This window comes from Canis aureus, chromosome 2 (assembly GCF_053574225.1).
Source record: "Canis aureus isolate CA01 chromosome 2, VMU_Caureus_v.1.0, whole genome shotgun sequence".
Taxonomy (NCBI): Eukaryota; Metazoa; Chordata; class Mammalia; order Carnivora; family Canidae; genus Canis; species Canis aureus.
Genome location: NC_135612.1, coordinates 55,934,948 through 56,181,980, shown reverse-complemented (window position 1 = coordinate 56,181,980; position 247,033 = coordinate 55,934,948). Strand labels below are relative to the sequence as shown.

The window sequence follows — 247,033 nt, the reverse complement described above, 5'->3', positions numbered from 1 at the left end:
TTTTACTAATAAATTATATGCAGCGACCCGGAGAAGAAAGGATCCAGGAAGAGGGGAAAGGAGAGCAGTGTGCAGAGCTGGAGAGATGAGGAGGGGAGAGGTTGCTGGGGTGACTGGGGCTTTGGGAGCACAGCTTTAAGAAGACTGGAGGCACGTCGTACAACACACGTCTGGACATGAAACCGTGCTGACGTGGAGCCTCAAGGCACAAGCACGCAATCCGGTTTTCTTTCCAACAGTTGATTGGAAGCGGATTGATGTCAACCCTGTGCCAGGAGCCGGGCTGAGGATGCTATCTGCCGGCCTTCTCCATGGATGTCCTGCGGGAGGCTCAGCACCACCTGACTCTTCATGTCCTCTGGCCTCTGTTCCAAGCACAGTCCCCGTGTGTGTGTTGGGGGTGGTGGTGGAGGGGTCTCCTCTGTGTGGTACCCTCCTGGCTGCCTCTTGCCATCCTCCTCCTCTAGCTTCCTCTGGGCTATATAAACCAGAGGCCATGGTTTTAAAAAAATATATTCAGTTTAAAGTAAACAAGGGGTCATCTTCCCAGAGAAGGTTCTGAGGGAGCATTAACCCTTCTATCTTTGAAATCACAAGGGTCACAGGGCCTGGGGGGAAGGGTCATTGCCCGATTTGCAGATGCGGTGGGAGAGCCAGGAGCAAGGCAGCCTCATGGGCTCTGTGCGCTTCCGTCTCTCACCGTTCCTGTGGCTTCCTGCCAATGATAAATACGTCCACAGAGACTGGATAAATCCGTAGACTGAAATAGGACAGAATGGAGGATAATAAGCATTAGCTCCCTTAATGCTAGGAGTAAGAAATAGGGTAAGTGTGAGTGTGCAGGGGAACGAGCAAACAGCACCTGTTTCTCTGCCCAGATCTTGAGCAATAGGACAGAAAAGGAACTCATGGGAAGACCACATCTGGGGGCCACGGAGCATCTGAGCACTCCCTGCAGCTCGAAAGAAGGGGAAGGGGAGGGGCTCAGCGTATGGCTGCCCCATCCTGTCCCTCAGTCCCTTGCCCAAACTGGTCATCAGATTCTGCTTCCCTCTGGGCCTGGGGCTCAGGAACGAGAGGGCGCAGAAAGGGCAGGAAAGTCACAGTAACAGAGTGGATTCTATGCGAGAAAATATCACAGTGGAGAAGGAGGATGGATCTGCCAGCAGCCTCAACCCAGGCATTCCTGGGGAGGGGGGGCTTCTCCTGTTAGTCCCCTGGGTCTACTTGGTCATGGAAAGCCACATCCCCTCTTCACGAGGCCCTTGCTGTAATATCCTCATGGACGGGGTAGATTTTCCCCTAGAGGACACTGAAGTGAGTTAAAACAGTGCAAGAATTGAATTAACTCCAAGGCCACTTCATTAGCTTCCCAGGGCTGCTGGAACAAATTACCACAAGTGGGTGGCTTAAAACAACACAAATGTATTCTCTCTCTGTCCCGGAGGGCACCAGTCAGAAATCAAGGTGTTGCCAAGTTTGTGCTCCCTCTCCTGGGGGAGAATCCTCCCTTGCCTCTCACCACTGTGGGTGGTTTGGGGCCTTCCTCGACTGTGGGCTGCATCCCATCCGTCTTTGAACTTCCTCCCTGTGTCTCTCTTGTCATAAGTGTCCCTCTCGTTTTCCTTGTAAGGAACCAATCGTTAGATTTAGCCCCCACCCTCCAATACAGGATCTTAAAACACTTAATTACATCTATAAAGACCCTATTTCCAAGTAAGGTCATATTCTCAGCTTCTGGGGGGTTAAGTCTGGGACATATCTTCTGGTGACCATTATTCTACCCACTATCACCACCAAGACCTAAACTCTAGGGGCTCCTGAGTGGCTCAGTGGTTGAGTGTCTGTCTTCAGCTCAGGGTGTGATGGGGGGGGGGGGGGTCCTGGAATGGAGTCCCACATCGGGCTCCCTGCAGGGAGCCTGCTTCTCCCTCTGCCTGTGTCTCCGCCTCTCTCTCTGTGTCTCTCATGAATAAATAAATAAAATCTTTGAAAAGAAAAAGACCTAAACTCTATCTTCTGTATTCTCTGTCTCACCTGAAATTATGTCTAACCGTGTCTCCTGACACAGCTTATCAGAGGTTGTACAACTGTAACAAATGACATTAAGATATTCTAACAATAATATGCTAACAGCAATATGCCCCAAATCTGGCTATAAAATTTCTCCCATTAGCAAATTCCTAGGAGGAAATAAATGACTATATTGTGCTCAGCTCCTGATGCTAACTAAGCACGAGAGCTGTTGGTGACTCACCCCAGGCCCCTTGGTGGTTCTGAAAAGTGTTATCAAGCCCCCCCCAGAAAAGCTGTGTTGCTCCCCTGAATACACAGTCAGCCAATTGTGACAATTGACAATCACGGCCAATTCCTCTTCTCTAAAAATGCAGACGCACAGGAAGCCAGCTCTGCCTCCTGGGATGAGTCCCAGGGTCTGAGATTGGCGTCTGCTCCTGACCTTGACCTTCCGTGTTTTACCTGCTACATTTCCTAAAAACCCCAACATTCCCATCAAATTTTAAATTTCATTCAGTATATCATGCTCTATGATCCCTTCCGATCTAGCTAAGTGCCCTGCTAACCAGGTGAGTTACAAACTGTTTTTTTCCTGCAAGACACTTATGTATGTACCCATAATACTATCTTGCTTAAGAGTTGTTTCAAAGAAATCTGTGGATGACCTAAGAAAAAGAATTCATCAAAGTGGTTGCCACTGATGTGCCCTGGTAAAACTGTCCCCAGGAGGCAACAGAAGGGATTTGTGGCATCACCAGATACCGGTATTTTCCTATAGAAATGCAGCTCTAAACTACTGTTTCTTTTTCAGTAAGGATCACTAGAACCTATTTGCTACAAATTAGGTTGTAAATATCTTAGCCTTGGGCCCCACATTTGCTATAGTCTCCGGGAATGTGGCTACCCTGGCAACTGGTTGCATACCTTTTCACGTGCTTATTGGGTATTTGTATACTCTCTTTTGTGAAGTGTCTCTTCAAATCTTTGGGCCATTTTTAATTGCTTTTATTATTGACCGGTCAAATCTTTGGGCCATTTTTAATTGCTTTTATTATTGACCGGTAAGAATTCTTTACATATTCTGCATATAAGTCTATAATTGGAGATATATGTATTGTAAATACTTTCATCTATGTTTTGTCTTATTATTTTTAAATATCTTAGATGAGCAGAAATTTTTAATTTTTTTCTTTTTAAGTAGGCTCCATGCCCAGCGTGGAGCCCAATCCAGGGCTCGAACTCATGACCATGAAATTAAGACCTGAGCTGAGATGAAGAGTCGGACATTTACCTGACTGAGCCACCCTAGGATGTCAGAAGTTTTTAATTTTAATGAAGTCTAATGTATGAATTTTGTTTTGGGGGGTTAGTGCTAAGAAATTATGCCCACTTCAAGGTTATGAAGACATTTTCTTATGTGTTCTTTCTTTTAAGATTTATTTATTTGAGAGAGGGACAGAATGTGAATGAGTGGGCAGAGGGGCAGAGAGAGAGGGAGAGAATCCCAGAGCCTGATGCAGGGCTCAAGCTCATGACCCTGAGATCATGACCTGAGCCAAAACCATGAGTCAGACACTTAGCCGACTGAGCCAATCAGATGTCAAGAACAGACATTTTAACAATACTAATATCTCTATTTATTAGGTCTTCAATTTTTATATGCAAAGTTATGTAGCTTCAGTGTCAAGGTCTTGCATATCTTTTGTTCAAATACTAAGTATTCTGTACTTTCTATTATAAATGACATTGTTTTTCATTATTATATTAAATCTAACATTTAATGTTTCCAACATATAGAAACATAAATGATTTTTTATGCTATCTCATGATTTTGATAAATTCGCAGCATGTTATATTTACTAGTATATATATGTCTTAGCTCTAGTAGATTTTTTTTTTTGTAGAATCCTTAAGAATTTTCTCATATTCAATCTTGTTTTCTGTAAATAAGGACAGTTTTATTTTTTGCTTTTTAATCTTTAGGCCATTTTTTTCCTTGCCTTATTGCATAGTTATAAACTCATTTTAAAAATCATTATAAAGAGGGCAGCCCAGGTGGCTCAGTGGTTTACCGCCACCTTCAGCCCAGGGTGTGATCCTGAAGACCCAAGATCAAGTCCTGTGTCAGGTTCCCTGCATGGAGCCTGCTTCTCCCTCTGCCTGTGTCTCTGCCTCTCTCTCTCTGTCTCTCATGAATAAATAAATAAAATCCTCAATAAAAAAAATCATTATAAAGAATATTTCTTATAAATACTCCATATTGTGGCACCTGGGTGGCTCAGTGGTTCAGCATCAGCCTTTGGCCCAGGGCATGATCCCGGGGTCCTGGGACCCAGTCACTCATCCGGCTCCCCCCAAGGAGACTGCTTCTCCCTCTGCCTATGTCTCTGCCTCTCTCTCTGTGTTGCTCATGAATAAATAAATAAACATTTAAAAAATAAATACTCCATTTCCCCTTTGATATAGGTCTGTCTGGGCCTCTAATAACTTGAGTCTTTTATGAACTATGCTCATCTTCACTCCCCATAGTTAGAAGGAAATACCTTTTCCCTATTCTCCCAGTTTCAATGAGGAGGGATTTTCTCTAAGTAGTCCTCGCTAGTTGAGTTACCTTGCTTGTGGGTTTGGTTAGGTACCAGGCACGAATATCACAGTCCCTCCTCGGAAGCTGGACACAAGCAGAGAATGTGCATTCTTGACTATTGGCAGCCATGCGGTAAGCTCTTACCTATAAGAGCAGGTGATGACAGTCCACCCTCTCCTGGACTAGGTATGTCTGATTTCTTTGGGGCTCAGCTAGCAAATGCGTTTGCTCTCATCCTAAGGTACATATTGACACAGCCTTTTCCAATGCAAGCTACATACTGGCTCTTACCTGTTTTAACCCTTGACTAACACCCCAGTTTATTTAGAACTCACTGGGAAAAGAGGGGAGCCATTTACTGAAACCTCACAAGAACCACCCCCCCGCTGCCACCCCAGTCTATAACTCCCAGTTAACTGCAACTACTGTTTATTTCCCCAACAGGTCCTGAGGCATAGTATAGGCACTGAGAATGGCTCTGGATTTCTCCTTCCCTTTGATACATTTCAAATATGGCAGCTGGAGAAGGAAAAAGGATGGGGTATAAAAAGCTACCCTGTGGGGGGTGGTGCAAACACATAGTATGAGAGGTAGCATGAGAGGGAGACTACCTAGGTCAGGAGCCCTGCTTGGGCATTTCATGACCGTGTGATTGTGGACAACTTAGTCTTGCTGTGTCTCAGTTTTCTTATCTGCAAAATGGGTTGTTATGAGGATTAAGTTTATTCATTTAAATGTCTACAGTGGCATCCGCACACAGTAAGCACTCAATGAATGTTAGTCATTATTTTATTATAGACACTATATATGCAACCACTTTAGAGAAGGTGTTGGGGGAAGATGCTATGAAAAGAAAGGACAATCGTCCAGGATGCTGTTGTGAGTTTACTGATGTACCAAAGACCCAGAGGACTGAGATGTCAGGTTTTGGTCCCCTTAAAACAACCTGTTGGCTGGGCATTTGTTACTGTTGTCAGTGAAAAGCAAAGTACATCCCAGTAACTTCAGTGGGCACTTCAGTGGGCAGTGGGTACAGTTCAAACTCTGCCTCTCACCACTGGTGGTTTGGATCCTGGGCAAGCCATCTGAGGAGTCTCCTCCTCTGCTGAAGGAGAAAGGATATCCCTCCCCTGCCACATGAGGAATGCTGTGCCCACCTGACCCCCACCTTGGGTCCAAGTCCATGATGAGTGCATGCTCTGAGTGAGGCCAGGGACTGGTTTTCAGAACCCAGACGATCTTGTGACTGTGCACTCACCCCCACTCTGATCCTGCTCCTTCCTGAGCGTGCCAACAGGATCTACTTGGAAAACCTACCCAATACTTGGCAGCAGCAGAAGCTTGTATTAAGCTCTCTTATAAAGAAGCTTGACAGAGCATGGAAGAGTCTTCTATCCCTGAGCTGGAAGGAGGGTGTGCTGTGTTTGAATCGGGACACAGTGGAGGTCCTCTTACACCTGCTGACTCAGGAAGAAGCATCCACCATCCACACCGGGAGCCCTGGTCAGCCACGAGGAATGGGGGAAGTTTACAGCTGGACCACCGTGCTCAAGAGTCAACTCCACGTTAAGAATTACTGAGGCCTTTTGCCAACATGATGTGTCATATTTATTGGGCTATTCACAGGTCAGCTAAGACACAAGGGGAGACCAGATGACATCAGAATGTCAGGAAACAAAATATTTAGCATTTCTTAAGTTTCCAATTTTGCATTCCGTTGCAGCTGAGCGATATAAATGGGCAATTCATGAACATAACTGCGATTTATTTTTAGCAACAAGAAGCACATACATTTATTTAACCGGTGACTTTTAGGACGGTAAGCAAACGAGAAAACTATAGTTTCATGTCGCTAAGACAAGAAAATCGTTTATACAAATTAAACTGATACAAAATACATTATAAAGAGAACACACATACAAAAGTCATTAAGTTGGTCAAAGAGCAAGGATGTCACAGAACACCACACTGAGGAAACACTGGTGTGAATTCATTTCAGTTACGAAAGTAGGTCCAAAGTTTGAGTCACACGTTTACTGAGGTAAAGGCACGATCACTTCAACATAATTAATGGGGAAGAATCCAGATTCCCCGTGTAGCATTCCTTCATACCAGTTTTCATCTATTTGATTGGTTAATGTAATGACGTCTCCTTCTTTAAATCCTAGTTCTCCTTGGTTTTCTGGCTCAAAATCATAGAGACCACGACAGCAGGGCTGGTCCATGGCAACGTTAGAACCTGTCCACATCACATGGAGACAAAAAGTGGGGGTTAACATGACATGTATCCTTGGAGGGGTGGGGGGTGGGGAGCCAGGGAGGTCACGCACAGCGGGCCCTGCTTCCTCCCCGCAAGGCTGGCTGGACCCTGCTCACAGGTGCCGAAGGCTCGGATGGCTCGGTGCCTGTGCCAGATGCCCCGGATAGAGGACGCCTTGGCTGACCCCTCCAGCCCCATGGCTCTTCCCTTCCCTGCTCCCATCCGGAGCTGGCAGGCCCAGCCCACCTCCCTGAGAGCAGCTTGTCCCCTCCCTGGAGCCCGAGGGAGACACAGAATCACAAGGCCCAACCCCTGCCCTCGGGGAGCTTATGGTCTCTCCTGGATGCCAGGCAGGACACGTGCAACACTGAAATGCCAAAGATGAGGAGGGGAGTCAGGTAGAGCTCAGAAGCTCAGAGGAGGAGGAAGAGGCAGGAAAGGCCTGGGTGGTCGGGACATCTTCCCTGAGCTGGTACTAGAAGGAGGCAGGGTGTGAACGGGAGCAAAGGGGCAGAATAGCCACAGGCCAGCCTGCAGTGCTGGGCTTAGTGTATGAAGCCAGAAGTTCTCAGAATAATGTTTCCCAAATAGTTATTTTTTTTAAATTTCAGAACGAAAACGTGGCAATGGTAGGAAAGTGAGAGAGGGAGAGAGGGAGGAAGGGAGGGAAGGAGGGTGGGAGGGAGGTAGGGAGGGAGGGGAAGGGAAAGGAAGGAGAAAGGAAGGAGGAAAGTAGGAGGAAGGAAGGGAGGAGGAAAGAAGGGGAAGGAAGGAGGAAGGAAGGAACAAAGGAAGGAAGGGAGGAAAGAAGGAAGGGAGAGGGAGGGAAGGAAGGAAGGAGGGAGGGAGGGAGGGAGGGTGGGGGAGGGAGGGAGGAAGGGGAAAGGAAGGAGAAAGGAAGGGGGAAGGGAAGGAAGGACAGAAGTATGCAAAATTGAGAAAAGTCAGCCTTAACCCACTAACCCAGTGATAACCAATGTTAAATTAACATTTTGGTGGAGAAGCTTCCAGATGTCTTGATGATTATATCTATGTATGTATTTACATAAATATATTCTCATAAAAGAATGTTCCTATACATATTTTTGTGAATCTCTTTCCAGAATACTTCTAATCACTGACCAGTAAACTCCATCAGCACAAAATTTCTTTCACCCACCTCCCATATTGCTGGATAGATAAGGTCCTTCCTTCCTTTCCTCTTCTCCCTCCCTCTCTTCCTTTCTTCTTTCTTTTGTTCTCTCTAAGCTGTCCTACATAACTCCTTGAAAAATATCCTAATGCACGTTTCTTTACAAACATGCACAATTAATGCTTGAAGGTAAACTTCAGGATGGAACTTATTATTCATAGGACACAGATTTTTCCAGGACTTTTAACATTTGCTGTCAATTTATTTGTCTAGTGTTGGGGGGGGGTTGCCTTAAAACTTATAGGAGCCCCTTATAAAATGCTATTCTTTATATTTATCATGTTTGCTTCCATTTGTTTCTGGAGTGTGTTCTGGGGACAGGGCAGGGAGGGGGTTGCTGGCACACATACAGAACACTTACAGAAACCTTAATCAGCACAGTCAAGCTCATCAACCTTTCCATCCCTGGTTTTTCCTCCTCCTTCACATACATATATTCAACTAAATTTATCCCAGGAATGATTTAATTTTTTCATGTGAAAATTTTTACTCTTAATTCCATTGAGTTTTGGCAAACGGAGGCATTATTTATTTTTGATGATGCTTAAGCCATCATCTAAGAGCAGCTTATTAAATGACCCATTCTTCCTCCACTGACTTCCAATACTACTTTTATCTTTGTCATATATTTAATGATCATGTGCATGTGGATGCATTTCAGGATTTTCTATTTTTTGTCACTGATCCATTTAGGGAACTGTAACAATGTATCATCTTAAATATTGTAGCTTTAAAGTAAGTGTTAATAACTAATGAAGTAAGTTCTTCATTTTCTATTCTCATGAAATCATATCACCAGGTAAACTTCAGTATCCACGTATTGAGTTTCCACCCCTAAAAATCCCACTTGGGGGGCACCTGGCTGGCTCAGTCAGTAGAGCATACAACCCTTGATTTTGGGGTTGTGAATTCGAGCCCCATGTTGGGCACAAAGATTACTTTTTAAAAATCTCATTTTGATTTTAACTGTGTCGATTTTTTTAGTATTGATCCGTTTTAGAATATTTTTTGCCAAAGATGTATTTATTTATTTGAGAGAGAGAGCACGCATGCAAGCAGGGAGAGGGGTAGGGGGGAGAGAGATAGAGAGAATCCCAAGCAGGCTCCCTGCCTAGCATGGAGCCCGACATGGGGCTTGATCCCAGGACCCTAAGATCATGATCTGAGCCAAAATCCAGAGTTGGCTGCTTAAAGGCCTGAGCCACCCAGGGCACCCCTAGAATATTTTTTCCCCTAGAATATTTTTAATGAGTGATGACCACCACATGCCCCAGAGGAACCACTTACTTGTGTGTGTGATAATTTTATTCTAGAGCTAGACAGAGTTTATTAGTATTTAAGATTTTTGCATCTGTATTTAAAAGTGAAATCACTCCCATTTTATATTCTGGTCAGGCCTTGGTATCAGAGCATGTCGGCTTTATAAAATAAATTTTTCTATTTTCTAAAATATTCAAACATGAAGATTTGAAAAAATTTGCCCCCACTTATCTAGGCATATGGATTTCTGAATGTAAGATGCTTTCTTGGGGAGTTTATGATAGTGAAGTCAGAGTGTCTGGGAAAGAGGTGTGGTCATGCAAGTCCAGGTCACTACAGCCTCTAATGGAAACACGTGTCCTCAGTGGCTCTCATGATTCCATGTAGAGATGCCGAGGCAAGAGGATGAGCAGGAGCGCAGAGGCCACCTAGGCCAGATGAGGTGATGCCCCACCCAAGAGGTGACAGCATGGACCACTGGTGCGTCCAGAGCAGATGTGCTATCCAGGGAAGATGGAGCTAAAAGGAAGCTAAGCCCCACTGCAGGGAAACCATGCACCCTGCATACATGGTAACCACCCCCGGGGCAGAGGCCACTGGCAGAAGACAGAACAGGCCATCCAGAAAGAGACTGGGGAGGCCTCTACACCATCACAGCCAACTCTTCGTGGCCTTGTTTCATCACACCAGCAGAGTGAGGTCTGCAAAGGTGAGGAGCCAGTGTCCCAGAGCAAGATCATACCAGGTTCACGGTCCATGTCCTTTGAGAAGAGCTTAATCCCTGCACAGGATTGAAATATCCGTGTATGTCATCTCACAGCTGCCATCCTATTTCATGCTTTCTGTTCTTATTTCCTCTTCTGTTTTTATCAAACATTCTTCTCTTTCTCTCTCTCTCTTGACTTCAATTGACAGTTGAAACAAGTTCTTCCAAATACTGTGTTCCTTCCTCACCAAATCTTTCATGTCCAAGTAAAGAGAATATAAATTTGGGTATTTCGCCCCTCTGTCATTGGCAGCAGATCACTACACAGTGCCCGTTGGTTTCTCCAATTGACGGAGCAGAACCTCCTCAGTGACACCCCACTCCTGATCTTCCCAGTACTCTGATCACACCAAGGTAGGACGGGAGCCAAGCACTCCTTCACTTACAGGCTGTTTGTCAGTGAAGTTCCCCAGTGAGACTGAGATGCCCCCCCCCCCCACTGCCTTCCTGTTACAGTAGCTCTCAACGTGGTGGCATACTAAGAAGCCCACTGCCCATCTGAACTCCAGGCCAATTAAACCAGAAGCTCTGGCAGTAAGACCTGGGCATGAGAATTTTTACAATTTCTTAGCTGTTTCCAATGTCCAAGGGAGGCTGCAAACCACCAGCCTAATGGCCCTCCCTTCCTTCTGCTTTCTTCAACCAGAGCTTGGGAGTGTCAAGGAGTTTTTCAGCTGGTAGGTAAAGGGAAGGTGGTAGTGGTAGGTAAGGGGCCCCACTTCTCCCCCTTGGGATAGGAAGCTCCTTCCCATGTGGTGACTTACAGGTAGTTCTGTCTTTTAGAATCTAAATCCACATGGACTATAGTCTCTAGAAGGTATGTGATGTTTTTAGCATTCGGATTGCTCCTTCCATGACACACTTCCATCTCACCCCACCTTTGTATATTCCCTTTGTCATAATGATGGCAGTGGAGGGCCTTAAACATATGGAGGTCCGGTTCACTATCTTGAAGTTGAACAGAACAGCATTCAGTTACTTCAAAGCACTGGGAAACTGAGTGCTCAGCTTGCATGCAGAACTTTTCATTTTCCTTTGGAAATGCAATGTCCTGTGAGTTGGTACACTGAGCATCTATGCCAACTTAGGCTGTTGAGTCAAAGTCAATTTTATTAATGAATACCTGTTTTAATGTGGTCTATAAAAGTGATTACTATCCTTTTAGCATGTCTTGTACTACCAATGTATTAAAGAGGGAGACGGAGTCAGGGTGCCAAACCACATGGTCGTCTTGGAAAGCACTGCCTTGAATGTGAAATGTTAGCGCTAGAAGGGTACTTGGTGGTCTTTCATGAACCATTCTCTTTTGAAGAAGAGGCAGTGATACCTCCAAAAGGTCACAAGAGCCTGGCCCTGAGGCTAATGGCAAACCAGAGCCAGACACCAGGGCTCCAGACCCCAGCCTGTGATCTAGCCTGCTCATGTCACCTCCCACATGATCTATGATGCCAAGAAGGGTTGCCAAGACATTTTATGGGCTATCATGCTGACTACAGGTCTAACTATATATATTTTTTTCCTCCCATTTACTCTGTAAGCTACCTGCAGTGACTAAAATAAATGCTAAATGGTAGGCACACACTTATCCTAGCCACCAGCTCCATGAGCATACATGTGCACTCCCAGCACACACACTGAACAAATCAGAGAAAAGACACATTACTCACTTCTCACTTCATTTATTCCAGGCAAAGGACCATTGCCACACTGCCCACTTTGATTTTCTAAGAGCTGGAAAGCGACCAGCACTCATATCACACTCCATCAGCAAATGAACCCCAAACATGGCGTCTCCCCCGAGAGACGGTGGGGTGGGGTAATTGTGCAGGCCAAAGCTCCCGACTCAGGTAAGGCATGAGCACCTGGCTCTCCGGCTACCTCTGTACAGCCCCTGGCACCTAGTGCAGGCACCAGGTAAGTCCACACCTACCAGGGCTTGGCCGGCTGTCCTGAACTACACCGGCAGCAGGGTGACAGTGCAGAAAATCATCCAACGTGTTTGTCATGTGGGATCATTTCTGCTGTGTGGGGCCTTCGGCCCAAGTAGCTGTGGCCTCCCCTACTCGAGGGAGAGAAGAGAGCCTGCACATGAACAACGCAGTCAATGTTCCAAAATAATACCCTTTCAGCTGTGAAATGGTGTGAAAGCCAAGGTTTACAGGCCTTCATGCCAGAGCCAGGTAGGCTTTTATGAGATTTAAGAGGCAGAGAGAGAGAGACAGATAAGCTGACTTCTGGAGTCCAAGGAGCCAGAATTTGAAGAACTCAGGAGATTTTATTACAAGTGGTAAAGAGGGAAGAGCTCTTTCCTGCGACCCAGAGAAGACAGGCTCATTCTAGAGGCAGGGAAGGGTCTGTAGAGAGAAGAGGGTTGAAATGCTCCCCAGATTCCACCCAGGGTGGGTGGCCTCAGGCCCCACTTCCCACTGGATCTCTGGGAGAAGGCAGGTTCCTCAAGTGCTCTTGACCAGCATGGGGTGGGAGAATGAACATAGTAGAAAAGGTGGGCAAGGGGTAATGATGCAAGGAGGGGCCTGAGAGAGGCACCCCTGGCTGTCTAGGACCTATGAGCAGATCTGAAGTCCCCCCAGGAAGTGAGAAGGTGCTGGGGGGGAGGGCACCTGGAGCAGAGATGGCCTGGAGGTGGGCACACAGGAAGCCTCCTCGCCTGCCACCATGACATCCAGGGAACTTCCCCTTGGCATCTGGGCAATATCTTGGGGGAGAAATGTGGGGATGAGAGAGTCTGTGAGAAACACCAATGGCCTTGACAGGGAGTCTCAACTGAACTGGCTGGATTTAAGTCCTCAATTGACCAAGTAATAAATGGATAGTCTACTTTCTATTGAAAGAGACCAAGTTACCTTGAAATGGCAAGATTATGTTTTTTTTCCACCATTAGAAGAGATGGAAAAAAGATTTATTTTTTTCTTTTCTTTTTCCTTTTTTTTTTTTTTTTTTTTTTTTTTTTTTTGGCCAACAGCAGAAATGGAAAAAAGATTAACTTGTTTCCGCCACTGGTCTAAATGGAGACTCATAAGCAAGTTCAGTTCACTTAAAGAGAAATAAAGTTTCTGCCCACCTAAGTGATAATGTACGAATTTTCCCTCTCCACAAAAGAGAAGTGAAAGTCAGCATGGAAGGACCCCAAAGGGCCGGACAGAGTAAGATGCAACCCTCAGTAGGGTCTTCCAGACACAAACACCTGCCAGGTGCCCGAAGGCCAGCTTCCCACCATCAGAAACCAGCACCCTTGCTGAACCCTTCCCGTAAGAAAAGATGGGTCCTACCCACTGTTTCAACTTTGGGGACAATGCTTTCCTTTTGTCCCCTGGGGTCTTGCAGCTGCTGCTCCTTGACCCCCCGGCCCTGCTTTCCCACCAGCAATGGCCTCCCCGACCCGCGGTGGGTGAGCACACACGCACACCTTGCTGGCTGACACAGAAGCGTGTGCTGTCCGGCAGCCGAAACCCCCTGCCCCAGGCCAGGCCGTCCAGCGGGCTGCCTCCACCCACCCTGGCCGAGTGGCCCGTGTTTATTTTCTCTTACTCCCGGGACCTGACTTAACATAACACGAGAGCAGAGGTGGGAAAAACACAGTCTTCCTTGTTAAAGCACTGAAACAAAGATTATTTTAACAGAGAAAAGGGAGTGCCTCTGTTAAATATTTATTATTCAAGTTCTGATCCACACCATTAGGAGAAAAAAAGAAACAAAGGAGACCATGACACAGAGTTTTGAGATGGCTGGGTGAGTGAGCAACTGCATGGGCAACGCACAACAGGTAAGGAAATCATGTTCTCCCTGAAATGCGTTTCCCTTCCCTCTTGGCAATGTGGCCTGGTTCCTAACAATATTGGGTCCCCTCTTGTTCTTTTAACAACACTAAAATTCTGGGGAGTGCCCTCCCCACCCCACCTCCATGTGCCACATCCCTGATGCAGAGGCTACTCACTCACATACAAACACCCAGCACATCCTATTCCGGTGACAGTCCCACGGCCCTCAGCCCCAGTCAGCAACGGGGATGACACCACAACCCTCGGTGCCAGGACAATAATCTAAGGGCCTCACTGACATCAGTGGATTTACTTTGGTACCATTACCAATTTGATGGATGGAGAAATTAAGGCATACAGAATTCCCCAAAGAATTCAGCAACGGTGCTGAGATTTGACCTCCTCTGGGTCCAGAGTCTGCTCTCGATCTCACAATCATTAGCTTGGGAGCTGATCCCCAATTTCTGAGCCAACCCCAAGCCAGGGGTGGGGGTGAGAGTTGGGGGTGGGGTCTGTCACTTGGGCTTGGTGACTGTGCGTCCTCACCTTGGTGTGTTGTAGGGAGCATCCCCGGTCCCCAAAGGTCTGCCCAGGTCCCACCTCCCCTTGCCAGTCATGCTCCAGGGATGCCCTTTGGATACTTATTCTCTGCCTGAGCCCCAGCTTCAAAGCAAGCAGTTTCAGCCTTCAGTTAAAAAACAAAACACAAACACAGGAGTCAAGTCCAGGTGGTGGATCAGCCACCAGAGTGGACGTGGCATCAGGTGGAACTGGCATTTCTGCAGCCCGGCCTGCTCAAGTGCTCTCCCCCCTTCCTCCTTGCAACTGCCAGGGTCTGGGGGCCTGATCTCAGGGGCCGTCTCTCTCCTCCTGCTGACCACAGTGGACGGGGGAAGGCTGGGAGCTCAGCGGGGCAGGGGCCTCCTTGTCTCTGCAGCACAAAAACACCGCCACTCCTCTGCTGCACTTGAACTTGGGTTAAACTCTCAGACCATCAGAGGTCAGAGAACCTCCTGTTCTCTCTCTCCAGGGACTCTGACTCTGGGGACCTCCTTCCCCGGAAGCCCCTGGCCAGAGCATCCCAACAGAAAGGCAAGCTCCACGCCCCCCTCCGCCACCACTCCTACTGTCCAGAAGGGAAAGGGGACAGACAGAGACGTGATTCATAGAACTGTTGTCGACAGGAGCACCTATCAGGGAATGAGGTATGCGATCTACGGGAAGCTACTGACCTGCGGAGGGGGCTCTTTGGCTTTTAGTAAACGCCCCAGACTGCTGTGCCTTTTGAGTTTTGTTCCTTTTTTTTTTTTTTTTTTTTTTAGTTTTCTCTTGCCTCCCTTGTAGCCGGGCTGCGACCTGTCACTTTCCTTCCTGCCGTCAGTGGGCCTTCCCGAAGCAGTCCCTTGGCCTTTCTAATCTGCTGCTTCCAGTCTGCTGTAGGCTAAGAAATCAGATAACCGGTTAAGTAACGTGACTGGCCACCGTGCGGTGGGCTCTTGCTCTGCAGCAAGCACCCTGCGTGACCAGCATCTCTAATCCACACAATCTGAGAATGACCCTGTGCAGCCAGGATGCCAGTGAGACCTGGAGGTATGGGCCTAAGAGCCGGGATTGGGGCCTCCCCATGGCCCCAAAGCCCCCCAGCGGTGAGGCCCACAGATGACACCTGTCTGGACTTGGGGGGGTGGGGGACTCACATTCTGCCCACTTCCTGCTCTGAAGCCTGGAAGTTCAGGGCTGTTTCCCCATCACTGGTGCTACCCGTGGGGCTGCTAAGGAGCAGAAAGGAAGTATCCCGTTCACGGGTGGAGTTAACCCCACAGGCAAGGGACCCCAAGCCTCCCTTTCCCTCCGGAGGCTTTGGCTGCACGCCAACATGGCCCAGCGATCTGGCTGTGCCTGCGCCAGAGGATCACGGGGTAGTTCACCTCTGAATACTTTGGGACACAAAGCTGATTTCAAGCTTTTGAGTTTATCTGAAGTTCAGACTCATCTGAAACACTCAGTGAGTGTGCACTCCCTGCCAGGCAGCATGCTCAACCCACAAGATACCATCTCCTTGGAATTAGAACGGACATATTTGGTTCAAATTGCAATTTCTCTTTTTCCAATCTAAAATCTCCAGTACTTGCAGGAAAATTCTTTGGAAGCCAAGCACTTTCCCTTCAGCTGACCCAGACACAGTGCTGGTGCAGAACCGTAATAAATGCCACAAAAACCATTTTGTTCACCATCTCTAAAATACTTTTTGTCCACTGGTAATAAACTACATGGGAACTTCAGATCCCTGGTTTCTAGCTTGGGATTAGGCTTACCTCTGGGCTCTGATTTTCTTACCTGCAAATGCTATGCCTTAATCCGTGGTTGATGCTATGGACCGTCTGTGTCCTCTCCACGTTCCTATGTCAAAGCCCTGACACCCCCCCACTCTGGGTGATCACATGTGGAGGTGGGGCTCTGGAGAGGTGATCAGATCATGAGGGCGGACCCTCGTGAGCGGGACAGTGCCACTGTGTCAGGACACAAGAAGGCCATCTGTAACCAGGAAGCAGATGCTCACCAGACACAGAATCTGGTGGCGCCTTGACCTTAGACCTAGCCTCCTCACCGTGAGAAATAAGTGCATGTTGTTCCAGCTCCCCGGTCTGTGGCATTGTGATATAGCTGCCCAAGCTCACTGAGACTAGTTATGTAGTAAATTACTAAGAAAAGTCTAGTGACAGTCTATGAACCGTCTTTCTAGAAAGAAGTACTCTGTATTTATCCATAGGAGACTCAATTTATTGAAATGGCTTATCAGGGACTCAAGCTTAATCATTATACTGTAACTGACGAAAATAAGTGCGTGTGATTACTAATTACACTAAGGTTCATGGAATTAACCTTCGTTCCAATGCTCTACAATGGACACAGGCTGCCAACAAGATGGGTGTGACCAGTAAGATGCTGCGTCCTCCACCTGACACAACACTGCTGGTCCCGAGATGTCATCTCAAAAGCTGCAGGCTGTTTATTTACAGAAGCTGGGTCCAGTGTTTGGGGGCTGCCTTTGCCACTCTGACTGAAGAAGACAAACGGTGGCCTTCATCAGAGGTGGTTTCCTGGCTGCTGGCATGGAGTTCGAGCTCACAGATGCATTTTTTTTTTTTTTGGCCTGTTCCTTGCTTTGTAGACTGTGGATTATTACCAATATTGAAAAATCAGGAGATTGCACATAACCATAGGATTTTTTTTCTTGTCTTGAAAAATCAGAAAGGCCTACTACTCTATCCCATATTCCTAGGCAATAAACAGCCGCTCCTGACCATCAACACTCTCTTTGTACAGGGCAAGTATTCTGTACATGGCTACAGACTCACCTTCTTATTTTGTGCACCTGTCCTGGAGGTCAGGTGTCAGCCACCTGGTGCCAGGTCTGGCCTGGCACTGTTTTCTTACACTCTCCTTGTGTCTCTCATCCCCATAATCCAGCATTAGGGTTCACCCCTGAGGCCACACCCACTGGACAACTCCAGGGGTATCATCCACAAGGACTCAAACATGAGGTCCTCTGGAATTGTGCCCTATAGCTGCCCTATGGGTTATCCTTGGAAACCACTGACTTCTATATGATTTTTTTAAAATTTTTTAAATTTATTTATGATAGTCACACAGAGAGAGAGACAGAGGCAGAGACACAAGCAGAGGGAGAAGCAGGCTCCATGCACCGGGAGCCCGATGTGGGATTCGATCCCGGGTCTCCAGGATCGCGCCCTGGGCCAAAGGCAGGCGCCAAACCGCTGCGCCACCCAGGGATCCCTGATTTCTAAAAAACATAAGTACCGATGTTAATATTTAGATGATGGCATTTTAAATTTTAGCTTAAAGACCAAATGTATCATTGCAGAATAACAAAATTTTTAAGTAGGTGGCAATCGAAATAATATAATCATGCCATCATCTCAGCCAAGTAGCATTAAAATCCCCACAACTAAGAAGTTACACCTTATGGCTTTCTGAAAACTCTTTTTAACAGACTGTTTAGAAGAGATACAGGAAACCATTCCCTGCAGGGAGAAAGCCTTTCCGTCTAAAGCTTCCTTCAGATGAAAAATAAGAGAAGGACTCTTCCCCTTTCCTGAATCAGTGGCTACTGGTCAACAATAAGAATCATAGTTCACATTTCATCTCCTTCAAGAATATTTTTTTAACAGAGAATATACAAAATGTTCAATCTGTGAACTGTTCAAGTTTCTAAGAATGCTAAGTACTCATAAAACAGAATTACAGCAGCCGTAGCATTTATAGAGGGAAACTTGCAATGTGTTCAATCTAATCACTTCATTTAGGGATAAATTCAAATCCACCCAGAGATGTTAAGAAACTCACCCAAAGTCACAGAGCTAATGAGCACCAGAATCCCCAAGCTACCCTGTAGGACTCCTATTCCCTGGTTTTTTTCTCTCCTGTCAATAACACTGACGGACCTACCACTGATAATATACAGAAATGCATATGCGAGAGGGGCTAGTGACAGCAAAACAAACAGGAAAACTGCGGGAAGGGAAGAAGAAAGCGAAAGAAACAATCTGCCCACTGAGCAATCACCGCCGTCACTGCAGAGTGAAAATTTTAATTTCCTCTTTGGAAATTTAGGTTAACAAAAATGCATATATTTCTATTTGCAAAGTGCTCGTCTTCTTCAAGTTTCAAACTTCACACTTTACTTCTGAATAAATGTTTATTTTCTAATGTAATCCCAGAGATTTTGCGCCGACGAAGGGAGCGACTCAGACTCTAGACATTATTTCCGAGCCCCCTTAGCAGTGTCAAGAACTTTATAAAAGTCTCCTTTATACCTGGAGGGAGTGAGAATGCCTTCGTAGAAGCCATTGGAGAGATTTATTTTGCCTCGCTCTGAAACGCCCTTGGAACCACACTTGCTCATTACCCTCAGCCTTCTACATTTTCAAAGCTGATCTCAGGCTGGAGCATATTAACCGTGAGTTGTGATTATATAAAGTGACACCCTCTTTAAGAACTTAAATGGAAAAAAAAAAAAAAAACCCAACCCTTCATAAATAAAGGAGTTGAGAAAAAATGCAAAGTATACTTTGCCTTCCTGATTCAGTAAGTGACAAGGGGGGGGGAGGAGAGCACATCAGCCGGGGCAGGGAAAACACATGAGCTGAGCGTAGGTGACACACTCCTGCGCTATTTTCTTCAAAACTGAGGGTTTTTCTGGGAAGCACGCAGGCACACATTTCAAGTCCGGGGACTTTTCTTGGCCTCATCGTTTCTTTGGGGACACAGGGACAGCAATGCTGATGGAGCATCGTGACCCCGCGCTCACGGGCTTGGACAGGGTGTGCTTTCTCCAAGCCAGGGCTGAACTTGGGTTCTGCCTGCAATCCATCATCTCAAGATGTGACTTCCACCACTGTCCCCCCCACCCTGCTCCTGGCTCACTTTACTCCTCTTAAGCAGCGAGAAATGTATTATCAAAGATTCCATCTCAGTCCCACGATGGACTCTGCCTAATTGACCTACATCCTTTCATCTCCCTCTTTTCTGTTTCTTTAGAAAGAAATGATGAAGAAAATGTTCTTGGAATTCATCCCTGGCATGGTCCTGTGAGCTTTGCTTTAAATTGTTAGTGAAATGCTTGACATTTTTCCTCCACTTTATAAACATTATGTGCAAATCATTCAGAATCCTAATGGAAAGTAATTTCCCATTAATACAGGCTGTAAAATGCCATCTTCTTTTGAAACTGTGCCCTAGAAACAAACAGTGCGGACCCCTTTACGCTCCCAAATTCCACCCACAAATCACTGCAGCCCAAGGCTGGAGGCGGGGCTACACCTACTGCCAAGGGCAAGTTCAGAGAGGCGGCCTGGGAAGGACCAACAGTGGAGTCTGCAGCACAGGGGTTCGGCTAGCGGACTTGGGGCCTTCCGAAAAGCCATCTTTTGCACATCTGTGATCTCTGGCTGACCATTGCTCTTCTAACAACTTAATCTGCCTAGGGACCTAGCTACTGGCCAAGAAGGAGGGGACAAAAGCACTGACATGCAGAGTCTGGATGAGAAAGCCAAAGAACTTACTGTCCTATCAGCATTTTCTTCTTCCAAATCAGATGCATACAACAGACTCCCTCTGCAACTGCTTGCTGGCTACAGATTCCCCGTGATCAAGAATTTTGGAAAAAAAATAATTCCCAATGCTCTTGAACATTTTAAATGTTCCCCAGGATTCCTTCTCAAGGATATAGCATGAAAGATCTATACAGTAAAGTGTCCAGCTCTACTACTTACTGCCTCTGTAGGCCTTGAGAAAATCTCACTTAACCTCTCTGAGCCTCCACTTACTTATCTGTAAAATGGGTATAATGATAGCATGAGAAATGTGTAGGAGGTACTTAGTACATTAGCTGACCCATAGTAAGTATTCAGTAAGTATAACTGCTATATTGTTAACAATATTATTTGCTACCTTTTTACTTTCTACTATTATCACTTCCTTGCAATATTGCTATGGCCATAAAATGAGTGAATATCATAGATACATATATATCATAGATATACACATATATATCATATATATATACACACATATGTATATGGCATCAAATAATAATACTTGATATATTTTCAGTACTCAAAGGCTATGTCCTTATGCCTTTAAGTGATACTTTAGTTAAAATACTTTTTCATTTTCACAGAGTACAACACTTTCCATACTGCCAATCTGAGAAGTCAAAGTTAGTATCTCTACAGGTAGATAAGGACACCCTTTATCAAAGGAGACCTGAGTTTTCCCTCATAGCAAATGAGAGCATGGAATCCTGGGAGCTAGGCACTTGGTCCTGGGGTCTGCTAACTCTGCTTCCCCCAGATACAGTGGAGTGCAGGGAGGGTGTGTGATGGGAAGCCTGGGGCTGGATGTAATTTCAAAGTTTTTACTTAGTTTGTTTTCATACCCAGCTTCTTTCCAAACAGAAATTTTGAAGTGGCTTACAATAATACACATATTCAGAATATAGTGTTTCTGGACCAGAAGTAGAAAAGCAGGGAAAACAGGGAATAAAATGTGGTGCCCAATTTCTTGAAAGAAGGAAGTAAACCTTTACATGCAGATGTTGATTTGCAAAACTATAATCACAGTATACTTACAACTTTGTGTCTTTTCCACTCAATTATAGTACCATAAACATTTTTATGTTCCTACATAATTTCCATATTAATACATTTGAATAGCTGCATAATATCTCATTTGATGTACCATTATCTACATAGCCATTATCCTACTATTGACTAATATATATAAATAAACACCGGTCATTAGGTTGTTTTCACTTATAACTTTTCATGTCTCTAGACAATGCTGTAACAGATGGACCAACATGGTATTTCTTCAATGATTTCCTTAGGATACATTTCCAGGAATGAAGCCACTGAAAATGCATAAACATTTTTATTAATTTTGATAGGTACTGCTAAATTGACTTCCCAGTGAGTCATCTCAGGGCTTGGCTAACCATGGCCTGCACGTCAAATAATGTTTTAACAATACAGCGTTGCTCATTCATTTTCATATTTGTCTGTGGCTGCCTTCCCTTCTAGCTGAGTCACATGACTACAAGAGACTCCACAGAGCCCACGAAGTCTAAGGTATCTACCACTTGACCCCGACAGAAGACATCTGCCAACCCCTAGATTACCTGAATGTGCATTCCCACAAGCAGTGTGGGCATGGACGTGGGGCCACACCCTAACAGAAATGACTTATGCAAGGACCCTATAGAGAGGTCAGCGAGAGAGACAACAGAACCTTTCTTCCACAATGAATGTGTAGATGTCTGCAGTAGAAGCCACAAGCTAACCATCAAAACCCGTTCTTCCTTTCTTCCCCAGGAATATGAACACAGGTAGGATGTGGCTCTCGGTTTACCTCTCCCAGCCTTTGCAGCCAGTTGTGGTCATCAGACTGCACTCCTGTCAGGCTGGGAGTGGAAGTGATGTGAACCATTTGGAGCTCATTTCCTAAAGAGGAATCTCTACCCTGGGTTCCCATTCTTTTTTTAAAAAAAATATGGTCTTTTAAAAAATTTTTTATTTATTCATTCATGAGAGACATGGAGAAAGAAAGAGGCAGGGACACAGGCAGAGGGAAAGGCAGGCAGAGGGAGAAGCAGGCTCTACGCAGGGAGCCTGACATGGGACTCGATCCTGGGTCTCCAGGATCACACCTTGGGCTGAAGGTGGTGCTAAACCACTGAGCCACCCAGGCTGCCGGGCTCCCAGTCTTAATGTCCCCCTTTTGAACCACTGCTTTCTGGAGTCTCCATGGAACAGTAACTGCCACTACCTAACTAACCCAACCTAGTGTCAGAAGCAGGGTGCTATCATCGTAAAACTCATGGTGCTGACTCAGTGGGCAGGTAGTGATGAGGAAGAAGCAGGTATAACAGGCGTGAAAGCCAGTGACCCTCGTTACGTCGTGGCAAAACATCTGGTGAAACTTTTGCCTATGACAACTTTGAAAGCATATCATATACCACTAACTCTAAAGAAAAGTGTTGAATAAAACAGAATGTTAGTATACATTAGCTGCCCCTTGGTACACGCAGCAAATTATCATAGGAGAGACAAGAATTACCTGGTTTGCAAGCAAAGATAAAAGGGAAGAGACAAAGATCAGAGGCTGAATCCCAGTGCGCTGAGAAAACCCAACTGCTTCTCTGCCCTCAAAGAACAGAAGACAAGCAGGCTCTGATTCCAAATCATTCTGAGACTCTCTAAACCAAATGAAGGACCCAGTTCTGCAGCAGAGATTAAATTAAAGGCACCGTCTCCCCACTCCACTCACCTACTGATTCAGACGGCCTCAAGGTAGTCTCTATAAGTTAAGAAAGGCTAGACAAGAAGAGAAAGAAAGAAGGCAGCCTTAAGAGCCCCATCTAAGCACAGGAGCTTGGCTGTGGTTACCAGCCCAGGAGCTAGAGATCAGAAGCTCGTCATGTTTCTGAAGGCACTCATGAGAAAGGAAGCAAAAGCCTAACCTGAACACATCTGTATCCCTTGAACCTTGAAGGACCCTCGAGGCTCCCAGGCAACATGAAGCACAGCTCCCACACAGGGCAGCTTTCCAAAGCCCACTGCCGATGTGAAGTGAACAGTGACTCCTGAGCAGGCAACTCTAGGGACCCATAGGACACAGGCCAACAGAGGCCCCCCTGCACCTTCCAGAGAGCAGAACAAGAATCTAACCAAGGAATCTCTACCATGGCTATTCCAGGGGTCCTTGCAATTCCTGTCCAGCAGAATTCCATCTCTCTAGGGACTAGCAGCCGGTGTACATTTCCCACTGGACCTGTACTGTGGCTGCCCAGCTAGAGCCTGCATCCCCCAGCTCTGCCACCACCCACAGTCATCTGATTCAGTTCTCATCCCTGGGTGTGTGTGTGTCATTTCTATCTTGCTGGCTTAAGAGGAACTGTCTAGCCTGGACTGCTATTCTCTCTCCCCTTCCTACTGGCTGGTGTGGAAATAGCTAGGACAATGTGGAAGCCACATGATGAAGCTGGCAGAGGTGCCATCAGCCCAGGCCCAAGTGACTCCATGGATGATTGGGAGCACCACCCATCTTCTTAAAATATTCTCCCTGGACTGGTGCATGAGCGAGAAAATCTTATTTTATTGAACACTGGTTGCACTTTAGGGTACTTAATCTAATACAATACAAAAGAACGTTCCAGAGTACTATGCCTAAGTGTGTTCTTTAAAAAAAAAAAAAGATTTTATTTATTTATTCATGAGAGACACAGAGCGCACGCACGCAAGAGAGAGAGAGAGAGGCAGAGACACAGGCACAGGGAGAGGCAGGCTCCATGCAGGGAGCCCAACGTGGGACTTGATCCCAGGTCTCCAGGATCATGCCCTGGGCTGAAGGTGGTGCTAAACCACTGAGCCACCCAGGCTGCCCCCTAAGTGTGTTCTTGATAATATTTTAATGAAATCAATTTTACTCAAATAACTTTAAAAGAAATGTTACATCAAAGATGTAAGTTGGAAACTAGTGCTACATATCATAAAGACTGTAACCAGGAGACTATGATGGAAAATAGACAATTTTTTTAGAGAGAGAGAAAGAGAAAGTGAGTGTGGGAGGGGCAGGAGGAGAGAGAGAGAGTGAATGAATCCTCATGCAGACTCCATGCCCAGTGCAGAGCCCAATGTGTGGCTTGAGATCATGTGACCTGAGCTGAAATCAAGATTTAGACACTTAACCAACTGAGCTACCAGGGCATTCCCCAAACAGACAATTTTATTAAATTCAAGCTAGCTACTTTTGCCTGCAAAAGGCTTGTAGGCCAAGGCCTATCTCCTCTGCTAAAACCTGACATTAAAAATATTCCAGTCCAAAACTGTGGCTTTAACTCCTTGAAATCAGAATGACAAAAAAAGAATAGAGAAAGGAATAATTTTCTTATGATGTGATTCAAGGCTATTTACGTCTATACCCACTGAGCGCCTAAAGCCACCTTAAGCGACAAGCAACAAAGAGACCCGTCCAGGGGGTCACCCCAGGGAGGTCTGCACTGACACAACAGACTGAGTACAAGACTGCAGCCACCTTCCTTTCAATATCGCATCACCATCAATCGTTAAATAGGTATTTTTAAAATTTCCAAGTGAAGATGGAAAACAAGAATGAACACTGCTGGCAGACCAAAAGTCATGAAGAATATGAGGAATATCTGAAACGTGTATGTGGCAGATGGAAGAAATGAAGCCCAGAATGGTTCTCAAAGAAGGATGCTCCAGAAAAAAAAAAAAAAAAAAAAGGATGCTCCAGAAGAGGGCTCTGAGGATGCCCAAACTCAGAGGTGGTGCAGACTGGAAGCTGGATGACTGGTTAGCATTCTGGAAAAAGAGTGGCCAGGTGAGTCTTTTTATTGTGGGTGTGTACTAATAAGCACCTGGGAGTCCAGGCGTCTGCCTCCAGGAAGGAGTAGTGAGGGCATGGACCTGAACTAGAAAGTCCGGCAGTGCTGTGAGGATGCAAACATCCAAAAAACCAGAAACCAGTGAACTTCACTCAGCAGAGTATCCCTTATCCCCTCATAACCATGGAGGTAGGCAGCAGTAACAGACACACATATAGAAAATATAATTAATATCCTTAGAGGGACATGAAGACTCTAACTACTTATCAAATTAAATGTTAAAATTTGTTAAACTTTGAATATTGGTGTGATAAGCAGAATAATAACCATCCCCTCCATCTCCCCACTGCCCCAGATGTCCACATCCTACTCCCCAGAATCTGTGGATTTCTTCCTTACATGGCAGAAGGGAATCTGCAGATGTGATTAAATTCTAGATCTTCAGATGGAAAGATAACTCTGAACAATGTGGATGGGCCCAATTTTATCACAATGTAATCACAAGAGACCTTAGAAGAGGAAGGCACGAGGGTCAGAGTCAGAGAAGGAGATACAACAATGCAAGCAGAAGTCAGATAGTTTTTGAAGATGGTCCACTGCTAGCTTTGAACATGGAAGGAGGGGCCACAAGCCAAAGAGTACATGCAGCCTCTAGAAGGTAGAAGAGATAAGATAAGAGATTCTTCCCTAGAGCCTCTTAAAGGGACACCAGCACCTTGGTTTTAGGACTTCTAACCTCCAGAACTAAAAGACAGACAACAATGTTGTGTTATTTTGAGTAAATTCAATGGGAAAAATAAATTCAATAGATGAGCTAAATAAATGAGTGTGTATAAGGAAAAAATATACAAGGAGAAATTTTCTCAGAGGACAAAGTAAAAAGACAGATCAAGAAAGCAAGAAGGAAAAAATGAGCCAAAGAGTAAGAGACAAAAGTCTCAACATCTAGTAGGAAAATTTAAAAAGAAAAAATCATAGAGAATAGAAAAGGATACTTAAAGCATAAAAAAAATTTTCCATCATTAAAAACAGTATGAATAATCAGATTTAAAGGGTCAATGAGAACAAAGGGAAGAGAGGAGAATATAACCAATCTTCCCATAATTCTGATAGAATAGCTAGGAGGAAGAGACAACTCCATAATTACAGTCAGATTTCAATACCCTTTGCCTGAAAGTTAACACAAAAGAAGAAACAAAATATCCGCAAGGATACAGGTGACTTGAACTACGTTATCAAACAATTTGACCCAATTGGCATTTGTATAACCCTCCATCCAACAAGAATAGAATTCACGTGCATTTCAAGTGAAGAACATTTACTAAGACGGATCATATTCTGGGCCATAAAAAGGAAGTTTCAAAAAAATTTTGAAGGGTACAAGTCATACAGAGTATGTTGCCCAAGCAAAATATAATCAATTAGAAATCTAAAACAGAAAGATATGGAAAATGCCCCAAATATATGGAAACATACCTCAAAATAAACCATGGGTTAAAGACAATATCAAACATGAACCTAGAAAGTATTTTGAAAAAGATAAAAATTAAGACAACATACCGAGACCAATGGGGTGCTGCTAAAGCAGTACTTTGAGGGAAAAATCAACACTACACACACAGATTAAGATAGAAGAAAAGACTCAGTGACTTCAGTTTCTTCCTTAAGAAATTAGACAAAGAATAGCAAACGAAATCCAAAGGATAAACGAAATAATATAGATCAAAATCTAACTCAATGAATTAAAAAACAGTAAGCAATAGAGAACCACTGAAATAGAAAACTGGTTCTTTGAGAAGAGCCATAAGATTGATGCATCTATGGGCAAAGAGAAGACACAAATTTTCTATCAGAAAAGAAAGCAGTGGCATCACTACAAAGTCTTTCTCTCTCTCTCTCTCTCTCTCTCTCTCTCTCTATATATATATATATATATATATATATATATATATATATATATATATCTTACAAGGAAAATAAGGGAATATATGGAAAACTTTATGCCAATAAATCTGGCAACTTATGAAATGGATAAATACCATGAAAGACACAAACTACCAAAGCTCATCCAAGAAGAAACAGCCTCAATAGCCTCATATCTATAAGGAAATTTAATTTGTAGTTAAAAACCTTTGCACAGGGAACCATTTAAAGAGTAACTTTACAGAGAAAGCTGACAAATGCTACCTCAGCCAGGTGGTCAGCAATAGCATCAGTTAGAATTAACATCAATAGTAATAATTCATGTTGATACCCTGAGAGTGGCACGTGGCTTCTGTGGTCTTTCAATTCCATATCCCCAGTATCATCATGAAAAAAAGATCAAACAAATCTCACCTGAGGAATATTCTAGAAAATACCTGAACACTACTCCTGAAGCTGCCAAGCTCATTAAAAACAAAGAAAGTCTGAGATACTGTCACAGCCAAGAGGAGTCTAAGCAAACATCAGGACTAAATGTAATAGTGTCTTAGATGGGCTGTTGGAACAGAAAAAGGACATTAGGTAAAAACTAAGGAAGTCTGAAGTACAGACTTTAGTTAATAATAATGTACCGGGAACCCTGGGTGGCGCAGCGGTTTGGCGCCTGCCTTTGGCCCAGGGCACGATCCCGGAGACCCAGGATCGAATCCCACATCGGGCTCCCGGTGCATGGAGCCTGCTTCTCCCTCTGCCTGTGTCTCTGCCTCTCTCTCTCTCTCTGTGACTATCATAAATAAATAAAAATTCAAAAAAAATTTCAAAAAAAATAATAATGTACCAATATAGGTTCACTGAATGTCACAAGCTCACAAGATGTTAATAATAATGGAAAAAATAATAAGGGAACAGTTTTGGGTATATAGGAATGCTGTGTATTATCTCTGCTACTTTTCTGTAACTCTAGAACTATTCTAAAATTGTTTGTCTTTTTTAAACTTTCTCACAAAGGGTTTATCCCATGAATATAAGATTGCTTTAACTAATTTAACATAACTCACCATGTTAACAACCTAAAACAAAAAACATATTATCTCCACAGATGCCAAAAAAATTCATTCCTGATAAAAACTCTCAGCAAGGGATGCCTGGGTGGCTCAGTGGTTGAGCGTCCACCTTCAGCTCAGGGCGTGATCCTGGAATCCGGGATCAAGTCTCACATCCATCTCCTTGCAGGGAGCCTCCTTCTCCCTCTGCCTGTGTCTCGGCCTCTCTCTCTCTCTCTCTCTCTCTCTCTCTCTTTCTCTCTTATTAATAAATAAATAAAATCTTAAAAAAACTCTCAGCAAACTATGACTGGAAGGGAATTCAATCTGATAGAAGACATCTATGGAAAACCTACAGCTAACATCATACTTAATTATGAGATACTGAATGCTACCCCTCTCACATCAAGAACAAGGCAAGCATGTCCATACCAACTCTTCTATTCAACATTATACTGGAGGTTCTATCAGGTGCAAAAAGGCAAGAAAAACAAATAAAAGGCATCCTGACATCCAGTAAATCTTTATTTGTAGATGGCATGATCATCTATATAGAAACACTACAGGATCTACTGAAAAGCTGCAGAAACTAATAAGTGAATTTAGCAACATGGCAGGAACAAGACCAATACACAAAATCAACTATATATCTATACATTAGCAATAAAAAACTGGTCACTGAAATTTTATAAAAATTATGTTTAAAATCATATGAGAAATAGGAAGTATTGAGAGACTCATTTAAAAATGTGTAAGACCTATCTTCTGACAACAGCAAAACACAGCAGAGAAGAATTCAGAAAACTGAAGTGAAAAGTAAAGTAGACTATGTTCAAGACTGGAAAAGTCCATTTTGTTAGGCTGTAAATCCTCACTAAGTTGATGTATAGATTCAACCTCAACCAAATCAAAATCTGAGCATAATTTGTTTTGTAGAAAATGAAAAGCTGATCCTAAAATTCACATAGAAAAGCTACTAGAACAGCCCAAAGAGTTTTGGAAAAGACCAATGTTAGAGGACAAACACCACCCTATTTCAAGACTTATGATGAAGCTAGACTAACCAGGACAACAAAAAGTTGAATGACAATGGAAGTGTAATGATAGTACACTGGGTGATACAGCCATGAATATTATTTTTATGCTCCTAACACTGTAAATAATTGTTATGGGATATAAAAAATGGAAATTATGGCTAAGGTTTCAGAACTATTAAAAAAAAAAGACATGCAGAAGATTGCCATGTAGAACTTGCAAATATACAAACCAATTTTTTCAGGATTCTTAATTCCAACCTGATCTATGCTATAAATGGGTCAGGAGATGAAGATCAGAAAGGGTGTTTAGAGAAATTTCTAAAGAGCCTGAAGGAAGGGGATGTGTTACATTCTTCCTATTTCACATCAAGTCATGTAGACTTTTAAAAACACCCATAAGAGAGCTTGAAATATGTTCCTTGGAGCTTTAGGAACAGAAGTGGTAGATGGAGAAAGAGGAGAAGCCAATTACAATACCTTTGCTGATGCCAATCTTTGCACTACAACAGGCCACAGCTTGAGGAGGGGAAGCCCAGCTTCAAATCAGGATTGTGCTTTGACTATTACATGAGGCTGTGATCTGAGGGCTGCCTGCATCCATACGCTCAAGTGAGCCGAGGACTTACATTACCCAAGAGTAAGCCAGATAAGTCATGGGGCTGCCCATGTCTTCGCCAAGAAGCAGAAGCAACAACATTTAACATAACAGCGTGGTGTTGGGAGTTCATGGTCAAAGTGATGGTCCACGATGAAGAGAGTGATTATGAGTAACTTGGAAGGAGGCAGGAGGGGTTGGGGAGGAGAAGCGTATGGAAAGCTGAGGACAGGGAGCCCAGTCTTCATCTGCCATATCAGGAAACCACAGATATTACCCCAAACCAAAAAACACAACTAGCAATATAAGCATATTATTTAGAACAATGGAGCTAAATACCAAACAAAGAGCTGAAAGTGGGTTCCTCTGAGAGCAGGAAATGAAGATGAGGAGAGGGTAGAAAGTGAGACAGCTACTTTTCATTAAAGTCCTGGTAACATCATTTTCTTTCTAGAACTATATACATATACATAATAATCCCCTCATTTTTGTTAATTAAAAAAAAAAAACCTTAAAGGATGTCAATAGTGTTGGAAGAAAATCCAGACCATGTAGCTCCCATGGACAGGTGTGTTCTGGAGGGGGAGTCTGAAATCCATGGGCAAATAAGTGAACTTCAACTTCAGTCTCTCACACAAAAATTAATTCAGAGGGGATTGTGGACTGAAATGTAAACATGTACAAGTCCAGGGAAAAAGTACAGGATCTCAGGCTAGTCGGAGAGAGTTCAGACCTCACACCAAAAAGCATGATTTTAAAAGGAAAAATGAGAAACGACTTCACCACATTAAAAACTTTTGATCTGTCAAAATCCCTGTTAGCAGAATAAAAAGAAGCTACAAAGAAGAGGAAGAAAATATTTGCAAATCACATATTCATCAAAGGACTGTATTTAGAATATATGAAGAACTCTAGGGGGATCCCTGGCTGGCTCAGCAGTTTAGCACCTGCCTTTGGTCCAGGGTGTTATCCTGGAGTCCCGGGATCAAGTCCCACATCAGGTTCCCTGCATGGAGCCTGCTTCTCCCTCTGCCTGGGTCTCTGCCTCTCTCTCTCTCTCTCTCTCTCTCTCTCTCCCCCTCTCTCTCTGTCTCTCATGAATAAATAAAAATCTTAAAAAAAAAGAACTCTAAAATCGCAACAATAGAGGCTGCTGGCTCAGTCTGAAAAACATCTGACTCTTGATCTTGGGGTCGTGAGTTCAAGCCCCACACTGGGTGTAGAGATCACTTAAATAAATAAATCATTTTTTTAAAAAGGCAACAATAAACTGGAGAAAAAACCTATTAATATCCCTATGTGTAAAGGATGCTTATGAATCAATAAACAACCTAAAGGAAAAATGAATAAATCACATGAACTGACAATTCAGACCTAAGAAAATGTAAATGGCAAACTAAAATAAAGGGGGAAGAAAAGCTCAACTTCACTAGTTCCCACAAAAAGGCAAATCAAAATTGAATCCTATTTTTTACCCATGAATACTTGGCAAAAATGGAAGTCGAATGACACAGGTAGGGGGAACAGGCATTACTACATCAATAGTAGTATACCCATTTTGTAAGGGCATTTGGCAAAGCTACTATCATTTAAAATTTGCATTCACTCTAAGTTAGCAATTTCAAGGAAGACTTGCCTATCAGCTCATGGAGGCAGATACAGCATATTGCTTTTAGCAAATAACTGGGAATAACTTGAGTGTCCATAATAGGGAAATGGTATATATAAAGGAAAACCATGAAGCCATTATAAAATAGCATAGAGACAGATCTATACGCATGACACGGAAATAACTCCAAGAGAAAGCAAGCTGCAGAACAAGATACCTGGTATGATCTTATATTTGAAAAACAGAAAATAATCTAAAACCATGTGTGTATAGTGTGTGTGCATGTGTGTGTGTGTGCCCACACATAAGTAGATAGGACAGTGTTCATACCAAATTGTTAACAGTGGCTACATCCAGGGAAGAGACAGGGATGGAGCGAGTGACCATGAGAAACTACAGCACGACTTATACCACTTGAATGTCATTTTTCTCCATCGGATCATTTCATCCGAGAACATAGTTGTGTCATTTGTCTAATGAAAAGATAATGATGCAGCACTCTGAACAGTGCCTCGCATCCAGCAGGTGTTCAATAAATGCTCCTTCAAATTTTTTAAAAATTAGTGAAATATTTTGAAAGAGTCAAACATGTAAATACAGAGGACAATGTAGCGCTCTGGTGCCCTGCCCAAGGTTTTAACACATCAGAAGCCAGTGAATGATGCAATTTGTCCTGGTGCTGGTTTTTGAAACTTGGATATAAGTATCCAAAACCAGGAAGCAGGAGAAGTGGCTTTAGAGGAAAGGAGGGAGATTCACCAAACAATCAAAGAAAAAAATTCAGGGTCTCACACCAAATGCAGCAACAAGCAAATGCTTGCAGCAGTGCCTCTCCACAGAGCACACTTAGCAGCAGAGAACGGTCCTCTTACCTGTGGTCTTGGCTGATGCGGTGGTGGACACCCCATTGAGCTCACTAGGACTCCTTTTTATGGGCCGTGGCTTATACTCTCGTTTGGGAACACTGGATGCAGCTGATATTCTGAAACACGCATTTTAAGATCAGTCAGACATCTGATAAAGAAAGCCACGCCTCCAAATGTACGTTTGCTCTGCCTTGGGGAGCCTCCAAACGTGTGGGATGGGTGGTGGTCGTGAAGGGGGTAATACGTATGCATTGATTCGTGAGTAGCTTAAAGTGATAGATGGGATATCCCTTGTTTTTCAAGTATATATTTGAAAGTGTGTCTCTCACGGTCTCTGAGGCATCCATCAGGTGCCAGCCCGCCCTGGGCACTCAGCGATGCTAGCTTCCTTCTCTCCTCTTCTGCTCATGTAGAGACAGAATGACACAAATATGGTCCTGCGAGCACGGCATGCATGCCCCGCCTACATGGATGCTGCAGAGACTGGCCACACCTTTTGTCTTCCCTCTATAATTTTGCCATTGATTTAAGTAAGCATCCCTCTGAATATATTGTAATCCCATGTAAAACAATATTCTGTTACCAAACCTGGTCAAGAATGGGGTAGGTTTTTTTTTTAACCCATTATATTAATTAACAGGGTTACTGTGCATACTCCATGTGATACTACTAGTTTTCAGAGAAATGTAGAAAGCCATGAAAGCCTAAGAGAAACAGCAATCTTTCTTGATCATTCAGAAGGTATTTTTGACTCTTTCAATACCTCTCTGAGTCAGTGTTATGAACTTGGCCTGATATCTGTACTGGTGAAATGAAAACACATCTTTCTTCCAGATATTAACATACTTCCCGATTATCACCTCACCCTTCTCCACATCCCTACATGTTGGCAAGGGGGTGTGTGCATCACCACCCCAAGCTCAAGCTCTCAAATCAACAACAAAGCCAGGACAGCTCTGTCGGGTCAGCAGCTCTGTCTGGTTGCCCGCACACAGGTCATGGAAAAAAGGCTTTCGTAAAACAAAAAAGGAAAAAAGCTACCAGATTGCTTTTCCCAGTTCTGTCCCATTGGCCAGAGCCACATATTTATTATCTTCAGTGCTACCCCACACCCAACCAGGAAAGCCAGCTAAGAAAATTCAAAACAAATGGGGCAGTGGGTAAGGGCAGATGGAAGGACAGACGGACGGAGAGATTGGTTTTGATGGAGTTTAACTGTGCAGCCCTGGGCTTGTGAGGAACATGAAGGCTCTTACCGCATCTGCAGCTTGCTCTGGAGCTCCTGCAGAATCTCTGTGGACTGTTTGTGATAGTCTAAAGCTGCCTCTATAAACACGGCCAACTGGCTGACTTGTTCTACCTGCAGCAAAAGTAGAAAATTATCCCAAGGCCCACATAATGTTCAGAGAGGGGGCGGGGGGCCAGCGACAAAGACCCGGCTTTGCAGGGGAGCCCCACATCTTCCTCGGCTCTGGTCCATCTTGTTTCCTTCTGCTGCATAATCATCACACAGGTGGTGGCAGAAAGCTGTATATTCTGGAAAACCATGTTCACATTGACTTGTGATTAAAATGTGATTCAACTCAACAAAAGCTTGTTTTTCCAAGTAGATGATACTCTCAGGAGATTTTTTTTTTTTTTATGCTATAAAGTTCATGGATCTGAAAACAGAGAGATAAAGCTTTTCCAATTACACGAGAAGCCAACATTCACTAAATGAACTGCTTCCTCAGTGAAATATCTCTCCGGGCATTTTCTAGCTAAGTTAAATCAGGAAACTAAGTAAATGAAACTGTTCTCACGTAAGAAAGGAAACCAGAGGCAGGGTGTGCACCGGGGCAAGGACCTGCCAGCCGCCTGTATGTTTTCTTGCCCTCCATACAAAATCATAGCCCCAAAACATACAGCTGAAAGGAATGGACTCCATAGCCTCTGGCATCTCTTGTTCCCCTGAATCCACACTTTCATGAAATTAGTGACCGAATCATAGTGGATGGAAAAAATCAAAGTAAAAAAGCTCCGTCACATAAGAAAGCCTGGAAGACCAAAAAAAAAAAAAAAAAAGAAAAGAAAAAAAGAAAGCCTGGAAGACCAAGGGATGCACAGATTGAGGCACAGACGTCCCCTGTAGGGCCTGAGGGATTCCCTCCATCCCCCATGGGTCTGAGCAGCTGCTCCAGAAAAGAGGAATTCAAGACACTGATGTCAGCAAGTCCCAGGGGCAGGACCTCTGGGTTGAGGTAATAAAGGCCCCCAGCAAGAGTCCTTTGACCTCCAGATCCAGAGAAGGAGACAAAGCAAAACAGATCCCCCTCTTCCAAAGCTTCCCCAAAGCCTGTGCATCATTTCCATGTGCTAAAGGGGTTTTAGGGCAAAGTATGTCCTGCTTATTCACCCATATACGTTCATCCTGTAAAACCAACCATGGATTCGTTCACCTTCAAAGATCCAAGCCGTTTCCATTTGTTGTTAAAGACCATGCTCTGGCTACCTCTATAGTTCATTTTCCTTGTGCACGCACACCACTTTAAAAACGGGTTCAGCGGGCACTTAAGATATGCACAGCATTCCACATGTGCCCCACTGTGATCAGCATCTGAACGAGGAGATCCTGGTGTGTTACATTTGCTTTGCCACACTTGTGGCTGGAAAAGCAACAAGCTGAGCCTTAAATTTCCCAAAACCCAGTAAACAAAACAAAGACAGCCTGGCCCCTACACAATTCCAAGGATTTCTTAAGTTTCACCTCCTTGGCTTTTTCTTTTAAACAAGTCCAGTGCCACGACCTAACTCGACCACAGTAGAATCTACCGCAGTAGGAAATGTCCCCCCTAACGGTGGGAGGGCTGCGAGCTGGGTCAAATCTGTGCCATACCTCTCTGTCTCTGGTAAAGTTAATTACTATTTTAATACCCACTTTGAAATATGTCTGACTTTTCTCTTTTCAAAGGAGCAGTGAAAAAATGAATATTTCTTGAAACATATGGAGGGATGATAGGGAGGGGTAGAGGGAAAGATCACCAGCCCTCCTCTCTGGTTGGTAAAACAGTCATGTAACCTAGAGATGCATTTGTAACTATTCATTTGATGGCTGACTTTGGTAAGGAAATGAATCCCAAGGCCCCTTAAAACTTGAGGAAGAACAGCATGCACACAGTAGGTGCTCAATGCAACTACCAAGGAGGCAGTACCACACAGCAAAGGATCTTGCTGACGGTGAAGCCACACGGTGCCACAGGGGGATTATATGCCTCTCTGTGCCAGATGCCGGAGGCTTCCAGCCATCCTCCAGCCATAAGCAGCAAGGTGCATGCAGGTGGCCTCTACTTCCCAAACCACAGTTAGAAGTCAGCACCTGGGATGCCTGGGTGGCTCAGTGGTTGAGTAGATGCCTTTGGCTCAGGTCATGATCCTACTGGGAGCCTGCTTCTCCCTCTGCCTATGTCTCTGCCTCTCTCTGTGTGTCTCTCATGAATAAATAAATAAAATCTTAAAAAAAAGAGGAAGAAGAAGTCAACTGGATAGGCAGAACCAAGGTAGTGGTAAAGCCAGGCCCTGCGAGTACCTGTCCAGAAGGTAAAGCATTTCTTTCACTGGCCGCACCGCTCAATCTGGCAAATCCACCTGTTAACTTGGGAAAGATCACCTGGGATGAGAAGGAAAGTTTAGTTCTGCTGCTGGCTGGGATCTGCACTGTCCCTTTGCTGGTGCCACCTTGAGAGTGAAGTGTGACCGCGCACCATGGAAGGGTTCACACCATATGCACAGAGGAAGCCTACCAGGGAACTGGCTCCCATCTCAGTGCTGAGTGCACTAGCTCTCACAATGGAGTCACACCTGGCCAGGTGCCATAACACAGACTTCCCTGTAAGCTAGAGGAGGAAGAGGGAGAGGCCAGATACAGGCCACGGTGCTGGCAAATGGCCAGGTGAGGACTAGGAAGCTACCCCGGGCAGGGGGATGGGGTTCACAGAACCCGAAGGAGCTTGTGGTGAATAGAAAAGTGGGGCAGCCTGGGTGGCTCAGCAGTTTGGTGCAGCCTTCAGCCTTCAGCCTGATCCTGGGGATCCGGGATCAAGTCCCATGTCGGGCTCCCTGCATGGAGCCTGCTTCTCCCTTTGCCTCTGTCTCTGCCTCTCTCTCTCTCTCTCTCTCTCTGCCTCAGTGTGTGTGTGTGTGTGTGTGTGTGTGTGTGTGTGTCTCATGAATAAATAAAAAAAATTTAAAAAAATAAATAGAAAAATGACCCCAAAGACACCCCAGCCCATCTCCCCAAATCTGTAACTATGTTACCTTTCCTGGCAAAAGGGACTCTGCAAGTGTGATTGAGTTATGGGTCTTAAACTAGAGAATGACCTGGATTATCTGGGTGGCCCAGTGTTATCACTGGGTCCTAGAAGAGGAAGGCAGGAGGGTCAGAGTCAAAGAAGGAGGTGCATCAGGGGAAGCAGAATAAGAGTGTGGAGATGCCTCACTGCAGGTTTTGAAGGGTGAGGCGGCGATGCTCTTGGGATGCAGGTGCCTCTGGAAGGTGGAAAAGGCAGAGAACTGGCTTCTCCTCTTATGTCCTCCAGGAGCACAGCCCTGCCAACACCGGGCTTTCAGGACTCCTGACCTCCAGTCTGTAAGACCGTAAATCTGTGTGGTTTGAAGGCACCCATTTGTGGTAATGTTACAACAGGAAGAGGAAACTATCTCTGAGCTGCTTTCATCTACTCTCAAAAGAAGCAAAATCTACCAATGGAACTAGAGCTGATAAGGGTCCCCTGCTTATGGGAGATGGGAGCTGTTGCCTTGAGACTCACAGAAACCCAACACAATGGGAATGTGCCACCGTGGCTGGGCCCAGGGGCTTCACAGCTGACTCCACCCCACACGGTGGTTCCTCGCTCTCTTCCCAGAGGCAAGACTCAGTGTACATCTGGGGTGTCACACTGTGGGTGTACTCTACTTCAAAACCTTCTCGGTAGCTGCAAACCATGGCTGATTATAAGCATGAGGCTGTTGGGGGTACTGAGCCCTGGGGATGGAGGCAGAGCATAGATGTCCCCATATTTCTGTGGGCTATGAATACAAGAGGTCCCTGGGGCTATGTCCCTAAGAATTGGATCTTAGCCACTGGGGTGGCCTGTAGACCAAGTGCAAAGGATTTGGGCTGTACCCAAAGGTAGGATGGCCTGAAGGAATGCATATTGTACTAAGGTCAGCTCTCTGCAGAAGGTTACGGAAACAGGTGGCCAGGTAGGAGCCGGGCTGTGACTCTCCTCCTCAGACCCTCCAGCAATCAGTTACCAAAGGACTAGCTAGCATCCAGGTAAGCGGGCAGAGGGTGCCCCTCTACAGACATGAGGAGAGAGAACAGGGATGTGAGTAGGTAATGCCCTGTACCCAGATCCCTGGCATCTGCAGTGTGCTTGCCATGAAAGAATGAGGAAATGCACATCTTCTGGAACATGACAAGCCAGTCCCTCTCACAACTGAAAATGGCATACTTCCAATGGATGGCATCTTTGATTTGAATCGTGGACCATCCAAACGATTCCTTGCTCTGTCATATCAAAGACTTCCGTTCTTTTTGGATTCCTCAGAGAAGCTAGAGGAGTCTGATCATAAACAGATGCCTTTTCCAACGGGGCAAGATCTCTATTCAGAGCTTCTTAGAAAGTCTGAGCAAGGCAATTAAATTAGTAACCTAGGTAACAACCACTTAACCTGCTTTCTCCACTCCCTATTTCTAAAGGCTTTCTTGCATGTCGTCGTTCATGTCACGCCTGACATTCATAGGTCAAGGGGACTTTCAAGGGGCAAAGAGCTGAGTGGAAGTGAAACCAGAATCAGATTGCAGGCCGCTCAGTCCTTGCTGGATATGTGCTCTTTCTGCAAGCCCCATTCTTCCAAATGTACCTTGTGCCACACGTCACCAGTCCCTTGAAATGACAGCAATAATGATGATGATGTGGAAAACCTTTCCAGTCAAACAGGTTTGAGAAACTCCCCTGTGTACTATGCCTCTGGGATCTCTTAGAGATCGATTTTTCACACTATCATATAAAGACTCCGAAGAGTCTCGTCATCAAGAAAACCCACCTAGCTTTGTCTACGCTAGGGTTTGCCAAACTCTAGACCATAGAGATGTTATTAGTGGGACCTACTACCTCCCATGGAATGAATTTGAGAAAATGCTCCTCCAGACTGATGGTAAGAGCCCAGGAATCTACAGTCTGGCAACAACATTTGTTGCAGGAGCCCGGGGATGGAGGGAGAGTCCCCAGGCAGGAGACATGTACCAAGAGAGCTAGAGAGAAATGCAGGCGTCTGGCCTCACCGGCCTGGAATGGAGACCATCTATGTGCTATCTCTGGCTCCTGCTAAAGTCAAAGACCTACATTCTGTGATGCCAAGGTGTGAGGAATAAACTCTGCAAAGACAGAAGGAGTGCGTTAAGGGGCCTGCAGGTGATACACCATTCCCAAGAAATGGGTGATGGAGGCTGGCACCCAACCTGCTGAATTTCCCGCACCCCTACCTCAGAGCCAGTTGTGGTGAGCAAAGGGGGCCCTCTCCTAGGGGAAGCCTCCCAACCCAGCCCAGCTGGTCAGAAGGGCTCAGCCACAGGCCTGCCCTTCAGCGCCCCTGGGGAAAGCTGGTGATTGAAACATCTCTGGGCTCACATCCGTGCATGGATGAGTGAAGCTACTCAGCCCCGAACAGTTGCTGAAGTGATGCCCAAGGTCCCCAGTCCAGCACTGACTGCCAAGACAGCCAAGGACTCCAGGGTGGGACCAGAGAAGGCTTCTCTTTGGTTCTCCCACTTGCAGCTTGGCCACACACAGGAAAACAGATGCCAGTTTCCCTGGGAGTGTCTGTGTGAATGATTCAGGTCCTTCACCTCACCCCTTCCTTCCTTCCACACCACAGGATGGTGGAGGTCAGGGGGTCCTGACAATCAGGGTGTCCAAACCCTGACTGGAATGGGCAATAACTGGAGCCTGGCTCTGAGGTCTGTATTCATTAAGAATGTGGGTTTGCCAAGCAATGATCGGCTTTTCCTCTGCCCACCTCACACTCCCAGTGGGTTCCAAGGTCTCCCTGTGGGTTCATTCCTGGGATACGTGGTGGAGTCCCATTGTTGGCCCAGGCCTAAGTTGACCACATGGATTTCCAGAAAGTCCTGTTCTCTGGGCACGGGGCTGGTACGTGTGCCTTGTTTGGCTGTCCCTCTTTGTTTCTTATTGGAAGAATCTAGATGTGAAGACAGATGAGCAACCACACCCTGGAAACCCCCTACAAATGGCCTGCTGGCCAGAAGATCCTAAGAAGGGCCACACAACCTGCACGTAGAGATTCTGGAAAAACCAAATCTGTTAGTTTCAGTTGGGGCTTTCCTCAAACCAGGCAGATCTCTGGTATTATCTGGTGAAGCTTTCATTGTGTCTTAGCCAAAGCTACGGGACACGAGGTCTGGACACCACCTGCTCCCCACAGAGTGAGACTTTGGGGTATGAATTGTTAGTGCCGGACAGAGATAGGCAGATAGCACCAGACCACCTGACACACCACCTTACCTCCCTCATTCACACTCCTCTGCTTATTTACTTCCTCTAGCCCTGCTTCACTCCTGCTGGGGAGGAGACCAGGGAATGTTCCTTAATTAGTAGGATGGGTTCTTCTGCCCCAAAAGCCAACTTTGCATGGCCAGAGGCCACATGTCTCAGATCCTGTCTGGATGGGTGAGTCAGGTCAGCTTTCATCAAATGGGAATACTCTCCAGCACAGCTGCCCAAAGGCCTGTATTTTATAATTGCTGGGTGGTCTCAATGGTTAAAAGGGCTGCCCCTTGGTTCCAATCTGGCTTCTGTATCAATTCCTCAATTAGTCGGAACTCAAAGGGGTGGATGGCTTTGACTGGCACCCCCAACCTCTATCTCACAATGGTATTGGCCTCTCCCACTCATGTCTGGAGGAAGCACCAGGCCTCTGCTGCCCGCCACCACATCCCTGAGGCCACAGGCCCTTGAGAAGCGGGCATGGACCTGGGTTCCAGCAGGTGCCAGGTCAGGGGGATGTGCTATCCAATTACCTGGGCAAAGGCAGGGCTTGCAGACCCACTGCCTTTCCCAGGAATTAAGACCCAGCCATCTTTAGCTGCAGGATCAGTTTCTGGAAGAAAAGTCAGTGTCCTAACACATAGCTCCTCCTTCACAGCCTCCTTACAGATAGGAAGCAGACACAGAGGAGACTGAGTGGCAAAGGCTGGACATGCACTGGTGATCCAGAGAGAGCTGGAAGCCAGGGCTCTGTGGGCTGCAGAGCTCCTGGACCTGGCCTGGGTGCAGAGAAGGGCAAGGATGGGGCAAGAGCTCTGTGTATGCCTCCTCCCTCCACACACTGACTCTTCGTCTTCTCCCTCCAAGTCACCTGCTGTTCATGCCTAAACACCAACCTCCACCTTAGCATGTCAGGGCCAAGGACTGAACTGGAGACTTTCTACACCTTTGCTGGTCAAGAGGACTGCCAGGCCACCCGGATATGGCCCAGACACACTGACACAGTAAAGGACAAGACCATCCCCCTTCTGGGTCTGGCTGCTGTTGCCCCAACAACAGAAGGAAGGCAGCCATCTAGAGTTTACACAGTAACTTGTGAGTGTCCTCAACCACAACCCCAGGAAGGAGAAAAGGTCAAAGCAGGTATGCCAGGCTAGAGGGGCCTCCCCCAGGGCCCCTTTTAGACTCTACCATGAGTCATTCAGCAAATGGCCCTCTGTCACTGTCACCATCATTGTCATCATCACCACCAACCTCTTCAGCACCACTCTGGCCATTCCTGTGACAATCAGCAATCAGAGCACACAGGTGGCAACCGCAGTTAAAGATGGCAGAGGGAGAGGAGGGCAGGGAAAGGGAAGGAGCCCAGTCCCAAGGCGGTTGGAAAGTCCTTTGCTGTCTTAGGATTTTGGTCTCCACCTACCTCTGAGGTTGCTTTCCAGGGGCTTTTGTCAAAGGACAGGCAGAAGCAGAAAGGCCATCCCTGAACAAGCGGGCACAGCCTGGTAGTGGAGGTGTAGACCCAGCTCTGAACTGATGGAGCTGCCCAGGCTCCCCAGAGGCACAGGGTGCCCTCCACCCCAGGAAGCCCTGCCTCCGCAGAGTCTGAGTCAAGAACTAGCCATTACTTCTGCTAGGGCAGGGGGTAGGCAGTAAACTCATTTGTGAATATGGTCACTGTCAGCGAAGGGATCAATAACTGAGTTTTTATATGGAAGGGATCATTCCTGACTGCCACCTTATCCTAAAGGGAGAAAACAGGTCTCTTGGGTGAACTGGCAAAGGCAGAAAACTGAACCAGGCCCCTAGTAGAATACGTTGCAAAAGCCCATCATCGTGGTTCATGAATGAAGTCCTGAAGAGGAGCAAGTGGGTCAGGCAATAGGTCTGACACACGAGATTCAACCTCAGAGTTTGCACCCACCACTACCAGGCACGGGACCGGAAGGATGATGTGGGCTACGCAGACAAGGGTTAGATGCACTGGATATGTCACACTCTGAAATCACATTCTGAACACTTCAAAAAGTCAAATATGGCACTCTGAAATGAAACAAAACCAAAATTGTCCATTGCTTCAGGACAATGTTAAGAGAAAATTTCTATTTTTAAGGGAAAATAAATCAGAAAAACAGAGCAAACAGTTACACCTCTTCCCATTTCCCATAAGACATTTTAAAAGCCTGATCAGATATTAAAAGGAGAAATGTAATAGAGTATACTTTTCAGGACTCGGGCTTAATGGACCTGGGGGTTTTCAAATGATTTTCTCTGGGATTATTGTCTCTTCAACATGGAATATAATTCCCCCTATCACCACGGCAAATAAAAGGTACTTTTGTTTGACTTGACTCAAAAATGCAAGACCTTGATAGACCTTTTAAAAAACTATTAGAAGAACATGGTTTTGCAGATAAATAAATCCTCTGACTTGTCTCCACAGGTTTGAAAGTTCGGCAAATAGGGTCCAGAGCTAAGGCTGGCCCCAAACAGCACACAGCATCGCTAAGGCCAGGTTCCGGGCAGGGAGGCCGGAGCCAAGCTAGTGGCAGGAGCCTCTTCCAGTCAGGCAGCAACAAACACCAAAGGACTCACTACAGAGCCTTCTCGGTGCCCCAGTGGGGGTGTTACCATGCCTCCAAGGTACACTAAATCCGGCTTCTCTTGGACAAATAAAAATAAAAGCTGATGGGAATCACAGTGCAAGAGAATATTGGCATTTCTGAGGGATCTGTGTCAAGACTCTCACGATTCCCGAGTTCACAAGTACCACCACTCAGATGCATGATGCAGGCCATGATTTTATGTCCTGAATGTTCACAATGACAAGGAAAGGCATCAGAGAGCCGCCCCTCCTCAAATATCTACCCCACAGAGTGCTTCTCTCAATGTTAGCAAAGCTGCACATCATACTACATGGGCTGTCCATTGGCCTACAAAACCACAATGCTCTGGCTTCAAATACAAAGGCCGATCTGCCAACCTCCCGACTCCCCAAACGACCCCCTCCCCAGGGCCACCTGCTGCACATCCCGGGAGAAATCCTGAGATAAACAGGACTTCTTGAGACCTGAGGTGTGGGTTGGGACTTGCCAAATGTCTGAAGGTATTTCTGAGGCAGGTGATAATGGCTACAGAAAGTTCTGGAAGCTTTTGTAAACCAAAGCTCAAGAGCTCCTCCACATGTTGGTCCTAGTCATACGTTCAAATGTTTTTATTCACATTAAAGTCTCCTGTTTGGTTTAAATACTTACATCATTTTCTAAAAAATTAAACATGCTTCTTTCAGCCAACTCCTTTGACTCTTCAAATTTTTCTACCGCTTGTCTGACTTCTTCATCTGGTATCTTACCTACTCGCTTCTTTTTATAATCATAATCCAGGCGGCGGCCTTCCAGCTTTTTCAGGTGGTGCTACACAAGACAAAGGAGTCTTTCAGAGACTGTACACTCAAAACATGGGGCAAAGAAATCTCTGTTGTTTCCATGAAAATATCCATTGTTTTTTGTCAGCCTAAATTCTAGGGGAAGGGACATATCTTAGACAGCTGTGTGGCCCCGGCATTCACTAGGGGCTACCTTTACTATAGATCCTCATGGAATATTTGTGGAATATTCCACAATATCTGCTGATTAGATGGATGGACAGATGGGCAGGTAGGTGGATGGGTGGATGGATGGATGGATGGATGGATGGATGGACGGACAGATGGACAGATGAATGAATGGGTGGGTGGGCAGACAGATGGGTGGATGGGTGAGTAGGTAGGTAGATAGATGGGTAGGTAGATGGATGGGTGGATGGGTGGGTGAATGGGTAGGTGGATGGGTGGATGGGTGGATGCATGAGTGAATGGATGGATGGATGGATGGATGGATGGATGGATGGATGGATGGATGAGTGAGTGAATGGGTGGGTGAATCGATGGATGGGTGGGTAAATAGATGAGTGGGAGGGTGGATGGGTGGGATGGTAGAATGAGTGAGTATTTATATGGAAAATAAGGACATAGTATCAGCACTCAAATTCCATTTTCCAAAGTTCTTTATAAGACCCCTCACTTCAGTTCTATTAATGTCTAGATAATTTCTAACAAAATTACACCAAAAATAAGTACATTTCCTTTGGCACTACTATCAACTCCTCACTATGAGGTAGATTATAAAAGCACTAGTAGCCTCTAGAATACTAATGCATCTTCCATAAAGTTCCCAAACAATTACAGAACAAGTTGAATAAATGTTATCAATGCATATGTAGACACAGAGGACAGACACTTACAACCTCTGAAAAGGTGAGGTTTCTTTTTTTTTTTTTTAAGGATCTCCTTAACAAAATGTAAGAATTGCAAATATTAGACCTGTCCATTCATGGAATGGGCTACCTTGTGTGGTGGTAAATTCCCCATCACAGTTTGTGTTCAAGCAGAGGGATCCCATATCAGAAATACTATAGACAGGACAGTTGTTTGGGGCAAGGGAGAGGTCTGGAAGAGTTTATACATGTAATCTTTGGAAAGCAGGTATTTGTTTTTTTTTTTTTTTTTTTTGGAAAGCAGGTATTTGATATCAAATGTTTACACACAAAACAAAGACTATCCCACTGAAGTATGGATGTACTATGCATTTTAGTGAAAAGCACTGGTTCTACTTCCATAACGAATACGTGAAAAGAGCATATGGATAAAAGCCAGAAGCATCTTTCCTCTATGTTCTGTGACTCTGGGCAAATCTATTATTTCCTCTGATTCTCTGTGTGTGGCTGTAAAATGGGGATGGGGATGGCCAGCCTCCTGCTTGTGGGCCAAGAAATATCTGGAATCCATAAAACCCTTTACAGAGATCAGTCAGCTGGTGTTAAAGGAGCAGGTTCTCCACTCCTGGCATCTGAGACACAGACAACACAGCTGAGACTGGGAATGGCTTCTGAAGACTAGACTCTGAACTCTTGATCATCATAGGACTTAAGTGTAGATTTAGAGTGTTTCTGTGTCAAATAGCAGCTGAGCAACAAGAGATGCCACTCAGGACATTATTTTGTTGCGTAGGGCATGGACAACACTGAAGTATGGGTGTATCTTGCACATGTGTCTGGTGCATATCTGTGTCCACAGCTAGCTCTGAAGCAGGTCAAGTGGAAGAGCTACGCTGCCCAGAGGACTTTGCGTTTTTCTCAAGGACAACAGCACAAGATGAAATAGCATATTATGTACTTCAGCCAAGGGGACATCTGGTTTTAAAGTTCTCCATTCGGGAAGGACATCCTCATGTCCCCAGAATGTCCCTTCTTCTCTAGAGTCATCTGTTCCTTAGTAATTTGTGAGCACAAACCTCATCCTGGGCCTTGTGGTCACAGAAGTGAATGAAGCAGGATGCCGAGGCACTTAGCGCTGAACAACAGGAGGAGAAAGCAGTGATGCTCACGGCACAGGGCAGCATATAAGCATATGACCAAGGCAGGAGAAAACAGGGCTTCCCAAGAGAAAGGGCATCTGAGACCTGAGAGGTGACCTGGCTTAGCAGGGAGGGTGGGGAGAGGAGGGTGAGAAAGACAAGGGACAGAGGACCGCACACAGCAAAGCATCCCTGGGGGCTGCAAACATCGCAGAGAGGCTGGATGGCAGAGCTGGCTGGGGCTCAGTGGGCCGCTCCAGAGGAGGGAGAGGCAGAGAATCAGCTGTGACGTGGCGGCTCTCTAGTCCACTGCCAGCGACAGTCAGCATCTTAGGAAGGCTGCCCCCAGAGTGGTGCAGAGAGTGCAATGGGGGAGGAGGATGCAGATTGGGGGCGGGGGGGGGACACAAGGGCTGCTGTGCCTATGTGTCTAGACTTTAGCTGCAAGAAGCCAATAGATAGAAAGGGGAAGAACGAACTAGGGGTGGTAGAAGGGGAGGAGGGCGGGGGGTGGGAGTGAATGGGTGACGGGCACTGGGTGTTATTCTGTATGTTAGTAAATTGAACACCAATAAAAAATAAATTAAAAAAAAAAAAAAAAAAGAAAGGGGAAGAACAGAGGTTCAGGAGAGAAGACAACAGACATGGCAATGGACTCCAGGGCCCCGTAGAGGCCTGGCTTCAGAGGGCAGGAGAGACACTGCTTTTCCCCACAGGGATGGGAAAGAGGACCACAGGAGTGAGGAGTGAGAGGGATATGGGGAGTCGGGGGTAGCTGAATGTTCCAGGCATCTCTGAATGGTTGCTTTTGTTTTTCATTCAACCTCATTGAATTCTCCTCCACATCCTCTGGTTTCATTTTAAATGCTAATACCCATATAGGCTTCTAGGACTTTCTATTCGGAAAATCTGGAATAGTGCTCAAGCACATGCCTTTGTAACATGTCATGCTGATGCTGCTAGTCCTGGGGGCCACCCCACAATTGCTGGCCCTGAAGAAAGGAAAGAGGACATCCCCAAGGTTCAAATGAATTCCAAGCTGGCCTGGGCTTGCATTCAGCTCATGCTTGAAGACACCTGGAGGCAGGTCTTCCAGGCAGCAACCTAAGAGGATGCCAGAAGTAAAGGCAGGCTGCCCCTCCAGAGTAAGTCCCAGTGGGGTAGAAATCTCAAGGCTGTTTTTGCACATATACAAAAACACCACCAGGCAAGTGACATGCAATCACTTACAGGTCCCTGAGAGCTCCCATGTGTGCTCTGGAAGGCCATTTTTAACAGTTTTCCAAAAACAAAATGTCAATTCCCAGATACTAATTTCCTTGAGAAGCCGTGAAAAATAACTACTACTGGTCTGGTGCAAAGTATCAAAAAAGAGGACTGATATGGTATGATTTTGATTATAAAAATTCCACTATGAAGTTATGGAGTCATTTTGCTATGGAAGACATGGCTGTGGAAATATGCTTCCTTATCTTGGCTTCTAGATGGCTTCAGTAAGACACAGAATGAAGGGCTCAGAGGTCCTGGGTCCCTTTCCCAGTGAGCTGGAAAAATAAAATGATGCTTTCACTGAATCCCCACAGAAGCATTCTAATGATTTTAAATACAGACATCATTTTAAGTAGCAACAGATAGATTATATAGCCTGGAAGACTTACCCCAATCTCTTTTAGATCTTTGTCTTGGAGTAACTGAAGTGGATCGATAAAAGTTTGCTTTACATTAATATCAAGAGAGTCTTTAACCTCAGCCATTAGCTTCATGGATTCACCAACTTCTATCAATGCATTGCCTTGAACAGAAAATGCAAATAAAAAAGGTTCTTTAGCAGAATACTTGAGGATAAAGGTGATTCTATTCAATTCCTTCCCAAAAGTTTGTGGATGATGGTGCAGAAAGGTCCTCACCCAAGGACTGCTGAATCCTGACCCAGAAAAAAAAAAGAAGAGAGCGATAAAGAAAGTCTTCCTATGGTCTGTATTTTCCTCTCAACACTCTGTACTCATAAAGGCAGGAGGCTCAGGCGGACCGAAGCATTTCCCATTTTGGCCACGAGATGGGGATAAAGCTCCTCTTTAAAAACTGGTACAGCAATCCCCAGCTTTTCAAAAGTTCATGCTGTGCCCCTTCATTTTTATAAGAGACCTATATTAGTGCAAGTTTTTGCTAACTGAAAGAAATCCAAAGAGGACTTTTGCTGTTACCAAAAAAAAAAAAAAAAAAAAAAGGAAAAAAGTGAGAATAACATTCAGCCTTTGTTTGGTAAGCAAGTCAAAGAGGCAGCGTCTACCCCAAGTCGTGAGAACTGTGCAGAGCACCCCGGCATCCAGCTACCACAGCTTTGAACTGTGTCTGCAAGCACCTGTGCTTTAACTCAATTTATTCTGTGCATGCACTAGCAAGAGGTGTCCTAAGTTATGAGAAAAGCCTAAGAGAGGTTATTTTTTAAGGTCTGGTAACACCCCTCAATTTTTCCATGTAAATTAATGCTAATTTCCTCTTTGCTTAACACCATTTTGGTTTACAAAAGGCTCTATAGGAATGTTCTACTTTCAGAGAGCAGGGAAATCTCTAGCTTTGTGAACTGGCACCTACGGCTCCTTAGAAGTTCCAGAACAAAATCCCTCTTTGTAAACTATAAAAGGAGTCATTCATCAGGGCTAAGTATCAACCAATGAAGGTTACAATAGAAATAAAGGAACAAAACCTCCTGTCAGCTTCTAGCTACTAGATCTTGAGGTCACTCCCCATATCCTTTAGATGGTTCTAAGGCTCCTAACCCTTTCTGATGTCAAAGAAAGCCTGGCAGTGTCACAGGAGACAGCCTGTCAGCAGGATGGGCAAGGTTTGCTCTTCAATAAGGCCCAGGCCAGCAATGCTTGGCTTGGGCAGGGGTGGCAGCTTTTACTGGATTATGCCCTGGTACCTCCACGCCCAGCTACCAGGACTCCCACTTGCAAATAACTGTGGATTAGCTGGCACAGAGATACCAGAAACATTTCCAAATGCTTCTCTGAAGACTCCAAAAACTTAATTCTGAATATTGGCCGTCACCTCCATGGATCTGACAGTCCTTCCCCTTGCTCAAGCTTAGTGCTTTAGATTCCACTAGGACGTGGGGCTCAGCTTCCACTCCCTGAGGCTTCTGCATTTCAGGCAATTTCTACCATGCGGCCCAAAAGGAAAGCATTCCACAGTCTCTTCCTCAGAACAGCAAGCAACCTACCTGTCTTAACACTCTCCTGAACATGGGCTCTCCTCCTTAACACAAGTTCCCTTAGAGTGCTAGGGACCTGGGAAGCTCAAACTGTCCACCCATCCAAGCCCCCTGCCTAGTCACTGCAGACTGGCCTTGGCTGTGAGGGCCTGCCCGGCCCCCTCACCTATCTCCTCAACGGGTCTGCCCTCAGGAGAAGGAATAAGCCATCTTGTCTGCATTCACTCATGGAATAAAATAAAATTCACCTTATACTGCTCTGAAGGATATTGTTACCCCTGTGACTGATGAATGTTTTAGTATTGGGAATTTTTTTTTAAAATATTTTATTTATTTATTTAAGAGGGAGGGAACACAAGAAGAGGGAATAGAGACAAGCAGGCTCTCCACTGAGCAGGGAGTCTGATGCAAGGCTCGACTCCAGGACCCTGAGATCATGACCTGACCCAAAGGCAGATGCTTCACCGACTGAGCCACCCAGGCACAAGGCACCCCTGTTACCTTTTTTTTTAAGTTTGCAGGAGATTTTTTTCCCCACAATTTACTAGATTAATTACTATAGCCAAGTATCTGAATTCTCAATTTCCATATCTTGCCTTGTTACCATTACATGAATAGCAAAGTGACAAATTATCCTAGAAGAGTGAACAGGTTAACATTCAACTCACTCTCAATTTATTAATTTAAAGAAATCCCAATCAAAATTTAGTAGGTTGTTTGTATTTAATAAAGGAAACTTAAAAGGACTCTAGGTTTCATCTGAAAAAAAAACAAAGGTGAGTATATCTGTGAAATGTTTGCAATAACAAGGGGAAATTTTAGTTAAGTTTATGAAAATCAGCCTTAAAATTATATTACTTAAAATATGGCACTGGATCAAAATAGCGTACAGATCAAGAAAACAAACGAGAAAGACCAGAAACAAACAAAATAAAAAATTTAATCTGTAACAAAGTTTCTCTTAAATCAGAGGGGAAAAGTTGAACTTTTTAATGAAGTATCAGAACAATTAGCTATACATATGTGAGAAAACAAAATCAGAACCCTATTGCACAATATCTGCCCATTATACTCAGAAGCATGGAAATTTAGGGGTAAGAAAAGGAACTTGTTTCAAAAGAAAAGTATAAATAAACATTTACACAATTTGTGCGGGTTGGGGGGGGGGGGTGAAAGTTTTTCTGAACACAATTACAAAGCCATAAGCCATAAAGGAAGGTGTATGAGTCCCACAACATAAAGAGTAGAAATCTCTCTCCATTATAGAGGTCTCCATCTACAAGGTCAGAGGTAAATGCCTACCTGGGGTGTAACTTCACAAGCATACATGGCAGACAAAGAGCAAATATCCTGACCATTGAAAGAGCTCATGAACAAGGAAAGGGAAAAAAAAATGAACACCTTAATGAAAGAACAGGTAAAGGATACACATACACAATTAACAAAAATGATGACAAACAGGAAGGAATGCTACCTTACGCATAATCCAAAAAGCAAAGTTAAAACATCACCAAGAGATCAATTTTACATGCTATATATCAAATTATCAGTTATTTAATAGTAAAAAAAAATAATTCCTGCAGTTAGCAATTGTGCTGGGAAACATATGCTCATGCACTCCTGGCAAGTGTGCAACTGGCATAACCTTTCTGGAGGGTCCTTTGGAAATAATTCTTCAAAAAATCTGCAGAAACAGGCACACTCTCAATCCAGCAATTTCACGACTAGGGACTTCATCTAAGTACATAATCTTGGCTAGCCCCAAAGATTTACCTACGAACACGGTTGTATAAACACTATGTAAAATTTTTTTGCGTAAGTAAAAAAAATCTAAGTATTTAATAATTGGGATTGATGGAATGAGCTATGACATAACACATGGATTATTACGCAGCCTTCAGAAACAATATCATAGAAGATTAATAATTATTTATGACATGGATCAGGATATATAGTCAATGGGAATAAACAGGCTACATGAAGTCTAAGGATATACACCACAACTCCATTATGATTCTGTGAGGCTGCATGTGAATATATATGAGAATAAACAAAGGGTCTGGATGTGTGATTGTGGGTGATGCTGGCATTTATTTTCTCATATTTTACTTGCTTATATTTTCTAAACTTCCTGCAATGAACATGTATGATTCAGGAGATATAAAAGAAAAATAACAATAAGGTTGTTAAAATGAAGGCATTGAGGGGTGCCTGGGTAGCTCAGTCTGTTCGTTGGGTGTCCAACTCTTGGTTTTAGCTCAGGTCATGATCTCAGGGTCGTGGGATCGAGCCCTGGGTCGGGCTTCCTGCTCAGCGGGGAGTCTGCTTGAGGATTCTGCCCCCCACTCTGCTCTCTCTTTCTAAATAAATAATATTAAAAAAAATTAAAAAAGAAGGCAGTGTGCACCACCTATACCCGGCCCAGGTCACATGTGAACACTCACCAAACGTGGAGCCTTCCCCGAGCTCCTTCCCATACTTGAGCATGCAGTCGCCCAGCAAGCCTTCTGTCTGTGGGTAGCCAGTGGTTTTCACCTGCCCTCGAATCTTCGACACAGTGTTCAGCATTCCTAGCTTAGCTCTGTATGCTTAAAAACATTGTCATTTGTAATTCCTTAAAATGACACAGTGCAGCCAGAGGTACATCACATTTAACAAACTGATGGCAAAACTCAGCCTCCCCACCCTGGGTGGACAACATGTAGGAGCCCTGAGGGTGGGGGTGGGGGGTGTGGAATGGGGCAATGTAGCCGCTCTCACCTCCCACAGGATCTCCTAGATTCTGTCTCCCAGGGAGGAGCTAAGTGCACTGCAGCACAGCCAGGAAGGAAAACAGAAACACCCTCCACTGACCCCAGAGAGCAGTAACTGGGCTGCCCTAACCTCAGGGGCAGAGAGAGACACTGCAAAAGGCCTGCCTACCCCCACGCCCTGAGTCGGGGCAGGCAATTCCTCCTGGGGACCAACCTGTAACTGGACAGAATTGTTCAGGTGGATGCGTCAAACCACTAACGGGCCCTTAATGCCCTCCCCGGGCACCAAGAATCCATTTGGTCTGATCATGTCCAACATCATGATGAGGGACTGCTGCACATTCCCATTTAGGACTTCCCCTGAGTGAACATGAGCCTGTGTGGAGGGCCCCCTGCTGCAGTTGGACCCCCAAGCCCTTTGGGGGATCAGGGGATCATGGGTGGCCACCTCTCCTGAGCTGCTTTTCTTGGATTCAGGCAATGAGTGTTTACTGATCCCAACTCTGTGTGACACCCTATGCCATGTCCTGGGGCTCCTGAAAGACCCAGGACAGCATCAGGACTAAAGGGGCTCAGAGACTAGTTACTCCGTAAGGCAGAATTTACAAGGTGTACTTTGCAGATAAAAGTTTGGGATGGTGTCGGGAAAAGGAAACTATAAGCGATATTGCTAAGTAAAGATAGAAAGATGCCCCTAAAAAGGCAGAAATCGCGTCAATGAAGCGTGGAAGAGGGAATGCTTATGGTTTATAACCAACAGATAAAGAGGAGGCTGGTTTGACTTCAACAGAAATCAAAACAGGACAGACCAGGAGATATCCATGGGAAAATGTGACTGTGAACCGAATCCCACGCTAAGGATTTGGGACTTTATTCTACAAACCAGAGAGCGAATCCCATACTACCTTGTGGTGTTTGAGGTAACTTTAGGAAGTAAAAGGATACTTTTTATTTTCTTTGACTTTAATAATTACACGTTTGTTTTAATGTATTCTAGTCTAGTGCCTCTCAAGCTGTAATGTGCATACAAATCACCCAAAGATCCTATTCAAATGCAAAGTCTGATTCAGGCAATTTGGGATGAGCCCAAGATTCTGCATTTCCCACAGTCTCTCAGGTAATGTGGATGTTGCTTCAGACACTCCCAGTGCCAGCCTTTTTTGCATCTGGCCCACCTCAGCTTCAAAGCCATTTTCTTCCTGGTTCTGTGCACAAAGCCTTCCCTCTCCAACAACACACACACACACACACACACACACACACACACACAAGCTCAGCTCCTCCTTCCCACTGCCAGGGTAGAAACTGGGGGATGGCAGTCATGTGGCTAATAGCCATTAAACTGGAAGTAACGAGAGGCCTCTGTCCAAGTGGACACTTTCACTGTTGGCTCTCAGCCATTCCTGCCCTCTTCCAATGTCAGTTCTTTGAGGCTGGGATCTGGGTCCCGCTTCACACTATCCCAGGATCCAGGAAAGCACCTCAGCAGAAGTAAGCGCTAGCAAAGTATGTGTTGGCCGATTTATCAGGAAAAGGAACTCATGTGGTTCATCTCAATCACTGAGGCGGCCAGCCAAGAGAGGTATTTATTATAGTTTTTAAAATTGTAATCATCCACGCAATTCTAAAGACTTTTATACCCACCAACCTCCTTGGACATGATTCTTATAAAATTAATGTTTTAAAATTTTTACTGTCTAGATTTACAGATGGTTGGGTCTGTGCGGATTCCCAAAGCCAAGGGAATCACAGGTCTCTACATGTAAATAATAAATTCCTCAAAAGGAAAGGCAGTTTTGGATATTCACAGAATTCAAGGCTTGGATGCCCTGTCCCCTATTCATTTCTGTAATTCATAACTCAGGAAAAACTCATCAAGGGATACTGCTTCATGACCTTGGAATTAAAATCCTTCCGTTATATCAATTTCAAGTTAATATACACCTTTAGAGCAGGATGACAGAAATTTTTCCTAAAAGAGGAGGTGCCTCAATAAGAAAAGTGGCTTTCTAAGCATCCCCTAAAAAATGTCTTTGCTTAGTAGCAGTACCTTGAAACTAAGACGAAGCCTCATCCAAATGATGTGACCAGAGTTCACAGAAGTGTCTGCTCTGCTTCTTATTGGCTGGAATTCACTGAAACTACCTCCGGTCACTGGAAGCTTGACTTTAAGAAGCTGAATTTCATTATTTAGAAACAGAAGACATTGTTTCTAAATTATGCCAGCCATATGCCAAGGACACATGGGTTATTGGTCTGGGCCAGTGAATGAACAACAGAATATTTCAAGACATTTTCTAACTTTACCTGGATTTGGCTGAAGATATTCTGTGGCTTTCGAAAGAATTTCTGCAACAGCTTTATTGGTAATATCTATTTTCTTTAAAAGAAAAACACATGAAAATGTTGATAAATAACAAACAAGGAGCTTATAGTAAAACACAAAAGCAATAGGGATTAATTTAATATTTATAACACATTATTATGATGATTTTAACCTAAATGAATTTCAGCTTTTTGAGGGAGGAGCAATATTTTCTCACTTTGATTTTGGGACAGCTCTTCCTCCCCGTGATGATGGGGAACATTCATTTCTTTTTCTAACATTAAAGTGACTATTCGTGTAATATTTAGAAAACTCGGACAAGTCATTATGCTCCACTAGATTACTCCACTAGATATACTTGAAGTTCTCTCAAAGCATGTCTGAGCCATACTTTCCTCATCTGCTGGGTGAACTTGATGTCTATACTTACATACGGACACCCTAATAATGATTCACATCAGAAACTACCACAGTAAATCAATTATGGAAGAATCATTCTCACTAGCACATCACTAACATAAACCCTTCTGTGGGCAGAAGTTAATATCAGAGGCTTCCCTGCCATGTTACGACTGACTCCTTCCTTCTGTAAAATCGGTTCTAGAGGGGCACCTGGGCAGCTCAGCAGTTAAGAGTCTGCCTTCAGCTCAGGTCGTGATCCCAGGGTCCTGGGATTGAGTCCTGCATTGGGCTCCCCGCAGGGACCCTCCTTCTTTCTCTGCCTATGTCCCTGCCTCTCTCTGTGTGTGTCTCATGAATAAATAGAATTAAAAAAAAAAAAAACATTCCCAGACACTGGTTGCTGGTTAGCCAGACACTGAATATACAATAAAGTTAAATTATGCATATTTCTCTCAATACCTTTATTTCATACCATCAATACCCTGAAAGAAAATATAAAGGAAAAAGAGATCCCAGTCATTAGAGCAATTTAAAAATATGTGACCATAAGGAATAAATACAATGAGAAATGTACAATATCTATCTGAGAAGCTATATTCCTAAATGGGAAAGTTTAATTATACAAAGAAATAAATCCTCCCCCTAAATGAACATGTAAAATTAATTCAAATCTCAATTTTTTTGTTACAACTTGGCAAATTCATAATAAAGTTAGGTTCATGCCTCACACTACAAACTGGATTACACATATAGACCTAAAAACAAACTGTAAAAGTACTTAATTTTACAGGAGCATCTTTTGAAATATGAGGATGGGGAGAATCTTCTAAGCATGATCCAAAATCTAAATGTCATAAGTGAAAAGACCAAAATTCTGACTCTATAAAATTAAAGACTGAACAGTGAAAAGACACAGTACATGAAGTTTGATAAAAATGACAAAATGAAAGAAAAATAAAACTATACAGAGACATGTGCTTAGTATCCCAAACACACAGAACTTCCATTAAAAAAAAACCCAACCCAACTAGAAGGGACAAGATCGTAAACTGGCAATCCACAAATGGGAAAAAATACAAGTTCAAACATTTGACAAAATATTCAGAAAAATTCTAAATTAAAAAGGAGTGTCAACTCATCAGATTGACAAAAAAAAAATGTTTTAATTGATTTGACCCAATATTAGCTATTATACAAGCATGGAGGAATGGACCCTTTCACACATGGAGTGCAAAACAGATACAACTTCTGGAGATCAAGGTAAAGGACCTACTAATGAGCATATTAGTGTACCAGCTCTCAGACTTCCAAGAATTTATCATCTGGAAACACACCAGCAAAGTGCAGTGATATAAAAGGATGTTAGACCATTTTATGTCGTATTAAAAATTGAAACTAACTTGAATTATAAGTGATAAGAAATTGACTGGATACATGGTAAAACATCCAAATAAAGGAATACCCTTTAATCACAAGACAAAAAAATATACTTCCCACATATACTAGGAAGATGCCCATAGTGCATTGTCAGGGAAAGAAAGCAAGTTGTAGAGTGATTTGTAATACAAGAAATTCAATTTCATAATTGAAAAAACTATCATCTGGTCAGGATCAGAAGCTTTCAACCAAGCTAGCTCAACTAGCCTGAAACTGTATTTGTTCCCATTAGCTGATTGCCTAAATTCAGGGCCCCGGGAAGGTTTAAAAGGACAGTACGTTAATGATAAAGATATGAATCACACCTGTATTACTGATGCACACGTGTCAGTTGTGTGTGTGAGGCATGTGTGCGTAAGTGCATATGGCCTTCTAACAGGTTTTGTAAGCTTTGAACTCTCTTTGGTATGTTCAACTGTTTATGAAGATCGTTGAAATGTTTAAGAGAATACGATCACCTAAATGTTTATGTTTTATTAGAGTTTCAAGAAATTTAAGTACTTAGGAAAACTCTGTTTTAAATTGGATGTGACATAGGAGCAGATTCCACGCGTTGCATTTGTGACCCTAGATATTTGAAATGTCTAGAGGAATCTGCTGAATTATATAACTGGAGATAAATATTTAGGGATTTAATCTGTTAAGTTTATGACTTAAGGGAACCTAAAATTAAGATTAGCTGAGATTGATTTTTATGCTGAAATTACTAAATTAATAATTAAGATTCATATGTTCAGTTTAAGCTTAAGAAAAACTAAGTTTTAGATTTCTCAACTCTCCTAAGTTTCATATTAATTAAAACACAGTGTAGAGTGTCCATTTCCATATATCCAACCATCTTTAGACATGAAAAAGCACCAGGGAGCTAGGCGTCATCTCTGAAGGGTGACCCATGAGAGCTGTGGCAGGATTGCTTTCTACTTTAGATCCTTCTCTATCTTTGGGAGGAAAAAAGCCAAGAAACAAATGGCCAAAAAACCCACATGCCTGATGTGCACAACCTGGAGCAGCTTCCAGGACAGCCCAGCCATCACAACTGTGAATCACCCTCTACAAAATGAAGAAGAGGCCCACTAACCACCCTGGCAAATATAGGCAATCAATATGAACACTGAAAAAATAACCCATGTAGTTTAAAAACAAAAAAATAAAACAAAACCTTCCTCCGGGAGTAGCTGGGGATATTGTGGGCAGGGGCGGGGGGTGGGGCGGCGATGTTCAGGTTAACAAAATGCTCTGCAATGTTTGCTGCAAACCATCAGGACAAACACGGTAAATTCCAGAGGTAAAAATTATTTTTGTAAAGTCTACCTGGTATGAAGGCATCTTTGTCCATTGATTAAATCTGGAATTTCCTTCAAATATTGGCACCCTACCTCTGCAGTGCCCCAAAGCTTGTGCCACTAATTCTTCCAGCCCTCAGCCTAAGCCAGAGAGCTGCTAGCAGCCCTGGTTTCTGATGGCTGTTAAGAGTATTCTATTTTTTAATTATTATTTTAGAAAAGAAATTATAAACCCCCCCAAAAAAAAGAATCCATACCTAACACTATATCCATCTTACTCCTTATGTGATTCATTTATGTTTATTACCCTTCTCTCTGTCTTGGTCACATTCAGCCACATTCAGAGGTGGCTATTTGAAAACAAAAAATAGTTCTTGGGTTTATTTATTGATTCTACCTTTTTTGTTATTGTTTCCTATTTTATTAATCTCTCATTTATCTGTATTGATTTCATTTCACGTAAGAGTGACTTAATTTGCTGTTACTTTCCTAGCTTCTTGACTTAAATGATTTATTCATTTTCTTCATTTGTTTTCTATGAAGTATATTTAAAATGTAGCCATATACCATGGGTTCTGATATATAGAATTCTGTTTCTCATAATTAAATGACCTTTGATTTTACTTTCTTTTCCTCTTCAAGCTAAGAATAATTTTTATGCATTTTTAAATTTCCAAACATCCAGAATTGGGAAACTGTGCCTTCCTTGCAATCCTTGTATTCTATATTTTACACTGGGAAATTTTTTGTTGTTTTTTTTTTTTTCTGGAGCCTAGTATATAATTATTTCAATCGTTCTAAAAGTATTTAAAAAGAATACAGATTTTCAATTTGTGGAATGCAGATATCTGCATCTATTTACTTTTTTTTAAAGATTTATTTATTTATTTATTCAGAGAGAGTGAAAGAGAGGCAGAGACACAGGCAGAGGGAGAAGCAGGCTCCATGCAGGAAGCCCGATGTGGGACTCGATCCCGGGTCTCCAGGATCACACCCCGGGCTACAGGCGGCGCTAAACCGCTGCACCACCAGGGCTACCCTGCATCTATTTATAATCAAATCTAGTAATCGTATTTTATACTAATCATCTATGAGCCAATCTTGTCAATTGAACCTGTTATTTAATGAGAGGTCTGTGAAATATTCTACTCTTTGTCAACTTTTCAAGTATTTCTGACAACTTTTACCTTATGTATTTAGACGCCATGTTATGTGGTGCATAATGGTTCATAACTATTACAATTTTCTGATAGATTGCACGACTGCATCTTTTTAAATAGTTTTTTTAAAGATTTATTTATTTTAGAAAGAGAGAGACAGAGAGCATTAAACAGGGGTGGGGGCAAGAGAGTAAAGGAGAGAGAGAATCCTCAGGCAGACTGCTGGCTGAGCGCAGAGCCTGAACAAGGGGCCCAATCCCAGAACTCTGAAATCATGATCTGAGACACCCAGGTGCCCTCTTTTTTATAACTTTTTCCATTTGATGGTTGTTGATTTTTTGCATCAAATTTTACTTCGGCATTTCTCTTGGTCCTCCACTAGGACTAAGATTTGCCATGGAATAACTCCATTAACTTTAGGATTTGCCATGGAATAACTCCATTCCTTTGTCATTTCTGTGCCGTGTTTTAGGTGGGTCTGATACTGTCTACTCTCTTCCAGAAAAGTCCTTAAAACCTCTGGTCACATATTAGATATTTCCATGCTTTTCACTACTGTAAGAAAAAAAACTAGATTTTATTTTTATATTTCTTCTGTCATTCATTGGGGTTTTAGGGAGAGAAAGAAGTAAACAAGAGGGATCTCAGTCCATCAGTTGAAACTAAAATTGCTGAAATGTGCTTTTAAATTTAACATTTGAGCTGAATCATTGTTAGTAATAGAGTCACACATGATATCTTTATATACCAAGGGATTTTAAAAAGTAATTCCAGGTATGCCAATGATGTTAAAATATTTCTATGTTTTTCAATTTTCAGAAATAAGTTTTTTCAAAAGCAAAACAAAATGAGCTTTTCTTCTCAAAGCATTAACACTTCTAGAAACTTAATAATGCTCATCCTGAAAATAAGGAGCTCCCTGCAGGAAAGTCTGGCCAGGGCCAGGATATCCTGAGGATAGGAACCCTCCAAGCCACAGCCTGGGATTGGACTTCTTCCCCTGCATCTGATGATAGCTCTACAACCTGCTGTATATTGTATTCTTGATGCAACATTTGAGGCTAGATTCTTTGCTTTCTTTCTGCCCTCTTTCATCTGGGGAGTCTAGTTATTAAAACAAGCCTATGTTTAAAGGGCCCAGGACCATGGGGAAGGAAACTGAGGAAGCTGGTAACTACTAGCAGTCCCAGTTCTACCTCTACTTTGGCTATTTCATACAGCTGATGAGGAAACATCATCAGGGACAGAACTTCATCATCATTAAGGGACGGAATTTCTACTCTTCCTTCAGAGCATATTACATTCATTTCTATAACAAGATCATCGTATTTTTCTAAATACTTTCATACACGTTAATTTTTTTGCATAATTATCCCAGCATCCATGTGAGGTAGTCAGGGCACACATATAAAACTTGTGTCACCAGTCAGGAAAGATGAAAGACGTATTCAAGTTCACAGTGCTGGTTCTAGTAGCAGAACCCAGATAAACGTCACTTGTCACTCAGCTTCTACAACATGTGGGAACAGAGTCAGAGTCCTCTGCACCGTGAAGGAATCTCTATGTATTTGAAATGTCTCATCCCAGAAATACATTTTGATTTTCCAGGATAAATCATCACAATTACTTTGGTATTTTTTTTAAGCATTTATTTATTTATTCACAAGACACAGAGAGAAGGGCAGAGGAATAGGCAGAGGAAGAAGGAGGCTCCCTGCGGGGAACCCGATGCAGGATCCATCTCAGGACCCTAGGATCATTCCCTGAGCCCAAGGTAGGTGCTCAACCACTGAGCCACCCAGAGGTCCCTACTTTGGTCTTTTCCTTGGAATAACTGCCAAGATTGACCATCTTTGGAGCATTCTGACCTTTGTCCACTAGAGGGAACCAAACAGCCATATCCCATGTCTGTGTTAGGGGGCATTTACTACATCCCAGAGTCTCACTCTAATGTCCTTTACGTTATCACTACATCTCATATCACAATGAAAATCAAATTTGTAATACAAATGACAATAACATGCTCTCTTACCCTTTCCATGTCAAGAAATTCGTCATCTAGTTTCGTTCCTTCAACACCACTTATTTTTTCGCTAAATAGCTGTGAAAATAAATACAAGTAATTACATTGTACAATAATTTATCATACTTTAACTCAACCCGTTACAAACAAAACCAAAAAAAAAAAAAAAGACAACTCATGTTCAGCTTGTTGCATCTTTTTTTCTTTTCTTTTTTTTTTTTTTTTTACTAAACCCTTTAAGAAAATTGGAACAGGTAACTGTATCAAAGGACATGGAAATATGTATTTTCTCACTCACTCAATAGATAATTATGCACCTACTGTATGTAAAGTACATGGTAGGTGCTCTAGTAGAAACACAGATAAATAAGATCCTTATCATCCAGGAATCTAGAGTTCAGCAGAAGAGTAAATACATGCACACTCAACTAAAATACAAGGGAGGAAAAATATGAACAAAATAGTGCTGGATGCAAATTATTGTAAACATGCCAAGTAATAGGCATTTTAGTGATTCGTAGGATCCTGAGAGCCCACAAGCGGAAGAGGGGAGACATCCAGGACCTGTTTCCTACAAGGCTTGGCATTTGAGCTGCCCATTTAAGGATAAAGGACATTTCACCAGGCAGCATGGAAGGAGCTTCACAGCATGAGGCAGTGTGGAAAAATACCCAGAGACAGCAATGTGTAGGACGGGGTTTTACCACCTTGCCACTCTGGTATTTAGACCAGATAATTCTCTGTCGCAGGAGCCTGTCCTGTGCATTACAGGATCTTTAACATCATCCCTGGCCTCTACTCACTAAATGCCAGTGGCGCACACATACCCACACGGTGACAACCAAAAATGCCTTTGAATGGTTAAGAATCACTGGTAGAGGGTAAATCTGTTTGAGAAACAGTAAGAAACTTGGTTTGACTATAATGAATAGTGATCAAACAAGAATGGAGGAAAATAAAAGCCAAAACTTAGAGAAGCCAGATCACACAAATTCTCATATGCCAAGTGAAGAGGTATGACTGTGAAGTCCCTAAAGGTTCTTTATCAAGCAATGTAGTTGAAGAAACCTTTTAGCAAAGCGACTCTGGCTCTAGTGTGGGTTGCTTTAGAGAACAGGGAGGATTGAAAGTAGAAAATAAGTTAAATCACTTTCCTTAGTCAAGCACATTAACACAATTTGTTTATAGCTTTAAAATATTTATATGAATTTAAAAATCAGTAGTAAAGAGGGAGGGTTACCACCAATTAATGGTAAAAGGATCACAGGTTCTTTTACATGTAAGTGTGACTTTCTGCTACTATTTACACTGCCAATGCAAATACAGTATTACTATTTAATAAGAGGAATGTAGGTGTATGTACGTAACTTAAAATCGAGGTGTGAGAAGGAATTACTAGGACAGAGTACATAGGGGAAGATTATAAAATGGCCATGATTTTTTATCTTCTCTTTAGCTATGTCTTTGCAGTTCCTCCTGGCCAGAGTTGGAGTCTACCTATCCCCTTGTGAATCCAGGCTGGACTTGATACTTGTTTTGAACCACAGACTGAAGTGCAGGCCTTAGCAGATGTTGTATGCTTCCAATCACTCTCTTTAAATCCTGCTGCCATCATGTGAATAGGCCTGGGCTAATTTGCTGGGTGGTGAGAAACAAAATGGCCCAAACACCCCTCAGGACAACCAGTCAATCTGCAGAATCAGAGCCCCCGGTTGACCTGCAGCTGACTGCAGCAGACACATAGGAAAGCCCAGCTGAGGCGAGCCTCCTCAGCTCACCCATGGAAACAGGAGTTGAACAAATGGTGGTTGTTTTACACTCCACATCAGAGTGCTTTGTTGTTGTTTTTTTTTTTTAATTTTTTATTTATTTATTTATTTATGATAGTCACACACACAGAGAGAGAGGCAGAGACACAGGCAGAGGGAGAAGCAGGCTCCATGCACCGGGAGCCCGACGTGGGATTCGATCCCGGGTCTCCAGGATCGCGCCCTGGGCCAAAGGCAAGCGACAAACCACTGCGCCACCCAGGGATCCCCATCAGAGTGCTTTGTTACTCAACAAAAGCTACGTGATACATTGGATGACAGTTTTTATTTTTCAGGCTCAGTATAGATGTAGAGGGCACTATCTTAATGCCTGGATACCAAGTCTAACCTTCCACAAAAATAATCCAGAATTCCAGTGCCACCCCCTCAAGCAGTGTTTACATGGAAGCATCCATCATTTAGATCCCCCAAACATCTTTTTGTTCAGTACTGAAATCTTTTAAAATATTAGTTAACTTTGAAGGTGATATTCTGAGACTCTAATGAAAGTTACGCAACCACTTCCCAGGTAAAACACTCATTTTGTTGCATGGCAGATTGCAAAAACGGCCACAATACCTTGTCGCTCTCCTGCTAAGAAGTGCAGTCGATTTCTCTACCTGGTGACTAGCTTTTGTCAATAGAACAGAAAGTAAGCAACCCTGCAGGAGTACTGAGTTCAAGCCTTATCGGTACATCATAGCCATAATGGCTGTGTACATACTCCTGCTCACCCTCTGACGCCCACTGTAACCATCTCCACATGAATAAGCCTGAGCTAGCATGATGCAGAATGAAAGCCCACTCAGGGCAGAGACAAGTCTTGCAAGCAGAGTCCTCTCAGAGCACGAAACCTCCGGCTCACTTGGCAGCTGACTACTAACAGACGAGTAAGCTCAAGCCCAGCTGAGATCAGCCAACCAGCAGACCTACCCAGTGAGCCTGGGCCAAATTACAAACCCACAAAATTGTGAATAGCTTTTGCTTTTGAGTCACACTGTGTTTTGAGGTGTTTTGTTATACAGCAAAATACTGATTGGTACAGGTGCCTATAATTTCCGAGGGTGACTATGACCTCCCCTCCCTGCAGGAGCCCATGCATAGATCCCTGTTTTAAAATATCCACTTGAAAATCTCATTTGTACTGAGAGGCAGACCTGGAACTTCCTTAATCTGAATCCATTCTTATTGGTTCAGGTTATACCTGTTCTATTTCCAAAAAGCAGAGAGTCTAATACATGAAGGAGTGATCCCACTTTTAAGAACAAAAACTAGTGAGGTTAATATTCCTTTCTTGTTTGGAAAGAGACAATATAGGATGGTTTTCAACATGAGTCGCAGGTAAGAATCATGATCATTCTTCTGCTTTTTCTGAATTTCCCAGTGATGTTCAGTTGTTCTGAGAAAGTAAGTATAAATATACATTTGGTATCAGTTCCTTAGACGACACAATGATAGTTGATACTTCATCAAAGAATACAGTTGAGCATCTATGTGTAAGGCACTACAATTGGTACATGGACATAAAGACAAAAAAGACAGGCATGATCCCTAAGGGCTCCTGACCTTATTCAAGAGTTACAGAAACTGCAGTTCTATTTCTTCTAAGTGTGGGAAGCTAAATATAAATACTCAAGCTTCTTCTGGTGAAGTTAATTGGATAAATTCAACTCTGATACATCCCTATGCTCTGAATACATAATGATGATAGATTAAATATATAAAAAAAAGGAACCATAGAGACAAGCAAGGCTTTAATAACAGAATGAACTTTTTTATGGACCAGAAAAGGCACAGAAAAACAACACAATGGGCAGGGTTAAAGCCTCAGTTATATTGGTGTCTTGTCTGCTACAGGCCCTGGTTCCTGTTGGGTAGACAGGAACCTGGTTCCTTTTTAGGTATCTACAAGCTCCCCATGAGACAAGAGCCTAGAATCAGGCTTTGCTTAATTCTGGGGGGGGGGGGGTGGAAAGGAAGTGGGGGGGGCACGACACATTTATATGCAAACCACTGTCTGAGTTCAGCACCTTTGGCAATCCACAGGCCCAGCTCTCTGGCTAGGTCAAGATATCACCAATGTCACTGGAGAAGAGAAACTACCCTGCAGCACTGGGGCCTTGGGAAGCCAGGTGGAAGCATTTACAACCACTAGAAAGAAATGAGCAACAAAGATGGGTTAAGAGTAACAAAAACATGCTCCCCAATAAAAATTAAGCACAGAAATTTAAATTCTAGGGACACCTGGGTGACTCAGTGGTTGAGCATCTGCCTTTGGCTCAGGGCATGATCCTGAGATCCTGGCATTGAGTCTCACATCAGACTCCCCTCAAGAAGCCTGTTTGTCTCTCTGCCTGTGTCTCTGCCTCTCTCTGTGTATCTCGTGAATAAATCTTAAAAAAAAAAAAAAAACCTAGATGGAAGGAAGCAACTTATATGGATGAGTAAGTGCCAAGAACGCTCCAGAACAGAGCCTAGAAGGATATGTGGAGTATAACAAGATGACCAGAGAAGAGTGGCATTTCTGGCAGAGAGAACAGCATAACCTCAGCCATACCTTATTTTAAAAGATATGAGGGCATTCAGGAAACAGCACAGTGATCAGTAAGGGTAACTGATATGAAAGACTGACCACAAATGGAAATGAATATACAAGCATCCAGGCAGGGGCCAGATCCCAAGGCTGCACTTAATCCTGTGGGCAGTGGAGACTTTCAAACAGGTGAGTGGTATGATCAGATCTGGGTTCATCCAGGAAGATCACCCAAGTGGCCCAAGGAGAAGGCACCAGACCTCCATGCCTGAGGATGGACAGGGAGGATCCACTAGGAGATGAACACACATGAAGAGGCAGACTGGGGAAGAGGGTCAAAATTTCACTCTAAAACTCTGCCAACCACCTTCTTCAACTTTAAAAATGCAAGCTGTCCTCACTTATTCATCTTCCCTGTCACCAACATCGTTTCTGACCTGCGCATGCCAGACAGAAGCTGCAAATCTGAAACACAAACATGTAGCCAAGTCAGCGTGGCTCATGTAATCTTGACCCAGGGAGAAAGATCCTGCTGTAAAGGAGGCATATCTGAAGCTGCCTGGGTCCTGCAGTCAGGGACAGAAGCCTATCTGCCATCTCCTCTCCAATTGCATCAGCAATAGGAAAACAAAAAGCATTTTCAAAGACTACAACAGAGCAGTCATGTAAAAGAAGTTTATTTGGGAAACAAAGGTTTGCATTTGGCTTTTCAGCTAGATGTGTCTGGGGTCTTAGTGGTAAATGTTAACACAGCCTTGGCCTTCTTCTTGAGCAAATATCTGTTTTCAAAGAAAACTTGGCTTCTCCACCTTCTTACCTTTAATGAAGCAAGAAATTAAACAGTAAGCAAGCCAGAACCTAGGAGAAAATGCAAAAAAGCAAAATTGATACCTCAGGATAAATTAGAAAGTGCTCTAGAACAGTATTTCCTAATAAGTGTGCCACAAAACACTGGCTAAACAAGCAAAAAAAAAAAAACAAAAACAAAAAAACAAAAAAACAGGTCCTTGGCCATGTAAGTTTGGAAACATTCGGATAAACCAAAATTGGCAGATCTCTTTACCGAAACATTTTTCAGAGACTTTAAAATGGAAATGGCATTGTGGATTTTCAAGGGGATGCATAGAAGATGCAGCATTTCCCCTCTCCCCAATTGGAAGATGTCTCACACAGGGAAAAAAGTCTCAGAGGAGATTTCTGAGACATACACTTGGAGAAGCCCCACACCAAAAATGTCACCCTCTCTACTGGCTCCCTTTGTTGTTGTTATTGTTGTTGTTTATTTTTAACCAATTAACAGTCATATTCTGCTATTATCAGCTTGGAAAATATGGCAATACTCAATGATAAATATAAATAATTAAGGTTATCTGTAGGTTGCTAACATCAGGGGAAGATGAGTAAAGGGTATAAGTGAGCTCTCTGTACTAGTTTTGCAACTTTTCTGAGTCTAAAATTATTTCAAAATTAAAATTAAAAATTAAATTTCTGAAGGCTTCAAAATGCAACCAAGGCAGTCAGGATCTGACCAGCCAAAATCACAGAGAACAAAATTGCACTGAGAAGAGCCATCGGTTTACAGCTGCTTTTTCCCTTTGGAAAGATATCTGCTTTACAACATAGGACATAAAGGCTGAGTAGAACACACCAGCCTAGAACTTGCAGCAGTTTCCCTGGACTGTGGAAAGGAAAACTGGAGTGTACCATAACCAAGGCAACCAACCACATAAGAGCCAAAATTCCAGGAACATAAAGAAGTGAACATAACAAGTTATGTGAAATTTCCTCTCGAGGCTTCTGACAATTCCTAAGCTGCATATACACTAGACAAAATGTTAAGATACCAGGAGGAAGAGGCTGCTAGAAGGCTAAACATCTCAGCAGAGATTTCCGCAGTATCACAGTGATCAAGAGATAAAACTGGAGTTCAGGACTGCCTTTCCCCTCATTATTTGTCAGAATAAAACTGAATCCTCCCTGGAGGAAGAGAACATCACCCAAAACTACAAATATCTGTCATTAAAATAATAATTTGTTAAAAATAAAAACCATCTGATATACCAGGAGACTGAACAAAAAAAAACCCTGAAACTAAATTTTACTTGATTTATTTGCTTTTTTAAAGTAAGCTCTATGCCCAACATGGGGCTTGAACTCACAACTCCAAGAATAAGAGTCACATGCTTTACCAACCGAGCCAGCCAGGTGCCCCTGAAACTAAATTTTTAAAAAGATACTCTACTATGTAATCCCAAATTAACATCAGAAATTATCTTCAAGATAATTATGATTACCCATGTTCAAAAAATAGATGACAAAGGCAAATTCCACTAGAAATCATTAAAAGAGAGAAAATGGAAATTGTCAATGAAAAATGCAATAACAAATTCAGAATTCAGCAGCTGGATTTAGTAAAAATTAGACACTGAGAAAGAGAGAATATGTGCACTGGAAGATAAAGTACTGGAAAGTATCTAAATTGAAACATAAAGGGAAAGAAGATTAAAAATATACACAAAAAAGACATTATAAACATATGAGATATAGTGAAAACACCTAAAATATGTATATTTTAGAGTTCTACAATGAAAGGACAGAGAAATTGAAAAGAAGCAATTTGAAGAGTATGGCCAAGAACTGTTCAATATAGTCAAAAGAAATCAAACTACAAATTAAAGTTCTGTGACTCTCAGCAGGATAAATATGAAGAAACACATTGAAGACCAAAGACAGAAAAACTTAAATCAAAGAAAAAATACACCAAAAAAGCAACAAAAAAATCGTGAGCTGACAATGCTGCAGAAATCATGACACAGCTACAAGACAATGAAATCACATCTTTTAAGTGTTAACAGAAATTATCTGCCAGCCTAAAATTCCATTCTCAGTGAAGAGACCCTTCATAAAGGAAGGCAAAATTTAAAAAATATTCAGACAAAAGAATTGAGAGAATTTTTCATTGACAGACATACACCAAAAGAAGCATAAAAGGAGCCACCTGGTGGCTCAGTGGTTGAGCATCTGCCTTCAGCTCAAGGCATGATCCCAGGGTCCTGGGATCAAGTCCTGCATCGGGCTCCCCACAGGAAGCCTGCTTCTCCCTCTGTCTATCTCTGTCTCATGAATAAATTAATAAAATATTTGAAAAGAAGAAGGAGGAGGAGGAGAAAGCAGCAGCAGCAGCATGACAGGGAGTTCTTCAAATAAAAAACATCTCTTAAATCTAAGTGAATATTGACTGCTTAAAACAATACTTTGTGAGGTTTTAAATATATGTAGAATTTTAAAACATGAACTAAATGGCACAAAAGCCACCACTAAAGAGGTAGAGATAAATTGTTACTGGGTCTTTTATTGCTTGGAAGTTTTAAAGTACTAATTTAAGAAAGACTCCACCACATAAAATTGCATGTTGTAATCTCTAGGGTTGCTTTTTAAGTAATCACAAATTTATAACAAGCAAGATGCTGGAGAAGAAAATGGAATCATAAAAATGATTAATTCAAAAGAAAGTAAAAAAAGAGAAATAAACAAGAATGAAACAAATAAAAAATAACAGATTTAAATGCAAAAATATCAGTAATTACTTTATATGTGCATGGACTAAATATTTCAACCAAAGAAAAAGCATTAGCCAAGATTATAAAATATTAAACTATACTATTTCCTGCCTATAAGAGATGCACATTAAATATGATAGGAAAATAAACAGAAAAGATATTGGACAAACACTAACTTCCACATTAACAAAAAATCTTGAGAAGCTGGATACTAACACATAAAATATACTTTTAGACCAAAACCATTATTGCTAGAATAAACGAGGACATTAAAAAATGATAAAAGGTCAATTCAACCTTTCATAATTCAAAATTAAGAAATAAGAACCATAGGGGCACCTGGGTGGCTCAGCTGGTAGGCGGCTGGCTTCAGCTCAGGTCATGACCCTGCAGTCACAGGATCCAGCCCTGTGTCAGGCTCCCAACTCAGTGGGGAGTTTCCTTCTCCGAGCCTTCTCCGAGCTCTGTGCCCTCTACCTCAGCTCATATTCTTTCTCTCTTGCTCATTCTCTCTCCAATAAATAAATAAAAACTTTTTAAAAAAAGAAATAAGAATCCTAAATCTGTATGCATTTAATATCAGAGCCTCAAAACATATAAAGGAAAATTTTATAAAAATGCTTTCAAATATCTCAATTTTTTAATACATCTCTCTCAGTAACCAATAAAACAGACCAAAAAAACCTATCAGTAGATTGACTTGACTTGAACAATCTAATTTACGTGTGGAGAACACTACAGCAAGCAGGACAGAATAACAAGTTTTTTTTTTTTAAGTCCTTTTATTTGAAATTCAGTGTAAATGCTAACTTAAGACAATCTTAAAGCATAAATCAGTTCTGTTTTTAGTTTAGATGATGTAAAAGTTTTTGTTCCATTCAAAGGCATCTGTGCCTTTGGATTACAGCACCTTCTCAATAACTTCTTGGCTGGCTACACCACAGCTAGAGTGGGAGACCGAGCGACTATACTGTACGGACTATGAGAAGCAGCTTTACACTGCGTTAGAATACGTCCATGTTGGGAAAGCCCTTTGTGGTTTTCAAAGCCTTTTCCTGTATCCCTTATTTAAGAAGCCAGTGTTACATTTGACTTTGTTTTAGAGAAGGCCATCCGAGCTACGCGCTGTGTAAGGAGTGGAGGAGGTATGCTCTACGCCCTGCCCCTGCCCTACTACCTAAAGGGAGAAGAGCTAGGGCTGGAGAGGCTGTACCAGCCTTTTCTGTAATGTCATTCAGAAGCCAAATGGGTTAAAAAAGCCTGATTTTTTTCCAACTTCAAACTGAAGGAAAGTTGAGGCAAAAACAATAACCATGCCATAACATTCAAATCAAAGCACATCAAAATGTAGTATTTACCAATGGGTTATAGGACAATGGTTAAATTATTTTTACTTTGCTACTTGACACTGATCTGTCTTGTCCAAATTTTTCTCAAAGTGCTTTATTTTTTATCAGAAAAACATCCTCTGCTTGCCAGTTGTTAGAAAAGCAAACAACAGAGTGAGTACATGGGCAGGGCAGACCTGGGAGGCTGAGGACAAAAACAAGAACCAAGACTCGTTATATAAGATAAAGAAGGGAAACTAGGTTAAGTTTTAAGGTCAGGTCTCTCTGCGGATGGCTGGGTGTGAAGCACTTCACATGTGCAGGTGGCTCTTTAGTGCACGGACTGCTCAGGCCACAGGCCAGGGAGGGATAAGCATGCCACATTGCTCATTACCCCATTACAATCCTCATGATGGAGCTGTTGGGGCATTAATGCGCTTCCCCACGACTGCTTCATACTGTTTCTGTGTCAGTAACCCTTCCGTTATGCTTTTACTTTCTTCAAATTTGGGCAATACAACTGCAATGTAGCCTTCGGTTGACAGCTTCTCTTGAAGAATAGATGGCTTATGGAGAATGTTTTCATTCATTTCCATCAGCCGTCCTCTAACACAGCGAGATATGGTATATTCTTCTCCATCTGAGCAGTAAATCGTACACAGAGGTGCAAGCTCTATTAGAAACTGCCCCTCGCTTAAATTTCCCAGAGACCTTGTTCTGAAGTCGGCTACAGTTAGTACTGATTTGATAGGAGATGCTTTTAATTGTTTTTCCACTTTGAAAACTGGATGAGAGTCTGCCAATGTGATGACACATATTCAGTTGGAGCGCTGTAGTATACAGTGGTCCTCACAGGGTTTGCCTTTGACATCGGCTTTGTACCAGCCAGTGAAGTAACGATCCACGAGCCACAGCATCCACAGCCCCAGGCTTGGTGGCCTTGGCAACCAGGACCACGGGTGCCACTACCCCCGCCCTACGGGACTGGAGCACTTCCTCCCAATAACAATGGTTTTCAAGTAGACATGGTGCACTTACCAAAACAGACCATGCACTGAACCATGAAGTACGTCTCCAACAATTTCAAAGACTAAAATCATTCAGAGTATGTTCTCTGACCACAGTGAAATTAATACAGAAATCAAAACCCCAAAAATGTTCCAAATTATTAGAAAATTAAGCAATATACCTAAATAACCTGAATCAAATATGCAATTGCTAGGGAAATTAAAAATACTTATAAGAGAGTAATACCAAATACAGAAATATATTTAGGCTTGTGGAATGTAGCTAAAGCTGTTTCTTAGAGGGATTTATAGCTCTAAATCACCAGTTCTCAAACTCCTACATTTCAGGATCACTTCACTCTTAAAAATAATTTAGGACCCATATCTTACACCATACATCAAAAACAATTCTTGGGGCACCTTGGTGGCTCTGTCAGTTAAGCATCTTACTCTTGATCTCAGCTCAGGTCTTGATCTCAGGGTTGTGAGTTCAAGCCCCACCCTGGAGGAGCTCCACCCCACTTGGAGCCCACTTAAAACAAAAATAGAAAATTCCTCATTGATGTTAAAATAAATATAAAGGTAAAAGTTTAAAGATTCTATAGGATAACATTACCTTGGGATGGACAATTTCCCAATACTATAAAGAAAAAGAGGGGATCCCTGGGTGGCTCAGCGGTTTGGCGCCTGCCTTTGGCCCAGGGCGCGATCCTGGAGTTCCGGGATCGAGGCCCACGTCGGGCTCCCGGCATGGGGCCTGCTTCTCCCTCTGCCTGTGTCTCTGCCCCCCCCTCATATATATATATATATGAGATACATATATATGAGATATATATGTGAGATATATATATCATGAATAAATAAAATCTTTTTAAAAAGACTGATATATTGGACCTCATTAAAAATAAGGCAGAGTGAAAAATCAAGTCATAAAGTAGAAAAAGATATTTTCAATACATTAGAAAGAATCACATTCAAACATTAAGAAGAATCCCTACAAGCCATTGAGAGGAAGGTAGCATACTAAATATTTTTTAACATGGCAAAATCTTATGGAGGCAACTTCACAAACAAGGATATCCAAATAGGCAATAAGCATTAAAAAATATTTTTATCTCATTATCACCATGGAAACACAAATTAAACCACAATGAGATGACAGTTCATCATGACCAGAGTGGCTAAAATTATTTTATAACAACCATAATGCAAATTTCTCCAAGGGCTCATAGAGCAACTGGAACACTCCTACACTCTTCATGGGGTTTACATTGGTACCATTACTTGGGAAAACAGTCTGGCAAAATCTAATATCATTGAACATATGAAAAACCAAACTCTCTGACTCAATAATTCCACTCCTAGGTGAAGACCCAGAAGAAATTCCTTATATATAACCAGAACAAGCAACATTACTCATAATAACCAAAAACTAGTAATGACCTAAATATCGATTAATAACAGTGAATAAATAGATTGAAGCTATTTCTATAATGCAATTCTGTATTGCAATTAAAAAGGAAGAAGTACTCCTGTCACATGCAACACATGGGTAGATATCAGATGTAACACTGAAAAAGCTCATGCTGTATGATTCTGATTAAAAAATTCAAACATAAAAGGGAACATCATGTACTAGTCCATTCACATAAAATTTAAAAATAGGAAAAACTAATCCATGGTGATAGAAGTATAGTAGTTACCTTTAAGTTATGGTAAAAGAGAGCTTCCTGGGGTGCTAGTAATATTCTGTATCTAGAACTGGCTATGTGAATGTGTTCACTTTGTCATAACAGATTACCTTGTTATAACAGAAGACCTGTCACTTTCCTATAAATACATATGTTTTATTTCAGTAAAAAGTATTTAGCCACCCCCTCCTGCAAACCCTGCATTCAATGTTTTCAGTATGTGCACACATCATATTTATCGAGATTTACCAGTCCCTAAGGAAGTTTAACAAACAATGCTGGCTTGTTTCTTCCTCTTCTTTCCGAATAGTAGAAATAGATAGTCGTGTCTGACTATCCACATATGGAAGTGTGTTCAGTAGAATCAGGACTAAACCATATAGAATCTAATAATCTATATTCAAAAGACAAAAAGCCCCAGAGGCTACTACATGGTGATCATGTCCTCTGCACCCAAAACGCTACTTCAAGTTTAATTATTATAGCAGCAAAATAAAGATATTAATCTCACCAAGAGGAAGTAAGTAGATAAAATACATATAGGAAGTACCACAGACATTAAATCAAAATGGTGGCCAGAATACACACATCTTCCCCTCCACTGTGCCAAATACCTTCAAATTAACTTGTAAACATATGTAGAGAGAGAGGCATATGACACACACATAATAGGGATGAGAGACAAAAGAGGTACCAGCAGGGATCCCTGGGTGGCGCAGCGGTTTGGCGCCTGCCTTCGGCCTAGGGCGCGATCCTGGAGACCCGGGATCGAATCCCACGTCGGGCTCCCAGTGCATGGAGCCTGCTTCTCCCTCTGCCTGTGTCTCTGCCTCTCTCTCTCTCTCTGTGACTATCATAAATAAATAAAAAAAAAATAAAAATAAAAATAAAAAAAATAAAAAAATAAAAAAAATAAAAAGAGGTACCAGCAGAAGAGCATAAATGGTGAAAAATCCTTAGAAGATAGGCAGCAGATGGGACCAGAGAGCTGAGCAAATAGTAGACAAACCCACACATGATAGAAAACTGCTCTCAAGCTCAAAGTTCATGCAGTAGTATCTGCTCATCCACAAGAGTACATTCCAAGACCCCCAGGGGATGCTGAAACCATGAATAGTACCAAACCCTACATATACTATGTTTTTTCCTTTACATGATACATTTACATGATAAAATGCAATTTATAAACTAGGCACAGCAAAAACAATAGCTAATAATAAAATAGAATGGATTACAGTATACTGTCATAAGATAGGTGAATGTGGTTTCTCTCTCTCTCAAAATACCTTACTGCTCTGTACTTGCCCTTCTTGTGATGACGTGAGATGACACAACATCTACACAAGAAGATGAAGTGAGGTGAAGGATGCATGGTCACATAGCGTTAAGCTATGACTGACTTTCTGACCATATGCCAGAAGGAGGACCACTTGCTTCAGGACCACTGCTGACCATGCATAACTGAAATAGCAGGTAACTGAAATCAGGGAGAGCGAACCACGGGTAACCGAAACCACAGAAAGTGAAAGTGCAGATGGGGAGAGGGTAGACCACTGTACAGAGAAATCCCAAGTCTAAATGAAGTAAACATGAAAAGAATGGAGTGAGCCCCTGGGAAATCATCAGGAGATTTGATAAAAGAACTGTATTGAAAGCCAAAGGGTCAGTGGAGCCCCTCTAGGTCCATCCCTGTGCCATCTTGGTTCAAATCCCTGCCTTGCTGCCAACTAGAGGTAACTCCAGGCAAATTAGTGAAGCCCTCTGTGCCTCCAATTCCTCAGCTGCAAAATACAGATAAAATAATAATAGTAACTGCCTCATAATGGTTAATGTATGGGAAATATTTAGAACAGCATCTGATACTGTTAAGTCTCATTAAACATCAGCCATTAATACTACCACTGAAAAACAGGCAGGCAGGGTGTTTGTCCTGTACCTGTGATCTAAAGGGAGGGGACTACTCTAATCAGAGGGCCCCAACGTGGGTATGAAGAGAAACTAGAGATCCTTCCATCCCAACATCCCAACAGATACCAGGCGAACCATGGATAGGCAGCCCTGCCCAAGAATAAAAGTCCTCATTTCCAGAGAAAAACCCTTCTTTCCAGCCTTCCCATCTGGTGTTCTGTGGCCCTCACCCTAGTATGAAGCCCACTGGTCACCACACCCACCCAACTCAGCCCTTTTACAAATAAAAAGACTGTTAGACAAATAGACAAAACCTAAGCCAATTATCCAAGTGTTAGACCTAGTCCTTCACTCTTATCAACTGGTGGCCAAGAATCAGAAATTTAAGGAAAACTAGGAACATGAGGGAAAATGTCAAAGAGGAAACTTTAAAATGACCCAAAGGAAACAGAGGTAATCAAGGTGTACAGGAGAACTTCTAAAGCTTCTCATTAATGCCCACAGACACATTTGTGAAGATACTGTATGCATAAAACAAGAAATGCCTCCAATGAAAAAGGAGCAATCAGAAGGGGAGGGAAATCTCAATTTAAAAAAAAAGGGTGAGCACAAAATAGAAAAGCTGAATTATGAATTGCTTACTGGGAAGTCAGAGTCCAGGAAACATGCTCCAGAATCTATAACAAAAACCAACAAGAAATGGGAAGTAAAAAGAAGTTTGGCCCAGGCTCATCTTGGTTAAGTGTGTCCAGGACCACCCACCTTCTGAGCACCCCACTCACTCTACCAGGAAGGCCTGTTATCCTCAAGCCAGGCTTGACTTTGAGCTTTCTATAGGAGCTGCTTCTGAATCCCCCTGGACTCACCAGGGGGAAAGGGGTTCCAACTGTAGTTAGGTGTTCCCGGTAAGTACAGAGGCTGTGAGTCCTCTTGGCTCCATGCCTGGAAAGTAGAGACTATCACTGAGGGTAATATTCTACCTTCTGAGTCTAGTAGAATCTCTTCTACTTACTTTCTTCATACCCTAGCTTTTTCTCTTTTTTCAGGAGAGGTATCTATGATTTGGCCAAGGAGACACTTTGCCCTCTATTAGGCAGAACTTCCTCCAAGTTGGTGACATAAGGGTGGATGACTTTTCTAGTTTCCAGCACTGATGCTGTTTTTTTATTTCTTTGGCCATTTTCAATTAGGGTTGATGGGAGGAGATTGACATTTTTTCTCATAAATTTCATTCTGTTTCTTTAAAAGTATGCCCACATGTGCTCTATCCAGTGATCATTAGCCGTAGGATTCTTCTACAAGTCTGACCTTTTCCAAGGTTTGATTTCTAGCCTGTGGTTATGGTGTTTGATCTCTTTCAGAGCAAAATGTAGTCCTTCAGGATTTTCTTTGTAGAAAACCCTGCATAGTTAAGGCAGAGTCTTTGGGGAATGTAATCCATTACCAAGGTCACTCTCTTTCTGGGACCCTGTGCGTGGGGTCCAGACCACAGACAGGCCCGCATAGGAACCCAGAGTTCCACTGGGAGTCAGGGAGGAAGTAGTCTTTTCTTTTCTTCCTTTGCTTTGATTTGTTCTGTTATGGTCCTTTTCATTGACCCACATAGGTGAAGACCTCACAAGGACAATGTCAAAATAGCTCTTGAGAGGAGTTATAAAATCAGACGACAGAAAAGGTTTTGAACCACATGAAACAGTCTGGCTGGAAAAAATGTACTTCGTTCTCCTCAAGTAATCCTGTCCATCCTAGGAAAATGTCATCACTTTCAGAAGTAAGTAGAAGTTGATGCTGAGAACATTATATTCCTAATGCTCACCAATAAATATTAGCCTAAAAAGAGTTCTAGGGCAGCCCGGGTGGCTCAGCGGTTTAGCGCGGCCTTCAGCCCAGGGCGTGATCCTGGAGACCCGGGATCGAGTCCCACATCGGGCTCCCTGCTTGGAGCCTGCTTCTCCGTCTGCCTGTGTTCTCTGCCTCTCTGTGTGTGTCTCTCATGAATAAATAAATTAAAAATCTTTTTTTTTAAAAAAGAGTTCTAGCACAAATGGTACACCTGTGGGTTTTTTTTAATGAATAAGCAGGAACTCCTTGTTTCAAATTTTAAAAATTGTATAACCAGGCCTTGACCAATGATAGCTCTTGTTCTTTATGTGGATGGTATCTTATAAAATTGAAAAAATAATGAGAAATACAAAACGTAAAACATGATCAAATCTTATTAAAATCTGATTTACAAGAATTAAGAAGCAAAGGTGCCCCTACTCCCGGATATAATCACTGTTAAAAGTCCGGGACAATTCTTCCCACCTTTTTCCTAGGTTTAGATACACATACACACACACACACACACACACACACACACACACACACACTTCTATTTACAAAAGTAACAAGTAATACTTATTTATCTGCAACCACTCCAGAGTAGAGACCTTTGCATTCTGGGATTCATTCAACAGATAAAGTGGAGTGTTCTCTAGATACCAAGCTACATATAACATTTGGATGTCAATCTATTCCCTCCTCAGTACTTGGGAGACACTGCAAGTTCTACTTTCTGGCATTTAATGTTGCTGAGAAAAGTCTGAGAAAGGATCTTTTTCTGACATTCCTTTTTAGAACTCTTTATCTTAGGAAAACTCTTTATCTTAGGGAAAAAATTAATTTCTTCATAAAGTCAAGTGGCTTTTTCTTGTTGATTTTTCTTGGTCTTCACAGAGCCCCTGTAAGTTGCAATATTGGGTCAACTAGTTTATGAATTTTAAGAACTTATAGACAGAAGCAGAAGTTCAGATCCCTTGCCCTACACTGACACAATGAAGACAGTGGGAAGTAAGTGCACCCGCAAACTCAGGGCAGATCAAAAGCCAGCAAACCCTAGGGCCAGAAGTAGGGTCCCCGGTATTAAAGGAACCCTTCCCAAGAGGATCTTCCAAAAGAAGGTTAGTGCCACCAGCAGTAAAAGAAAGTTTCATTCATTGCAGAGGTCAAGCCAATACCAATCAGAGGGGCCTAGGAGCAAATGAGGCCCCTGCGAGGGAGTCGGCTCTGATCACCTGCCAGCAACCAACAAGAACCATCACCATAGTCAAAGCACAAGCAGAAACTCCCTGTCCCACTATTCCCTCCTCCCACCACAGACTCCAAATCCTGAGGGCCCGCAGCTCTGGGGAAGGACACTTGGGAGAAAGAAACAGGAGCACACACCCTCCCAGATGGCAAGGGACTCGTGGAGGTCAGCCCCAGCCAGGGAAGGGAACAAAAGGGACTCCAGTCACCCTTCCAGCTATGACCTTCAGTGGATTCGAGCTTCAAGATCTAACCGCCAGGCTGACCCCTGTGTTACATGACTTCACACTGGGGACACGTGGAGGCTAAGTATGGACAGCTTTGAGGGAATAGATTTCTAGATCACCCAACCTTCTTATGTCCTCCTTCCAACAGTCAATCTGTCTGAGAAGACTCTGGAAGCCACTTTACCAAAGAAAAGCACAGCCTTCCCCTGCCTTCCACATCGCTGGGCACTGGCCAGGTGGTGGAAACCTCTCATGAAATCGACCCTGACAGGACTCACCTTTTCACACTCTATCTACCACAGAGCCTTGCACCATTTCCCCATGTTCCCCTCTGGCTACCTCCCCTGGCCCCTACTTCTCAGTACAGATTCTTAAGGAGACTTCACTCAGACCATCCCCACTTTCCTCTTCACTCCTCAAACCTGGGGGGGGGGGGGCAGCAGGACTCTGCCAGATGCTCAATCAGGACAAGCTTCTCCCCTCCTGCTGAGAGGACCAGGGGTCATGTGAGAGGGCCAGCCCAGGCAAAGGCTCACTACGCCACCAGTGCCAGTCCTCCCCCAGCGCTCCTCACTACAAGAGCTCATCGTGTGACCCATGAGGACCCACAGGACCCGAGGAAAGGCACTGGGGTGGGGGATTCTGGGAATCTCTGGTATGAAGGTGATAGTCTCTCCTCCTTCTTCCTGCCTGACACGGGACCCATGGTGTTTGAGGCTGTGCAGCCAGTGGAGACCATAAGAGAGGCAGCCTTGGTACCACTAAGCTGCTGAAGGCCCCTGGAGGCCTCTCATCTCTGGTCTCTGTGTTGTGTGAATCAAAGAAACCCAGGTCTGTATGGGGCTGTGATGACTGGCAACCAAACTCATTCTTGATTGATACAATCTATAACCTGGATCCCATTAAACTGTTTGTTCTCCCCAGTGACCTTCTAATTTCTAAATCCCCAAGATAAATCTCAGCTCTTAGCTCACGTGGCTTTCAGCATTCTGACCCTCCTGGCCATTCCCTGCTTGAAAGCATGCATCCTTTTTTGGGGTGTCAGCGTGGTGCAGTTCATTAAGCATCCAACTCTAGATTTCAGCTCAGGTCATGATCTCAGGGTCTTAAGATCGAGCCCCATGTCGGGCTCTGCACTCAGAGTGGAGTCTGCTTGTCCTTCTCTCTCTCTCTCTCTCTCTCAAATAAATAAATGGAAAGAAAAGGAAAGGAAGAGAAGGGAAGGGAAGGGAAGGGAAGGGAAGGGAAGGGAAGGGAAGGGAAGGGAAGGGAAGGGAAGGGAAGGGGCCTAAGCGTTCTCCCCTGACTCCCTAGATACTCTTTCATTACATTTGTGATTTCATTTTGTTCAACCTTGGTTACAGCCTTGGCCTCCTTTCTCTCTGGCTGTATGTAATCTGTCCTCGTGATTTAATCAATTCCCATGGATTTACTGATCAACCTATATATGCTGCTGATTTGGAAATCTATACCTCCAGCCCAAAGTGCTCTCTTAAACTTCAATTATTTTCACACCCCAATTGCCTGCTAGACACTTCATTTGGATATTCCAAAGACACTCCAACTACACAATTTAAAAATTAACAAACTCATCATTCCATTCTTCAAATCTACTTCTTGGCCCACATTCCTTTCTCAACTGGTGGAAGCACCATCACACAGTCGATAAAGTCTGGATTCTGAAAGTTGTTGTAGACCTTATAGAAATTCTAAGGAAATCCCAGAAAAATGTGTGCGTGTCTCTGTGTCTCATATAAGTAAAAGTGAGCAGCTGCCGAAATGCTACCAATCTGTCTCCCCTCTCACTCATCCCACACGTGTCCCCCCACCCAGTCCCACCACTTAATCAGCCATCAATCCCTGTCCCTTCCACATCCCAAGAAGCTCTTGAGTGCATTTCTGTCTCTCCATCCTCATGAACGCACCTTCAGTCAGGTCACCATCATCTCACCCCCGAACTACCCTTCCAGCTTCCTGAATGGGCTCCTCCAATTCTTCCTCTCCACCTGCTGCCGGGGAGATATCTAAAACATCAGATAGGTAACGTCGCCACCCCCCACCCCAGACTGTTGCCTGTAGAAGAAAACCCACACTCCTACGTATCATGTCCCATGCCCTCCACGATCTGGCTGCCACCGACTGTACCTTTCCCTGCCTCATCCATGGCCAAACCCAGAAGCACCCCACACATCTCCATTTCTCAACTCTCACACAGAAGCCACCCTGTTCTTTCCTACCTTTGTACACGCCGCGCCTGTTGCTTGCCAGGCTTTTCCCACCCAGAGACCCTTCATGGTACAGCTCAGGTGTCACTGCTATGCTCAGCCTGCCTCATGATAAGACCGGGAAACAAAAGGACCCCATGAAAACTGCTTGTTTGCTCCTTTTCCTGTTCTGCTCTTGTAGGACCTACACTGCTGCCTTACACATGCCCTAATAGAACAGATACTGTAGGTCTTCCTTTTAAAGATCAAGGAGTTTCTTTGGAATCTTCCAGCATAACACAGAATATCTAAGGAGTAACCAGGCAGAGTCATCAGGAATGTTTTCCAAGGCCACCAACTTCCTGAGACCTGTGGCTCCAGGGCCTAAGCGACTCATGCGGGACACCTAAACACTCATTTTTGTTCCTGGATGTCTGAGAAGAGACATACACCAGACCATAACCCTAAATTTAAAAACAAAACAAAACAAAACAAAAAACAGACTCCACGCAGCGCAGAGACTCATTCTTCTGGTCTTTCTGAGTCTCCTGGATGCTCTGTCTATATCTGCACTCTCTCTGTGGCTTCAATAAACTCTGCTCTCACTTCCTCTCAGGTCAGATCTTATTTCTATCTTGTGCAAAGCCAAGAACCCTCTTGGCTTCTCCTGAGGGACTCCTTCTGGGTCCTCGGACCCAGCTGGCCTACATCACAGAGATCTAGCTGGGGGCCCCTCCTGTGGGTCCCTATGATACAGTCAGTGCTAACATGGCCCTTATCACCCCGCACCAAAGCTGGTGATGTGTCAGCCTCTTGCAGGGACCTGTGAGATCCCTGAAAGCAAGACCAAGTCTATATTAAATGTCATGGGATCCCCAGCACCTGAAGCATACACCACATAATAGGCCCTGCACCACAAACAGCTCCCCAAAAATGTACTGAAGGCATGCTAAGGATATTTTTTTATTTATTTATTAGGGGGGGGGGGGCAGAGGGAGAAGCAGGCTCCATGCAGGGAGCGTGATTTGGGACTCGATCCCAGGTCTCCAGGATCATGCCCTGGGCTGAAGGCGGCACTAAACTGCTGAGCCACCAGGGCTGCCCCACGCTAAGGATATTGTTTTAATTTCTATCAGTGACACTTTTCTCCAATAAAGTCCCAGGAAATTGGGCCCTGAGTGATAGCAAGGAAATAATGAATGTCTCTGAGACATGTGCCCTCCTGGCCTGGAGATCTTCAGAGAAGTTAAAAAGATTTAAAAAATCATCTCATCATAGAGTTGCTAGATAAGAATAAAAGCAATGCAAAGCATGAATATTAGCTGAAAGAAAGCAAGAACCTATTGCTTTAGTAACTTCCAGAAGGGGGAAAAAAAAAACAGAAAAAGACACAAAAATAGTAACTTGTAATTTTTTTAAAAAATATTTTTTTTATTTATTTATTCATGAGAGACACAGAGAGAGAGGCAGAGACACCGGCAAAAGGAGAAGCAGGCTCCCTGCGGTGAGCCTGATGTGGACTTGATCCCAGGACCCCGGGATCACCCTCTGAGTCAAAGGCAGACACTCAACCACTGAGCCACCCAGGCGTCCTATAAATTGTGATTTTATCTGGATTACCGTACAAGAGTTATATGAGATAATTTTTTTTTTAAGTTCCTCCTATAAAAACAAAACAGCTGAACAGAATGTCACAAGCGAAAGGCATGAATCTACAGGAGTTCTCTCTGGAAATGGGAAGACACATCCTTCATAGCAAAACAACAAATATAGATTTAGATTTTTAAAAAAAAAAAAGATTTGAGAGAGAGAGAGAGAGCACACAAGCCGGGGAAGAGACATAGGCACCTGGAGAAGCAGACCCCCGCTGAGCAGGGAACCTGATGCAGGACTCAATCCCACGACCCCAGGATCATGACCTGAGCCAAAGGCAGGTCACCACCCACGTGCCCTAGAATGTAGATTTTCTTAAAAAGAAAACAGCCAATAGGTCAGCAACCTGTATATGTTAAAGTTTTTTGGAGAAAAGGCTGATTGACTCACCACCTTGGAAAAAAAAAATTTAAAAAAACCTCTTGGGGACCACAAAGATCCCTCAGGGTCCCTGACTGTGCGTGTGATCCATTGTCCCCTGCTTTCCTATTGAGCCCTATACTCTCCCCAGCACCCTAAGAAAAGCCAGACTTCAGTAACCCTCCTAAGCAGGCAGAAAAGAAATCATCCGTGTAGTAAAATCCCTTTCTATGGCCCTCGTCACATCCTCTGGCCTTTGCTGTTCGGTTAAATTCAGTGCTGCTGAACACCAACTGTGACCCTCCCGGATCACCACTGGAAGGTCCTGGCGATCCCAGGGGGTCGCTGTTGCTGTTGCCAGCACGCAGCTCCCGTGTATCAGGGAGGAGAATCCTCTTGGGCCTCACGTTTGGTGGTTTCTGGACATTTGATGCCACTGAGACATGGGAAGAATAATGGCCAAAACAAAACAAAAAAGACTTACATGCACATTAGGCCACACCAGATGCATTAAGTCAAGGCTGGGTCTGCATCTAGAGAGGAAGGCTAGAACATTTCTGGGATTTTGTAAATCTCCCTGAAACAGAGACTGTGAGCTCATTCATAACTCCAAAATTCAGGTCAGAAAACAGTGCTGCGAAATGGCCTGTGATCCACCCCCTATTGCAGGGCACCCCCACAGCAGAGCCGGCTCGGGCAGGTGCCTGGGGTATGCAATTCAGGACCCTCCTTCCCGGCTCTGCCCCAAGCAGCTCCCCTCCTCTTCTGGGAGCCCACCGGGTACCTTTTAGCAAACCCTCCCTCAGAGCCCCACCCTTCCGTACTCTTCCAAGGACAAGCACCTTAAAATACTCATTTGTTTCCACCGTGTCACTTTAGCTCAAGGCTAACAGGCTAAAATCAAGAGACTACCACGTCAATGTATTTTGAGATGCTGATAAGAAAAGAAAAGGTAGAAATGAATATGACATTCTTTCTCTCCCCCAAAAAACTTCCGTGACCTTGCTCAACACTTGACAACCATACTTCCTCTCCAGGACATGTCCCTGAAAACTTATGTGTAATCTGGTTTTCGTCATTCAAAACACATTTTATTTTAAATTAACTTCAGAAGCTTGCTTATTTAAAAGTGTCACTGAAGAATCCTTTGCTAAAATGAAAGGGTGTTCATGATGCAGAAATCACTCTTATATCTATCTGGTGGTCATATAAATTCATATGTGGGTGTATCAGCTTTTCTCAAAATGCTGAGCATCTCTATGATTTAGGGGGAAAGGTAATTAGTTAAGCTTCTTCAAAAACAGTTTTTCGATTGCTCTTGCTCTAGCCCACCCCGGCTTTTTCCTAAGCCACACTGGTTTACTTGGGTCCTTTACCCAATAAGAAACCATTCTGTGATCTCAAAGTAGACCGTAGAGCCCACCACATATGTTCTACCTCTCTCTGGCCAAACTGAGGTGACTCTGAAACTTTAGTAAAATTTTGCTTTCTAAAAAAATACCTGTAATGACAAAGCAAGGGAAGAAAATCTGTGGGTTGAACTCAATTCTAGAGCCAAATTAGGGTGGTAAACACTTGTGTGACCACAGAGCACATGCAACATCTTACACGTTTGCAAACATGAGACCAACATGCTTCCAAACAGGAGACGAACAGGCTTGCAAACATGAGACCAGCAGGCTTGCACACATGAGACCAAGATGCTTCCAAACATGAGACCAGCACAGGCTGGCACCCGCCCCCGCCAGCCATGCAGGGAGGGAGATGCTGAGGAGTGTGTGCCTGCATCACGCCTGTGGCAGATGTGGTTTGAGGAGCCTGTCTCTACAAAGGAACACTCTGGGGTCTGAACTTTAAGCTCACACCATGGTTGCTGCTGGGGTTCTCTATTAACCACTGGATGAAAGGCACCAGAGGAGATTTCTGCTAGGATGGTCCCTCTTGCCTCCACAAGTTCTTCTCACTTTGAAAATGCTGGGAGTCCTACAGGGTCTGGTTTCAGCCTTTCCCTCCTCTCTTCTTACTCTCCTGGGAAATTCTGCACCCTCTCAAAGGTTCACTTACCATCAAGCACACTAATTAATTTTTTTAAAGATTTTATTTATTCATTCATGAGAGACACACAGAGAGAGGCAGAGACGTAGGCAGAGGGAGAAGCAGGCTCCATGCAGGAAGCCTGATGCTGGATTCAATCCCAGGACCCCGGGAGCCAAAGGCAGACGCTCAACTGCTGAGCCACCCAGGCATACCAAGCACGCAAATTATTATCTTTAGCCCCAGATCAGTCTCCTGAGCTCCAGATCCACACATCCAGCTGCCTCCTGGATATTCAACCCAACATGCCCCAGACCCCTCATCTCTGTCTCCCCCTCAGCATCTGTCCCTCCGCAGCTGCCCTTCCCAGACAGCACCAACTACCCAGATGCCAAGTAGAGGAACTAGAAAAGACCTCACCTATTATGACTCCTAGCTTTGACCTCAAGAATGCACAAAAATCTCAAACCAATTCAACTTGCCCTTGAAGATAATCAGACACAAACCCTGTCCCTTCTGTGTTCAGCAACACTGGCCTCCTCCATTGGCCCTAGTGTGGACACAGCCCGTCCAGGAGCCAGTGCTTCAGACAGACAGCTGGCCACCACCCCAAAATGACCCACAGGCCACTGTCCCTAGATCTAGCAATAAGATGAGCTTCACAGTTTTCATGTTGTTGTAGGATGTCCTCATCTGAAGAGTTAGCCGTTCCACATCTGACTGTTCCACCTACCATCTCTTAGCTCCAACCTCACCCTCTGCGCCTACTGGGTGACACTGGGGCTAGGATTCAGCCATCTGCATTGCTCAGTCTTCCAGTTATGTTCCAACAGTAGAAAGAGGGAGGAGAGAGGAACAGACTGGCTCCTGCTTCCAGCCTCTAGCTGTACCACCCCTCCCCCAGCACCAGGAGAAGCTCCTGCTCCCACTCTTGGCACCTGAAGCATGGGCTCTGGGTGCCGTAGCTCAAACCACTCGGGCAGGTGGGCACCACCCATGTCAGCCTCTCCTCTGAGTGCTTAGGTGCCACAACCTCTTCATTCTGGCCCCCAGGGGGCAGCTGCTTCCTCTAATTACTACTCTCTGGATTATTCCAGCCTCCATGCCGCTTCCTTCAGCCTTCCATCCCCCATTTCATCAGAAGCCCCACCTGTTTGAAACATGCAGCATGGTTTCTGGATTCTACCTGGACCTTGGGGGTCATGATACACAATCTCCTCTGCCCTCTAGTTTGTTTACTTCTGTTACTGATTTTATGTTGTGCTCACAAAATATCACTTGCCACTGCAGAAGTCTCCACAGCTGGTTACCATATATGCTGCCAAAGAGGCTGATTTTCAGACTGGAAAGGAAAGAACTAGTATCAGTGACAAGAAACTAAAGCCTCAGAAAGAGGCCAGATGCACAGGCAGAGAATCCTGGCCCATAATCCACGTAACTCAACTTTCAGATGCTGAAGTCAACCTCATACTAAATATTTAACAGGTGAAGAGAAATACAGGCCTGTTTTAAATGTTTGCTTTTTCTCCGTATGGACACAAATACACTTCAAGATCCGATGAAGAAGACGAGTCTACTCCTGACCCCTCTCTTCGGTCCTGCCCCTCCTCCCACCATCCACAGAGTCCTGTGAGCTCCACCTCCCAGGGAGCAGCAGAGCCTGTCAGCTCCCCCCTCTGCCGCAGGAACCCTGGCCCAACCCACCAGCACCTGGTTCCTGGACGACAGCATCTGCCACTTTTCCAGCCCTCAGTGCAGGGATAACTGTATCAGCATGGAAAATAATGCAACTCACTCCTTATGACATCCAACTCAGTAATAGGTGGGTTCCACTGCTGGGAAAGATTTCTCCCTACATATCTCACGTCTCTGCAAGTCTTGCAAGCAGAGGCTTTGCTCCCTTATTCAAGACTACCTTTTCAAGGATGGTTGCATGACGACTAGTCCTGGAAGATACAGTGTCTCTCTCCAGGTAAATTGACAGGTTTATTTACCATCCAGCATAATGAAGACCATGTCTCCCTCTGGAGCAAAGGTCAGGCAGGCTTACTGCCCATTATAAAAGATTCAGGTTCCCAAGGCTCTAGGTTCCTCTCCTGTAACACCGGGTACTGTGTGTACAAGAGTCCCAGCCCTCTTAATGTCTGCCCTGTGGGAATCTGCACTTGGGGCTTTGGCACAAGAATACACTGAAACTCTGGCTACTGCTACTGCCGAGAGAAATAAAGTCATCTGTCTCTGACCCAGGAGCTTATATCTTCTGCCAGCATTCATGAAACTGAGCTGGCCAACTTGTTAGCTTACAAGGAGGGTAAAATTTCAGACTCTCCACAGTTCTTTTTTTTTTAAGATTTTTTTTATTTTTATTTATTTATTCATGAGACAGAGAGAGAAAGAGAGAGAGAGAGAGAGAGAGGGAGAGACACAGGCAGATGGAGAAGCAGGCTCCATGTAGGGAGCCTGATGTGGGACTCAATCCCAGGTCTCTGGGATCAGGCCCAGGGCTGAAGGCAGCGCTAAACTGCTGAGCCACCCGGACTGCCCTCTCCACAGTTCTTAACATACATCACTAAGTGTGAGGACAAAAGCTATTAAGCTTTAAAAGACCATATAAATAGCTTCATAATCTAGAACTGGGAAAGATGTCTTAAAAGGAATACATAAAAGCACTTACACATAGAGGGGAGAAAACAAATAAACCTGACCATATCAAAACTAAGAACCACCATTTATCAGCAGACACTATTCAGAGTTTGAAGATGTCTGCAATAATAATATCAATACACAACTGACAAAGGCTTAGATCCAGAATGAACATATATCCTTTTAATAAAAAGAAAGACAAAAACACAATAGGAAAATGAGCAAAATATCTGAGCAGACCCTTCACAAAAGAGGGAATCCAAATGGCCAACAGACATATGCATAGACATATGCTCAACCTCATTCAAAGTCAGGAAAATACAAAGCACAATGAAAACCAGCACAGAAAACCATTCTGGAAAATAGGTGGCATTATCTAGCAATATACACAATATGACCCAACAATTCTACTCCTTAGATATATCCTCTAGGAGACATGTCTGAGAATGTTCACAGCAGTGTATGTTGTAACAGCCAAACACCGGAAACAACCCAGAAATCCACTAAGAGGAGAATGGATGAATAAATTATGGTATAGTTTGTGACAAATGAAATCAAATGGGGTTGCTTATGTCAAGAGGTTTTTAAGATGGAGCTTGGAGGTTTTAATGGGATGGGCCTTGTGCACGTCGTCACTGGCAGAACCATAAACTTCTGAACTGGGAAAACCACAAATATTCCAAGGATTCAGCCAGAACACCTGCAACTTGCTTCAGTAAGGGACTCAGCTTAGTGAGAGCCTCAGCAATCAATTTCACTCAATCGAAATTAGCTTTTGGCTGCCAATGCCAATCAAAAATTCTTTGTAAACAATGTACAAACATTCCCTTTTTGCTTTTAAAACCCCTGACTTTTGCTCCAAGGTAGAGCATTATTTGGGTTGTGTACCCTAATCTGTGTACCCCAAATTGCAATTCTTTGATCCCAAATAAATGCTCTAGCTTAATTACCATGTCCCAACAATTTTAGGTTGACATGACATACAATGGTATTCTATATCACGATAAAAATGAATGAGCTGCATCTACATGGATGGCCCCTGAGAAATAAATGTTGAGTGAAAAGAGGTAAAAACATAAAAGATAATATACAATATGACTTTGTTTTCATTAATTTCAAAAACAGGTTAAAGTAACCCATTGTATTTAGGGATGCATACTTAGGTCATACAAGTATAAAATAGAAGCAGTCAATGACTACTACTATAGATAGGATTGTAGTTACTTTTAAGAGAAAGAAGGGTAGAACAAAAAGGAGTACATGCTTTCTGGGGCGCTAGCAATGTTCTAGTTCTTGTCTCTGGTGGGGTTACACTACCATTCAATTTATAATAATCCAACAGTCTGTATATGTTTTTTGTCCTATAAAAAACAACATAGAAAAAAATGAAAACAAACAAACAAAAAAAGAAACAACACCCAGATCATGAAAGGGAACACTGCCAGGAATCCAGAAGGCCCCCACATATCCCTTTGCAATACAACCTCCTCTCGCCTCTAACATTACCCCTATCCTGACATTTATCCACTAAGTGTACACTAGTAAATACTATGGTTCACCTCGGTCTGTTTTGATTTTTACACAAATGAGAATCAATTGAATATTTGCATTTGGCTCTAAAAACTGTTGACAGGTCAATTAATTACTATGATGTATATGCTTCTTCCAACATAACAATATCTTTGTAGAGAATTATAGTTCAGCTGAAACAAAGATAACATGCTAGAACTTCATAAGTGTGTGAGAAGTCGTGTTGAGAACAACAATTTAGATTTAGTAAAGCAACATTATCCATGACATTAACTCAGTGGTGTTAATTGGAATTTTATTGGGTTGGCAGTTTTATTTGCACTTAATTTGAAATAACTTTGGACTTTATAGTTGCCTCAAAGCTATAAGCATAAGTTAACACTTACTTTTATGGTTATACATATTTAAGTAACAATATTTGTAATCAGACTAAATTTAACCCAACACAAGGAGTGCTTTATAAAAATATGTCCCTACTGCACACAGGTTTGAGAAGCCCTGTGTAGGAGTCAGCTTTCACACTTCCCTTCTTACTCCTCCACCTTACCCCCAGGGCCACAACTTGTTACCTAAAACCAGGCTCTCTCAAGCAAAACACTTTCTAAATCGTCCATGACATCTCTGTGTAGTGATGTCAGGCACTCTTGCCTGTTGGCTCTGGAATTCATACCAGTTCCATTTGTCATATAGGTGATCAAAGCTAGAGACCAAATTGAGGCACAGTGAGCCAGCGAAGAGTGAAAACAGTTTATTTGGGCCAGGTGACAATTCTTTGAAATGCTAATAATGATTATCTATGCTCATATTCACGCATCCCTACTGCTTAATTATGATCCCACTGAAAAGAGCCCTCGCCCAGTCTCTCTCTTTCCTACTGCTGCTGTAAAACATTACCAAAAATTTAGCAGCTTAAAACAACATAACATAGCTCCTTGCAGTCCTGAAGGTCAGAAGTCTGAATTCATCTCCCAGGGCTGAAATCAAGGTGTCAGTGGGGCTTGTTCCTTCTGGAGGCTCCAGGCAACCATCTGTTTCCCTGTCTTTCCTAGCTTCTAGAGTCGCTGCATCCTTTGGCCCCTAGCCCCTGCACCACATCACCCCAACCACTGGCTTCCATCTTCACATACCTTTTCCTCTGTCCTTCAGCGTTTTGTAAGGACCCTGTGATTACATCAGACGCAACTAACTGTCCCAAGATTTGATTTAATTAAAATTATCTATTTAATTTAATCACAGCTAGAAGATTCCTTTGCCATATACAGTACCATTCACAGGTTCAGGAGATTAGGACATGGATATTTTAGGGGGTCACACCCAGGTAGCAGAAGTCTGGCCTATGACAGGGTCAAAAGAAGCACACAAACTCCTGCCTTAAACGCAATCTGTTTCTCTGAGAATGGATACTACACTACTGTGGTACAAGAGGTGTATATGGCCATTGTCCCAGGTTTCTGCAGAGAGCTCTGAAAACCTTTAGAAGTTCTTGAGTGATAGGAGTGTCTTTTGTCATTCATTCATAAGGACTCCCTTTTAGAGCCCAGCAGAGCTTCTGATAATGAAGTGATTTAGGAAGGGGTCTCAAATGGGACTGGTCACCAGAAAGAGCAGATGATAGAAGGCTGGAACTTCTAGTCCAGCCCCAGACCTCCAGGGGAGAATCAGTTGCCAATGACCAATGATTTAATCAATCATGCCTGTATGATGAAGCCTCCATAATAACCCAAAAGGACAGGGTTCGGAGAGCTTCTGGATTGGTAGACACGTGGAGATTCCAGGAGAGTGGTGCACTCAAAGGCTGCAGAAGCTCCACATCCCGTCCCCATGCCTCACCCTGTGCATCAATTCCATCCACTGGTCCTGAGTTACATCCTTTCATAATAAACTGGGGCTCTTCTAAGTACGGTGTTTCTCTGAGTTCTGTGAGCCGCTCTAGCAGGTTAATGGAACTCAAGGAGGGAACCTTCCATGTAGAGCTGGTAAGTCAGAAGCTCAGAGAACCTGGACTTGCAGTTGGTGACAGAAGTAGGAGCGAAGGGGCGCTCTTGTGGGATGGAGCCTTTAAGCCTGTGGGCTCTGATGCTGTCTCCAGATGGACAGTGTGAGGACCACATTAACTGCTGGGTGGTATTAGAAAAACTGTCCCCATTAACTACAATGAGCTACCAGAGATTTAAAACACACACACACATAATCATTTTAGCAACTGTTTCATTCTTTTTAACTAGAAAATAATTCGAAGAATTTGTTTTTGTTTTTTTCAAAATAATCTTTTTGAAATAAATGTCTGGCTTACAGAGAAGTTGCAAGAATATTGCAAAGAATTTCCCAGTACTATAAAGCTCTCCGATATTCTGCACCAATTCCCAAATGTGACTTCATTGGCTTGTATTCCCCACCCCGTCTGTCTCTCTCCAGCTCTCTCTTCCCTAAACCATTGTGAGAACAGAGACAGTTATGATGCCCCCTTTATCCCTGAACATTTCATTATGTATTTCCAATGCACTTGAGCTTTTCAAGGTGTTTGGTGGGCTGAAATGACTGTGGCAAACGTTTTTCAAGGGAAATATTCTTTAGGTCCCAACACTCAAAGAAGATGAGCCATTGTTCTGGAAAGCAGAGAGTGTCACACCTCATTATCACAGAAAAGCTATTTTTCAAATTACTTGATCCAAACCCTGGTCACCAAGACTTTTGCCCCTAAGCTCCTATGGGCAGGTACCTGTAGTACATAATCTCTACCCACTACAAAGAAGCTCAGCAAAGCTGCCTCTGAACAGCACAGAGGGAGGAACAATGCATGCATGGAAAATAATCTTCAGCTTTGGGTTGTTCCACACTGCCTTCTCTATATACTGACCTCAAGTAAACTGAAACTCCCTCTAGGATGACAGTTTTGCCACCGTATCTATCAGTGCTTTGTGTCTGTCCCATAATCATCCAAGTGTGACGATCACTCATTTGTGATCCTTACTCATTGATGATTTCTGCTCTTACTCACTTTTAGAATTTAATGGAAAAACTGCATTTGGCAAAGATTCGTCATGCTCTGGGTTGCGTGGGAAGCTGAAATAAACACAGGGTCACAATACAGTGGAAGAGTTGTGCAAACCCTCAAAGAGCAAAGGAATGTGAAGTCAAGTCTATGGCAGAGTACGAAGGAAGAGCTCTGGGCAGGTAGGAAAGACTCCATAAGGCAAGTGCGATGGGAATTATGCCTTGGAGAATGAGTGCCATTTGGAGAGGCTAAGAGGAGGGGGAAGAAAATCTCCCAGACGAAGGGAAACCATGACTCAATGCACCAGGGATGTAGGTGTCGTGTATGTCTAGGCACAGAATGTGACATACCCAATGTGGCTCGACAATGGAGGGTTTGTGTAGACGTGAGGCTCGAATAGATCATAAAAGCTTGGACAACGTGTTATATGACTCCATGGTCTTTATTCCATAGTCACAGATGGTCTCCCAGAAAACAAATTTCCTTTCCATTACCAAGTAATTAACACCTTACAAGTTTAATATTCAAAACCTTGACCTAGTTCTGTCTCGACTAAGCAATTTCTTAAGGCCCCCTCCCACTGCATGCCTCTGAACTCTGCTGGGAGGTCAACCAAGGAAGACATCACAAATACACCCAGCAGAGAAAGGCCAATACACAACAGGAAAAAGCACAATTTCTGCATAACCTGCCCTCCACCTCATTACACAGTCATTGAGACCTGACTGAAAAGAAGCAGTATCTGGATTTGTCACAAGGCCCAATGCTATGTAAGTTTTTCTAAAGAGGATTATTTTGGGGTACCTGGGTGCTCCGTCCATTAAGCAACTGCCTTTGGCTCAGGGCATGATCCCAGGGTCCTGGGATTGGGCCCCACGTGGGGCTCCCTGCTCAGCAGGGAGTCTGCTTCTCCCTCTACCTCCGACTCTGCCCCTGCTCATGCCCTCTCTCTCTCTCACTCATTCTCTTTTAAATAATTAAATAAATAAGATCTTAAAAAAAAATAAAAATAAAGGGAATTATTTTCAAATTGCTCTAGAAGGAAAAAAGACATAACATTTTTAACAATGTGAGAAGCAGGAAAAATGCTGCAGGTGCTACTTCATCTAGATAATGAGTATTCCCTGAATTCTACACAGAATGACACCTTGTCTGGAGGGGGCTGCTGGGGAGAGAGATGGAGCAAGGTGACAGCCAGAAGAAGTGGGGAGGCAGAGTGATGGTTACACTGTGACTATATGTGTGTGAGAGAGGGGGAGAAGGCGGGGGAGAAACGGGGGTAGGGGAGGAAAAGAGAGGGTAGGAGGGGGAAGAAAGAAGACCGAAGCGGGAGTCAAGGTCAGGGAGAAGGTGGCCAGAGCAGGACCACAGTCTGCCCTCCCTCACAGAGACAGAGGCACAGAAGAGCTTTCTAAATCTAATCTGCAGGAAAACCAAAGCAAAGCAGCTTCCGTCAGAACCAGGAGCAGCTCTGCTGATGTCAGAGACAAGGAGAGCATCATGCTTTCAGGCTGTGGCTGCTGCTACAAGGAAATTTTTTGGAACATAAGTCCCTAAGGCTTCTGACTCTGAGTTAGGGGACCTCAGAGAAGTCAAGAACTAGATTAATATTAAGTATATGTAGACCTGTTAAGAAAACAAAGAACATTAAATCCATTTTACTCAAAGGGGATTTTTTTAAGGTTTTTTTTTTTTAATCACCTTAAATGTATACTCTATCTCTTAAAAATTAAGGAGCCAGTGTCAATGCCCCCTCAATATAGAAAGGTAACATCACCCACAGTCTTATCACTGGCAGTAAGGTTTCCTGAAGAGTTTTCCAAAATCTCCATTAATGGAGAGAAGCAGAGCTGGGCCGAGTCCCTTGAAGTACCACGTGGCATTTGTCTCCCTGGGGAGGACCTGTCAGGGTCATCCCAGACCTCCTCACAGGACCCAGGTCTGAAGACCCCTGCACCATTGCTTCTCCACATGAAAGCCCCCAGAGTGGCAAGTCTGTCCTGCAGATACTACGCGGAACCACAGGAGGGGTGACTGTCCATCTGAGGGCCTGGCTCCTCTCAGGGCCAGTGTCACTCCAAGTGACAAACTCCTCCGTTACCCTGAACCCCTGTGAGCTTCTTTGTATGCAACATTAAGGCACCATATCACACCTGCCCAGTGCGACATAGGGGTGATAGGAGAGGATCCCAGGGGGTGGTGGTGAAGATAAGGGTGTGGCTTCTCAGGAGCCCAGGCAAATTGAGGGGTGGGGGGAAGGAGAGGTGCATGGGACACCAGGGGAGAGCAAAACGGAGTTGTTTTGTCAGGAGCCTAGAGATTTAAGAGCTGACAGGGATGCTCACAGACCAAGAGAACAGGAATTTGCAAACTTTGGTATTTTTAAAGGCAGTAAATACCTATGATAGTACTCCTAATAGTAAGAAAAACAGAAAATATATTATTATAAATATATTATATTTCAATATATTAGCATAACAATTATATATGTATATATAAATGTATATCATAAAGTATTTTATTAAAGACTTTCATATATATTTTATAAAAACAATAAATATAAAACATTAAAATAACTATTAATAATTTACTATCATTATTATTGTTTCCATACAATAAAGTGTTTCTAACTCTTCATTTTCTTAGGAAAGGATTCTTCATTTTTTTAACTATTGCTATTTCATTTAAATACTAAAATTATAAGCAGAATCAAGTAAATTCAGATTTGATAGAAACTCATTTTTTTCTTTTGTCCTTATTTTTCTCATTTTGCTAAAGACCAGTGAACCCTTCAGAGAAGGCCAGAAGCTGGTACGTGGAGCTAGAGAGCAGGTGTGAGTGGACACCAGGCACTCCTGCCAGCCATGTCCCTACCTGTAGTCCTACAGGTGGCTCTCCACAGTAGGTACCTCCCATGAGGAGCGAGATGAAGGCACAAACACTGGGGTGCCAGCTCCCACCAGCATGTCTTATTCACTCTGTTCTTCTGATTGGCTGGTTCTCTCTTGGGAAAGCCTGAATATCATCCTCCTGCTGAGTGGTGGACATGCTTTATGTAGTCCTGTGTAGAGCCAGAGAAAAGTCCCTCTTTTCACTTTGACTGCTGGGAAGCTCAACATCAAATCTGAGGATTGAGACGCCTTGGTGGCTCGCTCAGTTAAGCACCTGACTCTTGATTTCAGGTCAGGTCATGATCTTGGGGTCCTGGGACCAAGCCCTGCATCGCCTTCTGCGTTCAGTGCAGAGTCTCTTCTCCCTCTCCCTCTGCTCCTCACCCCCGCCCCGCACTTCCCTATCACTAAAATAAATGAATAAAATATTATTTAAAAAAATCTCAGGATCAACAATGGCAACTCCACTGACTTTTTGTTTAAAAGATTTTTATTTATTCATGAGAAGACAAGCAGAGACAGAGGCAGAGGGGGAAGCAGGCTCCCTACGGGGAGCCATCTGATGCAGGACTCGATCATAGGACCTCGGGATCACAACCTGAGCCAAAGGCAGATGCTCAACCACTGAGCCACTCAAATGCTCCAACACGGACTTTTTTATAAGTGTTGTTTACATGTATATCTACTCCCAGAGACCTTCACAAGCCTGGCCTTTACTACATATATTTATAGTTTCCCTGATCATGAATCATTATTACCATCAACATTTTACTTTTTAAATTTCTTATAAATTGCTTCAAATCCTATGTGGGATAGAGAATATAAATTTTTAAAATCTGAGTTAAAGTTATAAAATTTTGCTAAAACAATTCGCTCATAGAGGCCAGCTGAGGCAAACATACAGTCTCTTATGTAATAACCAAACTGCAGAACAAAAATCATTTATGCCACCATATTAGACATTAGGGCCCAAGCATATATAAAGAAAAGCTATTTTTCCCTGAAAGATATAATATAGTGAGGCATCAGCTTAATTTAAAATTCACAGAGCTTCTAAACAATAAGAGGCACTTTTCTTTTCCATGAACAAAGACGTTTTATTCATATGTGAATAAAGCAAAGATTCTTTCTATTCTATCTACATGAAGCAATTCTGCATCTCTATACAAAATGAGGTATTTTGCACCAGGCAGAGCCATATTACTGAATTGCTGTGCATTGTGGATGAAGTTGTCTGATTGCACATGCATTAATAACAAAAAGCACTTTGTACTTCCAAAGAAGAAAAAAAAATCCTTAAGCCTTCCATGACACTCTGTTTTTCCCTCAACATAAAGCCAATGGGCGAACCCATACATTAATGTGTTCCCGTGGAACCTAGCACTGGGCATGCGCCTTAAGGAAGAAACGTGGGTGCCCACAGCCATTGGACCAAGTAAAAGAAATGTGAAACTCCACCCCAAATATTTCTAAGCACTGTTCTTGGTTCACTTTTTTCAAGGGTGTGTCTTAAAATAGGTTTTGTGAGATTGGGGGTAGGGATGGAATCTCCCCAAAGTGACTGCAAACTCCTCTGAGATAGCAAAAAATAGTTTCTACTTATTCTAGGGTTAAACCCATGAATTATTCATATTTCTTGATAATTTGGAAGGCATCATAAAAATAGCACATTCTTAAAAGAACTTTTGCCCTCTTTCCTTCTCCAGAAGTTTAAATCCTATTCTTAAAGTGTAAATATAGTTCTTAAATTTAACAGGAACTGACACTGACCAACTCATTAAATTTAACAGAAACCCACCTTTATCAGGCCAATAAAACTGGATTTGAAGTATGAAGTCCTAACTTTAAAACAAACTTCTTTGTTACTCCCATTGCTGAGCAATGAATTCCTGAGCAGTTCTGAGCTCTTGGGTAAAGAGCTAGTGAGAAGTGAGACAGCAGAAAATAGACGCTAATTTAAACCCGAAATTCACAGTGATGGGCTGGTAGCAAAACCTAACTTGACCATCATAGTCTTTACAGCGCCCCAGGAGGGGTTGGCGGGACAGCTTTCACCCCAGTAACTACATCCCTGGATTCTGATCTCAGCACATGCAGGCCATGCCTCCTGCTTCCTCACCTCCGACACCAGCCAAGCTCTATTCTCCTCTCTTCCACGTAGGACAAGGCTTGGGCACAATGGCCCATTCCATAGATGATCCCACTGCCCTCACTCTTTTGTTCCATACTTTTCATAAGAAAAATGGGTATTTCTTAAATGTGTGGAATTTTTAAAGCATACTAAAATGCTCTGTGTGTATATTTAAAAAAAAAAAAAAAACATTGAGGTGCCTGGGTAGCTCAGTGATTGAGCATCTGCCTTCAGCTCAGGTCATGACCCCAAGGTCCTGGGTTCGAGTCCTACTTCAGGCTCCCTGCTTGGCAGGGAGTCTGATTCTCCTCTCCCTCTCCTTCCGCTGGTTCTTGCTCTCTCTCTCTCTCTCTCTCTATTCCATCTCTTGAATAAAATCTTTAAAAAAAAAAATTCAGTCCATAAAGGTGCGCCCAATGCTTACTTCACAGTAAGCTGCTGGGTGAGGGGCTTTTGCACCAGTGGCCTCCAAACCAGCTGCCTAGTTTCCACCTTTGCCCCTATAAAGTCTATTCTCAGGCAGCAACCAGAATGATCTTTCTTAAATTTAAATCCATCTTGCCCCTCCAATATTCCAGAAGCCTCTTTTCACTCAGCGTGAAAGCCAGAGTCTTTAAAGTGAGGCTCCACATGAACAGTCTTCTATCCTCCCTGGCCACCCTCCTCTCCATCACCCATTCTGCTCCAGCCACTCTCCTCCCGGGTCCTCAAACTCCTCAGGCATGCTCCTTCCCCCAGGCCTTGGCACAGGCTGTTCCCTCTGCCTAGCACACACTTCTAGCCGCTACCTGCATAGCCAAACATCCTCGCCTCCAGGTTAGTTCAGATGTCCCCTTGTCCTTGAGACCTACACTGACTGCTTTTGAATTTACTTTTGAACTTAGCATATAATACATTCATCAGTTTTGTTCACAGAAATATTCTACACACCTAGAAAAGTATCTGGTACACAGTGGGTACTCAATAGATATGTTTTGTTTTGTTTTGTTTTAAGTAAGCTCCGTGCCCAGTGTGGAGCCCAGCATGGGGCTTGAACTCATGAGATCTGAAATCAAGACCTGAGCTGAGATCAACAGTCTGGATGCTCAATCAACTGAGCCACACAGGTGCCTCTCAATAAATACGCTTTAAATGAATGAAGGATTACCTGGAAGATCCAAGATAAATCAATAAGATAAATAAATCAATAAAAGAGATCAGTAAAGATCATGACTCAAAAATAATACATAAGCAAAAAAGGATTTCCAAATTTCAGTAATAACTGGTCAGGGAAACTATACTGTTTTACACAGAAGTATTTATATAAATAAAACCTACTCTGGCAAACAGGTAAGGGCAGAGCTGGGACAGTGCTCAGCCTCTCATCATGGTTCTCAGAAGCCCCTGATCTCCAAGGGAGGGAGAAGTGGTTGGACAGCCACGCATTAGAAAACACTCAGGAGGTAAGTCACCCCAGCAACAGAAGATATTAAGTACTTAGAATACTGCAGAAGAATCTGCCAAACCGATATTGAAAGAACCTGATTTTGCTGAGGGACATAAAAGGATTTGGAAGTACATGGTAAGATACGCCACATGCAGAAGTGGGAAGATTCAAAATCCCAAACAAGTCCTTTTTCCGCAGATACACCTATAATACAACCCTGATAAAAATTCTTATGTTCCTATTTTGAGAAAACTGACAAAGATGATCCCAAGGCTCATCCTGAAAATAAAAATGTAAAATAAAGAACATCAGGAGTGCTGCAGAACCACACTATGGAATAAGGACAGGCCTTACTAGAGACGTACCACAGAGCTATAGTCATTTTAAAAAGCAGGAAGTGCCCAAATCAATAGAAATAGCAATGAACAAAACAGAAAGTTCAGAAATAAAGCCAAAACTATACAGGATACAATTTTACAATACAAGTGGCACTTAAGATTGATAGGAAGAGGCCAAATTAGTCTGTAACCTCATTAACCATATTCATAATGCTGAAGAAATAAAAATATACTGCCTTCATCACAGAGTCAAAAATATTCCTAATGAACTAATAGTTTAAATATTTTTAAGTAAAACTATAAAAATAAAACCACCAAATATAGTTGGATATTTGTGTAATCTCAGAGCAGGAAGGCCTTTCTATTTTTTTTTTTAATTTTTTATTTATTTATGATAGTCACAGAGAGAGAGAGAGGCACAGAGACACAGGCAGAGGGAGAAGCAGGCTCCATGCACCGGGAGCCCGACGTGGGATTCGATCCCGGGTCTCCAGGATCGCGCCCTGGGCCAAAGGCAGGCGCCAAACCGCTGCGCCACCCAGGGATCCCCAGGAAGGCCTTTCTAAATATGATTTCAAAATCAAAAGCTGTAATAAGAAAGACTAATAAAATGGACTACAAAAAATCCTACTACATTAACATTTTTAAAAATCTTGTTATCAAAAGACTTCAGCCTTTGGAAAGTGAAAAAAGATAAGCCACAGAGCAGGAAAAGATATATGCACAGTATAGGACAGGAAAGAACTAGTATCTATAATATATAAAGAAATGCCACAAATAAATAAGAAAAAGACAACTTATAAAATGGACAGAATAGGGGCTCCAGGTGGCTCAGTCAGTTAAAGAATGCCTTCTGCTGAGGTCATGATCCCGGGGTCCTGGGATTAAGCCCCGGCTCAGCAGGGAGGCTACTTCTCCCTCTCATTCTGCCCCACTCTCTACAGTGCTAGTGCTCACTCTCTCTCCTCTCCTCTCTCTCAAATAAATAAAATCTTTGAAAAAATAAAATAAAATGGACAAAATAGTTGAATAAGCATGGCACTAAAAAGGAAGTTCAAGTGGCCAAAAAAGAGTTCTTACCCTCTTGGCCTCCAAAGAAATGTAAATTTTAATCCTAATGAGGCATGACTACATGATGCAAAAATTTGAAAGCCTGACAATACCAAGTATTGACAAGGACATAAACGATAGGAGCTCTCATATCCTAAAGATGAAAGTGTACATTGATATAATCTGGCATTATCTGGTAAAGTGAAGGGAAAGGTGAAGATACCCACACCCTTTAGCCAAGCTATTATACCACTGGGTAGACCTAGGAAAAACTGTGCAATGTGCCAAGGGAAACGTGCCCAGAATATTCACAGCAACACTCTTAATAACAGTCCATCCCACTGGAAAACAATGCAAATGACCATCAACAGGAAAAAAGATGCCTAAGTAAGTGGAGTTCTAGACTGCAGAGAAAATAATAATGAGAGAATAATGAAACTATGTGGATAAACTTATACGCATGATATTGAAGACCCAATTAAAAAATTAAATGATCCCATGCATAAAAACTAAAAGCCCATGGAACACTAAATTGTATTGTATTGTTCAGACACACGTAGGTGTGTAACACTGTAATTATAAGCAAGGAAATCATTATTATAAAAATATCAGAATAGCTGCATCTGTTATCTATTGCTATGTGACACATTATTCCAAAATTCAGCAACCTAACACTGCAAACACGCATTATCTCACACAGTTTCTGAGGCTCGGGAATCCAGAAGCATCTTAGCTGGGTGGCTCTGGCTCAGAGTGTCACGAGGTCACAATAAAGCTGTCAGCCAGGGTTGCAGTCACCTGAAGGCAGGAGGATATGCCACCTGGTGAACCCAACACAGCTGCTGGCAGGCCTCAGTTACCCAAGTGCTTTTGGATTGAGGCCCTCAGGCCCTTGCTACCTGGGCCTCTATACAGAGCTGCCTGAGTGTCCTCAAGACATGACAACAGGCTTCCCCCAGAGCCATTCATCCATGAGAGAATGGGAGAGCCCAAGATGAAAGCTGCAATCTCTTATAACCCAATCTGAGGATCGACATCCCATTATTTCTGCCGTATTCTATTGGTCACATGGGACAACTATGGACTGGTGGTGGGGTGGGGACATGACCAGGAAGAGGGAATCAGTGGAGGGCACCTGTGAAACTGGTTATCACAATAGCAGCTTCTTCTAGAGGGTTGGAAGGAGGTTATACAGGCACATATGAGGAGCTTCTAAGAAGCTGGCAAGAGTCTACTGCTTGACCTGGTTGGTGGTAGAAGCTGTTCATCTCATACTTATTTGATAAAGTGTACACTGATATTCTCTGCACTGTTCCATATGTATGTTACATATCACAATAAAAATATTCTTTAAATATTTTTAAAACTCTAAATTTCAAAAGACCAGCTAGGAAAAAGTATTTATAACAAGTTAACAATCACATGAAATATAGAAAGAATTCTTAAAAATAAAAAACCACACACGTATGTAAATGTTTTTAATAGTCTTTCCTATTATAGTTTTTGATTTTGAAATCATGCTTAAAAATCAATAAAAAATCAATAAAAAAACATATAAACTGGCAATTCACTAAAAAACTAAAAGTATGAGTAAAAACATGAAAATACCTCACCTCAGAATTAAATAAAAATCAAAATAATGATGTACTGTCTTTGGCTCTGTGTATCCATCAAGATAGAAAGAAACGGGGCTTCTCTTACATCATTTGAGGGAAAATTTTTCTGCAATATCACTTGGCAATGCATAACAAGTCCTTAAAATATACAATGCCAAGCCAGCAACCTCCAGAATATGTTTTACCCTGAGAAATTGTCAAAGTTGTGTCAGAGACAGGAGCACACAGTCATTGACTACACATTATTCCAGTTAGGAGAAATGAAGTCAGACTGCCAGGATTGGATCCTAGCTCCAAGATTTACTGTATACATTAGGCATATGGTTGGTGCCTCAATTTCATCATCTGTAAACAGGACATAGATAATACATACTCTTTAGGTCTGGTGAGAGGATTAGGTGAAATCCTACCTATGAACATCTTAAATTCATCACCTGACACAGCACTTAGTAAATTTTCCTTATTATTATTAGCAAAACATTGGAAACAACTTTAATATCCAACAATAAGAAACTGCTTCAATACATGATAGTACATCCGTATTATGCAGCCACTAATACCATAAAATTTATGATATGGATCTGTACTTGTCAGCGTGTAAATATGGCCACAACATATTGTTAGGTGAAAAAAGTAGGTTCAAGGGATGCCTGGGTGGCTCAGTGGTTGAGCATCTGGTTTGGTTCAGGTCATGATCCTGGGGTCCTGGGATCGAGTCCCACATCGGCTCCCCACAGGGAGTCTGCTTCTCCCTCTGCCTTTGTCTCTGCCTCTCTCTATATATCTCTCATGAATAAGTAAATAAAATCTTTAAAAAAAGCAGAGCAGCCCCGGTGGCGCAGCAGTTTGGCGCCGACTGTAGCCTGGGGTGTGGTCCTGGAGAGCCGGGATCGAGTCCCACATCGGGCTCCCTGCATGGAGCCTGCTTCTCCCTCTGTCTGTGTCTCTGCCCCCTCTCTCCCTGTGTCTGTGAATAAATAAATAAATTCTTTTAAAAAAAAAAAGCAGGTTCGAAACGAGTATATGTTATTTTTATATTTTCACACATGTATGTAAATATAATAATATGGGACATACACCAAATATTAATATTAACATAAATGCATGCTAATGGGATTTGTATGCCTTTTTTCTTACTTTCTCTTCATATTCTATAATTTTTTCCAATGAATAAGGTGACATGGGAAATATGTGATTAATTTAAAATGGTATAATTCAAAGCATTAAACCTAGAAATCTCAGGAGGTATAAAAGTTCTCACCTAGAGGTCTGAAAGTCTCAGCATGATATCACATTTTAGATAGGGCTACACTTTTTAAGAACATGTATTTTACGTGAACCCTTGACTACAATTGCTTTCACTCATACAACCTTGGATCCCTCCCAGCGTCTGAAATTGAGGCCCAAATACAGGTGATTCTCATTGTTCACAGTAGTTATGTTCTACAAAGTGACCTGGAACACAGAATTAGTGAGTATTGAGCAGGGGGCTCCAAGGAGAAACACAGGTTAAGTGCTGTGCTTGCCTCCAGCGGGCACAGCACCATACCCCAAGAGACACAGACATAAGGGGGTAAGCCCCATTCTTTTTTATATAAATTTATTTTTTATTGGTGTTCAATTTGCCAACATATAGAATAACACCCAGTGCTCATCCCGTCAAGTGCCCACCTCAGTGCCCATCACCCAGTCACCCCCACCCTCCGCCCACCTCCCCTTCCACCACCCCTAGTTCGTTTCCCAGAGTTAGGAGTCTTTCATGTTCTGTCTCCCTTCCTGATATTTCCCACTTATTTTTTCTCCTTTCCCCTTTATTCCCTTTCACTATTTTTTATATTCCCCAAATGAATGAGACCATATAATGTTTGTCCTTCTCCAATTGATTTATTTCACTCAGCATAATACCCTCCAGTTCCATCCATGTCGAAGCAAATGGTGGGTATTTGTCATTTCTAATGGCTGAGTAATATTCCACTGTATACATAAACCACATCTTCTTTATCCATTCATCTTTCAGTGGACACTGAGGCTCCTTCCACAGTTTGGCTATTGTGGCCATTGCTGCTAGAAACATCGGGGTGCAGGTGTCCTGGCGTTTCATTGCGTCTGTATCTTTGGGGTAAATCCCCAGCAGTGTAATTGCTGGGTTGTAGGGCAGGTCTATTTTTAACTCTTTGAGGAACCTCCACACAGTTTTCCAGAGTGGCTGCTGCACCAGTTCACATTCCCACCAACAGTGCAGGAGGGTTCCCTTTTCTCCACATCCTCTCCAACATTTGTGGTTTCCTGCCTTGTTAATTTTCCCCATTCTCACTGGTGTGAGGTGGTATCTCATTGTGGTTTTGATTTGTATTTCCCTGATGGCCAGTGATGCGGAGCATTTCCTCATGTGCTTGTTGGCCACGTCTATGTCTTCCTCTGTGAGATTTTTGTTCATGTCTTTTGCCCATTTCATGATTGGATTGTTTGTTTCTTTGCTGTTGAGTTTAATAAGTTCTTTATAGATCTTGGAAACTAGCCCTTTATCTGATACGTCATTTGCAAATATCTTCTCCCATTCTGTAGGTTGTCTTTGAATTTTGTTGACGGTATCTTTTGCTTTGCAAAAGCTTCTTATCTTGATGAAGTCCCAATAGTTCATTTTTGCTTTTGTTTCTCTTGCCTTTATGGATGGAATCTTGCAAGAACTTACTGCAGCCAAGTTCAAAAAGGGTGTTGCCTGTGTTTTCCTCTAGGATTTTGATGGAATCTTGTCTCACATTTAGATCTTTCATCCATTTTGAGTTTACCTTTGTGTATGGTGCAAGAGAGTGGTCTAGTTTCATTCTTCTGCATGTGGATGTCCAATTTTCCCAGCACCATTTATTGAAGAGACTTTTTTCCAGTGGATAGTCTTTCCTCCTTTGTCGAATATTAGTTGGCCATAAAGTTGAGGGTCCACTTCTGAATTCTCTATTCTGTTCCATTGATCTATGTGTCTGTTTTTGTGCCAGTACCACACTGTCTTGATGACCACAGCTTTGTAGTACAACCTGAAATCTGGCACTGTGATGCTCCCAGCTATGGTTTTCTTTTTTAAAATTCCCCTGGTAAGCCCAATTCCTGAGTGGTGCAGGAGACCCATGCATGAAGAAGGAGGGTGAACACAAAACTGAATCTGGATATACTGGCAAATTGAATTTAAATAAAAATTTTTTTAAAAATGAATCCCGGACATGGGCACAGGTGAATGCAGAGGCCATGGCCTCCCCTCTCCCCTACTGTGTATCTTATACCTACACTCCCGTTTCACCCAACACAGCAATGGTTACAGACCTCACTCACTCTGGGTACCAGAACTGTCAGATTTCTGAGGCAGCCCCAAGGAAGGCGCCAAAACATTTTTATTCCAATCGTGCGCTCTGAAAGTGCTCTATACCCTAGCTCTGCTTTCCACTTCCATATGCTGGTGAAGGGAGTGCCTCGTCTCCAGAAGAAGGTCATCCTAAAATAGTAAATTAGACCTTCAGAGAGAAGACTGTGACTTAGACACATATTTGTTGCTCAGTCTAAAAACATAACCACATCTGATGAGGATTTTAAATCATTCTCCAGATTTTGAAATGTCTATTATTCCTAGAGAGAAATTTGGTCCCCATTAGATTTGTCTGCATATGAAAGACTGCAATTAACATTATTTCTAAGATCCCTATTTTTCTAATGAGTCATTGGGTTTCCTTCCTCTCCTACAACTGCCCAGAAAGAGGCTGGTAAGTCTTAAATGTAAAATACATTCTCACATGTCCAGGGTGAGTAACAGATCTTGCACTCAAATAAGAAAATGAGTAAACTGACCTTTCAATGTCTCTTCCCTTTGTGACACCAAGAATCGTACCCTGAATTCCACCTCTAACTGTTTCAAGATTATTAAACAGGACCGAGATGAGCAAAGTGAACTTTTTTCTTTAATATCTAAGTCAGGAGGAAAAAACAACATTAGGGCAAAAAGTACTCTTAGGATGCACTTTACAAATATAAAATTAGAACTTACCTTAAGATATGAACTATATCCTTCATAAACTGGGTTGCTTACACTATTAAGTTTCTGGAAATGTAAAAACACAGGGTTTTCTTCAGGAAATAATTTCAAATTTAATCAATTTACTTTTTTGAAAACTTCATAAAGTTTTTAACTGTGCCACAAAAAGGGTGACAAGCTGCTGGCTTTCAAAGAACTGCATAGCCCCTTCCTGTTTCTAACAAGCATAAAACAACAACTTTGGAACATTGAACAAAAAAATCAGATGAAAACAACAAAAAAGGTAATATTTTCTAGTCACTGACCACACAAACCATTCCTCCAGAATTTCAGAGACAGTGAGAGGGCAAAGAAAAATATTCCAGAATTCATGACTATAACTTTTACCAAAGGGTATTGTATAGCCTGTGTCTTCCAGAAAGCAGAGCTTGAGGCAAGGATTAACATGCTGACAATCTATTTAAGAGGCACAAGCCCAGGATGGTGAAGGTGAGGATAGAGGGAGTGAGGCACAAGGGAAGATACTAGGAAGCATGCAGAGTGATGGCTCTGGCCTCCTTCAGAACAAGCCAGGAGGAGGCACCAGGCAACCAGATAGGTATGTCTACTCGATACTTGAAACTTTCTCAGAAAGACCTGAAAGAACAAGCTGCACCTCGGAGTGGCCCATGGCAGGGGGGAAGAAAGGGAAATGTCTCTGTGCAGCTCCCTCCTATTATGTCCCATTGGTTCAGGTTCATCACAGGGAGCAAAGGACCCAACACTTCTGGTTTTGTCACCCAGCCTTTAGCAGCCATTCAAGAAGCCAGGCCCCACATCCTGCAGTGTGGCATATCACCAAGATCATAAGGGGGGAGATTTAGCATTTGATAGGGCTCAGCACATGTGGCCCAAAGGCCATATTGGCCCAGAGCCGTACCTATGAACTCCAGCCCGCTTTGAGGGCTTAGCAAGTGGCCAGCAAAGGTAGCAGTCAGGTGCTCAGGAAGGGGAGGGTCAGAAGGAGTCAGCAAGGGAGAGAATCTAATGAGATGCTCAAGGCTGGCATTCAATACAGAATCTTTCAGAAATAAAGCTCTGTCTAATTGTTTTAATATTCTCAGCAATCACAATCCACAATTTCTGCCTGGTTCATTCATTTAATGTGTACGTAATGAGTAGCTACCATGACCCAGGCCCAGTCTGTGTTAGGTTCCAGGAAAACAATAAGACAATCCCAATTCTCACAGAGATCCAAATCTACTCAAGGAAACAAGTCATTTGCTAGACAAATGTTGATTGAGAGCCTAGCACGTGAGCTAGACACTGCTCTAGGCCCAGAGAGTCAATGATTAAGGGTCAATAAAACGACCACAGAATGGTAGACAATGAGAACTATACCAATTATAAACCTGAGTAAGTGATGACCAGTGTTCGAACTACTGTTACTGCAACCTGAATAAAATATATGAAATCCATCAGTATACAGAGCGTTAGAGCAAACACACAACAATTACACAATATAACAGGGCCTGGGCACAGAATGGGGAGATCTGAAAAAAATCCTAGACAATGAAACTAGAATCCAAGAGCCCAGCAAGTCCCTGATAATTCATAAGATGTGTTATTTCAGGAAAAGATACCAGTCTGCATGGGGATCCCTGGGTGGCTCAGCGGTTTAGCACCTGCCTTTGGCCCAGGGCATGATCCTGGAGACCCGGGATCGAGTTCCGCATCGGGCTCCCTGCATGGAGTCTGCTTCTCCCTCTGCCTGTGTGTCTGCCTCTCTGTCTCTCTGTCTCTCATGAATAAAATCTTAAAACCAAAAAGATACCAGTCTGCTGAAAAATTAGCACATAAAATTGGAAAAGATCCCACTAAAAAGAATGGAGTAGGGAAGTCCTGTTGACTGTGGATGTGATAGCCACCAATGAGGAGTGCCACTGAACAGACACCAGCTCAGATAATCATTCTGGAAGGAGCCCCACATTCTCAGTCCAGGTCCCAATCTCCAACCAGTAACACAGAGCTGGACTACATTTTGGTTCCCAATTTGGCTGGGGACCACAGCTGGCTTAGGACTGTGGGATAAGGAAATCACTGGTGTTAATGCTTCTGTACTGGATACAATGATTCGTAAGGTACAATCATAGTAATAACGTCTATAGGTATTTTTATATGTGTCTGTCTACTTTTTACGGAGTTTAAAGCTTAATAAGAATTATACGTATTGAGCTTATAGCTATACTTGAAAATACTTAAGAGAAATTAATCCATGGAATGCATAAATGGTACTGTTTGAAAGTTTAATCGGTTAAATTTATAAATTGAGCATCATTCAAAGAGCAAGTAAAATTAGTGCTTTTCATTTTAACACAAATGTTACTAGGTTTACAAATGAATTTACAAGATTTAGAAGTTGTTCTTTAAAAGTTTAAGATAGAGAGGCGCCTGAGTGGCTCAGTCAGTTAAGGGTCCAACTCTTGATTCCAGCTCAGGTCATGATCTCAGGGTCATGAGATCAAGCCCAGGGTCAGGCTCTGTGCTCAGTGTGGAGTCTGCTTGAGATGGTCTTTCTCCCTCTCCCTCTGCTCCTCCTCTCATTCATGATCTAAATAAATAAATAAATAAATAACTTTTTAAAAGTATAAGATAGAATCCGTTGTTTTATTTATAACTTCAATGAATTAAACACTGGCCAGCATAAATCTCCCTTTCTGAGCTTTCAGACACTAAAGAGCGAAGGACAAGGAAGAGATCCTGGATCACAATGGGCCAGGTATGTACATATATACCCATGTACTGGCTATAAAAACACTGGCAGTAGAGCAATCAACTTTCCCCAGTAGGGGATGGGGTAAGGAGGCAGGAAACAGCAAAAATGCCTAATGCAGCAGGTGATGCTTCAGCAGAGTCTTGAAAGAGAGAAGACAAATACCAGGTAGACAATGAAGGGAGACAAAGGGAAGCGAATTATCAACAGAGAGAGGAGCATGGATATGGTTCAAAGGGGCAACCCAACCCAACTGCAGGTGGTTCTGGATGGCCAGATCTGGGTCAGCAGACACAGGTAGAGGAGGGGCAGTCCTGGCAGCAATGGAAAGCAGGAAAGGGTGACCCTGAGAGGCCAGAGTTTTAGTAGGGTATGACATTATTAGATTTGTGCTTTAGGAAGATCCTTCTGGCAGGCTAAGGAATATGGTCTGAGAGGGAGGAAACACAGGTGAGCGTATAAGCAATGTAGATGACAGTCAATGAGGCTATCCCCTGAGGCAGTGATGGGTACAGAGAGGAGTTAACAGATCTTAGGATACTCAGGAGGTAAAATCTATAGCATGTGGGTCCTGGAGAGATGTGGGTAGGGAATGGGTGCCCAGACAAGGCCAAGTAAATAAGGACAATCAAGAAATGTCAAACAAATAATGAATAGAAACATGGTAACAATAACGAAACATGGTTCTGGAGCCCTTTACTCAAAGATGAAGAACAGCTGTACAATTTCTAGCAATTGCGGTGATGAAAAGGTTTGGGGGAGGGGGAAGGGGAAGCATTATTTTGGACAATGTGAGATGTGTGTGGGGCTCCCAGGTAGAGATGCCTAGGAAGGCTGTCAATAGCTCAAGATAAATAACAGGAGGTAAAATTCAGATTTGGGAATTACAGGTAGGAGGTCACATGGGTCACCTTGAGAGTGGGTGGGATCACCCACGGAATATGAGCTCCGTGGAAGGACAAAAGGACCCGGAGCAAACTCCCAGTGATCACTGAGTTTCCAGAGATGGACAGAGAAGGAGAAGCCATGAAATGCGGTGGACAGAGCAGGAGTCTCACCAGCAGAGCGCCGTGAGAACCACAGCAGGTGCTTCAAGAGCGGGGCGCCACCATGCACAGCCTGTTGTGCACAAGCACCTGCTGGATTCTCTTAGCAAGACACTGAGGACACCTTGAGTGCCGCATCTCCAGAGAGAATGGAGGGAGAGGCAGGTGACACTGGGCGGAGGGGGAGACGGAAGGGGAGGCAAAGGCGGAGATCTGCCCTGTACCTGTCCGGCCGCGAAGACAGGAGTGAGCCAGGACGGGCTGGAGGGAGAGTGAGTCACGGGAGGATCTTCGGAAGCAGCACACTTCCGAAGAGGGTGGTAAAGAAGAAGGTGAAGATGAAGGGGAGAGGCCAGGACCGCCGCCCGGAGAGCTCAGGGCTGCAGCGGGTCGGGAAGAGCCACCCAGAGAGAAGGCAAGTCAGTCAGTCATTTGCGGCCAAAGAAAGGATCAGCGGCTCCTCCCGGAGCTGAAGCCGCAGGTTAGAAATATCGGTTACAAGATCTCCCGCGGGGGCTCAGCGGCCCTGGCAGGAGGGCAGACTGATGTCAGGCTGCTCCAGGCCCCGAGACCTGCGCCCGCAGGAAGCACGAAAGGGGAGGCAGCCCTCGAGGGGCCTGCAGGCGGGGGCTGTGCGCGGGAGGCTGCCCTGGACAACCCCAGGCGGGCAGGGAAGGAAGAGAAGCCACGAGATACCCAGCCTCGGGGAAAGAGCTTCAGGAAAGAGCAGGGGCTGTCACGCTGCTGAAATAATCAGAAAGAGCAAGCTGAGTGGACCGTCCCTATTGACCAAAGGTCAAAGCCGAAGACGAAAGGCTCAAGACCGGCCACAGTCAGAGTCACCAATGAGCTTCCAGCCACGGACAGAGCCTCTGGCACCCCACCATTACCAAGAGAGGCCAGAACCGGCCCTGTCCCCACCCAAATGCTCCACAGACAGTACAGGGAGAGAACACAGAGGAGGAAGGGCGTGGCCTGCCTCATGGGGAGAAGGGGCCTCAGGGCGAGAGGAACATGCCACACCTAAGCCAGGCACCTGGGTTCAAGTCCCACAAATGCCACTTGTAAGTTGGGAACCCGGGGCATTTTATGTCCACTCTCATCCTCAGATCTCTCGTCTGTAAAATGAGGGTAATAACAACTACCTGACCTGGTCATCTCAAGGATTAAATCAATTAAAATATTTAATGTGCTTAGAACTGCCCTGTGTGTTAGCTCATTTTCTTATTTCTTCCCCGGCTCAGGGGAACTGATGGGAGTGCTTTCACTTCCCCAAAGCCAGTCAGGGGACACACTGAGAAAACCATTGGCAAAGACTGAAGATGCCTCCAAGGAAGGAATACTGTTCTCCTCAGCCCTCAGAAGGTACAAAAAAAGACTCCAGTAGCTCCTCTGACTCCAGAAGGCCCAAGGCAGGGAGTCGTACAGGAAGAGACATGGGGCTCTCGGGCAGCTTCAAGGATGAGTGATAGACATAGCCCTGGAGATGATGGTGGGGTTTTAAGGGTTTTATACCACCAATGGGACCAACTGGGAGGGAGGAACTGGGACAGAGCTGCTCTCCCAGAGCAAGCCCAGAGACCCTACACACACACACACACCATCCCCAACTGGGACTCTTAAAAACCTGGCTTCCCCCACTGTCTCCCTGCACCCAGCAGGGGGGCGGGGAAGGGGAGAAGCAGCTAGGGGGATGGGGAGGATGCTCCTCAGAGCCTGACTACAGGCATTCCTCCACTTCAGCAGCCGGGAGCCTGTCTCTCGCCATGCTATAGGAGACAGGCTAAGTTATAACCAGAGAAATGAAGAGTGTCTTCAACATTGAGCATGGCAGGAAAGCTATGGCTCTCCAACATATCCTCAGGGTCCCCCTCCACAGAAGGAAAGAAGAATTCTCTTCGGCATGGTGGATAACAGTGACTGATAAAAATAAAGCCAGTTTCTATTTCAGTACAGAACTGAGACCTCTCAATAAATAAGACAAATATAAAAGAACTTCAGCCTCCGTGTATGTTCTCCATGGCCACCCTCAACCCACCTGCTTTAGTGACCAAGCCCATTAGAAAGCAGCCCCACAGGGCTCTGGCCCTGACCCCTCCAGCAGCCAAGTGCTGCCATTCCATTTGCTGCCCAAAGGATGGAATACCTATGGTAAGCCAGGAGCAGCAGACTCACCCTAAACCTGGCCCATGTGTTCAGTTTTCAAGATTGGACTTTTGTCTTGGTTTCCTGACTATATTCCAATTTCATTTTGGAAAAGTCCAGGCCATTTGGCTAATGCCCAGACAACAACCCTAGCTTTCTCCAACATTCTTCTCCCAGAGGACTGAACTCTTCTCTTACTGGATCCTCCCCTGACTGGGGGTTTCCATCCTACCTCTTAGAATCATGGTGGCATGGCCCGCTTTTCTGCCCCTCCGCCATCACACTCCTGGAGTACTGCCAAGGCCAAAGTCACATCCTCCCAGGTATCCCACTGGAGTTATTGACCACCACTCTAAAGAAGAAGCGCACAACCTCCCCACCCCACCCACCCTGCAGCTCTGGCAAGCAGCAGTCAAGACCACACGCCCTGTAGGAGGCTGGTGCACTGTAGACTGGAAAGCAGATTTGATAGCACCAGATGAATGGGTTGATTTGAGAGCAGAAGCTCATGGGCTGGAATTTAAGATTTCAGGATGAAACAGGTCTGAGCACTGTTGAAGTCTCCAGTCTGGCCATGGAAATGCGTGTAGGGCGGGGGGGCGGGGAATGCAGGTTGCCAAGGTGAGCAGGGCCAAGAACGGAGATGCTTGGGACTCAGGAGCCCCCTGACCCACTCAAACCAAAGCTGCTGTGTCCCAGGACCAAGACTGGTAGAGCATAATCTTGCCACAGAGCAGGGAGGCCAGAAGGGCATTCACGTGCTTTGTTCTAACATTTTATTTTGGAAAATTTTTAACTTATCACCAAAGTAGACAGAACCGTGTGATGATCCGCCATGTAGCCATCATTCAACTTCAACAACTGTTGGAATTTGCCTTTATTGCACCAGCCCCCCTCCCAGTACCCTTCCCCCTGCCCCTGGGTTGTTTCAATGCAAATCCCAATACTTGCAAATCCTTCAGTCTGTATCTCTAAGAGGTAAGCACTATTTTTTTAACATAAGCAGAAATAATTTTCACACCTAAAATATATTCAGCAATTCCTTAATAGTGTCTGACATACAGTTGCTGATCCTATTTCCCCTGGTAGATTCATGCCTTTTCACAGATGGTTTGTTTAAACTGGGATGCAGATAAGGTCTGCATGTTGCCCTGGATGGATATGCCTCTGTCTGGAAAAAGGCCCCGAGGCAATGACTTCAGTGCAAACCGTTTATCTGGGCAGTGACACCGGCAAAACTGGTGGGAGAAGAGGGAAAGGAGCCAGGGAAGGAAAGAGCCGCCAAAGGGAGCACACCACGGGGACAAACGGAGCGTGGTTCCTCTGGACAAGTCCAGGAGAGAGCCTGGGGCAGCCCTGTGGGGTGTCCCAACCCCAGGAGGGGAGGAGAACATTGGGATATTCATCCATCACTGCTGAGGCGGAGGGGCATTAACTCTCCAGGCCATTGATTGTCTGGCACCCTGCTCTGCTTGCTGGACATACTCTTGCAGGAGGCAGAAAAGCCCTCAGGCAGAGGATGGCCCGAGTTCCAAGCAAGCAGGCCCCACCAGGCCCCCTCAGGCTGTCCAGCTTGGGAGACGAGAGCCAACTGCTTCTGCCCCAGTGCTGTTTTCTTTCACCTCCATTCCCCTCCCCGACTTACTCTCAGCCATTTACCTACTAAAGAAATGTGTTCTCCATCCCTTATAAATTCCACATCCTAGATTTGGCAGATTGCATCCGTGGTGGTATCTCCTATGTTTCCCCTTTCATGTTTTACTGTAAACTGAACGGCTAGCAAGTCCAGCAGATCCCTATTCTAACTTCTGATGAGAATACCTGTAGGTCAGGAAGTGTGTCTAACAATTAAAGGTTGTCTCTTCCATTGGTTGGTTCAGTTGCTTAATGAAACATATTCCCAAGCAAGCAGGCCAACCTCCTCCACATGCTGGAAGCCAGACGAACACGAAGTGAACAAATCAGGCTCTGTGTCATCCAAATGCCTTGCTGGTGGATTCTGATCCAGGTTTGCTCGTGACTTGGAACACACACCTGAAGATGTCACTTACTCTCCCACTCCTTAGAGCACCGTTCAAATACCAAGCTCCCTTGAAAGCAATTTGCACACCAGAGCAGTGCAAGCACATATATTTTTGACTTTGAACCTGGGAGGTGTGAATCTGTTTACTTACGCTTAGGTTCAACAAATTCCAAAGCAGAAAGATGGTCAGGTCCTCTAAATCTTATCTACACCATTTCATAACAAAAGTATGCCTGGCTGATTGGAATGCACACAGAGCAGACACTAAAGAAGCATTTGCTCCTGGAGGAATGCAGAAGTTAAATTCAGAGAATGTTCTAGTCCAATGTAGTGTTTCATGCATTATTGACAAGTTAAAGATCATCAGCCACCAGTGTTTGGAAAGGAGCTTCACTATACTTTGGTTAATTATCCAAGGTCACTTCTACTTGCCTCCGATTCACTCATTCCAGAAACACCTACCAATGGGGTGAGTTTAGGAACCATGCTGACCACCAGTGGTTGACCTCCACAATGAAGTCAATGCCTTCAACATCATCCCAGACCAACAACATTCCAGTTTGTGCCCCTTAAATCCATCAGGGACACTGATCTGTTTCATTCAATACACTCTGACCCCAAATGTCTGGGTTTTCCCTCCACCAACAATCACTTCTCCAGCAACCAACACCAACTAGCGTCGAACAATACCATCCAATTGTGATACTAATGGCCTGGAGTTTGCATCTGACTCCAAGATTTAAGTGCTCGGCCATTGCTTCAGACACCAGTCCCAATATCGGGTGACCCATGCTTCTTCCCAACCTGGCTACAAAGCTGGGAATTCCCACAGTCTTCTCCTCAGGTCTGAGAATTTGCTAGAATGGCACAGATCTCAGGAAGGCATTTACTCTTACTGACTGGTTTATTCTAAGGGATGCAATTTAGGAACAGCCTAACTGAAAAGATGCACAGGGCAAGGAAGGGCAGTGGGCACACACAGGGCATCCATCCATGTCCCCCCATGGTGGGCACACCACCCTCCCAGCACCTCAATGCATTTACCAGCCCCGCTCTCCAAACCTCTTCATTTAAGGGGTTTTGAGGAGTTTTCATCAGGTAGGCATGAATGATTAAATTGCTGTTCACTAGTATTAACTCAGTCTTCAATCCCTCTGCCCACCTCCCCGTGAAAGTTAAGAAGCCAAATGGTAGGACTCCAAGCTCCAACCTTCTCATCACACATTGGTCTGTCTGGCAACCAGCCCCACCTGAAACTGTCTAGGGGCCCCCAAGCCCCATTCATCAATTAGCATATAAAAGACACTCTTATCACTCAGGAGATTGCAAGGGTCTTAGGAGCTGTGTGTCAGGAACCAGGGACAAAGACCAAATGTTTACTTTTTTATTTTATCACAGACACTATGGGTGTTGCTTTTCTGATAACAGGATGTCCCACAAAGTCATGTCACCAAGAAGCCTTGCTCTAACAAAACACAGCCCCATTACATGTGCAGCCTGTTTCATTCTAGACACGTGCCCGGCCCCTGGCATCTTATCAGATAACGGCATGTCCCCTCACACTGGAGTTACCTGTTTCTGCTTTTGTCTCCCGACACACACACTGCGACTTCTCAAGGGCAAGTACTGTGTCTTGCTTTTCTTGGTATCCGCAGATCTGAGACCCAGCCTAGCACACGAGTCCCTACCTAGTCAATCATCATTCCCTGCTCACGCAGCAATTCCCAAGTTCACCACAAAGGTCTGCAAGTACAGGCCCCCCCACCCACCTTGGAGAAGTTGTGGGTTCAGTCCCAGACCACTGCAATAAAGCGAATCCCACAACACAGAGTGTCAAATGCATCATTTGGTTTCCGGTGCAAGTAACAGTTATGTTTACAGTACACTGTAGTTTATTTAGTGTGCAACAGTATGATATCTAAAAAAAAAAAAAAAAGGTACAAAACTTAACCAAAAGATACTTACTGCTAAAAATAGCTAACCATCATCTGAGCTTTCAGCTAGTCATGATCACTGATTACAGATCACCCAAACAAATATAATAATGGTGAAAAAGTTTGAAATATTACAAGAATTACCAAAAAAGTGACACAGAGACACGAAGTGAGTGAATGCTGTTGGAAAAATGGGCCGGCAGCCATTTGGCCATTTGGCCCCAAACCCTCAATCTGGAAGACATGTGGTGTCTGTGGGCAACAAAGTGAAAGGCGGTGAAATGAAGTTATACCCGCATGTCTGGTCCCACAGGCTGTTCTCTACTAGGCCTAATTCCCTGCTTAGTTTCACCTGGAAAGGGTATTTTGCTGCAGCCTCTTTATTTTAGAGGTACAGACCAGAGAGGTGAAGTAACTCTCCCAAGATCACACAGCAGAGGTTGACTGGAACCTACAACTGTGGTGACCCCAGGCGACTGACTCATTCCATATCAAAGGAGTCTTGTGTTTGTAGTTATGGAGGAATAATGCAGTGTGCAAACACATACAGTTGGCCCTGGGCTCTCAAACACCGGCTAAGGACTGAGTAATAAGCTCAGTTGCTGTAGGAGAGGAGGTTGAGAGAGGCTTCACCGCCCACCCCACCCCCCCAAAGGAAGCAGCCGACATCAAAAGGGAAGGAACAGCAGTTAACCCTGGAGAGTGGAAATCTGAGGTGGTTTTTACCTTTTTCCTTGGATTTTGTGGTGCAGTTTCAATCTTCTTCACACGTAGGTATTATTCGTCACAATTAGGGAGGCCAACAAGCCTGATTCCCAGAGTCACACTCAGAAGCCAGTCGTATGTCCTGGGAGTCACCGGAGACCTAACACCCTCCTAGAGAGTGCCGTCGGGAGAGCTGAAGCATTCCCAAAGCCACACAGCAGACCAGCTATTGACACAGCATCCCACCTGCCAGCACAAATGACGCTGGGCTCCCAGGGCCCCCGTTCATCCCTGGGGCACAGCATTATGCCTTCAGAACTCGCCAGTATCTCTACCAAAAAGTCCACACAGGTCCTCCTGAGTAAGGGGAAGCAGGGGACAAACAGTGCCTGGTTGCCCACTGAAGTCTCCAGGAAAACAAATAAAAGTCTGGAGAGAAGGGAGTAGCAGTCAGTCTGGAAAAGATAAGAATCCATATATCACACAGCAAATCAGAAGGCTTTGCTGCTGCTGGGAAGGAATCCTGGCCTACAGTCACCAACCAGTGACCCCCAAGGGGCTGCAGGTGCACAGCTGAGCAGGTGGCATCAGCTGGGCCGCATCAGAGGGAGCATGCCCATTCCTTCACAGACACGGTAGGTCTATGTATTTATCGCACAACTTTTTAGCACATGGCAGTCAAAAACCTGTGCTAACAAATTCAGTCTGGCATGACACGCTTCCTACATGTGGAAGTGAAGGGTCCTGAAGTCTGACTCATAGAAAGAACACAGTATGGGCCAGCAGTGACCCCACTGGCATCCTAACCTCACTGGCTGCTGTTATACCGAAGCCCCAAGGGATGTGAACCCAGTCACACAACCACCCTGACACTGCTGGGAACCCCTTTCTGAAGAGATTGAGTCCTCATGTCTCATCAGTAACTTGCATTCCTCATCCATCCAGACTCTACAGCTCATCACGAGCAACCAGCACTGTGAGAGGTGCCCACACCAGCTGCATTCCTGGGCATGTGGCCTCCTCACCTGGGAAGACAACCTGCAGGCAGGTGTCAATTTTCATGGCAGGAAGGCCTGATCAGGTCCTGTGGAGCCAACATCCATTGTACCGCTTGTCAGAAAACAGATGGGGAGGGAGGAAGACAGAAACTATGTCAGCCAGAAAGAGCTGCCCGAGATGTGCCACCGACCAGAACCGTCCCAGTGGAGACACCAGCCCAGCCTGGGGCCCGTCAGGGAGGACAGGGAGGCACTGTGAGTGAACAGGGCAGCACATCCCTGAGCCAACACTAGGCCTATTCATGGATGAGCAAATAGAAACACAAGACTGAGGCCTATGACCAGAATTTGAAGCATAAGGGAACAAAAATAGTTCCTCGAAGAATAAGAGCAAAGGCCTCCTCACACATAGCTTTACTGTGGGAGAGAGCAGCATCTGCTATGGGGCCACAGGGTCTGTTCCCCGAAAACAGGCCACGGACAAAATACAAGAGCAAATACATCAAACAGAACACAGTGAGGGTAGGAAAGGCAGAGAAAATAAACATATTGGCACCAAATAATAGGAAATGCAAAACTCAGAGGAGCATGCTGAAAAGCAGCACGAAGATAGAAGGTGGGACAGCAGGCCTGGTCATTTCAACAAATGGATGTCACAGGGAAAAAAGAAGAAAACAAAAAAAGAAAGGAGAAGAGGTAGAGAAGAGAGAGAGAAAGAGAAGGAAAGAGAGAAAAGAAATAGAAAAGAAAAAAGTTAAGAGAAAGAAAAGGAGAGAAAAAGGAGGAAAGAAAGGAAGAAGGAGGGAGGAAAAGAGAGAAAGAGGAAGAGAATTCTTCTAGATCATAGGATTTAAGAATGACCTAGCAATTGCACTCACAGGCATACACCCAAAGAACTGAAAGGTACCCAAACACGTATAGATTGTACGTTTGAGTGCTGTTGTGCCCTGAATGTTTCTATCCCCACCCAAATTTGTATGTGGAAGCACCAACCCCCAATGTGATGGTATTTGGAGGTGGGGCCTTTGGGAGGTCAATATATTCAGATAAGGTCATGAGGGTGAGACCCTCAAGACAGGACTGCTATCCATACATGATGTAGAAGAGTTCAGAGCTCTCTTTTGCCTCCATCTGAGGACACAGCAAGATGATGACCAACTACAAGCCAGGAATAGGACTTTCTTTCCACAGGAACCGAACCTTGGACTTCCCACCCAAGGACGTTTGAGCCACCTGGTCAATGGTATTTTGTTATGCAGCCCAAGCTGACAAAGACAGATTTTGGTACCAAGAGGTGGGGAGCTAGGGATCCCTGGGTGGCGCAGCGGTTTGGCGCCTGCCTTTGGCCCAGGGCGCGATCCTGGAGACCCGGGATCGAATCCCATATCAGGCTCCCGATGCATGGAGCCTGCTTCTCCCTCTGCCTCTCTCTCTCTCTCTCTCTCTCTCTCTGTGACTACCATAAGTAAATAAATTAAAAAATTAAAAAAAAAAAAAAAAAACAAGAGGTGGGGAGCTGCTGTAACAAATATCTGCAAGTGAAAACAATTTTGGAACTGGATATGGGTAGAGGCCTGATGAGTCTCAGGTACCCACTGGAAATAACAGATACAAGGGTGATTCTGGTAGGAGCGCAGAAAGAATAGAGATGCTTCTCTCTTCTTAGAGACAGAGAAATAATCATGAGCAAAATGTGGACAGAAATAGCGAGAGGAAAGGCTGCTCTGGTGAGGCCTGAGATGGAAGTGAGGAACATGTTCCTGGACACAAGGTGGTCCTTTATTTTTATTTATTTATTTAATTGAGACAGAGAAAGAAAGAGAGAGAGAAAGAGAACACAAGCAGGAAGGAAGGACAAAGGGAGAGGGAGAAGCAGATTCTCCACTCAGCAGGGAGCCTGATGTGGGGTCCAATCCCAGGACCCCAAGATCATGACCTGAGCCAAAGGTAGACACTTCACCAACAGAACCACCCAGAAGCCCCAAGCTGGAGACACTTCTAAGCAAAACACTGAAGGGGCAGTTTGGTTCTTCCTGAGTACTTATAAAATGAGAGGAGACAGAAATTAAGAACCTATTGTTAAAAAAAAAAAAAAAAAAGAACCTATTGTTAAGCAAAACGGAAGCAGAACCTAAAGATCTGGAAAATTCTCAGCCTGTCCATACTACCAAAAAAAAAAAAAAAAAAGGAAAGAAAGAAAGAAAAAGCTTGTTTTTCAGAGATCACTAATGATGTGGCTGAAGAACCATTCAGTAAGGAGACTGGCATGAGTGTGAACCATGAACTAATCAGCCACTCAGCAGAAAGACTGCCAGTTCAAACTGAAGGAGTCTGAGGACAAAATCAGAGGCTTGCTTAGATCCTACAGGACTGAGCCACAGAGCTATTCAGCTGTGAGCATGCACTATTCCTCAAGACAAGCCAAGAGTGATTCCAAAGGTAATTCAGAGCCATCAGGGCTGGGTCCTCAGTTTCAAAGTGGGGCAGGATAGTGCAGGTAGGTTTATTGCCTCAACAGGGCCAGATGGCAGCCATCCAGAGCCCTGGGGGCAGGACTGTCACTGGCAGAGTCATGGAGATGGGACCACCACCCAGCTGGGTCCCAAGGACAGAGAGCACTGAACCAAAGGGATTCATTCTTAAGGCTTAAGATCTAATGGTATTTGCCTCACTAGGTTTGGGACATGCTGAGGACCCAAACACCCCTTTCCTCCTGATTTCTCCTCTTTGGAGTGGCAACGTCTATTCTGTGCCTGTGTCACCAGGTAACTTGGAAGCATATAACTTACCTGGTTTCACAGGTTCACAGCCAGCGAGGACTTCTGCCTCAGGATGAAATTCACCTCGAGTTTGCCTTAGAGGATATTTAGATGAGACTTTGGGCTTTAGAGTCGATGCTGGAATTAAGACTTTTGGGGTAGTTGCAATAGAATGAATGGATTCTGCATGCAAAAACGGTACGAATTTTGGGGAACAAGGGAACTGAATGTTATAAACTAAATGTTGGTATTCCCCCCAAAATTCATACGTGGAAACACTAGGCTCCAATGTGATGGTATTTGGAGGTGGAGCCTTTGGGAGGTAATCAGATTTATACAAGGTCATGAGAATGGGGCCCTCGTTATGGGATGAATGCTCTTCTAAGAAAAAGAAAGGCCAGAGCTCATGGTCTTTCACCATGTGAGGACATAGCTAGAAGGTGGCCATCTACAAGCCAGGAAAAAGATTCTCATCAGAAAACAAATCTGCTGGCACCTTGGATTTCCCAGCCTCTAGAACTATGAGAGATAAAAGTTGTTTAAACCACCCGGTCTAGGGGCATCTGGGTGGCTCAGTCATTGAACGTCTGCCTTTGACTCAGGTCATGATCAGGGTCCTAGGATCAAGTCCTGCAGAGGGCTCCCCACGAGGAGCCTGCTTCTCCCTCTGCCTATGTCTCTCCCTCTCTCTCTCTGTCTCTCTCATGAATAAATAAAATCTTAAAAAAATAATAAATAAACCACCCAGGCTATGGTATTTTGTTACAGCAGCACAAACTAACTAAGAGAAGTATTCACAGCAGCACTATTTATATGTAATAGCCAAAGATGGAAAAGCCCAAATGTCCATCAATGGATAAACAGATTAAACAAAGTAAGGTATATGCACACAATGGAATATTATTCAGGCATAAAAAGGAATAAAGCACATGCTACAATACAGATGAACTTCAAAAATATGGCCAATAAAAGCAGCAAGACACAAAACAATTCCATTTATTTTTTTTAACAATTCCATTTATATGAAATATCTAGAATAGGTAAATCCATCAATCAGTGGTCATCAAGCAGAAGGGAATGGGGAGTTAGCTGCATTAAAAAAATATGCAGTTGTATTCTGGAGTGCTAAAATGTTCTGGAACTAGACAAAGGAGGTATTCGCACAACATTGTGAGTGTACTTAATGCCACTGAGCTCGGTCATGTGAATCTCACCTCAACTTTTTTAGAAAGAAAGATTTAAGAGGCATAACATCCAAATGCAACACCCAGTCCTCGATTAGACTGTGGTTTTCACAGGCCGGCTAGAAACAACATTTGGGGATAGTACAGGTCTGAACACAGGCTGGGCATCGGATGATATAAAGATACACTGCTAGGTATGATCGTGGTAGCATAGCTGAGCAGAAAAATGCTCTGACGTCTCAGACACACACACTAGACTGTTTGAGAATGAAAGGTCACGATGTCTGTTAAAATAGCTCAGAGAAAAAAGATGATGAAGCAAGGTGGCAAAGTGTTCACCGTGAGATGTACATGACATTCACTGCAGGTGTAGGTGACATTCACCACAAGATCCATGATGTTCACTGCAGATGTACATGATGTTCACCACGAGATGCATGATGTTCACGATGTTCATGGCTAGATGTACATGTTCACAGTGAGATGTACATGATGGGGTCGAGGTATTCGCTGTACGTTTCTCCTCAGTTTTCCGTATGTTTGAATTTTTTCATGATAAAAGGTAAAAATAACTCCCAGTCAAAATCCCAGCCAGTTATTCTGTAGATACCAACACTCAATGTTTCTCAAGTTTTCTATGTAGAGGTGACGGTACCAGAAGAGCCAACGCGGTATTGAAGGAGAAGAACAAAATCGGAGCGCAGCTAGGACCTGACTTTAAAGATTTACTATAATTTACAACAGAAGAAGTATAAATAGCACATCTACCAAATCAGTATACCAAGTCCAAACATCACAACATATGTTTACATTTATCACAATGGTTAAATTTAAAGAAGAACAAACAGTACCTATGTCAGCCAGGAAGTGACAAACGAGGCCCTCTCACCACCAATAAGTGACGAGATAAATTGGAATAATCTTTTTGTTTGGTAGTAAGCTGGAAACGATTGTCCTCTTTAAAAAAAAATTATTTATTTGAGAGAAAGAGCGAGAGACAGTGTGCAGGTGGAGGAAGAGGGGAGGGAGACGCAGACTCCCCACTGAGCAGGGAGCTCAAGGTGGGGGCTCCATCCCAGGACCCTGGGATCATGACTTGAGCTGAAGGCAGATGCTTCACCAACTGAACCACCCAGGCACCCCTGTCCTCTTCTTTTAACAAGAAAACTAACTCCTTCGCTATCTCAGATTCCAGAGCCCTTCTGATGGCCTTCTGCAGTGTCTATCTCTTAGATAGAACTATCTCAAGCAGAAAATATCAAATCAGAGAGCATCACCTCTGCAAGACAGATTTAGCAAGAACAGCTTTCTTTCAACACACATATTTCAAACCACATTTTTCTCTGCACAAGTCAAAGAAGGTATTTACTTCAGAAAAAAAAAAAAATGGATCAATCCTTGAGTCTCCACAGACCTTCCCACTAGTGTTGGAACCTTAGTGTATGAAGCTCTGCCATCATATTGCATATTGTGCTCTTTCAAATGTGTGATTAAATAAAAACATTGTATTGTTCCCTTTTCCCAACCTGAAATTTCAGTTCTTAAAGAATATGTTTGCCTGGCTGAATGGAACTCAAGTCAAAAACGAATAAATTAAGCCATTTCTGAAGTGAACTGTATCAAAAATAGTCAAAATATAGCTCCACCCACGTGGGGCAAAACTGACAAATCACTGGAAATCCAATGCCCACCTCATCTCCTAGTTATCACATCACCCCTGATTGCAAAGTTAGCCGTTGAAAGATAATTTCTGCACGTTTCAACTCTCTGTGATAGGACTTAGTTCTCTTACCCCACACAGAACAAACAGGCACCAGGAAAGATAGCAGGTCCAGTGAACATGCATTTCTAACATGGATTCCGCTTTTATCCATCATGAGAAGCCCCACGAAGTGCCACCTGTGTGCTTGGAGAAAAGCTACATAATCTCTGTGTGCCTCAGTTTTTTCATCTGCCAGACAGGGACAGTACATCTTAGATCAGTGATAAAAATGGTTAACATTAATTTCTATAACAGTGTATGGGGTGGGGTGGCTCAGTCAGATGAACGTCCAACTCCTGATTTTGGCTCAGGTCATGATCTCAGGGTCCTGGGATAAAGCCCTGCATCGGGCTCTGCATTGGAGCCTGCATTAGAGTCTCTTTTTCCCTCTCTCTCTGCCCCTCTCTACCCCTTCCTCCCTTCTAAATAAACAAACGATGTAGATATATGAATTTATACTGACAAACTCCAAAGAAACAGACAGATAAAAATAATGGCATAAAGGCCATAGGATTAAAGGGGATTTTTTTTTTACCTTACATTTTTTCATTTGCATTGTAATAGTTTTAAAATAAACACTGGAGAAATTATTTAGATATCCAGAGAAACAGCAAAAAATTAATTTTCATTCAAAGGATTTTCATCTGACATCACAATGAACATGGTCAGTTTAATCACACTGATAAAGAACCTGAAGAAGCTCAAAGAATAATTGTATAATAATAGAAGCTATTATTGAGTTAGCAATTACTACATGGCAAACACTCTACCAAGTACCTTAAACATATCCACTCAATTCTCATTGTAAGTCAAGGAAGGAAGTGCCATCATTACCTCCATTCTACAGGTGGAAAAACTGAGGCGCAGTACATGGCACACCCATGATCACAGAAATGGTAGGTGTCTAAGGCAAAATTACTACTGGCAGGGAGCTGATGTGGTCCAGGGACTCACCTCTAGACGCTCAAGACTGTTTACTGCAAGCCCTTGCAACTTTCAGGCTGGGTTTTGTTTGCTTCCCAGCTGCATGAACATCAACCCGAGTAGCAGGCACACTGGTGGTGCCAGAAAGTGCTCCTCCAGGCAGCCCCCAGCCAGGGCACCTGGGAGATAAATGCCCTGAACCTCCTGTCTCTGGTTGGATAACTCTCGGTGGTTTCCACACTGTCTCTGGGGTTCCCTCCTCAGGTGCCCTCAAAGGTAACTCACCTAGCAGAGGTAACTTTACTGGCTTCCTTCTCCTCCCCATCTCTGGTCTCCACCTCCCCACTGGTTTTCCTGGGATCCCTATGAAACAAAAAACCACCAAAGAAAACTACCTCTCTGGACACTTCTGTCTCAAGGCCTGCCTATGGGGACCTTCCAAACCAAGAAAATAATACACACAGTCCAGCTATACTACCTCATGCCCCCAAACACTCTACCCATCAAGCTGTACTACCTACAATTTCAATGAAATGGCAGGGAATGTTCGTTCAGTGTCGATCCCAAATGTGCTCTCCTTTGAAGGATCCTGAAAATAGACACGTAGCCCTTAAATCATAAAGTGCTAAGTGCAGGACTTAATACAGGCCATATGGAAACATGTGGCATCGTGGAGGGGTAGACAGGAGCTGACAGATCTGTCATCTCCCGAGGAGCCCTTCTGCTCCCCCAGGACCCAGAAGAGGGTTCTCGTGAGGGGTAAGGCCTGACAGTGAAGCTTGGCTTAATTTCGCTTGAAGGAGCAAAGTTTGATTTTCTGTCCCAGGCAAGAGGCCTGCTGAGAAAGCTCAGAGCTGGCATCACGGTATGTTTCTCATGTGCCGAGCTCCGTGCCACCATATGACATGCATTAGGGCATTCATTCCTGGGGTTCCTGCCCACCCCATCAGAGCAGTTATGCACCCACTACAGAGAGCAGATGAAGCTTACAGAAGGGAGGTGACTTGTCTGAGCTCAAACAGCTCTGAGCTGGAACTCCTATCAAGTCTCCCTGACTCTGAACCCAAACCTTTTACCAACAGGTTATACAAGTCCCTGCCGAATGATCATTATAATAAAGTCACCACCTGCTGAAGCACAGATTATGTGCAAAGCACTTTAGATATGTGATTTCTCACTTTTACCACAGCCTACGAGTTAGAACTACACCATATATGGTGTAAGCTTCACATTCATACATTAGCCCTGTGAAGTATTATGTCCATTTTATAGCCAAGAAGACTGAGGCACCAGGAGGCCTTTCCCCAGCAGGTGCTGGTGCAGGGAGCCAGGCAGGCTCTGCTCTTCTTTGCTGGCGGGGCCTCCTGGGCTCCGCAATGCCCTTTGCACTCTCTGCAGCAGGATCCAGCCTCCCCTTCTGCAGTTCCTACTCAGACTCAGGGCTTAGGGGGAGCTGTGGCTGATCTACCTCCTGCCCACTTGTAGGGAAACCAGTGGTCCTCCCACAGGTGGGACCTGCAAGTGCTCCCAAGTCTTATCTTCTCAGAGTGACTTGACCCCATCCCATTAAATGTCTAGGCTCTCTTTCTCTCCCTCTGGGACCTCTGGGACCACATAGTCTCCTACTCCTATTCTCATAGCCCCCAAAGCGCCAAAGAGATCTAAGTGAGCAGATCAATAGCCTTATCAAAGGAAAAACAGATCGTGGATTATATGACATACCTTCTTTTACCTAAGTCTATGGGGCTTTTGTACTCAGTGAAGTCAGTTAAATAAATCCAATAATATTTGTTTCTTAACAATCTGTGCTGGCCTTCTGATATTACACTCCTCATTTTGATGACACACTCCAAAAAATTTTTCAATTATGGCAATTTCAGCTGACTTCCATTCCCAAAGAACCCCCTCTAAGTCTCCCAAGGAGAATAAATACACCATATTTCTTTAAAATATGCATGTCTGGCAATTCAAAAGGGTACCATCTGGTTCACATAATTTCTGCATGAAGTTTCCAAAAAGCCTATAGCACATACATGATCCACTCCTGCTGCAACAGAAGCCAAAACATTCCATTGGTATCGTACAAAGTGACTCAGGCTAAGTGAGGTGAAGACTGGCCATGGTCCTTGCAAGGGGATATGATGATCAATTCCCTTAGAACACGGCTCACAAGTTAAAATGCATATATTTAATCAAAGTCATGCTAGAGAAGAAGGATAAACATGGAAATGACATCATCCTCAAGAATCAGTTTTGAGCCATGGGAAAAGTAAGTAGAGAACTGGCAAGGAAAGCACACTGGGGCTCCTACAAAATGATGCAAAGGAGAAGGCAAAAGAAAGTTGGAATAATTAAAACAAGAAGGCAACGATGGAAGTGGAATGAACCCAGCCAGGGGAGCAAGTACTGTTTCCCTGGTGAGGAATTACAATGAGGTGCAGGGCAAAGTGCCAAGCAACCTGTAACCAAAAACACTTCTTGGGTCCTCTAATTCCTCGTCCAAGTATATTACAGCCATTCTTCTCTAGTGCTCTACACTTTGGGAAGGCATTAGCACAGGTGACTTTTGAGCACACAAGTCTCCTGAATTACATGGCAAGAATGCATTTCCAGAGCAAAGTCCTTCCCAGGTCACCAGGATGAATTAGAATTGTTAAGTGATTGGAGAGCCTCCAAAAAATGCACAGCCCAATTGCAGATGTGGACAAAATGTTTTCAGTGCTCTGTCCGGGTCTTCAAGAAATGTGCATACCGACATATATAAACTCCCCAGCCTTATAGTTCAGAGCCAAGGTTGGCAAACTTTTTCTGTAAAGGGCCAGACATTAATAACTCAGGCTTTGTGCTCTAGGCTGTCACTTGTCACAATGATTCAACCCATTACAGGGCACAAGTGGCCACAGACAACGTGTATACAAGTGAGCATGGCTATGTGCCAATTAAACTTTATTTATGGACCCTGAAATCTGAATTGTAATTATCATGTGTCACAAGATATTATTTTTTTCTTATTTTCTTCAATCATCACAAAAAATGTAAAAATCTTTCTTAACTCACAGGCTGTACAAAGAAACAGGCAATGGGCTATACTGAGCCAATAGGATATAGTCTGCCAACTCCTGGGTTAAAGCTTCTGTATCATCCAGAGTCTACATATATGACATCTGTTTCAAATGAATGATGAAGACAACATTTTGAAACATATACAAATATTACAAATCCTGAAGAAGAATGTGGAGGACAGCAATGGGTGTATCTCCACAATGGTGACAAGCACCATACTGTACTGTCCCAGAATCAGACAGGCCTGTCCTTGAGAGTTCACAGCACCACGATCCAGCTGCAAAACCTTGAACAAGTTTTATTTAACCTTGCCCAGCCTTAAATCCTTCCTCTGTAAAAGGGGCATAACAAAGTACCTTCTTGATAGAGTTATCATGAGGATGAAATGAGATCCTGCCTCTAAAAATATTTTGCACAGGACCCAGAATTTCTGCAAAGTAAAGCTGTTTAGTATTAGTATTCTCTGACAATACTCACAAGATAACAGATTGGTTGATTGCAAAACATTTTTCCTGGATCTGAAGGTAAGATTTTTAGAAATCCTGACTCCTAACTTATAAAAGCTAAAACTCCAAATAAAGTAGATATCTAACACAAACTGATAAAATAATAAAAGGGCATCTTAATTTTGCCACAACACCTCAGTTATCCAGTTACCGGGAATCTAGAAACCTCAGATTTCTGTAAAAGTTGTGAGCTCGGGATCCCTAGGTGGCGCAGCGGTTTGGCGCCTGCCTTTGGCCCAGGGCACGATCCTGGAGACCCGGGATCGAATCCCACATCGGGCTCCCGGTGCATGGAGCCTGCTTCTTCTTCTGCCTGTGTCTCTGCCTCTCTCTCTCTCTCTCTCTCTGTGACTATCATAAATAAATAAAAATTAAAAAAAAAAAGTTGTGAGCTCGAACTCATGAAGAAAATGCAGTATCAACAATCATTTACTCACTCAACAAGCATCTCTGAAGAACTCTGCGTGAGAAGAGTTTACAATATCTACTAAAAAAAAACCAAGAAGTCACAAAATAATTTCCACACAATAAACATGACATTATCAGTGTGTGTGCATCAGGGCTCAGGGAGTTGTGAGGGCAAGCAGGGGCTTTGGAAGAAGGAGGAAGAAGACAGAGAATCTGGGTGAGCTGGAGTTCTGCAGGCTCCAAAGATGGCAATGGAACCTTCCAAACAGAAGTAATAGAACAGGTGAAGGAGTGAATGAGTCTGGGGCTGCTAGAGAGTGCCAGCAGAGGGCTGCTAGAAGGGTCTGGGACCATAGGAAAGGTCATCACACACCAAGTTAAGGAATTGAGAGTCTACCCAATGGCTCTGGGGACCCCAGGGGAGCCCTGGAAAGAGAAGGCTAGGTCCCTGATCCCCATGGAGCAGGTGGATGTAGGGAGGATGGAAAGGACAGTGTGAGTGGGAGGAGTATTTAGGAAGTAGTATCTACACAGGACCAGTGACTGAATGTCGATGAGACTGGGAGCAATTAACAAAAGAAGCCATAAAAATAGTCAAGAAGCAGAAAATATGGTAGATTCCAGGAGAGACGATGGCATGGTCTGCTGGTCTACAATCAGTATGTGTGTGTGTGGTCGGGGTGGCAGGGGTTTAATGGATGCCAGCTTCAGATCCAGGAACAGCCAAAGAACAAGAAAAAAGGCAGCAAGGAAAACACACACATATAACACACCTCCCAGGCTTGTGCAGATAGGGGGGAAAGAATGGCCAAGAGCCAAAGCAGCAGGTGGCGCCTTGTTGTAGCAAACGCTCACGGAACGTGTCCCACGTGCTCCTTGGTAGTTCCTGGAAAATCTGCTACAGGAACACTAAAAATGCATATAAATACACAGAGTCAGATAGGCTTTAATTTTTCGCTTTACTTGTTATTTTAAAAATGATGGCAGGACACAAAAATACTGCACACCTTTCCTCCCGACCGCACAGAACAATTTATCAGCCTATGCACTGATTAATTCATTCTTGAAAATCACGTTCATTAAATGGGAAAAAGCAACACACGTAGAAGCCTTCATAATTGCAGAGTTCAAGCCCTCGCTGGAAGATGAGAAAGCTCTGTGAACTTGAGAACACGCCTTCACCTCTCTGGTATATGGATGAGACCCCAAGGCAGACACTCGGATGCAGGGAGGAAGGAGATCCAGGTGCTTTTCATGAGCTGTTTATCTTTTATTTGTTTTTAATTTTATTTATTCACTTGAGGGAGAGCGAGAGTGAGAGAAGGGAGAGTTGGAGACGGAGAGGGAGAAGCAGGCTCCCCAGTGAGCAGGGAGCCTGAGGCAGGGCTCGATCCCAGGACCCTGGGATCATGCCCTGAGCCAAAGGCAGACACTTCACTCACTGAGCCCCTCTCATTTGTTAACATGGTAGAAGCAGCAACTACTTTATCAGGTTGCCGTGAGGATTATGTATTTGTGTCAAGTACCTACTTAGAATCCGTGCAAAAAAACACACTTACTACATGGATATTCCAATGAACAACCTCTGATATTGGTCTCATTATTCCTTAGGGATGAGGGGACCAAACCCAAGGAGAGTTAACTTACTCTCCCCCAAAGTCACACTTCCTGGCAAATACAGGAAACCTACTTCTCCCAACCCCAAATCCCATGCTCTTTGGGTATTCCACGCTACCTGCCCTTTGGCCCTCCCCCTCGTTCAGTTCTCACCAGCAATAAATGGCTGGCAGCTCCACCATTTTGGCACAACCACTATTCAAAGGCAGACTCCCAGCCTCTGCATATCCAAGTTCTTTCTACTAATATCAATATAGACTCAGCCCCTGGAAGTTTAGCTCCCAAAGACTGTAGAATGGAGTGGAATGAAAGGCACATTTAATATACTTGACTTAACAACTCCCCCTCAAGGCAGGGAATGACAAGAAAAGATAAATTCCTTTATTCTCCCCAGTTGCACCCACTCCTACTACTGCTCCTTCAAAATAAAACTGGGCTTCCATCTACTGTCCCCAGGACAGGACTCCACTGCTAAAAAGCAAGATAAATAAAAGAAATTCTTGGCTTTTGCGCTTCCAATGGCCCAAACCCTAGCTATTTATGGCCAAACCATGGGATTTTATATGTCATTTACACTCTGAAATTTCTTCATTAGATGCTAACTGTACAACACCACTCTTGGTCCAGATGTCATCCCCTCATATTGAGAAATTAACCTTAAAGAGATATGACCAGGCAGCCCGGGTGGCTCAGCCGTTTAGCACCGCCTTCCGCCCAGGTTGTGATCCTGGAGACCCAGGATCGAGTCCCACGTTGGGTTCCCTGCATGGAGCCTACTTCTCCCTCTGCTTGTGTCTCTGCTTCTCCCTCTTTCTCACTCTGTGTCTTTCATAAATAAATAAAATCTTAAAAAAAAAAAGGGAGAGGGATGACCATGTGCTTTAGACAACAACTATCTTTTCTTGGAAAAAACACCTGGTTTAAGACATTAATTTGACTAATAGGAATCCAGTATGGATCAAATTCAAAGCTGTTGGTTAACTTTTTTAAAACAAATTTTATGAGTTATAAAAAATTTATTAACATCTGCTTTAAGACACATGACTTTTACTTATGATTTGACGAGAGCACCAAAGAAGGGGTTTTATGTGCCTTAGAATATTCTAGAAACTACCTATTTTTGCATCCTCTTCTTAAAATATTCCTAAATAGGTCACTACAAGCAAAGCACTAGTTCCACCTCATTTCTTGCCAGCGTTTGCATAGTCGTGTGAGGCTGCCCACTCATTTCAAAGCCTGCCTTCTGCTGCTCTGCCCACTCAGCACTGTCGAATTTGTATCATGACTTGACAGCTCTCTGCCCTTACACCTGATCGTTCCTCAGCTCCCATATGATGCCAGCCAAGCTCCTTAGGGGAGCCTAACCCAACAGCACATGGACAAATGCTCAGTTCAGCTCCATCCAATGTGCCTTCCAACAAAGTTTCCAGGAACATTCCTAGACCAAAAGCTAAGAGCCATCTTGTCAGAAACCATGTTTAGCTCCTAAGCAAGCACTGGATAGAACACAGAAGAAGCCAATCAGTGACCTGGAAGGTAAACAACAGAAATTACCCAATCTGAACAAGAGAGAAGAAATAAACTGGGGGAGAGGGGTGGCAAATAAAGAACACAGCTTAGGAACATGTGGGACTATAACAAAAGATCTAACATTCATGTCATCAGGATCCTAAGAGGAGAGAGGAAAGACAGGCAAAAACCAAATAAACAAAAATCACCACACTAGAAGAAATAAGGGCTGATGGGCTGTCTTGGTGGCACAGTCAGTTAAGTGTATGTTTCTTAGGCTTGGCTCAGGTCATGATCTCAGGTTCATGGAATTGAGCCCTGTGTCAGGCTCCACACTCAGTGGGAAGTCTGCTTGAGATTTTGTCTCCCTCCCCCTCTGCCTTCCCCTCCACATGCTCTAATTTCTCTAATAAATAATTCTTTTAAAAATTTAAAAGAAGCCTGAAAATTTCCAAATTTGGCAAAATACATAAACATACAGATTCAAGAAGTTACCTAAAAAAAAAAAAAAAAGAAGAAGAAGCTACCTGAACCCCAAGCAGGATAAACAAAAAAACCCACACCAAAAGAACATGGTCAAACTTCTAAAAACCAAAGAGAAAGAAACTTAAAAGCACTGAGAAAGAAATGATACCTGACATATAGAGGAAAACACCATCCAAATTATAGATTTCTCATCAGAAATCACTGAAGTCAGAGGAAAACAGCACACTATTCAGTGCTAAAAGAAAAGAGTGGTCAACTAGGAATCCTATAACTAGAGGAGGTATGCTTCTGGACTGAAGGGAAAATCAAGATATTCTCAGATGCAAAAAAACTAAGAGAATTTGTTGCCAGCAGATCTATCCTAAGGATTAGGGCTGGAGGAATTTCTCAAAACAGAAAGGAAAGTTTGAAAGAAATAACCCTGAAATATCAGGAAGGAGGGAAGAAAATATATGGTAATTAGTATAGACTCTGCCTCTTGAATTTTCTAAATTATGTTTGATGACGAAAGCAGAATCACTGATGATTAAGTGATGAGGAGAAAATCGTAATCATAGGACACTGATGTGTTTCCAAATATATACAGAGTAAATATTTAACAGAGAGGAAATATTTAACACAATCATATTATAAATGGAGGAGAATAATTGGACATAAAGGGAGATAAATCTACATTTCACTAAGACTGGTAAAATTATGACACTGTAGACTCTGATAAATTATATAGCTAGAATACAATACCTAGAGCAGCCACTGAAAATACTATACAAAAAGATACACTCAAAAACACTATAAAGTTGACCCTTGAACAACACAGGTCTGAACTGAAGGAGTCCACTATATGCAGATTTTTTTTAAGGGTTAACAACAGCCACAAAATGTTTATTCACAACTGTCCACCCCTTGCTCCACCGGACCTAATCAAAGGAGACAGGTGCAGAGGTTGAGCCTGCCGCCCTAACTCAGGGGTGGAAGCAGTCAGCAGCTCCTCTATAGATCCAGAACCAGGCATGGCTGTATGTCATCTAGTATATTGAGGGGGTTGATGGGTCTAGGGGGCTCCCTGGCCCTCTCACCACTGGAGTCCTTTACACACTCAGGCTCCAGGGCTGCCCCAGGGCAGCCACAGAACTCAGAGCCCCCCACCTCCCTCCAGCTATACCATCTTCCCCAAGCCCATACATCCAGGTGTGCCTGTTGCTGCCATTGGTCACAGGCCAGTGTACACCTCCAGGCAGATGGAGCAGCTGTACTGTATCTCCAGGTCTACGTTGCTGCCTGGGGACTACTACTGCTGAGCTGAGACCACCAGGCTGCAAAAGATTAGCATCCTGGGGCCACTGCTACCACCCTGTACCACTCTCCCCCACCTATACACGCTGTTTTCCAACAAATACACATATATACCAAAAATGTATTTTCTCTGCCTTATGATTTCCTAGTAACAATTTCTTTCCTCTGGCTTATTTTATTATAAAACAACAGTGTATAGTACATTTAACATACAAAATATGTGTTAATTAATTATGTGATTAGTAAGGCTTTTGGTCAACAGCAATCTGTCAGTAAGTTAAGTTTTCAGGGAGTCAAACTTATATGTGGATTTTCAACTGCAGGGACACCCCTCATCCCCCTATTGTTCAAGGGTCAACTGTATATTAAATCAAAATGAGTAATGTACAGGAAAGCAGGGAGGAAAACATGAAATAAAACACAGAACAAACGAAAAACAATTAAATGGTATCCTTTAGCCCTAAGGTATAAATAATCACATTAAATGTAAGTGGTCTAAATATCTCAATTAAAAGACAGACTGGCAGACTACATTAAAAAGCATGGCTTAACTGTCTACAAGAAACTTACTTCAAATATTGTAATATAGGCAGATTGAAAGTAAATAGATGAAAAAATATTGTATCATGCAAACATTTAACAAAAGGAAACAGAATTGACTATATTAATATCAGATAAAGAAGACTTCAGGGCAAAGAATATAACCAGAGACAGAGAGTGGCATTCTACAATAACAATGGATTTAAAAATGTAAATTGCGGGGGAGGGGGCACCTGAGTGGCTCAGTGGTTGAGCCTCTGCCATTGGCTCAGGTCATGATCCCAGGGTCCTAGGATCAAGTCCTGCATCAGGCTCCCCTTGGGGAGTCTGCTTCTCCCTCTGTGTATGTCTCTGTCTCTCATGAACAAATAAATAAAATCTTTAAATAAATAAATGGGTAAATCCACCAAGTAGACACAGCAACCCTAAATGTGTATGATCAAATAGTGGGCCTGCAATTTATATAAAGCAAAAACTGATAGCAGTGAAAGAGGAAATAGACAAATGTATAGTTCCATATATGAAGTCTTCTCCCAACAATTAACAGTACTTGAGAGAAAAATCAATAATGATATAAAATAATTCCACACTATTAACCTAATCGATATTTATAGAACATTCCACCCAACAACAACAAATACATGTTATTTTCAAGTACTCACAGAACACATACCAAGATAGACCATATCCTGAGCCAGAAAATAAACCTCAACAAATTTTTTAAAATTGAAATCATGCAGAGTGTGTTCTCTAATGACAATGGAATCAAAATCAATAACAGGAACATAACAGGAAAAATGCCAAGCACTTAGAGACCAAAATGCACAATTCTAAATAATCAATAGATCGAAGGGAAAAACTCAAGGGAAATTAAAAAGTACACTGAACTGAATGAAAATTAAAATACAACATATCAAAATTTGTGAGATAGAACTAACACAGTGCTAAGAGGGAAATATGTAGTACCAATGCATACATTAGGATAGAGGAAAAACCTCAATATCAATGATCTGATTTCCCTTAAGAACATAGAAAAATAAAATAAATAACAAAATAAACTAAAGCAAACAGAAGAAGGAAATAAGGAGCAAAAGTCAATGAAATTGAAAATAGCAAAACGACAGAGAAAATGAAACAAAGACCTGGTTCTTTGAAAAGATCAATAAAACTGACCAACCTCTAGTAAGGCTGACAAAGTAAGAGAGAGAAGACACTAATTACCAATACCAGGAATGAAAGGGGGGGATATTACTATGGACCCTCTGGACAACAAAATTATAATAAAGGAATACTAACTCTCCACACATAAAATTGATAACCTAAATGAGATAGACCAATTCCACAAAAAGTACAAACTAATAAAATTCCCAAATGAGAAACTACTTTTAATGATTTTACTTTTAAGTAAACTCTACATGCAACATGGGACTTGAACCCACAACCCCAAGCACCGGTCAAATGAGAAACTTTTAATAACATATCGTTTCACTAAAAAAAATTCTACTAAATGTCTAAAAAACAATTAGGACCAATTGTATACAATCTCCTACAGAAAACAGAATAAGAGAGAACACCTCCCAATTCATTTCATTAAGGCAGTATTATCTAACACCAAAGCTACACAGGTAGGGTTGCTTGGCTGGTTCAATTAGTAGAGAATGCAATCCTTGACCTTAGGGTCATAAGTTCAAGCCCCATGTGGGCAGAGGCTAGTTAAATAAATAATAAATAAATCCCTACAAAGTACCAAAAAATAGCAATATTCCTCAGACACAAAAATATTCATGAAAAATACAGACACAAAAAAATCCATGCAAAATATTAGCAAATAAATTCTTCTATTCCTATAAATTTATTCTATATATTTAAAAGAAATATACACAATGACCAGGTGCATTTTATTCCAAGGATGCAAAGTTGGTTCAATTTTCAAAAATCAATTAATGGAGTCCATATTAATAAACTAATGAAAAACTACATGATCAAATCAACTGATACAGAAAAGCATCTGACAAAATTCAACACCCATTCATGATAAAAGAAAATACTCAGAGAAGTAGAAATAGAAAGGAACTTCCCCAATGTGATAAAGAACATCTGCAAAAACCCTACATCTAACACTGCACTTGACAGTGAAAGACTAAATGGTTTCCCCTAGGTTGGGGAACAAGGTAAGGATTCCATTTGCACCACATTTATTCAAATAATGCTGAAGATTCCAGTTAGTGTAATAAAACAAGAAAAGGAAATAAAAGGTATATAGATTAGAAAGGAAGAAATACTACTGTAAATTTACAAGAGTAAATCACATGGAGGGTACGTCCACTGTCTAGAAGACTCAACAAGGGAAAATGTCAGTGCTCCCCAAACTGATACACAGATGTACTGCAACTGCTATCAAAGTTTCAGAAACGTGTTTTTGTAGATGTAGAAAAGATTATTCTAGGGATCCCTGGGTGGCGCAGCGGTTTGGCGCCTGCCTTTGGCCCAGGGCGCGATCCTGGAGACCCGGGATCGAATCCCACATCGGGCTCCCGGTGCATGGAGCCTGCTTCTCCCTCTGCCTGTGTCTCTGCCTCTCTCTCTCTCTCTGTGACTGTCATGAATAAATAAAAATAAAATCTTTAAAAAAAAAAAAAAGAAAAGATTATTCTAAAATTGAGACAAAGACACTAGAATAGCTTAAAACAATTTTGAAAAAGACTAGTGTGGAAAGAATCAATCTACCTGGTTTCAAGACTCACCATGTAGCTACAGTGATCAAGATGGGATTATGTTGGCAAAGGAATGGACAAATACACATAGATTAATGGGAGAAAAAAAAAGAGAAGACATGAATATGCTCACACGACTATGCCTAAGTGATTTTAACAAAGGTACAAAAGCAATTCAGTGGGTTTTCAACAAGTGTTGAATCTGGGTATCTGGTATCCATGGTGGATATCTATGGGCAAAAAAATGATCTCTGGTCCAAATCTCATGCCTTATTTTAAAAATTAACTCAAAATGGATTGCAGATTTAAATGTAAAACCTAAAACTAGAAAACTTTTTAGAAAAAAGCAGAAAAAATCCTCAGGATCCAGGGCTAGGCAGAGTTCTTTTTTTTTTTTTTTTTTTTTCTAGGCAGAGTTCTTAGATAACAAAAGCATGATCCAAAAAGAAGAAAATTCTCATATAGGACTTCATCAAAATTAAAAACTTCTGCTCTGCAAAAGACCAGGTTAAGAGGATAAAAAGACAAGCTACAGACTAGAAGAAAACACTTGGAAACCACACGTCCAACAAAAGACTAGTATCGAGAAAATACAAAGAATGCACAATTTTAAAAACTGTACTAAAAATGAGCTAAAGATATGAACAGACATTTCATGGAAAAGGAGATACAGAAAGCCAGTACGCTAAGCACATGAAAAGTTGTTAGCAGTTAGAGAAATACAAATTAAAACCACAAGGAAATTAAAAATAAATAAAATAGTAACAGTAAATACTGAGGAGGATGAGAAAGGATTGGAACCCTCACACATTTCTGAGAGGAATGTACAATGGTAAAGCCACTCTGGAAAACTGAGACAGTTTCTTAAAATACTAATCATTTAACTACCATTAGATCCAACAATTATACTCCTGGGCATTTATCCTAGAAAAATGCAAACTTAGGTTCACATTAAAACCTGTACATCAGGGCACTTGGGTGGCTCAGTGGTTGAGCATCTCCCTTTGGCTCAGGTCATGATCCCTGGGGCCTAGGATCGAGTCCCGCATCAGGTTCCCCGCAGGGAGCCTGCTTCTCCCCCTGCCTGTGTCTCTGCCTCTCTCTGTGTCTCTCATGAATAAAATCAGTCAGTCAATCAATCAATCCTGTACATATATATTTACAGTAGCTACATTCGTAATAGCCCCAACCTGGAAACAATCCCCATGTCCCTCAACAGGTAAGTGCTTAAACTGTGGGATGTCCACCCCATGGAATACTGCTGATACACACCATGACCTAGATGAATCTCTATAGTATCATATAGAGATAAAAACCAATCCCAAAAGGTTATAGACCATATGGTTCCACTTATTCAACACCTTCAAAATGAAAAAATTAAAGAGAAGCAAACAAATTAATGGTTGCCAGCAGTTAAGAGGGAGAGGGAGCAGGAGGGAAGTAGGTGTGGCCATCACCTTCCGCAGCTGATGGATGCCTACTGTAAACTGACTGTATCAGTGGTAAGTATCTTGGTTGCCATCACGTACTACAGTTTTGCAAAATGTTACCACTGAGGGAAACAAACCATGTAAAGGGTACAGGGATCTGTATTATTTCTCAAAATTGCTGGTTAATCCAAAACTACCTCAATACAAAATTTAACTTAAAAATACATGGGGTCATAAAGGAAACCAACAATACTGAATACACTTGTCAAAATATTAAGATATCTGTGACATGGTTTTCAAAACACCTGGGTAATGTGATAGTGAAGGCGTATGTCTATTTGCATTGGGTGGTCAGGGAAAACTTCTCTGATGAGGCACTCTGAAAATTCTGTGCTGCACTCTAAAAGAAAAGGAGGAGACACCCCGCAATGATCAAGAGGAAAGGCATGGCAGGTTGAGGGAACAGCTACCACAAAAGCCCCAAGACAAGAAGACCTTAGCCCAGTAAGGGAACGAGAGGTCAGTGCATCTGATCACCAGCAGGAGGGGGAGGAGAAGGCCCAGTGATGTGTGGTTTCCCATGCCAGGGGAGGAGGAAGTCTGGTTTGTATTCTAAATGCAACTGGAAGCCACTGAAGAATTCAAGACTTGCAAGCAGAAGAATGATATGGTCTGAGGCACATTTTAAAAAGAGCATAGTGAGCACTCTAAGTGGATGGTAGCACTCGGAATAAAGGTCTGGGAACGGGGCAGGAGGCTGCTGCAGCCGTCCAGGCAAGGGGAGCCCATGGCCAGGACCAGGAGGAGCATGGCAGCAGAGATAAGAGAAAGATGAACACATTTGCAGTTTATTTTGAAAACAGAACCAGGAAGAAGGACTCTCTGATGAACTTCCTTTCCAATGAGGGAGAGAAAAAATATCAAAGATGAATCCTGGGTTTTGTTTTGTTTTCATTGAGCAGCTGAGCACACAGTCAGTGTGATTTACAGAGACAGAGACCACCAGCAGAAGAACATGTTGGGGTGGAGAAAATGAAGAGTTCAAGTTTGGAAATCTTAAGTTTGAGAGCCTTTTAAATATCCAAGGGGAGAGGTGCCTTTTGAGTTTGCAGGAGTTTGTATTCAGAAGGAACACCTGGACTAGAAATACAATTTACAGGGCACCTAGGCGGCTCAGTGGTTGAGCTTCTGCCTTTGGGTTAGGTTGTGACCTGGGGTCTTGGGATCAAGTTCCACATCAGGCTCCCCACAGGGAGCCTGCTTCACCCTCTGCCTATGTCTCTACGTCTTTCTGTGTCTCTCATGAATAAATAAATAAATCTTAAAAAAAAATAAATAAATACAATTTACAAAGTAATCAAAGTATAGATTGTCTATACATCAGTGAGGCTGGATGAGAAACCTTGGTGGGGGCAGAGGCTGAGAAAGGGGGAGGTACCCAAGCCAGAGCCTTGGGGCACTCCAGGATGTCCTTGGGAAACGATGGGGACCAGGGTGGTCAGAAGGAGCAATAAAGGAGACCAAGAAGGTGAGGCCAGGGGAAAACCCAGTGAGTATAGGAGTTGTGGGCAGAGTACAGTCCACAGGGTCACAGGCTGCTGAGAGTCAGGTGGGGAAGCGACCCCAAGGTGTGGCAGCTGGGGGGCGGAGGCTCACTTGAGACCTAGGCCTCAGGGTGCTGGTGAAGACAGCTGGCAGGAACCAGCTGAGAAAGAGATGAGAAAGTAGAGATGCGGCAATAGACAATGTTTTCAATACACTTTGCTGGGAAGGAGAGAGAGAAAATAGGATGGGGTGAAGCAGGATCTCAGACCAAGGAAGGACTTTTCCATATGGGAATGAGAGGGATGGGGTGTGAAGCCCAGTGGGGAGGCAGTGTGCAGTGTGCAGTGTCCTTGTTTGTCCTTCCAGGACAAAGAGAGTAGCACCCACTCATTAACTGGCAGATCCTTCTCAGCTGTGGAATCGTGGAAGAAACGACAGGGATGTGGGTGAGAAATACGGCTTAGCCATCAGGCTCAGGAGGGAGTACCCAAGGCATGAGGCCTGGAGGAGCAGTAGCTTCTGCCACTGATGGATGCTCTGAGCAGGCAAAGCAAGCCCTTAGAGGCATCAGTGTTTGAGAAAGATTTATCCAGTGCCGAAGGAAAGTCACCACCATCCAATGGATTAGAAAGAGAGCCAGAAAGAACAATCCCAGGCTCACAGAGGTCACTGCCATCGGTGCTGTGGTGACAACATGTGTACATGACCCTGCGAACTGCAAGGCAAGAGGAAAGGCATTTCATGGAACCCCAACAGTTAGCAATGCAACAGTCCCTTCCTGATCCCATCCCCAGCTGCCCCCAGACCCTTGCCCCAACTCAACACCTTCCCAGATTTCCACCGAAATGCAAAATCCAACTACCCACATTTTGCTGGTATAGAACCTCCAGAAATATGTTTGCCTATTATTTAACCAATACGGTAGTATATCAGTCCTATTGACTGGCAGTTTAATTTCCTAGGTGAAAGAATGCTCCCCCAAATACACATGATCTCCCCCCCCCCCACACTTAACTTTGGGTAACATCATTTACATTCAATTTGTTACTAAAGCTAAAAAATTAATCTGAAAAAAACAGCCAAAAAAAAAAAAAACCCTGCTTTCAAACGCCTTTTAAAATCAAATTCCAAGTGAGTGGCACCCTGTTACATTTACTTTAGGGGATAAAAAAAAGTCATCAGACTTAAGAAATGTTTTGATTATGTATTTTTTATGTATTTTATGTATTTATGTATGGATTTATGGATTTTATCTATTTATTCATGAGAGACACAGAGAGAGAGGCAGAGACACAGGCAGAGAGAGAAACAGGCTCCATGCAGGGAGCCCCATGCGGGACTCGATCCCAAGACCTTGGGATCACGACCTGGGCCAAAGGCAGAACACTCAACCACTGAGCCACCCAGGCACCCCATGTTTGGATTATACTGTTTAAAGATAATAATCAGTTTGGCTTGGACATCTATTCTAGCACACTGACTTAAATTTTTTTTAAAAAATACAAAGATTTATAGATGAATTTATGAAGCAATCTACGTGGCAAGAAGCAAGACTGTTTAAGTATCATGTATTTTCTGACGCATCTAAGAGAAAAAAAATAAATCATTATGGATTTTGTAAAGTGCAGTTTTATCTTTCTCTCTAACAAGACAGTGAAACAAGAGACATTCAGTGCCTCCCTAGGGATTCTCATAATTTACAAAGACTATCCTTCTCTGAAGTGTTTACCCATAAATGGCCAGCATGTGCAGTGGGTTGTCACAGGAAAAATGTCTAGGCCTCTTATGACTGCTCATCATTTCTCTGGTTAATGCATTAAAAGAGAAGGGTGGGGGAGTTACCCCCCACAAAAAAAAGCTGTGTTAGATTCCCACATTCCCTATTGTTGCTGGGTCACAGGACAAAGGTTAAAGAGCACTACTACATAAGGCAAAAAGAAATAAATTTAACATGAAACCTCCAAGGGTCACCACCATCCAGGGTTATCGCCATATGGTTAATTTGGAGACAGAAGAAGAAAAAGAGGAAATATGAACTCTTCCCTAGACTTCTCAGGGCTGAGGAACACATATCCTGGAAGTTCAAAGAGAAAGAATATGGCTATTCGCACAGAGTCCAGGTCAGAGGAAGTCCAGGTGCGGCCTGAACATCCTGTACCAATAGTGACCATTGTCAAGAAAACCACTATGAATTATGCATTATTAAGCATAATTAATGCAAATCAAAGAGTGGTAACAGTAATGTAATTACTCTACATTTTTATTAATCAAGTACCACGTTTGATAAGAAACCACAAGGCCATCTTGAACCCCTTTGTATTTATCTCTAATATAATAATTCAAGCTCTATCCCTTCCAGTAGGAGGATAAACTTAAAAATCCTTTCAAGAGGGAAAAAAAAAAGTAGTTATGAACAAGGGACACTTAGGTTCTAAGTTCCAATGCTGAAGAAGAGAATTAACTACATTTTGTGATCAACTCCACGAGTGCTCTTGTCATTTTACTTTATTTCTCCCTCTTTTCTATTGATCTCCATATGCTGCAAAATGAGGCATAATCTCTGGGGTTTACAGTTTTTCGTTCTCTGTACAGTAAGGGGATTTGTTTCCCACCCCCTGAGAGATAAGTGAGGTACCAAGAAAGAGGAGGTTATGAGTTATTTTACCTTGTCTATTGTGGAGAAAAATCATCTTCGGTCACCATGGTCCTATAGTTCCCTTATTTGTAAAAGATCCACTTTATCCTTTCTCTGAAATACTCTAAGTAAATTAAGAATTTCAGAATTGGGGGGCACCTGGGCGGCTCAATGGTTGAGTATCTAGCTTTGGTTCAGGTTGTGATCCCAGGGTCCTGGGATCAAGTCCCACATCTGGCTCCTCACAGGGAGCCTGCTTCTCCCTCTGCCTACGTCTCTGCCTCTCTCTGTGTGTCTCTCATGAATAAATAAAAATCTTTTTAAAAAAATTTTTAAAGGAATTTCAAAACTTGGAGGTACATACTGTGATATAATCCACACAACATACAATTCACCCATAAAGGTGAATTCCATGGTTTTCGGAATATTCACAGAGTTGTGCAAGCATCACTACAATCAGTTTTAAAACAGAGAGAGACATCGCTTCCAAATCCTCTAATCCAAGATACAGACAAAACTAAGGTTTAGAGGGGGTAAGTCAGGTTCCCAAGGTCACAGACCTGGTCAGTGGCACAACCACTGGGAATTATCGAGCCGCTGACATCATCTGGGACTCCCTTTCCCCTGCTCTGGAAAGTTCTATGTGAATTAAAACCTCCTGTTAAAATGTTGTCTGAGAAGAACGTCTGGCATTTTTTACTGTCATGCTCCCTTTTATATTAAACCCAGTCTAACTCTTCCACCAAATCTGTCCCATGGCCAGATTTCTTAGACAGACTTCTAGAACAGATAAAAAACTTATCTACTGGATACTTTGACGGAAAAAAAACGTGGTTTGTAAACTGCAGAGAGAATCTGTGATTCCTTCTTTTCCAATAAATGCACAAAAGATTTCAGCTCATGCAACAAATGTCTAAATTAAACCTACTCTCGCTTTCTTTTTTAATGGACTGATGGTGGTTAAACTAAAGGACCTCATCACTAGTGTGACACTTCTCCGATGCCAATACCTTCCTAAGATCTCAACCATTCATGCTTGCTAGTGTTCAGAAACTAACATGAATCACCCTAGAGCTTTTATCTCCATCATCTCTGAGATGTGCTCCTATGAAGTCCTTACCAAATAAACGAAAATCTTCAAAACAGGTCAGTTCCTTGCCAGGAAGGAAGGCCCTCCTAGTTCCTCCTAAGGAAGGCCATGTAACAAGCACAGCCAGCAGTTACTCTGGCACTGCCCTAACCACAGCGGCAACCAGCCTCCTGGCGGCCCAAGCCGAGAGCATGCTCTGGTTCTGAGCTCACAGCAGCACTGCTCCTGCCTTTAAATGCGCCCCCCCCCCACCCCATTTCCATGACACTCCTCTCTCCTGCATCTATCAGTTCTTTCCTTCCTGTGCTCCTCCACCCCAAAAGTTTCCTTTATTCAATAAATATTTATTGAGTGGACACTGCTTATCAAGTACTGGGCTGAACACTGTCCCTAAATGTGGCTGCTCCCTAGAGTCTGTATTTAGCTCCTTGTGCATTTTCTGACTTTCTTGCACTTACATTTTTTAATGTCCACTTAGGGCTTAAATCCCAAAAAGTCTGTAGTTCCAGTCTTGGCCTCAATCCCTGAGCCCCAGATCTGGGCATGCACCTGCCCCAAGGCCAGTGATAACTGAATGGCCCCAGACCATTCAAAGGGCCCAAGGCCAGCGAGGAGTACGCCCAGCCGGCCCCTCCTCCAGGACTCCTCATCACCCTGAATAGCACCACTGTCCGCCCAGTGTCCCCAATCAGAATCTGGGCATCACCCAGTTTCTTCATGGAAGGGGTGTGAGTGAGGGAACAGCGGTGCCCTCAGCCTGAAACTGAGGCTAGAAGAAGAGAATCCTCTAATTTCAGCTGCTTACCAATCTGTGGGAGAAGCAGGATAAGATCTCATTAATGCGGATTCTGAATGAAATCTGTCCACCTTGGTGCTAGCCAAATTGGGGGGCTGGGGCGGGGGCGGGGGGGGGGGCGGAGGACGAGACAGAGCAACAGATCCCGGGGTGCAGGTGTGGGATAGGTTCTACAATGCGAGCTATGCCATGGCCGGAAGAGACTGCAATCTCGGAATACAAATTTGCTTGTCAACACACACACTCACGCACACACAGCAATTTCATGCCTCCCTTCCTGTTTTCCTGTTTTCCCGGTTTCCCCCACTCGGAACGCCCTTCCCCCTTCCCTGCCACCTCCCCCGCCACCACCACCATCCCTGCTCCTACTTAATTCCCAAACGCCGCGTCTCCTCCTCCGGGAAGCTTTCCCGGACGCCCCCATCGGGCTGTCTGCCCGCTCCGCGCGTGGAGGTGCGTCTACCACTGTTTGTTTACGGGTCTGCCGGCGTCTGCGAGCCAGACCGCGGCCCCCCGGGAGCAGGAGCCCGGCCGGCGGCGCCAGGACGGCGCGCAGGCGAGGCACCGCCACGGGGAGCCCCCTCCAGGCGCGCGCGGGCCCGACCTCCGCACCCGCCGCGAGGCCGCAGGATGCGCCCCGGGGGGCTGCCGAGCGCAGGTCCGGGGGGCGGCGCCGAGCGCAGCGCGCAGGCCTCCGCACGCCCCTCTCCCGCGCGAGCCCCCGCCGCCCCCGCCGCCGCCGCCCCCGCCCCGGCCCTCGGGCGCCCGCCGAGTGACAGCGCTCGGGGCACGGCCGGCCCGGGGCCGCGGGGCCCTCCCCGGCACCTCTGCGTCCCGGGAGGGGCCCCTCGGGTCGCCGGAGGCCTCGAGCCTCGGGGGACCGCGGCCGCCCGGTCGCCCCCGCCGACCTCCCCCGGGCCCCCCTACCTGGCTGGCTTTGTGGAACTGCTTCTTCAGCCCCGCCACCGACATCGCGGCTGCGCCCGGCCCGCGCTGGGGGTCTCCGGGCTCCGCGGGGCCGCGCGGCCGCGACGCGCTGGGGGAGCGGGCGCCTGGCCGGTCCCCGCGCGGCTGGGCTCCGCCGGGCCCGCCTCCCACGGCCAGGGCCACGGCCACCGCCGCTGTCACACTCGCACACACGCGCGCACGCAGATGGCAACACCGCGTTCCGGGGCCCCTGCGCAGCCCATTGGCCGGGCGGCGGCGGTATGCAAATGAGGCCGCCGGGGCCGCCCACGCCTCATTGTTGCGTGGAGACCCGGGCGGCGGGGCGGCGGGGCGGCGTGGGGAGCCCCCGGGTGTGGGTCGGGGCGGGCCCACGCAGGGCTGCCTGCGGGCGGGGGCTGCGGCACGGCCACGCGCGGGGAGGGAGGGCGCACCTCTCCTGCTTCTGGGACTCGGTGCGAAACCTGCCCTTGCTCGCCCGCAGCGTGCCTCCCCCAGGCGCAGTTTGGGTGGGGGTCCGTTTTCAGGCAGGGACGCTCCCCAAGTCCGCCTAGAGGTACAGAAACCCGACCGGACGGGGATGGGGGGTGGGGGGGACCTGCGGGAGGAGGGCGGCGGGGTAGTTTCTCCTCACCCTGTGCGGTGCCCCGGCGCACCGGGTGCACATGACTGTGGCCTTCCAGGAGAACCAGCAGTTAACCGGTAATTTGCTGATGGATGCAGTGCTCGCTAAGCGCAGGGGTCTCCAAGGAGCTGTGAACCCCGTGCTCCCCACCCCGGAGGAACCACCACGCGCGGGACCCCGCCCCCTCGGTAATTCCTACCAGTTGCATCGGTTACGGAGTCATTTTGCACACTGAGGCCCATCCCGGGGCCTGGAGCATACTGTGCATCCTTGTGCCAGAGCTGCCCCTCACCAGGTCAGCATCTGCACAGAACCCTGCCTCCAGAGGTCCCGAGACCTGCAGCCCACTCTGGGCGCGCTTAACACTGGAGAAACAAACATCCTCTTCCTCCAGGCTCCACCTGAGAGAAAGAGGCTCCTCTTCTCTGAGCCCTCAGCAAGACCCATCTGGGATGACCAGGAGCCATGGTTTACCCAACACTTTTGCTTTTACACCTGCTGTTCCCTGGCGTCCACTTTTGGCATCCTGCGTTTCCCCAGGAAAAAGCCCTTTGCCATTAGCTCTTGATTCCCTTATCCCTGACTTCATCCCAGGAAGGATTTGTGGTAACTACACCTTCCTGTGCTTCTTTCCTCCCTTGCCTTTAGAGGCTGTGGACAGGAGTGAGCAGAAGCATTCTTTCTGTGGTGTTGGAGAAGGTGAAGTGAGTGAGGTGAGGAGATAGAGGTGACATCCCAAGGATTAATTAATGTAGTTTAAGGGAGTGCCATGGGCTTGACTGGCCAACAGGTGGCTGATACCAGCCACAGATAACTGGAATGTGTGAGGGTGGGGATCACTGGATCAGAATAGCATAACAAGGTGGCCCGTCCACACAACAGGCTGAATCCCACTCAACCAAAGGCTCCCCTCCAAGGGAACCACTACACTGAGGGCAGCTGGCCACAGGGATTACTGTCAGGGTCCCCTTTTCCTGGGCTGGTCCAGGACTGCCTGAAACATGCTCATCTGCCTTCCTTCTCCATGTCAGAATTGCTTAAATAACACAGATTTGGAGAATTTGCACCTAAACTAATCCAGCTCTGTGCCCTTTGGGAAAAGAGTGACATATAAAAAAAAAACAAAAAACAAAAAACAAAACCTTCTTGGCATTTCTTCCATGGTTGATAATATACTGAAGTTTCCTAATCCAGTTAACTTTGGTAATTTCTCTTATTCAGGCATGAAGTGGTACACTGTATCTCATTTTTAAACTTAATAATTTTTCATGCACATTTTTTCCTTTGTAAAGCTATTTGTGGCCTTAATTTTTCAGTGATTAGACTCATGAGAAGGTTTACCAGTTTTATTGGTCTTTTGAAAGGGTTCTTGACTTTATTCATCATGGCCATAGATTTTTTTTTCTATCGTTAATTTCTTTCTTTATTATACATTGTTTCCTTCTGTTTTGCTCAGGAGATTGAAGTTGTTAACAAAAGAAACTGGCCCTGGTTAATGTAAGCTGAAAAAGAATGTATTGGAGAAGGGTATCAGGTGGCCCAGAGATTTGGAGAGCCATAGGGGACCACATGGGGGAGTAAGCAGGAATGGGAATCTCAGTGGTCACATCCGCAGCGTGTCCAGGGGCAGCCCTTTGGGATGTGCTGACTTGGCCTTGAAAGCTGGCTGTGGCTACCAGAATGAATGCTAAACTATTCCCTGCTTCCTTCAGGCTCACGCTAGATTGAGAGTTCCAGGGGGGCAGCATCTGATTGGCTAAATCTAGATGATATGCCCAGGCTCTAGATGTCTAAGATCCACACCATGGTGGATCTCCCTAATATAGGAAGCAGCTTCAGAGACTAGGCAGCAAAGAAAATTATCTAAGAACAACAGCAACACAAATGCCCACTAACCTTTATTTGGGGACTCCTTAATCTCTTCCATAGAATATGTGGCTTATATGTTTTTATTCTTTTATGTTTTATAATCAACACATATAAAGCTATAAATTTTCTTCTGAGTACGGCTTTGGCTTCACACCTTGTTTTCATTATGTGATACAGTTCTTCTGATTGTTTTCTAAATAAACTTGGGATTGCAGTTTTAATGCCCTGTTTGATCTAAATGTTTTTAATATTTTCTATGTGGTTTGATTTCTTATATTCATTGTATGGGAAATTCTAGACTTGTACTATTGCCAAATAGCAGGCCCTAAGGTTTTTTTCATAGCCTACTATGTTACATTTTACAAATGTACTGTAGAGTTTTGAAATAATGTGTGTTCTGTTTCTATGGGACAGTTTTTCTCTTTATCCACCATGGAAGCACATGTTCCACTGAAAGTCCTAGCTCAGAGTGAGATTTCAAACTCAAGCTAGCTAGAGCCACATTGGCCAGTTCAAGGTTTGCTCTGTATGTCAACACCCACCATCCCCCAAGCTCTTCAGTCTGTTTAGGGAGGAGCATACAAATGTCTTGGGCCATTTGACAGTTGCCTACATGAGAAGAAATCAGTAGGAGAGCCTTGAGGCACACATAAGTGTTATTCTAAACTAAAGAATCTTTGGGCATTTGGGGTCTTCACAGGACAATGACAAGAGGGATGCCATGGTTGTCTTTGGCACTCTGGATAGATGGCCCACGTTCTGGCAGAGGTTTGGGTGTTCTCCTGTTCATTTCTTTGTGGTCCTTGGCTCTCCTGACACCTTTACCTTCCCTGATGCAGAGTGCTATTCGAGTAGAGTATGCACTGACATTTCTCTGTCTTGTGCTTAGGCCAGCTCTTGAGTCTAGTATGTGCAGTCTTTGTGTCTGGTCCTGTGGTGAATGACTCATATCTCCCTGTGTGGGTGGGAGCAGGAGAGCCTGGGTAGGGGTGGAGGGGGAGGGAAGCATACTGATTAATGTCTAAAACAGGATGACATACCTCATTATGTATCTCATAAATCAAGTCTTCTGGACTTATCCTTCAAATGCTCTGTATCCTGATTTTTTTCCCTTCAATTAGGAAAGACTGAGAGGGACAGTCTATAGTCTCTTGCTCTGATTATGATATGTTGTTTGTGCCTTATGTTTGGGAGTTGAGCTGTAAAGGTTTTTCAGTGCTGTGGTATTCTGCTTATAACTGTTGTATCTTCTTGTGGTTTGGAATTTTATCCATAGAAGGTAACCTATTTTGTCCTGTTTATGGCTTTTTTTTTTTTATTTTATTTATGATAGTCACAGAGAGAGAGAGAGAGGCAGAGACACAGGCAGAGGGAGAAGCAGGCTCCATGCACCGGGAGCCCGATGTGGGATTCGATCCCGGGTCTCCGGGATCGCGCCCTGGACCAAAGGCAGGCGCCAAACCGCTGCGCCACCCAGGGATCCCTGTTTATGGCTTTTTGCTTCTATTTTTACTTTGTCACATATCAATTTTTATATCCCTATTTATTGTTTATATGCATTTCATATGTTTTAACTGTTCTTTTTTTTGGTCCCTTTTGTCTAGCTTTATAGAGACATAATTGATAATAGGACATTGTGTAATTTTAATGTGTAAACCTGTGATGATTTGATACATGTATATATTGTCAAATGATCACCACAGTGAGGTTAAGTAACACTTCCATCTCCTCATATAATTATCTTTTTTTTAAATGGTGAGAATATTGAAAATCTGCTCTCTTGGCAGCTTTCAAGTATGGGTCCTTTACTTTTGACCTTTCAGTTTGCTTCAGGCACGTGTTCTATAAACAATAAAATTTAATTTTGTTTTGGGGCCAAAACAAGTCTTTGCCTTTTGTGAGAGAGATTTAAAGCATTCACATTTCTTATGAAAAGAGTATATTTGATCTTGGTTTTGTCATGTTATGGCATGTTATCTAGGGTTTTTTTTTTTTTATTCCTTCAAATAGTTCCTTCTGTCACTAGTATCTAATTGTTTACTCAGATTTTTCTTTACTTCTTTTTTCCCTTTGCTTTTGGAAATTATATGCCCAATTTTTACTCAACCACTGGTTACCATTGTTCTGTGAAATACATGAACCTCTATTCTCTGTCAACATCAATAATTAAACATTATATGGAAGCCATAGCATGACTAGCACAAGCCATGGCCAGCGCACATAAACTAAGTCTTCCTGTCCTTCCTTCAGCTTAGACCAGCTCATGCTCTGGCCCCAGCCACCCAAGAAGTCTACAGCAAAGACCAGAGTCCAGTTTCCTTCCTGGGAAGCAAAATATGAACGAGTGGGCAACCCAGGTGGCTCAGCGGCTTAGCGCCGCCTTCAGCCCAGGGCATGATCCTGGAGTCCCGGGATCGAGTCTCATGTCAGGCTCCCTACATGGAGCCTGCTTCTCCCTCTGCCTGTGTCTCTGCCTCTCTCTCTCTCTCTCTCTCATTCAGTGTGCTTCTCATTAATAAATAAATAAAATCTTTAAAAAAAAATATCAACCAGTGGCTGCAAAGTATGGGTTTTAAGTTAGGGAGGCACAGATGAGGAGAAGACAATTTGAACAGAAATTTTGAAATAAAGGAATAGTAAAATTATTTTAAGTTCAAAATAACTGTTTTCATAAGTATGTATTTCCCATTATATAATAACACTTAAAGAAAATGTGGAAACTGTTGGAAAGTAAAAAGGAAAATTTACCTTTGCAATCACTGTCGAAACAACTGCTCTTAGTATTTTGGCATGTTTTTCTTTAATAGTCTATTTCCTATGCAAAATTTAAACATACTGTCACAACTGTACAAACTACTTTATTTTCTTTGTTCTCTTAATTACATGAGCATTTTATATTTGGTCTAGTCTTCACACATCATTTTCATGACAACTTAATAACCCATTATATAGACATCATTAAATTTAATTATTTTCTATTGTTACTCAATTTAAAAGTTTTTTCCCCAAATTGTTCATGGTTTAAATAATGCTACATTAAACATATTTTTCCATATTAAGGTTTCTTTCTGTATTTAGCAATAGTTCCTTAGAATAGATTCCCAGATGTAAAATTAGTGCATGAAAGATTGGAACAGTTCCTTTTTTTTTTTTTTTTTTGATTGGAACAGTTCTAAGTGCAAATTGATATATATTGCTCCCTAATCTGTGGTCATTAGAGGAAAGTCTTGTCAAAAAAAAGGGGGGAGAGGACAAAGTAACATGGACTTATATGTTCCATTTGCTGTGAATTTTATGTCATTAAACATGTGGACTGATACAAGGTCCAAATTGCAGTTCTAGGCAGATCATGAAGACCTAAGTTCAAATCATGGTGTCTTAGATAATCCTAAGGTGCTAGGTTGACCATGACCTCTCAATTTCCAGCTTTGTCTCTCTCTTTTTCCCTAAAGAAAACTCTCACACAGGGGCACCTGGGTGGCTCAGTCCATTAAGCAGGTGGCTTGGGCTCAGGTCATGATCTCAGGGTCCTGGGATGGAGACCTGTATTGGGCTCCCTGCTCAGCGGTGAGTCTGCTTCTCCCTCTCCTGCTTGCCCCACTTGTACTCTCTCTCTTTCTCTCTCTCAAATAAATAAAATCTTAAAAATAAATAAAAAGCTCTCACTCAGGCGCCCTTCAGGAGAGTCACCCTCAATTACTCATGGATGCAAGCATGTGGCTCTCCACCACATTTGTGCAATAGGCCACGTATTTGGACAAACTAGACCTAGAAGTGCCCTTCCCCTCATTTTACTATCCCCACATACCTGGCTACAACAGGAAGTTGAGAGCATGGATACTGTTTTGCTTTTCTTGTAACTTCATAGGCCTTTTATTTTGTACATCTGGGAAAGATATGTGCCCATCGATGAGGTAACAGAGCAGACATGATGAATCCCAGATGCTGAACATGGCAGTTTGCCTTGAACTTGCAAGATCACAACTGAGGACAAATGTATAGATTTTCTTCACTTATTGTTTTTGCGTGAAGCTAACAGAAAATCAATTGATCAGTTCAAGAAGAGGCCAGGGAAATCTTTTCATTTTAAAATATAGAGGGAGAAAAAAAAAACCTGAAGTGTGTTGATTTATGCAAAAATGAAATTGGGTGAAGGGCACCATCTCAACAGTGAAAGCAAATATAATTAAGTAGTGAATCAATGCATATCAGAGTTATCAACATTACCCCATTATTTTGGCCTCTGTACACAGGCAGCTAGCATTCTGGATCATGCTGTTATTCTAATTAGCCTTTGTTAATTACATAGGTGCCATTTTCATGCTCACACTTACCCCCAGAGGAAGACTCTTTCCCTTGTAATAAATGGATGCTCACTTTGTTCTGGGGGTGGGGCTTGTGAGTGGTGGCTGCAACTTTTGTAAGCTACTGCTGACACCTTGTGGTGCTCCTGAGAAGTGACAGAGGTCAGCCTTCAGCAGTTTAGACCGCGCTTCCTTACAGGTCTTTTACTTATATGTCAAAGCTTTTAAAAAGCACCCTTGTACCTCTGGCCATGTCACAGCCGCTCATCTGGGTGGTGTGAAGATTGCCTTGAGATCCCGGAGCACATCTGGGACTTCAGCTAATGAGTCCTCTTCTGGTTCTTACTGTATGAATCTAAATAAGGTCTCTTCCATCACTATTGCCTTAGCCAGAGAGGTATGAGAACAAATAGGTCAGGGTGTCATGGTTCCAAAGGAGCAATGTCAAGAAAGAAGAGATGGCCATTAGAGCCAGCAGTCACCGTAGCAGCCCATTGCATCCCAATTCCATTACTATCTGTCCAGCTTTACTTTATTTTCCTTCATAGCTCTTTACTCTGCCTGATGTTTTAATATCCACTTAAAGTCTTTTTTATTGTCTCTCTCCATGACCAGAATGAACAAAAGCTCTGAGGCAGCACCATCCAGTAGAACTTTCTGTGATAATGGCCATGTATGTTCTGTATCCTTGCTGTCCAATACTGACAACTACTAGCTAACTGTAGCTTTCGATCATTTAAGAGTTGGCCACTGCCACTCCCAGTCTTTCATTTTATATAATGAGTATTTACATGCCCGCATGGGGCTACTGGCTCCCATGTTGGACAGCTGAGCTGGAGAAGGGCAAGAAATTATTCTTCTGTGTTTAGTGTGGTGCTCCCAGGGCCAGAAGAGTACCCGTGATCAAGCCCAAGTCCATTCGTCTGCCCCATGCGCAGCAAAGACAGTCACTGAGACATGGAGTCTGCGGCAAGATAAGAGTTTCTTCTAGAAGCAGCCGAAGGAGGAGATAGGAAGGCAAGCCTCACATGAAAGGCAAATGAGACAGGTCTGGGTAAAAAGCAGCAGCTGCACTTTAGTCGTCAATAGCTATGATTATTTACATTGACCCTTTGATTACTGGTTTCCTATCTAGAGTCTCAGAGCTGCTCAAGAAACGTAAATAGTCATTTAATGAATAAATGACTGAAGAGGATCTAAATTAGCAAGACGTTGGGGGTGATGGTCGGGGATGAGTTGCGGTGGGAGTGGATGGTACTGAGAGCCCAGGAAGTGGGAGGTGTCGCTGTTCACGTTGCATGTTCAAGGTGATGGGGGCAGTGGTCCTGCAGGCGCAGACCTCCATAGAGAGGTGTGAGTTTGCTCTGCAGCCAGAGCCTGGAATCCTGCCAAGGACAGCCAGCAGAGAGGGGAGCACCGGAAGCAGGGATTTCCCCAGGGGTGCATTGGCTGTGTCTGTTGACCGTAATTCCAGCATGGTCGATGGGGAATCCCATCTCCCTATGGCCTTGTCTCAGACTAGCTCTTTAAGGGGACCTTGAGGTTGATAAGCAATGACCTCACAGGTGGTGTAGGAAGCTTTGTTAAATACATGAGACATTTTCCTCAGGATCATTATAGCATGTGGCTTGATTCCTCTTTTTTTTTTTTTAAGATTTTATTTATTTATTCACAAGAGACACACAGAGAGAAAGAGAGAGGCAGAGACACACAGGCAGAGGAAGAAGCAGGCTCCATGCAAGGAGCCCAACATGGGACTTGATCCCGGGTCTCCAGGATCATGCCCCTGAAGGCGGCGCTAAACCACCCAGGCTGCCCTTGATTCCTCTTCTGGGCACTGCTCAGGGTGGTAGAGAAGTCTGTGGACCCTCACTGGCTGGGAGAGTCTGGCCCTAGACTTCATCAATCCAAGCTTGCATGTGTTCCCCACCTGTCTCTACTCCAGGCACCAACTGGAAATAATGCTCTAACTTGCCCGTGATCCACATTTCCCCTTGGAAAAAATAAAATCACATTCTTTTTTTTAAAATGTGCTGAATGAATACATTAAAGACACCAATTCTCAGGACTTGGTGGTAGTTATGGAATTGTAAGAAACTGAATTATTCTAAGAAAACCCAAAGAGAAGACACAGACATTCAGTCTTAAGAAAGGAATGTCTGTGGGGGGGCCCTGGCTGGCTCAGAAGGGTGCACAACTCTTGATCTCAGGGTTGTAAGTTCAAGCCCGATGCTGGGTGTAGAGATTACTTAAATAGAGAAAGCTTTTTAAAAAGAAAAAAATGTTTACTGGGTTATTAAGAAGTACTTTTGTCAACCTATTTTTCTATGAGTCTCCATTTTTCTGGGGAAAATTTAATCCCCAGATTGACTTCCTACTTCTTACTGCCCTTGCAAGAAGAAATTGTTCCTTCCTTTACGTGTAGGATTTTGCTGTGTTTACAGATGTAGCATGCACTTAGCCTCTGGTATTTCAAGAATCTACCACTTGTCCTCTAATCATAAAAGAAGAGTTTATACAGCATTATAGCAACTGTCCCTGGATTGATTTGCATTTTTAAGTTAGTCCATTGCTGTTGTGATTATTATGGTCTATAGGGGGCGGTGGGGACCTCAGAGTGAAACAGCAAACTTTAAGATACTACGGTGGTCATATATGTGATTCCATAGCTCTCTAAAGTCGTGCTTCTCAATCTGCAACGTGTGCATGCATCCCCTGGAATCTGGTTAGAATGCAGGCTCCGATTCCCCAGGTCTGCAGCAGGTCCCAAAGCCCGCAATTCTGCATTTCTAATCAGCTCCCAGACGATGCCAACACTGTTGGTTCAGGGATCACACTTTGAGGTGCAAGGCAGTAAATGACAGTCTTGTAGAGAGGCAGGATGTGGCTTTACTTACACACATTTGTCATATGAATAGCGAACATGCACAGCCAACAACTCCTATGTTTGATGAACTGAGTGAATTGGAAACAGCTGAGTTTTGGGAACGTCTTTCCCTTGACCTTGGGGGTGTCATTTTTCTCCTGTGGCTCAGTGACTCTCTTGGTAAACTTAAGAAGCTAATGTTGTTTGTCATCACCTTGGCCCGAGTAGGTGTAGAATTCTGAGTCTGATTTTCCAGATTTTACCCCAAGAATAGAACATGCCCCCACCCCTGCATCTTTGAACTGGTGGACTGCAGTCACCTTCCATGGCACAGGCTCTAGGTGGCTCCTGAACATGCAAGGGGAGAGAGGTGCATGTGGGACATCCCAGACCCCACCGTGCTCTCTCACGGCAACACTGGGGATACGCAGGACCCCCACTTCAGGGAGGAAGAGACTAAGCTCAAAGTGTCCCACAGCAAGATGGGACCTGCCCGCTTCTCAACCTTTGGCCTTAGAAGTCCACTCATTGGCCTGGAGAGAATCAGGACTTCCATGTATTTGAACATCCTTGCTCTAAGATCACTACGGCTTACTCATCTAACACACGTTTATTGAACACCTGCTGTGTTCTTGGCCTTATGTGAGGCGCGGGGCCAGCAGAGATGAATCAGAGTTTGTCTTGCCGGAGTTGATATTTGAAATACGTGGGCAGGTTTCCACAAAGAGTCCCATACAATCATGGGAAAAGCCGGAATCCAGCGAGCGGGCTGATACCTGTCCATACTGCTGACCCCTCGGGGTGTTGTTCCCTGAGCAGGATAATGCGGGAATATTCACTTGGTATTATATGCTGTGTGTTTGGAGACTGGATTACTCTGTGCATTAATGTGACCCTTACCTTATTGTATTGAGTTGTGGCTTTATTCTCCTCCCTATGAGAGTTTGAGCTAGGAAAAAAAAATGGCTTAGTAAGCACATATTGGATTGACTGGCACCATCTCATCCTTGCAACTTATCCTGACTCCTGACCCTTAGCTGCATGCACCCTCTGCCCACCCATGCTGCTGAAGTAGTAGAGATCTATCTGCCTACATGTCACCCATCCTCTTCATGGACTATGACCTCACCTGGAGCAAACTTCTGGAAGAAGCATGTCTTTCCACCCCTATACACCCATCCATCCATACACACACACACACACACACACACACACTCAGATAAGTACAGAACCCAACAAACTCTCATCCCACAACATATGAGAAGTCAATGACTTAAGATCTTGCCTATGGTTCTGAAGAACAGGAAGGCATTGACTTCAAAGTTTATTAGTTTTAGGCAAACCTGATCTCTGCTGTTAGAAACGACTGTGCTGTTCCCCATTGGGAGCAGCAGTTGTGATGGGAAAGAACCAGGAGGATCTGGGGACCACTCCTGTTCTATTTCTCATCCTTGGTGCAGGGTGCATAGAGGGCTCACTTTGTGAAAAAACATTAAGCTGTATTCTTAAAATGTGTTCTCTTTCTAGATGCAAAAAAATGCATAAAGTTCATGACTTTAAAATATCTTGACTACATAGATCAGCAATTTTAAAAACAAGAATTAAATCATGAGACTTAAGTCCGTGATGATGAACAAATGCCCCACATTCTCTCCTTGGCAGATCCATCACTTCTGCTTAAAAACAAAACAAATCACCAATTACCTAATCCTGGCCACCCCCATGCAACACAGTTAAGGTTAAAAACTTCAAAAACGGCCCGTCTTCTCTCTGTTTTCCATTCCTCTTTGCCTTCCCCCCCACTGACACTTGCTGGATGATCTCACCTGATTTTTATATAGAAAATTGAGTCCATCTGGTGTTTGCGCTCTCCAGCCCCCTCATCTCCACCTGAATATGATCCTGGGAAGCCCTGTTTTCCTCCATCCTTCCTCTTGAGTTTAGGGGCAAGGAGCCAAGGTCCTCCCTGCCCTTCTGCAGCTAACTACCCCCGAGGTCCTCCCCACAGGCAGCATATGCCGGATGTCCCAGACCTGGCCTTGCTCACTCCCAAAGCCTTTCATTTCAGGGAAATAGTTTGAGCCCCTTTCTCACCCCTTTGGAACAATGGTAGGACCCTCCCCTGAGATCTATGAGGCTACCTTTTCTATAGTCTTGACTCTTGATTTTTTTTTTCGCTTGCATTTGCTAGTTTTCCAGACACATATGGGACCTAATTTTAAGTGCCTTTGAAAATGTGGATGCTCAGGCTCTTGCAAATAATGTAATTAAATGGACCAAAACATTTGAGTTTCTCTGAGTACCTAGAACCTCTTCGGCTCTCTACACGGGGCACTTCAGCTGTGTGGCCTGGGGGTCAGAGGTCAAGCCTTGCCTTTCCATCCTCCATGAGAGCCAGATAAAGTGTCTAGTGGGGAAGCACAGGGCGCCACCTGATCCAATTCCCAGTCTGCTGGATCGCCCTGGAGAAGTCCAAGGAGCCCAAAAACCAAAGCATCAATTCTCTAAGGATATATTAACCCAAAATGTAGACTTGGATGATCTATATAGTTCACATATGATGAAGAATTCTCTGCTCTCAGGGCTGCCTCTATCACCAATAGCATCTATCCCATGGGCACCTAACCTGGAGAGTGGATTATAAGCTTGCTTCCCCAGCTGGACACCTTGTCCAGGCTACAACCTGCACAACTGTCCATGGAACCTTTGTCCACTCATTTGGAGGTATTTTGGGTAATTCTTGACATCTTTCTGCTTCCTCTACTTTAAAAAAGTTATTACGTTTTTTAATTTTAATTCCAGCATAGTTAACATACAGTATTATATTAGTTTCAGGTGTACAGTCAATCATATGGTATTTGTCTCTCTCTGACTTATTTCACTTAGCATAGTACCCACTAGGTCCATCCATGTTGTTACAAATGACATTTCATTCTTTTTATGGCTGAATAATATTCCATAATATATAATATAATTATAATTAATATAACATATTCTAATTATAATTATTATAATATTTATTATATATTATATATAACATATATTATAATTATATTATAATTATTATATTAATTATAATTATATTATATTATATTAATTATAATATATTACATATTATAAAACACATATATCTCACATCTTCTTTATTCATTCATCAATCAGTCGACACTTGGGCTTCCTCCATATCTTGGCTATTGTAATAATGCTGTTGTAAATATAGAGGTGCATGTATCCTTTTTTATATACTTTGGATAAATACCCAGTTCTGAAATTATTGGATCATAGGGTAGTTCTATTTTTAACTTTTGGAGGAATTTCCATCCTGTTTTCCACATTTGGCTGTACCAGTTTTCATTCTCACCAACAATGTGAAAGGGCTCCCCTTTCTCCATAGCCTCACCAACACCTGTCGTTTTTTGTGTTATTTTAGTCATTGTGACAGGTGAAAGGTGATACCTCATTGTAGGTTTGATTTGCATTTCCCTGATGTTGAATGATGTTGAACATCTTTTTATTTGTCTGTTGGCCATCTGTGTGTCTTTGGAGAAATGTTTGTTCATGTCTTCTGCCCACTTTTTAAATTAAATTATTTGTTTTTTGGGTATTGAGTTGCATCAGTTTTTTTACATTTTTTGGATACTAACCGTTTATCAGACACATCATGTGCAAATATCTTCTCCCATCCTATAAGTTGCCTTTTAGTTTTATTGATTGTTTCCTTTGCAGAAGCTTATCTTGATGAAGTCTCAGTAGTTTATTTTGCTTCCCTCAGGAGACATATCTGGAAAAATGTTACTATGGCCAATGTAAGAGAAATTACTGCCTGTGCTCTCTTCTAGGATTTTTTTAAAGATTTTATTTATTTATTCATGAGAGACACACAGAGAGAGGCAGAAACACAGGCAGAGAGAGGCAGAAACACAGGCAGAGGGAGAAGCAGGCTCCATGCAGGGACCCTGATGTGGGACTCGATCCCAGGACTCCAGGATCACGCCCTGGGCTGAAGGCAGGCACTAAACTGCTAAGCCACCCAGATGTCCCTTGGTTGTTGTTTTCTTTCCCTAGGATTTTTATGGTTTCAGGTCTCACATTTAGATCTTCAATCCATTTTTAGTTTATTTTTGTGTATATCGAAGGAAAGTGGTCCAGTTTCATTCTTTTGTATATAACTGTCCTGTTTTCCCAACACCATTTGTTGAAGAGACTATCTTTTTCCCATTGCATATTCTTTCCTTCTTTGTCAAAGATTCGTTGACCATATAATTGTGAGTTTGTTTCAGGGCTTTCTATTCTGTTTCATTGATCTATATGTCTGTTTTTTAAAAAATATTTTATTTATTCATGAGAGACACAGAAAGAGAGGCAGAGACACAGGAAGAGGGTGAAGCAGGCTCCCTGTGGGGAGCCGGATGTGGGACTCTATCCCGGGAATCCGGGATCAACCCTGAACCAAAGGCACACGCTCAACCCCTGAGCCACCCAGGCATCCCAATCTATATGTCTGTTTTTGTGCAGTATCATAATGTATTGGTTACTACAGCATTGTAGTATATCCTAGAATTGGTACTGTGATACCTCCAGTTTTTTTCTTTTTCAAGATTTTTTTGGCTATTTGGGATCTTTTGTGGTTTCATACAAATTTTAGGATTATTTGTTCTAGTTCTGTGGAAAATGTTGGTATTTTAATAGAGATTGCATTGTATCAGTAGATTGCTTTCAGTAGTATGGACATTTTGACAATATGTGTTCTTCCTATCCATGAGCATGGACTATCTTTCCATTTGTTTGCATCATCTTCACCTTCTTTCATCAGTATTTCATAGTTTTCAGAGTACAGGTCTTTTACCTCCTTGATTAAGTTTATGCCTAGGTATTTTGTTATTTTTGGTGTCATTGTAAATGGGATTGCTTTCTTAGTTTCTCTTGTTGCTTCATCATTAGTGTATAGAAATGCAACAGATTTCTGTACATTGATTTTGTATCCTGGAACCTTGCTGAATTCATCGATCATTCTAGTTTTTGGGAGAGTCTTTGATCATTTCTAGTTTTGGGGAGAGTTCTTTAGCATTTTCTTTTTTTTAAGATTTATTTGTTTATTCATGAGAGACGAAGAGAGAGAGAGGCAGAGACACAGGCAGAGGGAGAAGCAGGCTCCATGCAGGGAGCCCGATGTAGGAGGCAATCCCGGACCCCGGGATCACGCCCCGATTGGAAGGCAGACGCTCAACCACTGAGCCACCCAGGCATCCCTCTTTAGCATTTTCTATATAGAGTATCATGTCATCTTGCTGATAGTGAAAGTTTTACTTCTTCCTTGTTAATTTGAATGTCTTTTATTCCTTTTTCTTATCTTATTGCTGTGGCTAGTAATCCCAGTACTAAGTTGAATAATAGTGGTAAGAGTAGACATCCTTGTTTTGTTCCTGACCTCAGGGAAAAACTCAGTTTTTACCGTTGAGTATGATATTAAGCTGTGAGTTTTTCATATAGACTTTATTATGTTGAAGTATGTTCCCTCTAACCTACTTTGTTGAGGGTTTTATCATGAAGGCTGTTGTGCTTTGCCAAATGCTTTTTCTGCATCTATTGAAATGATCATGTGGTTTGATTGACTTGTGAATATTGAACTGCCCTTGCATCCTGGGAGTAAATCCCACTTAATCATGGTGAATGATTTTTTTTTAACTTTATTGTTGGATTTGGTTTGCTAATGTTTTGTTGAGGATTTTTGCATCTATGTTCATTAGAGATATTTATCTGTATTTCTCTTTTTTTGTAGTGTCTTTTCTCGTTTTGATATCGGGGTAATGCATGCCTTGTGGAATGAATTTGGAAGCTTTCCTTCCTCTTGTATTTTTTGGAATAGTTTAAGAAGAAAAAAATATTAACTCTTTTTTAAATATTTGGTAGACTTCACCTCCAAAGGCATCTGGTCCTGGGCTTCTATGTTGAGAGTTATTGATTACTGATTCAATTTCATTGCTGGTAATTGGTCTATTCACATATTCTATTTCTTCCTGATTCAATTTTGGGAGGCTATATGTTTCTAAGAATTTATCTATTTCTATATATATTTTGAATATATATATTCTATATATTTTTTCTTTATATCTATCTATTTTGGGCTTATAATTTTTCATAATATTTTCTTGTTGTATTTCTGTGGTATCAGTTGTTATTTCCTCCTTCATTTCTGATTTTGTTTATTTGAATCCATTCTCTCTCTCTCTCTCTCTCTCTCTCCCCCCTCCCCGCCCCGTTCCTCCCTCCTACCTAGCTAAGGGTTTATCCATTTTGTTAAGCTTTTAAAACAAGCAGCTCCTGGTTTCACTGATCTATTCTATTATTTTTTAAGTTTCTATTTTATTTGTGCTCTAATGTTTATTACTTCCTTCTTTCTACTGGTTTGGGGTTTGATTTGTTCTTTTTCTAGATCCTTTAGGTGTAAGGTTAGATCATTTATTTGAAATTTTTCTTGCTTCTTGAGGCAGACCTGTGTTGCTGTAAACTTTCTTCTTAGAACCACTTTTGCTGCATCCCAAAGATTTTGGAGTGTTGTACTTTCATTTTCATTTGTCTCCATGAACTTTTTAATTATCTCTTTGATTTCTTGGTTCACTGTTTAGTAGCATGTTATTTAGCCTCCATTTATTTGTGCTCTTTCCAGATTTTTTTTTTTTGTGGTTGATTTCTAGTTTCATATCATTGTGACCAGAAAAAATGCATGATATGAATGATCTTTTTTAATTTGTTGAGGCTTGTTCTGTGGCCTGATATGTGATCTGTTCTGAAAAATGTTTCACGTGCACTTGAAAAGAATGTGTATTCTGCTGTTTTACAATGAAATGTTCTAAATATATCTTTTTAAATCCATCTGGTCCAATGTGTCATTCAAAGTTACTGTTCCCTTGTTGATTTTCTGTTTGGATGATCTGTCCATTAATGCTCGTAGGGTGGTAAAGTCCCCTACTATTATTGTATTACTATCAATCACTTTATTTTTTGTTATTAACTACTTTAAGCATGTCGGTGCTTCCAAGTTGGGGGCATAAATATTTACAATTGTTATATCTTCTTGTTGGATTGTCCCCTTAATGATTATACTATATCTTTCTTTGTCTCTTGTCACATTCATTTTTTTAAATTCTATTTTATCACATTAGAGTTTTGCTACCTCTGCTGTCTTTTCACTTCCATTTACATGATCAATGTTTTTCCATCCCTTCCTTTCAATCTGCAGGTATCTTTAGGTCTGAAATGGGTCTCTTGTCAGCAGCATATAGATGGGTCTTACTTTTTTATCCACGCCATCACCCTATGTCTTTTGATTAGAGTGTATACTTCACTTACACTCAAAGTAATTATTGATGAGTATTTATTTATTGCCATTTTGTTACTTGTTTTATGGTTGTTTTTGTGATTCCTCTCTGTTCTTCTCTTGCTCTCTCCTCTCACAATTAGTTGACTTTCATTAGAGATACATTTGGATTCCTTTCTCTTTGTATTTCACATATCTATTACTGGTTTTGATTTGTGGTTACCATTACGTTTGTATATAACCTATTCTACCTGTAGCCATCTATATTAAGTTGATGGTCACTTGAGTTTGAACCCATTCTTTACTCCTATCCCTCCCCCCACATTTTAGTATATGGTATCATACTTTACATTGTTTTATTTTGTAAGTCCCTTGACTGATTTTTATAGATATATTTATTTTTACTGCTTTTGTGCTTCCTACTCTTCTTACTTCTGTTTATGATCTTTCCTTTCCACTCAACTCTCTTTGACATTTCTTGTAGGGCTGGTTTAGTGGTCATGAATTCTTAACTTTTGTTTGTCTAGGAAACTCTTTATCTCTCCTTCTAATCTGAATGATAGCCTTGCTAGATAGAGTATTCTTGGTTGCAGATTTTTTCCTTTCAGCACTGTGAATGCTACTCCCATCTGGCCTGTAATGTTTTCTGCTGAAAAATCTACCTGAAAGCTTTATGGGGTTTCTCTTCTTTATAACCATTTTCTTTTCTCTTACTGCTTTTAAAATTCTCTCTTTATCATTATATCTTGTCATTTTAATTATTATATATCTTGGTGTGGATCTCCTTGGGTTCATTTTGTAAGACCTCTGTGCCTCCTGGATCTGGATTTCTACTTCCTTCCCCAGATTTGGGGATTTTTCAGCTACTACTTCTTCAAATACATTTTCTGTTCTCTTTTCTCACTCTTCTTCCTGCATCCTTATAATGCAAATGTTATTATACTTGATGGAGTTGTCAAGTTCCCTACATATATTCTCATTTTGCATAATTGTTTTCTCTCTCATCTGCTTTGTTTAATTAATTTCCATAACTCTGTCCTCCAGACTACTGCTCCATTCTTCTGCTTTATCTAGTCAACTATCTACTCCATCGGGATCCCTGGGTGGCACAGCAGTTAAGCGCCTGCCTTTGGCCCAGGGCGTGATCCTGGAGACCCGGGATCGAATCCCACGTCAGGCTCCCGGTGCATGGAGCCTGCTTCTCCCTCTGCCTATGTCTCTGCCTCTCTCTCTCTCTCTCTCTGTGTGACTATCATAAATAAATAAAAATTTAAAAAAAACTATCTACTCCATCCATATATTTTTTATTTCACTTAATGGGTTCTTCATCTCTGACTGGTTAATTTTTAATGTCTTTGTTAAGGGTCTTCCTGATGTCCTCCAGTCTTTTTTCAAATCCAGTGAGTACTTTTAGGATCATTGCTTAAATTCTCTATCAGGCATATTACTTATCTCTGTTTCACTTAAATCTCTTGCTGTGGGTTTTGTCCTATTCTTTCTTTGGGACATATTCCCATGTCTCCTCATTTTGTCAAATTCTGCTTTTGATCATATCAGTAACTATTTTTTAACCATTCCTTGTAAGGATTCTTCAACTTTATTTTCATGTTCCTAGTGCATATTTAATAAAATGACAGAAATATTGGGTACCCAAAGTATCAGATTTGCCTTTTTGAAGGGTCTTCATTCCACTCTACTGTTTAAAAAATGAGTTTTACAGAATTCAGTACACTATAGGGGATTATTTAGTAAATTATAGCATATGGAGGATTTATGCCAAATTAGTGAGGCCTGCCCAGATGGTTAGAATGAAAAGAGAGAGGAGCCATAAGTGATTTAAGCTCCACTGCACTTTGTTTTTAAAGCTAAACAAACAAATAGGGGCACCTGGGTAGCTTAGTTAGTTAAGCATCTGACTCTTGATTTTGGCTCAGGTCATGATCCTGGGGTCCCAGGATCGAGCTCTGCATGGGGCTCCCTACTCAGTGCAGAGTGCTTCTTCTTCCCCCCTGCTCCTCCCACTGCTTATGCTCTCCTCTCTCTCTCTCTCTCTCTCTCTCTCTCCCTCCCTCCCTCTCTCTCTCTCTCTTACTCTCTCTCAAATAAATATATGAATAAGATCTTTTTTAAAAATTTAAAGCTAAACAAACAAATAAATGGATTAGGGATCACAAAATACTGATTAATACATAAAAAATTATTTGTTCACATTTAAGAAATATTTTTGTGGTTTTCTCTCCTCCATTCTCTTCCTAAAGCCTGTGCCTTCCAAAGGTAGGATAATTGAAAAGAGTGTTCACAACATAACCCAAGTATGGGAAGAAGGCAGACACTCTTCAGGATAATAAAATACAGCAGATATGCCAACAGCACAAGGTATCTGGCATATTTGAGATAATCCACCTGGAGACCAGATGACCATAATGGCCTTTTTCCATCCCACCAGCAGGATCTGAGGCTCCCTCCACCCTGTCTCCAGCAGTGGGTCTGGGCAATCCAGAGAAATCTACTCCAAAAGCCCCATCCACTGACAGACAGTATACACACAAGGCGATGACCAGAGCAGCCATTTTAGGGAGGAGATGAGGTATTAAAAGACTGGGGGCAGGGGTGCTGGGGGCCAGGAAGAGTTCCAAAGGGAACTACTTCTGCTCATGCACAGAGCAGGGTTATTTCAGACTGAGAACAAGTGTGGAAGAGATCCCAAGAAGACAACTAGACATGATTGTCTGTAGGGTACCCTAAAACTCTAGGAAAAAAGACTTCCTATTCATGAATGCTCCATGGGGATAAACCAAGTAGATTAGTTCCCACCACCTCTTTGTACTCCAAACAGATTGATTCTGTCACTTGAACTTAAGACTAAGAATTGATTGAAGGAGGTTTTCAGCTGAACAAAGCAGCCAACATTTATCTCCGCCTCCACACAAAATCTCACAAAAGGACACTAAAGGAATAAGAGAATGGGAAGAGACGACAGGACCAGAGATGTCAACCAAATTTGGAGAAAGTGAACATGGTTGAATAAATGACACTGACTTGGTTGAGCCATGAAAACAGAAATCTAACTGCTTGCAGAGGAAACAAAACTGCTAAAAACTTGATTTCCAGTACAGAAGCCTGGGAAGGCTCAGGAACTGAGGCACAAACAGGTTCGCAGAGAGAGCATAGGGAGGTTTGCAGTGTGGGCAGAAAGCAGAACTGGTGTAAAGCTTGAATAAAAAAGAGCTAGACCCCCAGATTCCAAGCCCAGCCCACATATCCAAGGGAATGACCCTGCCTCTTGTTGCAGAAGGCAGAAGATTTAGTCTCCAGGGAGGCTGGACCAGAAAAAGTCTGGCTGAGCATGAAGTGAATGTCAGCACAGTGGGGCACCCTCCCACTGTGTTTTGCTAACACCCATCCCAGGAGGACTGGCTCCCAGGGAAAACCCTGCAGCTGATCGGTTAGGAGGCACGTTTGACTACATGGAGCATTTGTTCTTTTAGAATGTTCAGGGATAAATGAGAGAAAGATTGTTACTATAAAACTAAACAATAAGTAAGGCAATGAATAAAAAATGGTATAATGGAAATAAAGTTAAAATATGGTGCATGTTCTATGAACATTTGCATAACCATAATGATGGCAATAAAAATATTAATTTGACGAAAAATTGTGATATAGCTAAATTGGGAAGATGAGGACAGAATGTATGGTGGTCTAGAAAACATAACAATTTCAGAAATGGGAAGTATATTTTAAATCATAATTAGTAATGGATGTATAGAAATACCAAAGTTTAAAGAGAATGAAAGAGAAGGCTAAAAGACTTTCAAGCATTTCTTGTGGGCAGTGGGAGATGAGAAACAAATCAAGGTTTTGAAAGGCTGGAGTAGACAACTGCTTACTTTCTTATACATCGTGGAGTATCACTTGACTTTGAAAATCATGTACACATATTGCTTTAGCAAGAATTAAATTATATTATTAGAAGGAATTTGTTGGACATTCTTTAGAATTAGGTGTGTATATGCTCTTGGTGAGATATTAGACCACCCCTTTGCTCCCCCTAATCACCAGCAGATGCGTGGATTTCTTCTACATAGACGAGAGGAATTTGAAGAGACCACAACATGGAGCTAGACTAGCAGCTGACCAGTAAGATTAATTTGCTTTGTCAGCTGCTTCATCCTTCCTTCCAACTTAAATGCCATGGCTGTCCAGGATCCTGGAACTGTGACGTAGTGCCTTGAGATGCCCATGTGAATTCCATAAAATTGCGTCCAGAGGTGCCTGCCTGCTTTGGCAGCTAAACAGGATGTGTTTTTCTGAAGTAAAAGTAGCCCTAGCCTAAGTGGTAATGATACCTGTGCTGCAGCTTCTGAAAGGGCACCAGGTTTGGGAATGGATATGTTAACTGAGGACTGGGCTCACACCTGATTTTGTGGCATAGAAGATTGCCACAAAATCTTTGTCTGAGGAGGTGGCCCATAGAAACTGTGGGTATACCTTAATTGTGTGGTGAATCATGAATGTCCTTGATGGCATCTAGAATGGTGAATTCTTTCCAGAAGGTTTTCAGTTTATTTTGCCCAGCTCCAGCAGAGGAATCACTATTTATGGCAGCTACAGCTTTATGAAATATATTACTTCAATAATAAGACTGGAAAGTCAAAATTATTCTTTGATCCGTGGGCTGCAGAATGGATATTGTGTTAACAGGCATGAAATATCTTCATCAGAGCTCTTGAGTCCCCAGATGCATTATCAATAAACAGTAATATCTTGAAAGGAATCTCTTTTTTTTTTTTCTGAGCAATAGGTCTCAACAGTGAGCTTAAAATATTCAGTAAATGTTATAACCAGATGTGGTGTCATCTAGGCTTTGTTGTTCTACTGATTGAACACAGGCAGAGAATTTCAGCATCATTCTTCAGGTCCCTAGGATTTTCAGGATGGCACATGAGCACAGGCTGAACTTCAGGTCACCAGCTGCATTAACCCCTAACAATAGAGTCAGCCCATCCTTTGAAGCTTTGACTTCTCCTCTCTAGCTATGAGAGTCCTAGATGGCATCTTCTTCTGACAGAAGGTTGTTTTGTCCACATTGAAAATCCATTGTTTAGTGGAGCCACCTTCACGAATGATCTCTACATCTTCTGGAGAACTTGCTGCAGCTTCTGCATCAGCCCTTGGTGCTTCACCTTGCAGTTTGATGTTACAGAGACACTGTCTTTCCTTAAGCCTCATGAGCCCACCTCTGCTAGCTTCAGACTTGTCTTCTGCAGCTTTGTCCCCTCCCTCAGCCTGCACAGAACTGAAGAGAGTGAGGGCCTTGTTCTGGATTAGGCATTGGCTTCAGGAATCTCTTAGCTGTTGGATCTTCTGTCCAGACTGCTAAGACTTTCTCTTTATCAGCATTTAAGCTGTTTCACTTTCTTATCACTCATGGATTCACTGGAGTAGTACTTTTAATCTTGGCTTTTAATACATCTTCCTCACTGAGCTTAATCATTTCTAGCTTTATCTAGAGTGAGAGATATGTGACTCTTCCTTTTACTTGGACGCTTAGAAGCCATTGCTGGGTTATTAATTGACCTAATTTCAACACTGTTGTGTCTCAGGGAATGGGGAGGCCCAAGAGGAAGAGAGAGGTACAACTGTTGGACAGTGCAGTCAGAACACACAAAACAATTACATAACATCAAAGATCATTGGTCACAGATCACCGTAACAGAGAGAATATAAACAAAAAAGTTGAAAATATTGTGAGAATTACCAAAAAGTGACACAGAGACATAATGTGAGCAAACGCTTTGGAAAAATGGCATCAATAGACGTGCTCAATGCAAGGTTGCCACAAACCTTTCAATTTGTGTAAAAACAAAAAATGCAGTATCTGTGAAGCGTGATAAAGCAAAGCACAACAAAACAAGGTGGAACTATTTTGTACACTGAAGTTGGCAAGAGAGTAAATTTAAAATATTCTGGCCACAAAAAAGTACAGTTGATCCTGGAGCAACACAAGTTTGAACTGCATAGGTTCACTTATACATGAGGTTTGGGTTTGTTTTTTTTTTTCAATAAATATGGTACTATATTTTCTCTTCCTTATGATTTTCTTAATAATATTGTCTTTAGCCTGCTTTGCTGTAAGAATATAGTATATAATGCATATAACATACAAAATTGTGTTCGTCAGCTGTTTATGTTATCAGTAAGGCTTCCAGTCAATAGTAGGCTGTTACTGGGTAAGTTCTGAGTAGTGAAAATTATATTAAGATTTTCAACTGCATGGAGGCTTAGTGCCCCTAACCCCCATGTTGTTCAGGGTCAACCTTTAACAGTAATTGTGTGATGTGACTGCAGTGTTAGCTAATGCTGTGATGGCAATCATTTTGCAATTATATACGTTAACAAATCAACACTTTGTCCACCTCAAACTTAACACAATGTTCTATGTCAGCTATATCTCAACCAAGCCTGAAAACAATAAAAGCATAATAAAAAATAAAAAGAAAGAAAAGGAAATAGATCAGAGGGGGGGAAGGCTGAAAAGAAGGTTCAGGACCAGGTTGAGGGGTTCGTCACCCCCAGGGTAGTAAAATCTTAGACCATTGTTCACACTGAAGCATTGGTCTCGTGTAACCTGATCTGAGGGAGTCTGGCAGTGCTTAAATCGGAGATTTGATCCATGGAAAACAGTGAAGGAAAACTTGGGAGCAAACTCTTATTTAAAAAGATGAAAGTCTAGATGCTCATTGAAACACCGTTGGAAGAGCCTCTGATTAAAATCTGCGATGCTGGGCCAGCTACCCTTGAGGTTGGGCATATGGCCCATGCCCTAGCACCAAGGGACACAGTACTGTGGGCGGGTGACCATGGGGAGGGGTACTAGCCCATGAGCCTCTGAGGACGCATGACTGTGATGTCCCAGACAAAGAGCAAGTGGAGGCGACGTGCTGGTTTAGTGCAACAACCTCAGTAGACTCAGGGACACCTCCGCCTTTGTAGATGGAATGGCAAGTCTGGCATCTAGAAACTGCTGTGAGTTTTCTCAAAGGTGCCGCTGTTCTTTCTCTGCACTGTGTCAATTTCCTGTTGCCTCAGGAATCTCTCCAGCCCTGCTTTTCCCATTTCAAGTGTTTTCTGTCATCTCCCTAAGAGAGATTTGAGCAAGTAAGACACATAACCAATTGCCTTTCGATCAAGGATGCTTCAACATGCATGTGGGAACATACCGTAAATGCCAGAATTCATTGAACCCAATTAGCCTGCTCCCCAAGGAGCATACGTGATCACCTGTCACGTTTGGGAAGATGATCCATTCCCTCCTAGAGTTTTCTGCCCCCGCACTCTGCCCCAGTAGCTGTGGCGCCTTAGTTTCCCCAGGGTAACTAGAGGAGACTGTTGGCCTGCACAACCTAGGACCATGAGTGTTCAAGTCACCTCAATTCTCTCCATTAATATTCCTCCATACCTGCACCCTACAGCCTGACAGGGTCTAATTCAGTCAGATGGGGTGAGTTAGCTGGGCAGGGAAGAGCCACTCTATGAGCTAACAACCATTGGCTTCCCAAAAGAAGACCAGACCTCTCCCAAGAAAGAGAGAGGCCAACTTCAAATGTGTACTGTCTTTCCAATTGCGGTTGCTGGTCCATTTCATTCCAATTCTGAGTGTTCCCCTTTGAAGGCCTCTCAAGATACCCTGCACCAGGTCAGTGGTGGTGCCTTATCTTTATCTTGATGGTTCGTACACCCATAAAAGCTGATTAGATAAGAGAGAATGCTCATTTTTTTCTCTTCATATATGCCCTCCAGCAACAGAGCTAAGATCTGAGGAATGGAGATTGGAAAGAGCCTCCCAGACAGAAGGGAGAGTGTGTGCAAAGACCCCGTGGATGCAGAGAGGGCACAGACCTGAAAGAAAACCAGAGTGCTGGTCCAGTTCTGAAGTCAGAGGAAATGTGGTGTGAAATGAAGCTGGAGCAATAGGTGAGGCCAGACTGTCCAGAGCCTTGTGAGTTCTGTTAGAGATCTGAGTCTGAATCCTAAAAATAGTGAGGAATTGAAAACTTTTAAAGCAGTAAGCAGATGAGTGGCTTGATCATGTTGGCTGCAATTGTGGAGGAGCTGTGGCATGGGTAGAAGTTTGGAGGGGCCCTGGGGTGGAGGCAACATTTCAGACATGAGGCACTGGCAGATGAGCCAAGTTCCTGGGAGGTAGAAGTGAATGGACTCCAGAAACATCCTCATGCAACAGGGTGACTGGGTGACAGGCTGAGTGAGGGAAGGAAGTGACCTTCTAGCCTTTGAGGCTGCCAGTAGCTCAGCTTCTCTCCTTCTCCCCCTGGGAAGGGGCGAAAGTAGCGTCAAATGCTAAACTCACACTTGGGTTTTCCTTTGCCTCCAAGATCTTGACATGATTCACTCTCCACTGCTTACTTCAGGTCACTGAGGCCTCACTCTGTCCAGTCTCTCTAGCTGTTCTTGGAGTGAGTCTTGTTGCCCTGTCATTAGCTGACGTGAAGATGCAGAGTCTGAGTCTACTCCAGAGATTCTGATCCCTGCTCCTGTTTCCTCACAGGGCCACTGGATGGGAGTTGGGAGGCAAAAAAGTATCAACTGGCATTGTGCCAAAATCAAGAAAAATTATACCATTGTGTTTGTCATTATCCATGAATTGCCCAACACAATCCTACTATCCATTCCTCTTGCTCTTCCTGGCTTATATACTTTGAATGCCTCTTCATACACACTGATCTTGGTTTTTCTCATTTAATACAGATGTATTAAGTAGTTATTATATGTCAGCACTTTCTGAAGATGCAAGAATGAACAAAGCAGATCCCAAATCTTCACATTTTCATGGGAGAAAGACAGACAATAAATTAATGGAACATTTTCATTGGCCAACCTTGAAAATGCCCTGCAAGAAATACCTTCATTCCCTCCATGATTCATTCATTCACACAGATCCCTATGCATTTGTAATCAAATCCTTTTTGGTTAAGAAAATAAAATAATTGGGACAGGTCTCATGCTTGGCATTTTAGAGGCTCAGAAAGCATTAAAAGGTGAATAACATTATCTTCTAACCTCCATGGGCAAATTCTTGATGATGTGAATTATCTGTAGAAAATATTTTTACTGGCAGTCAAAACAGTCGATAATAAAAGAACCTGCACACTCTTCCAAGACATGCTCAATCCCGCCTCTTCCAAATGTTATCCTGTTGGAGATACGGTATTTAAGGACAACCATTTATATATTATTAATATTTTGAAAAATTTTTATAGTTTTCTTATGAACAGACTCAAACCTAAGGTGGTAAATTTCCTTCATGCGTATTTAGTGACTGTCTAGATTAACTGTCTACATTTAGGAATATCACATACACAATCAGGGCTGGCAGATGACGCTAATCTTGTGAAATTGTGTTCTATAGAGAGCATAGAAAAGTTACTCAGGAGCACCTGAGTGGCTCAGTCCACTGAGCATCTGACTCTTGATTTTGGCTCAGGTCATGGTCTCAGGGTACTGAGATCAAATCCCGAGTTGGGCTCCACACTCAGCAGGGAGTCTGCCTAAGATTTTTTTTCTCTCTTCCTCTGCCCCTCCCCTTACTCATTCATTCTTTCTCTTAAAAAAATTTGGAAAAGAAAAAGTAATTCAGTCTTCTTTGAGCATGCTTAATATAAATGTGTTTTTAGTATGGACAGTTTAGAAAAAGTTCCCTTCAACTTAAGAGCGTCGTGTTAATGCCCCATCTGTAACCGCACACAAGTCTCTTCAGTAATTCAAAGTGAGGGCCGGGCTGTTGCTGGGTACTAGGTGCTGGGTGGGGGACACGGAGGTGGCCGCCTAGTGGGGAGCAGGCTGTCACTGGCCGTACAGCACAGGTAGAGGCTGGAGCCCGGCCCTGGCAGCACCACCTGGCCGGAGGTGTGCTGGGGGGGTGGGGGAGGGCTGTTTTCTCTCCTTGGTCCTGGAGGGGAGCCTGCTGATCCCAGGAAGGGGCCCCAGCAGGTGAGGGGCTCTGAGTGAGGTCAGAGCCACATTAACTTGATCATCAGTCCGCCGCTGCCACCACGGAACAGCAGAACTGACCCTTCTGACGGTTTCCAGAATTCTGCTTTACCCTCGTAGGGTCTGGATGTTGCTGGAAGGACATGACTCTCAAGCAGGAGTTTTAGAAATGAGGTGGCCTCTGGGGATAAACATCCAGACCCCTCCCAAGGGACATTTTAGAGGCAGCAGCCATCGCTGGAACTCTATTTTTAAGGACACAATCTCATGGACACTGTCATAGCCCATAGAGATATTTTAATCTTTCATCAAGTATATCAGTTCTTTCCAACATGAAATAACTTTTGAAACAGAGATGGCTGTGGTCAGAATCAATATTTTTCCCCGAGCTGAGCCTACTTCAGAGAACAGAGCCTCTCGGCTGGTTTTGCTTGGATCTTACAGAGCCAGACAGCTGGCGGGAGGGCAGCTAATGATTCTCCGGTCTTGGTCCTCCCCCTGCCCCTCTTCCTCCTCTCCCCTCGATGTGGTAGGATCTATATTCTGGGCCACACTTCCTTAGACGGAAAACTAAAGAAATTTGACATGTTATTAACTATATCCTTGTTTGAGGGTTTTATTCCCCCAGATTTTCTGTATGTTCCTGGATAGAAACATACAGGCACTAGAAAGTTTAGGGCTACTTTTTTTTTTTTTTTTTTTGGATGTTATTCTTAGTGCGGGCTTGGGGATAGGACGGTGGAGGGGAGCAAGGAGCCTCTATCCCGTGAGAAGGGAAATTGGGACCCGAAAGGCTTACTTGGTTCAGCCATGTCTCTATCCTCCGTCTGATATTTCCAGACCCCTGCTGTACCCATCTCCCTACATTCTCTGCCACCTTTTTCTATTTACCTAACAAGAGGGAATTTAACTATCACTCCAACTTAGAAAGAGTAATGTCTGTTTAAGTGTATGGTTTTTTAAATGAGCAAAGCAAAAACCCGTTGACAAACTGGGAAAATGCTTACAATTTATAGTACAAACAATGGCCTGCTATGACTAATATAGCAAAACCCTAAAAATTCTGTATACTAACAATACCCAAGTAGAAATATCCTAATTTTAAAAAACTACCATTTGTAGCAGCCACAGATCCTTCAGAGTGCCAGAGAAAGGCTGGGGTGTAGGTACGGACGGAAGAATCTAAGTGCTAGGCTTTGTCACTGGCCCTTGTTATGAGCCAGATTGTGCCAATTCTTATACTGAAGTCCTAAATCACAGTACCTCCAAAGCTGTCTTGGGAGGTAGAGTCTTTAAGGAGGTAACTAAGTTATAATGAAGTCATCAAGGTGGGCGCTATTCCAGTATGACTGGTGTCCTTGTAAGAAGAGGAAGTTTGGACACAGGCATTTGCAAAAGGAAGACCGCATACAGACACAGGGAGAAGACAGGGCCATCTGCAGAGCAAGGAGAAGGCTTCAGAAGAAACCAAGCTGGGGGCACCCTGGTCTTGGGCTTCCAGCCTACAGGACTGTGAGAAAATTAATTAATTAATTTATGCCCCAGCCTATCCTAATGTTATGGCAGCCCGAGCAAACTAATACAGCCCTGAGGTAGCTCTGTGCTCAGAGAAGCACAGAAGATTCCATCCCATCTTCTACCTTCCTGATTCTCCCCATTGTTGGCTTCCTTCATTCAACCCAGCTTCCTGAAGGAGCTAGAAATATGACCATGGGTGGGCTTGGGGGGGGAGGGCTCTGATTGGTCCAGTGAGAGTTAGGTCTCAGTCAATAGACCATCACTTGAGGCCAGAGGGTGGTATACTTCTATACTTCTATTGATTCAAGAGGCATCGAGTCCTTGCTCTCAACCACCCATGCTGCCTGCCACTGACACTAAAGCCAACCAGAGTTCCCAACTAAAGCACCCCACTCCCTGGCCTTCCAAAGGCAGAGCTACTGCAAAACAGATGAGTCAGACACTGACCAGTGGACTCTGAGAATCCAGAAGGACCCTGGACTCTCTCTTAAAACATATGTTCCTGGTAGTGGTTACACATTGAATTAATCATTATGCTACTAATTTCTTGGTTGTCTTTTATTTTCTTTGTAGATGAATTGGGCAGAGAGTCCTAGAAATTGTGGGAAAGTCAGACAATAGTTCTCAGAGGGAAATGAGACACAAGCAATGAGTTTCACAGACTTAAAGCTCTTGCTGGGGCTGCTTCTGCCTCTGGGTTCCCAGAAAAGAACTCTTCATATGAAATGTAGCATAAACACATGCATGTCTCATTTAGCTGCTTCCTAATCTAGGGGTCCTAGATTCATGGAACAAAATCACAAGTTCTTTGTAATTATCCTTCCCTTGGTGCCATAATTTAACTATGCTCCCCAAAATAAAAAAGTCAGAGAAGCATCACACAACTTCAGCTTCTGCATTCCACCACCAATTTAAAATTGGGTGTAAAAGCCCTGTCTTCCCTGATCATTGGCTCTTACAATTTCTCAGTTTGAGGGTTTTACTTGTAACCAGTGGCAGCTGAGCCTCATATGGTCTAGCAATGCATGGATGGAGTGGAGGGAAGGGGGCTGAGACTGGCTCAACATAGCAGGTGGCCAGGCTATAGAAGAGCAACTGGGCAAGTGAAGGCACAGGATGGGGAGGGGAGTGGCCAGGGAATGAGGTCAAATGATCCAGGGCTGAGACTTTGCAGAACTGTAAGCCTGAACCAGTGTGGAGGCGAGGCATGTGGGTAACAGGCTCAGGGCAGCAGCAGCAGCAGTGAGCTGGTGAAAGGTCCTAGACTGAGGCTGCTATGCTGGACTTCTGCATCTGCCCCCAGCCAGAGCTGAGCACCAGGGGGATTTGGCAATGTTTCTAGAAATGTCTCCATAGACTCCTCCATTGGCCCCTGAATCTCCTTGGCTTGTTAAAAATACAGATTTCTTAGCTGCCGCTCATCTAGACCCACTTCCCCCCCGACCAGACACACTGAATCTAAATCCATAGGGTCAGTGCTCAAGAAAGAGCATTTTCATAGCCCTGCACCATGATTTTCCATACCTACATTTTTAGAACTTTGCTAAAGTAGCCGCTTGTGCCTCCAGGGAGGGTAACTAGGTGCAAGTAGCTAGAGGGGCATTTTTGATACCAGGGCAGCAATCAGGAGCAATATTTTTCCAGCTTTGTAGATCTGGAAAGTTTTGCTGACAAACCCTCATCTCTTGCCCTGATGTTGGCCCTTCCAACTCCCAGACCTGGTCTCCTAGGGCCTTTACAGAAAAGTTCAGCCTGACTCCTCTATCCTAGAATGCAGACTTGAGGCAGGAAATCCTCAGGCTCCCCGCCACCAGTGCATAAAGGCTGAGAGGAAGTTCACTGCTCCTGGCTGACTGGCCCAGGATAAGGCATTTCCACCAACTCTGACTCTACCTCCAATATGAGATCCAGTTCAGAGGGTTAGCTGCTTTGACTTCTATTTTAGTGTCACTGCTAGTGCTTTGGTGGATTGAAGCCCTGTCCCCAATTGCTGGCTGTTGGGATTCTTTTTACCTGAACCATTTCTGGAGACTCTGCATGGTTACCCATTTTCTTTAGACTCCAGCCAACCAGCATCTTCACAAAGGCCTGTCTAGTGCCAAACCTAGCATAGTGTAGGTGTTATGAGAATAGAAGGATATAGGAATTGATGGATGGACCCTTCCTTTCCATCTGACCCCTCCTCCCACCAAGTAGGGAAGTAGTGTTGATCTAAGGTGAAGTCATAAGACCACAGATCTGTCTTGATTCTGCTGTCATCCCAGGGCAGCCTTGGGTAAACCACTTCCATTAGAGTATATGCATATCTGTGCAACTTGAGACCACCAGCCCATCAGCCCCCAAAATCAGATGTATTCCTTTGGGTGGTCCACAGAACCCATATCCAATAATCAATCACTTCCCTCTGCTGCTTCACTTTGATACCCCAAACGTAGCCTTACTTAGAGGCTCATTAAATGCCAGATTGAAACTTTAGATCCAGCCACATGAAAAAAAATCACTCTAGTTACAAACATGAAGCATTTGAAGGAGACCAAAAACACACTAACTCAATACAGCCTGGTCTCTGCTTCCCCATCTGTAAAACTAGGCCCAGTCCCCAGATCCCTTAGGAGGAACCAGCAGCTCCCAATGCCAGGAAAGTGCTTCAACAACATCAGGTGAGCCGTGCAAATGAGAGGTAATTTGACAAGCGAGCCAGCACGGAACAGCCAGTCAAGTCAATGCAGAGTGCTCTAATGCACTTAAAAGCCCAGAAGCAAGCCCAGGCTGGGTAATAATGGCCTAAACACCACCAGGGATTTCCCGAGTCTAACTTCCAGGCCTGATGGCCATGGTGCTCCGTCTCCATTGGGCTAATTAAGGAATGGCGGAGATGGAATCTGACAGAGAAGCTCACCCTGGCCTTGGTCTAGATTTATGGAGAAGAGAAGTTGCCAAGAGGGCGAATTAGACATCAACGGGGCTTCCCCCAGACTGAGGAGGTCCTAGGGGCATTAGGACCATGAGATTCAAAGTGAACATAGATCAGTGCTGAGCTGTGCAGAGAGACAGGATTTGGGTGGCAAGAGCCAGGTCTCTTCCATTTGCTAATCGTGGGGTCCGGGAGGAGTTCACCATTCAAATCCTTATGTTACTTCATCTGCAAGATATACCTAATATCACCTATCCCAAAAGGTTGTTGTGAAAATGAGATATAAAATGGCAGTATTTGGGGCCTGGCACAGAATGAGTGCCCAATAAATAGCAGCTATTTTTATATTACATTTTAGTTGTTGGTCTTCTCTGCTACAGGGAAATAGGTACTGAAAGTGAGAGTGGCCAAGTATGTGTTCCTGAAAAGTGGGAGTCTGTTGATCTTTCAGACCCAAAGACAGCCTAGCCCTGAATGGGATACATGTTCCTTCAAGGAAGATCTATTTACATGCGGATGTATCTGCATATGGTAGTTACTATTTCCATCAGCTCCCTCAAATAACCGGTCACTTCAGCCAGAATGTATGCAATTTATCTCTCCCCCAGCATTCTGTAACATTAGCATCTTTCCCATTTCTACCCATTGGTTTCCTACCGGTGCCATGCACTAATTGGACCATCATAGAGGGGAGCTATAGCCTGTGAAACCTGCAGGTACAGAGGAGTCCATGCCTATCTCCTGACCATCCCTATTGCTAACTCTCCCCACTATCAGCTGACGTACATAATTTCCCTGCATCCAAGCCAGGAAGACAGGTGCTAGCAGTTAGAGTTACAGTTTTCAGCTCAATGGAAGAAGAGTAAAGAAATTTCCATTAAGTAGAGCCATCCAACATATACACATATATACATATGTGCATACACACTGTGAGAAGGAAATTCAAAGGGTCACAGTCTAAATCAAGCCCACTCCAAGCTCCTACATTAGGAGATACATTATTGTGAAGACTTTAATCATTTCCAAAAATAATCTGTAAGTTAATTCCAATCAAAATGACAAAGGACAATTTTTGTTGAAAATTGATTTTTTTGTTGAAAAATGATGAGTTCATTATAAATTATATGTGGAAATGAAAAAGACCAAGAATAGATACAGCAATCTTGAAAAAAAAGAAGAAGAAGAAGAAGAACAAAGACACACACTACCTGATGTCAAAATTTATTATAAAGCTACAGGAATTGAGAGTGTGGTATTAGCAGAGGAAGAAATAGGTTAATGGAAGAGAATAGAATCAAGTAATAGGCCCACATATATAAAGACAACTGATTTTCAACCCAGGCACCCAGGCAATTCAACGGGGAAAAGAAAGTTTTTCAATAAATGGAGCTGAAACAACTGGACAAACATGCAGGGAAAAAATGAACCTTGATTTCTGTCCCACACCACACACAAAAATTAATTTGAGATGGATTTATTTATTTAAACATAAAATCTAAGAAGATGAAGCTTCTAGGATCAAAACAGGCTGACCGATGATTTTTTTATAGAGGACACAAAAAGTACTAAATGTAAACAAAAGTTTTGATGAACTGGATGACATCAAAATCAAGATATCCTGCTTATCAAATGACACCATTGAGAAAATAAAAGAGAGAACCACAGGCCGGAAGAGTATCATCACAATACACATATCTGACCCCCCCCCCAAAAAAAACCCTTGTATTTAGATGGTACAAAGAACTCCTACAAATCTATAATAAAAAGGCAAAACAGTTGAATTAAAAATGGGCAAAATGCTTTTGCAAAAGAAATACATAAATGACCAATGAGAGCAAGAAAAAATGTTCATCATCACTTGTCATCAGAGAAGTGCAAGTTAAAACCATAACGAGACACCATCTCACATCCCCTAGAGTGGGCATAATTCTACAAATGAGTACAAAGCAAACAATTTACAACACCAAATATTGGCAAGCATGTAAAGCAACTGGAATTCTCATACAGTGAAATAACTACTTTGAAAACGGTTTGGCCATTTCTTATAAAGTGAAGCATACAACCATCCTATGACTCCCTAGGTATTTACTTAAGAAAAATGAAAACATTTTCCTTATGGAGACTTGTACAAGAATGTCTATGGCAATTTCATTTGTAATTACCAAAAACAACCAAGTGTCCATCAAAAGGAGAACAGATAAGCAGATATATTCACACCATGGGCTACTTTTTAGCAATAACAACTTACTTGTAACAGTTGATAACATGCAACAGCATGTCTGAATGAGTGAATTCATTTATACATGAATTTGAGATTCCGGGGTGAATCTCAAAAAAATGTTGCAAAGGGGCACCTGGATGGCTCAGTTGGTGAAGCATCTGACTCTTTGATTTCAGCTCAGATCATGATCTCAGGGTCATGAGATTGGGCTCTGCACTGGGTATGGAGCCCGTGTAAGATTCTCTCTCGCCCTCTCCCTCAGCCCCTTCCTCATCTCCCTCTCTCTCTCTCTCTCTCTCAAAAAAAAAAAAAAGTTGCATAAAATAAGCCAAACAAAAAATACATACTATATATTACATTTCTATGAAGTTCAAAAATAGGCAAAATTAATCTGTGTTGATAAAATTCAGAACAGTAGTTGCCCTTGGGGCATAGGATTTACTAAAGGGAGGCATAAAGGAACTTGCTGGATCTGATGGAAATATTCTGTGTCTTGATCATAGTGATAGTTACATAAGTGTACACATTGATCAAGTCTCATTACACTGTATACTTAAGATCCGTGCATTTTACTGTATGTAAATTCTACCTAAAAAGTAATTCATAATTCAGTCTAGTTCTTAGGTTTGCTTTTTCACAGTGGGGTATGTTAGTAATTCAGAAGCTATGCTCTGTGTATTCTAGGCTGGACAAATAAGTAAATTTTTGGAAGACAATGGAATACAAATCTCTCACTTGAAAAATGAAATTTAAAATATGCAAAGACAAAGACTAGAATAAATCTTACAGCGTTGGATTGGAAGACAGGTATCCATATGAATGGTTTATGATATATGGCTTTTAATTTACACGTTGATAAAGAAATAGAAGTATATATTTTTTTTCTAGCCCTGAGAGCAAAGAGGGCATAGGAGCAATGACTCCAGTAAAGTGAACCAACCAGTGTCCAGATATGATGTCTAAATACCACTCTTCCCTAAAGGATGATAGCTCCATGAAGAAAGGGCTGATTCCAGGGATCCCAGGGGAGGGGAGGGAAAGTATAGTGTGAATCTAGACATCTTGAAAATGAGATATAAAATGGCAGTATTTGGGGCCTGGCACAGAATGAGTGTGGCTAGAAAATATGGAAGTGTTCAAAAAATGGTGGGAACATGTCTAAAGGACACAGAGCCTACCTGAAGGGCTGCCACTGGCCAAATCTCAAGCAATTTAGGAATCAAATTATTTGTTTTTTTTTTTTTAAGATCTTATTTATTCATGAGAGACACACAGAGAGAGGCAGAGGCATAACCAGAGGGAGAAGCAAACTCCCTGCGAGGAGCCCGATGTGGGACTCAATCCCAGGACCCCGGGATCACACCCTGAGCCAAAGGCACATGCCCAACCACTGAGCCACCCAGGCATCCCAAGAATCAAATTATTCATGAGGAGGGGGGCCTGGGTGGCTCTGTTGGTTAAGTGTCTGCCTTCGGCTCAGGTCATGATCCCAGGGTTGTGGGATCAAGCCCCAAGTTTGGCTCCGTGTTCTCTCACTATCTCTGTCACTATCTCTGTTTCTCTCTCTCTCTCTCTCTCTCTCTCTCATAAATAAAATATTTAGGGACACCTGCGTGGCTCAGTGTTAGAGCATCTCCCTTCAGCCCAGGGCATGGTCCTGGGGTCCTGAGACCACGGGGAGCCTGTTTCTCCCTCTACCTATGTCTCTGCCTCTCTCTGTGTGTCTCTCATGAATAAGTAAACAAAATCTCTCTCTAAAAAAAAAAAGGAAAAGGAAAAGGAAAAAGAAAAAAAAAAGGAAACATTGAATGCAGACCCTGGCCTGATAGTATTGTATCAGCGTTGACTTCCCAGTTATGATTCTTATACTGTGACTCTGTAAGAGGATGTCTCTGTTCTTAGGAGATACACATTCAAGTATTTAGGGACAAAGGGGCTGTCTTTATTGGTTTGGGCTGCCATAATAGAAAACTATACAATGAGTGACTTATAAACAACAGAAATTTATTTCTCACAGTTCTGGGGGCTGGAAAGTCAAAGAAAGGTGCCAGCAGAGTCATTTCTGGTGAGAATTTCCCGGTCCATAGATTGCTGTCTTTTCACTGTGTCCTTACATGGCAGGGGCAAGAGAACTCTCTGGGAGTTCTTTTACAAGGGTACTAATTCCATTCATGAGGGCTCTATCCTCACAACCTAATCACCTCCCATCTCCAAACGCCATCCATTGGGGATTAGTTTGCAATGTATAAATTTGGGGAAGATACAAACATTTAGTTTCACAGAGGCCAATATCTGTTACTCATTCTTGAGTGGTTCAAATAATAATATATACACATAGATATAATCACACACAGAGAGGGAACGATAAAGAAGCCAATGGGGCAATATGCAAACAATTACTAAATCTGGATAAAGAATATACAGAAGTTCTTGTACTATTTTTGCAACTATTCTAGAAGTTTGAAATTGTATCAAAATTGAGCTTTAGGAATTAGTCATTTTGACTCTGTATTCTTCTGAAATATAACAAGAATTTTTATTCCTTTCCCATACCTCAAAACTCATGGGGAAAAAAAATAGAGAAGAGATGGAATCTTTGAAGGGTCAAAGCTGTTTAAATCTGCAAAATCTGGATGGAGGCAAGAAATCATGCTGAGAGCCAACACATGCTTCTCCAGTAGGATTTTTGGGGAAGCAGAATTTGAGACAGAGTGGGACATGCAGGACCTTTCCTGAGGTGTCAACATCTCTGGAGGGGGAGGGGTTGGGGAAGCAGGATTGGGCAGAGAAAGGAACCAAACTGCAATGCTCTTTTGACCACAGCCTCAGCCCTTCCTACCAGGGTCTCTAGAGCTGGGGTGGCCCTTTGCAGCTGTCTGCAGTCTGAATGAGGAGGCTGACCCTTCACATCCCTGCATAAGTGGTCACTGCATGAGCTCCAGGGAAGGAGAGGCAACAAGAGAAGTTTGCAAAAAGAGAAGAGTTGATACAAGAGCTCAAGAGAGACTCCATCCAGAATCCATTGTGAGAGCAGACTAAGAATTACTAACTATTCTGAGCTCAGCAGGAAAATGAAAATAAATCACTTCTGAGTAAAGAAACTAGACCATTCTCTTGCACCATACACAAAGATAAACTCAAAATGGATGAAAGACCTTAATGTGAGACAAGATTCCATCAAAATCCTAGAGGAGAACACAGGCAACACCCTTTTTGAACTTGGCCACAGTAACCTCTTGCAAGATTCATCCATGAAGGCAAGAGAAACAAAAGCAAAAATGAACTATTGGGACTTCATCAAGATAAGAAGCTTTTGCACAGCAAAGGATACAGTCAACAAAACTCAAAGACAACCTACAGAATGGGAGAAGATATTTGCAAATGACGTATCAGATAAAGGGCTAGTTTCCAAGATCTATAAAGAACTTCTTAAACTCAACACCAAAGAAACAAACAATCCAATCATTAAATGGGCTAAAGACATGAACAGAAATCTCACAGAGGAAGACATAGACGTGGCCAACAAGCACATGAGAAAATGCTCCGCATCACTGGCCATCAGGGAAATACAAATCAAAACCACAATGAGATACCACCTCACAACACTGAGAATGGGGAAAATTAACAAAGCAGGAAACCACAAATGTCGGAGAGGATGTGGAGAAAGGGGAACCCTCTTGCACTGTTGGTGGGAATGTGAACTGGTGCAGCCACTCTGGAAAACTGTGTGGAGGTTCCTCAAAGAGTTAAAAATAGACCTGCCCTACGACCCAGCAATTGCACTGCTGGGGATTTACCCCAAAGATACAGATGCAATGAAACGCCGGGACACCTGCACCCTGATGTTTATAGCAGCAATGGCCACAATAGCCAAACTGTGGAAGGAGCCTCGGTGTCCATCGAAAGATGAATGGTTAAGGAAGATGTGGTTTATGTATACAATGGAATATTCCTCAGCCATTAGAAACGACAAATACCCACTATTTGCTTCGACGTGGATGGAGCTGGAGGGTATTATGCTGAGTGAAATAAGTCAATCGAAGAAGGACAAACATTATATGGTCTCATTCATTTGGGGAATATAAAAAATAGTGAAAGGGAATAAAGGGGAAAGGAGAAAAAATGAGTGGGAAATATCAGAAAGGGAGACAGAACATAAAAGACTCCTAACTTTGGGAAACGAACTAGGGGTGGTGGAAGAGGAGGTGGACGGGGGGTGGGGGTGACTGGGTGACGGGCACTGAGGTGGGCACTTGACAGGATGAGCACTGGGTGTTATTCTATATGTTGGCAAATTGAACACCAATAAAAAATAAATTTATAATAAAAATAAAAAATAAATAAAAATTCATACAGAAGGAAAAAAAGTAAGGAAATAAGACAGCTTTATTCATGGACATCTGAAAACCTGAAATATGCTTGAACTGAGACAAAAGCCTCTGTAGCTCCCAATCTTGGTTTATCTTGTGACATATGAGCTCAGGTGTGTTTCTTTCCTGTGCTGCAGAAGACACAGTAAAAAAGCTGTAGCACAGCAAGAGCAGACCCCCCTTGATGGCTGTCAGTGGAAGAGTGGGCTTGTCACAGGCCTAGGAGGGGCTCCTGAACCAGACACAGCAACACTGAGCCTTCCCAGTCCTGTGGCCCCACGTGCCACCTGTCCTGCAATCTGGACAGTGCAGGAGCAGCTCTCTGAGCTTCCCATCTGCCTTTGACCCTGGATCCAAGGGATTTACAGCGGCCCACATGGACTGATATTTTCTCTATTACTTGTGTAATCTCTATTAATCTTGTGTACTCAATATTCTCAAAAGTAACTGATTCTATCAGAGCCAGCTAGTGACATGAAGTGTGACTGAGATAAACTATGTAATTTCAACTGTAGGGCATCCCTGGGGTTCCAGGTTTTTTCTTCTTGCTTGTTCTAAGTTTTACAACATGAATACAGCTTTCGTCCCTCTTCCTTAGAAGAATCCAACTTCAGGGTGCCCGGGTGGCTCAGTCGGTTAAGCATCCAACTCTTGGTTTTGGCTCAGGTCATGATCTCAGGGCCATGTTGGGCTCCGCACTCAGTGGGGAATCTGCTTGGGAGTCTCTCTCCCTCTGACCCTGCCCCTCCTACTTGTGCACTCTTTCTCTGTCCTCTCTCTCAAATAAATAACTGAATCTTTAAAAGGGAGGGGGGAACTAAATGCTGTCAGGTACACATCATATTTTAAGGAATCATGGATTACTGCCTCTGTCTTTATTTATCATGCATTTTTTCCTCCTCCAGCAGGGTTTCTCAACCTTGACACTATTGACATTTAGGGCCAGACAATTCTTTTCACTGTGGCAGGGAAAGGAAGCAGTTCTGTCCATTGTAGGATATTCAACAGCATCTCTGGCTTCTACCAGAAACCCACCACTCCTCAAGTGTGACAATCATAAATGCCTCTCCCTGGAGCCAGATGTCCCCTTGGGGGCAAAGATGCCTCTGTTTGAGAAACACTGTTTTGAACTAAAATATTACAAGAGATTTTAGATATTTTATAATAGCTACACTTTATAACCAATCTATTTTCTCCCAAGTGAAGGCTTTTGTAAAGAATAAAAAAGTAAAAAAAGCTGGGTGAGGTGTAATCCCACTGTTCAACTGTTTCCTCCAGCATCTGTCCATCTCCTTGTATTTGCAAATTGTAATGCCTCATTGATCCCTCCTTTCATAGGTTCCATTATCCATTCATATTTTTACTCTAAGAGATGTTTGCTCAAGTCACGTCCACTGTGTCTAATGGTCTCAGCAATTTAAAAGCTTCCTGCCAGGAGGCATTTCCCACTATTGACTGTGGTCTTCTGGAAAAAGCATGCTGCTCTTGCATGAGTATGGTTGGGTTTCCCGCCCCATTTCACTGCTTCAGGTGTCATCTTGTCTACAAACAAAACTGTTGAACATAAAGAGTTTGTATTCATTGTTTGTGATTTAAGTCCCATGGAGATGCTGACCAGACAGTTCCTCAAGATGCTGCTGCAGAAAGTGGGCTTCCAGATAGAGAATAACGGGGAGATTATTGTCCTATCTCTGCCCCCCCTTCCATTCTGAACGAGCTTTCTTTTTTAAAAATCATGGGGAGACTTCTTCATTTCAGACAGGTTTTGTGGTTCTAGTATTGTTTGGAAATCTATCTATATGGCATTTTGCTTTGGAAAACCACTTTTTTATATTCTTGGAATAATTTTGCAAGATGAAATGCTTCCTTGTGGTGGAAGTTTGTCCCCTCAACATTGTTTGGAGAGGAAAAATGAATGTATGCTCAGCAGCTAATCTGCCTGTGATCATAAGTGAATTTAGCAAAGACCTTCCCTCAGAGGCAGCTGCTTCTTTTTCCATTTCTTCTACCAAAACTCCATGACGTGTTCTGTATGCCACAGTCCTCTCAGCATTCTGTGGTTCTCTCTCTAGAAAACTATTCAAGTCTTGTGCCATTTACTCTGTCATTCATTCAAATAGACTGTTGAGAACAGGAAATGAAATGAGGCACAGAGTCTAAAGTTGTATACATGTCATGCAAGATGCATCAGTTAAAAGTTATAAAGGAAAAAATAAATAATTAAAAATGAATAAATAAAAAATAAACATTATGAAGGTTCACTTGCTTGAGGTTGCTCTTATTTGGGGGCATATTTATTATGATCATCTGTCCTCAAAATATTAAGACACAGTTTAGTGTCTTCAGCTAGCCATTGAATGCTTTGCACACTGAAAGCTGCTTAATGAATAATTTCTTGTGGCCAAAAGACTGCCACACTGCAGGTGGAGGAGGCAGGGCAGCCCGGGCACATCACCTCCCCTGCTGCACACAGTGAGGCCTGTCTTCACCTTGTGGCAGCTTCCTGGTGGCATTCACAACATGCAACTGCCATAAAACATAGAGCAAGTTTCATCAGAAATGACTTAGGCATCTCCTCAATTTTTCTTCGGCCGTGGAGTCTTTTCCTGCCCACCCTCATTAGAGAAATCCACCTCTTATTAGTTCAAATGCTAAAGACATTTAACTGTGATATGAGGGGACTCAGCCTGGGCATCTTCTCTTTGAGTGCAGTAGCCTTCCTTTGGTCCCAACATGGGGTTTGGGTGCTTCCAGAGAAGGCCACAAGGTCTTTGAAGAGCACACTGTTGCTGAGTGTGGTTTTTTAGTTTAATGGGTTCAGGCATCACTTCTCTGATGGAGAATATTGATTGTCCCCTATTACCCATTCTCTCCCTCCTTTTCAGTAACAGAACTTCCTGAGTGTTGACCAAAGGCTTGATGAACTCTGTGGTCAAGCCTTTGGTCAACAGACTTCTCCAGCTTTCCCTGTGACTGGGGGTGGACAGGTTCCACATGTCAGACAACAGGTCTGAGAAGCACCATTTCCAGGGGTCACTGTGGACAATTCTCTGTCACCAAATGCTGTCCTTTTTACCTAAGTTTCTCTCAAAGACAACATCTGCTTTCTTCAGCCCCACCATTAAGTCTCCACTCCAAAGTTCCATGATTCTTCCCCTAAACCCTGTCAAGAGCCTCCTCACTGCACCCCCTTTGCCCACCATCTTTCCAGCCATCTACCCCAAATCCAGTCTCCATGCAGGAGCAGTGTGTCTTTCACAAGATGAACCACCTCTACCACATCAGCTACTCTGATATGCTCCAGGACTTCTTGTTGCTCCTTGGAGGAAGATGAAATGCATTCAGGTGGCCCATGAGCTCGGCAGGCTCCCTGACACCCTCTCCGGCCAGAGCTTGCACACATGGCCCCTGCTCTGCTCTGGGTGCCTCACATCCCTGGGCTTTTCTCTCCAGGCCCCTCTGCCTGGAATGGCTGCCCCTTTTCTTTTCAGCTCAATGAACTGCTACTCACTCTTAGATTTGCTCCCTGGGAAAGCATTCCCTGACCATCTTGACATTCTCCATTAAAAGCTCCGACTATACCAACTGCTACCTGTACCTGGCAGGTCTACAGAGTACTTTTCAATGTCACAACTTTATTTATGTGACTTTTTATTAATTCATATCTCTTCCAGATATGATTAATTCATATATCTTCCACAATAATATCCACAAGAGTGGGAACTCTGTCTGTCTTTCCTCATCTTGGAATGCACAACACTAGCTCAGTATTAAAGAGTTATATCCAAGGTAAACTCACTTTTCCCCTTACCCATGCCACTGCCTAGGTTCAGACCAGCATGGTCTCTCACCTGGGCCAAAGAAACCAGGCTGTGGCTTGTTTGGACTTGCATTAACCAGAACAGTGGCAGTAGGTATGGAGGAGGAGGGTCAGGGCTATGTTTTGGAAGCAGAGCTACAGGACTTTCTATGGACATGGATGGAGCAGGATGGAGAAAGGGAGGAATCAAGACCTGTCATTTCCTACAAGATCCCTCAAGTCCAATATCATCATCTTCCTCCTCCCTCTCCCCCTTTTCTCCTCCTTCTCCTTCTTCCAGAGAGAGAGAGAGTAGTGAGGAAAGCAGAGGGAGAGGGAGAATCTTCAGCAGGCTCCATGCTCAGTGTGGAGCCAAAGCAGGGCCCAGTCCCACGACCCTGAAATCATGACCTGAGCTGAAATCAAAAGTGAGGTGCTTAACCGATTGAGCCACCCTGGCGCCCCACAATGTCCTTATCTTGAGACTTAGAAGGGTCATGCTGTGGTTCATGATTGTTTCACAAGCTGCATGTCTCACCTCTTCTTCTTCCTGCCTTCCGTACTCCCTCCCCAAAGCCAGGCTGTGGCCATAATGGACAATCTTCCATCCCCTGGGCTCCTACATGCCTCCATCAGCTGCACTCCATCTCTTATCTGACTAACACTGACACTTCATTGCCACTAAAAGCTGCCTCTTTAGAGAAAATGAGGCTGACTGGGTGCTCTCCTCTGCAGTCTCTTGCACCCCTACTGAACCTACTGTCACCAGCAGCTTCCATTGCTATGTCCTTGCTTATTTCCATGTCCTTCACTAGATTACAAATGCCTTAGGGGCAGGCAGAGGTGTCTCGTTCACTGTCACACTCCCCAAACCTAAGCACGATGCAGTAAACCCTTGACATGCAGTAAATCTCAGTACACAATGAATATATGCATATATAATAAGGTGATTATAGAGGCTCAGAGCAGGGCACCTGAGTGGCTCAGTTGGAGAAATGTCTGCCTTTCAGCTCAGGTCATGATCTCAGGGTCCTGAGATCGAGTCCCATGTCAGGCTCCCTGCTCAGCAGGGAGTCTTGCTTCTCCCTCTACCCCACCCCTCTGCTTGTGTTCTCTCTCTTGCAAATGAATAAATAAAATATATTTTTTAAAAAGAAAGAAAAGTAGCTCAGAACAACTAGCCAACTTTCTCAAGTTCACTGGACAGTAAGTGGCAGAGCTAGGATTCCAACCTATTAAGCAAAGAATATAGACTTTCTGTTTTCTCACTCTGCCTCTCAAAAGTGAAAAGATGAAAATAAGGAGCCTGTTTGTAGATGAGAGAAAGAAATTCTAGGAAAGCAGTTTGATCGGTCTCTCTTCTTCCAGAAATGATACCGATGGCCAGCATGGCCCTTCCTCGGCCACATGCAGCAGTCTTGAGTTGGAGTGGAGGAAATGAATGGACATGTTAGACAAAGAATCTCAGACATCTCGGCCTCAAGGGCCCTTCCTAGATAATTCATCCAGTCTCTCGCTCACCACCTGCATCTCATCCCAGCACTTCTTGAGCACACCCATCGGTATAGATGCTTTGTTGCGTGCTTATTCCTCTTTTGAAAGAAAACAGTGCTGTGGAATTGTCAGAAAATACTAACTTATATTTATCCTATTGTGAACATGCATCTGGCAATAAGATTTTTAAAAATTAATATGTATGGCCAAATCATTTATTTGCCTGTATTTGCAAGGCTGCTTTAAAATCCATAGATACCTATGCCTATTGATGCTTGAATGTGAAAGTGTTTTTCCTTGGGTATTTTAAAAAGATGAGACCACCTGGCCTAAGAATTTTCACAGGTAATGTTGTACTTCTAAGTGGATTTATGAAAAGTTATCTCAGGACTTTTGTTTTATTTGCTGCTGTTTAAAGCTGCTAGCTTTGTTGTCTCCATCCTGTGAAAAATGTGGGGTTTTATTTTAAAATTAGATCCTAGCATTAATTTAAAGATTATGCCAAGTGTATGTTCCAAATCCACTCATCCCATCTGACCTGCAGGAACACATCTGCTCTGTGCTCGCCCCACCCGACTTCTGATGGTGGCATATGTCTGATTCTCCTGATTAAAGAGAAGGGTTTGTTAGGATGTCATGTACAGTATATCAAAGGATATCAGGCACCCGTCTGCAAGTCAGATGACAAAAGGAGGGCTCAGGACAAGTCGGGCTGAACAGACATTATAAAGAGTGGGCTCGGGGGAATGAGTCATAATCTGGAAAGGTGTTCGTTAGTGGTGGTTTTGGTAACCATCACGCACAAGTCCCAGGATCTGCAACATTCAGCGAAGCAAGGTAATTTCTCAAGTATCCTTCTCTCCCTAGCATGGCAAGGGAGATTCCACAACATTTGGCAATAATTTTCCAAACTGAGATTTGCCCAGCTGTGCCGTCGATGGATCTAGATTAAGAAAGCACCTTACCTTTAATCAAAGCATGATGAAAAGTGTTTGTTTCTGAATAGCAAGGCTGCCTGAGAACATCATTTCCTTTTTATTGGAATCAAAATATACACTGTTTTCTGTATCTTTTCTAGAGTAATTGGCTTCCACATTGGACCATCACTTGCAGTTTCTATATCTGAGATGTAGGCCATCCATCTGGGTTTTGAGAGATGGGAACAGAAATGAGGCTCCCTGTGTGGAGCTACTTCACAGACTGCAAAGCTCTCACCTAGCCCAGCAGCACCGGCTTCCTGTGGAACCCAGAATGCAGACTTCCAGGCGCTGCCCCAGACCTACTGAATCAGAACCCACATTTTGACATCGTGGTTCAGGCAAGTCAGACATTGTATTCTTTGCTTTTCATGACCTGAGCATGTTTAATAGAGAAAATTACATCAAGGGGCAAAAAGCTAGTAGACCCTCTATGCAAAGAAACAAAACAGATTCCCTATTTCCTTCTTTTGTTCTTTTTTTTAATGTGGATTGTTTTCCAGCTTTATTGATGTATGACTGGCAAATAAAAATTACATATATTTGTGTGTATCAAATCACCACACTGTATGCCTTAAACTTATAGAATGTTATCTCAATTGTGGCTCAGTAAAGATGGGGAACATTGTATCTATTCGGAATTCCTCATAATATATTTCATTCATATCTTCCTCCACTCAACAATTATTGAGCATCTACTATGTGGAAAAAAACTAAATCTAACCAAATGACAAAAGCAAAGTCTATTTATTCTGAACTTGCCATAGAAAAGGAGTCAACCACTGTCAACTGCATCTGGGCAGAGACTCAAAAGCAGGCAGAGCAGGGAGCAGCTTTATAGTGGAAGAAGGGAAGCCTTCAGATGTGCTCTGGTTGGAGGCTGTTGGTGGGCTGACTAGAAGCAAGGTATCCAGTGTGCTTGGTTGGGGTTCGTATTTGGCTTTCTCTGTTTGATCCTAAGTTGGAAACCAAGACAAAAACCCGGGAAGCTCTTCATTATTTAGGGCTGACTGTTACAGAAGTTATTGCTTTGTTTCCTAAATGGCTGCTAGAGATAGTGATCTGGCCTCCTACACGTCTGGCTTATGGCAGGCCAGCTTCCTAGACCAATTATTGTAGGTAGCCTGATTGGTTTTCCAGGCAGGCTGCTGCAGGATGTAAGTTGAAGGTCTATTTTTATATTTGGTCTCATCACTGTCCACACGCATGTTCAATCTCTCAGGGATATCCCAGGTGCTGGGTGCTGGGATACGAAGTCATGTAAGAGTTATGTCTGCTCTTTGGGAGTTTACCATCTAGGAGTTACCATTGTTATTAATTTTAAAAAGTTCTTTTGAGGGATCCCTGGGTGGCGCAGCGGTTTAGCGCCTGCCTTTGGCCCAGGGCGTGATCCTGGAGACCCGGGATCAAATCCCACGTCAGGCTCCTGGTGCATGGAGCCTGCTTCTCCCTCTGCCTGTGTCTCTGCCTCTCTCTCTCTCTCTCTCTCTCTCTCTCTCTGTGTGTGTGTGACTAACATAAATAAATAAAAATTTAAAAAGTAAAAAATAAAAAGTTCTTTTGATACAATAAAACATGAAAAAGAAATGAGGAGCAAAGATTAGAATAAAAGTTTACACATATCATTATTTTCATGTGGCCTAATTGCAGTCTTTGGTATTAGCATATGGGATAAGATGGACATTTAGGCCAGTGGATTGACATAGGGGGCAAGAAATAGCTTATTTTATTGCTGAAAGTGTAGTAATTAGAATATAACATAACATGTTCTGCTTATGTGACACCCACCAGGCCAGGTGAGACCTGACCCTCAGGAGTAATTATAATCCTTGAACATAGCACAGTCTCATGCACCCTAAACTGGCTGCGGGAGAGAAACTCCATCCCATACCTGAGGATGAGCAAGACATGCCACAAGCAAGAAGACTGGAATGAGGAACTCACAAAGATTACTCAAAAGCAAACATCTCAAAGATGCTCTCCATCCTCTTTTAGGACTTCAATATGCCTCTCTTTGTCACGGATGCTGATATAAGACACAGCCCTGAGAATGGCCTTCTCGAGGCAGAACCCCAATGAGAGTTTGGAAGGAAGAAGGATGGTTACTCATTTTCCTCACGTTCTCTGAAAAATCAGTATCTCACCTTTCTCTCAGAAGGATGAAGGGCAATCTCTTAAAGGGTGAGATGGCTTTGCTCCATATGGACTCAGATGGTGGAGTTAGGAGTAGAGTCCTGAGGGACCATATCACAGCTGACCTACTATAGCATGAGCTTCCTCGGTAGTGATAAACTTTCCATCCATGGGATGGAAAGCTGGGTACAACTTGCCAGGGACACCAGGGATGCTAGGGAAAGTGTGGTAAACCATGTGGTAATGTCCTCAATACCCGCTCCTTACCCACACCCCGCTGTGTAGCAGCCGTGTGATGTGAATGCTCTAAGAGTGACTTCTTTTTGGTCTAAGTCAACCAGGACAATCACAAATCCTTTATCACTGTGACTGTCTGAGCCAGTCAGTCCATAGCCTTCTCCAGGGAACATGTGACCCAATTTAGTGCTCTGGGCCGTAAGGTGAGGCATTTCTGAAAAACAAAAATGCTTACTCACTGTTCCGAGAGCACTTGTGGAAAGAATACTCTCTGACCTTCTGGAAGGCATGTGAAGCCAGAAACCACTGCAACCCTTTTGCCATCACAAGGGAGACCAGCTTTTGGATGAAGCTTTCAGAGAAGATGAAGTCAGAGCATAAAGATAGCAAAAAACACCATCTTTAATTTCCTCACTAAACTGCTAGATCAAACTGGCCATGAAGCCCACCCAACTACTTCTGGTCTTCAGGTTATAAAAGCCAATAAATCCCTTTATTCTCTGAACTACTTTTAGTTGGGTTTTCTGTTTCTCAAACCCAAAAAGAACTTACACAGAGATTATGCCTTTACAGGAAGAGAAACAGGCCAAGTTGACTTTTGAGGATGTTTTATGCTTCTAAACATTTCACAGACAAGATATACATTCTCATCAAGGACTACTGCTAAGCAAATAAATTACAAATTTAACTTGAAATTCAAGAAGCTAAAAGAGATGCCTAGACTCTATGGGTTTAGGAGTGCTTCCTCCTCAAATATTGCATTAAAGAGTGAATGGAGTCTGAGGAGTGGACAAAAAGAGGGAGAGTCTTGGCTAAGGCCTGTGATGCTCAGTACTTAACAATATGCTTAACTTGCCCAGTATTTGCTGCCGCCGTGACAATGCCCTGTTTACTTATAAATCTGGTTTTGTTTGGCAGCAACAGCCCTGCTGCTTCTCAGACACATCAGCATCCCAGCCGTAAATGATGATCAAGGCCTCAGAAGGCCTAGGGTCTACTTTTCCCTAAATCCCTTAAGATGACTTCCCACTTCTATAGGCAGCCTCCCCCTCATGTGTGCTTTGCATGCCAGGGTCCATGTCAGAGCCCTGCAGCAGGCTGAAAAAATGTTAACTCTGAGATCCAAGATAACTTTTCAAAATAAATAGATAAAGACATGATCGTCCACAGGGATATTTCCCCTTGGTCATGGAGCTTTTATCTTCTCTGGCTGAGAAAATGAACTGAATCCTGAACCTGAATTTGGATCTAAATGTGCTTGTTAGGATTCCAGAAACATTGGGTCGTATTTCCTCCAGAGCATGGGCAGGAGGGAGGGGTTGCTGTGTGTCTTACCAAGAAGAGTTGATGGCCTGTGGGAGTCCTGGGATTATCAGAAGACCTCAGCAGTCACGGGAGGGGAGGTGTGGAGATAGCTTCAGTAAACTGTGTTTCTCAAGCCTGTACTTGCCAGCAGGATGCTCTTCCTCTGAGATGGGGGAGCTGCCCCAAGCTGAGGACGGGAGCTGGCGGGCCTCTGTCAGGCCACGGGCCTTGGTTCTGTGTGGGAGGGCACAGAGTGAGGAGATGCTCAGGACCCCGGGATGCTGGAGCACAGGGCTGGTGGGCTTCAGTAGCTGCCTTTACCTGCCCACCCATCACCCCGTGACCTCCAATCACACAGTCCTGCCTGACAGTCCCCAGAGCTCTTTCACGTAGCCTCTGATGGTGGTTTTGGGAAGTTTCTAATGAGCCAGTGACAGGCTGCCCCTGGCACCCTAGGCAGAGGCCAGGACCTCTCCTAAAAGTGCGTTTTCAGCTAAACTTTTTACTCTCCCTCCCCTGTTCCCCCATGGACACTTTCTGGCCTGTAGTGGTTTTGCGTGATGCTTAGCATACTTTTAAGGTCTCCAAAATGCCAGCCATGATTGCTGCTATGGGTCTGCCCTTGCCGGCTGTGCCAACATGAAGTCTTTAAAGATCACTGATGGGGCACCTGGGTGGCTCAGTGGTTCAGCGCTTTTGGCTCAGGGTGTGATCCCAGAGTCCTGGCATCAAGCAGGGAGCCTGCTTCTCCCTCTGCCTATGTCTCTGCCTCTCTGTGTGTCTCTCATGAATAAATAAATAAAACCTTATTTTAAAAAAATCACTGAGAATCTGTTTCTACATCAATGGGTTTTCCCAAACATGCAGCCTTGACACATGTCAATCACCTTCAACCCCCTACCCCGGCCCCACCTCTCCCATAGGCAGTGACTCACCAACATGCACACTGACAAAGGGGCCCAAAGGCAAAGGGGTCACCCAGTGCCCTTCAGTGTTTCAGTACTATTCCTCCGCCCTGGCCAGCAATCCTACCACTACCTGGTGACTATGATGAAGGAGAACTGTGGTGCGTCCCCCTGCCGCACCTCATGAACCTGGAGTCCTGTGCTGATTCCCTTCTCACAAAGTTCTGTTCAAGGGTTACATCCTGTCCTCTTCCCCTGGTGGCTGCTGTGCCCAGAAGGGTGGCCGCCTCCAGTGCCAGCCCCCTCTCTTTTATGGGACCAGATGACCTGTAACAGATGTGACCCAGGACTGGCAGCAAGGACAGGGGTCTTTCCACACCTTCAGTTCCTTGAGTAACCGGGCAGGGAGGACACACAGTAGAGCACAGAGGCTCTGGAGTCAAAATAAGTTCAGACACTTTGCTACAGGTAACAGCTCCCAAGTATTTGTGCTCACAGGGGCGGAGGCAAAGGTGAGCCACCTTCATGAATCACAGGCAGACGTTCTGAGTGGTGGTGATGCACATTGTTGTTTGTAAACATGCATGCCTTGGAAATACTTTGGACAGAATGTCTCTTATGACTGTGGTCTCCAGGTCTCTCCTGCAGGTCCCCCATTACCTCCCAAGCAGAGCCACGGCAGAAGGGAGTAGGTATTGGTCCTTGGGTTCTAAGAGGTCTCCACCTGCATTTAGTTAGAGAAGCTGATTTAAGACCACAAAGCCTTAAATGCAGAAAATACTCTCAATATGTGTCCTACAGGTGGGTTGGGGTGGGGAGGGCGGTTGATAAATAATACTCTTTTTTTCCCCTCTTCCCAAATATGGAACCAATTGATAAATATAAGATATGTGAAACAGATGGATAGAGATTTAACCCATCAGCTTTATTATTAACGAGCTGATTGGAAAATGTGTCTTGAGACTCCTGGCCAAAAGGGCTTGCTGGCACTGGCTATATACATGCCCCCCTAGCGTTGCCCCTGGGCAGATGTTGGGGGCAGCTGACACAGGGAAATTCAGGTCAGTAATCGATGTGTACTCACCCAGGATGGCAGCGTGGCACCTGCCCCAGGTAAGAAGGAAAGCAACAGGCTTGTGATAGATGAGTTCCTCCGAATGTGAACCAGTGTGTGTCAGCTTCTTTTTGATCTGATAACTCAGCCCCCATTCCCCCCTTGAAGACAGGAAGGACTAGGATGAGAGGCAAGGGGGAAAACACGAGCAGAAGAGAGTGGACAGCCTTCCCCAAACACGGATGAAAGCCAAATTTGGCTTGTAACCTGACATCCCTCTTCCCCCTACAGAGAATCATAATGACTCTTCCACAAAGACTTGTTAACATTTTGAAAGTCTTGGGACACCTGGGTGGCTCAATGGTTGAGTATCTGCCTTTGGCTCAGGGCGTGATTCCAGGGTCCTGGGATTGAGTCCCCACATCGGGCTCCGTGGATGGAGTCTGCTTCTCCCTCTGCCTGTGTCTCTGCTTCTCTCTCTGTCTCTCATGAATAAATAAATAAAATCTTTTAAAAAAGGGAAGAAAACCAAATAAACCTCAAGTAACAATTTATATGACCTTGGTGATCAGAAGGCTTTTCCAAGCCCACCAACCAAGTCAGAAACCATCAATAAGACAACTAATATGATTATAGAAGATGTAAAACCTCTATCAGCCAAAACGTTTTATAAAAATTAATTCTCCAAGTTCACACTGGGGAAAAGAATTGCAATATCAATGAGCAAAAAGAGAAGTTGTGTCTTCAATATACGAAGGAAGTGTTCTTTCCAGTCCACAAGAGAGTGAGACACTGAAAAAAACAAAGGACCTGTGTGTAGGCATTTATGGAAGAAGAAATGTAAATGGCTAATAAGCATTTGAAAACTCAAAGTATTAATCAGAACAATAATGTGTTAAAGCTTCCGAAAAAGATAAGAGTGCTCAACCAATAAGGTTTGGGGAGAAAAAAAGAATGTTGGGGAAATTGACCAAAACTGAAAAAAAAAAAAAGTTAATTAGATCCTCAATTTAACTCAGACATTAGGGACGCCTGGGTGGCTCAATGGTTGAGTATCTGCCTTTGGCTCAGGGTGTGATCCCAGAGTCCCGGGATCAAGTCCTGTGTCGGGCTCCCAGCATAGAGCCTGCTTCTCCCTCTGCCTGTGTCTCTGCCTCTCTCTCTCTCTGTCTCTCATGAATAAATAAATAAAATCTTTAAAAAAAATAACTCAGACATCAGAATACAAAAGGAATAAAAAATTAAAATGTAAATAAGAAACTTATAAATGGGGGGCACCTGGGTGGTTGAGTGGCTGAGCATCTGCCTTCGGCTCAGGGCGTGATCCCAGGGTCCTGAGATCCAGTCCTGCAACTGGCTCCCCGCAGGGAGCCTGCTTTTCCAACTGCTTGTGTCTCTGCCTCTCTCTCAGTGTCTCTCATGAATAAATAAGTAAAACCTTTTAAAAATAAAAAAAATTATAAATGAGGGGGTGTAGAAAATTATGTTTTTTTATATTCTTGATAAGGGCAAAACTTTTCTTGATGTAACACCAAGGTTGACAGTTTGGACTACATGAACATTTAAAACTTATGTTAAGTCCAAACAAGCCCAAAGTTAAAAGGCAAACAAGAATGCAGTCTTCATAACACAACAGGCAAAGGTCCTAATAATGTTAGTTATATAAAGAGTTCCTAAAAGTCAATGAGGAAAAGCTGAGCACACTGAGTAGCAAATGCTTAATGCCGGGGACATCATAAGCATTCAGGAATAAAATAAATTATGTAAACAGGCAATGTATACAAGAACCAAAAACAGTAAAATGTTTTGATGACCTTTACCAAAAATCAAAGAAATGGGAATTTAAACAGTTAAGGATGATCATTTTCTACTTGGAAGTTGACAAAGATTTTAAAAGATGGATAATCCGCAGTTTGGGTGAGGCTGTGGAGGCACTCTCCTACTTTGTAGGAAGGAGTGTAAATTGAAACAACCTTTCTGGAAGACAACTTGCCAACACGTATCAAAGCCTTAAAAATGTGCATACCACCTGACCAGCAAGCATCTTCCTAGGAACTCATCCTAAGAAACTCATTTTGAGTGTGTGTCTTTGCATGTATAGATTTGTTTCTCAGGCTGGTCATCACAGCTTTGTTTTATGGCTAACGGTTGTAAGCCACCTTGGTGTCCAACAGAAGAATTGGTTACATAATTTTTGGCAGGCTTACAAAAAGGCATGCTAAACCACTATTAAAAAATAATGTACAAGAAAATCTATTGACATGTGAAGCGATCCACGGTATGCTTCTAGATGGATGAATTACAAAGCAGTGTGTTTAATATAGAATGTAAAGAGTAAGCTTACAAGTAACTTTGGTTGGCTTTTTCATGCTTTTCTCTGTGTTGTCCACGTTTTCTAAATAAACAAATACTGAGTTGTAATCAGAAGGCATACAGGGACCCCTGGATGGCTCAGTGGTTGAGCGTCTGCCTTTGGTTCAGGGTGTGATCCCAGAGCTTGGGATCGAGTCCCACACTGGAAGCCTCCCACAGGAAGCCTACTTCTCCCTCTGCCTATGTTATGTCTCTGCCTCTCTCTGTGTGTCTCTTATGAATAAATATAAAATCTATTTTAAAAAAGAAGAAGATATACAGTAAGTGGTATTTTATTGGGGGGATAGATAAGAATTGTGATGAATGAACTATCATATGCTTAAATATTCCGGTTCTCTCAGATCTCACCAGCCTGTGGATGCAAATGGGGACACATCTTCAAGACTCATCCTGATTTGGTGTCTCTTGACCTGTCTTGAGCCACTCACTCCTCCTGGCTGCCCCGAAGCTGGCTAGGTTTTGTCTGGGAGGAGAAAGGGAGAGGTATCACAGATGCGCACCATCATGAGCCCCATCCTCCTCTTGCTGCTGTGAAGCCACTTGAGGGCGCCCGTGACTGTGGCTCTGTGACCAAAGGGACCTGTCTGGACAGGACGCTGCATCCTGGGACTCCAAACACCAGGCCTATGTGAGGCCCAGGGTGCCTGGTGTCCTCACAGGTCAAGGCCCTTCCAGGGCAAAGAGATGTCCCCCTTTCCCATTCTGGTCACATTTTGACAGTTGGGCCTCATTGTCTCCCAGAATCTACACACACATACACACACACACACACACACACACACACTCACACACATTACTTCTGCCTTGAGCTATTCTTTTAGGGAACCTCACAGAGTCCTGGCCTGGTCCCATCCACCATAGCCTGCTGTTTCTTTCTTTTTTTTTTTTTTTAAGATTTTATGTATTTATCCATGAGAGACACAGAGAGAGAGGCAGAGACATAGGCAGAGGGAGAAGCAGGTTCCATGCAGGGAGCCCAATGCAGGTCCCAATCCTAGGACCCCGGGATCATGACCTGAGCTGAAGGCAGAAGCTCAGCCACTGAGCCACCCAAGTGCCCCTAGCCTGCTGTTTCTGAGCCCATCTTAGACACTGAACCACAGGACACTGGCTTAGACCCCCCCACCCCCCATGGCCAGAAATGACAGGCACAGCCCTCAAGAAGAGCACACGACACGCCCCCGCAGCTTTAACAGTGGACAGAGGTTGCATGCATTCCTGTCGTGCACAGAGCATGCTGGAAAAGACATGCGCACACACCCAGGAACTTCCACCTGGGCTCACATCCCAGCAGGGTGGGGTCTGTGTCACCTTCATCTGACTAGGAGACAGATTTTGTGGCGAATGCCCACATTCTTAGCCTAAGAGTCACCTGACAATTCACCCTGAAGCCTAGGTCTTAGTTCCCCTGAGTTCCTGCAACCAACTCCCAAGCACTGGAAGGGTCAGGGCACCAGGGGACACTGGGTCCCCTGCTCAGGAAAGCGGGCTTGGCTGGTGCAGAGAACACCGGCCGTGAGCAGGCCTGCCCACTTGGCCTCACTCTATGCCATGGGTGGTGGAACCTGCTGGTCTCCAGCGATGATGGGGCCCGGAGGCCAGGACCCGGTGCTGCCTGGCAATGAATGCCCGAGGGATTTGGTGAGTCTGGGAGCCCACGGATGGAGCAGTGGGCGGGACTGTCTCCGCTTGGTGTTTAAGGGACAGGAAATTCCTACTGGCAGGATGACCTCATGCTGACAGGGCTGGGGAGCGTCTGCCTGGGGCTTAGTCTGGGAGAAGCACAGTGGCCTGTCCCAGGAAGATGCATGGAAGCCACCGCCCACGGTTCTTCCCAGGAGGACGCAGGTGGCCAGCTGAGTGTCCTGGAGACTCACCTCCTTGCAGACCTCAGAGCCCAAATGCAGCATGCAGGCCACTGACCATCCAGACCCTTTCTGCACCCCCTCCTATGAGGTTCTCTGGGCCCTCCTGTGGTACCTGGGGCAACTCAGACCCCACACCCCCAACGTGGCTGCACAACCAGCTCCTTCCCCTGGAGACTGGGTTCAGGGAGATCTGCACACTCCTGTGCCCCTGAACGGGGTTATAAAAAGATGGAGGCAGGGCAGGGCTCCCTGTGCAGAGCATGGAGGCGGAAGGTGAGAAGGGTGGCCTGGCACAGGAAGATTGGGCCCAGACTGCCTGATTTAGAGTTGGGGGTTGGAGGTTGGGGGAGCACAGATGCCTGTGCAGTGACATCTGGGTGACACTGGGCACATGTCAGTAGCCAGGGGTCACTCCCAGCCCTGTCCTGGATCTGTAACTCTGGAACCAGCGATCAGGACATGCCCAGCATGAGAACATCCCTTCTGTCATGAATGGTGAGAAGCAGGCAGACCGTGGCAGGGACTCCTGGGCCAGGGCCAAGGGCAGGGCTATACGCTCCAGGCAGAGGTGGCTCAGCCTGAGACATGCCATCACTAGGGAGCCCAGGGCTCTGGGCCCTGGAATTGTCCTTGGTGAGGCTGGGAGCTCCTGGGAGAGGCCATAGGTGAGCTCAGTTGCCCCTGCCTCCAGCTCTCCCTGCAGGCCACAGGTGGCATGGATAGGTGGGTGACCTCAGTGCTCAAAGGCAGAAGCCCACTGTGGTTCACATCTCCCTCCCTGCACCCCCAGGTGGGTGGGACACAGCACTGGGTGCACCGGATGGTGTAGGCCAAAGTGACCAGCTTGGGGGGTCATAGACCCTGTATGGACCTGCATTCCTTGTCTGTGACTTTTACCAGTGCATGGCATGAATACACCTGATGGTCGGGCTGAAGACGGGTGGATGTATTGGTAGATTTAATATAGGGGCTGCCTCTGGTCCAGGTCAGTGGCGAGGGGAGGTGGTCTGCAAGTACCCTCCTGTCTCATCCAGTCCTAAAGAGCAAATTCCCACCCCCAGCCTGGGGCAGGAGGAGAATGGATGAGCTCTGGAAACCGAGGTGCTCTGGTCCTCAAGAGAGGCAGTGGAAGATAATCCAATATGGTAGAGAAAGGCAGTGTCGGCACTCTGGCTTGCCCTTGGAAGGAGCTCATTTGAGGACTTACAGTCACAAAAAAGTGGGAGTTGGAGCCTTATCTCAGACCAGACGAGGAGCCCTGTGCAGGGTGACAGTTCTGCAAGGAGGGAGGTGACTTTTAAGCCTTCAGATTTTGTCTGTTCGGTACTCGCTTTAATTTATGGCTCTTCAGCTGTTTAGCCTGAGTGATGAACATTGGAGATAGAACTCGTAGGAGATATGAGTCAGTTTGACAACAAACACTGTTAAGTGTCCCAGGATTGAGGAAAAACAGGGAATCAGGGAGTAGAAACCTAGGCATGTCGCCTGGGAAAGCACGTGCCTGTACCCCCTGGAGTCTGGGCTTTCTGAGGGGGAGGGAAGGTGGGGATTCTTATCTGCATTTTTGTCTCTGGCAACTAAAATAAAAGACACTCCATACATGCTTGTTGAATGAATGATGCAGGGAGGTGAATCCTAAGCCTGCCAGTGCGTACCTCCTAGCACAGCAACCACTTCTGCTGAGAACCAGTCCTGATGCAGCCCAGCCTTCTCTGGTGTCACTCCTCAACCCCTCAGTTGTGACGACAATCCCGCCAGCGGCTACCACACAACAGGAGTGGCAGGTGTTGGGGAGGACACTGTGAATCAGACAGGATCTCTGCCCTCTGGGCACTCCCAGTCCAGGGCGGGGAAACAGACAAGAAGACAGATGTCATTGATGGGGTGATTGTCTGGGAAGAGGAAGTGTGTGCGTGCGCAGGGAAGGCACAAGTGACAGGGGTGGGGTGAGCCCAGTGCTGAGGAGCAGGACATTTCGAGTCCCAGGCAGATCCGGGCTTGCATCCCGGCCCCACCCTGGAATAACGTCGGGCAAGTTAACTTAACCTCTGCTTCTGTTACTTGTCTACCAGTGGACGTGATGCCCTCCTCATAGCTTTGTGTGAGGATAAAATTGGGCTAATTCACGTTAAATGCTCATCCCAGGGCCAGATACATAATAAACTCTAGTGATGGTATTATTCCTATTAAGGTTTTTTAAAAGAAGGTGAGCTTTGAGCCAGGGCTTAAAGGAGATACATGGCTCCAGGTGATACTGAATGAAATTATGGTAACTGAGCATGTCCATCCATCCAGGGGAGCAAAGCTGGGAGAACATGTTCATGACCTCTGCTTGCCCAGGAAGGAAATAGAAAATATCTAATGAGGAGAGTAGGATGGGGTTTGATGAGCAATGGGAGACATCTGGAATAGCCACCTTGGGGGTGAGTGTTAAGAGCTGATGGGATCTGTCAAGAATCCAGTTATGAGACTGAACATCTAGTATTTAATAAGCTAATCAATAACATTCCGGCCAGGAGTGAGAACAACCAGGGAGGCAAATGATCAGGCTGGACTAGAGTTGGTGCTGGTTAGGAGGTGGTAGAGAACAGACAGGACTAAGAGACAGAGCCAATTCCTAGGTGTGTTGTTCAAGAGAGTGACTCACAATTCCAAGACCTGACACAGAGCCCGCCATATGGACAGTATCCCATCAACAGTCATTGAATTCATGAATGAAGGAAGGAATACATGAAATGAACCTATGTTCTAGCCTGCTGAAGAAAACATCTGAAGGCAGATACAGGGGTCTGGCCATTGCCTCTTCAACCAATTTCCTCAACCTATTCACTACTGATGAAAGGATGCTGGTGGGTCCTTGACCTCAGGGCAAGCATCATGGCTGGCAATCCTGTTCTCTTCAAGTTTGGGTCAATATGACATAAAGGAACTTGGGACCGTTGCCCTCCTCAGTCAAAAGACATAGCTTTCTGTCTCTGCCCCTATCCTTCCACCTTGAGCCCCTGGTGTCACAATACGATATCGGGAGTTATAGAAGCCCCATTGTGACCTCAAGGAGACAAGCAATGGGCAAAAATCCAACATGCTGAGGATGGTAGAATGTAAAAATGGAGGCTAGGTCTTCCATGGCATGGCTGAGTTGATACACCAGGCCTGGAACTACCAACGCAGTGGGCAGGGCCACCATTTACACTATTCACACCATGGTCTATTGGAAGTACCCCAGGAGTCATGCAGTGTGGCCTCTTGTCAACTGATAAAGGCTGATAGCTTCAGAAAAGGGTCTAGAGATCTTGAGGACTTGGAAAAGTAGGTCAATAGGACCTGGAAAGACAAAGAGACGACACTTGATGCTTCTCTATTCCCAGGATGCCTTTCCCAGGAAACGTTTGCCACCTCTACGCCTATGCTTTTCCTCCACTGGCTACCTGCAGGTTCTTCAGCTCAGTCAGCAGGAACTCAAGCTGATCTCCTCCACCACCCCTCACTCCAACCTCCTTTGCCCAGAACTTGCGGTCCTCACTGGTGATTCTCTTGGAGTCTCCAACACTGGGCTCTGGGGGGGTACCTCCAATCCACCCTTCCACATGGAAAAGGGAAGGTATGTATAGTCCATGCAAAACCAACCCCTTAAGGCCAGAAATCTCCTCACTGCTCCTGGAAGTGAGAGGGTAGGCAGCCCTCTGGGGGTGGGACTGGTCCTTGCATCTTCCAGCAAGCCTTGCTGGTAGTGGTCTTTCTCACTGGAAGACCTTGGCTCCTCTCAAGATTGAGCTGCTTACTGACTTAACTGTAATTCCAAGACAACGGGAATATCCCTCTCTCATCCTGTGACTGTCTGATTAGTCATCCTCTGTCATCCTCTCCACCTGGATTCAGATCCACAGTGGCCACACGTTCAGCCTCCTCTTTCTGCCGGATTGGAAACTTGAAAGTTGGAGGTGCAACTATACCGTGTATTCTGATTCTTTAAGTACTTCAGGCCAAATTTCTCTTCTCTATATATCTAGGATCCCTTGAGTACCTTAGAAAATTGATGTCCTATTGGTCACTTTAGCCCAGCTTTTGAACTATTGCTGACTCGTGTGTGTGTGTGTGTGTGTGTAATGGAAAAGTACTTTGTGATTGTCTTAACTTTGTGAAGACTGAAGTCTCCAGGGAGCCTAGAGCAGTCCAGATGAGTAATGTAGTTCCAGTAGGAGCAACTGAAATCCCAACCCCAGAGCAATTCTCCTAAGAGCACCCAGACCCTACTCCCTCCTTTCCTGTAGCATCTAGAAAGCTACTTTGCCACCACGGACTGACCCACCATTACATCATCAAGACCTACCACAGCAATGGACACGTAGTAGGTCCTCAACAATTATTTAAGGAATGTATGAATATTGATCTCAAGTTCACTTAGCCGGGTCAGAATTGGTGGTTAAATTTAGTTAAGATTTCTTGTTTTTTCCAGAGAGTTTGTGAATGATAGCTAATAGTGTTGTAGATAGTGCACGCTTTGACAAAGATAAAGATTAATTATTTAAGTCCATATAAAGAATTACAAGCAAGTCAGGGCAAGAATTGAAAAACATCTTAAGGACAGTTAAGTTGGAGGCCAGTGGTGACCTGAGGTGGGCAATTTCAGGACACATGTGAGAGGAGGTCAAATCACTGAGGTTTAAGGAATGAATGAGGGAACCAAAATGGAGATAATCCAGGATAGGCAGTCCCTTGAAGCTTGATTATGAAGGGAGCAGGATTTCTCAGGGCATTTTTCTACTACCCACACTCCCCTCCCTGCCCCTCCCTAGTACCCAAACAAATAAAACCAGCTCACCAAAGTGCATCCTGAAGAAACAAAAGTTGAGGACATGGAGAAAAAGGAACCCTCGTGCACTGTTGGTGGGAATGCAAACTGGTGTAGCCACTGTGGAAAACAGTATGGCAGTTCCTCAAAAAGTTAAAAATAGAACTACCCTACAATCCAGCAATCACACACTACTAAGTATTTACCCAAAGAATATAAAAACACTCATTCAAAGGGATGCATGCACCCCAGTGTTTATATAGTGGATAAAGAAGATGTTGTATAGATGTACAATGAAATACTACTCAGCCATAAAAAATAATGAAATTTTGCCATTTGTAACCACATGGATGGATCTAGAGAGTATAATGCTATGTGAATTAAGTTAATCAGAGAAAGACAAATACTATATGATTTCATTCATACATGGAATTTAAGAAACAAAACAAATGAGCAAAGGAAAGAGGAGACAAAGAAACAGACTCAACTCTAGAGAACACACCGCTGATCCCCAGTGGGGTGGGGGGAATAGGGGAAACAGATGATAGGGATTAAGAGTACAATTAACCATGATGAGCACTGAGAATGTACGGGGTTGTTGAATTGCTGTATTGTGTACCTGAAACTAATACAACACTGTATATTATTTATGCTGGGTTCCTTTTTCTTTAAAAGTGCACTTGAGAAGGCATACCAGGCCACCCTCTTCAATCCCAAGGACCTCCTAACAGAGGGACGAGAAAGCATCCAAACACCATACTTTGTATTAAAACCCATGTCTTTTGAAAGCCTTCTCTTTCCCATTTCCCAACAACCCCACTTGGAAACACAAGGCAAATTACACTTGGCCTCTTGGCCCACGGGTACTTTGAGACTCAGTTGATAGTTATGGAGAAGAAGAAAAAAAACATATGAAATGATACATATGCTTGAGAAGGGTTCCTAGAGCGAGGTGTCCTGAATCTGGGATCTAGAGCCTCTACGTTAGAAGCCGGATGGTCAGCTTGGATCCATGACTCCAGAACAACTCAAGAAGGAGGTGTCTCAGGTGCTGCTTCCAGAAATGTCTTACTATACACTGTCTGGGAGATTCTGGGGAACCCCTTTACTACTTGACCAAAAGACTAGGAAAGCTCTGTAAAATTCATAAACTTACTCTACTTTCCACTTTAAAATCCAGAGGGATCCCCTGTGGGAGGGAAAGGTTTGGGAATTCCTTCCCAGCTGGGCACAGATGTGCCATGGCTCATCCCTCCTCTGCCCCATCTGCTTGGCCAGGTGAGTAGAGATGAAGGAGGAGTCCTTTGGGCCCTCCAGCAGCCAGGACGCTGAATGCTCTGAACGGTGTCTACTCTTCTGGTGTCTACTCTTCCTCCCACCAGGGAGGTTCCCTGGTGGACAAGGATGCCGGGAGTCTGTACCATGGTCCTGGGTGCAGTGTGCCTGCCCACTGGAGGTCTGCATCTCCTGAGACCAAATGCACTGGTGTGCCCTCCCTGGCTCCAGAAGAAGGGGAGGTAGGCACTCTAAGCCATACCCTCACTGGATGTGTGTAAGGCTGCAGGTCATGCAGCTCTGCTTTCATTCCAGAATGAACCAGGCTGAGGGTGGCCCAGGAGATCAGTATTGACATGAAGATTTCTGCTCCCCACCCTTCCACTCGTTTCTTTTCCATCCTCTCTTCAAGCTAAATCTTCCTTGTCTTTGGATCCACGGCTTCATGTCTGGCAGTGAAAGCCAACCGTAACATCTCCAGTTAGAAATAGATGTTTTGAAATCCCTCATTGGCCAAACACTAATGTAGAAGGGGTACCAAGAGACAGCTAAGCGGAGATGCCTCCTGCTGGGTAAGTTGGATTTAATAGCTACACCATTTAAATCATTAAATTCTCACCCAAACAAGCAAAGTAGTGACAGATTGTCTGAACCAGTCATTTTTCCTAATTCCTCCTATCTGAATCCCTCCTGGAACAGCCCAGCCCCAAGCCTGGAGGCTCCTCTGCCGTGACTCCGTCCTTGTGCCAGGTGATGGTGTAATCAGGTGGCCTTAGGAGGCAGGGAGGCCGGCTGAGTGCAAGCTCTGACCAACCCACCCCCCACCACCACCACTGCCAGGAGGTGGCTCTGGAAGTTACTCCCCCAGGGTTAGTTGCATCATGTCCCCCATGGACACGATAGCATCTCGTTGGCGGCAGTGGGCGGGCGAAGTGGGATCCCCTCCACCTGGCACCTACCACAGTGCCCAGCACTCCGCCAAGGATCTAAGTGGATGCGATCTCTCCCTGAGATGGTGGGGGCTCGGGCGGGGTGCCGGACCACACACGAGGCCGGCTGGGGCGTGCTGGCGCGCGGTGGGGCCAGACGTGTGGTTCTGGTTGGTGAGCGGCAGACGGCGCCCCTCTGCCAGTCTCTGTGTGGTTTGGGAAGGGGTGAGGCAGGCGGGGAGCCTGGGGGACAGAGCTGCACCGGCTTTGCCTCTAGCGACTGCAGAAACCACACCTCAATTAGAGGGAACTGTCTGGAATGTGAAAAGGTCAGGAACTTGGGGGGAGAAGTGGTCATGTCATTTTGGAATGTACACAGCTGAAGCAGGGGCAGGCGGGGGGCGGGGGGGTCGGCGGTAATGAGTCCTCTGAGTCTGAGGGAACGAGCTGGAATCCCAGCTGGCCCACCTAGCAGAGGACGGATGCTGCGGGTCAGCCTCCTCATCCCAGGAGCATGAATAAAAGCCCCCACCTCAAGGATAACTGTGGGTCCTATAGACAGGGCTCCTGGCCCAGGAACATGTGTCACCATCAGATGACAGTAGGTCACCATTCCCTTGGGTCAGGAAAGCCAATGCCAAACACCTGGACAAAACGCAGTTTTAACCATGGCCTTTTTTTTTTTTTTTCATTCATGAGAGACAGAGAGAGAGAGAGGCAGAGACACAGGCAGAGGGAGAAGCAAGTTCCCTGCGGGGACCCCAATGCAGGACTTGATCCCAGGACCCCGGGATCATGATCTGAGTCGAAAGCAGATGCTCAACCACTGAGCCACCCAAGTGCCCCTAACCATGGCCTTTTAAGGAACCATTGCTTCAGCAAAGGAAATCCTGATGATAACCTTTTGAACGACCCAAAGGAGCACAAAGATGAGAGGCCTGTAAGGGAAGGTCTCCATCAGCTCGGGTGTTACAAGCCCACATACTCCAGATGGAAGAGGGGGGGTCACCTACCCCAGAGAAAAACCGAAATGCCTCCCCTCTGCTTCCTTACCACTCCCTGTCTTCGAAGCGAACTCACCCCCACCTGCTGCTCCCTCTCTTCTCATCTTATTCAGAGATGCCCACTGAGCATCTACACTTGCCAATTGCATACCCCCGATCCACCCGCCCCCCCCCTTCCACGGAGGCTGCCCTGGCCAGGATCCACAGGGACCCTCTAAGTTCTTTGTGGGACAACCTCCCCATAGTCCTAACCTACCGTCACTTGGCAGCATCTCCATTCCATTGGGAAAACATCTTTTATATCCCTGCTGTCTTTAGGGCACCAAAAATGCTAGGGTGACTATCACACGGTTAACCACTTCCTCTTTGATTTCCTGGTTTTTAACAATACTTTTCTTTCTTCCTCCCATATTGTCCGCTGGCTCATCTTCCCCAATCGCTGCTTAAATGGGGTTCCATCATGACAACCTTCTCATGGCAATTGGCAAGCTCCCTCCCAGAGGGCGAATGGTCACATCCAGTACAGACCTCGCTCCCCAGCTGCTGATCCTCCTTTCCTGCTTCCCAGTGACATTTCCAGGGGCACCTCCAATCCCACCTGTCCAAAGCAGGTTTGGTTCACACGGTCTGGGAGGCCGCCTACACCAAAGCTCACCACCGGACTACCCCCTGCCTCTCCACCCTTCCCCTGCCCAGGATGCTCACGTCCTGGCCTCGCTGCATGGAACATGCTTCTTCCCTCCGAGTCTGGCTCCTATTGCTCACTCTCGCTGGCCCTCAGGTCACCTGGTTGCATTGTTAGAAATAGAGAATTCTTGGGACCCACCATGGACCTCCTGAATCAGAATCTTGGGGGGAAAATCCTGGAGTCGTACATTTTTATGAAGCTCCCCGAGTGATTATGATGCCTTCTCAACTTAAGAAGGAAAAAAAAAACCAAGAAGCTGTAATCTCAACGTGTTACTAGCAATAGTTGGCAGGATTTAGTGATTGTCTGGATACGGAATGTGAAGGAGAGGGAAGAAAGCAAATCCTTCCAGACGGAATGCGAAGCTGAGAGATCGGCATCAGGGGAATGAACCACATGCAGGAGCTGATTTTCCTGAGTGAGCTCATTAATTCATTTGCTACACCTGCATTTTAACACGTCACGGAGACCCCAGTAGGAAATAAATAAAAACATTGCCGAGGTATTTCCTGAAATGCATTATTTCTTTAAATTCAGAACCATCTTTTATTCTTTGCCCTCTACCTGATGTTGGAACCCAAGTTGTCAACGCAAATGAAGGGATAAGACAAATGATCTTAAAGTAGGTGGGTCTGGGGCAGTGTTGACAAACAGAAGGGAGACATAATCTGGAGTCGAAAAAGACGCTGCTTAATTGGAGCTCAAATTTATCAGCACATCTCCTTCTGCAACCATTTTCTGAAACAATTATCCTAATTTATGTTTTTGAATTGCCAAAGGAATAGTTATGCCCGAACTCCCATCTCCCACTTGCCAAAAACATTTTGGACTCTCCTTGGAGAGTCTTTTGAGAATACCCTCTTTCACTGGCACGGTTGTTTATTTGTACCTTCGAATACCACGATACATCTTATCCATAAATCCTTTCTCTTCAGAACTCATGCTGTGATCACTGAGACTACGTTAATAAGAGAAAAGGTGTGTCCTGAGTGTTCATACTGTAAAGTTAACCCATAGAGATCTGAACCTTGAAATTACAGTCCAGCCTTAACATGGTCTAGCGATACAGAAAATTATAACTGAATCCAAGTTTTGCAGTTGCTAACGAGAATGAGAGATAAACAAATACCAACTGAACCACTGATGATTAAAGATAACTCTGTTGTACCTAAGAAGCCAACAGTGTTTTCTGTTAACATTTGTGCTTCAGGACCCCATGCTTTTATAGATATGAAAGTATTTAAATTTGCTGTCACATTCCTTCATAGTCTTAAATCAGCAAAGCCCAGCCTTCTGCCATGACTAGAACCAAATGTTATTTTCTAAAGAAAAGAGCTGCAGGATCAGGGAAGTGTCAGGCAATTCATCAGGAGGAAGGAGGACAAGATGCCAAGCCCTTAATGCTTTAGGGCATATTGGATACTTAACCCTTTCCATAAAACAGAAAAGCTCTTTTTTTTTTTTTTTTTAATGAAGAAAGCATTTCTGAATCCATGCCTTCTCCCCTATGTAGACAGCATTTGGGGTCCTAAATTATAATTTAATAAGTAGAGATAGATATTTAGAGCTCTCAATCTAGCATAGCAACTTCCTTTGCAGATGGAAGTACAGGGTGGAGAGCCCTGAGACCAGGTCAGTGGCAAAGCCAGGAGCACTTCCCCTGGCCCCCAGGTCCATCCACCATATGAGGCCACCATCTGCAGCCTTCACTTCTGTGCATACCTTTTCACTAAACAAAAGCCATACTTCTACATCAGGAGATTTCTAATGGATACCATCACAATTAACTTTATATCATGTGCCCAAATCCCGGAATAAAATATAGATGGTACCTGTCATTATGTTCAATCTAAAGTTAAAATTATTTTTTAAGTTAAAACAATTATCTCTATAATGAACCATATTCTTTTTGAAAATTTCAGTTGTGTGTGTGGGTATGGATATATGATGTCACAATAGAGGTTGGGTTCAATTTGGTAAAGATACATGAAGCCCTGGGATGCCTGGGGTGGCTCAGTGATTGGGCATCTGCCTTCAGCTCAGAGCATGATCCTGGAGTCCTGGGATCGAATCCTGCATTGGGCTCCTTGAGGGGAACCTGTTCTCCCTCTGCCTCTCTCTGTCTCTGTGTGTGTGTGTGTGTGTCTCATGAATGAATGAATAAAATCTTTAAAAAAAAAAAAGATACATGAAGGACTTTCCATATGCAGGCCCCATATGAAGATGTTGGAGGGAAGCAGAGGAAAGACATGAAACCAGCCTTTAAAGAATTCACCATCTAGCAAGAAGTCAGCCAGCTGGCCAAATACTTCCTGCAGTGGGTTAAGTACGTATAGGATAAAGGGGGTGGTGTACTGGAGCCAGCTGGCAGGAGCCCATGTCTTGCTAGCAAGTATGCATCTTGTCCTGGCTCTGCTTTCAGCATCTTCATGTTGATAGCTTGAAAATGACAAATGCTTAAAAGCGGGTTCTGGAAAGTCAATCATTAAACACTTGCCAGTGCAACACGGGAGAAAATATCACAGAAGAGATGAGTTTTTGAAGTATGAATAGGAGTTTGGTGGAGGGAGGGTCAGGAGGAGGAAAAATCAGCCAGCCAGGAGGAATATGTGCATTGGGGCATTGCAAGTCTAGGAAATGCAAGTGGATCCCTAGCTTGCAAACTGTTATGTGCAGCATCATCTGGAGTGCTTGTGAAAACAGTTTGTTGCTGGGCCCTGCCCTTGAGACTTTCTGTACGACATCTGGGGTAAGGCCCAAGGAAGTGCGTTTCTAACAAATTCTCAGGTGATGCTGGTCAGGATGAGAGGTAGATGATAGAATGCCCTGAGCTCGCCAAAAACCCTGGATCTTTCTCTAGCTCCTCACCTTTCAGAGTGTGTTCTGGGGCCCAACAGCATCACCTGGGAGCTTGTTCTCACTTTTTTTTTTTTAAGATTTTATTTATTCATGAGAGACACAGAGAGGCAGAGACATAGGCAGAGGGAGAAGAAGGCTCCCCGCAGAGAGCCCAATGTGGGACTCGATCCCAGGGCCCCGGAATCATGACTTGAGCCAACAGTAGACGCTCAACTGCTGAGCCACCCAGGTGTCCTTGGGAGTTTGTTCTAAAAGCAGAAGAGCAACAGGCCTCCCGGACCTGTGGAATCAGAATCTGCCGTGTAGCGAGATCCGTGGGTGATTTGTATGCGAGTGTGATAAGCGCTGTTCTCCGTAGCCCATGGCTCTCCGGCCTGGCCTGGAATTAGAATTACCTGGGGAGACTTTCCAACATACCTATACCCAGGCCCTACCTTCAGAGGCTTGGATCTAACTGATTTAGGATAAGCCTGGGCCTGGGTGTCATTTAAAAGTCCTACGGGGGCTTCTCGTGTGCAGCCTTGGCTGCGAACTGTGCTTCAGCCATGGTTTCAGGTAGAAGGGATCCTTGTCAGGGCAGCTGTTGTGAATCTTCCGTGGTGAGAGTTTGAAAAAACAGCCAAAAAGCTGCAGTCATCACTGGCAGCTGAGAATAGCTGGAGCAGGGACAGGCATGTTGGTCGCCCACCGACCTGCCTCCTTGCCACCGTTCTCTTCCTTCTGCTTGGCTTTGACCTGCTGTGCTGTCTTTCTCTTTCTCTTTCTCACTCCCTTGATGATATATATTAGCTAACACAAAAAAGACTCTCCCCACAAGCATATCCTTCCTGTGCGCAAAGTACTTTCTTTTATTATTTTTTTAACTTTATCCATTCATGAGAGACACAGAGAGAGAGGCAGAGACAGGGGCAGAGGGAGAAGCAGGCTCACCATGGGCAGCCCGATACAGGACTCGATCCCAGGACCTGGGGTCATGCCCAGAGCCGAAGCTGATGCTCAACTGCTGAACCACCCAGGTGTCCCTGCAAAGTACTTTCACATATAATCTCACTAGATAACATGAAAAGGAGAAAGTTTAAAGGTCCTTATGTTTATCTAATAAGTTACGTGGCCCTGATCTGTCATTTAAAGTGACAGGTGAATTGAATGGTTTGGATTTTTTCTCTAATTTCAAAACCAATACCAACTAGTAATCGAGATACTTTGTATTTTGCATATGGCCCTCGGTTGGCCCTCCTCCCCTGCAACACCTGAGAACTTGATCCTGAGCAGAGAAGTGACTTCCTCCCTGTATTGCAGAGGACCTGTCTATGTAGCCTGTGTTCTGAGAGCACACTTAGCATGTACACATTAGATGATGTAGTCTTCTGGGACAGTTTGGCCAGTCCAAACGGCTTTGCCAACTAATAAAAGCCATTAGCACTGAACTTCAAAAGCATTAGGCTAAGTGAAAGAAGCCAGACACAAAAGACCACCTATTGTATGATTCCATTTGTATGAAATGCCCATAGAGATAGAAGGTAAATTAGCCGTTACCTGAGGTTGGGGGGGGAAGCAGAAACTGCAAATGGGCACTGAGGAGTTTGTGTCGGGGAGGGGGGTGGTAGAAACATTCTAAAATTAGATAGATTATGGCTATGGCTGCACGATTCTATAAATACACCCCACACAGTTGAATGGTCTTATAAATTGGATGAATTCCACGGTATGCAAATCATACTTCAATCAAGCTCCTTAAGAGTAACAACAGAACATGAGCAGGATTTTTCCACCCTAAAATATGCTTTTCCACCCCCCTTCCTCCTCTAATAATACATAGTGAAAACGAGAGAGCAAAATGATGTCAATACAGACCAACTCATTTAAGAAAAATATGTTTACATTGCATGTGGTTTCAGAGCATTTTTATTTCCCTGAAAGTACTGTTAGGTCTAGCAAGGCAAGGAGAAGAGGGAGAAGACCAAAAAAAAAAAAAAAAAAAGAGGAAAGTTTAAAAGTTTTTTTGTTAAAAATAGCCGCCTGGGGAAGCTGCTGCCCTGGGAGGGTGGGGGGCAGAGCTGCGGGAAAGGGTTAACCCCGCGGGCGCCGACATCTGGCGGGAGCGAGGGCGTTGGCAGAGCCAGGTCGGCCCGTACCAGTCTGTACAGGGGAGCTGTCCCGCCTGCTGATTTATCATTCCCTAATGTCACGGGGATGGGATGTTGAAATTGTGGCTAGAATGTGAAATACGAAAAACATGAAGATTATGATTTAGCGTCTGGGGAAGATCAGTGTGAGCTGGAGAACAGCTTGTAAATGGGAGGCATCCTTGGCAATTGCCTGTGGTTTTCAGGACTCGGGCACTCGGGGAAAGCACGCTCAGGACTGGGGCCGCCAGAGTGTTCTGGTGCTAGAACACACGGAGGTAAAGATGGAATCCAGAAGGGGCGAAACAGCCTCTGTGCTGTGATGGGGATCCTGCCGGCATTCGCCAGGAGGACCAAAGTAAATTTTAATTAAACGGAGATCTGATGTTGAAGGGTAAATAAAACAATGTGGGGTGTAAACAGCTTAAATCAGTGATTCAAATGACACCTGCGGGTGTCTAGACATGAGCTGCATCCTGATAATTTGTAGTCTCAGAGAAGTGCAGATGAGTAGGATAATATCCCCAAATTCTGCTCATTAAAAGAAATAATAGCTTGAATTTTAAGGAGGCGCTAAATAAAGGTGCTGGAATGGTTTTAACAGTTACACGTGGAGGGAAGGTGAGTTAGCAAAAGCAATACAAAATTGGGTGTATGGGTGTGTTGCAGATGGTTGCCATGGATGCCTTTTGTATCTGGGAAAAAAAAATATTTGGAAAGATAGAATAATTAAGGGATGAAATAAAAGTCCTATAATAAAAGGCTCAAAATCCTTCCCCTGCCAAAAAAGCCCAAACGCTACATGTGTGTAAATCTTACATTAGGAACGTGGAGGATGCCTACTTTGTGTAGTTTCTTTCTTCCCGACTGCATGTTACAAACAGCGTTGGAGATTTTTGCATTTCCGCCTGTCAGCATGCCCCCATTTACAGGGGTGCAAAAATGCAGTTTCCACATTGTTTGTTAGTTATAGAAATGAGCGTTGACAACGTTCCCTCAATGCTTAGGGTTTATTTTAATTACTTCCTGTCATGCCGAATGTATCTGCAGTGTGGATTGTAAGAATTGGCCTCAAGACATGGGTGTGCTACCCCGGCAGTTAAGTAGGACAGCTTGACTACGAAGTCTTAACTATTCATTCACTCATTCACTCATTTGTTCGTTCATCCAGGAAAAGCACTGCCCCAGGCAGTGTACCAAAGAGGACAAGTTGGATTCTGCCTTCAGACAGCACCCAGTCTGCAGGTAGAAAGACATGGGAAACGTGTGTGTGTGTGTGTGTGTGTGTGTGTGTGTGTGATGCTGGGGAGGGCCTGTTCTGAATCCCCTTTGCAACAACAGATGGGGAAAATAACTCTTAAGGAATACTTTTTTCTGTCCGGCAACACTGGGCAGAAATCTGGATTTGGCCCAGAAATCAGTACCTTGGACAACTGAGGGTAATCGTTCTTCAAAACCAATTTAAAAAACATGAAAAGAATGATGGGAATCACCCAAAAACAGAGGACTCACTCCCCCACCATCCTTGATCACATTGGGTCACGCCAACCTTCCCTTACAGCCATGTTGGTGCAGGAAGCCTGAAACCTGTGGTTTGGGTTTTTGGGGGGTTTTTTGTTTGTTTTGGTTTTGGCCTATTAATGATCTATCACACTTTTACTGTGATTGCTGTGTGATTTGAAGAAGGGTCCGCCAACCTCCCGAATTGTGCTTCTTTGTAAAAGGAAGGGGAGATGTCACTAGACATTCTTCGAGGGCCCTTTCTGGTTCTGATATTGTACCTTCCGTATGGTGCTGCCAGAACGGTCCCGGGTGCCTCGGGGTGGACGGCGGTGTGCTGGTGACAGTGCGGGACTCCTGGCGCTGGGATTGTGCCCAGTGCCCCACACCCAGGGTTCCCAGGGGGTACAAACAAACCAGACAGCATGGCCTCGCGAGCTTGCTAGGACCATCCTTTGGGGCTGTTGTTTTTCCTTTTCTTTCTCTGTTTTCTTTTTCTTCTTTTTTCTTCTATTCTTTTTCTTTCCTTTTTTTGCTCGTTTTTGTTTTTAGTCATTGTCTGGATGATGGAAGTCCCTTAAATCTTACCTCTAGATGAGTGTAGTTGTTTTTGTTGTTGCTGTTGTTGTTTTTGTGAGTGAAGTTGAACTATGTGTTTACACACCTGCCAGTGTGCTCCTATTTCTGGGACAGAGAGAAATTTCCCCTATCATGTACCCCAAACTTCCAGAGCAATGGCACAAAACATGTGTGACTCTTCTTTGCATCATCTGGGCTCATTTCATCCCTAAAACTGATCCCAAGTTCAGCAAACATTTGTAAGTGCCTGCTCTGATCCAGACCCTGGGTGGGGTGTGGAGGCAGAGAAGAGAAGCCTGTTCTTGTCAGGGTGGGCTCCGCCAGGGTACACAGCTTCCCAGGAGAATGTCATCACCGAGCCCCCCGCCTCATTACACTCGCTTGCAGATTAGCATGTTTGTTCCCAGAGAAGGACCTAAACAGAAACCCCCACTGTCCTTCTATGAAAAGAGAAAACACAGTTGATATTGCCCCATTCACACCCTCCCCAGATATTTTACGATCAAAGAGTGGCTGTTGTTTTCTTTCATAAATGTAATCCATGTTTAATGTAGAAAATTTGAAAAATACAGAAAAGGAGAAAGAGGGAACACCCATCAGCATGAGTTGGCCCACTTTAGAGGCAGCCACGGGCAACATTTTGGCCTGTTTCCCTCTGGTCTGTATTCCACAAATACTTCCTGAGACCCTGTGCCAGGCACGGTGCTGGGTGCTAGAACAGTGAGGAACTCCGTACAGCCTGATAACTTACAGCCTAGAGAAAGAGAGAGACCCTGGCTGAGTGTGATGACCTGGAATTACATGCAGTAGGGACCTGACCTCAGGACTCTTGCTCAGACCCTGAGTTTAGCAGAGGATTTACAGCGGAAGAGATGCTTAAGGCGAGACCTAAAGAATCAAGGGCAGTTGTGCATGAGAGGGGAGGGGTGGCCTTGTGGGGGGAAGGTGTGAGTGAAATGTGGGTGTAGCATGGCTGTAGGGCAGAGGGCAGGGGACCCCAGGAGGAGGGGGACAGGAGATGCTGCTGGGACGGTAAGCCAGGCCCTGCCACGCAGGGCATCTGTCACTATTCTGTAGCTACCAGACTGGATCCTGCTTCTGTTTCTATTATTGTTTTCAGACTTAATTCTGTAGCATAATCATGTTTCACATTATTATCAACTATTTTAATGGATACATAATATTCCTCCAATTAATGAGGCATCATTTACTTAATTTTAAAGGAGAGAGAAAGGGGCGCCTGGGTGGCTCAGTCGGTTGAACATCTGCCTTTGGCTCAGGTCATGATCCCAGGGTCATGGGTTTGAGTCCCACATCGAGCTCCCTGCTAGGTGGAGAGGCTGCTTCTCCCTCTGCTTGCTGCTCCTCCTGCTTGTTCTCTCTCCCTCCCTCTCTCTCTCTCTCTCTCTCTCTCTCTCTCTCATTCTCTGTCAAATAAAATCTTCAAAAAAAAAAAGGAGAAAATTTATTTTTCTGAGCTCCACATTCCACTCCACTCCAGAGTCTTCAGATAGATAGTGGCAAACTGGAAAATTCTAAGCAGGGTACATGTATTTTTTTAATAAATTTATTTTTATTGGTGTTCAATTTGTCAACATACAGAATAACACCCAGTGCTCATCCCGTCAAGTGCCCACCTCAGTGCCCGCCACCCAGTCACCCCCACCCCCCGCCCACCTCCCCTTCCACCACCCCAAGTTCGTTTCCCAGAGTTAGGAGTCTTTCATATTCAGTCTCCCTTTCTGATATTTCAGTAGGGTACATGTATTAATGTTCTTTTATTCTAAATCAGAATTTGAACCCTGGACTGGAACCCACCACCTGACTTTTGACTGCAGAGCTTAGACTCCCTTCTGGAAGTAGAATCCACACTGCTTTCATTCCCTCTGCTAAATAACCCACTCAATCATGCAGAGAAAGATACACTCACAGTACCAGTTTCTAGGTAGCACCGAGTTCCTACCTCCTCCCTCCACCGGGCTCCGAGCTGTGATCACCTTCCTTCCCCACCTCTGAAGAAATAGAACCTCAAAGTCAGTTGACAATATAGCAACCTGTCAGGAAAGAAAAAGCTTTGGAAGAAAAAGTAAATCTCAGTTCAAAATCAAGGTACCAAGAAACCCACCCCTTCCTCCCCCTTAACCCCAAAGAGGCTGCCTGCCCTCTGAGTCTGGAGTAGAGGCGGCCCCCCATGTGGCCACCGGCTTACCTCACTGTTGAGAAAGAGTCTGATGTTCAACAAATAAACATCAACGTGCATTGTATTTCCTACAACAGTAGGTGCCATGAAGGAAAAAGCAGAGAGAATCTGGCACATTTAGGGAACGGAAAGGAGGCCGTGAGGTCAGAGTGTGGTGGGGGGGGGGCGGGGGAATGTCCATTGGAGGAACAAAAGAGATTTTTCTCCTCTGTTCCTCTCTTCTCCCTTGGCACGGCCATAGACCTCTTCTGAGAGACTCTGCCCATTTCGAAACCTAACGGGCTCATCTTCAGCCTGGGTGGGCTGGGCACTGGGGAAGGTAGGGAAAGAGGTCATGTCACCTTCAATTCATTCAGCTTCCTTCTTCCTTTGGTCTTGCTGAGGGTCAGTAAGCTGGTTATGAAGGCAGCCCTCGGGACTGTTAAAATACTAAAAGCACACATGAATGAAATCCTGGTTCTGCACACGCCACTTACGTACAGCTCATTGATTTTCCTTCTGTTGATCATTCTTAAAAAGTATCGTGAGGGATAATAATCACATGAGCACAGATGCTAGCGTGAAGGTGTATTCAACACCCGCGGATTCTCAGAAAAGTCAGGTGTCCTTTAGACTACAGTATTGATTGGTTCTGCCCAAGCGAATCCATTGGAACTCTTTGAGTTACAAGTGCTAGGGAGCCCAACTCAGGTTGGCTTGAGCAGAAAGGGAATCTGTTGGCGCGTGTGACTGGATGGTCCTGACGGACTTAGGCTAAGTGGCCAGCACTCCTTGACGCACACAGGGTCCAAACGACGTATTTGACTCAGCCCAGCTCCGTTCTCGTGAGTGTGCTGAACTTGTTCTCCGACAACATCCCCCCTGGGGGTCAGAAGCTACCGCAGCTCTGTTTTATGCACCACAGTGAAGGGAGAGCTGAAGGTGCTCAGTGCCCACCCTGGGAGCTGGGGAGGGAGGGAGACCCGCCCAAACCACCAGGACGGAGAGTAGGTGAGGCCGGGGGCCTCATAGAAAGATCAAGGGACCAGACCTCTCATTTAATCCAAGAAGGTATAAATAGGACTTGGAGTTTCACGCCCCTCCCCCCAAAAATCACTATCCCTCAAACCTAACTTTTCGTAGGACCCATTGATAGGAGAAAAACTTGCAGAGCAGGGGGGCTGGAAAGCAAGCAGAGTCATCTAGTTTGATCCTCTTTCTTTTGGCAGGATCAAATCCAGATCTTTCCAGGCAGATGAAAGTGTGTAAATGTTTCCAGTGAAAGAATCAAGTCGTGGGCCTGAGCCTCTAATGATGTTAAACCTTAACATCACCCCCTTGCCCCTCCTTCTGTCCAAGCATCCGCAAAGGGAAAAATGGATTCTATTTTCATTTTCTCCGGGATAAATTCTGTTCTTTCCTGCTTCTAAGGCTTCAAATTCCACCATAACATTTTAGATTCACATCGTTTTATTGTTATGTCATCCGACTTCCTTCCTATGCTTCTTTCATCTTAATTCAGGTTTTGTGTCTTGAAAGCATTCCTGAATTTTATAGAGAGAATAAAGCGGATGCCATGTGAAGTGGATTTTTCCCCCGCAGTAAATATTTTTTCAGAAGTGTGTTCTTGCCCTCCCACCTCCTACGAGTTCCTTGGACTCTCTGAGCCTCCATATGCACATCCGTAAAATGGGCAGAGCAATACTAAGAAGTCTCTTGTTTTGTTGGGGTTTTTTTTGTTTGTTTTTTGTTTTGTTTTGTTTTTTTTATGAGGACTAAACTACTTAGAACCTTGTCTCTGGCATTTAGTCACTTATAACAAATGTTAGCTGCTGCTAAAATTATTATGATTAATTGTTATGATCATCACCAGCATTTTATAGACTGTCCATAGACTCTCCTCCCCTTTGGGTATTTCTCACCCTTGCATGATCAGACTTCTCTCGAGACCTGTTTGCCCACTCCCCACGAACCAAAAACCAAACCCGGGTGTTCAGCACTTCTTGAATCCGCCCTCCTGCCCCCTTGGCCTTGGTTACTTGATTTGGTTTGCTATGTGACCTTAAAAACAGGGGACAGTTCTGTGGCCCAGCCACCCAAGTATACAGAGGGAGAACGGGGATTCTGGCAAACTGCATTGTTTCCATCTTGGTGTATAAACAGCCGTCCCCTCATGCGGTCCCCAATCCCAGGCCTAGTGGGGGCAGCTCCCACAACAGCAGAGCTGCCAGGAACCTGGGGCTGAATGAGACCTTCCAGCTCAGCAGCCCTCAAATCTACCTGATTTGCCTCCAGGGACATTTGCTGTTTATAAGGTACCCTCCCTCCCCACCTATCCCCCATCCAGCAAGGCTCCGTCTTAGTGCAGCTTCCCAGCCTGGGGCCCCAGCTGGGGGTCTTCTTCTCCCTCCACCTTGCACCTTTTTAACCTAGAAGACATTCATGATGTCCAGCATCTGCCCCACGTCTCCCCTAACGTTTTGCTCCTTTCTCAGGAAGCTCAGCCAGCTGTAGGTTATATTCAGGCACCTTTTTTTCATCATGTACCATTTATTCTCAATCTAACAGAAACCCCTTGAAGTTTTCTGACATTCATTTGGCACCCTTTGCCCAGCTTCCCACATAAATGCGGACTTCTCCCATTTTTATGGATCTCCCACAACTGAACAGTTGTGAAGAAGGGGACCTTGTTACCCAACAAAGCTGAGCAGGCAGTGTTTTGCTCGTTCAACCTGGAATCTCTCTTTAGCGAAGTATCTCAACTTTGAAACGCAGCCTCCCTTCCCGCTTGGAAAGAAGATTGGAAAGAGACTGGAAAGAAGGCAATGTTTAATATTTTTTTGCAAGACATTTCAGATATTGGAGCCTCAGTGAGAATCCTGTTTCTGGCACCATGCGGGGGAATGGAGGAAGCGGTAATGAGCAAAGCCCTCCTGGGGCAAAGAGCGAGTGGTTTCTCCGCAGTGATGCAGGGTGTGAGCAAGCCAGGGCTTCTGAGCGGGGCTGCCAGCAAGGGCTCTGACTTGCCTGCCCCGTGGGCCAAAGCCCGCTGCAGCCACAGCGCTTCACCGTGCAGACAAAAAAGGAAATTCATGAACAGAGAACGTCAAGGGTCTGGCCGCTGCCAAGAAGCAGGGCCAGAATCTGCTGGCTCTCTCTCTGGGGCTTCTCCTTGGCCTGTCCTCCCGGAGGGGTTGGAGCCGCACCAGGGAAACCAACCTGACCGACTCCCCGTGTGCAGGCCCGGGGCTGGCTTACGGAAGCGTGTCTACAGGCTGTTGGTGGCTCTCCCCAGCCTCAGTGAGGATACCCGTTGTTACCAAGCCAGGTTCCCAAGCAGAGGTCCCGTCCTGGGCAGACACACAGCTTCCCTGGGGAGGGGTGGCCCTCTCCAAACCGGGTCACCTTATTTTCTCCTACGGTTCCCAGCCGGCCGGCCTCGCCGCCGCTGCTCTTTGTGGTCCAGAGGCTAACTGGAGGAGGCCCTGAGGAGCACAGGACTAGGACGGAGCTTCACAGTGTCACTTAGGACCCAAGAACAGCAGCACCTCCTGACTTAGAGCAGATTCGGACAGATGAGCACCGTGTGCCCACCTTCAGGCCGGCTGTGCCTGTTTGGGGCGGTGGGTGCGGGAAGGGGGCGCCCGTGATGTGCAGAACTTCCAAAGGATGAGGTTGGAGCCCCGATTCCTTTTTAGCCAGCAAGGTGGCTTTCTTGTCCCCTCTAGGCTACTATCTCCTCCAGAGTGAAACGGGGACCGGACAAAAGATCTTCTACAGCCCTTTATGGCTTGAAGAGATAGTACAGTGAGCATAAGCTCAGAGCAGTGACCCAAACATCACTGTTCCAAAGGGAGAGAGAGAAAGGAGGCACCACGAAAGGCATCTTCCTCCTCCTGGGCCCAGGCCCAGAGCACAATGCCTGGAAGTGGCATACATCTCCTCTCCCTTGCATGAAGACCCTGGTGGGGTGAGCACCTCCTTTATGGTGCTGGGCACGATCACAGGGCTGGACATCAGCATGCAGTCCTGGGTTCTCTTTGTTCTGTTAGGAAACCCGAGGTTTACTTAATTTACTCACATTCACGGACCATCTCTCCCCTGCCACTATGTATGAGGAACCATGCAGGAGAAATCCACCCTCAAGGTGATTTCTAGCTAATCTGAGCTTCTTTTAGTTACTCAATGTTCTTGGGTTTTATTTGTTTGTTTGTTTACTTCCAGGTCTTAGCTCATGATGTGCCCTCAGCCTGAAATGTTCTGCTTACTCCTACTTTGCTAAGACTGCTGTGTACAGTTGTGCATAATTCTAGATCTATTTACACAGGTGTGAGTGGTGCCCTCAGAAATGTGCAGTGCACAACCTGAACAACTACACAGCATGGCTTTGACTATCATCTCACCCCATTTCTCCTTTCTGGAGGTAGCTCATAGTCATGTCAGCTTTTGGCTCAGTCATTATCTTTCCTTCTTTATTTCTGCCCTCCCTCTTTTCCTACTCCCCTCTCTCCCTTTCTTCCTGTCCCTCACATTTATTGAGCACCTACTATATACATCAGGAGCTGGATGTACAGTCATAAAATAGGTAGGGTCCCTGCCCTTGTGGTGCTTACTATTCTTGTGGTGTGTTTATACTTTCCTACTGTCTTCCCGCTCTACACCAGAGAATTCATCAGGTTACTACCCATTGACCAAGTGACAGATGGACAGCTCTGACCTGGGGACCTTTTGCTCTAGAACACCAGGCCTCTGGTCTAGGAGGAGTCTGAGGAGGGCAGGAGGGGCCTAGGAGACCAACCTGAAGCCCACCGGGCTAGAGCGCCCCTCCTTCCTGGCCTTGGGAACACCCTAGGGGCGTTTGTGAGGCTCATTAGTGCAGCAACGATTAACATGAGGCCCAGAGCAGGACTTCCCCCTGCCAGGGAGGCCGCAAAGTTCCAGAACGTCCCAGGGAGGAATGGAGCACCACCCAGACCTGCCTTCCCTCCAGGGGCTACAAAACAATCCCTAATGAGTCCTCTGCATAGGAGGGTGAAGTCACCTGCGAGGAGGCAGCAGAGCCTCAGGTGTTCTCCAGGAGGCTTAAAATAGCCGGGCTCCCTCCACAAACACCTTCCAACACTGTTTAGGATGGCGAATGCCAGGAAACTAATGAATCTGAGCTTAGTGAATTAATTGTTGATGAAATAATATGAATAGTGTGCTTCCTGTTCATCAGTCTCTACAGAAATTAATTAGCCTCTCTTGGCAGCAAGCAGGATCAAATTTTCAACTTAATTTATGAATTTGGCCAAATTGTCTATGGGAAGCCTTGCCTGGAGGACCTTCCATGGCTGCTTCGTGTCCAGACAGGCCTTGCCTTTCATAGAAGACATGACTGCTCCAAGAACCCCAACAAGAGATGAGGGTGGGGGACAGGGCGGGGGGGAGGGAAGGGGGAGGTTCACAGTTTGATTATGAGGCTCCAAGCAGACTCCATGTTCCCATGTCGCTGCCCCAGCCCTACCCAGCATGCTGTTGGCCTGAGGAAGGTCTGCTAGGTGCATGCAGTGGGGATGGCCCAGCAATGGGGCTGACTTGGGATCTAATTATTCTGAGCTGTGTGCACTCACTCAAATTGCAGGATGATGTGAAAGAAAAATACTATGAGAACTGTATTTTTTTTTTTTTTTTTTGGACTAAAGTAAGAGCAGAACACTTTTTGGGCCTGGGGAAACCCAGCTGAGGAACTGGCTGCCATGTGGTGTAAATTAGCACCTTGGTCCTGTCTGCCCCAGAATAGAGCCCAGAGGAACCCAGCTTTCATCACCCAGTGTGGGGGGGTGGTGAGAGGCAGGCTCTGACTGCAGCCAGTGCCTACAGGAATCCCAACCAGGCTGCCCACTCTGGGCAGCTGAGAATCGGTTGTAAACCTGTAAGCAGAGTGCCAAATGATGCCAGTCTCTGAAACATTTCCGGGAGACAGTGAGTGAATGCGTGTCTGTGTGTGTGCATGCTTTTGTTCCTAAAAACAAACTAAAGCTAGAGCACTAAAACACTAGCTCTCTCATGGAAAAGCCTGTGAACCACTGAGTTAAAACATGCATGTGGAAGATAAGGGGATGTGTTCCGATCTAAACCTAAAACTTCTAGCCAGGCTCAGCAGTCAGGAAAGGACCAGAACCCCCGTGGTCATTCCTAAGACTTAGAATGAGCTAGTCATCATCGAGCCACAGCTGAGGGCTATTCGAGGGATGGGAGGTGGAGCAGGGAAGCAGGGCCTCAGGCCACGCTCCCGTGAAGCGTATTTTCTATGATGAGCACCAGACACAAGCTATCAGCATCTGGTTTCCGATTCTGTTAAAGCTTAGACTTGTTAACATTTTATTATGGGCCACGTTGCCGAATTGGGGGTTCTGTACGAGTTTTTGTTTTTTAAAACGAAATACACATTGCCTAGGAGGCACACCCAACATCATCTCCCTTGCGTGTGCAGCTATTTAAACTCACGTCTGTACAGACGCCCTCAAACATCATCCCAACAGGTCGTCATCTTGGAAAGGGAACCAGAATTGGCAACTGTTTGGCGACGTAGGAAGCCAGGGAAGGAAGCCCGTTTGCCCGTGATGCTGGCCATCTGTGGGTGTCCCTGAGAGGCACACCATGGTAGGTTTGATTGTCACCTGAGAAGCATGTCAGGTCAGGCTGCGTGGAAGGACTCACCTGTGCCCCGCATCTGTGGCTACCCTTGGAAAGAGCCTATTTGGTGGAGTGTGTTGGAACCCAAGCAAGTGCCCTACCTCCTCCCTGTAGGCGTTTGCAGCTGCAACCAGACTACCCTTCCCTTTAGGAATTTGTGATGTTATTACCAGCTCACTCTGTGACCTCAGGCTGTGTCTGCCCTTTGTTTACCTTTGTTCTTCAACTGCCAGGTATATAATTCCACAGGCTCCCTCAGGTAGCTCCTTGGGAGAAGGTAGGTTGCATAAACAAAGGTATGTGTGGGGACAGCTCCAGCCCAAGTGCAATCCATCATGCTAGAGAATCAAAGCACGATGTCCCTAGAGCCTGGCTTCCCAGTGACACCGAAGCTCTGTTTCATTGCAAATGTCCTTCGCTCTGCTTGTCCCTGGCCTTTCCCCACCTGGGGCCTGTCTCCTGAACCACTTCTCCCCACTTCTCAAGCTAAATGCCTCACAGGCCCTGCTCACATGCTAGCCCACCTCCCTGGAGCTGCCCATGCTGCTCTTGAAATAATCCCACCTGCAAATTCCCTAGTCCTCAAGGAAGAGCCATGCATTCTTAATCTTCTTGTGTCTGCTGTTATCTTCACACTGAAGAGAAATGCCATATGGGTCTGTTCCATGTCTATTCCACTCTGGGAACATTTGAGGACAAATTACTGTTTATGGAACATGGTGAGGTTTAATGAAAGAAGTCTTAATGTTAAGTCCGATTGTGCTGAATATCCTCAATTTTTTCTTTACTGAAAGCAAATAAGCAGTTATTCTCTTTGATGCCCCATCGCCCAGAAATGATTTAGGACGGTCTTTCCACCTTCCCTCTCCCTCATTCTTTCTGCTGTGCATATAATATTCAGTATAGAAGGTGGACGCCATGGGTTGACATCAAGAGTCAGGAGACCAGGGTTCAAATTCCAGCAGAGGGAACTGACACCAGCTTCCATTTGCTCAGTGGTGAACTGGAAATAATAGTATCTGTCTTGCCCACCTCTAGGATGGCTGTGAAAGTTCAATGAGATGGTGTAGGGGCAGGTGTTTAAAATGGTCACCGCAGGGGCACCTGGATGGATCTGACACTTGAGCATCTGACTCTTGGGTTCAGCACAGGACATGATCTCAGAGTCCTGGGATCAAGCCCCACATTAGGCTCTGTGCTCAGCATGGAGTCTACTGGAGCTTGTCTCCTCCCTCTGCTCCTCCCCCTGCTTGTTCTCTCTCTCTCTCTCTCTCTCTCTCTCTCTCTCTCAAATAAATGAATAAAATCTTGTTAAAAAAAACAAAATGGTCACCCCAGTGCATTCCTTGTGTGAGGTTCTCTGAGCTGCATATGTGTATCTATCACACTACAGTGAAGATCTTTGCAAGTTCACACTTTGTACAGACATTTCCAATTGTATTAAACTGTTCGTTGTGGGAAAAGATGAAAGAACAAGTTTAAGTTGCCTGTAAGTCATTAACATGGTTCTGAATAAATGTTGAGTTTATATGGGACCTAGCCATTTCAATGCCTAGGGACAACTCCACATTTGGTTAATTATTACCTAATAATCTCAGTGTTTTAATTTTACCACAGTCAAATACAATAGATTCACCTTTTGGTGATCTGGAGATTCGCACTGGAAATAAAATTTAGGAGCTCTCTGTGGGAAAGTATGTGCTCCAGTGAAAGTGATTTTTCTTACATTTTATCTTTGAAATAATGACTGGGATATAGGAGCTATTATAATTGTTTGGATTGTAAAAATGAACTATTGAGATTTCATCAAGATAAAAAGCTTCTGCACAGCAAACAAAATGGTCTATAAAACTAAAGACAACCAATAGAATGGGAGAAGATATTTGCAAACATCTTATCAGATAAGGGGCCAGTATCCAAAATCTATAAAGAACTTAACAAACTCAACACCCAAAGAACCAATAATCCAATCAATAAATGGGCAGAAGACATGAACAGACATTTATCCAAAGAAGGCACATAAATGGCCAACAGACACATGCAAAAAATGCTCAACATCACTCAGCATCAGGGAAATACAAATCAAAACCACAGTGAGATACCATCTTACACCAGTCAGAATGGCTAAAATTAACCAGACAGGAAACAACAAATGTTGGTGAGGACGTGGAGAAAGGGGAACCCTCTTGTACTGTTGGTGGGAATGCAAACTGGTGCAGTCACTCTGGAAAATGGTATGGAAGTTCTCAAAAAGTTGAAAATAGAGCTACCCTATGATACAGCAATTATACTACTAAGGATTTGCCCCAAAGATATAAATGTGATCCAAGGGGGCACATGCACCCCAATGTTTATAGCAGCAATGTCCACAATGATCAAACTATGGAAAGAGTCCAGATGTCCATCAACAGATGACACAGTGGAATATTACTGAGCCATCAAAAAATGAAATCTTACCATTTGCAATGACATGGATGGAATTAGAAAGTATTATGCTGAGTGAAATAAGTCAATTAAAGAAAAAAATATGTGATTTCACTCATATGTGAAATTTAAGAAACAAAACAGAGGATCATAGGGGAAGAGAGGAAAAAATAAAACAAAATAAAAGGAGACAAACCATAAAAGACTCTTAAATAGGAAACAAACTGAGGGTTGCTGGAGGGGAGGTGGCAGGTGAATGGGGTCACTAGGTGATGGACATGAAGGAGGGCAAGTGATGTAATGAGCACTGGGTGTGATATAAGACTGATGAATCACTGAACTCTACCTTTAAAAAAAGAATTTACATATATACATTTATATATGTGTGTATATATATATATATACACATTTAATTTTATATAATTGTTTGGGTTTTGTTCACTTACCACTATATACTCAGTGTCTTGTAGAATATCTGACCAGGTGTCCCCATTTGCTGGAGAATGAGAGGGTTCCTGGGATGTAGAACTTGCAGTGCTAACTCCAGAAATGTCCTGGGCCACCTGAGAGGGTTGGTCACCCTGCCAGCACAAGGAAGATGCTCATGTATTTGTGGATGGAAGGCAGACAGGCAAGGAAATCAGAAATAAAAGTTGATACCACGAAACCCTCTTCTCTTGTAAATTTTCTAAAAATAGACATACATGTACATGTTATAAATGTTTTAATATTCATATTTAAAAGCCACTGCTCTGCACTTCCAGCACCATGGTGGGATAAAATGGCCTCATACGACCTGGCCAATGCTTAGCAAACATTGCACCCTGGGACTGGCAGATGTAGAAATGTCATCAGGTGTCTTCTGATCTAGTCATCCCAATTCTTTTCTCCTGATGGAAGGATTTAATTCTAAGAATCATAAACTGGGAAGGAAATCCTGGGAGAGTCTCACTATAGCCTTACCACTGCAGTTAGATTCCAAATGTGGAGTTGGGGATGGATGTGGTTTTTCTGGCCAAAGGCATGTGAGGCTGGAAGAAGCCTTGGTCATCACACCAGCTCCTTCTGCTGCCAATGGGAGAAGCTAGCGGTGGGGCTAGTGTGGGACCACCCTGACATCCTGTGTGGCAGACATCCCACCTCCCCATGCTGACATTCCCTTTTATCTCATGGCTCTTGGCCTTGATGCCTTCAGCCTCGGGCATTTTGATATTTTGATCAAACTCTGAAACCACGTGTCGGGTTGGAGGATTTCATGTGGCTCCAGGCATATGTACCTACATCTAGTCCAAACTGGTTGCCCCTACCTGATTCTAACCACCCCCAAATTCTTCTCGAAATTAGATACTGTCCAGGTCTAAACAGTACAGAAGCATTTTCACCCACTAATCTCCAGCAACCAGTGTTGGTTTTATTTATCCTAACTTCAGGGAAAACACTGAAGAATGAGACCCCACAAACTAGCTGCCCTCTGAACTTCATCTTTGGCGGGACTGTGGGAACAGAAGCAGTGGAGTGGCCATAGGGAACAGAGGGTGCGAAGACAAGAGAACTCACATACAAAACTTAACAAGTCTCAAGATAAACAGTAAACTCAAAATAACACACATAATGCATTAAAGGACAAGACTGTGACCTGTGAGAGACTGTGTGTCTGTGTCCCCCAAAGTCGTGGGCTGAGGCCTTAACCCCTAGTGTGATGGAATGTGGAGCTGGGGTCTTTGGGAGGTGACGCATTCAATCACGTTCAAATCAGTAAAAAGCCTTGTAGAAGAATGAGCAAAGCATATAAACAAGTGGAAACTGAAGACATACAGATGGCTAATAAAGTGTAGAGAAATATTTAACCTGACTAGTGGTCAGGGAAATGTAAAGATTTTTCTTTAAAGATTACTATTTTGGCAAAAATCAAAAAAGACCGATAATATCTAGTGTTAGTAGAAGTGGAGGGCACATTCTCATAAAATCTTCTAACATATATATCCTGAGATCCAGAAATGTCATTTCTGGTTATGTGTCTTAGAAAAACAATCACAATTGTAAGCAGACAATTACTTACAGTCAAGTACATGAAGCTGGTCTTTATAGCACTATTTGCAATAGTGTAAAAGTCCAGTGATTACACAGCAGTTCAATAATTGTGGCACATGCACAGAAGAAAAATTATCCAGCTACCAAAAGAGTGGGGAATACGGATAAGTACTGACCATGGGAAGATAAGTTTCTATATACACACTTATTAATCATATGGAAGAAATAAAACAAATTTCAGAATAATGTGTATGGTATAATCTTATTCTTGTTAAAAACCTGTTCTCACTATTACATAGAGAGATATTTACATCTACATAGAAGACTGTCTTAAAGATCTTTTAACAGTAATTACCCTTAGGGAATTGGAAAAGAGAGTAGGGACTTTTACGTTTTACTTTACATTTTGTGGCTGTTTTTACAATAAACACATATGCACTATTTTTGTAATGTAAATAGTCTGGTGTGAGTTCAAACAGAAGCTTTATAAAGAAAAGCCTTCTGGGCCAGAAAGCTAGGGGTGTTTCAGGGCCATCTCTTTACCATCATTTATACTTAAAAATATATTTTTTTCAGGGACTATTTTGAGAAAGGGAGCTGGGTTTTTTGTGTTCTTTTTTTAGAATTATTCCTCTCAGATTTGGAAAGATTGCCATGCAGGTGATTCCTTGGTAGTATAGAAATTCCCATCCTGGCTATTTTGCTATTGATGTTTCTGTTACATGGATGTTAAGGGAGACTTTTCTGTCATCAAAGAATGAGAAGGATAATGACTCTACAACATCGCCAGAACTGGGGAGTAACAAATGTGTGCATGTCACAGAGCTGGACACCCATGTTCTAAGCATAATGTTTTCCACAGACGATAAAGAGAATCCAGAGATGATGCATAGGTCTCACCTCACTAACATCTGCCATCCATTGACTGTGATGTTTGGATATCAGGTTGTGAAGCCCCTGAGGCCATATTGTGGCTCAACTGGGAAGACCTCCTAATCAACTGGGGATGTCTGACAGGACAGAGGAAATGAGGGTGGAGACACGTGTGGTGAAATGCCAACAGAATAGAAACAAGAATTTAGAATGATGAAAGTTCATCATAAGGGTGAAAAATGTGATGTTTACTTCTTTTCCATTTTTTCATAAAGAACAAACAAAGTGTATTTTACTATCATAACTCTAACTTAGAGTTCACAACAATGATCAAATGACTTCACTATGACCACGCCTTCCAGCATAATGGCATAGATACGCAGATATTTGAGTTCTTGCAACAGCCACATGCAACTTGAAAACACTGATCTGAGCTAATATTGATTTTAATCTCTTAATAAAAAGTTATTTAGAAATTCTCATTCCCTGGCTGATGAAAATGTTTGTGGCTCTCTGTGCCCACTTAAGCAATATATATTTTTACTGAGCAAATTGCAAAAGAAAGGAAAGGATAAGAATGGCTTTCCCCCAGAGAGGGGGAGATGGTGGTCTGGAATAGTACAGGAAGTTCCCTGCTCAAGAAAACATTTTCCATATGCTGTACACCAGTTAGATTAATCTGGATGACAATTCAAAAGCCCTTAGAGTCAAACCTCATTGCAGTCAATCCTTGCTTATGTCAGCACCTGGAGAAGAGGAATTTTGACTGGGTGTGAAAGTAAGAGAGGCTGCAGCCTACCGTTGTGGACACCTTGGCTGCCATTTTCCTACATTTGCCCCTAAACTCGAAGCATGCCTCACTCGCCATTCTGGGACCTCGATGTAAGCTTCTTGATGCATTCACAGGTTTCCATGTCTTGGCATGTACTCTTCCCTCTGCCTAGAATTCCTTCTATTCTTTCTCTATGGACCATTCCTACTTCACTCAACTTCTCAGCAAAGTCTGCCCTGATTCCCCCAAGTATGAAGGACCCTATCAGAAACCCTAAATTTTCCACTGCTTACCCAGACACTTTTTTGAGAACTCTGTTATATCCCTCATCACAATTGGATTAATGTGAGTAGTTGTGTGTAAAGAACACTTATCATCCTCCCCCCAGGGAGCAAGCCTCTCCATGGCAAGAACATGTCTCCATTCATGTATCCTCCTTATTATACCAGGTGTGGGCTAGTGCAATACCCACAGACTTTCTCTCCATATGGGGTAAGGGGTACTCTAAAATATATCCTCACCAAATGCAAGGGGCCAGCCAGGGTTTGGTTTCTATGTAATCAAAGAGATCACAAGGGAAACATTTTGATGGATTTAACTATGTGAAGAAAAAAAAAATCTTGGGAAATAAAATAGCGTGGATTTTAAAAGCAAGCCATTTGAAAGTATTTAGGATAAACCCAATTTTAAAAATACAGACCTCTGTCAAATAAGTAGGTATATCAGCAATTTTTATAGAAAATGACGTTTCAGAACGAGTATGTAAAGCAACTGAGCTTAGATACATAGCTATTACAGTTAGGATTGCATAGGCTGATAGAAAGACTTTATGAAGTGGAATTGAGTAAGAATATATATATAGGTCATGACACTGTAGGGAGAATTTGTGCACAAGGGTCATATTATAAGGGTACATGCTCCAAAATAAGAATTAGAACAGCAGTGTGTTGGAAGAACGAGATTGTGGGTAATTAATTGCTTTTCCTTGTTACTATTGGTTATATCATGAGTAACATTGGGGAGAAGGAGCCCAAGGTGAAAAATCTCACTGAACACATTATCAGTTAACCACACCTATGATTTTAGGCTCTTGGTGGAAAGATGTAAAGGCGGTACTTTTTTTCACCTGGGGTCAGCTTCCTCTTAATCTTTTGAATTTCATATCCTCTTATTTTTTTCCAGAGAGATAAAAATTCTCCAAAAAAAGGATTTCTACTTCCAGCAATGGCAGACTAGCTTGTTGCCAACTGACCTCCCTGTCAACATCAACTAGTGATAAATAGAAGATACAACCTCTTGCAGTCACCCAAGAGCCATAGGCAGTCAGGCAGCTGACTTAAGGGGCCAGGATCCTGGTGAGAAGGGAAGGGCAGGAGAGGAGAGCCTGGGAGGCACACTTTTCCCAGTGAGGCATTTGTCACCTGGAAGGCAGCCACCACAGAGCTGTGAACAGAACAGGAGCTGCGGAGGGGCGGCTGGGAAGCCGAGCAGAGCCTTCAGCAGCCTCACAGGGCTGGGTAGGAATGAATGTTCAGAGACCACCAAGGAGGACAGGCTGTGATCAGCGTCCTGGCTTTCATTTGGAACCCCTGGAGGACTGGTGTTCTAGACATAAGGAAGAACTGGGGATAGACAAGCACTCACCAATGCTAAAGCCAGCCCTGTTTTGCCTCAGGGTCAGGGATATTAACATACTTCTGGTAGTAGTAACTGATGATAAGTGGACAGACAATAAGTAATGATGGGGAAATATTTGAACAAAGTTGTTCTCATTACACACAACACAACACACAGACACAGTTTAACTAATATATGCAGAGGGCATACCCTTTTTAAGTGTATGTGGAAATATTTATCAAAACTGACTATATTCTATTGGGTCAAAGATTAACTCTCAACAAATTTCTAAGTTTATATATTTATGCAGGATATGTTCTAAGGTCATACTAAATTACTGACACATCAGTAATACAAATATAACTTTTTAAAAAATCCCTTGAACATTTCAAAATTAAGTAATAAACTTCTAAATAACCCATAGGTCAAAGAAGAAATCACAATCGAAAATGTAAAATATTTTGAATTAAATGCTAAGTAATATCTAACTCAGTGCATGGGATGCAGTAATGCGAGGTTTAGAAGGGAATTTATGGCTTTAAATGCATATATTAGGAGAGCAGGAGGTCAATTATTTAAGTGTTTATCTTGGAAAGTTAGAGAAAAAACTAAATTAAGGAAAGAATTCAGATAAGAGCAGAAACTAGTGAAATAAAGGGTTGAAGGACAGTTGAGAGGGTCAGCAGAGTCCAAAGCTGAGTCCGTGCAAAGAACAATAAAACCAAAAAATCTTTGGCTATATTAATCAAGAAGAAAAAAGAAAAGGCATGATAACCAATATCAAGTATGAAAAAGGGTACATCACTACAGTTCCCACGGGCATGACAGTTCTCAACAAGGATATCTCTCAATCTGAAGATACATGATACAAATGCTAAATTTTAAAACATTTTCAATAGCAACAAAAATTATAGGACTACTTGAAGATTTTAACAGCTTTTGTTCTCTTCTAAGATGAGACCCTAGATATATGAGTTTTAATTATATCCCATTAACCTTGACTTAATGAAATACTCGATACAATTCTCACAGCATATATGTCTAGTAAACTTAGAATTTCGGCAGTTAGCTTTTAAGGAAAATAGGAAATCCCCAGAATTATTCAATATGGGAGCCTTCAAAGCTCAAGAGAATCTCTTCCTTTAAGGTGGCTATGCCTGAAATATTTAAGAGACAGTAGAACCCCAAACTTCCACAATCATCAATTAAATTGTCAGTACAGGCTTTTAATTTTTCATATATATTTCTGGTGATAACCCAAATGGCATTAAATCTTTCCTGTACTAATTTCCTGACTAATTTTGAACACCTCTGCAATTAGAACACAAAAGGAAACCCAGTTTAGATTTACAGCCATTTAAAGAGCACTTGTCATGGATTATGTTTCCAAATTCTTGTTAAACACCTTGTGACATTATGAATTACAACCCATTATCACACTGTTAATCTAACAGTGTTAGATTACCTTGTTGAGACAGTGAAGCGTTTTAGATTGGTAACCATCCCCTGAATACTTTAAAATCTCGCCTTTTGAGTGCAAAGGGCTAGACTAGCTTCATCCATCTCTGTACTTTTCTGTGTAGGGGCCCTGTTCTGAGGGAAACAACAGATAAACTGAGATAAAATGGATGACCAGTATGGTGTATTCGTGTCAAGTGCTCTAGAGCAAGAACCTGGCAACAAGGTTTTCGTTCTAATATGTAATTCACTTAGCTCTACATGTAATTGACTAGTGACCTTGGGTGAGTCTCTTCCTGGGCTTCAGTTTCCCCATTGAGAACTGACAACCATGGTCCAGGTGATCTCTGAGGGAGGGGCTTACCTGGGCTGAGCCTGAGGGCACATCCTCTGTTCATGGAGGAAGCAGCAGGGACTCAGTCACTAAGGCAGGTCCCAGGGAGAAGGCACTCCCCAAGGTACCTCGTGGGGCTTAGGTGGACAGATTGGGGTATGTGAAAATAAAGCCCTGCTTCCTTGTGTTTGAATGTGCTTATATACCATTCCATGCAGGAATGTCATCGGGTAGCTCTAAAGCCCCCCAGCCCACAACCCCCCCCCTTATCTACTTGAGAGTCCAGTAGATGAGAGGATCCACTTGCCCCATAGTCTGAGGGGTAGCTGTAAGTCAAGGTTCTCCAGAGAAACAGAAGATGTATGTATGTACCGAGAAAGAGAGAGAGAGAGAAAGAGAGAGAGAGAGAGATTAGGGAATTAGCTCACACAATTATGGAGGTTGACAAATCCAAAATCCAACCCAAGGAAGAGCCAAGTTGTGGTTCAAGTTCAAAAGTCCATCTGCTGGCAGAATTACTTCTTGCTCTATGGAGGCCTTCAACTGACTGGATGAGGTCCACCCACATTGTGGAGGGAAATAACATTTTACTCAAAGCCCACTGATTTAACTGTTAATCTTATCAAAAAACCTTCTCACAGAACCATCCAGAATAATGTATAACTACATACCAGGGCACCATGATCCAGCCCAATTGACACATGAAATTAAGCATCACAGATCTACCCCTTGTCAACTTGACACCCATACACATCTCATTAAACCATATGTCATCTCTGAATAAGGAGATGATACATATACATGATACAACTACCCTTCATACAACCAAAAATACACTAAACCTTTCCCCAGAAGAGGATGCAAACTCCTTGGATGATGTTTGCTCTTGTCCTTAATATCTCGTATCTTAAATACTGTGATGTAAAGTCAGAAATACATACACAATGTTAGATGGCAATTATATCTCAATAAGGCTGGGAAATAAAATTTAATACTTAAATACTATCCTATAAAATCACTACATCCATTTTATGTTGCCTGATACACATACACAATCATATTCATAACAAAATAAGAAAGAAATACTCATTTCTGTAACTGGTTACATGGTCATAGCTTGTAGTTACAATTACTTTCTTCCTCTACCCATTTCATATGCCTTTGTTCTCTGCAAGTACCTCAGTTGGTCATGGTTCCTTATCTGGTGGGAAGACATAGACCTCCATTCGTGAAGGGGCTGGGGCATTAGGAGTCCTGTTCGGGTTGTGTTGTTCTATTTTTCCACTGATATTAAGTACAGGGCACAGTGAATAGTAACAGATGCCCTAAGAGATCTCCCATGTTCCAGACACATTCTTCCTTAGTTCCATGCTGGAGTGGTGATTCCCCGTTGTAGTCAGAATCGGTCACCCCTGCCAGCACAGGAATTCCGCCCTTGCTGGTTGATTTAGAGGCATGAGGATCCCAGAGTGGCCAGGTGGCAATTTTCATATCTACTCCAGTGGAATCTTTGTTGTGTCTTCTTGGTGGAAGCATTCCTCCCTTTGCAACTAAGACCTCTAGGCTAACAGAACATAAGGTCGCAGGGACAGGAAGCAAAAATTTTGCTAGTGAGCCACTAGGGGTAATAGTGAATGGGGCCACCCTCATTTCCCTCAATTCCTGGACCTGTGAATCCTAGCTATGAGAAAAACACCACCATCCACTGGACACTGATTCAGAGCATGTATAGCCTTCTAAAGAACCTTATGCAGGACTCCACTGCACCAGTGATGTACCTGAGTCTTTGAAAGACCATGCTACTGTCTACCAAGCCAGCTGTGTCAGGATGATGTAAGACCATACATCATGTAAGATCAGTGACTCCCATAAGTGTAGGTCATTACCACACTTCATTTATTATGAAGTGAGTTCCTTGATCAGAAACAATGCTGTGTGAAACTCCATAACAGTGGACAAGGCAACCTGTAAGTCCACAGAGGGCAGAAGTATTGTGTGTGGGGAAGGTAGATCTGTATGTAAAGGGAGCATCTATTCCAAGAAGAACAGAATCTGCTGCCTACAAGATAACGTCCAAAGCCTGACAGACACACAAGGACCACCCTATTCCAGCTCCTGCTGACTTCTCCATCCTCATCTGGCATTGCTGTCCTCCGAGATTCCCTGCCGGAGTCCTCCCAGAGATACTCCCTCTTTCCCGACTTTGCCATAATCTTTAATAAGTGTGGGCCTTCGTTTATCCATTCATCAATCCATTTGTCCACATGTCCATTCCATCATTACAGATCCCCTGATGGGCAGGATGACATGGTCTTCCCAGAGAGGATGTGCTAAATAAGTTAACACATTAGCAGAATGATGGCTGGTAGGATAGAAAATATACAGGGTACCAGGACAGGGGACAAAACACCTAATCCACAGCATCCAGGGAGACTCTCCGAAAAGGAGACATTTAAACAGAAATCAGATGAGGACACAGGTATCAGTCAGGTAAAGAAGTCAGAGGAGTGTTCTGCTAGGGGGACAGGATGTGTGAGACCCTGCAGGCAAGAGTGCTGTGACAAAGCTCCAGAAGCCAAAACAAGTGCAGCAAAGCTAGAGTGGGAAGTTCCTGGGAGAGAAGTGATGACTGAGCCTGGGGAGGTGTGCATGGATCTTAGAAATGTCTAGTAGGAGCAATAGAAGAACCTGTGAATAAGTAGCCATGGAGGGTTGGGGGGAGGGGTGCAGGAATGTCTCCAGGTTTTTGGCTGAGACTACTGGGTGGAAAGCGTTGCTAGCTTTGAGACTTCCCTGTTCACTCTTGAGCCTGGGAAGTATCTGTTGACCAGATCAGTGAGTGAATGGGGAAATGAGAATAGTTTGGGAGGAAGATGAGTTGATGCATTTGGTTTGGGACGTGGTGGGCTGAAGGCACCTAGGGGATGTCAGGTGCAGGATGCCCAGGGGGTCATTGCATGTGCAACAGAAATAGCAGTGCCTCCTCTGTCTTGTCCCCACAGAGAATCACACATGAGGAACTGCAGCGGTGCTTTAAAGACCACACATGCTGGAGGGAAGGGTTTAGACGTGGAAACACGCAGGCTGGCTGAAATCTGGGCTTGCCTCTTTATAAGCCGTGTGACTTTGGGTACATCATGAGCCTTGGGTTTGCATGAGGAGAATGAAATTGATGCTGCCTCTCTCCTCTGGTTACTGAGAAGTGACTCGAAGCTCCCTTTGTATCCAGGATAGCGGAAGGGCGAGAAAAGTCACCATCACTATCACTGTCCTGCAACGTCTTTAGTCCTGTCATTCCCAAGTCCTTTGAGGAGGCGTAACTGAGTTTCTTTCCCCTCCACCCAACCAAAACGTCCTACGTGACCTTCACACCACCTCATGGGTCTTCCCATCTTTCTCCCTCATATTCTAGTTGTACTTCTTCCCTCCATCACTAGACCCAAAGCATGGTAAAAATCCGAGTTAGCTTCAGGTCAGTATCTTCCGCAGTACCAAAGGCATTCAAAGCCAGGTTGTAAAGCCAACAAGGACAAGTTTCAAACGCCCACCTTGTAGCTGGGTGACGCTGGGAACTCAACTAACCTCTCTGAACCTTGGTTTCCTTGTCTGTAAGATGAGAATCCTGACAGCGCCTGCCTCATAGGCTTGCAGGAAGGAACAAAGAAAGCTGTGGGAAGGCGGCTTATCAGGGAATCTTGACTCACTGGGGCAGGTAAACAAGGAATTGTTTTATTTATCTAAACTTGCCATTAGGCATGTTCCATCAGACTCTGCTTTCCTGTTGGGCAGTAGTACCCTCGACGGGATGTCACTCTGGTACTATAACTTCTTGGCTATTTTTTGGTTCATCTTCTTTTGTTATTGTTGTTGTCGTTGTTGCGTCAGTCTTATTTCAGTTTTTTAAAACTCAGTTTTGTTCATGAAAAAATGATGGATTCTGGATCCAGCTGCCTGGGTTGGGATCCAGCTCTGCACTCACAAGCTGGGAGCCGGGGGCACGTTGCTTAACTTCTTCAACTCCCTGGTGTTCTCATCTGTTAAATGGGATGATGACGGTGCCTGCCTCACAGAAGCGTTGGCCAGGGTTAAGTGAGTTGCTACAATTAAACCACTAGAAGAGTGCCAAGCACACAAAGTAAGCATTCTGTAAGTATTATTATACCCAGTTCAGAGTTTCTCTCCTTCCCTACCCTCGGCAAGGCTAGACCTGTAGTTTTTTCTGCTTGAAGTTCTGATGGTCTCTCTCATCCTCTTTCCCTCTCATTCCATCTTCCCACCACAAGGCCAGCACTGGGGCCTAGAGGAAGAAGTGGCTGTCATCCCACTTGGCCCAACAAGGAGGACATCACTTCAAAACCCCAATAACATACTGTACATGGTCTTGAGGCGGGCAGGTGGCACTTTCAGGAGGCCCCAGGGGAGTGCTCCCTCCTGGGCATCTCCCGTCACCATTGATGGTCCCTTTAGACTTTGGGCCTGTGTCTTCCTGCCTGGCTCACAGCATCCTGATGCACATCTGGTGCCTCACTCAGTGTGGCCACTGGCTCCTAAATGCACCAACCCTCAGTGGGCCAACTATAGGACCCGTGAGCACATGCAGAATCAATCTTATGTTGCAGCTGAGACAGAAACTCAGCTGGGGCCAAGGCAGGGCAGGGGCCAAGGGAGGGGAGATAAGTCCTGCCCCTTCTCTACCCACAGCTCCCACCATGCAGTTCACCACAGGGCTGCTCCTCTGCACCCTGGGCACTGCTGTGACAGGCTGCATCAAGGGGCTTATTGATGCCTGTGTGAGCCAGGTGTGCATAAGAACCCCCATCCCACCAGTTTGACAAGGGTTTCCCTGAGACCTCCTTCCCTTGGCTTCAAAGAGGGGAGCTCCCCACCTCCTGCTTCCCCGACAGGCCAGGTCTGTGCTCTTCCAGGTGTTCCCTTAGAGCCAGTGTCAGGGCTGGGGGAGGAAGGGGTGACACCCACACTTTCTGCCAAAGTGGTTTCCCCAGCAGCTCTCAGCCACGGTTTTCTGACCTATGCCCCTTGATCCCTTCATTTCTTAGCCACAGCCTTTGTTTACCAATTCAAGTACATCATACCTAGCATGTCCTGTGATACATGATTATTAATAAAGAAAAAAGGGGGAAGAATTACGCAGTGCTTTTAATGTGTATTTGAATAGTGAATGAACAAAAAACAAGCATATTGTAACCAGTATTATAAATACAGTAATAAACTAATAAACTAAGTGGCAATAACTAATAAAATAACAAATAAGATATGGAAGTACCATAAATATAGTCTTTTGTAAATATTTTTAAGATTTTATTTATTTATTTATTTATTTATTTATTTATTTATTTATTTATTTATTATTTATTCATGAGAGACACAGAGAGGGCAGAGACATACACAGAGGCTCCCTGCAGGGAGCCCAGTGTGAGACTTGATCCCAGGACCCCAGGATCACAACCTGAGCCAAAGGCAGATGCTCAACCAATGAACCACCCAGGCATCCCTATAAACAATATTTAAATAAAAACCTTCTTTTATTGTTAAACAAATTAGAACAAGCCGCCTTATGACACTGCCCCTTTTGAAGATCCAATGCAGTCAAATGCTGGTAACTCCACACACGTCAACCTCATGTTTAACTTTTACTGGGGGTCAGGTATTGTTTCAGAAGCTCCACAAATACTCAGTGAAGCATCATGGATCCTATGAGAAAAGAACTGTTGTTGCCATCAAGGCTGTGTCACGGCTGAGGAAACCAGGACATAATTTCTTACTGCAGAGAGCAGTCACACAGCTGGTCTGCGCCAGAGGCTGAGTTCAAACCCACAGAAACTGGCTCCAGAGGCCATGCCCTAAACCAAAGCATTCTTCTTCAGATGCAACACTCTGATGAGCATCTAGCTTCCAACAGAGGCCTTTGCCACTTTTATTCCAAATTTAGGGACAGAAGATGGAACTCACAACCTGGAGGCAGAGCGACCGAGCTCAGCAGCAAACACCCCTCAGGCAAAAGCAACAAGGCCCAGCTCTCCCTGGGCAAACGCAGTGAAGCAGACGTGGTATCATTTCCCTCCAAGAACATCTTTCCTGTCCGTGTGCTCCTTGTCAGTTTTCTCATCAGGAAAATGGGCACGTACCATGTGCACGCATGGCAATAGCTTCGAGAACTAATTAGCGCCTGAAATGTGTATCAAGATCCCCAGCTAGAGATGCTGTAATGGGGGCAAAGAATTCTCGCATGAATTCCAGTTTTGCATCCTGTGGCCCGATCCTCTCTGGGCAGGAGGTGGTGCCCCGTCTTGTCGAGATCTGATCTCTAAATGCAACCATGTGTTTTCTTTCATCCAAATGACTGTGCTCATCTCAGGAGCAGCCTTTAATTTTCTTCTTGGAACCGAGGACCATCCTTACTTACAGCAACAAAAGGTCCCTAGGACGGTGAGGTAAGATTTGAATTAAGATACCTTGGCATATTCCTCTCCTCAGCAATTAACGGGCAGCAGGTTTTCAGGAGCGCCCGCTCTGGTAAGAGCACCCTTTGTCTCGGGACTGCCGGGCTGTCATGCTGTCCATCGTGCTGGTCCAGCCGCCGCCAGTGGCTGGCTTTCTGCAGGGTGATAAGCAAGTGGACATCACCACTGGGACCTCGGAGGGCCCAGCCTGATGGGGAAGCCAGGTGGCTCTCAGACCTTGGTGCGTGTCGCTGACATCAGAGGCAGAGGCGCTGGCTCTCTAGTGTCTTCCTTACCCTCATCTGCCTTTTGGCCACTGCTGTTCATTAGCATCTCTCTCGGGAGAAGAGAGAAAAGGAACCAGAGCCAACTTTTGCTTGTCCGTTTGGCTCTTTGTCAGCAACCCTGGTAAATGTGTAATCTGATGGAACCACCGTCCAAGATGAGAATTTGGACTCCTTCCCTCTCTCTGCCCCTTGCCAGGCATGTGAACTCCTGTCGAGGCTTCAAGTCCCAGCCTTCCCCCAAGGCCCCCAGGCAAAGTCAGAGGTTAGTCACTCCCTCCCTGCCTCCTGCGCCCCGTCTCCAGCACTGGGGAACACTCAGCACATGATGAGCATCAGGCCCCGCTGCCCACCAGCAAGAGGCAGGGAACTCCTGGCCTTCCTTTTGCTCCAGCCCCACTCGTTGTGAGGTGAGAAATGGATGCTGAACAAACACTTAAACCCAAGCAGAACTTCTTCACCATTTTCTCAGAAAATTGAGAGTTAATGCTTTGAGGGTTTTCTGTTTGGGATTTTTCAGGATATGTGTGCATGCACAAGTGCTCACTTGTTGTTTTTAAGAAAACAACATAGAATTTCTATAGATGGGAAGTCCTTGATTCACCTTATTCATTCAGCAAATGTCTGTTGATGATCCATGATAGACCAGTGCTGTTTTAGGTACTAGAGAAACATCAAACCCTCTGCCGTTGGGCCACTCACATACTCGGGATGGTATTCTTCCTCAGGTACTGATTCTCCCCCATAATTTCCTACTTTATATTCACCTCCCTAGTCCTTTTCCCTAAAGACAATGACCCATCTGAACTCTGTCCACCAAATAAGCAGAGATACCCAGGTTAGCAGTAAGTAAAATGGTAGGCACTTCTTTCTGCCCTTTTGGTGGCCCCCTAAAATCCACACTGTTAAATAAAAAGCTCTTTAGGAGACCAGATGGCAGGGGGAGGCAGCAACCTGGGAGCACAGGGGCAGGTGGCAGAACAGGGAAGGCTCGTCACCTCCTGCAGCATAATGGCAGCCCAAGACACGTGGGTCCCCCAAGGAAAGACTTGGGGTCCTTCTTGATATCTGCTTCTGAGCAGGGAGGCACAACAGGAGACTAAACCAGGTCCACTTCCGCCTGAGTCAGGTCTTTAAGGGGAAGAACATGGAGTTTATCTACAGTGCTGTGAATTCCCACAGCCTTCGGCAGACCCATATTCCAACGTAAGCACAAAAACAAATTCTACAGCCAAGTGAATGACTGGTGATGAGCCACAGGTATGCATTATCACGACTGTTGCTTTCTCCGAGAATTCTCTCTGCAAGGGGAGGGGATCCGCCCCACGGATGCAATGTTCAGCCAACTTTTTAGCAACTGCTTTTCGTGCTTGGTACTGAAATAGTGACTGGCAGATAGGTCGATTTGCTCATTCTAAGGGTGTACTGCTAACACCTGAAGGAAGGGGGTATGTTACAGATGAGGCTGTCCCTCTGGGCTTGCCATTCTGAGGATCAACTTTTAAGCAACCAGAGCCGTGACTATAAAGGAAGATCTCTGTGTGGACAGAAAAGCAATAGTTTTTTGATGAGTTGGAGTGATGATGGAAGTCATTTTGGCTTTCCTGGTGTCTGGGTGGAAAAAGAACAGGTGCATCCCTCTGCCCAAAATGACAGCCTATGAGTTCTATGGACACCCAGGAGACAGAGTCCTTCTGTGCCCTCCGTGAATTCCTCAGAGGCTGGGAGGTCTGCAGATAAGCACTGGTGTGTGTTGGGGGGCGGGGGGAGTAGAGCTGGCCAAGACCTGGTTTCTAAGCAATTGGTGGGAACAAGTGTTGAGAAATATTTCTACGTCTGCCCAGCCATATTCGCCCACGAGAACTACATACCACAACTTCTGCTTCAGAGCAGTATTTGGTGCTATTGGCCAACTGAGGGATCGTGGGCACACAGAGGCTTTCCTGATGAGGCTCTGGCTTCATCTATGGGTCTCTGTCTTTGTCTTATGTCTGTCTCTTTCCAGGTGACATCATATCTGGTCGGCTGGCTGTTCTGTCTCATAGACATGTGTGTGTACACGTGTGCAGACGTGTGCCTGTGAGCAAGTATGCATGCACATTTACCCGTCTTTCATCAACACAGGCAGGATTCTTGCAGAGGCTTTCCTAGTGAGTTTAGAACATTTGGAGAAAAATCCACACTCGGGATGGGGGGGCTGTAAATGGGAGGGGCTGGGGTAGTCCTGAGAGCTGGGGTGGTGGGGGAGGCATTGCTGCAGGCTGCCTGAGCCCCTGGACAGCCATACCAGGAGAGAGAGAACCCGGGGATGAGACATTTGTCCCCAAACAGCCTGCATGCGGCCACACTCAAGATTACTCAAAACAGCGTGGAGCTGGACGTCTATACTCTGACACCGGAGGGCAGCTTGTCCCGTCCCAGGTGCGTGGAGCTGGCACAGTGCTGGGTGCAAGAAAGGGAGTTCCTGCTATGCTGTGCCATTTAAGGGCAGATGTTTCAGGAAGCCTCGGAATCAAGCTGACACGCATCCCACGGCATGACAACTGCGGTGCGAGGTTCTCAGGAAGGGCTGAGTGTGTGCATGAGGTCACTGAGCTCTGTTACTGCTCAACCAGCCTCAGCCTGTGTCGTGGTGACACACATCTGCTGACTGGACGGATCAGTGCCTTGCGCTGTAGGCTGACTGGTGGGCCATGCTTGAAAGACTCCTGGCATGTGCCCCTGCCTGCATTTTTCACTCTTGGCTGAAAGCATATGCTCCACACAATCAGGACAGTGTTCGCATGTGGGTCCGAGGCAGCTTCCTACACATCTGGCTGAGGCTGGCTGAATCACTTCCCCCGGGAGGGTGGCTTCCAGCCCTGTGACATCTGGAGAGTGGCAGGAAGTGTCTGGATTCATCCCAGAATGATTTTTATCTCCACATGCTTTTCCAATTTCATCAGGGCCTCCGTGCTACATTCCGAATGACATGTCCACATTTGCCACGGACAAGAATGACAGATGGAGAAAAATCATCTTTGACCCTTGAAAGTCGGTCATGTTTTATGAGGTAAGAGCGTTTGAGCCAGGAGGTATTGTAGCAGAGGGCCCAGAGATGGCTTGAAATAGAGAAGGTTATGGATGTTTAGCTTCTGGAAATAAAAACCCCCTTCCCAAATGACTAGTTTATCAAAGCAATGAAAATGGCATTTAAAAATTTTAATGTTTCAGGGCACCTGGGTGGCTCAGGTGATTGAGCGTCTGCCTTTGGCTCAGGTCATGATCCTGGGGTCCTTGGATCGAGTCCTACATCAGGCTCCTGCATGGAGCCCTGCTTCTCCCTCTGCCTATGTCTCTGCCTCTCTCTATGTGTCTCTCATGAATAAATAAATAAAATCTTTTTAAAAATTTTTTAATGTTTCTTTTGTATGAAGGCAGAGCTTACATCCACTGAAATGCACAAATCTCAGGTGTCTACCTTGGTGACGTTTTGATTTTGACACATGTACATTCCCCCCCGCCCCAGTGGCACCACCCAGACCAAGGGTTTAGGATGCTCCCAGCTCTCCAGAAGCCTGTCATTCCCCTCCCTGTCAACAGGCCACCATGCGGGTCCCCACTGTCCCAGTCTCTCTATCCCCATAGAGCAGTGGAAAGGGCATTTTTATTTTAGGGTCTTACTGCTTACCACGTACACACGATACACAAACAACAGCAGTCATGTAAATTGCCACAAATTGGCACAGGGGGCCCAAGTCAGGGCTCCCATTGAGGGATTGTTGTGACACTCATCTGCCACCGCACATAGGGGTCCTCCTGGACCGGATGTTTCACCATCGAGGAAGAAATGCTCCAGGAAGAACACTGGGTCTTTGGTGATGGGAGAGGAATTCTGGGCTTATGGTTACTGAAGCCTCCTGGGACCTGGCAGCAGAGCTCGTGCCCCAGTAAACAGGTAGCCACAGCCTTTGGGCTCCCCTTCCCTGAAGGACACCCAGGCCCCAGGCCTCAGCCCTAGCTCATCCTTGCTGTGCCTCTCCCGGCCCTTACTCCCGTCCAGGAATGAGGCCCTCGTTGTAGCTTGCTCCTCTCCAGAGAAAATGCTTAGTCAGACCCACAGCTAGTTGCTGCAGGCCCCACACTGTCCTCAGGACATACCAGTAGAGAGGGCCGCAGGAGAGAGGATTAAAGCCTCTGCATGTTCCCAGACCCCACAGCTCCATTCTGCAACTGCCCTCGTTAGGGCGGATGTGCCCACTTACCCGACCGGCTGCCCTCCCTCAGAAACAGCTGTCGCCACTAGGACCTGACCTGCAGGTGCTGGCCTCAGGTACCTGGGCACAGCGTTTCTGAATGATTAGACTCTCTGTCATGTTGCTTTTATTTTTAGACTTGAGGGCAAGCACTTGGGAGGATTTTCAGTTACATTTGAGGGTCAGGAGGAGGGGGCGCCAGGCACCAGGCACCAGGTAGCGGTGGCACTGATGGAAGAGTCCAGAACAAGAGCTATTTTCGTCTGGGTATGACACTGGCTGGCCATAGCATCCCTGCCCTGCGAGGAGCCTGCTTCTCCCTCTGCCTGTGTCTCTGCCTCTCTCTGTGTGTCTCTCGTGAATAAACTCTTTTAAAAATAAAAGTAAAAAAGACTATTAAAGGCAGAACTGTGTTGCTTAGAGCAGGTATAGGGGAGGCCCGCTGGGAGGCCCCCTGGGATGTGGCCTCTAGCAGTGTGGGGTTTTGAATGAGTGTTTTCCTCAGCTTCTCTAACTGTAGAAGGAGGAGTTGAATCTCTTCATGCCCCCCAAGGGCCTGGATTGTTTTGCCATGCCGGTGACAGGTGGCCCTGCAGCTGCCCTAGAGAAGGGGTTCCTTCTAGGAGCGCTCCATGCAAGGGGCAAATCTGAAGGGTCGCCGTACCTGCTGTCACAGGAGGACTTGGGCAAGGTGGGACTCTGAAGATAACTCTGAAAACCCCAGATAGGACAGGGTAATGCACTTCCCCACATGAGGAGGGCGGACGTTTCCCTCATCATGGCCAAGTTCACCATCCGCGGATACCCACTGCCAGCACAGCCACTTGACACGGGCTCACGGTGTTTTGAGAGCTGGTCTTTGGCGGAACTAGTACATATCCTGGGAGAGAACACCCAGGGGGCTGCTTTGTTGCCATATCATGGGGCCCTTGTGGGTATGCCAGTCTTCACGATGGACTGTGGTCACCAGCGTGGAGTCCACCTTGTCCAGAAATGTTCTGAGAAGGCTCTTTTCCAGGACTAAAGATAATATGAATAATTACTGTGTTTGGTCTTTTTATCTATTGGGCTGGTCTCATCCAGGCACTTCATATTACCAAGAATGGAATTTGTCATGTAAAATGTGCCATACATGGGTCTCCTGGGTGCCTCAGTCAGTGAAGCGTCTGCCTTCGGCTCAGGTATGATCCCAGGGTCCGGGGACAGAACCCCCCCCTTTTCCCAGTTTGTGTGCTCTCTCTCTTGTTCTCTCTCTCTCATATAAATAAACTCTTTAAAAATAAAATAAAGTGTGCCATACACAGCTTCTAGAGTAATCAGTCGTGTGTGTGTGTGTGTGTGTGTGTGTGTGAGACTATAATGCCAGTACTCTACAACATTAGGAGTTGTGATGTCCACATTAAATTCTGCACGCTGGGGCCCTAGCTCTATGGGGAAGAGAAAAATCTCTCCCATGCTATTTGAACCTCTTGGATTTACTTCACCCAGTGTCCTCTTCTGGGTCCTATACCATGCCATAGACAACACAGATTGTGTGGGGAGGTCCCCTACCCCGTTTGTGTTGTTCTCATGTCAACGGTGATGGCTAGATCTCTGTACCCACAGTTGCTCAGAGTTGACACACCCTCATCAACACAATTCAGACAGCCCTGGGTCACCCTGTCCCACTGGCCACTGCACAGACTGTGCACATGCCCTGAGTCCCACACACTCAGTGCAGACGCCCCCACCCCCTGCGTGGCTCTAGCAGTGGCACGTCTTTGTGCCAAGCACACTTTGCCCAGAAACTCTTTCCATTCAGCAGTCTGCCTCCCTCACCGCCACTGTAGCCAGGAGGGGTTTTTTGGTGAAGGGAACAATTTCAAGGCTGAGAACAACCTGAAAATCTCTCCCCGAGCATGCCGACATCATCAGCTTCAGTGAGCTCCCTGTGGCAAGACCTTTCCAGGGATTTGCTGCTATACTATGAAAATGTCTGGAGATTGCTTTGTCTGGGGGCCCTCTCTCATCCACCTGCATCCCCGGTGGTGTGGGATGGTGACTTACACATGCAAGAGATGTTCAGTGGATGAATGGATGAACTTGGCATCTTTTCACTTCAACCCAATCTTTTTATTGCATGTACTCGTCGTCTTTGATAAAATAAGCTTGGGTTCAAAAGAAAGCTGCAACTGAAGTGAAGTTTCTTTCCAGAGAGAAAAATTGCCATGCGTGCATTTTAACAATGGGGATGCTGGAATGAAGATGTGTTTTCCCACCCCTGAGATTCTTCAAATCATTTTTAATGAGGTGGGTTATCTATAAATAATGTCAATTTCTGTGACTCTCCTCCTCCCATTTCCTCCCCCTGAACTGTCCTTTTATCCACCCCATCCCCAACTTTGAGTGTCTAATTATGTCTATTATCCAAGACCCACATTCCAAGAAGCTCCCTGCCTAATGTTCCCAACTCCCTTCATTAAAGTATCTCTGTGGCTTTTACAGAGTTCTACCCCACATCCCAGCCGCGTGGATTTTTGCCCAACCCTCTTAATCTGTGCTCTGTAGAGAACTCCTGGAGAATAGGACCAGGCTCTCTCCCAAGAGGTTTTGTTTTTTTTTTTAATTAAGGTATAATTGACATATAACATTATCAAGAGCTTTGCACATGGTAGGCAGTCAGGGAATATGCAGGAATGAATGGTTCAAATGGGAACCCTTTTGTGATTCAGAAGTAATTCAGATTAGCTTTTGGGAACATGGATTTTGATTATTACAACCTTCCATTTCCTTTTTGCGCGTCCAAAAATTAAGCTATGGAAAGTAATCTGCATATTCACTTGTCAATCTTTACACATACATATCATAAAACTTATCTTGGGACACCTGGGTAGCTCAGTGGTTGAGCATCTTTCTTCAGCTCCGGTCATGATCCTAGGGTCCTGGGATCAAGCTCCTTATCAGGCTCCCCATAGGGAACCCGCTTCTCCTTCTGCCTATGTCTCTGCCTCTCTCTCTCTGCATCTCTCATGAATAAATAAATAAAAACTTTTTTTTTATTTATGATAGTCACACAGAGAGAGAGAGAGAGAGAGAGGCAGAGACACAGGCAGAGGGAGAAGCAGGCTCCATGCACCGGGAGCCCGACGTGGGATTCGATCCCGGGTCTCCAGGATCGCGCCCCGGGCCAAAGGCAGGCGCTAAACCGCTGCGCCACCCAGGGATCCCTAAATAAATAAAATCTTTAAAAAAAAACGTATCTTTATGAGTTCCTAGTTGGACTATTTATAATAGCCCAAAGCTGGAAACCATCCAAATGCCCATCACTAGCAGAATGGATAATAAATTGTAGGATTTCACACAATAGAATACTACAGGGCAACTATATTGAGCAATCTACAGCTATAGGCAACAATTTGGATAGATCTCATTAACACAATGCTGAGTAAAGGAAGCCAGGCACAAAAAGTATAATCTCATTTAGGTTAAGAACAATAAGAGGCAACACTAGTGTTTGCTAATAGAGGTCGAGATATTAACTTCCCTTAGAAGTATAAGGACTGGAAGAGGACATGAGGGGAGGTTCTGGGATGCTGATAGTAAACTGTTTCTTGATTTGAGTGCTGACTGTACAAGTTTTCAGTTTATAAAGATTTACTGAGTGTTTCATCTATGACACAGGTACCTCTCTCTGAGTACATCTCTGCCCCATGCACTGACTCTGGAGAGATCTTGGCCTGAATCATTCTTTCCATGTCAAGGGTCAAAAAGTATCAAGAATTGAGGTTCCTGGGTGGGTTAGTAAGTTGAGCATTCAACTCTTGATTTCAGCTCAGGTCATGATCTCAGGGTGGTGAGACTGAGCCCCATGTCAGGGTCTGTGCTGGACATGGAGCCTACTTGAGATTCTCCCTCTCCCTCTCCCTCTGCTACTTGCATGCTCTCATTCTCTAAAAATAAGTAAATAAATAAATAAACAAAGGTAATAGGAATCAAGCTCTGCCACAATGACAGTGTATCTGTTTATTAGTTATCTATTGCTATGTAACAAAATACCCCAAAACATAGTGGTTTTAAAGAGCAACCATTTATTATCTCAGAGCTTCTGTGGGCCAAGAATCAAAGAGCAACTTAGCCAAGCAGTCCTACTCAAATGCTATCATGAGGTTGTAGGCAAGATGTCAGCAGGGGCTGCAGTCACCTGAAGACTTAACAGGGTCTGTAGGATCCAATTCCAACATGACTTATTGACATGCCTATGGGAATGGGACCTAAGTTCCTTGCCATATGAATCTCTCCATAGGACTGCTTGAGTGTCTCACAATACAGCGGCTGGCATCCCCCAGAGCAAGTGAGAAGGTGTGCAAGGAACAGCCTCAGTTTTTTATCACTTAGTATCAGAAGTCCCATATCATCTTTCCTACCATATTCTATTCATCAGAAACAAGTCATAAAGTCCAGCCCACACTCAAGGGGAGGGGAATTAAGGTCACCTCTTGAAGGAGAAATATTAAAGAATTTTTGGATATATTTTTAAAACCATCAAAGTCCATCTCCAATGCACAAACTATTTATATTCTTCCCCTTCCAAGGCCACCAAAATTCTCACCCATGTGAGCATCAGCTATCAGAATCAAGTTCAGGAGCAGAGGAAGCTCCTTTGGTATCATCCTTGAATACACTTCCTCTCACTATGAGCTAAAGATACCAGTTATCTGCATCATTCCCCCACCCCCACCCCAACACACACCCCCAACATACAATGATGGGACAGGCACAAGGCAATCACCATAGATGCACCTATTCTAAAGGAGGTAAAACAGGAGTCACACCAAAGCCACTGGCCAATGGCAGTACTGAAATCCAGCTGGGCAGATGTGGGAAGTTCCCTGACAAGGATACAGTCCTGTATCTGCTCAGGAGTGATTCTCATGGCTCTTGGTTCCACCTCCAAATGTTTCTTTCTTTTCCATGAAAGGTGACATGTGTTTTCAGCTGCATGATTTTGGTTGCTTCTTGCTAATGGAATTCTGGGAGTCCAAAGACCTCTTTTCATTTTGTACTATCTCTTTCTGTTTCAGATTAAATGTGATTTTTTAAATATTTTTTTAAGTAGGCTCCACACACAATATGGGGCTTGAACTCATGACCTTGAGATCAAGAGTCACATGCTATGCCAACTGAGACAGCCAGATGCCCCATCAAATGTGATTTTTTAAACCAAAGAGAACCTAAGGTTCAGAGCCTCTCTCCTGAGACAGGCTCTGAAGTGAATGTGCTGCTCTGTTTCAAACTGGTGTATGGCCACCCCATACAAATGATCTCTCAACCTGCCACTAACATGCCCATGAAAACATAAGGAAATATATATTTTTTAATTCACATTGCTGAAAACTGAGACAGCCCTTACCCCAAGAAAAAGACAAAAATCTCATAGAAATGGATATTAAACAATAAGGGGTAGGCAGAGCAAAAATTTTATAAACTGTCATTTTTTTACTATCATCATCCATGGAATGATCTGGTTTCTCAAAATAGAGATCAGCAGAAGAAAAGAAGGGGAGA

At 44.1% G+C, this 247,033-nt stretch overlaps 2 protein-coding genes, 1 long non-coding RNA gene and 1 pseudogene across 8 annotated transcripts; 2 read left to right on the top strand and 2 right to left on the bottom strand.

Annotated features, from left to right (window-relative positions):
- Nucleotides 1–6,184: 6,184 nt before the first annotated feature.
- SH3GL3 (SH3 domain containing GRB2 like 3, endophilin A3) lies at nucleotides 6,185–142,368 on the bottom strand. Of its 6 annotated transcripts, none has more exons than XM_077874000.1 (10): nucleotides 142,213–142,295; nucleotides 64,560–64,600; nucleotides 59,411–59,479; nucleotides 53,078–53,150; nucleotides 50,462–50,605; nucleotides 46,459–46,592; nucleotides 42,662–42,820; nucleotides 33,117–33,220; nucleotides 31,867–31,976; nucleotides 6,185–6,839 (listed from the first exon to the last, which is right to left on the bottom strand). In XM_077874000.1, the coding sequence occupies exons 3-10, from the start codon at nucleotides 59,417–59,419 to the stop codon at nucleotides 6,634–6,636; spliced, it is 939 nt and encodes a 312-aa protein (XP_077730126.1). In that variant the 5' UTR covers nucleotides 59,420–59,479; nucleotides 64,560–64,600; nucleotides 142,213–142,295; the 3' UTR covers nucleotides 6,185–6,633. The 6 variants fall into 6 exon arrangements, with proteins under 6 accessions (XP_077730126.1, XP_077730136.1, XP_077730105.1 ...); XM_077874010.1 differs by lacking the exon at nucleotides 142,213–142,295 and adding an exon at nucleotides 103,238–103,337 and having other exon boundaries at nucleotides 50,462–50,598; XM_077873979.1 differs by lacking the exon at nucleotides 142,213–142,295 and adding an exon at nucleotides 103,238–103,336.
- LOC144291508 (protein Abitram pseudogene) lies at nucleotides 68,571–69,547 on the bottom strand (annotated as a pseudogene).
- A 208-nt stretch (nucleotides 142,369–142,576) lies between the features above and the next one.
- On the top strand, nucleotides 142,577–147,267 carry LOC144298733 (uncharacterized). The gene is made up of 4 exons (XR_013365643.1): nucleotides 142,577–142,786; nucleotides 142,914–143,043; nucleotides 143,504–143,568; nucleotides 146,975–147,267. It is a non-coding gene; the product is annotated as an uncharacterized LOC144298733 (long non-coding RNA).
- Nucleotides 147,268–195,738: 48,471 nt separating this feature from the next.
- Nucleotides 195,739–205,584, top strand: LOC144298727 (uncharacterized). Its single transcript, XM_077874025.1, has 4 exons — nucleotides 195,739–196,164; nucleotides 199,760–199,992; nucleotides 202,871–203,030; nucleotides 204,881–205,584. The coding sequence occupies exons 1-3, from the start codon at nucleotides 196,075–196,077 to the stop codon at nucleotides 202,872–202,874; spliced, it is 327 nt and encodes a 108-aa protein (XP_077730151.1). The 5' UTR covers nucleotides 195,739–196,074; the 3' UTR covers nucleotides 202,875–203,030; nucleotides 204,881–205,584.
- The last annotated feature ends 41,449 nt before the right edge of the window (nucleotides 205,585–247,033 follow it).

What these genes read in the sequence shown, in the direction of transcription:
- LOC144298727 (XM_077874025.1), top strand. Translation starts at nt 196,075, where the DNA reads ATGGGTGGTGGAACCTGCTGGTCTCCAGCGATGATGGGGCCCGGAGGC. An exon ending in ATGAATGCCCGAGGGATTTG is followed by an intron (nt 196,165 to 199,759) that starts GTGAGTCTGGGA and finishes CTCTATTCCCAG; the next exon opens with GATGCCTTTCCCAGGAAACG.
- SH3GL3 (XM_077873960.1), bottom strand. Translation starts at nt 118,204, where the DNA reads ATGGTGAAAGACCATGAGCTCTGGCCTTTCTTTTTCTTAGAAGAGCAT. An exon ending in CTGTGAACCTGTGAAACCAG is followed by an intron (nt 103,355 to 117,813) that starts GTAAGTTATATG and finishes CTCCTGACTTAG; the next exon opens with ATATTAAAGAAAAAAGTTCA. An exon ending in AAGGGAAGAGACATTGAAAG is followed by an intron (nt 102,570 to 103,237) that starts GTCAGTTTACTC and finishes TCAATTTGCCAG; the next exon opens with TATATCCAGATTCAGTTTTG.